This window comes from Diabrotica undecimpunctata, chromosome 9, assembly GCF_040954645.1.
Source record: "Diabrotica undecimpunctata isolate CICGRU chromosome 9, icDiaUnde3, whole genome shotgun sequence".
NCBI classification, from domain to species: domain Eukaryota; kingdom Metazoa; phylum Arthropoda; class Insecta; order Coleoptera; family Chrysomelidae; genus Diabrotica; species Diabrotica undecimpunctata.
In genome coordinates, this window is record NC_092811.1 from 54,652,458 (window position 1) to 54,919,715 (window position 267,258).

A 267,258-nucleotide genomic window follows, 5' to 3' on the forward strand; every position below is an offset into this window, starting at 1 on the left:
CCATTTGTATTTTCTGAAGCGCACTTACTTTGGTATGCGCGATGCATATCTCTAAAGCTATGCAAAATTGGCACAAGGTACAATTTGCCAGAAGAAGCACGACAGTAATGGGACTCCACTTTAGCCAGAGAGTTTAGTCAAGTCTCCAAATCTTTTACCCATTTATTACTGTTTGTTAATGTCGATTTTCTGTTTTGATGGGGGCTGCTCTAAATGTTGTTCTTTTGGCATGATCCATTGTCGTAATTGCTTTTCACCAATACTGAGGGTGTTCAGAAACATATTTTTACATAGATGTCTTTTTATTTTATGATTTGTTGTTTCGCTTTTTACTGTCAAGTAATATTGAAAGCTAGTCTTTTTTCTAGAACTGTTGGCTTCAATTTTTCTATATTTTGGAACAGTCAGCAACACGTTTTCTGCTACAAAAGTTTTTTTTGAAGTCCAACTTCGTTCGACCCAAAAATTATCAAATATCCATATACGCTGATCATCAGTTATTTCATCGCACTCAAATTTTCGTTTTAGATCTCCCCTTTGCTTCGAGAATGTATGTCCAGGACAACGTGAGCCCAATTCCTTAGCATCCTTTTAAGAAGTTTGTTGATATTTACCCGAATGTTCATTCTTTTCAAATCCGAGATAAGACTCTCCTGTCATGCGCAGATTGGCGTTTTTTTCTCTTCCATTCACCTCTTGTTATTTGCCCTTTCCGTTTTCTTTTAACTGCATCTTGAACAATAGGCTCTTCATTATGTATTTCGGGCGAGGTGCTAACCTCGAATAAACTTTCTGATGAGTCGGAAGCAGAACTAGATGGTTCGTAGAAATCATCTGATCCATCACTTTCGTCAAGCAACGAATCTTTGTTGTTTGTAAGTTCTTGAACTACAACAGAATCTAACACTGCTATTTCTGCTGGTGTTACTGCACGGCCAGGTTCTTCATTTGATAAAGCCAGAGTTTCAGTTGATCGAAACTCCTCTATGATTTTTGCATCTGCTGTACTTTTACGTTCTATTGGTAGGTATACTTGAAGCCTCAGCGAACTCTTTGTCTTCAGAACTTTTTGATTCTGTAAAAATTGTAGATTTTTTTCATAGTGTTTGTATTTATGTAAATTACTAATTGCTCTTAATAAATTTTATTTCTTAAACTTAAATTTAAATTTTTTATTAATCATTTTTTTAACTAAAAAGACCGACAGTCTATTGTTCTGAAAATGACGTAAGTCGAAACGTCGACCACGAATCAATACTGTTTTCTGGGTTTTATTTATAATCTTAATTCAACCGAATTTACCGTTTTTAAAGTACCTTTTATTCAGCCTGAAATTTTTCGTAAGGATGGGTTGGACTTAAATCTTACCTTTAATGGCAGTGTTATCATGTCCAGGGTGTGCTAAGAGCAATACTTTTTGCCCCCTTTGTCCGCTACTTCCAAGCATGGTAAATAGGTAGGTACCTCTTTTTCTGTAATCTGTAACAGATGCAATAGGTCGTATATCAAAATCGTGACGAGGTTTGTTTCTAGTGCGAAAGGTTGTATGTCAAAAAAATACTCATAAAAATAAAATAATTTATATAATCCTTAGTTATTTTATTACTGAAAAACAACAGAATCCGGAGTTTGTTAATGAAATGGTCAATGCTTAAATAGATAATCTGTTGAATGGTCACTGAACTGATTGGACAGTGAGGTTATATTTACCAAAAATTTACAATTACATTATTTATTAAGTAATTTTTTAAATAGCATGCAAAATACTTACCAATTCAATTCTAACGAAATACAACTCAATTCTAACGAAATACGATCCTTGAAAACACAGATAATAAATGTTAACAATGCACGTTATCACGATATCACCATATATATAATATATATTATTGTGCTCCGATACCGAATCTGATATACGACTGTGTACCACGACCAAATATAGAAAGCATATTATTGGACTTTTTGCAAAATGCGAATATAGGCAACTTTTAATGCGTAATGATATACGACCTATTGCAAGTGGTGCGGCTACCAAAACTGGTCAGAAATATGCAATAAAACAAAATTGAGCTTTTTTTTATATACGACCTATTGCTTTTACCACGACGATATATTGAACGGAAACGTTAGGTGTCTGATACGATACGTTCCGGACAGTGTGAGTTGTTCATATTTAAAACCATTTAAATTATATATTTCGGCAACCAAACGCTACATGCTGGAAACACAACGTACATGATAATATGCCACGACCTTTAGACTAACGTTTCATTCCGGCAAAATGTATATATCAATGGACCCGGTCCGGATTCATTGAGGGATTTAGTACGATTCGTTCCACTACTGGATTCGTTCATCAGACCGAGTCCATCCGGACCGACACATCTTTATACACCGAACAACGCATAGTGACAGATGGCGTGGCAGGGCAGGGCAGGGCAGTTCTCCTTCTCACTCTCACATTTCAGCAGTCCAGTCAGAGTTCAGAGTTCACATTCACAATTTTTGAAAGATTGAACGAATTTACACGTAAATGTTGAGTCGACAACGACAACAGTGAATGTAATTTTTTTCTCTAACAATGAATGTAAGTAATATATTTAGTTAATAACTACTCATTCATCCTATTCTTAATTTTTTCTGTTTCTTTTTTAATATTAAACCTATTCGTAATTACATAAATTTCCACATAAATAAAAAATCAAGTTATGGCTGATCAAGTTTGGCCATAAATATGGTATAGTATCAAATCCCCAAGCGTGTTAATAGAGGTCGTGCCCAGGTTATTTGTTAAATTGGGATTTATTTTATTTGGTAATCGTTAATCAACACTTTGGTCTAGCTAGTTATTAAAATGTTTTTATAGCCACACCCTTTATGCAGCCATTTGTGACGTCATGTAATGCTAACGCGGAGAATTATTGCATATTATTACCTAAATAATATGCTACAAATGATATAATTTTCTTTGAGTAAAACCAATGTTCTATATAGAATATTTGAAATTTGAAATTTATTTTCCTATGACAGCTCTTACGAATGTGAAAATTGTATCAAAGAATATAGACGCTTCTATATTCTTTGATTGTATATATATGGATTCTGGGTTACTTCCTTATCAACAAATTTATTAATAGCTGTGAGTCAAAGGAAACTATATACCGTTATTTATATTAATCTGGCAACGCCCTTAATTTTTTTTGTGTATGTTCGCGTTTGTTTCAAAAACTGCTAAAAATGGTTTAGAAAACACTAGAAAAATATTAAAAAAAATTTTTGACAATGCTAAATATTTAATTTACCCCGTATCCATATGGACCCCGGGGGCATTTAAAGAATAAACCTATTAAATCACAGAACAAATACGACAAAAAAATTAATGCATTTTTATTGAATAAAGAACCTATAAATACAAGTATAAAAAAGTACAAACTGAGTATAAAAACTAAATTCATTTTTTAGTGTGATAGGTTACAAAACATGGTACACATAATCCAACATTACATTTGATACATATTGTTCTCACTTTACTTTTACAACTTTCTAACCCACATCTTTGTCTTTTACCATCTTTAGTAGAATCTACCAAATGTCCAATGTTATCGTTATTGTATTGTATGTCTGGTATTACTTTTCTCGAGTTATATCCTTTTACCAAAGTACGCTTAAATGTTAACTGGGAGATTTTTGGATCATGATGGCGATACATTAACCAAGCATTAATGACATACAAATCGTTTTGTTCAAACCCTTGAGTCAACAAATTGGTCAGAAGTATTTAATACAATTTCTGCTGAGGATAAATCATTAGCTTTTTTAAATACTATTCAAAATTACTTTCGGTCCCATTTTCCACTACTTAAATGTAAACCTAAAAAATGTACACATTCGAATTGGTTTACGCAGGAACTGTACAATTTAAGGGATCAGCTAAAACTTTTAGAAACGATCTGTCAGAAAAATAGTAATCTTAGGCCAGTCCTTCATTTGGCAAAGGCAGAATATTCAATTAAATTAAAAGCAGCTAAAAGTAGTCACTTCATGAGACAGTTAAACGAATCATCAAATAAAATGAAATTTATTTGGCATTTAGTAAACTTAACAGTCGGGAAACAAAATAACTCAAAAGTACCTAGTGATGATAACAGTAATTTAGCAGACAAATTTAACCACCATTTTGTTGAAATGGCTCCAAAGTTACTTGCCGCTTTGGATCCTACTAAAATAGGTGGGTTTACATCAGCATCAAAAAACCGTAATAGTTGTTCTATGTTTTTATATCCTACTAACCCACAGGAAATAACTAGTATAGTCGAAAGTTTTAAATCCAAACATAGTTGTGGTTTTGATCAGATTTCCCCTAAGTTATTAAAACAATGCATTCATGCTCTCGCAGATCCACTGACGGATATTTGTAATGCCTCTTTTCAACAAGGAATATTTCCTAGTATGTTTAAACTATCTATTGTAATCCCTTTATTCAAAAGTGGTGATAAAGATGACCTTAACAACTATCGTCCCATAAGTCTCTTATCTGTGTTTTCAAAGATAATTGAAACTCTGGTTTATACTAGAATGAACGCATTCCTAAAAAAGCATAGTGTCTTGCATAATTTTCAACATGGTTTTATATCTTCTAAGTCTACAACTACAGCTCTTGCAAATTTCGTCAGCTTAGTGTTGGATGCTTTGGACAGACGAGAGAAGGCATGTGGTTTATTTCTCGATTTGTCCAAGGCTTTTGACACTTTGGATCATAATTTGTTGCTAATAAAACTTGAGGGTATTGGTATTCGTGGTGTAGTTCTAAAATGGTTTACTTCCTACCTAGAGAATAGAAGACAAAAAGTAAAGATAACATCTAATGAACTTGTAAACGAATCAAACACATTGGATATCCATTATGGTATCCCTCAGGGTAGTGTATTGGGTCCTCTACTTTTTATAGTATTTATTAATGATATGGCTTTGTTAACTAATTCACTGACTGGGGTTAACATCATCAGTTATGCGGATGATACTAACATTCTAGTCACAGGAACGTCTGATCAAAATTTGCAAAATAAAACCACACAGATACTATCCACCATCAACAGTTATTTCTTATCCAACAAATTAGTTTTGAATAAAGAGAAATCAAAGTATATGATTTTCACGTCAAATAATTTATTAAACCATCAAGCCACTATAGAAGCAGCAATAGATAAAACAGACTGCACGAAGTTGCTGGGGGTACTTCTAGACAGTAATTGTAAATGGTCAAACCACATTTCTAATTTGAAATCCAGATTAAGTAGCGCATGTTATGCATTGAGAATTCTTTCACGTCTCTTTCATACATCAGTATTAAAAACAGTATACTTTGCCCATTTTTACTCAATAGCCAAATATGGCATTGAAGTCTGGGGTTGTACCTCTGAGTTAGAGCAGATATTCGTACTTCAGAAAAGAGCTATTAGGATAATGTATAAAATGAAATTTAGAGATTCTTGTAGAGGCATCTTTAGACAAAACAATATTCTTACAATTCCTGGTCTGTATATATTTTCGTGTATAATGTATTTACATAGCAAAATTTATGAATTTAATAAATTTCAATTTAACCATGTTTATTCAACAAGATTCAGAGACAATCACTTTATGCTTCCACAACATCGTTCTGTTTTGTTGGAAAGTAGCACACACTATGCAGCCATAAGTTTATTTAACAAATTACCAATAGAATGAATTTACATCAGCCAAACTTTCGGAGGTGTGTATTAATTTATTATTAATTTATATACTTTTAAGATAACTTTGTAAAATGTAACTTTGACTTGTCTCATACATGTACTTTGTATAATGTCGCATGTGATCAATAAATTTGACTTGACTTGACTTGAATAAGATCTATAAAGGGATTCCACCACCACTTTTTTCCTCATATGTTTATCCTATACTCAGTTAAATTTCGGTCCATTTGGTCTGTTCGCCTCATATAATCATTATATTTTACTATCAAAAAAGTCCGCGGTACTTAAATATTTTTGTGTTGCTCCTTGGAATATCTCTTTAAAGGGCGTACAGGTTGATGACCATCACATGTTGAAACTACTGACACAACGTTGTTGTCTTTCCATCTAACAAAAAATATACCTGATTTTCTTTCTATGGCGCTACAGAATTGTGGTCTGGTTTTTAATAATTGTAGATTAAGTACCTGTGGAAAGATTTTTTTTAACTTTTGATTTGGTTTTTGTTTGTTTCCTCTTTCGTTAACCAGCTGCTTTGATTTTTTAACAGGATGATTCAATTTTCTTACTTCTAGTTTAGGAATTCTGTTACTTCTCATTGTTCCAGTAGCGTGGTAGCCTCTGAATCTAAGGAAGTTGAATAGATTTACTGAAGTAAAGAGATTGTCAAAGTAAAAATGATATGGTAACTTCCTTTTTTTGTGCAGGAAATTCGCTTAAAAGTTTAATAAAGGAACAGCCTTTCCAAAACTTGTGCTATAAGCATCAGGAATTGCAGCATTTTTCCCTTGATACATATCAAATGTCATATTCATTAGAGGTATAATTTTAGCAAACTTGTCGGTCATATCCAGTTTAGTGTTGTCGGAACAGTGAATGAACTTCATGATGGACAGGAATCTATTTCTTCTCATAGCTCTCGATACCAAGTCATTTCTAATATCTTCGGACTTCTCCCAATAGTGACATTTAGATGGGACTGAATTGTAACCACTCAAAATAAGGATTCCTATGAAGCATTTTATTTCATCATGTGTAATATTTAGATTCTCTTGATTTTTAAAAGCTGTATATTTAGTAGTTTCCTGAGCCAAGTGTTCAATAATTTCATTGGTAAAAAACATTTCAAATACTTCGATGGAAGTTTTTTTTTTTGAAAAGTTCATAACTCGATGTAGGAAAATCTCCTTTTACATATTTCAATATATCACCTTCAATATATTCATACATTACATTTTGAACATTATCTTTTTGATAGTCCAACCAAGAACCAATAAATTCTGGAATTTCATTTACATTTCGTTGGTCAATGTTTTCTGAATAATTATTGGTATTGTCGTTTGTAACTGAAGAGCTACTGGGGCCTGGTGTAAACTAATGAGAAACACATGAAGAAATGGTTGAAAGTTCTTGAATAGCATCATCTGAATTACCGCCAATGCGACCGTTAGTAAAAAACGAGCTCAGCAGGTGCTAAAAGTTGCTTGCCAGGTAAATGTAGAAAAGTTTCGCCTTCATCCTCGTCTCCAGATTCTTCATCAGTAAGACATTACTTGGTGGAGGTTCAACAAAGATTTTTTCTAGGGCTATATTATCATCGTTTTTTAATAAGCTCTATTGCTTCCTGTAGCGAAAATTCAAGACTGAAACAAAAAAGTTTAGGTGCCCACATGGTCCATATGGGTACGGCATGAAAAAGTTTCAAATAAATGCAACTTGCACAAACATAAATTCATCAAACTGTATATTCTTATAAACTTTCAGCTGTTAGTAACATAATAAAACAATATTAAAGTAATAACTCAGAGCCTACCTCAAAATATCCTTTAGTGATTGAACATCGATAAGGTCATCCATTTTAACATTTGAAATAAAATGTACATGTTCACTCTACTGAATACTGAAATAATTTTAATACTAACAAGAATTTACACTTCCTAGAAACGTGCCAATAGACTGATATCCCCTCCATTTAAAAACGATAAGATGTGAGAGGCTTGAAAATATAGCGTACCCATGTGGACCCCAGGGGCAGTCCCAGGTTAATGAATGTAAATAATTTTATTTTACAATTTTATTTGCAAACTCTTAATAATGACATCATGTTAATTTTATCAGGTTCTGGTCCTGTTAAGTCACTGGCTTTTTGATAAAAAATTTTGGACAATATGCTCATCTGCTCATTATGTGGCGAATAGACTTCTTTCTAATGCCATTATATCCACACATATCATCAATATTATTAGCTGAGCAACCCTTTCTTGTTTTTTTCCAGGATTTTCATCCATTCTGATCTATTCTTTACTTTGTTCCATAAGTTTGGGTCTCCCAATTGACCTTTCTCCCGATAGTGTCATCTTATTGATGTTGATGTTGAGCATAGCTCATCCAAAGTAAATTTCCAATCTTTACACATGTTCTGATAGGTTCTTTGTATGCTCTCTATAGTTCAAAATCTGTAGGAGTATGGCAATAGTTGATCTGTCAATCTAGCCTAATTTTTCAGTAGAACGTTTTGACAGTTGTTAAAGTGAATTGTCAATGTTTTTTCAACTTACCACATTAAATGTGCAACGAAATTTATTATTAACTGGTATTGCGAATTGTTTGGTGAATACATTTTTTGCTAAAAATCTGTTCTCCCAAGTTAAGTTTACCAAAGGCTGGAATGGCAAAACATGATATGTGACATATCAAGTTCTGGTGTATATAATAAGTACCAGAACTGACATACCTATCATATATTTCATTCTCATTTTTAATTGTTTTAACTTCACCACAGACGTATAAACCTCCGCCAATTTGAAGAAATTAACTAAATGACATATCAAGCTCATAATCTGATTTTGGCAAATGTCAGACATATCAAGTTTTGCCATACCACTACAGAAATTATATCATCTGCACCATACATTTTTTAATTCACAGTGTTATCAAAGTCTAAAGGTGTTTTTTTATATTTGGCATTAGCTTTTTGTGTTTACATCAGATCTTAAATTTTTACTTAGACCAATATATTTTTTTTTGTTAACAATCTGCATGCTGCTTTTAGTTTTTATAATATTATTGCAGCTACTTTTTTATTTTTTCACATTTTTCTAGTCTGTATAACTAGAGTTAAAAAGCATTCCTTTTTTTAATATCCATGTCTGGGATCCATATAATAATATTGAGAATATATGGATGGTGTTCTGCAATAATAGTCATAAGCCACATATATATGGTTCAGAATAAATGTGCATAATGTATCTATTTACTCTAAAAATTCACTGATAGAAAATAAGGATTTATTTTCACATTTTTATATTTCAATAATTACAGGCTACTTTAAAAATCATACAAAAGCAAAATAAGTAAAAACCGTCAAGCCGCTTTAAGTTACTTTTGCAAAATTGTAAAAATATAAGTTGGCCATTTTGAAATAACTGTATATCCCTCCAAAATGGTAAATACACAGAAAAAAACTTCGAATTCGAGTTCATTACTAATAGTAAGTAACTGTTACTGATTAAATTCCTACTCGATTTTATCTTGATCAATCTCGAAATCAGGATTTAACCCAATTCATTCAAAATCTTCATAGCTGATGTTGTTCAAAAATCCATAAAAAGCCATCCCATCTTGGGGAATTAACTTGACAAATCTTTAGGGTCTTTTATTTTTTCAGCAGACAGTGGTTTGCCATTTGGCCACAAGGGAGGCAACTCTACATTCTTTAAAACAGGTTTTTGACCTTTACCTGATTTTTCAATATTTAGCTCCGAAAATTATTGATCTCTCACATGTTTTTTCATGTACAAAACTGTAGGACTTTCGTTACATGTAAGGAAACACCTTACATGTAATTAAAATTATTATTTTGTAGAATATTAGACTTAAAGAGTTATTTCATAAAATTTATATTATTAATAATAACAACTGTTTTTGGTTATTTAATTAATATAATTCTAAAATTCCCAATATAATGATGATTACATTTTTCTGATTATTATACTATGTTGACGCCTATGAAAGATAAAGCAGTTCCGTATGGGTTTCTGTATTATTAGCTGTGGATTGTAGCAAAAGACTAACTGAAACCATTTCTTCTGGTCTTATATGGTTTACAACAAATTTATTTTTTACTCAGCAAGATCTCATTATTTCTTTGTAATCGCTGTCAGCGTACAGTTTTTGATTGGTTTTAAGAGCACATTCGACATCTCTGAAATGTGAATCATTAGGCAGGAAACTGTGCCAAGAAACTAAAATTTTAATGAAATGGATTCAAGTGATGTATGGTTTTGAAGTATGTGAATAAGCATTAACACTAGCTTAACACTTCTATTCTGTTAAAATTAAATTATTCTAATTAAAATTTGAATAAAAGACGCTTTTATACTTCGTAAGACTCACTGGATTTTCTGTAGTATCTGTGTAGAATTGATATATTTTTGATAAAGTCAGGCCAGGTCAGGCCAATTTGTGAGTCTGTTTGATTGCGACAATAATGTGACACATAATGTTGAAATGATGCTATGTGCATCTTAATATTTTCAATTCTTTCTTCATCAGTTGCATTTTTTTCACCCCTTTTTTTCTTTAATAGTACAGTATACTCCCTCTATAACGAACACGGTTATTACGAGGTTTCGCTTATAACGAGGTACATTAGATGTCCCGTGAAATTTCTATTGCACTATAACCCTCTATAGCGAGGTAAATTTGCTTATAACGAAGAAAATAAGATTGAAAAACGTGTTTTTTACGTTTTGGCCCGGCCGTAGCTATAAATAAATACCCTTTTTAACTGCGGGCCGCCCGCAATAAACTTCTTACAATTTATGATTCTTAGTCGGAAATGTAAAATTTATGATTCACAAGTGTCATTGTAGAGGGTGGACCATTCACACCTAATAATATGGGTCCTAATAGACAAGATGTGGAGAGTGTTTTAAAGGTTGTCAGAAACTTTATCCAAGGACAAAACGCAAATGAAGAAGCATAAAACTGTTTCACATCTTTAGAAAATATGATAGATAGAATACTGGACAATTTAAAGCAGTCAAAAATGACAAAATAACTTTATACGCTTTATACATATTTACAGAATACAGATTTTTTGTTTTAACGTATATCATTGACAGTAAAAGTAAACAACTCTTTTTTGTTATAATGCATTTCATTGACAATAAAAGTAAACAACTTTGTTTTAAAAACGCCATTCAAACAATATTTATTAGCATCTTATATTGCTCCGAATGGCTTCACTATAGAAAGTTAATGTTTTAGAAAACTACATATTCATATATATGCACAGTATTATTGTTGTTGGATATAACGAGATCCGCTTATAACGAGGTAATTAGTCTGCCATTTCAGTTCTCGTTATAGAGGGAGTCTACTGTATTACTTTACTGAAGTAGGTAATACTTTTTATTATTATGGTTGATCTGAAGTTTATTTAAAAAGGTTTCTTTGCAAACGAGATTGCCACCTATAAAATATTTTCTTGATTTACTTCTTCTTGATGTTTGGTTCTTTTGTGTAACAACTTTTTTTTTGTTGCCCTCTTCAACATATTTGCTAAGTAAAGCACAGCACCCTTCAAATGTCCCTATACTCCAAAATTGGTCGAAAAATCTTCTTCTCGTTTCAACATTTACAATATTGTGACATTTTTTTGAACATGGACAATCTTCATTAAACTTTTTAGGTAATACAGTTTTGTTTCTTGACGAAACATATTTTTCGTTACAATTTGCAAACTTTTTTCTGTCTGGTCTTGATTGATTTAGTGTTTTTCTTGATTTTCGCGTTTCTTTCTGCCACCATTTTTTGTTACATTTAAATAGATTTCCATATCCTCTTGGCCTCTCGTTTCTTCTGCAGAATCAGTTTCCTCGGCTTCAGGAAAATATTCACTGCCAGGGGATTGGCATGGCTCATCAAAATCCATTTCAGCAGATATATTTTTCTGAGTACTACAGGATCTACTTGTTTCTTGTTCTCGACGATCAGTGGTCAAAGGTGTTGAAATTTTTGAATCCTTAGGTTCGCTAATAGCTTTCTTCTTGAAATATCCATCCTCTAAAATAAAATAAAGAGTATTAGGCACTCACTTTAAACATCCACTTTTAATGTATTATTATGAAGTAAAAATGTTAATTTACAAAACATTTTTTACAACTGCTATAAAAAATAAATTTTGTGTTATAGTGCAGTTAGCAAAAAAGATCTAACCCCACTAACGTAGCTAATTTTAAACTTGATATATTTATTGATATAAATATTTATATTTCTGTATGTGCTAGTATTATAATATGGGCAGCTATCACAGATCCAAATTAGTTTAACTGCAGTTTGCTGTTAATATGAAATAAAAGGTTTATTAAATAAAAATTTATATCTACTGTGAAATTTTAAGTCAAAATAAGTTTATACCTACCTCGAATAATCAAAATTATAGTCACTGAAGTAAGAACATCAAGTTTGTGATATTTTGCTTTAAAATATTACACCAACAGCCTAAATAATAACAACCTGCCGCACTCTTTAAAGTTTAAAACAATATGTTGAAATATCAAACTCCTTTTTTAACAAGGCATACACTATTTTGCTGACCAGAATTTTGACTATCAAGCAACAGTTCCAATATTTTATATAATGAACAATAGGTTTCCTTATTTGATTATGCAATTTTTTGTCAGCATTTATGACACCAACATATGAGTAATCCCAAAACATATTATGTTTCCTTTTCAATACACTATTTGTGATAAAAGGAATTTAAAAATTTCTTTAATCAATTGCTGAGCTGAAAACACAGAAAATTCACAGTTTTAAATATGATACCATTAAAATAATTACCATATTATAACCAATAATAATAACCAATATAATTACCATTAAAGATAAATCCTCTAGTTTGGTGCAATTTTATTTATTTAAATAACATTGTAATAATAAATTTCTCGTCTTTTAATAAGTCAAAATAAAGATTTGTTCAATTTAATATTTTGCATGTGGTCTACACAATGAAAAGATGCTTACAAAGATTTGCAACAAGCGTCTAAACCCACATATAATGAAAACATGGGTTAGACTATTTTTACAAATTTCTGTTTTCATATTATTTGACGAATGTGGTTAAGAACTTAGTTCACAAACGCCTCCATAAGTATGGATATGGCTTATATAATTTTTGTTTGATGTAGTATGCATTACGATTGACAGTTTGACACATCTAACCTCATTTGTAAACAAATGTTTGTTAAGAGGGTGGTTGCAAAACACCGTCCATATAACATTGATTGTTTAATACACTCTTTTTTTTTTTTTTAAAGAGATGCATGTTAGTAGTCAGTGGCGTGCCGTGACATTTGAAGAAAGGGATGCAAATTAAAGGAAATTATAAAGACTTAACCTTTTTACCTGTAGTGCAGCTCTATTATTCTGTCATCCTTGGCAAACCCGTTTATGACAGACTCATAAAAACTGGGATTTTTAGACATTTCTTTAATAAGTTCTTTTTCAATTGATAAAGTTAGCTAGCCTCTCCCCACTTGTGGAATTTCTGACAAAGGTTTTAATCCGCATTAGTACAGAAAAACTTCGTTCTACAGACGCACTTGTAGCAGGTATTGTCATCACTAAGTCACATAGTTTTGAAACCTCACTATATGCTTCATCCAGTTCAGTTTAAGAAATGTCAGCATTTTAGAACTAGTATCAGTTTGTACAGTGTTGAGAAGCATACAAAACACACAGTTGGGAATGCAGGGAAAGAATGTTAAAAAAGTTTGCATAATGTTTTTTTAGACAATTAAAAGCCTCTTCCGGGAAACTACAGTTGGCATATTTATTGAAGTTACATAACTCCACAAATCTTAACCCACAAAGGTTTTTATATCTTTCTTTAAGCTGCTGGGAAATATTATCTATTATTTCACAAAAAAGTCGATTATAAGATATTTTTGTACTGTTTTGCCTACATCGTCAATTCTAATGCGTTTTCTCTTGGGTTCCATCTCTACGAGGTCGCAAGTTTTTTGCCACATGATATCAAATTGCTCCCTCTGTCTGTTGATTTGGACTCAATATCATTCGATTTAGTCTGCAATACATTAAATAAAATGTCTGTATAAGGAAATATTTCAAAAAATACTTGAAGAAAAAAATTAAAATCAAAATCTCGTTTGACTAATTCCAAATAACCATAACATAACAATATCTTTATTTTTAGAAAATAATATACATTCCGTGAACATAAAATTATTTAAAAAAACAGTGTCACAAACGAAAATATTATTTACTTATTCCTAACCCTTACATACAAATAGTCCTCCACAGAATATGGCTCAAGAGCTACCAGTAATTTAAATATTTGATGTTTATACAAACTTAATCTTTCCTCCCTTTTAATAGGTTCAGGCAGTTTATTAAACAATTTGATGCAGCAATAAAGAGCGTTTTTTTCTGTTATACTTAACCTGTGTATTGGAATTTTATAATTATATAACCTGGTATTTACTATGCTATTGGGGCTCAAAGTTCCTAAAGAGTATTTTATTCTTATATAGAAACAGTAAGCATTCTTGAATAAATACAGCGTAAACTGTTAAAATATTATTACTCCTAAAATGCCCTCTACATGATTCCCTACTTTTTAAGTCAAACATAACTCTGATTATTTTTTTCTGAACCAGAAATACATTATTTATGTCCCTACTGTGGCCAAAATTTATTAGACCATATCTAAATTTTGCTTCAAAATTAGCATGATACACTGTTTTTAATGAGTATTCATGTATTTTTTAGAACTCTAAAGCTGTAAATCACTTTACTCAAAGACATACATAACTGGTCAACATGTTTATCACAACATAAAAAACTGTCAATATATAATCCTAAAAATTTGGTACTGCTGCTAATATTTAAAGTGTCATTATTTACAATAATACTGTTTGGCATATCTGAATGTGCATAATTTGTCTTAAACAAAATAAGATCTGTTTTATTTTGATTTAAAACCAACCTATTCATAGAAAACCAGTCTTTAGCTTTCTGGAACTCTAAACTAGCATTAACGCTTAGAACAGACATGTCTTTACCACTGACTAAAATGTTTGTATCACCTGCATAATTTGTTATGCTGGAAGTAGTATTAGCCACTAGACCATGAAGATCATTGATATAGATCACAAACAGTAAAGGACCAATCACACTTCCTTGTGGTACTCCAATATTGATAGTGCTTTCAGATGAGATGCCTATTTCAGTGTTTTTATGTATTTTTACTAAATGTCTCCTATTTGCCAAGTAGGACTTAAACCAGTTCAATGCTGGTCCACGTATACCATATTTCTCCAATTTATCAAATAATAGGTCATGCACTAAACAGTCATATGCCTTTGATAGGTTCAAAAAGAGACCCAAAGCCATATGACCAATCTCAGTACATTTGAAAATATCCCAGACAAATTGAAAAATCGCAGTCTGAGTTGATTTTCCCTGTTGATAACCATGCTGATTTGCACTAATAATATGACATTTTGTTAAAAATTCTGTTATCTGCCTATACATAGTCATTTCTAAGATTTTTGAAAAGGAACATAGAAGGCTAATTGGTCTATAGTTATTAATTAATTTAGGATCACCCTTTTTGTAAACAGGTGTTACTATGGCAGTTTTCAGGCATTCAGGAAATACACCAGATTTTAGTGAATTATTTATGATTGTAGTGAGAGGATTCACTATCTCCTTTATACAAAGTTTAAGGATTTTAGTGGGTATTTCATCAATTCCACAACTCATTTTGTTTTTTAAATTTTTAGTTATATCCATAATTTCAGTTTCTGTCACAGGTGCGACAAACACTGAATTTATGTTACTTGCAATGTTGTCTTTATATTCAGTGTATTGTAATTGAGATAAAGTGTTATTTAAAGTAGTATTTAAGTGGATCATGTATTTATCAGCAATCTCTTGAGGACTACCCTCTACTTTTATTGAATTTACACTTTTTAATTGACTGTTAATTTCACTAACAATTTGCCACATGCATTTATTTGTGTTGACAGCTTCAGACATCCTGTTTTCATATAGCTTTGATCGTTTTGTTTTTAGTTTCTTATTATATTCTTTTTTTACCTGTCTATAGGAATCATAGAATTTATGGTTAACTCTGCTCATTGTAAACAAGATGTCTAAACGAGTCTTACATTCTATTATCTCTGGATCATCTCTTTTATTAAGGCCTTTTTTACGTTGCCTAGAATCTAACTTTTTAAAAGGAAAGCACTGATTGAATATATACAGAAACTGATTTAAGAAAGTATTCCATTGATCATTTACACATTTGTAACTTAAATTAAGCCAGTCATGATTATGTAATTTACTTATAAAGGTTTCAATATTATTTGTACTAAAATGTCTTTTCATTTCAAGAGTATTCGTTTCGGCTTCCTCTACCTGAAAAGTTAATTTTTGGGCAGAATGATCAGAGATTCCAGCGTGCAAGACTTCTACTGACACATATGATTGCATATTTGTTAGTATGTTATCTATACAAGTTTTAGATGTGGCAGTTACTCTAGTGTAGTCTTCAATTACATGACAAATATTATATGAGTTAATTAACATACAAAATTTTACTTTATCTAATGTGTTATTCTTAAGATCGATATTGAAATCTCCCCCTATAATTATAATTGTGTTTTCTATCATAATTCTTCCCAGTATAATATCAAATTTGTTTAAAAAAACTGCCAGATCGCTACCTGATGGTCTGTAAACTGATGCTATAATGAGTTTGTTATTACCTATATTAGCTTCGCATGCAGCACACTCTATTACCCTATCTACTGATAACTCTTGTATATCCTTTCTTTCCTGGCCAATGATGTCTTTACTAAGATATATAGCTGTTCCTCCATGTTCGTTCACATTATTTCTACAATGACTAGCTGTCAGCACAAAATTGTTAATTCCATATTCACTTAATTCTTCTTTAGTTTTCCAATGTTCTGTTGTGCACAATATTTTACAGTCACTGTTTTTTGTTTAGAAGTTCTTCTATTTCATCAATACAATTTCCTATGGATTGGAGGTTCTGGTGGATGATACTTATATTCTTTGCTCGTGTGACTGTGTTTTGTATTTCAATTTCCTTGTGTTGATGTGTCTTGTGCTCTCTATTTTCTCCTATGAAAAATTTCCACCTCGGTTATCTAGAAAATCCTTATGACGATGCATCTGGAACCTTTTTATGCCAACACCATTAGGCCAAAACTCTGGTTTATACATGTCATCCTTATATTCAAAGGGAGCCGATACAACAAATCTCTTCAACATATTTTCTTGATTTGGCAATTCCTTTACCATAATAGACTCTTGTTGCATTTTCCTCTTTTCTATTAGAAATTTACATATCTCCTCTTGTTTTGTTGTTCTCTTCACTCTATACAAGTATAGCCACACTTTTTTCTTTTCCCCTGCAAAACCACTTGTGCTATCGTCATCGCTTACTGCCGTTCCTATATTTTTTTTAGTTATGTACCGATGTCTCCTGTGTATAACTTTTTGGAACCCATCTGAGTCACTATCGCTGTTTTCCTCAGTTATTTTATGTTTTTTTATTTGCTCATTAACCTCAGTTGTTTGTTTATTTTTGAGGTTGACATTAATGTTGTCACTTGTCTTCTGTTCAGAGGAACTACTTAAACTTTTTGACGTTTGAGCTACTACTTCTGTGAATGATCTATTTTGTGTACGAGGTGGTACCGACCTTGAGAATTTTTTATCAACAGAGTGATCCATTATCTGATCTTGTTTATTTACACTTTCGTATTCAGTTTTTTTTGCGGTTTTTTGCTCTAGATAACTTACTTTTTGGCGCAATAAATTATTGTTTTCTTTTAATACAACATCTTAACCTCTTGAGGAATTCACAGTTTCAGGGCCCCAACGGTCTTTATGCTCCAAAATGCTTTCAAATAACTCTATTAGGGATTGCTGATATTGGGAAACTGTTTTTACTAACCTCCCATTGTAGTTCCATTAGGTGGGAGCTGCTCGAGGGAACCTTTTCTGAAGAATGACATCTAAATCATTTGTCCTTTTGGACGATTTAGAAAAAAAAAACAGCCATTCCGCTCAAGGTTTGGAAAAATACTTTGCAAGTCTTATTGAGTGCGACTGATTGCGCTAGAACTAAATTTATCCTGTGTGCAAAGCAGTGCACAAAAATTGCATTTTGAAACCTCTCCTTAACTTTGGTTTGAAGTCCTCCCAGGTGCCCAGCCATTACGGCAGCTCCATCATAACTTTGAGCAACAAGTTTGGAACCACAGTCCAGTTCCTCAACTATATTACAAACATGTCTATATATACCTTCTGCCGTTATATCCAAAAATCCCCAAAATCGTTTTTGTATTTCACCATTATTTTTGATGTAAAGCAGAACAACCGACAATTGACTCAAATTGACGATATCTGTAGTTTCATCTAGAACAATGGAAATAAATTGTGCTTCTTTTATTTCTTCTTTGATTTTTTGCAGAACAATATTTGCCACAGACTTGATCAAATCGTTTTGCATCCTATTAGAGGTACCTCGAAATACAGTAGATTGATCTAAATGACTTTTTAGTAGTTCGTCATATTCAGATAAAAAATTTGCTAAATCCACAAAATTTCCCCTATTTACAGATTTATAATTTTCATTATGCCCTCGGAAACTAAGTTCATGTTCTCTAAGGAAACATGTAATATGAATCAGTCTCTTTAATATTTCACGTTTTTTTTTTACTTGCTCATTATGCATGCAATCAACTTTAAGCTGATTATCTAGAGCGTGATCAATTCTTGACTTGACATAGTTAAATTCGTATATTCAAATACTAAGTAATAAGTTCTATCTGTTAGACTGTATAATTTATATAAGGCATAAAAATAAAATTACTTAAATAATATATTTCGCATATGGGTTTTGTTAGTTCAATTTTGTCCATTTATCCATTTTTCCATTTATTGCCCATTATCATGAGCTGGGATGCTGTCGCGGGGCTCCTGGCGGGTTTGGTCCGGAATTTGTCGGGAATTTTCATAACTGGTGATGCATTTTCTATTTCGAAACTGGTACAGTGGCTTCCATATATCATGTATTATGGTGATGGATACTTTACCCCATTTTTCCATTTAAATTTCTAGTATGTAGTTGCCATTTTTCATTTGTTTCTTCGGATCAGAAGACTCCTTATTCAAAAGGCTGGATCGCCATGTAATAAATAAGCTTCCCTTATGGTATCGTATGGTACATTTATTTAAAACACTACTATACACTCTTACAAAGTTACTTATCTTAAATGTAATAGTACTTAGTTGAGGTTGTGCTAATACGTGGTATATCGACTTGCCATCTTGACGTTAATTTGGTTCTGATCCCCGAGATAATAATCTTTGTCTCTGTTATAATAGTCCTTGCTATATCAGCAATCATTCATTAGTGGGTCAAGTTTGTTTTATCAACCTACGACAACAATGCGTTCGCGGTACACAATTCTGCTGACTTACACATTCTAATCGAGGCTATTTTTTATGAATGTCCTCGATTCGAATCATTAAACATATTTTATATAAACAAATACGAAGTGTGTTACACGTTCCTTTTAAACTTTTAAACTGAATTGTAATATTTTAGGGATAATACCCCAGACCAATTTTTGTTGATTCGCTATTTAATTCATCCATCATATTTTTTAATTCTTCCTTTTTATCTGTTATTAATACAATGGCGTCTGCATATCTCAAGCGATTTAAGTATTGGCCATTTATGTTAATACCCGTTTTTCCATTGTAATTTCTTCATAACGTCTTCCAAAGCTTGATTGAATAGTTTGGGTGATATAGTGTCACCCTGTCTGACTCCTCGCCGTATTTTAATGGACTCTGTTTGTTCAACTATTTTGATGGATGTTGTTGTTTGATCATATATATTGGAAATCAAGTCTGTATATCTAAAGTCTATTCTCCCATTTTGTAAAGACTTCTTTACTGCCCAATGTTCCACCTTATCGAATGCCTTTTCAAAGTCTACAAATGCCATATACATTGGGATTTGATATTCGTTGGCCTTTTCAATTAATATTTTTATCGTAAGCAGATCGTCGCTTGTACTGAATCCTTTTCTAAAACCGGCTTGCTCTCTTGACTGGTAATTATCTAACTTAGTCGTTAATCTGTTTGTTAGTAGTTTAGTTAACAGTTTGCACATTACATTCAGTAACGTTATGGGCCTATAATTTTTCAGATCTTTTCTATCGTCGCCTTTCTTAAATAATAATAGTGTTATTACCTCGTTCCATGTGGTGGGTATTTGTTTGAATAAATTTTAGATTTTAGGGGATGCAATGCATCCCTTGCATCCATGCACCGCACGCCCCTGTTAGTAGTGGTATCAGTTGTATATAAAAATGCTGATTTGACATTGTTTTTTTTTTCAAAATTTACCAAGTATTGATATTTTTCTACTTGTTCTATCATATTGCCATTTATCCTTAATATTTGTTCCATATATTGTGATCTTTTTGTAATAAGCATATATTTCATTTGTTTGGCGTTTATATCAATTTATATTTAAATTTCCACCGCTTTTTACAACAATCTTTCATGTGCATGTCACAAGTTAAGTAATTTTTTATTATCAGCCCATTAAGTTGTACTGCGGCACTCTGGTTTTTGAATTTACACAGGCCAATAAAAAAGAAACTTTATAAATCTTTTAGAAACTATGTTTATTTGAATTTATGTAAATCCTACGTATTTTTGGTGCTAAAAAAGAATCTGAAATTAGATTTTACATATCACCCCCCATTTTTCACAAAATATGACACTGGTTTAATCTACATTATAATTATTTAAAAACGACAAAATACTAAAATACATTAAAATAATACATTATTAGAATAATACCTTTTATCTAATTCTTATCTTGTAATAGTATAGGACTGTACAATCATTTCAGAAGTCAATGCTTTTGTATTTTCTTTCTCTTTTTTTTTTGTAAAACTTCCCAAGTAGCTTTTTCTCCTATGCGAGGCATTCTGTTGTTCCAAGTGAATTGACTAACAGTAATCACTTATCATGTTGGTGTTCCAATGTCCCTGGTATCGTTTCTCGATCACCTCGTTCGCCTTGTTCTTTATTGACATCACCCAGATTTTCAGGGAAAAGTCAAGATGGTTATGCAAAGAGTGGATTTTGTGGCTGATTAGACATTCCAAATCTTTAAATTTATCTAATAAATTAGCTACTATAAGCTCTAGTTATGGTCTTTCACATTACGAAAAACTTTTTTGAATGCAATCTAGCTTCTTTTTCTTTAGTAGTCATCTTGGTTTCAAATGTGGATTTGAACATCATTCTATGAATATCTGGTCCAACAAAAACACCTTGGGCATTGACAAACTATTTCAAGCCTAACTTGATGTGTAGAAGTGGAAGGAGGATCTTTTTTGGATCTACCAAAGTTTTGTACAAAATGTTCTTCTCGCCAGGTGTTAAAACATTTCTTATTGGCCATTGTTTTGTGGATCAGTCTTTATGTCTTGCTCTACTGTGACTCTCGTTCACAAATAAAACATGAAAACTTTGTAAATCTCCTTTGTTGACCAAGTAGCATGCAAACAAAACTTTTAATTCTCCACAGATCATCCAATTGTGATCTGACCAGCTGTTTTTGTGTAGAATTGTGTTAAGATTTTCATATGTCTATTTCATATGGACTAAATGAGCCATAGGAAGTGAAGCATAATTGTTCCCATTGTGTAAGAGTACAACTTTTAAACTTGTTTTTAAAGAATCATCCTTATTATACTCAATAACAAACTTATTCATTAGACCACCAATATCACGACAGTCGACCAAATCCCTTTCCTGTCTAAAAAACTAAGTAAACTGTTGATATCTGTACCTGTATTTGTAAATAGATGTACCAGGCAACCAATTCTTTTGTTTTAATCTTGAGCCAAGCAATTCTTATTTTTCCTTTGCTAAACCCAAATCTCTTACTAAGTCATCCCTCAGCTTGTAGAAACAACTGGTTGTAAATTCACCTGAAGGACACTGAAATTCACCATCATTTCCTGGACCACTTTCATCAGATTCTGATTCAGTAGTATTTAAAATGTCATCAATATGTAGAAGAGGCTCAGCGACTGGCAGTTCAGGTCCATTGCTCTACCGGACAGATATCTGACAGGAGGTTAGGATAAACAATCAGGCACTGCAAATCTGAAAGCTTTTTTTTTCTTTCTTCAACCACTTCCTTAAAACCTCAACACAAACATAACATACATTGTGAGGAGCCCAACCTTTGTCTTGGTTACCAATTGTCGCACCAAAATATGCAAAATACACCTTTTTTCAAAGTCAGTAATTTTTCTCTGATGATTTTAATGACAATCACCACATGTAACAAAATGTATTTGGACAGTTTTTATAACTGCAACTAGCCATGTAGCCATACTTAATTAACACGTTAAACGCCACGAGAAGCAAGTATGCATCTCATACATTGAATTTTCTGACGCCACGAGAAGCACCGTTGCATTTCATACCCTTAGTGTATTTCAGGCTGCGTGATACAATCGTGCTTCACAATATCCATTCATTTATTTGTAATAAAGTTTATCAGTAATCTGATGAGCTCTTTCATACAGTGTGTCCGTAAACTATAGAATAAATTCGATATTTCCTAAATGAAAAGCCTTTTTAAAAAAATCTAAAACACGTCGATTTTTAAATTTAATGTTCTACATTTTACAATAAAATTTCATTATACAAGGTGATACACATTACAGTGATGACTTCATCGACTATTTTTTTTTAAATGTAACACCCTGTATTTTAGGACATTTTAGATCGATAAAAATGAGCTGATTCCAAAAAAGTATAATATTGGTGGTGTAACGGATATAGTTTGAAAGATATGCGCTAAGAAAATTAATTTTTATTGATTTATAATATTATTAAATTATAATAAATAACTTGAGAGTAACCCAGTAATTAATACATGACTTAATCTTAAATGTTCGAATTGTAGCCCTTGTTGTAATTGACAGTAACCCAAACGTTGTACAAATTCTTGTAGAACCTTGTTTATTTTTTACATTTTTTTTACATGTTTACATTTTGCGCGTATTGTGTATGATGTTCCCGCATCCAGTTGGAGTTTTCTTTTGCCCAGTATCTACAATTCTGACGGTTGACCTCTCCATTTTAATTGAATGTAGCCTCATCAGAAAAAAAAATATTTTGAACCAAGAGAGGGTTTCGGTGGCTATTATCCATCATTATTTCCCAAAATTGTATTCTTTTGTCTGGATCATCCTCGTTTAATTCCTGTACAACTGTGCATTTTACTTACTTTAACGTACTTTGTGTACCGTTGTTTGGCAAACATCGAGATCACTACTAACCTTACGAACAGAAGTGTGCGCATCTTCTTCACAAGCAAGTAGAACATCTAATGTAACAATTTACAGAGGGACGACCTGATTAGCGTGCGTTTTCAACCGTACCAGTTTCTCGAAATTTCTTTTCAATCTTACTTACTGTTGACTGCGTGATAGGTATTTCTGGATATTTACCATTAAATAAATTACACACTTCCATCTGAGTTCGCGATTTGTCTCCATACCAAATCATCATGAGTTTTTCAATTCTTTGCTTTACATGCATTTCTACTTAAAATTAATTCTAAGCAATAATACAGAACATTCACGAATTAATACAATTATTGTACTACTTAATTGCTATTGAACGTTACTAAAAATAATTACAGTTTACCAAAAACTAGAAGTAGACTACTTTTTTGCAATTGATAATAAATAATTTATTTTCTAAGCGTATATCTTTCAAATTATATCTATTAGACCCGAGTATTATACTTTTTTGAAATCAGCTCATTTTTATCGATCTCAAAATGTCCTAAAATACAGGGTGTTACATTTAAAAAAGGGAGCCGATGACGTCATTTTTAGATTTTTTTAAAAAGGCTTTTCATTTAGGAAATATCAAATTTATTCCATACTTTATGGACACACTATATATTTAGCCTGCATTTTTAGAATACTAGTGTCTAGCAATAAAACAATATGTTATTATGTAGCTTGAAACTCAGTTTTATTTATATATAACATAAACAACTGTTTTTTTTACCGCAAAAAATCAGTAAATGTCCTTTAAAATTAGCAATACATGTTTCTAGTTAAGAAATAAATGAAAAAATATAATACTTGTGTATATACAAATATCTATAGATCACATGAATGAGCCTCGCAAAAGCATGTGATACAATAGAATTTATTGCACTGAATGCACCTGAAACGAGAAAAGAGAGTTTTAGTATGTGCAAATTTTCTACCATTATCTGCTGAATTTTTTGCGTAACATATGACGCATCTTCCGCCTGTACTTTGCATTTCCTCTATATGGTGACCTTCACGAGCATTGACAATAGCTAACCCTAGAAGAAGCTGAATTGCTATTTTACGATACCATTTGACTGATTTTCATAATGCTGTAGAGTAAGACTTTAGTTGGTCGGATATATCTATAAATCCTTTGTTCTTATTGTAATTGACAACAGAAACTGGCATTTCAACTATTCCTCCCCTTTGATGGACGTCTACCATTTCAGCAGTATGCTTTATACTCAGCATAAACACTTCGCGTTTGTCCTTCCACTTAGTTACTACTAGACCTGTGTTACTTCCCATCCCAATAATCTCTCCTTTAAATGCGTTAGGCTTTCACGGCCATTGTCTAACTTGTTAAACTGTTTGTTCGGGCTGTTAGGCCGTTGTCTTCTGAGATTAGCTCTCGACGTTTCGCCAACACTAGGGGTTGGCTTCTTCTGGAGATGTTACTGCTTCGCTTGTAAGCTGAAACTGACGCACTTACTTTTGTTGTTCGACAAGAGTATAATTTTACATATTTTGAAAAAATATCCACCATCACCAAAATATGCTTATTTCTACGAGGAGTTCGTATCAGTTCGCTCAGCATATCTATGGCTACTAGATCTAATTTTTGGCCAGATGTTATATTTTTAGGTATATTTTCACTTTTAAAGTTCCTCGATTTATATTTCTGGCAGACTTCACACTCATATGATTGCTTTTGCAAATATAATTTTCTCGAAACACAAGAAATATTTTCCTGCTTCCGACGTGTCCGTTGTTTCGGTGTATATCAAACAATATTTTGTTAGCCAGTTCGTCCGTAATCACATATAATTCTCTTTCCTCTGTTTTTTCATGTTCTGTCAAATTCTCTTGGTCTCTCATGACCTCCTCTAAAGAATAGATTCCGTCGTCGTCTCTTAGAATGTTCATTCCAATCTGAAATTCCATTTTTTCTTCTTATTTAAAATATTCATCCCTGGTTAGAGCATCGGCGATGATATTATCTTTTCCTTTGATATATTTAAATTCGTATTCTTGTAGTAATAAAATGCCACGGTGTATTCTGTTGTTTACTACTCTATTGTTCATGATGTTAACGAGAGCGGCACGATCTGTTTCTATGGTGAACTTTGATCCCAATAGATAAAATCGGAGTTTATTCACGCAAAAAAGAATACTGGCAAATTCTAGCTCGGTTGCGCTATATCGTTTTTCGTATGTTTTTGTTACTCTGGACACAAAGCATATTGGAACTTCCATTTTTTTCTTGTATTTGGGATAAAACCCCCGCAAACTTATTCATCGAAACGTCTGTTTGTAAAATAAACGGTGCTGTGTATATCGGACGATATATCTTACTTCCCCGTGCAAATTTTATCTTTAGATTTTGAAATGCTCCTTCCTGCTCTTTGACCCATTTCCATCTCTCATTTTTCTTTAACAGTCCTATCAATGGCAGTTCCTTTTGGCTGATGTCTGGGATGAGCTTCTTAAAATAATTTATCATTCCCAAAAATCCTCAGTGTCTTTAAATTTGTTGGACGTGTGTATTCTTTTATGATCGTGGCTGTCGCTTCGTCTAGACTTATGCCTTGCCTGTCTAGTTTGAATCCTAAGTAAATCACCTCTTTTTGAAAGAACTTGTTGCATTTTACTATGTTTAATTTTAAACCTGTTTTATTCAATTCTTAGAGAACTATCTTTATGTGTTTCATATGGCTGGCAATATCATGGGAATAAATCAACAAATTATCGATACAATGTAAAACAAATTCACCGTGTTTATTTAAAATCGTATGCAATGCCCTTACCAAAACCGCGCATGCACGTTATAAACCAAATGGCACTACTCTAAACCTATATACCACTCCGTCGATAGAAACAGCCGTGTAATCTCTACATTCATTGGCTAAAGGAATTAACCAGAAACTATTTTTTAAGTCCAATTTAGTAACAACTAGATCCTGTGATTATACCAAAAATTGTGTCTATATTCAACGGAGCTTCGTATTGCGGCACTGTACATAAATTCAAATTACGCGCATCTAAACAAATTCTTATGTCCCCATTATTTTTTTAACAATGACTACTGGATTTATGTATTGTGAATCACATCTTTCAATTATTTTATCCCTCAACATGTTATCTATTTCTTGACCTACATCTTTTCTACATTTAAATGGAATAGGATATGTCTTCGAGCGGAAATTAGATAAGTTTTTCATTTTAATCGTATGTTCGTATTTCGTCGCTACTCTATTTTCTGTATTGATTAATCCCTTATGTTCTGCCAATGATTTTTTTTACGTCATACGTCATTTCTTCTCCACAAACTATAGATGCCTCTTCTTCCTTTTCGCAATTCCTTGTTTTTATACACATATTTAACTCAATTTCTTTCTCTTCCTCCTCCGATTCTTCGTCAAAAACTACAGTCTCTTCCTCATCCAATATTTCAACTTCTTTCTCCATCATGTTTGTATCCACCGTTTTCGGCGCAGTACTGACATTTACATTTTCTTCCTCCTCTTCTTTCTCTTCTTGTCCTACATTAGTGTCAACCTGTATCGGTGTTACACTTCTGTTTTTCCTATTTCTTCTCCTCTTCCGCTTTTTTCTTTTATCAGCATCGTTTGCGATGCCACACTTCTCATTTTCTTAGATTCAATATGTGTTGTCAAAACATCTACTTCATTTCCTGCGCCTTCTTCCTCCTCTAACCTTCTTCCATTATGTCCTCTCCAAATTTTATATATTTGTTTGCAAAACTAATGTTTGTTCTGTCGGTAACTTGGATAACTCCCATCTCCTTCTGGAGAGAGAGAAGGCATGTTAACCGCTCTATCCATTGCTTGGTGTGACCTAAGTGAGTAGGGCTCTCGGTCGGTGGCCATAGACACGGGCTATGGACACCTAGCTATGATTAAAATTGCCTTTTTAAAGAATAAACACAATAAATAAAGTTTATTAAACAATATTCGCAGTAATTATAATAGTTAGAAAAGATATAACGTAACTTATATTAAGAATCTGTAAGAAAGGTATAATTATCTCCTGATCCGGAAATCTGGAGGATAATTATATTAATTAGTCTTAAAATAAGAATCTGAAAGGTAATACACGTTAGTTATTAACAATAAACCAAATATGAAAAAAATTCAAGTATAGGTAATTCAGTGTAGGAAATGTCACTTGTCAAAAATGCTTGGAGTGGGAAGGAGTTGAGCTAGAGACTCGGGATAAGGACAGGAATGTCGGTTGTTATGCCATTCGGGATAATCAACAATAAAAAGGACAAGAAATATACTGTAAAAATAATTAGAGACAAAAATTCAGTTATTTTATGAAATAAATTTTCTAAGTCGATAGGACCTATAGGAAATATTACAAGTTAATTAAATAGGCATAAATAATGTAAATCATTTTAAATAACTGTAAATAAAATAAAATAACAAATATTAAAGTCAGAAAATTAATAATCAAATTTTTAACAGTGTACCAGAAATAAAATAATTAGCAAATTCAAAGATAGAGATTATAAGTTTAACAGTGTACCTGAAAGAGAACAGAGAAAAGAAATAGCATACAAGTTATATATATCAAAGTATTAAATTCAAAGTTTAAATATAAGGTTTATAAGTATCAAAATATCAAAGTCAAAATTCAAATATAAAAGTTTAGCAGTGTACCTGAAAAATTATAAGTATCAAAGATATCAAAGTCAAAATTCAAATATAAAAGTTTAGCAGTGTACCTGAAAAATAAAAGGGAAAAATAAAACACAGTTTATACGTTTATTTTGCAAGTATGAAATATATATATATATATATATATATATATATATATATATTAGCAATATCCTGAAAGAGAAAATAAAACACAACACAGGGAGTCTTTATTTAATCTCAATCTTTTCAAAAGGATATATGCACCGTCTGATGGCTAAGTCCCGTGAAGTAGGGACTTAGCTGAATCCTGTAAGAGAAAAATTCCTTACACTACTCGTACGTCTACCGAAATAATCAGATTTTGGACCAAGTCCAAAAACACAGATTAATTCGATGAAAAATGGCGACGCTCTTAAGAGAATTTATTAGCAAATTCGACTAAGTCGAAAAGCACAGATAAATCCCTCAAAAATGGCCGCCGGTGGTTTGCAAACAAACCGTGGTTAAAGATGGGAACGTTAGGTTCCGGGTTTAAAGTTGAGCTGTGAAAAGAAAACAAGAAACTCTAGGAACTTAATCGACCAGAGGATCTTAACATGCCTAGAAGGCTGGATCTGCGGACCAAACCTGACCAGATCTGATTTCCTGGCCGTCGTGCACTTCTTTTATGCCAAAAAAAGTAGGTCAATCGTAACGGTCGTTTTGGCCCTTTTTACGATTGGACCGGCACGACGACCAATGCCCAATTTTCAGAATTATCATTGGCTGCAGCTCAGATGCCGTTCGACCAACGATAATTCAGAAAATGAGCAACAGACTTCTGAATTATGATTGGCTGCAATTACTGTTGCCATTTGACCAATCACAATTCAGTAGGCTGGGCGACAGTTCCATACTTGTTCAATTCATCCACTCCAATGACAATATCATATTTCATGTCCTCAATTATAAAACAATTTATCCAATATTCTTTACTTTTGAATCTCAATGTCAAAACAATAACCTCATTCGTAGTCGAATTTTTTTTTTGAATTAGCACTCACTAACTCGAGAAATATTATACTTTTGAGAATTTCGTCCTAAATCATTTGTCAATTGTTTATTAACTAATGATACCTCTGAACCAGTGTCCAAAAGTATATTAACCTTTTTATTTTTAATATATCCATGTACCATAACCAAATTCTTTCGCCCGTATTCAATCTTTTTTTCCCGCTAAAGTGATAAATTCCCTAGGGTGAGTATATATTCCCGAATTCAATTTTATCCCTGTTTTTAGTAAGTGCCCTCCCGAAAAGACGGCCCTGCTCTATTGTTTTCCACTTCCACATTGTCTTTTCTTGGTGTCCTTGTTCATCTTCTCCTTCTCTTATTAAACGTAGGTTGTTTATTTCTCTGTTCTTATTTATTATTCTGCTTATATCTATTTTGATTAATATTATTTGGATTGTCATTACGAGCCGCTTTAGTCGAGTGTGCGGTTTGTTTGGTTGTTCCCATTGTTTTCTGTTTGTCTACCTTTCCTTCTTTCTTTTCTTCGGGCCTCTCTTATAGCTAAGAACTGACATAAACTGTCCATGTCTCTATATCCTTGCAAGGTCACATAGTCTTCCATTGTATTGTCAAATTGTCTTTCTATCAATTCAACTAGCTGTTCTTCCGAATAATTATAATTTAAATATTGCCCACTGACGTATACTTGTAATGCATATCCCTCTTCGGTTATTCCTAGTTCTTCATCATATTTCCCATTTTGTAGTTCACTATTGACGACCATCTGTTTTTATTTTCCCCAATAATACCTCAAAAATTTACTTTAAAAATCTTCCTAATCTTGTCCATAAACTGTCCATGTCTCTATATCCTTGCAAGGTCACATAGTCTTCCATTGTATTGTCAAATTGTCTTTCTATCAATTCAACTAGCTGTTCTTTCGAATAATTATAATTTAAATATTGTCCACTGACATATACTTGTAATGCATATCCCTCTTCGGATATTCCTAGTTCTTCATCATATTTCCCATTTTGTAGTTCACTATTGACGACCATCTGTTTTTCTTTTCCCCAATAATACCTCAAAAATTTCTTTTCAAAATCTTCCTAATCTTGTAACTCATTTTGCTTACTCTCGAACCATAATGCTGCGCCTTCCTTAAACGGATTCCTTATCATACCCTTAGCCTCTTCAAAATCTTTATATCCTTGTTTTTTATTTTTCAGCATCCTAATAAACGGAACTGGATGTTGTTTCTTTATATCCCCGCCAAATTGGACCTTACTTTCTGCTCCACTATGTATAATCACCTGTCTTTTTTCTCCAGTATTATGTTGTGTTTTTACTTCCAATAATTTCTTATCTAATTTTTCCAATCTATCCTTTATTTCCTCGTCTCTATCTTCTACATGTTTCTCCAATTTCTGTATTTTCTTGGTATGCTTTTCTAAATTTTGGCTAATTTCCTTTGTTTTCTGCTCTACTTCATGTTTCACCTGTTGTAAATACATTTGTACCTCCTCTTTATGTTGTTCTAGTTTCTGTTCCATTTGTTTAAAACCTAGATTTTGTCGCTTAATGTGTTCGTCTACACGTTTTTCTATTCTTTCTGCTTATCTTTTACTGTTTCCTTCCTGGCTTTTACTGGTTTCTTCCTGTCTTTTCTGTAATATCCTGTCCATTGTGGACATTTCTGTGCTACTCTCCTTGATTTTTGTTTCTGCAATACTACAATCGCGATCATAAAATCCGGGTCATCTTGAAAATTTCAAGTTTCTTCAATATTTTTGCCTCTGGTGCAGTAATAACCTTTTTTTTGGGCTAATGTATTTTTTATTTGTCATCAATGTTAGTTTTGAAAGAAAAAAAATGGTTTTTTATTGTTTTTATTGAAAAAAACAGAAAACAAATCAAATTATTGATAAAACAGACATACGAAAAAATATGGAAAATACAGAACGTGGTAAAAAATCAGTGAAATTTCAATGACCAATATCGTGTATTGCCTCCCCTTGCTCTAATAACCTCTTTTAGACGACGGGACATACTCTCAATTTTTCTCCGGATTTCATGTTGTGGTATGTTATTCCACTCACTCACTAACAGATCCTTAAGCTCCTGTGCGTTGTTAGGAGGAGGTTTATGGGTTTGAATACGTTTTTTCAAATGGTCCCAGAGATGATCGATGGGATTCAGGTCCGCAGACCTAGCTGGCCAGGCTACCCTCGTAATTCCTACTTCGTCCAAGCATTACATACTGATCCTGGCAACGTGCGGTCGCACGTTGTCCTGCATAAAAACGGCGTTTTCTCCAAGCCCTGCCATGTTGGGCATAACATGTTCTTCCGGAATCTCCGTAATGTACCTTCGTGCAGTTAGGGACCCATTTTCGATGAAGGGTAATTCTGTGTGGAAGTCGGAAGATATACCTCCCCAAGCCATGACCGAGCCTCCACCAAATGGCATTCTAGGAGCAATGCAAGCTTGTGAAAATCGTTCACCGGTTCTCCTCCAAACTCTTACACATCTATCGGATCCAGTTAGGCAGAAACGGTATTCATCTGAGAATAACACTTTGCTACAATCGGTAATTCCCAACGCGCGTATTCTCGAGCAAAAGCTAGTCGTGCAACTCGAGGCACCCTTCGAAGTGGCGGTCTTCTAGCCATTACCCGAGAAGATAGTCAAGAAGAACTGAGTCTTCTTCTGACTGTTGCAACACTAAAATTGCGATTTCGTACTTCCTCTAGACGATTTTGATGCATAACCGCTGCTGAGGTCCGGTTTCGTAAAGACTGAAACACAAGGAAATGGTCATCTAGTGCCATGGTCGTTGTTCTTCGTCCAGAGCCAGGTCGCCTGGTTAGCAATCTTGCCTCCTGAAAGCTTTGAAGCACTAGTTGAACCGTAGAAAGGCTTACGCCAACAGTTCTTGCGATTTGCCGTTGAGTGTGACCGTCTTCCACAAGTGCAACAATTTGTGCCATTTCAACAGCGAAAGGCATTTTTGTCAAAAAATAAACACTAATAATGGCACTAATAAACACTAATGGTGGCAATAATAAACGTTTGACCTTTGCATTTGAACAGAAAGTCGAAGCACAAACGAGACATTTAAAACAAGCGCAGTTACAGGTAGCGTCCATTTTGGGAAGTGTTCACTTTACCGCGAAATTGGCACTATTGGAATTCTTTGTTACAAAGGAAACCGCAACAATTCTCAGAAACATGCATTAGTTTGTATTTGTGTTATTATTATTTACGATAAAGCTCGTTAAAAATGAAATATCGGTGATTTTCAAGGTGACCCGGATTTTATGATCGCGAGTGTATTTTCTTCGTCTACATTTTCTATTTCTTCCTCGCTATAACATTCTTCGGTCTCCTTTTGTCTTTTGTTGTTTCTTGTTTCCATTTTCTTTCCTTTTTCTGGACTATACAATGTGAAAGTACAACCCAATTGCAATATTATCTTTCCCTATTCCCCACGAATGTTGATCAAATTAAAATATCTGGTTAAGTAAAAAAATTATTCAAAGCGAAAAAGGTTTGAATAATAAAAATCAAAAATAAATTTATCTAAATTTGGCGAAAAAAAAGTTAGAAAAATCCTGTAAGGAAATATATATATTTTCCAGTACACTTTGTCTGGGTATTGGTGTTTCTGCTTTTACCACACAGGTTGGGCGACAATTGTTTTGATTCTACTTATTTTCTTAATGTAATTATGCAAACTTTATATTTATTTTTAATTTTCTTAATAGATCAAAACTCTTCTTGGGCTAGCTAAAATTAATAAGTAATCTCAGGGTTTTACGTCATTCAAACAACAGAAATACAAAACCAATACTCAGAGGAAGCTCATGGATAAATAAAATTCAAAAATAAATTATAACCGTATAATAAAAAATATTGTGTTTATACCAAAGAAATAAATGCAAATTTTTAATGATAGAATAAATTGTTTAAACAAATACTCTCTGAAACGAGTATTTAATTTAATGTACAATATAAAAAATACTGCAAGTTATTTAAAGATAGCAAATTACCCAGTATAGATACAAAATGAATTATTACTAGTTCTAAGAAATACTTTTAAAACAAAACACATTACGAAATTGTTTATGTCAAATTTCACTATAGTCTTTGTAGACGTTGATAAACTTTGAGAGAAGGAAATATCGTTAGCGAATTAAACACCGAAAATTAATTAATTTCAAAACTTTTTTCAAAGTAGTTTTCTTTAAATTCGGAATGTTCGGGTTTTCTGAAATTGTTTGCATAAAATTTTTTACATAATTTTCTGAACTGTTGGAAGCTCAATTAGTAAAAGAAAACTGAACAGTTCATCGAATCATGCTCTTAGGTTCATTGGTAATTTCATCAAGCACTTTTTTAGATCTTTGGTAAGGTTTTGCAGGTTTAAATTCGCCATTATTTTGGCGATGTTCTTTTAAAATATTATAAACAGATGATTTGTTAATTCCTAAAATTGTTTTTTTTTATTATTATTAACATCACAATATTAACAATTTACCTGTAACTTTAGCAGTCAATTTAGTAACACCTTCTCAGCCCTTCTCTGCGTTTAACTCCTCAGATGCTCTTTTATATGTATTTAACATTACACATTTTTCTTTAACAGTAAATTTTGTTTTTTTTGCCCTTTTTCTCGGAGGCGAAACAGTATTTCCATCCATATTTAAAACAAACTGTTATCTAACACAAACTGATTTTATTTAATACGGTGCGTTGTGTACACGACTTCTCCCGTTCGGTTTCAAACGCAAGACAGCCAGTAACAATCGTGCAACTCTACGACACTCAGTGATCACTCGGCCTTGGGATTCTATCTGTTCGGCTGTCCAACTTGAACTCTCCTATTTAATATTGCCTTGAGATAGGCAATTATGTTGGAAATTACTTATGAGCTTCGCAATTCACACATTAGTCCACCATTTTAGAAGTTTAAGGGTTATTAAAATTAGGAAATGTCTTAAAAGCATTTCATAAAAGGAATTGTACAAATATGCTGATAAATTAACATTAACATATAGCCAGATCATGTTTATACCGACCTTCATCTTTTAATATTATTTAAAACAAAAACAACTTATAGGTGTTGATTTGCTCTAATTTTACTATTTTTTGTTTTAGGTTTAAAGCAGAAGCCGTGCGCAAATCACTATCTGACAAATGGATTTTTGGTTAAGGAGTGCAGACATCATCGAGCTTGATTTTCTGCTTACCACTAAATATTTTTAAATTGAAAATTGAATGTAGAATATAACAAATTATAGCAGGATTAAAGCAGAAATAGCCGCTTGTGTTAAGAAAAAATAAAGAGATAACGGCGAATAGCATCCAATATCTGGATCTATTGTATAAATGTGTTGTTAATATTAAATGTTGTTTGTTATGGTGTTTTTTTATATCCAGTTCCAGGTTTATCAAGTTTTGTTCAAACAGTTATTAGTAGATATGTTACAAGTTTATTTGTAATAATCACTACTTTAGTGTCTACTTTAAATTAAAAAAAAAACAGATTTACACTTATACAATAAAAAATAGAGAAATAAGTGAAATTCAAACAACGCCGCCAGTACTGACGAAAAGATAGTTCTTTAATTTTTATGACGTGATAGATGGTAGATCAATATCAAGAATTTTCTTCGTTAAAGAGTACTCTTTCTGTGTATATATTTATTTATAATAATCATTAGTTTAGCATTGGCCTCAAATTTTAAAGGTCAATTTGTGATTATTATAAGACAAAAAATTAGAATTATATCAACAAGAAGGTTCTGGAAGCAAATCTAAAGCCCGTTCTCATCTACATAAGAGATAAAAAGAATGAAAGTAATTTTATGTCTGAAAATATCAAAGATTGGTTATCTGAGGACAGAAAATACTATTTTGAACAACCCTTATAGGTACTATAGTATATAAAAGCAAATGTCGACTAGAACGTGGTTCCAGCCATGTTAACACGCGTGTTACAGTGTGCCATGCTAACACAGCACATTTTAGCACAGTTCATGTAGTGTTACAAGTTGTGTTACAAGTTTATTTGTAATAATCATTACGTTAGTGTGTACTTTAAATTTAAAAAATCGATTTGTAGTTACCTATACAATAAGGAGTAGAGAAGCGAAATTCAATCTTTATTTTCATGACCTGAAAAATGGTAGATTTAATATCAAGGATTTTAACACAAAGGACAACATCCTCTGATTATACATGTATTTAGTTATAATAATCATTAGTTTAGCATTGACTTCAAATTTGAAAGGTCAATTTATGATTATTATAAAACAAGAAATTGGAATTGTATCAACAAGAAGATTCTACAAGCCAATCTAAAGTACGTTCTTATGTACATCAGAGATAAAAATTATGAAAGTAATTTTATGTCTGGCAATACCAAAGATTGGTTATATGTGGACAGAAAAGTATTTATTTCGAACAATTGTTCACAACATACTTATACGAACCCTTATAGGTACTGTAGTATACAAAAGCAAATACCGAATAGAACGTGGTTCCAGCAATGTTAATACGCAAATAAGAGTGTAACACAGCACATTTTAGCACAGCTCAAGTAGTCAATATGTTACAAGTTTATTTGTAATAATCATTACGTTAGTGTCTACTTTAAATTTAAAAAATCGATTTGTAGTTACCCATACAATAAGGAGTAGAGAAGTGAAATTCAATCTTTATTTTCAGAACCTGAAAAATGGTAGATTTAATATCAAGGATTTTAACACAAAGGACAACTTCCTCTGATTATACATGTATTTATTTATAATAATCATTAGTTTAGCATTGGCTTCAAATTTGAAAGGTCAATTTATGATTATTATAAAACAAGAAATTGGAATAGTATCAACAAGATTCTACAAGCTCGTTCTCATTTCTACAAGCCCGTTCTCATTTCTACAAGCACGTTCTCATGTATATCAGAGACATAAAGAATGAAAGTAATTTTATGTCTGGCAATAACAAAGATTGGTTATATGTGGACAGAAAAGTATTTATTTTGAACAATTGTTGTTCACAACATACTAATACCAACCCTTATAGGTACTGTAGTATACAAAAGCAAATACCGAATAGAACGTGGTTCCAGCTATGTTAAAACGCATGTTACAGCGTGCCATGCTAACACAGCACATTTTAGCACAGTTCAAGTAGTGTTACAAGTTTATTTGTAATAATCATTACGTTAGTGTCATCTTTAAATTTAAAAAATCGATTTGTAGTTACCTATACAATAAGGAGTAGAGAAGTGAAATTCAATCGTTATTTTCATGACCTGAAAAATGGTAGATTTAATATCAAGGATTTTAACACAAAGGACAACTTCCTCTGATTATACATGTATTTATTTATAATAATCATTAGTTTAGCATTGGCTTCAAATTTGAAAGGTCAATTTATGATTATTATAAAACAAGAAATTGGAATAGTATCAACAAGATTTTACAAGCCCGTTCTCATTTCTACAAGCCCGTTTTCATTTCTACAAGCACGTTCTCATGTATATCAGAGATAAAAAAAATGAAAGTAATTTTATGTCTGGCAATAACAAAGATTGGTTATATGTGGACAGAAAAGTATTTATTTTGAACAATTGTTGTTCACAACATACTTATACCAACCCTTATAGGTACTGTAGTATACAAAAGCAAATACCGAATAGAACGTGGTTCCAGCTATGTTAAAACGCATGTTACAGCGTGCCATGCTAACACAGCACATTTTAGCACAGTTCAAGTAGTGTTACAAGTTTATTTGTAATAATCATTACGTTAGTGTCATCTTTAAATTTAAAAAATCGATTTGTAGTTACCTATACAATAAGGAGTAGAGAAGTGAAATTCAATCGTTATTTTAATGACCTGAAAGATGGTAGATTTAATATCAAGGATTTTAACACAAAGGACAACTTCCTCTGATTATACATGTATTTATTTATAATAATCATTAGTTTAGCATTGGCTTCAAATTTGAAAGGTCAATTTATGATTATTATAAAACAAGAAATTGGAATAGTATCAACAAGATTTTACAAGCCCGTTCTCATTTCTACAAGCCCGTTCTCATTTCTACAAGCACGTTCTCATGTATATCAGAGACATAAAGAATGAAAGTAATTTTATGTCTGGCAATAACAAAGATTGGTTATATGTGGACAGAAAAGTATTTATTTTGAACAATTGTTGTTCACAACATACTTATACCAACCCTTATAGGTACTGTAGTATACAAAAGCAAATACCGAATAGAACGTGGTTCCAGCTATGTTAAAACGCATGTTACAGCGTGCCATGCTAACACAGCACATTTTAGCACAGTTCAAGTAGTGTTACAAGTTTTTTTGTAATAATCATTACGTTAGTGTCATCTTTAAATTTAAAAAATCGATTTGTAGTTACCTATACAATAAGGAGTAGAGAAGTGAAATTCAATCGTTATTTTCATGACCTGAAAGATGGTAGATTTAATATCAAGGATTTTAACACAAAGGACAACTTCCTCTGATTATACATGTATTTATTTATAATAATCATTAGTTTAGCATTGGCTTCAAATTTGAAAGGTCAATTTATGATTATTATAAAACAAGAAATTGGAATAGTATCAACAAGATTTTACAAGCCCGTTCTCATTTCTACAAGCCCGTTCTCATTTCTACAAGCACGTTCTCATGTATATCAGAGATAAAAAGAATGAAAGTAATTTTGTCTGGCAATAACAAAGATTGGTTATATGTGGACAGAAAAGTATTTATTTTGAACAATTGTTGTTCACAACATACTTATACCAACCCTTATAGGTACTGTAGTATACAAAAGCAAATACCGAATAGAACGTGGTTCCAGCTATGTTAAAACGCATGTTACAGCGTGCCATGCTAACACAGCACATTTTAGCACAGTTCAAGTAGTGTTACAAGTTTATTTGTAATAATCATTACGTTAGTGTCATCTTTAAATTTAAAAAATCGATTTGTAGTTACCTATACAATAAGGAGTAGAGAAGTGAAATTCAATCGTTATTTTCATGACCTGAAAGATGGTAGATTTAATATCAAGGATTTTAACACAAAGGACAACTTCCTCTGATTATACATGTATTTATTTATAATAATCATTAGTTTAGCATTGGCTTCAAATTTGAAAGGTCAATTTATGATTATTATAAAACAAGAAATTGGAATAGTATCAACAAGATTTTACAAGCCCGTTCTCATTTCTACAAGCCCGTTCTCATTTCTACAAGCACGTTCTCATGTATATCAGAGATAAAAAAAATGAAAGTAATTTTATGTCTGGCAATAACAAAGATTGGTTATATGTGGACAGAAAAGTATTTATTTTGAACAATTGTTGTTCACAACATACTTATACCAACCCTTATAGGTACTGTAGTATACAAAAGCAAATACCGAATAGAACGTGGTTCCAGCTATGTTAAAACGCATGTTACAGCGTGCCATGCTAACACAGCACATTTTAGCACAGTTCAAGTAGTGTTAAAAGTTTATTTGTAATAATCATTACGTTAGTGTCATCTTTAAATTTAAAAAATCGATTTGTAGTTAGCTATACAATAAGGAGTAGAGAAGTGAAATTCAATCGTTATTTTCATGACCTGAAATAGTGAATGTAAAATTTTATTGTTTTGTGTTGTCAAGGATGAGAAAATACTTAATGGATTTTGCTAGTACATAAAGTAAACAAATTGCAATATCAATATGTAATTAAGTCAAAAATGACAAAAACTGACTTAGTGTATTTTGCTTGTAACCCGACGATATTATGAATTTAATCTTAGGAAAAGAAGAAAATGGGTTCATGATATCAATCTAGAAAGACTGAAATGTGGGGAATATCACACGCTGATGCCTCAATTACGAAAAGACGATAAAAGATGCTACATTTATTTTAGAATGACAATAGATTGTTTCGATGAACTGTTGCACCTTGTAGAAAATGATATTAGAAAATCAGACACGAATTACCGAGAAGCTATTTCTCCCGAAGAACGGTTGGCCATAACATTAAGGTGAGAAAATGAAAAAAAAAACTGCAGGCATTATTTATATCATTAATTTACTACAGTAAAAGAGAATAAGGATCAAAATAACTCTAAAATATACTTTATGTATTGTAAGGGTCAAAGGAATTGACATAGTTGGAAACTGATGAATTATGAGAAGCTGCTTGGTTGCAACTCTGCGCCAAGTTGTGTAGTGTAACATAATTATTTTCACAATTCACTTCATAGAACCCAGAAGTATTCGATTGTTTAGGTAATGCAGTGTCATTTGGTGAAGGTAGGGATACAACCGAAATACTTCCGACGGAAGAGGGGTTTTGATAGGTGTCTGTACTTTCAGCTCTAGATTGATGGCTATTCAAAGAACTTTCCTCCAATTGAAGCAACTCCTGCTCCATGATAACTTGCGCAATCTTCATTTTTGTTTCAATTTGCCTTCTAGGAGAGAAAGATTTTACCGTAGAAGCATGAGCCAAAAACAGTTGATCGGTAGCATCATGCACTACTCTCTTTTTGCTCTCAAAATAACTGATCATATCTTTCACAGATGTGGATGGCTCAGAATTGCGTTTTCTGTTTGTTCTGCCAGTTTCATTTGAAAGAGTAACCCTAGGAGCTTCATTTCGAGTAGGTTTCGATGAGGAGGGTTGAATCTTATTCTGGGAATCATCTGTCTGAGTTGTTAGTAGATTTTTACTACACGTTGGTTTCTGTACTGCGAAATTTTCATCCGTTAATATATTTTCGGGTGATTCTATATTTGGGAATGCTTCAGATTCTTGTGTATCAACATCTGTGACATTGGATGCAGTCTTAGCAAAATTTAGGAACGGTTTGAACGATTCCATATGATCTGCCCATATCCATTTTTTTTATCGCTTGCCGCTTGTCCAGTTCTAGTTTTATTAGTTCTTATGTACTTAGCGTACGTATCGCGCAGATTCCTCCATTTTTTTTAATCTCATCCCCTGAAACAAAATACTCTTTTTTAGGTATCTGGCTACCGGAGATACATTTTATACAATAGGCCATAGTTTTAGAGTCGGGTTTTCGACTGTAAGTGCCATAGTTGTAGAAGTTTGTGAAGCTTTATGTAGAAATTTGCAACATATTTACTTGCCCGAACCAACTACAGAAATATGGAAAAAATCTGAAGAATCTGAAGGTCAAATTGTATTGGTAGCATCGATGGCAAGCATGTTACTATCAAGTGTCCAGACAAAACAGGATCTAATTATTGGTGTTATTTGAATAAGTTTTCTACAGTATTAATGGCTATTGTTGGCCCAGATTATAGATTCATTTCAGTTGATATTGGCGGTTTTGGCAAAAACAGCGACGGTGGAATATTCGAAGCTTCCAACATGGGAAGAAGATTTGAAACAAATCAGATGGGTGTACCTGAGCCGAAAAATCTCCCAGGCCAGAATGAACTTTCCCCCCATGTCTTAATTGGAGACGAAGCCTTTGCACTAAAACCATACTTGTTGAGGCCCTTTCCATACAGTCAAAGCAGAACAGATATTTTCAAGGAAAATTATAATGTGAGGCTCTGTAAAGCGAGAAGAGTAGTAGAAAACGCTTTCGGAATATTGGCACAAAAATGGCGTATATTCTACAGACCAATGGAAACAAAAATTGATACTAGTATTCTCATTGTGAAAACTGCATGTATTTTGCATAATTTTCTAAGGACAAAAAAATGTGATGATAGATTCATAGAACTTTTAGATCCACCAGAGCCTGAACTTGGAGCATTTCAAAATTTGACAATGACCCAAGGAGAGCTGCAAGACTGGCATTTTCTGTTCGAGAAAAATTTGCCACGTATTTTAATTCAGGACTATGAATAGATTGTTCACGATAAAAATAATGGACTCTTCTTGCAGTAAATATAGTATTGTTTAGGCCTCTGCTTTTCTTTAGTCTTAGATGTAGAAAAATAAACCAATACAAATCGTAAAACTACTCACCATTTTCGCCTATTTCTTCTCCTATTCTAGTCCAAATCTTGTCCTTTTTCCTTACATTTTTATAATCTTCATGAGAAAGGTCATAGAGAATAGGATACTTTCGAAGCAACTCAATAATTCTCTCCATTTTCAATTTTTTCACATGCGAAACCACTGCGAAACTGATAAAAACGCTGTCGAGTGCGAACTAAGATTCCGGACGAATAAATACGCAGACAAAACGCATGCCCGAACGACGAAAATCGTACTTGTCTGAACTTGTATACTTACCACAGTGGAAACAATTCAATGCGAATCGTATGCGGTACGGAATTCCGCAGGTAATGCGAATTTTCCGCGTTGGTTTGGGGGAGCCTTTATAGTTTCTGGTTTTACTATTTACTTACGTGTTAGTACTAACAACATAGCTATTATGAAGTGTACCAGTACCTGTATCACTAAAAAATCTAAATTTTAAAAATTGAGGATATAACTGACTGGCCCTTTCTTACCACCCAAAAACACTATTGATTGTATAGGCTTCATTGTAGCAACTATTCAAATTAATAATATTGTTCCCTAGTCATATAGGATAATGTTTGCGGTTTTACTTTTTTTTTATTTTTTATAATGCGTCTAATTCGTCGATGAAAATCCGTAAAGGCGTATCTCGATTTTTGCAACTTTTCACTAGAGCGAAAAAACGGATCTCCGACTTCTATTTGCTTCCATTTCAGAAAAACTGGACTGAATATAAAGTTCTTTCTTTGTGATAGTAAAGAACAATGACTAAGAAATAGTACTCTATCATTTAAATATTGACTAAATTATTATTGTTATTATTATTTTTGGGGTTAGTTTGAGATACGCCCTTTTGTAGAGCTAGCAACAATAGCTTTGATGTGGGTTCTTAAGATACGCCTTCCGCAAACAACCAGTCGATTTGGATGTTTTTTACTAAAAACTGTTTTAGAAATGAAAAAACTGCTAATATATTTTATTGAATAGGATTTAAGATGACTGAACAACAATAAAAAATTAATTTATTATTGTAAAGGAAACAGTTGAAAATACATTCCAAAAAAAACATTATAATTCACAAAAAAGAGTATCAATAATAAGAAAACTAAAATTTATATTTAACAAAAACTATATCAAAATAACCATTATTAAACACTTGACTAAAACTAAAAGGACGAAGCTAAAGGGTTTAGTCTTAAAAACAAAAACATATTTAAAAAAAAATAGTTTTAAATTTTCATTCCGCTGTATGAGGCAGAGATTTATAAAAATTAATATGTTCTGGTAACCGTATCACTGGTGTGTTACCGGTACAGAGAGTGTTCAAATCTTTATATTTTGCCATCGATATAGGTCGGGGCTCTGTGTTTAATTTATTTAGTGGTTTAGTTAGGAAAGGAGTATTTTGTCGCTTTAGAGTGACTGATCGATAATTTTCTTCTAGGTGACTTGTTTTAAAGAAAATTTTTTGTAAATCGTTTTTAGTAACTTTGAACTCTGTTACCTCTGTCCATTTAAAGCCATTACCTTGATCATCTATTCGCAATGACCTTATTCGAAGATTTTCGCCTAAAGTTTTAAAATCCCAAAAGTCCCCAAAACTAAAGGTATGTACCTCATAGGGCTTAGCAAGTCTTGCAAGACGAATAACAGGTGTTAACTGGGACGGAATAAACAATTCGCCCGCTTTTTTAATGGCATACGAAATGGCACTATGAGCAGAGTCTCCTTCATTTTGGCCGTGGTTTGCAGTAAAAAAGCACAGGCTAATTTCGCCAATGTGATTTGACTTAGAAACGATAAACAAAAGAGCCGCTACTACGATGGTATTGCGGTTTTGTCCTCCACAGCCATCTGCAAATAAATTAACTATCTTAACTTTTTTTTCGTCATATTTTAAAAGGATTTTAAATAAGGCTGTAGATATTTCACAGCTCCCTCGTCCACTATCGCATTCGTTCCACGTAAAGCAATGACAGTCGCGAGAGGCCAAGTTATAAAATGTTAAATTATAACAAGCAAGTCTTCTTTTGTAAAAAATCGCATTTTCGTTCGATATAGGTAAGTGTATTACTTGTTGTAGGTCAAAACATAAGCACACCGTTTTTTCAGGATCACTTTCAGCTGAAATTTTACAAAGGCTTTTATACTCTCGTATAGCATTTTTCGACTTTGTATGTTCATCGTAAGTCGTTTGCATTTCTACTTTTTTTTCTTTAGAACTTTCGTGATACGTTTTGCATAAACTACATAAATCTTTTTTGGGCCTATGGAAAGATAGATTCTTAGCCTTAAAAACTGCGCGATATGTCGTAAAAGACGGTTTGTCTTCATCGAAACCCGATTCATTAATAAACATTGCATACATCCTTTTTAAAGTTAAGTCACTATGAAGATATTCCCGAGTGCTATCTTTGCGACAATAATGCGACTCTACTCGCGGAAAACGATTAATATGATTTTCGATTAGTTTTCTTTTAGCTTCGTCCTTTAGAACGACGTTAGCACATCTACCACCACGATTGTCTTTTTCTATAAAGCCAGTACTATCCATTTTAGTTAGTACAGTACGAATGGCTTTTTCACTTACATTTAACGTATTCATAAAAAATGAACGACACACCTGGACAGTGTTTCCATCCAAAGGAAGAAAAAATAAGTTAGTGTTCTCACGCCTAGATTTGAGATTTGAAGTTGTGCAAATTTTTTTTTAACTTGTTTAACGTGCCGCGCAATATATTCGCGTTGGAGTTGTACATTAGCCAATTTATAGAAGTTATCAAATATTGATTGCCTAACTTCTTTACTAAACTTACTGCAATTCCTACCGCCCTTTTTACACCACTCACTGTTACAGGATGAACCTAGTTTACGTCCGCTAACAGTCTTTTTGGTGTCTACTGAAACATATTGAGCACCACTTCGTCGTAAAACTTGAGCAACTCCCTTTTTATTTGTTCTCGTCAAGACTTCCCTTTCATATTCCTTTGATGCACTTTCTACGTTGTAATCTTCGGGCTTTCGATTATCGATCTTCTTTTTTTTGCGATATCTCCTTTTTGACACAAACGAATCATCACTGGAATCTTGGTTGCGATGCTTAGCACAAGTAGGCAAATCCTCCATGAAATGATTCCAGCAGAGAAGGATTTGACAACGGAAACAGGAACTGAACACTTCTCCTCTGCATTTTGGTACTTCACAGCACTGAGTATAAGTGGGATCGTTTGTATCGCTTAAGTCTATATCCGAGTAGGGATCGCCGTTGTTTAAATGGTCACTTGATTTTTTATTATTTTTTTCACTATTATCTGTATTATCTGATTCCGATCCAATCTCGGTGTTTGTCAAAGGTTCATTTTCTTCACTCGAACTGCCACCACAATATCCTTTCATATCAAGGATGATTCCAAAATACCACCTTTCATTATGTAGCATTTTAACACGTGTACCGTTTTTAAACGTATCGTCCTTGTTTACCACCTCTAGTTTATTTGTACATACCAAACATATTGAGCGATCCCTCCATTGCACCAAAACTTCCATCATAGTGTACCTGTAATTAAAATACGTCTATTAATCAATCAATTTTGTTTTGAATACGATAGTTTTAAATGTAGTTATTTAGATTTTATTTAGTTTTTAGTATTCTTTATTTTTAGCAACTTACACTGTGTAAGATGTTTTTATTTTTAACAAACCTTCTCTTTCTAATAGTCACAAATCAACTTAAAATACTAGGACTACAATTATTCAGCTAAACAACAAGTAAAAATACTCGTTATAATATTCATTCATAATACCTAATATACGAAAGTCATTTATTAAATAAAAGAACCACGTACTTACCAATGTTTACTTAGATTTTTTTGGAACACAAAACAAACGTATTAAGTTACACGAACAACCGCTCTGGATAAGTACATACGGTGAACTGTTCTTTTCTTTCGGTTTTAAACGGCCAATAGCAAAATTATACAAGCATAGACCTGCAAAGATCCGCCTGTATAAACATATTTACCTTTTCATGAAGTAAATACGATAGGGCGTATGTTAATATACGCCCCAAAATCGGTTAAAAAATTATAGTTTTAAGGCGTATCTTAAGATGCTCCCATACGTTTAAATTTTTTTTTAACTTAAGATACGCCTCAGTAAAAGCATTAGGTTTTAATGTGAACGGTATAAGATTTAGTTACGCCACCTCTTCACATCATGGGACCTATAGTTATGATATCAAATACGGTCCTAACTCAATTTCGTCAAATTTTGAGATACGCCTTTACGTGTTGACACCGACGAATTGATGATTATACTCTGAGAAAAATGAGAAAATATATAGTTCTAACTTTTGCATTCCATAGTATGTTATATTTTACGCCTTTAGTCTTATTTCTTGGTATTGCAACAATTATTCTTATTTGCCTGTTATTGCAACATTTTGCATTTTAATATAAAGGCTTATGACTTGTATTTTTATACTTTATGTATTCGTTTCTTGGTCTCTGTCTTAATATAAAGGCGTATAACTTGTGTATTTTTATACTTTGTGTATTCGTTTCTTGGTCTCTGTCTTAGGTTTCGTCTATAACATGTATTTTTTTATTTTTATACTTTCTGTATTCGTTTCTTGGTCTCTGTCTTGATATAAAGGCGTATAACTTGTGTATTTTTATACTTTATGTATTCGTTTCTTGGTCTCTGTCTTAATATAAAGGCGTATAACTTGTGTATTTTTATACTTTGTGTATTCGTTTCTTGGTCTCTATGAAGGTGAAAGAAAAACGAGGGTGATTAGGAGCAGAGGGTAGCAGAGACACACACACACACACACAGAGGGTAGCAGAGCATAGCAGAAGGTAGCAGAGACACACAGAGGGTAGCAGAGACACACAAAGAGGGTAACAGAGACACACACACACACACACAGAGGGTAGCAGAGGGTATATATATATATATATATATATATATATATATATATATATATATATATATATATATATATATATATATACAGAGGGTTTATATATATATATATATATATATATATATATATATATATATATATATAAACAAAAAGAAGGTGAATTATGAAGAGACACGAACACTGAGAAGAAACGCTGCTGGTAAGATTTTTTTAATTTCACTCAGCATGTCAGTAATTTTATAAAATTGAAAAAAGAAAATTGTGTAAAAACGTACCTTACTGCAATGATCTGAAAGGCTGTAGAATCCTACACAGGGCACTTATTTATAAATCTTCGCAGCTATCGCGAGAAAATAAAAAGTCTAGTTGTTATTTAGGGAAAGTGTTACGGGCGAGAGAAAACTAAGGCTGAGAAGGAAGAGGATGAGGTGTAAAAACTTGCACATAATTGGCTGAGGAGAAATTATCAATGGGCTGTTCTAATAATCCAGTATTATGTATATAATTGATCGTTAAGACGATAACTGAATCGACCACGAACTGAATTTGTAGAACTTCCCCCGTAACAAAATCACGACGTAAACGTAGATCGTTCGTATAAACGTACTCGTTGACACAATACGAGAAGGTAAAAAGCCGATCACGTGAAAAAAAACTAAGAAAATTAATTACTACCGGGTGGATTGTCACATTTGCGAACTCACTACTGTTTAATAAAACTAACATTAAATATTCAGCCATACCGTTTGAATGCTAAATGACCAAAGCGTCTATTTTATAAGCCCATGTTGTTATGGCTCCAGATGTTTTTATTAGCAGAGAAATTTCTGGGAATCATTCACACATAGATGAAGAAACAGAAATACTTGTAATATATAAATGTTAGCCTAAGATACCTAGAAATCTCTCCAAAACCTTTAAACATTTCCTTACTTTTCCTATTCAACCTCTCCCATTAACCCGACAGACACAAGCTGTGGGTTCTCGCCCCGTCTCTTGTTACGGTTGAAAATAATGTCCAAACTCTAACGTGTGAACATTAGTTTCAACTAACCAAACAGCTTTCCTTTATTTGTTATTTGTAAAAATGTCATTTATATAAACAAAAATCAAAGCACAAAACAGAATGAAAAAAAAAAGGTTAAAATTGCACAGATAAAAAAACAACTAGGTAGAATAACAGAAAATTATTAGTCTATAGATTGTGTGAAAACTGACTTAATATTGTAATAATTTTTTGTAAATTTCCAATACAAAGGATAGCATGGGTAACAAAGAAGGAAAAAGGAAAACATTAAAAGATAAAAATTTGTTTTAACTCTTTATTGTTGTTCTGTAAAAAAAATACACAACATATTAAAAAATAAGTATTAAAAATATATATACACAAAAGTACCTTTTAAGAGCCAGACCAGCACGCTGGCCTGGCGCACGCCCAATAAAATCTTCACCCCCTTATAGGTGCCTAGGGGCACCATATCCGGCGGTGTTGCAGCATTCGGGGCAGCCTCGCCCCGCAGCACGATCAAAGGTAGGGTCTGAAACAAAACAAAAAACCGATTAAAAAACAAGATTAAAATACATATATCTAAAATTTGTAGCGATCAGATTTAAAAAAAAAAACAGCGACACCTAAGCAGAGCAGACCTAGGCATAGCAGTATACGTTCAAGTAGTTACCGATATCAACATATAAAAAATAATAAAACAGTAGAAATGAACAAAAATTCAACGTTATGCAGAAGAAGAAGAGCAGACCTAGGCATAGCAGTATACGTTTCAAGTAGTTACCTATATCAACATATAAAAAATAAAACAGTAGAAATTAACAAAAATTCAACGTTGTGCAGAAGAAGAGCAGACCTATACGTTTCAAGTAATTACCTATATCAACATATAAAAAATAAAACAGTAGAAATTAACAAAAATTCAACGTTATGCAGAAGAAGAGCAGACCTATACGTTTCAAGTAATTACCTATATCAACATATAAAAATAAAACAGTAGAAATTAACAAAAATTCAACGTTATTCAGAAGAAGAAGAGCAGACCTAGGCATAGCAGTATACGTTTCAAGTAATTACCTATATCAACATATAAAAAATAATAAAACAGTAGAAATGAACAAAAATTCAACGTTATGCAGAAGAAGAAGAGCAGACCTAGGCATAGCAGTATACGTTTCAAGCAGTAATAGATGATAACAAATAAAAATTTTGCAAAAACTTACTCTCTGTTGCGGGGTGAGGTGCGCCCTGATTCTGTTCTTGATTGCCGGTTCTGGAAAAATATAGGTATTTAAGACACTTGACTAATAATTTTGTAGAGTAACTTACCCATTATTAGTTGGTTAGAAATGTCGCAGAAAATAGATCATCCCGTCTTTTTATGCATTTCAATAATTAGTTAGAGAATACCAAAAAAAAACGCACTCTTATAAATTTGGCCGTGAGTATGTGTAAGTATATCATGGGAAATTCGAAAGTCACATTATTCAGCTGCATTTAAGGTCTGCGAATCATATGTTTGATGATACTAGTTTATTCAACAAAGACGGCTATTTCTATTACTACACTGAGAAAAGTATTTAAACAATTTTATATTCGATAAGTAGGTTCTGTATTTCTTTATCTGTTCAGTAATTCTATTATGTTTTAACAAATAACGTCATAAGAATACATAAGAAATATATTATTATAAGATATAATAAGCAGCGTGTATTAAAAAAACATATTAGTTAAGTAGTTAAACATAGTGAGTAAGATAATTATTAAGCCATAAGATGTTTCACAATCGTAAGCTATTTATGTGTAAATGCGACCCCAAGTGCTCAGTCAATATTGAGGTGACATTTTTTTGCCAAATATGTAAAACATCATTTACGAAGAATATTACAACCGATGTATTTAGACCAACGCTTCACCCCCGTTGTGGTTATCACGCCATGCCTACAACGTATAAATTTACGTGTGGAGGAAAGGTGCATACTGTTGGTATAGCTATTCAGTTTTTCCTAGAAAGTGATACCGAAGATGATTCTGTAGGAAGTACTGACGAACTTAGTGACTGAGTAAGTAGTTTATGCGAAATGAAGAATAAATGTTAGCCTAAGATACCTAGAAATCTCGCCAAAACCTTTAAACATTTCCTTACTTTTCCTATTCAACCTCTCCCATTAACCCGACAGACAGACACAAGCTGTGGGTTCTCGTCCCGTCTGTTGTTACGGTTGAAAATAATGTCCAAACTCTAAAGTGTGAACATTGTTTTTAACTAACCAAACAGCTTTCCTTTTCTTTTATATGTAAAAAAGTCATTTATATAAACAAAAAAATCAAAGAACAATTATTCGTATATGGCTATGTAGTCAACAAAAAAAAAGATCAAAATATGCTTTAAATAAACATTGATAAAATAAAAATAAAACAAAATACGAGGGTAAAGTGGAAAATTTCAGTAAAAAATATATTTTAAAAATTTACATGATTGAATATGTACACGAGGTTACACAAAAACTAGTGGTAATAAGACACCTCTGTACCCTATGAGCGTGACTATGAAGGGTTTCTTAGGGTAATGTAATATACATAAATAATAAATAACAACAAAAACGGTAATGAACTTAGCTATGAATTTAAAAACTTTAAACACCGAAAATAAAACACTGGAAAAATTAACATAATTTATTAATAATATACATGTATATTATACATATCGTATTTCACCTTTACAAAGATAACCTATTCTACTTGGAGAGTAGCTTTTCTGTGGATCGTTGTTTATCGCTATCCGATTACCAATAGTATTTTGCTGGCTGTTATTATTATTATTATTATCTAAAACTCCCTTTTTGCCATCTGTTTTCATATGAATCTTCTTCTTCTTCGTCTTCGTAGTCATTTTAAACAGTGGTCTAATAATGTCACGATATTTTTCGGGTGAAGCTTGATGTCTTAGTTTTCCCAACGTATCTCTGTGTACATCAGTTATTTGCAGTATTCGTTTGTACATTTGATGATCTAGAGGCGTAAAGTTTTTAGGATACTTGTAAAATAATAAATTCTGAAGACCGTCTGTTGCTGGAAACTTTTCTTCATCTACTAATATATTATCCTCTTCAAATATTAAAGTTGTCTCTCCCAGCTTCCATGATCTATCGCCAACATACTCGGGGCCAAACACATAGTCATATTCTTCAACCATAGTCACGTCTTACTCCACCAGCTGTCAATCACTAAATGATTTTGAAAAAGTGATGCGTATCTATATAAAATGCTGATCACCATCGATAAAGAGAACTAACACTTTTTAATAAAAGCAAAAAACGTCTCTGACGCATACCTGAATACCTGACACCTACCTGACGTATACCTGACGCATACCTGACACCTATCTGACGCATACCTGACACCTAGCTGACGCATACCTGACACCTATCTGACGCATACCTGACACCTATCTGACGCATACCTGACACCTAGCAGACGCGAGCTGACACCTATTGACGTAGAACGTGACGTTCGACCAGACACATACCTATATTATCACACTTTTAAAGTTCAAAAATGTTGTCGTCATTTGAAACAGTACGCCATTTGAAACAGTAAGTTTAAAAACGCCCTGAGTACGAAGCAAATCAAGTTTTTAAAGATAATGCATTAAATAGTTACAAATACATAATATTACGTGTCATTTATTGTTTTTATGCTAGATTTTTGTTATTTATTCATATTTACATCTTATTTACATAATTGTCGTTGTTTTGACTTTTTTTCTAAGAAATTTTTACCTTTACGCAGTTATTTCTTAAATCTTATGGCGCTCGGAGTTTGCCCATGTTCTTAAACTTTTTATATAGCACGCTCTAAAGCATATTCTGAGACCGTTATTTTTTGCTAAACAATATAAAATGTGTTATAAATGAAAAACTTTGTATTTTATTACTATATTTATTAATACTAATTACAATTTGGTTTTTCTGTGTCCATAAATTTTACAATTTTTATATATGTATTGTATTAATACCTTAAAAGATTACAATAATTTTTATTTTATGTACATAATTTTCAACTTTATACAATATTAATAATTTTTGTTATATTTTCTTTCTTGATACTTGGGTTTGGAACCATTATCTCCTATAATCATCATCATTGATACTGCAGAAAGTTACCATACCCGGGGAAGATCATTGTTTTTCGGACTAGGTATTTTCAACATTTGAACAACAAATTTTTGTATTTCTCAGGTGGACAGCAGCGTTAGATGTCGATATATTGCTAATTTGTTCTAATAACTTTGACATATTGGCACTTGAACTTGTTTCTGTCGATATCGGGTGTCTAAAGTCATCATCATCATAGGAAGATCAGTGGTTTTTCGGATTAGGTATTTTCAAGATTTGAACATCAAATTTTGTATTTCTCAGATGGACAGCAGCATTAGATTTCGATATATTGCTAATTTGTTCTAATAACTTTGACATATTGGCACTTGAACTTGTTTCTGTCGATATCGGGTGTTTAAAGTCATCATTTAAGGCAACAATTCTGATTTTGTCACCTGTTGTGTAGCCAGCTTGCTTTTTTATATTCTCAAGAGCGGTCTCTAAATGGTTTTTTAGATAGTCTTTGTCTTGTTCTAAACCTTCACCTATTTTAAAGTTGTCACAATTAACTTGAAAAGTGCATAGATAAGCGTTGAATTTTTTTATTTCTCGCTGATTTATAATATTTATTGACCATTGATCAGACATTATTAATTTATACAAAATCAAAATTTATCGAAAACACGAGCGAGACAAAACACGTCTTTCCTGTAACAGCGTCTAATAAAGAATGATGTACAATGTCTAATGCGTAATATTATTATAATTTTTGAAAGCCAAGAGGTGCTGTGTCAATTAATGAGTCATCACTTTGTATTATTTTTCGTTTCTTGTAGGCCATCTTGAAAGTCTTTGATACCCTTTTTCTCGTAACAATATCTTTGGTCTCTGTATCCCTGCCGATCTGGTCATACGTGAGCTTAATTTCTTTGGTTGGATCGTGTATGATGTCATTCATGGCGGAGGCATTGAGTACTAGGCTGTTTTCGTAGTTTAAAGTGAAACCTTTGATTTTAGTCACCTCTTTGCCCTTGGCTGTTTTGTAAAAATAACTTTTAGGACCTGTACTGAGCCATTCAACTATGTAGTCATCTCCAGGCAACTCATCACTCCAATCGCCCAACATTTCACCTGTTTCGACCGTGTTTAGGCCATCATCAATGTAGACAATGGAGTCTGTGTCGAAATAAGCTACAGCCTCTCCTAGCCTATCAATCATCTCGTACAGTCTTAGACGAGCGTTACTGGTCGTAAATAATGCCACAAAAATATTCGTAGATGTTGGGTCTTCCACAAACACGTCTTTATAATCGTAAGAGACTTGTGCTATATTATCATTAATAAATGTGACGTTTGTTAAATTTATTTTATCGTTCATCAAAACTTCGTACCATCTTTTAATGTCCACAACATACTCTGTCTGTTTCATATTCATTCTTTGGCCAAATTTACCCCATAGACTATTTAGGCATATTTTAGCGACTGCTCGTTTACCGGGATTTGGGGCTATTTTAGATAAATCGAGCTCTATGTCCATCTGCTCTTTTACAGCCCGAGCGTACTCTTCATTTGTGGCATACGTATGTGGACTAGTTTCTAATTTGATCTTCATAAAATCTTTGACATATCCCTTGAACAAATCTGTCGATGTTTGCTCAAAATGCCACACTTCGTAAATTTTTATTATTTTGTACCCTTTTTCTAAGGCCTTATTAATTTCTAGAGTTGTCCATGTACCCCTCAGCATTCTTTCCGAGTCATCATGATCACAATTTTCGCAATCTTCCAAGACGCATTGATTACACAGCGGAAACATTAATTTGTCAGTTTTGACAGGTAATACAGGATGGTATAAATCAGTAGGTGGTAGTATTTGGCAATGTACTAGACCAAACCAATTAGTATCGTATACTTCAGGTGCATGTATTTTTGTAGGGTGGCCAACTGGATATTGATCGTAATATTGTACGGTTGGATACAGTGATACAATATCTATGTATCTGAGCTTTTTTCCAGTCACGTTTAGTTTTATGGCGTTTGTTCTACCGCCAAAGAATGCTTCACGAGGCTTTAAGGGTTCAATAAGTTGAGGATCTGCGGCGTTTTTACATTCTTTTGATTTTATCCATTCACATTCCCAGATTTCTACCAAGTTGTACCCTGCTTCTTTTATTTGTTTTGATCGTCTTATTGTTCTCTCGTACAAGTCACTCATTGTCTCATTGTTGACGTGGTTAACTGTGTCGTTCTTAAAGCATTCTGGGTGACCATGCCAGAAGCAACCGTGGTACTGGTACACAGTATTCGACTCTTCCGAGAAACCATCAACTTTACCACCCCAAATTGTCACTTCTCCGCCATTAAGAGCATGTTGTACGTTAGAAAATTGATTGAGCCATTTTATTGATGCCCGGCTATATGTCTCCTTTATCTCCTGCTTTACAGTGCCAATGGTGTTTGTTCGAAGATATTTAGATCTATATATGGCCATACACACACTGGCAATAGTCAGATATTGAAATGGGTCTATGTTTGCTATTTCTAAAAATTCCTTGCGAAATTCCAAACACCCACGTCGTAAAATATCAACATCTGAAGCGCAATAGGTATGCGCAACAGAAAGTGGTCATTTTTATGCTCATCGTACCATTTCTTAAAATCAGATCTTTGTTTTGGTTTCATTGTGTTGGGTCCATAATACGCAATATCTGGTAAGCAGCCTTCGTAGTGAGTATTGTCAGGAGTGTTGAAAAAGTGAGGAAAATACCCTTTCTTTAATTCGTGCAGACCAAAAGTTTTAGGAACAGGAACAGAAAACCGGACAAGGGACCGGCTACAAAATTAGAGCTGTCTATTATTTTCAGTTTAAGAGCCTCGACTTCCAAAAGCATAAGTTTTGACCCGTTGTAGATAGTGTACGGCTTTATCGTGTTTTCCACGCAATGTTTTAAAATGAAATATGAATCGTATGATTTACTATTGTGGGCTATCGCAGTATAATTTCTATGTTTCTCGGAAATTAACCATCTACAGAACTCTTCATTGTCTTTAAAAACAAATTTATTTCCTTCGAAATCCTGCGCAATTACAAGATTCGGTACATGAATGCCTGTATCCTGCATTGCCTCGTAATCAAAGAATATATATCTTTCGTTGTAAGAGCATTTCATTATTTTTTCTTCAGAGAGATTGTTACATCTACACGGGTCTTTGCAACTTTGTGACTGTTTGTGATTTTCTTTACAGCCTGAATTTATCACGCTTGATCTGTTATTGCAAGTACATGCTACAGTACAAATTCCTCCTTTGGCTGGTTTTTTCATCATGTAACACTGATGCGTAGCTATTTCTACAAAGGTATTACAGTTTCTGCACTTAGAGTAACCGAGTCTCCGGTACACTTTCCTTCTTCGGTCGCTACCATAGGGGCATATTTTGATCTCATCTGAGAACAGAACAGATCCCCATTGTTCCAACGTCCAATTCCGATGATCCTGTGCAAAACGCAGGCGTGCTTGCCGATGAGCTGGAGTAAGTTTTGGACCAATCGCAGGTGTTTTAGGGGTCAGGTTATTTTCCCGCAGTCTTCGTCTCACTGTCCACTAACAGCCACTCTTCGCACCTCACGGAGCTGTCGTTGCACCTGAACGGCATTAAGGTGACGATTTCTTAATGTTGTTGACACAATAAAGCGGTCATAACGAGCGGTTGTAAATCGCCGTCTGCCTTTTCCAGGTCGCCTATTAAAGGATCCAGTCTCCTCATAACGTTGGCACACTCTTCGAACCGATGCGCGTGTCATATCCAATTGTCTAGCAACAGCTCGCTAAGTCCATTTTCGATTAGAGCAATAACTTGGGCGGCTTTTTGTGGTGTAGTATGCATTAAACTAACACATTTGAACACTGCTGAGATTATGAAAAACGAATAATATGCAAATTTCACTTGCAAATGCAATACTTTTACAATTAGACAAATTTGTTATTTTCGTGACAATCACCACATAAACACGTTTCATTTGTTTACCGGTTACTACGCATGTAAACGATAAGCCTTCTTGATAAATTTATACTCACATTAAAGCATATTAAATTGTCTTTCAAACAGTATATTTGTTTTTGTGATCTGATGAATATTTCTTGAAAAAAATATAGTTGAAGTCAAAAGTTTACAGTGGGCCGATTTCTATGCACGCAACTGTATATGGGTAAAAACCCGTTAACAAATAATTAGTTACATTAGTTTGACAGTATTTCTTATAAATTAATAGGATGTTAAAGTTACCGTTGGATTAGGTAACATGGCGACATATGACTCCACGTTGAAGTTGCTAGTCCTGAGACGGTGTGTCTACGAGGACTGTATGGAAGCAACTGATTAAAATGACATTGTTGACATGTTAGGACAGAAGTCGTAACAGAGCAGTCAATATAACTGTATGTGTCTACTTTAAGACAAAAGCCAACGTTATTTAAAATTGTTAAAGTAAAATAAATTAATATAACAGTATCAACCACCAATGTTGTTGTTTTAAATTATGTATATTGTAGCGTTTTAAATTTTATAATACGTCCCTGTTCGTTTATCTCGTCAGTACGCATAAAGATTGCCATAAAATCTGTTTTGGTCTTTTACGAAAATCCTTAATGCGCAAATAACGCTGGATATATTTTTTGTCTATGTGTACTTTCAAATCCCATTTTGTTAATTTGAATTATGTTATCTATTTCGACAAGTTTTTGTCGCCTAGAGGATTATATTTCATGATGCCCCCAGAATATAAAAGTTTTTTTTGTCTTTCGTCGTTAAAACGCAATAAACTGGAATATTTAAAAAGTTGTTTTTGTCGCTGAACAACGTTTGTTTACATTCGAGTCCCCTAATATAATATTGCAAGTCAGGTAATACAATTTTTCTAATACGTAATAAACTGGGAATATTTCAATGTTTTTTTGGTCAGTTTGTTGCTAAGAATGAGGCCAAGAAAGGGTAGATTGTTTGTTTAGGTTCATAGACCACAAAAACTAGCTTTGAGGCGCGAGGGGAATTTATTTTGCGTTGAAATTTGTAAAACGTAAGGCATCGAGGAGTCAAGCAAGAAACTTCAGAGTAGATAGATATTTGGGCAATTTTGAATCGCGAGTCGATTCAATTTTTTTTTGTGTAATGTCTTAAGACCGGTTAAGGTGATAAAATACTCTTTGCATAATGGCAGTTTAAAACAGAGTAATCACCATAAGATTTGTGCACCGACACTGAAGAAATTTTGTAAAATGATGATGAAGTTCCTGTTTCAATCGTTCCTGCCTGCGCATGGAAATGGTTTCCTTTTGTCCAAGTTGAGAGTTTTGTCCTTTGCAGCTCCAATCCCAGAGATAGTAGCAAGTTTTTTCTTTGAAGTTAAGTGAAACAAGTGAAATTAAGGTAACAATTAACATTTTAAATTTTAAAGTAAAGACAGACTCTTTTTTTTTTTGATAATTATTAATAATTGCTTTCATTAAAATTTAAAGGAATTGTAATATTTAATAAATTGTAATTTTTATGGTTTAACTTAGCTGTCATTTTAATTGTTTTTTTTTTAATTTAATGTTAACATATGACAGCTGGCTTTATTTGTTTCGATATTAATTTGTTTTGTTTGTTTAAAAAAAAAGATTAATCTCTGTGCGGTAACATTTGTAAGTTTTTGTAGTATCTCCAACCCCTTTGTAAACGGACACATGTAAGTTCTTTTTATTCTGTATTTAGCAACTATTTATATATTATATTTTTTTAGCCATTTATATTTTTGTAACTGTTTGTTAGAGACACAAATAAATGTTTAATTTATTGCTCCAACCATTTTGTTTATTTTATTTTAGAAAATCTCCTAACCCTTGTATGTATTTTTGATTTTAGGGAAGAAGAAATTTTCTTTCTTATTCCAGCAGGAATTTTTCTTCGAAGCGGCGTCAAAATTTAAATAGCTAGAGGTAACCTTGTCTGCCATATCTTGTTTCATTTTGTCCAGGAGATCTATGTAAGTAACCCTTTTATTTCATTCATTGTGTAGATACCCCAATCCGACCCACTTATTTCAACTTATCCACTACCCCAGCTCTCCAACAACCAACTGAGTGTCGTTCGCATAGTAGCGTTTATTTTGCTTGCCCTATCTTCAAATTTTGTTGTTATTGGTGGAATATGATTGAATATATTTGAAATATGAAAGTGTTCTTGCATGAATAAAATAAAACTTTTGTAGTATAATGACCATGTAATATTTAACTTATAACTCGATTGTAGACGGCCCTGTATGTCAAAAAACAACATGTGGTACCTGGTAATTGTAAAACTTTTTAAGTTATAAGTTCATGAACTTATAGTTCATGAAGCTCATGAAGCTCATGAAGTGGTGTGGAAGTTTTATTGTATTAACTATTATATGAAATGAACAAAATTTGATGGTTGGGACGTGGTTTTGTAGTATGTTAATGGTATAGTACTCAACAACTTAAGAAAGGCCCTATCTCTCATAAAGCAACACTAGGTACATTTGTAAAATAAATATGAATGAGTAATACTCTAGACTAATGAGGGTCGAAAATAGAAAGCAGTCAAAGTGACCGCTCTGGTGCTTCTAGTGTTAAAATTTTTTTGGGGGATATTGTGAATAAGTGAAACGTCTTCTGGGATATTGAGGGTGTGGTTGTGTTCTTTTGAGATGTTGGGAGAAAGTGGAAGTATTTTCTCTTTTTGTGTGCTCTAGAGAACGTGAGGATAGTGATCTGCATGTTCTACCTATGTAAGAGGCATTGCAATCTGAACATTTTAGTCTATACACTCCACTCCGATCCATATAATTGATGGGATCTTTGGAATTAGATATGTGTTGACCCAAATTGTTGGGTACTTTAAAAGAGACATGGATATTTTCAACCGAACGTTGGATGAGATTTCGAATATCTCCAGAAAGACTTTCATGATAGTATGGGAGTGAAACGTAGTTGGGCTTGGTGGTGAGGTCTCTGGGGAACGCAGTCTCCTGCAGGGTCTTAAGGCGTTTTTTGCGGATGAGTTTGTTGATGATGTTGTGATCATATTCATTGTTGACTGCTATTTATCTAAGTATGTTAAATTCTTTTTTGTAGTTTATGTCTGAAAGTGGAATGGTTTCTAGGCGATGGATGTAACTGTGAAACGCTGCGTATTTATGCGACATGGGGTGGTTAGATGAAAATGGAATTATGTGGTCAGTCTGTGTAGGTTTCCTATAGATACTGAAATCGAAGTGGTCAGTTAATCTGGTAATGGTGAGATCTAAAAAATTGATTGACATGGATGATTCTAGTTCCATGGTGAACTTGATATTGGGGTGAATTTGGTTAATTTTGGAAAGTAAATGTTCAGCTGAATTGGGATTACCTGAAATGAAGACTAAACAGTCGTCAACATAGCGAAACCAATGGAGTATTTCAGGGTTTTTCATGATCTGTGTGGATTCTAAATGATCCATAAATACATCAGCTAATAAACGAGAGAGACAACTGCCCTTAGTCTAAGCCATCAGATTGTGTATAGTATTTGTTGTTAAAAACAAAGAAATCTTGATCTAAACATAGTTGTAGTAGTTGTCCATTATCCTGTGTAAACATAGGATAATGGAATTAGTGGTAGATGAAGTAATGGAGTTGGCTCTGAGAAGAGAATTAACCAGATTAATTGTTTCTTGTTTAGGGACAGACGTGAATAGATTGCTGACATCAAATGAAAACATAGTAATGTTGGGGTGAAGATTGATGTGTTGTAAATTATTGACTAGATGACTAGTATTTTTGACTGAAAATCGAGGGGTGAAGTTCGTCATGTTGTTAATAAGATTTAATATAAATTTTGATAGGATGGAAACTGGAGTGTTTATGAAACTAACAACTGGACGAATGGGAATGCCCTCTTTGTGTATCTTAGGTAGACCGTACGGTCTGGGTATCAAGGGGTTGCTTGGGGTTTTATAATATGATGCAAAATGTTCTGAGAAGAAGCCTGTGAAGTGTTTAATGTTGTCTTTTAATTTGTTTATGAACTTTTTTGAGGGGTCTGTTGTAAGTAAAGTGAAGTTATTGTTGTTGAGGAAAGTTGAGACTTTATCATTATATGATGTTTGATCGTAGATCACTAGACAGTTACCTTTGTCAGCTTTACTGATAATTAAGTTGTTTGATATGATTTTATTTTTAATGCATTTGAGGGTCTTGAGATGTTCATTACGTTTATTTTGAGAAAGCTTATGAAAATTAGGCGTTGAATGAAAATTTTGAACGTTGGAAGAAAAGTTAGAAGATGAGGGTGTGTTGGTATTAAGTATTATTGAAGAATTAGAAGAATTTTTGTTTTTGAATTTGTTTATAGTATTGAAGCAGGAGTTTCTGATTGAAGTTTTTCTGAGGTAACGGGACTGAGAGGTTTTGAATAATAATATCTAGCTCAATGGAGAGACTCTGAAGGTGTTTTTCGGATACCTTGCGAGGAATGGAGTATTTGAGACCTAGATTTAGTAGATGAAGTTCATTATTGTCGAAGGTAACTGAAGAGAGATTTTTTAATCTTGGATGGAAGGAGAAATTAGAGAATTTACTGTTGTTGTTACTGTTACTATTTGTTGAATTAGATTTATTTTTAATAAGATTGTTTAATTTAGATTTAAGTTTATTGAATTTGGTAAAAGTTACATTGTCCAATCTGTCCTGAACATCATTCAAAAAATTATTTAAGTTATCAAAGCCCATGAAATCAGGTAAAGAGTCATATGTTACCTTAAGTTTACAATCTATGTAGTTTAGCTTTCCATAATGGTTACAAATCTCCTTTTTTAAAATTTTCAGTTGGAAGGTGTTCTTTAAGTTGACTGGAACATTTCCTGGAGTTTTAATCTTGCAGAAAGTAGGGAAAACCTTGTTATTTATGCATTGGGAGATGAACCAAATACCCAGCTTCAAAGTACATCTTTTAGTGGCTAAGCGCATTTTTAAAGTATCCATAGAAGATGGCTCGGCATTTGGTTCGTTCCATAAATTAATTCTTCTATTAACAGCTTCCATTAAAGGAAATTTTTACCACTACTAGCTGGTGCAATAATTTGTAAAGCATTTACTTTAGGTATTTTTTTATCAACAATATTATATAAATCTATTAAAAACTGCTTAACATATACGTCACTATCATTAAATTGAAAATATAATAATTTGTTTAAAATGTCAATACTATCATCTATATTATAATAATAATCATTAAATATACATTTAAATGAACTATATAAAGGAGTATTAGTTATTAGTATAATTATATATATCATCCGACCATCTCGTTGGCTTATTTTTAATGTATTGTTTAATATTCACAGCACCCTTAAAAGGAACCATTTGTTCATCGATACTATATACCTCCTCCGGTTCCAACTGCCTGCATCTTTTTCTTATGGTATTGAAAAGGGGGCGTACTTTCCACAGTCGGTCTTCCGGCTGTTGATCTTCGTTGGAAGTGAAATGCATCGTATTTCGTAGTTTGAAAAATCTGTTTACTTGCATATTTTCAGATATTAGAGGAACTGCAAATTTTTGTTCCCAGTACATTCGGACTCTCGGATAATTCAAATTACCCATTATTAACAGAATTCCAAAAAATGTCTTGACTTCTGCAATGTTTGTAGCGGGAAAGTTTGGCACAGAGCTAACAACAGCATATAAGTTTGTATTTTCCTACGCAGATATTGAGGAGCTCATCCGTGAAATACTGGTAAAAAATTTCTACTGGACTGGGTAAACTTATCACTTCTTGTTTCTTACTTTTATAAAACTGAATATTTTTTGACATTCCATAGATCCCCTTTGTCCAACTGATCTGTTCTTTTTCAATTAAATTTTGTGACTTCAGGTATTCGCTTGCAAATTCGTGTGCTGTCTGACATGTGTGTATTTCTTGCATTGGCGTGTCTTGAATATCATGTGATTCGGACACAATTTCAATCAGCGCAGCTTCTTCTGGTTCCTCACATATATCGCCTTCCACCAATTCATTCTCATCTACAAACAACAGTACTCTAATATCACACAATTTTGCTAAAGAAAAAGGAATAAAAAACTAAGAAGAGTCCCACTTACCCCTACACTGCATATCACGATCTTCAAAGTAATTATCCTCTTTCATATCTAGTTCCTCTAAATCGGAATTATCTCCATTGATGATTTCATAAAGTTCCTTCTCAGTTAACGGTTTTTTCCAGTACCGTCTGTCAGTCATCATGTACACTGTAAAGTACATATTTGTAAACCTTCATGCTATCAAAATATTAGAAGTTTTCTAAGAAACCAATAATTCGTAACACTTGAAATTACAATAGACTCGAGAAAAATATAACAGTTTGATAAACACGCAAAAAACACCAGAAACACATAACTAATTTGAGGTTATACGCCAACGTGATATTCACTGTACTAAGAATGGTCACTTTACACAAAACAGTAGAAGGTAAACGTTTTGATGTGATGCGTCGATTTTATATGCAATTTGTCATACGACACTACAGTGTGCCGCATGACTTACATAGAGTTGATTCGGAAATAGCCCATTACTAGCATTTGAAGTATATGTACACTACAGTGTACGCCGTGTCGGAAAGGGTTAAAGTCTCCGGTTTACGAAATAACGAATTTATTCCTTTCATTTCCACCATACTGTATGTAAGTGTCATTATTAATTTTGACATTTTCAAAATTCCTTTTCAATAATGTTTCGCATTTGTATTTACTGAAAAATTTATATTAATGTTGTTTGATTTTTACTTTATGTTACATTTCTGATTCTTTAAGATTTCTAACGTTACATGAATTTTTATTTTCTATTGTTTTGTGTCATTTTTGAAATCTGTTTCATTACAGATATGTCTTTAGTATAATTCTTATACAAGTAGTGCGAACATTTTAGATCTTTTTCTACAATTCTTTTATTAATAATATTAATACTAGTCTTAATTAATACTAATACTTAGTCTTAAGTAGTAGAGCAAGCGGGGTTCAAACCCACTTTGGTAACCTGTCCATCAGGGTCTCCGATGGAACGTATCGATGGCCTAGTTTGACCTTGGGGATGTACAAGAAGTGATCGACAATGACCAGAGGGTTGTAAGAAGTGGTCGCTTATCGCTTGATCTCTTCTTCTTTCCCGAAGAAGTGATCGACAATGACCAGAGGGTCGTAAGAAGTGGTCGCTTATCTCTAGATCTCTTCTTCTCAGCCGAAGAATTGTCACCTACGTTACCTGTATGTTTTTACACCTGTCTCACTTGTCTCTTCTTTGTCTTACCTGTTCTGAAGAAGTAAAAGAAGCGGTCGACAATGACCAGAGGGGGTGTCTTTAAGTGGAACGGACCACCTTGTATGTCGAGTGCAAAACTCATCGCTTATCGCTTCATCTCGTCTTCTTTTCGTTAAATTTGTACAGGGTGATCGAAATAAATGTGTATTAAGGTTTGAAAATTAGTTTTGTAGTGGCGAGTCAAAAAATAAATTGTACGGACTTGCTTAGACGTATCTGTCTAGCCTAGCCTAGCCTAGCCGATCTTATTTTTACTCTTGAAAAATGTAGAAATTGTAATCCGACAGGTTTCATTTAGCTATATATTTTTCAAAGTGTTGTATCATTTCATATTTATCTCTACATGTTTTACATTTATTTAAGGAACTTAAAGAAAAAACAAAGTACCAAATTAAAAAGTTTATTTATGTAAAATTATTTTTATCTCTACATGTTTTACATTTATTTAAGGAACTTAAAGAAAAAACAAAGTACCAAATCTAAAAGTTTATTTTATGTAAAATTATTTAATTCATAATACTGATAAATTAGTATGTCGTTCCACAAGTTTCTTTTAACCACCATCCAATATGACCACGTCACTTGATCAATATACTTTGCCCAAATTAATGCATCTCTATGTAGTGGATGGTCATCTGCTATTTGGGCAGTAGATAGCTAAGGGGGATTTTAGGATCAAGAATACAGCGAAATAGCGTGGTACAGGCAAAAAATCCTTGATCGTGTAGTCTGAAGGGGGTTTGTGGATCAGCGTTGGGAAGTTAATGGGGGGCTATGAAATCATAATGTTTGGTTTTAATGGGGGGACTGTGGATCATGATTGTTATAGGGGAGTATTAGTAGTTCTTGGAGTATCTAAAAGGTCCTGTGGGTGTTATTCTGGGGGTTGGCAGTAGGTTTGGACCAAATTTCTGAATATTATGTGGGTTTTGAATCACGAATGATATACCCGACCGTTCTGGGTGTATGTATGTATGTATGTATGTGTGTGTATGTATGTATGTATGTATGTATGTGTGTGTGTATGTATAAAAAAATAAAAACAGAAATATAATTCTAATTATTTTTATTGTTTTAAAATGTATGTATGTATATCAGTATACTAGTTTTCTTAGAATCATACACTTTAGGTACGAAAAGAATTGTTTTATTTGATTAAATATTTACGATACAATATGTATTGTAAAAACATATTTGCTTTAAAATGTCTAGACCAATAATTTTTGAATAAATTATTAGTAAGAATATTAACCTGGTATTAAACAAACAAACAAAGTCGTTATGAATTGACTTGTTTATTAGGAAAACAAGTCAATAAACATAATACAAAACAAAGGACAAGAGGGGAAAAAGAAACACACAGTGGCGTTTAAACAATTTAATTAATTCATCAAGCTGCAATAAAAGAAATACATTAGTATCAATTTGGAATCATAAATAAATAAACTTACTAATCTTTAAAGCCCATATTATTACTACCGGCTCTTCTTCTATAATAAAGAGCCGGTAGTTTAAAATTCTCCCAACATATTGGGCAGATATTGGAGCCGCCTCTTCTTGTCCAAACAGGACTCCTATGGGGCGGCTCCTTCAATGACTTGGTAATCTTCTTCTTAGGAAAGATTTTATTGCTGCTAAAATGAGTAAAATAAAAAATTATTGTACACCTCTGAAGTTGTTGTTTATTGTGTAGTGACATAGTTACCTTCCATTTCTGAAACAAAAAAAAAATGTGTTAAGAGAAGTAGTATAAATATATACAAAGTCCCAACGTGTTTTATCATCATTCAACAAATTGTAACGAGTGGTTTTGAATACTTCAATTTACAGTAAGTGCAATTAGTTTATACATATATATTATGTATTAGTATATTTATTAATATATAATCATTTTTACTTTATCTAGTATGTTATTTTTTTTTGTTGTTTCGTATTTGTAATATATGTAAGTGTCGTTATCAATTTTGACATTTTCAAAATTCCTTTTCAATAATGTTTCGCATTTGTATTTACTGAAAAATTTATATCAGTGTTGTTTGATTTTTTACTTTATGTTACATCTCTGATTCTTTAAGATTTCCAACGTTACATAAATTTTTATTTTCTATTGTTTTGTGTCATTTTTGAAACCTGTTTTATTACAGATATAAGTCTTTAGTATAATTCTTATACAAGTAGTGCAAACATTTTAGATCTTTTTCTACAATTCTTTTATTAATAATATTAATACTATTTAGTGTTAGTTAAATTGTAGTCTAGTAAATTATTTTTAATTATAGAATGTGGATCTTTTAGCAATCAATGCCAGCTGCTCAGTAAGCAGAAAAGCAACTATTAGACTACAAGATCTTCCACAAGGAGAAACGTTTAAAATCGTAAATTGCAAAATAGTGCAAACTCGATTTGGTCAAACGGTGTTGCTAGAACTCCAAGAAAACGTAATATTTCTCCCGAAATATACAACAGAACACATACAACCTCATTTATTAGAATTAAGTAGCGGTAACTACGGAATTTCCTTTAAGGGACTGAAACCGGCAACTTCTACCAACTTTAAACCCTCACCTAATTTTGAATTTAAAAAATTGTAAGGTAAGCAAATTTTATTTTTTTTTTGTTGTTGTTTTCTATAATCATTATAATAATTATTGCTAATATGTCGATGGAACAAATCGCTAGAACAAGTGATAACATGTTAAAAAGTGTAGATGAGGCTTTTAAAATTTTAAAAGATACGTGGCATAACGGAAAGGCTGAAAAATGGATTAAAATTATAACAAACAATATAACAGTTTGTAACAAACTTATTAAAAAATTAGTTATATCTGTCAGTATACGAAAAAAAGTATTAAACAATATTGCACAAATGAAGAGAATACGAACTATATTAAAAACAATGTTACAAAGCAAAAATAAAGAAAATGATACTAAATCGACTTTAGGAGTAAAGTGGGAAAATTTAGCATCAATTTTTCAAGGTCGCATACATACAGGAATAATTATTAATTTAATTCATAAAGATGTAAAAAAATTCTTCGAAGATGCTTTTCTTATTTTTAAGCAAAAAATGATACAATTTGTAATAAATTTAAATTCTACTAAAGTCAACCCAACATTTTGTGCCGAATTTATTTTAAAAAAACAGGACGAAGAAGTGACATCACTTAAATATTTTCATACACGCACTGAAGTAATCGATAGGAGTACTGACTTGAAGGATTGGTTTACCAATTATATTGAGGAACCTCTTTTAAACAAACTAGAAAATTTTCAAGAAAAAGATAGTGGTTACAGTCTTAGTAATATAATATCTCTTGAAATTAATGTAAACAAATATGAAATAGGTAAAGGACCGTCTTCGTTTATTCCTCTTCCTACAGAAATTTTAAATAGAAAAGCCTGTATTAATGTAAAAAACAACGATAATGTCTGTTTTTATTGGAGCATCGTAAGTGCATTATATCAACCAGTGAATAACTTTAACTTAAATCGTACCTCCTCTTATCCATTTTATACTACAATATTAAATACGAATTCTTTGGAGTTGCCTATACCTATATGGCAAATATCAGAATTTGAAAAAATGAATGATATTTCGGTAAACGTATTTGGATTGGAAATGAATAGAAACGGATCTTTTTTAACTGTAGTTCTAAGAGTAACACAAAACAAGAAACCTAGACATGTTAATCTTCTGTTAGTTCAAGACATTTACCTTCCAAAAGATGAAAATATAACTTCAACTGACGGTAGTGAAGAAGAAGAAGAAGAAGAAGATAATGATAATGTTGATAAAGAAGATGACAATAACGAAAAATACAAGATTAACTACCATTATTGTTGGATTAAAAATTTATCACGTTTAGTTAATAAAGAAATATCAAAGAAAAAGGTGAAAAAATATATATGTGACAGATGTTTAAATTATTTTTATTCTCAAGAAAAGTTAAATGAACATGTAACAATGTGTGAAAAAAGCAATGATTGTAGAGTCATGTTTAGTAAAAACAAAATTATAAAGTTTAAAAATTTTGTTAACAAATAGTTCCGTTTATCTTATATGCAGATTTTGAATCAATATTAAAACCTCTAAGAGAATTAGAAACGTTAGAAAATAGACAACGTTACCAACAACATGTACCATTTTCTGCAGGTTACTATTTGAAATGTTTCCATGATAATTCTTTTACATATTACAATTCTTTTCGTGGACTTGACTGTATGACTTGGTTTGCTAATGAGCTAGATAAAATTGCAACGGTTATTTCATCCAAGCTAAAATTTGTTGAACCATTAAATGTAAAAGTAGATTTGAAAAATGCAACAACAAAAAGTTGTCATATTTGTGAAAAGGATTTTTCTTCAACGGATATAATTGTTAGAGATCATTCACATCTTACAGGTGATTTTAGAGGTTATGCTCACCAAAACTGTAACCTTAATTACAAAAACTCGTTTGTAATCCCAATTTTAATTCATAATTTAATGGGATACGACTCGCACCTATTAATTAGAGATTTAGCAAAATTATATCCTATAAAAGTGATTCCGTTAAACAGAAAAATATATTAGTTTTACCGTTTTCCATCAGAAAACCAAGATAAAATTTCGATTCTTAGATTCCTTTCGATTTATGGGATTTTCCTTAGAGAAAATGGTATCATTTTTAAATAAAGAACAACTGGAAAATTTAAAAGCGGAATTTAAGAACGTTTCTTCAGATAACTTTGAATTGTTAACACGAAAAGGAATTTTTTGTTACGATTATATAGACAATATAGAACGACTTAATGAAACCCAGTTACCAAGCAAATTACATTTTTATAACAAATTAAATGATGAGGAAATTAGCGAGGAAGATTATGCTCACGCTCAAAAAGTTTGGAAAAATTTTAATATAACGGACTTGGGATCTTATAGTGATCTCTATTTAAAAACTGATATAATACTATTGGCAGATTGTTTTAAAAATTTTCGAAAAATGTGTAATCGAACGTATAATTTAGATCCTGCACATTATTTTACACTACCTGGTTACACTTGGGATTGTATGTTAAAATATACAAAATGTCAATTGGAAACTCTACAAGATGTAGATATGTTGTTGTTTTTTGAAAGCTCTATTCGTGGAGGAGTTAGTCAATGTAGTAATAGGTTTTCTGAAGCTAACAATAAATATATGAATGAATATGATCCTTCTCAAGAATTAAAATATATATTATATTTTGATGTAAACAACTTATACGGTTGGGCACAAAGTCAGTATTTACCTTACGGAAATTTTCATTGGATTGAAGAACCTGAAAAACTTGACGTAACATCTGTACCAAGTGATTCTTCAACTGGATATATACTAGAAGTTGATTTAAGCTATCCCGTTAAACTACACGATTTGCATAAAGATTTACCATTTTGCCCTGAAAAATTAGCACCACAAAATACTAAATTAAAAAAATTGTTGACGACGTTACACAATAAAGAAAAATATATAATTCACTATGAAAACTTAAAGCAGGCTTTAAAACATGGTCTAGTGCTTACAAAAATACATAGAGTTTTATCATTTAGCCAATCAAATTGGCTGGCACCCTACATACAGCTGAACGCTAATCTTCGAGCTGAAGCAAAAACGACTTTGAATGTGAAAATTTTAAACTAATGGTCAATGCTAATTACGGAAAAACGATAGAGGGAGTACGAGGAAGAAGGGACCTGCGTTTGGTCCGAAAGTATGAAGGAAGGCATGGAGCGAAGAATTTAATTGCTAGTGCATTATTTCATAGTAGAGTTTTATTTGATGATAATTTAATGGCAATTGAACTAAGAAAATCTAGTATTGTTTTTGACAAACCAATCTATATAGGAATGGCAATTTTGGAATTATCTAAAACATGTCTTTATGATTTTCATTATGATTTTATGTTAAAACAAAATTCAATTCAACAATGCAAATTGTTATATACTGATACTGACAGTTTATTATATGAAATAACTTGCTACGATGCTTATGAACAAATTATTAAAGCTAATCTTTCAAAATTTGACACAAGCGGTTACAAACCAGATAATGTTTATAATATCCCCCTAGTTAATAAAAAATTCTTGGATTAATGAAAGATGAAACATTAGGAAAAATAGTTTCAGCTTTTGTGGGATTGCGATCAAAACAATATACATACAAGTTATTTAAAGAAATTCCTAATGAAAATAGCAAAGAAATTTCATTTAAAAAAGCAAAAGGTATTAAAAAAAAACGTTGTAGCCAAAAAAATAACATTTGAAGACTATTTGTATATCTTAGAAAATAGTGTAAGCAAGTGCGCAACACATCGTTATATTCGATCTATAGTTTACACTGTTTTTAGTATTGAAGAAACAAAAGTTGCATTGAATCCTTTTGATAATAAAAGATACTTGCTTGAAAATTCTTTTGACACTCTTCCCTGGGGTCACTATAGTATAATGCAGTAACAATTTTCTTTCAGATAATGATGATGATGAGTTTACAAAAACAATGTGTTAGAACAATATGCAAAAATATCAACAGCCTTTGCGATTTTATGTACACGTCCGGTCTACCTCAGGCATTAAATAAAAAAATTTGTAAAAAATATCCATCATATAAATTTCAAAAATTACTTGATGAGGATGCCTTACCCGAAGTAAATATGTATATGAAAGAATTTGAAAGTTATCAATGTAAGACTTGTTTATGTTATATTATAAAATTTGAATATGTATATATTAAAAAATACAATTTAAATTTATGTCAAGAATGCGCGAGAGACTTTGAAAGAAATTTAAGATTTTCAGATATTATATGTGAATACAAGTTTGTTAAGTGGGATGACCTATACAGCGAGTCTTCCTTAAAAAATCTTTTTTTCTACTCAACTTATTTTTGTCAAAATGATTTTCATGATGTTTTATTTTTTCCTACTACACTCATTTATTGCAATTGTACATTATGATTTATATTTAGAAAATCTTTCGAACGTAAAACAACAACAAAAAAATTACCATGCTTGTCCTTTTTACATTAATATTGTTACTAACCGTTTATACAGAATAAAAGAAAACTTTGATTAAATATGATTACTAACCATTTCACTAGAATTAAAAACTTATTAAACAATATTCTTTTGAATTATTATGTAAATCAAAAAGAATGTATTAAGTAGATAAATGTAACAAGTAGTTTTATTGGTTTTAAAAAATTAAAATCAAAAAAGGTATTTGTGATCCATATTTGTAAACAATAATAAAGTATTATAACGATTTATTGTTTTTTTTTAAGTTATTCAATACTCAATATTTCCCCTTCTCTCTCACTTTACCAAATAAAAGGACAGGAAAGCAAATATTGCATTAGTTTGTCGCTGAATTAGAAGTAGAAACGTAAACAATAGCATATCAAAATGTGTAACTCCAGATTTCCAAATACCGATATATTTATTGGAGAACGACGCTTTTATCTAAACCCGACTAAATCAAAGTATGTCGCAGTGTGCTTATCCCACCAGTTGAATTTTGCTCCATGTATCATGATATCTGGAATAAAGGGTCACAGTAATACTGTGGTGTTAACTGAAGAAACCTGGAATCACTTGCTATCTTACAAGTCAACCATTGATGACTTTTTATCGTCCATTTACATCCCAGATTCTATCGATGCTGGTCCATTTTTTTTGGAATTTCAACAGTTGCGATATGCTTCAGCAGTGAAAATTACAACTGGTCAGTCCCAAGTACTCCTTGGAGCCAATTCCGTTTCCACACTTTGGAGAATTCTACCACTAATTAATCATTTGTTAGAAACAACAAAAAGGCAAGAATTAGCTAATAATATAAAACTGGTACAAATGGGAGCAGTTTCGGCCAGTGATCCTATTCAAGAATCATTAGAAATTATAAAATCTATTAAATACGTAAATCCTTTATTGTATAGTTGGCTGATGGAACTCATTTACATTCATCCAGAACTTGTTCAGGAACCAGGATTGCAGTTATGACGACATAAAAAATTTGTAAGAATCAATGAAGAAGCAAACGTAGTTCATAACATGTTTACGTGGCAATTTGCATATAAATCAGCGCGTAAACCTTATTGGGAAATTTTAGCTGTAGACAGAAATCGATTCAAAAAACGAATTGAAGATGTAGAAAAAATTCTTAATCCCATATTATTATTACGTAAACATGTACAATAGTAAAACTGTTTTATTTATATAAAGTTTTATTAAAATAAAAAATTATTTGTAAATTTGAAGTTTTATTTAAAAAAAAGAAAAATTACATTTCATTAGGTATTATATTATTATGTTCTTTTTATCGATCCAGGAATTGTTTGAGTTGGACATTCCTAACCATTTTACAAAGACTTTTGAACCTTTACGACGTAAAATACGTTCAATTAAGTAGACATCAGGATGTCTGGTTTTCTGAAGCTCTTCGGTATAGAAACTTCCATTAATTTCTTCGCCAGCAGCATCTTTGAGTAAATAAGTGGTAGGATTCGTATGTTGAACGTCTCGAATAGTAAATATTTCGTTTGTCCACAAGGGCTGGTATCCTTTGGCAAATGCGTGACGGTATCTACTTATTCGAACAAAGTCACCCTTACGAAATTTTGGCTTTCGGGGATCAACAGTCTTCATGTGATTATAAGCAGTAATATATTTTGCATTTTTTTCGGTTACTTGATTGGGTATTGCACCTGTGGTAGAATGGCGAGTAGAATTGTATTTTTTAACCAGTTGGGGAAGTACGTCTATCCACTTGTACGATCCTTGTAGACTAAATTGTTTCCATAACATCGATTTAAGCGTCCTAATAGCACGTTCTGCAATACTTGCTTTTAAATTTGAAAAAGAGCTGTAATGATTGATATGATAGTGTTCAGTTAACCGTTAAAAATGTAAATTGTAAAATTCCGTTCCATTGTCAGTTTGTAAATTTTTTGGAATTGTGTCCAATTGTTGCAAAATTTTCTTCATGCCGCTACTGATTTCTAAACCTGTTTTCTTTTTAATCGGTATCGCCCACATGTACTTGCTAAAAGCATTAACAACAACTAGAATATAGTTGTATCCTTTATTGATTTTAGCATAGGAAGTCATAATCGCCAAATCAGCCTGTAAAAGATCATTAAGACCTTTAACAATAACCCGTCGTCGCTTATAATTTATCCTAGCAGGCTTATGCAATTCGGCAACTATTTCAGCTTTGGACATTTTTTATTAGTGGACACTGTAACAACAGTTCAATGCAAATGGTGGATGGATTGCTTATCTTGAACGCTAATATATCCCCTTTTTCAATTGACATTCCAGTCAACTGACTAAATTTATAAGCTTTATTATTTAGCAATACATCTCCGTCAGCTGAATAAATAGTAAGACTTTCAATTTTGCCATTTAAAGGAAATGTAAAAGATGAAAGTCAGTTATCTAGTATATAATGCTCCTTATTCAAACTTGTTTTCTTTTCTCCTCTTATACGAATCAAATGTTTAACATGATAATCAAAAGTCTCGCAAATATAAAATACTGAATTAAAGCGAGGAGTATCTGATGAAGATACAATATCATTTTCAGAAAAAGTGCAATTGCTTGAATTAAGGTAGTGTTGATTAAACTTGTTGAGCGGCATAATAAAACTGTAAATCAAACAATTAGTTTGAGATATTTATACGCTTATTCAATTTTTTGTAATGGACAAAGAAGTACAAGTTCCAAAAATATTTTATCTGAGTGAAAGCCAGAATTGGGTGGCAAAAATTGATTAGGAAGCAAAAATTGGAGACTATCGCCTTCATTTACATCATACTTTTTGCGTATATCAAGTTCTTGAACTATATTTTTATTTTTATTTTTATAAATAAGTTTGTACGATTCTGGAAACAAGCTAATATTTGTGATAGTGCCACTTACCCTAAACGTGTAAGTAATAGTGTTATTATCTAACACAAAATGAGCTTTATCAACAAGGGAATTTTTAATACCTCGAATGGTAATGATACAGGTACTATAAAAATCACTTGGTGTGCAAATGTAAAAAAGAGAAGAAGAAGAAACAGACGGAGAAGCCGAAACAGTTTCGTTGTCAGAAGTACAACTTGTAGACGTAAGGTAATGTTGGTTGAACTTGTTAAGAGGCATTGTGTTAATAAAAAATATTGATCGAAAACCGCATATTTATGTAATAATTCCACCTTCACGTAGTTCTTCTAGAATAGAAACCATCTCGTTATTATGACCAGTATTTCCGGCATTTTGAGAAGCTATTAGTAATCTTAACCTATCAACAAGTTCATTATAATCATCAAAATATTTATAGTCAATGGGATTTGTATCATAAGACATTAGTGTCATCTTTCCTCCTTTTTTGGTCGCCATTTTTCCTCCTTTTTTGGTCGCCATTTTTCGAGTAAGTACACCAGTTATAAGGGAAGATGGAATTGAACCAGATCTAGGACGTGTATAAACATGTAATTGTGGTTTAACGATAAAAAGCCATTTGTCTTTTATATCACTGGAAAATTTGCGAACTGGTAGGTCCTCCTTATTTTCTCTTCTATATGCATTGGTTCGCTTTATAATATCTATATAATTAGTAAGATCTTGTTTTGTATACGAAACGGGATTCTTCAAAAATAGCAACTCATAAAGTCCGACAGTACCTCGATAATTAACTTTTTTTATCTTTAAATTAGCTCCATGAAACTCAACGTCTGAATCTCCAATATAAAATTTATCCTCAATAGGATTATGAAAAATTCCTAATATATGATCGTACTTGTTGGAAGTATCCCGCACAAGTCCCTCGATAAACTCTCGAGGAAGTGGAGATGTAAATTGTTCGAAATATTCACGAAGAACATTTGGGTTGTTGATTGTTTGATAAAATTGAGATAGAGTATCGTCTATAAATTGATCCTCTCGAGTTCTATCTGGTAACTCTCCACTTTCATTTCTTGTTTCGTATGTTGTTTCGTTTCCGATAAACTGAGTGGGTTCTAGTTGAGTGCTATTATATTCTGGAGGTGATACAAATGACAATTGTCCGAAAGTCGAAGGACTTTTTTTAATAGGACTTATTTTATCAGATAAGTTAAGATATTGTTTTTTAGATATATCTTCTGGTTTAATAAATGGATTTTTTATTGATTTCTCGCCCAATGCTGTTACTAATTCCTGGATAGGTTTAGTAAGGGGTGCGTAGGATTTTTCCAATTCCACTTGCGATTTGTCGTCACCACTTTTTAAAAGTCTAAATTTACGCTTAATGGTTCGACGTGATTTTACGAGTTGTTTTCCCAGTTGATCGTTCATGATGTAATAAACTTTAAAATACTGTTAGGGCTTTATATAGCAATCAAACCCTTTTCTATATCTACCGCAAGAAACATCACAATCTTTATCGATTACAAGAAATCCAAATTTTTTATCCCAACATGAAGATGTCATATCTTTAAACTGTTGCCAAGTCATATGGATATTGGCGTGTTCTAAATATATGTGTTTTAAATTGGTAGTATCTTGTGGAAAAATTATTAAAAGATTGGCGTTATCGCGAATTAGCTGTTTTGGAATTACCGAGTATGTCTGACAAAGATAAAAACAATCTGTATGTTTATGCCGACCAAAACTAAAATAACTACGTATAATGTTTTGATCACAAGAAGCGACGTCGTCAAATATAATAACTGAGTTGTTTTTAATATTTTCCGGATGTGGTATATCTTCAGCGTTGCTGTACTCTTGATATCCAATTTCTAGCAATGGTTCAAGTACTGATCGTAGATACTGATATTTTGCTTGTTGTAATGATTTGGAATACAGGTAGACATTTTCAAATTTTAATCCGTTAGGATGCTCCAGTAATGCTAATAGCACGTTAGTTTTTCCCGACCCACTCGGACCTACAATAAGTGCTCTTTTCGAATCTCCTCCAAAGATGGGACCATGTTTTCCTACAGTAGGTATAGTTCCTAAATCATAGTTAGGTACGGGCAGGGATACTTTTTGTCGTTCGATCTTCATGACTTACAATGAAGGTATAAAAGGTGTGCGAGTATATATAAAGAATCACATACTCATGAAAACTGTCAGAGCTTCACGAAAACGCACAGGAAAAGGTCTGATAAATAGCTTGATTAACAAGCTACCTTTTGAACTTCATATTCCAGGCGGCTATTCTTATTGCGGACGTTAGTATTACTTTTTATCTATTTAGATTAAAACGATTTCTAACTTTGTTGTTATTTTAGCTGGAACCAAATTAAAAGAACGACTCGCACGAAGAGATCCTGGGATTAATCCTTTGGACGAAGCGTGCAATATAGCCTACTCCTTAAACAAAGACATTGGTGATCGTCACAGAGCTGATCAAATTTTGGAACATAAAGCGTGGGAAAGGGTAAAGTCCAGGGACGCTAAGTTAGGGGAAAAGGTCGCTGCTTATTTCGTAACTAACGTAATGAAAGGCAAACGCAAACTTGGAATGGGTCTCAAAAAAAGATCTAAAAAACGAGTTATTCGTGCACCAAAAAAAGGTGGATTTCTTCCACTACTCTTACCAATATTGGGAGCACTCGCTGGTTTGGGTGGGGGAGTTGCGGGCATCGTAAAAAATGCAAATGATATCAAGGCAAGCCGTGAACAACTTGAAGAACAACGTAGGCACAATATGGCAATGGAACAAAATCAAAAGACAGGCTCCGGGTATTACTTAAAGCCATATAAGGGCTACGGAATGAAGAAAGTAGTAACAAAGAAACGATCAAAGGGAGGTAAGGGTTTTTACCTAAAACCTTTTTTAAAAAACTCCCGGTAAGGTTACCTGACAAAATTATGACCAATGTTGATCTTCTCAAATATGTAAAAAAGCTTGAAATTCCTAATTTTTGTGGAATATATATGCGTGATTCATTGCCGAAAAAAATAAATGAATATGAATCAGCTATTATTAACCTTGACAAACAATCTGGAAAAGGTACACATTGGACCGCTTATACGAAAAATAAAGATTTAATTACGTACTTTGACAGCTATGGTAACTTAGCTCCTCCTATAGAGCTTGTTAAATATTTTCAAAGTAACGGTAGGGTAAACATCAAATATAATTATGAATCAGTACAACCCTTTAACTCTTACCACTGCGGACAGTATTGTCTGAAATTCTTATATAATCAGTAGTATTAAAAAGTTTCATTTTATCATCAACCTTTATTGTGAAATGTCGTGTACATTTACGTTAAGCGGTGCATCTTCAATTTTAAGTGCACAATTTAATCCACCCATATATTTAGAGGAAAATTCGGAATATGAAATAGGATTATCAAATTTTGAAACATTTAATACTATCCCTAATGTAGACAAAACTAATAACATGCTCGTTTGGGGTGCCAAGAATAAATTTAAATATAAAATTCCCACAGGAGCTTACGAAATGAACGACCTTATAAAAATAATTAAAAATAAGTTTATTGAAGGTAATGAAACAATAATTCATATTACTGGAGATCCCATAACTTCACTAATTTCCTTGAAAAGTAACGATTGGATTGATTTTAGTGTAGATAATTCAATAGGATCTTTACTGGGATTTCCAAAAATAAAACTTGAACCTAACAAAGAACATACATCTTCAGTTCCAGTTAATATCTTGAAAGTAAACACAATTCTCTTGGATTGCAATATAGCCACTGGTTCTTTTTTAAATTCCGATCCTGTTCATATTATTCACGAGTTCTTTCCGACCGTTCCGAGTGGCTATAAAATAGTTGAACAACCTGTTACTATATTGTATTTTCCCGTTAGTGTTAAAACTATTAACAACATAACTGTCCGAGTTTTGGATCAAACAGGTGAATTGATCAATTTTCGAGGTGAAACAATTACCGTACGTCTACATTTGCGGAAAATTCAATAGCAAATATGGTATTGCATTTTTACAAAACTGCTGCTTTTCCGAAACATTTACAAAACTATAAAAGACGACAACGCAACAAAAAACATTACAGTTCTTCGACAGCGCGGCCCAAACTGCTAACCGTACGCAATCGTAACTTTTTGAAAGCGCTTGGTTTTCACGTTCTTATTTAATAATGGATTTATTAAGTGTTACCGATGAGCCCTTTAGTGATACATCAATCGAAAACTGCCAATTTCATATTTATCAACCGTACAATTCAGCATCTCCTAACTACCATGATGAGGTCAGAATAATAATAACAGATTTTGACGCCCTTACTGCTCCCAGTAATAGCTATATTTACATTGAAGGTCAATTACTGACCGACAAAAATCAAGTCCCAACAAAATTCAAATTTATTAATAACGCTATTGCCTACTTGTTTCGAGAAATTCGATATGAATTAAACGGGGTAAATGTAGATTCCGTACGAAATCTGGGCTTAGTTTCTACTATTAAAAATTATTTGTCATTAAACGATAATACATCTAAACTTTTAATTAACGCAGGGTGGTGTCCAAATGAAAAAGACCGCATTCTAACTGATGACAAAGGAAATTTTAATTTATTTATTCCGCTCAGACTTTGGTTGGGAATATTTGAAGATTTTACAAAAATTATTATGGGAATGAGACAAGAATTGGTACTGATTCGAGATAAAGATGACATAGACGCAGTATTATCAACAGATGAGACAGAACATCCAAAGATAAAGCTGTTAAAGCTATCATGGCATGTTCCTCACGTTACTCCTTCGATTTCTCAACAGATTATATTAAATAAAATCCTCAATAGTAATAATGAGCTACCCATTAAATTTAGAAGCTGGGAGCTAATCGAATACCCTGCTTTACCAAATTCCACGAGACATACGTGGCCTGTCAAAACATCTACTAAATTAGAAAGCCCGAGGCATGTTATTATTGCATTACAAGACGGAAGAAAAGGAAATTTGTTAAAGGACCTGAGTCAATTTGATCATTGTAACCTGAGAAATATTCGTGTTTTTCTAAATTCTAACAGATATCCGTACAATGATCTGGAGCTAGATTTTGACAGTAACCGCTTTGCTACTTTATATGAAATGTTTGCAAATTTTCAAGAATCTTATTATCATCTAACAAGTAATCAACCATTATTAACTCCACAAGAATTTAAGGAAAAAGCACCCATAGTACATATCGATTGCTCTCGTCAGCCTGAAGTTCTTCAAAGTGGATCTGTTACTCTGAGAATTGAATTTGAAACTACTAAGCCAATAGGTACTAATATCTCAGCGTACTGTCTCATTTTACATGAGAAAGAATTTTATTACAACCCGCTAACAAAGATTGTAAGACAAGTATAATCATTTTTCTCAATTATCGAAAGTCACTAACAGACTTTTAGAGACAAGACAAGTATAAACTTTTTTTTTTATTTTTCGAAAGTCACCAACAGACATACAGACTTTACAAACAAACATACATACATTTTTCCTTTTTCTTTTCTGATTGAAATTTTTTTAATGAATTCATACACAAATAATAATAAGTTATTCCCAAATTTACGACATCGTCTGTTATTTTAATTTTGTTAAATTAGTCTCTTTTAAAGAACGATTGCGTAAGCAGCATCTCCAAAAATTGAAAATTCTTAAACAAGACCTACAAATATATCTCAATTACAAAACAACTATACGTCAGTTACGACAACTTCAAATATGCGAGTAGTCGTTGACGTTCAGGGCTTTACAATAGGTAAGAAAAAGTTTTTTCCTAAGGAATTGGCCATATACGATGGAAAACAAGCAGCCCATTATATTTTTCGACCTCCTTTTGCAAAAAAACTATTAGACTTGGAGGATTTCCGAAAAGCCAATTGGTTATCGAGCAACTACCATTTTTTACAATGGGAAAACGGTTTCACACCAATGTTTCAGTTTTCCAATATTTTACATTTTCACACAAAAAACGCTTCAGTCGTAATGGTTAAAGGAAAAGAAAAAGCTGAATACATTAGGACCTACTTGAAAGATAAAGTATATGAATTGGAAGAAACTCCTAGTCTCCAAATGTCTTTGCCGAAATGTATGGGACATACCAACAATTTATGTATGTGTGCTTTAACTAATGTATATTATTTGTTCGATACGTTTGTTATGCAATAAATTAATGAAAAAAAAATAACATGTTTTATTTATTTCCCCACCCTTTCTGTATCATATAAAGGCAAATATTTTTTATAAATTTTATTAGTATTCACGATGTGTGATAAAGAAAGAGGTTACGATATAGCTGGCTTTTATCACAATGATTTTAACACAACTAGTTTAACTAATTTCTATTATAGATTATCTACGTTTAAAAACTGGAAAGGACTGATATCGGCCATTGAGTTGGCTGCATATGGCTTTTATTTTTTACAACTACAAGATATTGTAAAATGTTTTCATTGTAATGTAGAAATTTATAGATGGATGTCAAATGATGACATTTATAAGGAACATATAAAATTCAGTCCTAATTGTACGTTTGCATCGAATATACACAATCTTTTCCATAAAAACAACAGAACGGAAACTAGTGACAACAAAATAAATCAAAAAAAACGTGGTGAAAAAAACAATAAAAATAACAAAACGGAAACTAGTGACAGCAAAACAATCGAGAAACGTGAAAAAAATAAAATGGACTATAAGTGCATTTTTCTAAATGTATTAATCATTTTGATCCATTCAAGCATAATTTTTACACTCAACTCTCTATATAAATAGAAGAAAATAGATAATTTTTTTTAGTGATATGGAAAATGTTGGATGTACAATATATACTTTTAACTGCAGTCATAAACAATACGCTATTTCTTTCTCACCCGTTTAATACTCAAGAAGTCTGGATCTGTTTTGACCACGGAAATCATTATGAAACCTGCTCTAACTGGACAAAAATGACTATATACGTTCCAAATATTTCACTAACTCTGAACGCAACAATACCACAAGATAGTATAAACTTTAAACTTAGATTTTTAAAGCAACATGGAAAAATAGTTGAGACTTTGTGGACCAAAATCATAAATTGCGAATCTGGGACAAATCAGCAGTGTACTAGTTTGATATTGTATTATATCGCAGTTTGCCTAACAATAATGATTGCAGGAATTATATTTAATTTATGGAGGAGAATGCGGGAAAAGTCACAACAATTGGAAATAAAACAAGGTCGATGTGCGAAATAAATTAGAAAAAGTTGAATCTCAAGTAGAGCTGTAGCAGTATTCATTTTGGCAATATTTGTTTATTTATTTTATATAAAATGTATATTTTATTAAAATTAAATAGAACTTTATGTTTTTTATTTATTTCGGACTAAAAATACTATTTTTTTCTTTTATTTCTTTGTTTTAGAAATAAGACAGTAATTTGCAACGAAACATGAGAACATAAAACAGTAATAAAATACCTACAAATTTCTAAATGCAAATTTTGTTTATCAGTGTAAATTATAGTAATTACATAATATATAAAAAATGATTTTACTTACCAGATTAGTTGTTCTTTTCTTTTGTGGTTTAAAGACAAAATAAAATGATTTTTTTTTTATTTGTGTACCTATTTATATACAGTTAAGGATGTTAATATGAATGTGATTTGCATACGAATGACTTAGAATTATTATACAATATAATTAAATATTTAAAAATTTATCGACATAATGTTCTTATAATATTATGCAGATTAAAATGTCATCTTTTTCAACATTTGTTTATGGACTTGTTTCCCCAATAAACAAGTCAATTTATAATGACTTTCTTTGTTAATACTCTTAAAGGTTAATATTCTTAATAATAATTTATTCAAAAATTATTGATCTAATCAAATAATGCAAATATTTATTTTTGCAATATTTAATGAATAATAAATTAATGGACTTGTTTCTCTCCGGTTTCAAGTAAAAATTCTTAATAACATTTTTGTTAAAGCAGGTACGTATTTGGATATTTAGTAAATATTTAATCACAACTAAATTATATTATTGGTTTTGTTTAATACCAGGTAAATTCTTAACAATAATTTATACAAAATTATTGGTCTGGACATTTTAAAGCAAATATGTACTTGTATAGTAAATATTTAATCACAACTAAATATTATTATTAGTAGTATATACAACAGCCTACTTTTCATCAATAAAACAATTCTTTTCGAACCTAAAGTGTATGATTCTAAGAAAACTAGTATACTGATATACATACATACATTTTAAAACAATAAAAATAATTAGAATTATATTTCTGTTTTTATTTTTTTATACATACACACACACACATACATACATACATACACACACATACATACATACATACATACATACACCCAGAACGGTCGGGTATATCATTCGTGATTCAAAACCCACATAATATTCAGAAATTTGGTCTAAACCTACTGCCAAGCCCAGAATAACACCCACAGGACCTTTTAGATACTCCAAGAACTACTAATACTCCCCTATAACAATCATGATCCACAGTCCCCCCATTAAAACCAAACATTATGATTTCATAGCCCCCCATTAACTTCCCAACGCTGATCCACAAACCCCCTTCAGACTACACGATCAAGGATTTTTTGCCTGTACCACGCTATTTCGCTGTATTCTTGATCCTAAAATCCCCCTTAGCTATCTACTTTGGGCATTGTAATTGCTTCTGTAATGAAAGTCTTCATCAGACAGAATGTCTTCTTTAATTTTTAATACTCCCATTCCAGAAGCTTGTAACGTTAGGTGGATTAAGGGCTAAAATTAAAAAAAAAATGAATCAATAATAAATGAATATTTCTTACCACTGTACCTTTTTATGAATCAGGCATAGTTTCATAACAATACAATGTAGGTTTAGTGTCCTTGTGATCTTCTAAGGATCTTTCACAGAAACAAAAAAATTTCTTACAATCAAAACATGGTATTGTTCCATACAATTTGTTTTCCCAGAAGATTATAGGTAGAGTTTGAGGTATTATGATTTTTTCCGTCTTAAATCTTAAGTTTACAAATCGTTTTTGGTCTTTAAAAACTGTCTCCTATTTATTTAATTGAGACTGAAATAAAGAGCAGCTTTATGTCAAAAGTAAAGCATATTTTATTCAATGAATACCTACCACCTTAGCTTCACTGTTAGTTTTAGGTGGCTGTAGATTAATTAAAAAACGATTTACAAAATTTTATAAAATATTAATAAATTATTTATCATTGAAACCCCATGGGAGAGTATCAGTGTATAAATAATTTACTATTCTCTTATCATCGTAAGGACTGAGGGCTACCTTTGTTTGAGACATTGTATAAACCTCATGTTTTTTGGAAATTATTGAATTTTGGGAAATTTCTACTATTACTTTATTAAATAAACTTGTATAATAATCATCATACGACAGTTCCTTTAATGCAGATTTTTTTTATTCCTTTAGCTTTTTTAATTTCTGCAGGCTGATTTAAAATTTTCATAGCGTACATTTTCGAACGTAGTTCTATAAAATGTGTCATCAATTCCCCTTGGTTCTCATCTTTCATGAGACCTAAGACTTCTTTATTCTTTAATGGAATATTATATACATTATTCTCTTTGTAGTCTGATGTGTCAAATTTGTCAATATCTTCTTTAATATGATTATATATGTCGTCAACAAAAAACTGATATATTAAACTATCTGTATCGGTGTATAATAATTTTGCTTGATCTTTAAATTTTTTTATCACATAATTATAATGAAAATCATATAAAATAGTTTTGGAAATATCTAAAATACACATCCCTATATATATCGGTTTATTAAAATTGACTTTTTGTTTTGTCATTTCAATTATTACAGTACTTTCATCGAAAATAGTACAACTATGAAAATTAGGTTGTGAGATATAGAAATTTGCTCCATATCTTCCATTATATCTGTTTACAATTTTTATTTCTCTATGTTTTCTGACATTTTCAATACTTTTTCCGTAAGAGGCGTTTATAAAAAGTTTAAATAAATTTTTTTCAAATTCATTTTTGCTTTCCTTTCGCAAGCCAATGTTTAGATCAATATATTTTTTTAACCAAGGGGATTGTTTAAATTTTAAACATCGATGAATTTTTATTATTTTCAAACCCAAATTAACAATCTGTTTCAGATATATATAATGAATATCATATTTCTTTTTATCGTACAATGTGGTTAATAATTTGGGAATTGTTGAATTAGAAGATGGTGGGATCATGTGTTCAGGACACATAACACCCCCCTCCAATATATACCGAACCCACCTATCTCTACTACTTGAAAATATATAAAATGATACACTTGTATTTTTTGTGAATTAAAATGGTGTTAGAAAACGAATACCAAGCAATGGATGAAGAAGTTATAAACCCTTTGGATGCCATACTTGAATTAGAAGATAGTGACAATGTCTCCACGGATGAAAGTTTTGTTTTTTCGGTATCTACGGAAAATCTATCAGATTTGGAAGAAATTGAAGTGATAGATACTGATTCCGCCGAAGTGGACAACAAAATTATGCAAGTGGATGAGATCAATAATGTACGCTTTTTGGCATACGAATGTAGAGAAACAGTTTGTTTAACCCAACATTATTATATTATACACAATCAAAGTCTGTGTCCATCGTGTTTTTTTGAAACTCTTAGGGGAGTACCAACATATATTCACACGAATCATATAACGGAACATTCTAGTGGAACTGCGGATAATCTGAGTGCACGTATTTGTGCGACTTGTAATAAAAATTTATACATTTACTGCTTATCAAAATACTGCATTGTTTGCAAATCTATAACAATAAATACACCATTTTAAAAACTTTGTGTCTTTTTTTAGGCTCTTTTATATATAATATTTATCTTTTATTAGTTTTCATAAATACAGCGGTGGGAATATGTTATTTACCTGCTAGTAAAAAAATTAGCACTTTTGTATTGAATTTTAAAAAAATGAATTATATATTTTTGAATTGGTTATTTTTTTTTCAAATTAGTAATATATGAGAATATATTGTTTTGACAAAATTTCTGTAGATGGGGTTTACTACCCTTATTTAAAATGATTAGGTAAACATTTTTTTTTCAAGTTTTGACTACACCTGTATTTGCGAAATAAGAATCCAAAATTTTTTTTCTTAGTTTTAATAAATAAAGCGGCAAATAATTTTTTAAATTTATTTAATTTATTTTTTGGTATAATAAACTTAACTCCGTCAATGGTTAAAAGTGAACTTGAAACGAAAATACCAAAGAGGTACCTGGCGCTGCCTTTTCGGCGTGCAGTTAACTAAGGTATGTGGGTCAAACGCGGTCAGTTTGTGTGTGTATACTAGCTTAGTGAAATGTTTAATGCGGCCGCGATCCGACAAAGATATTATTTTGAATATACTAGTTAAGAATATAGACGCTTAAAGTGTTTATGTTATTTGATATTAGCTTGGTGCAATGTTTGTGTTTAAGGTGTGTGATTTATTTTGGATTACATATTTTTAAAAAGGTATGTTTTTTTTCTTATCTATTAAACATCGCAAAAAAGAAAGTATAATATTTTGCTTTTAGAGGAAATAATCATTACTTTTAAATAAATAAACGAATATGAAATTATATATAATATGTTAGGTGTGTGATTATTTATTTTGGAATACATATTTTTAAGAAAGTATGTTTTTTTTTCTTATCTATTATACATCGCAAAAAGAAAGTATAATATTTTGCTTTTAGAGGTAATAGTCATTATTTTAAATAAATAAACCAACATGAAATTATATATATATATATATATATATATATATATATATATATATATATATATATATATATATATATATATATATATAGGTACCTATATATAAAATTTTGTACTGATTTTTACTTACGTATTTTGGAAATGAAATAAAAAACCAAAAAATGTTATAAAATTTTTTATTTTAGTACAATAATCCTTAGAAACTGTCAGTATTAATATTTTAAAAATAAAAGTAAAACTTTGTATTTTTAGAATATTTTGTTTGACTATATAAAATTAATAGTATTAATTTATTAATTTTATATAATTTAACATTCGACAAACACTTTAGAACAAGATATAACAATTAAAAATGAAATTATATTCCAATAGCACAAGTTTGAATTTTTTTTAAACTATTTTATAGTGAACTTCATGGCTATCCAAAAATGATTGTTTTTCACTAACAAAGTTTTTAATAAGCACATTATATTCTTCATCCTAGCTTTGCACACTAGATTGCTTGCATTGAACACAATTTGTCACCCCGAAACAGATTATATTATGATTTTATGGAATTTTTACACTTTTAAACATTTAGGCACTTTTATTTTTTTAGAATATGTTTATGTAATATTAAAGTGATATACAAAATATTATTCCACTGGTTTGCATGTGTAAATAGACGTTAGAATTTGATTACAGATTGCAATGTTCTTGTTGACACTAGTTAAGCTCTGTAGAGCTCTATCGCGTTTCCTTTCATACACACTGATTTTTTTAATTAATACTTGTCTGTGAACTTCATGGCTTTCCAAGAAACGCTTATTTTCACTAACAAAGTTTTTAAGAAGCACATTATATTCCTCATCCTGGCTTTGCACATTTTTGTCGATTGTATCAAAATTAGTCGTCGTGTTAAGGTCTATTTTATCTGCATTATTTTGACCAGGCAATACACATTCTTCCATGCTTTCATCAAAGTCCCCTTCTTGAATGATATTTTCTATTTTTTTTTCTTCTAAACAGGTATCACCTTCATCTTCGCTTTCCGATGAAATGTTTTCATATTTGCTCTCGTTTGGAGTCGAAGATATTGTGACATGCTCTTCGAATTTTTTATATTTCATAGGTTGGTGATGACGGATGTCCCCCTCAATTAACTCCAGAGAAGAGTTTAAGACTTCTGCAAACATCTTTCCTTTTGGTGACTTTTTAAAGTGCGAAATAATCTTCGCGCTGGATTTTAAACTTTCTGGAACCGGCAACTTTACTTTCATTTTTATAATATTAATACCGACACTTTCTAAGGATTATTTTACTAAATTAATCTGCAGTACTCGGCTTTTTATAACTTTTTGAAAAAGTGGAAAGGGCAGACCAATCTAAAAGTATTAAAATTCCTCCCTTTTAGCACATTTTTTAGCGAAAACTCTAGATTTAATCACTTAATAGCATATGACCACACCATATATTGTTACAACCCTAATGTGCTAGTTACCCTATATGGATTTCAATTAAATTTTAATGGCCTTTTAATTATAATTAAGAGTTTTCTCATATTCTATAACACTTGTTATTTAGCAATTCACATATGTGTTGGCAACTTATCGTGGATCTAAATTTGCAAAATATTTACCATAATTAGAATAGGGGATCGCTTATACGGGCACCCTGTATTATACATATCTTGTATAGATAAAACTCCAAAACCTCACCCGCAAATATGTGGGTTCTACAATTGCGCTCGAAAAATGTTAATTATATTCACCCCATGTAATTTTTTTTAATACTACATGTACCATGTGTTTGGTTTAAAAACCAGACAATATTTCCGTTTTAGAATTAAGGGTTTTATAACGATGGAATAGCAGATAACACGCTGAATTCATTTCTATTTAATAAATATCATGTGTTATGTATATGTATAAAAAGCAAAATGTTATAAAATGAAGTTGTTTGTATTTTAAACAATTTTATATAATCAACCTATAACGTTCTACGTCTTTTGATGCCATCTCTCCATGCTTCTCTGTCTCTCCACAACTCGTCTCCAGGGTGTTCTTCCATATCCTTGTCTATTCCTTCCTATCAGCTTTTTCTGAGTCTTCTTCTTCTTGTTGTGGAATTCGGGTCTCACGCATTCTTTGAACGTTGAACAGACAAGTTGTTTGGTTTTAATCTCATCAACTATTGTGTGTGTGTGACTTGCATTATTTCTCTTATTCTTTCATTTGTCACTCATTCCAGTTTTGATCTTCCCACAGATCTTTACCAGAAATCCATTTCAGTAGCTTCCAGCATTCGTTTTGTTTTTTCTTTCAATTGCCACACTTCACACCCATATGTAATTATACTTTTAACTACGGTGTTCTATATTTGCTTTTTACCGTTGTTTGTTAAATTGTTAAACAATTTTAAAGGATATTATAAAATTAACATTTTTTGCCTTAACAATCCTTATAAATATTGAAATTACGTCCATAACTGAATATAAATCCAACTGATAACTACATAATGTAATCAACAAACGCCAAAATATCAGTATTGTTTATAGACTACTCTAAACATTTTATTTGTCACAACCCGTAAAATAAAAAGTAAAAACGTCTCCATTTTAGTTTTTATAGACTTTTAAGGTTTCCTTCCCTGAATATTTTGTTTTATTGGCTCCGTCCAGTGTTTCATCATTTATGATTTTTTATACCCGGCTATTTATATTCCTTATATTTACTGATCGTTTCTCCTCCATCTAGGATCAAGTTCTGACGATATTCATATTTGGTTTTTTTATTCTTTTCCATTTCTTCTTATACATATCATATTTATTGATTCAAAATTAATATAATTTCTTTTTTGTTATTTGAGTTAATGGCCTTTTAATGTTACCCAAACGTTTACCCCAATTTAAATAATGTCAAATGAGGGTGCCAGAAATAATTCGTTGTCGTTAATTAAACTATTATCCTTTTCAATTTACTCAATTGGTTAGTCTAATTTGAATATTGTTGGGTGGGATTGTCTGCAATAATTAATGATGTAAAGTATTATAATTTATTTTTTGCTTATTTGGCGCAACTGGCTTTTTATATTTAATGGAGTTAATTAAACTAATCATAATATTCTGCGGGGTGGGTAGATTGACCAGTGCTTAATTGGCAATTGCTAAAGTATTTTTGACCACGATATTGTGTACAATCTTAATTCGCTTCACCCTATTTAAAATCACCCACCCTCATTTTGCATGCAGTAATATCTTATATCACCCCACCCTATTTTAGATTACTCTAGGGTAATTTATAATTAATTATTGTTATAATTAGTCATTTTGACCACGAAATTGTGTACAATCTTAATTGGTTAATTCGCTCCACCCTATTTTAAGTAACCCTATTAAATGTTGTCTAGACCGGCCTCGGTTCATTGACCCCCTCCTCATTTTGCTCATACTAATACACACTACTTGGATCTTTTAGCAATCAATGCCAGCTGCTCAGTTAGCAGAAATCCAACTATTAGACTACAAGATCTTAACTTGTGGACTAAAATCATAAATTGCGAATCTGGGACAAATCAGCAGTGTACTAGTTTGATCTTGTATTATATCGCAGTTTCCCTAACAATAATGATTGCAGGAATTATATTTAATTTATGGAGGAGAAAGCGGGAAAAGTCACAACAATTGGAAATAAAACAGGGTCGATGTGCGAAATAAATTAGAAAAAGTTGAATCCCAAGTAGAGCTGTAGCAGTATTCATTTTGGCAATATTTGTTTATTTTATATAAAATGTCCAACTGCATCACATTATACTCCAAAATCCACATAATATTCAGAAATTTGGTCCAAACCTACTGCTAACTCCCATAATAACACCCACAGGACCTTTTAGATTCTCCAAGAACTAGTAATACTCCCCTATATAACAATCATGATCCACAGTCCCCCCATTAAAGCCAAACATTATGATTTCATAGCCCCCCCCTCAATTTCCCAACGCTGATCCACAAACCCCTTTCAGACTACACAATCAAGGATTTTTTGCCTGTACCACGCTATTTCGCTGTATTCTTGATTCCATAAGCCCCCTTAACTATCTACTTATATATATATATATATATATATATATATATATATATATATATATATATATATATATATACATCTAGCGGTTAATCTGAGCTCCGTTCTAAAACGGTATCATACTAACTCCAGTAGAATATACACCGTGTATAGTATTATCTAAGTAGCGCTTTATTTAGACTCCGACCAACATGTAGGATTAAGTGGACTCCACAACAGGATAAATCATTTGTGGGATCCGTATTTACCATTTTGCGTACACTTCTAATCTCCTGAGATGTTGCCAATAATTGTATTAGTAGTAGATTTTCAAATTTTACAGCTGGTACATTTTGGAACTTGAAATTTATTTAAATATCCATCAATTTAGTCATGGAGAAATTTCAGGATTATTTGGCTCTTGTAGTTAAATATAAATTGTTAACCGACACATAACTTTATTTTACTTTTTAGTTTTAATAAACAAGGCGGTAATTTATATTACTTGTTTTATATATTTTTAAACATAACAAAGTTAAGTTTCCATTTTTATTAATTAGTATTTTTTATTAAAAGGCATTGTCACTAAAACATTTAGTTCATAAATGTACGTACATCGGATAGAGTAATCGTGTAACAGTTTATGAAAGTAGAAGCCCCTTCGGTAGGATTATAATGCTTGTTACCCTATTAATATAATTAAAGAAAACTCAAACAACAGGGAGATCTTTGTAATTTTTGGATTACTGCAGTTTATGACATGCAATGTTTGTTTTATAGCGTAGTTGAATTTAAACTACAATAATTTATAAATCAATCTTTAATACAGTGGCGCACCCAGAATTTGTCTCAGGGGGGGTTTTGAAATTTTTTTATGCTACCTCCATTTAAAGACAGCAGTGCCAAAGATTCAGGTATCTCTTATCCTGCCTACCAACTAAAACCACCCTCTCTTACTTTTGCGCAGTTGACTGTCGCACATACCGTACTCCGAAAGTGGGATGGCCTCTGTAAGGCTGACGACATTTTTGGAACACTCCCTTCTCTTATCTAGATCTTATCTATTGTTCTGAAGCTATTTTCTTCTGGCATTTTAAAGTAATTACTATTTGATGGGAATAAGCCACAATTGAAGGTTAAAATAAGTTTATTGACGTTTGACATTAATCCAACTTGTAAATACAATACATTTTGGAGACGGCTATCGCCGTATTTCCGTTCTCCTCCGCCAATCTGCCCGGTCCAAAGCATGCTCCTCCTCGAAATCTCTCGATTCCATCTCTCTTCAAATTCCCTCATTCCGTGAGCGTCGAGGTCTACCTCTTTTTCTTATTCCAGGGGGCTTCCATTTGTAAAGTTCTTGGTGCCAACGTTCGTCAGGCATTCTCAATAGATGTCAAAACCATTTTGAACCTCTTTTTTCTATTCTGTCAATGAACGTTTCTGTAGCATTCATGTTATTTCTTATAGATTCGTTGGTCTTCCTTTCCCGCCCTTGGTATTCTAGCATATCTCAAATAATCCATTTCAACTGCCAACAATCTTCTCTTCAGGTCTGCATTAATTGTCCATACTTCAGAGCCATAACAAAGAACTGATTCAACCATGGTTTTCCCTATTCTTTTTTTGTTCCTTTTGGAAATGTTGCGATCCCACCATAAGGAGTTCAGACATCCTAAAATTTTACGTCCCTGATTAATTCGGTGTTTAATTTCGGTTTCTCCCAAGCCGTTTTTATCAATGAGTGCACCTGGATATTAAAAGTTTTCTACTTGTTCGATTTCCACGTCCTTGTCTATCCACACTTCAAAACTTGCATCTGAATTGATAACTAAATATTCTGTTTTCTTCATGCTGACTTGTAATTCCCATTTTAAATATTCTCTGTATAGACGCTTAATCATAAATTCTAGATCATAAGAATCTTGAGCTAGGACGACTTGATCATTCGCAAAGTTCAGGGAGAATAGTACGTCATTTCCTATAGGGATTCTCATTCCCTGGCGGTGGTTTTTCCAATTTTGGAGGGCTGCCTCAATATATAAATTAAACAGTAAGGGTCACATACTGCATCCTTGTTTTAGTCCTTTAGTTACTTTTATTGGCTCTGATAGTCTATATCCGATTTTTAGGTAAGTAGTGTTATCCCTGTATACTTCTGTGATTATTCCTAAAAGGTATGGACTAATGTCGAGTTGTTGTAAAGCTTGTCACAATTTAAGTCTTGGAACTGTATCATACGCCTTTTCTAGGTCAATGAAGGCTAGATGTACTTCGGTATCAACCGTCATTCTTTTTTCTATTAATTGTTCGAGTATAAACAAGTTATCAGTGCAAGATCAAAGATAAAAAATTCAAATGTCAATAAACTTATTTTAACCTTTAATTGCGATTTATTCGCATTAAAATAGTAATTACATCTTATCTATGTCGTTGGCCCAGTTGGTGTTTCACTTCTTCTTCTTTCTTTTTAATGGCTGCTCGGATGTAATTGTGAACACTATTCCATCCCTCCGTATTTCCCGTCATCTTCACGATCTGTTACAGTCATAGGGTTCATACCTATTTCTTTATACATTCTGTTTCTCTCCACTGTACATCTATTACACTCCAGCATTGTGTGCGCAACAATGTCGGAATATTCGCAGTATGGACATTTATCTGTATCTGTCTTTCTGAACCTTTGAAGATACACCCTAAAACAGACAATTTACCCAGTCCCTTAGGCTCGGGATCAGCATCTTGGTCCACTGGGCAACATCTTCCTTGGTGTTCCACTCTTCTTGCCATCTTTCCATTGATATTCCCCTTTCTTCTTTGTTTTTATAGCTGTTGTCAAATGCTTTCTTCTCTCATAGAGATGTCTCTTTTCTACTGCTAACACATGCAGAGGAACACAACCCGTGATAGTCCACAAGGCCGCCGCAGATACAGTCCTGTAGGCGCATGCTACTCGCAACAGATTCGTTCTGTCTACTTTTTCGTAAGCCTAATATTAGGTATCTATATCTAAATATAATGAAAAATATTATTATTTATTGTGTATTTATACCATAATTGTTGTGTTCTACATATTAAAGTGGTAATTTAATTATTCAATTAGCGATTTGGATTTTTTGTATTGTGTGTGAAAGACAAGTTACATTTTCCTACTATTCTTTATATATTGTTTACTTTATATGGCCTGGGGGGGGGGTTTTAACCCCCAAAACCCCCCCCTGGGTGCGCCACAGCTTTAATAACATACTTTTTTACTGCCTAATTTCAATAGATATGTCGATTTTTAATTAAAATATTTAATGCATTAAAGTCGCGTAAAGATTTTCACTAAACATTTAATTTTAAAGCTATTATTATAATAGTCCAAAAAAAAAGTATAAAAGTCTAGGGAATTCAATATCCCACTATGGATTTGTTTTATAGATTATCGTAAAGCGTTCGACAGAGTCAAATGGATACACTTATGACTGATACTAAAAGAATTAGGTGTACAACAACACCTAATTTTGCTTATAACTGAACTGTACGAACACACTACTGGACCATTTAAACTAACATTAAAAGAAGATTGAAAATCAAAACGAAATATAAGTATCTGGGAAAAATTTCTCAAACGATATTAATATTAAAAGGGACTTTAAAGAGCATCTGACAAAGCATGCTAAACCTTAAGGCGACTAAACCACACAAAATGGTTATTTGAGAAAAATTATAGCTCGTTCCAGAAAGAATTGTAAATATAATAACATTAATGTAGATTAAGATGAAACGCTGAAGAAAAAAACAGTAGCGGTTAGCCTAAATAAAGAAAGGCAAAATGAAGATGTAATTTGATGTTTTGAAAAAATCTGATCCGAAAACTGTATGAAAAACATCTCATAGTATAAACATAGAGCGCGGCGGTGCCTCTACCGTCTGGCGGCTTATATCGGAAACTTTTACTACCATTTGACTATTTGTGTACAATTTTGTGTATGGTTAACTGGCACACCACAAAAAGTGTTTTTATTTTCTCTTTTGTTCAACAATTAAAATGTATTGCTATACTTCTAGATGTTCCAATACAATAAAGGATAATAAACATAAAGCACAGGGTAAAAATTTTTATTATTTTCTCTGCACTAGTTATTATAAACACATAAGCTATACTACAATTAAAAACTATGACCACTATGAAAAAAATACGGTAGACTATGACTACATTTGTGCTTTAGCACTATAGTAAGAACAAGATAAAATTCTTAATTCCTACATAATTATATTCTTCTTCTTCTTTCAGTGCCTATTTGTTCCGAATATTGGCAATCATTCTGGCTATAATTATTTTATTGACTGATGCTTTAAATAGATTCGTTGTTGTTGTGGAGAACCATTTCCTCAGGTTCTTCAACCATGATATTCTCCTTCTCCCAATTCCTCGCTTTCCGAATACTTTACCCTGTAGGATTACCTTCAGTAATCTGTATTTAGTGCTGTTTCTCATTATATGTCCGAGATATTCCAACTTTCTCCTTTTAATGGTATACATCACCTCTCTTTCTTTGCCCACTCTTCGTAATACGGTCTCGTTGGTTATCTTGTCTGTCCATGATATCCTTAGAATTCGCCTGTATAGCCACATCTCGAAGGCTTCAAGTTTTTTCTCCATTGCTTCAGTTAGTGTCCAGGATTCAACTCCGTAATACAATATTGAGAAGATATAACATCGTAGGAGCCTTACTTTTATCTCCAGATTAAGATTGTGGCTTTTAAAGAGTTTGGCCATGTTATTGAATGCACTCCTAGCCTTCTCTATTCTACATTTTATTTCCTGTGAGTGATCCCATTGTTCATTTACTGTTGTTCCAAGATAGTTATACTGTTTTACTCGGTCCACTGGTGTATTATTGATAAGTAGTTGAGCGTCTCTAACTTTATTTTTGCTGATGATCATAAATTTAGTTTTTGTTATATTTACTTGAAGTCCAAATCTTTCACTTACTTCATTTACTTTGTTTATCAGTTGCTGTAAACTGTTCAAACTGTCTGCAAAAATAACGGTGTCGTCTGCATAACGGATGTTGTTTAGGCGTTCTCCATTTAGAAGTATTCCATGTTCGCATTTTTCCAAGGCTTCACTAAATATTTCCTCTGAATATAGATTAAATAATATAGGTGAAAGTATACAACCTTGTCTAACGCCTCGTAGAATCTGGATCATTTCCGTTGGTTCACCTCCAAAATTCGTTCTATATTAACGTTCATAATTATATTAACGAGAAGTTAATAAAACTTTTGTTCGTTATCAGTAAGAGAAAGCGCATTTCAGAATATATTATGAAAAATGTTGTTGATATTACAATATCAGATGATAGGAATACAAAAATAAAAAACAACTTACCTTTTCAAAACAACAATCAATCACTTAATTTTATCACGAAAAATTTAAAAATTGCAATGTAATTGAACCCATTTTGCGAGCTATAGTTACATTGATACTTATGTGGCAATTAGCTGTAAAGTCATTAGTCTTTCGCGTCGTATCATATTTTCCTAATATTTTTTGTAGGCAAGCGGTTTAGTTTGTGTAATATAATATCCCCAATTCGTCTCATAATATTTAGTTTTCAAAACAGCTGTTAATAATTCGTTCACATTTTTTAAAGCTCTTTGCAGTACATTTGAAAATAAGTCGACAGTAAGATACTTTATTAATTAGTTTATTAGGTAAGCCTAGTTCTGCCATGGTATTTCATAGTTTTATTCTTATGATTATATCAGTGTTTGTTTAAAATCTATAAATAACTAGTTTAATGTTTTTTTTGTATTCCCAACATTTCTAATTAACTGCCTAATAGTCAATAATTGATTATTCACTCAATCGTTCCAGGTGTATTAGAAAAAATATTGTATATCCTAATAATTAATAGATATATAGCTTATATATAGCTTATATCGCTATAGTTTGTGTAGTACATTTTATTATCCCTTTTGTGTATGGTATGCTTTTCAGCAAGTTGGTACTTGCTCTTACTTCTAAATTGACAGATCAGCTGTTTAACTGCCTGTGCTTAACTTTCTTCTTCATTTTGCAAATATATATAAAATTTATAAAACTCTGACATACCGTTAATTAAAATATTGGATACCCTATACTATTCAATCAATGGAAATACTAAGATCACACGGGGAGAATCTGTCTCTATCTAATTAGCCTTTTTCGGTCCATCTTTGGACATAGGCCTTCCCAATCCTTTTCCATTCTTCTCTGTCTGTCGGTATAGTTATCCACCTAGAGCCCACGTGCTTCTTGATATCATCTGCCCATCTCATTTGGGACCTTCCTCTGCTTCGTTTATATTCCCACGGTCTCCAACTTGTAAGAATTTTGTTCCATCGGTCTTCTTTTTGTCTTATATTGTGCCCGGCAAATCTCCATTTCAATTTTGCAACTTCTTGTCTAACATCCCTCACTTTTGTTTTCTCTCTTATCCACTTGTTTCTCTTTTTATCCATTAGTCTTATGTGCAACATTTGTCTTTCCATTGCTCTTTGGGTTTTTATGGTTATGTCCATGTTTGCTTTTGTAAATGTCCACGTTTAAGAACTATAAGTTAGAACAGGGAGTACACATTGATTGTATACTTTAGTCTTAAGATGCTGTGGATATCTTTTGTTTTTAAAAATGTAGCTTAGTTTGCCAAACGCCGCCCATGCCAGTCTAACTCGTCTTTTTATCTCTGCTGTTTGGTTTTCTTTGTTACGTTTTATAGTTTGACCCAGATATATATAATCCTGAACTTGTTCTACTTCATCTTGTCCGATCCTCATTGTGATGTTTTCATCTGTATTTGTTATAATTTTGGTCTTGCTGTAATTCATAATAAGGCCTATCTTTCCAGCTTCTACGTCCAGTTCTTTCATCATTTCAAATAATTCTTCTCATTTATCTGTTATCAATGCGATGTCATCAGCGTATATTAGATGGTTCAAGCGTTGTCCACAAATTTTTATACCTTTTTCTTCCCATTCTAATCTTTTAAAAATATCTTCCAGAGCCTGATTGAAAAGTTTCGGTGATATTGTGTCACCCTGTCTCACGCCTCTATTTATTTGTATTGATTTTGTTTATTCATATACTTTAATTGTTGTTTTGGCTTCCTTATATATATTGGCTATTAGTTCCGTATATCTGTGGTCAATTCTGCTGTTAATCAAAGAACTTTTCACTGCTCAATGTTCGACACTGTCGAAAGCCTTTTCGAAATCTGTGAACGCTATATATAGAGGAATATGGTATTCATTTGCTCGTTCTATAAGTATTTTCATACTTAGTAAATGGTCACTTTTGCTGAATCCCTTTCTAAAACCAGCTGTTGGGTTTCCATCGAATTTTGTCGTCAATCTATTGGTTAAAATTTTTGTTGGGAGTTTATACATTACATTGAGGAGTGTTATGGGACGGTAGTTTTTTATATCTGCTTTATTCCCTTTCTTGTGTAGGATAATGGTTACGGATTCCTTCCAGTTGTTTGGGATTCTTTTTTCTTTTAATATCTTGTTAAAAAGGGAATGTAGAGTGTTAATTACCACTTTTCCACCATATTTCAGCATATCTGCAGTTATTCCATCTTTTCCAGGCGATTTGTTGTTTTTCATTTCTTTCAATGCCTTCTTTATTTCTGATTTGCTTATTTCTGGCTGTAGCTCTGAGTTGACATTTTTTACTTTAGCCTTAAGTTGGTTTTTAATTGTTTCTGGTGGTTCCTTTTTTGTTTTATATAGTTCTGAGTAGAAATGGTGGATAATATTTATAATGTCATCTTTAATGTTTGTTTCTAGTCCGTTTTCATCTTTTATTTTGCTTATTTCACACTTACCTAATTTCGGTCTTAAGCATTTCATATTTTTGTTGTTTTGTATTACTTTTTCTATTTTTATTTCTTGTTCTTTTCTCTTATTTTCTCTTATCATTCTGCTTATTGTTTTATTGATTTTTACATATTCTATAGCTTCCTTCTTTTATCCATAAGCTTCTTTGTTTCTGTTGATATATCGTTGTTCTTTTTTAGATCCTTTTTTGCTATTTCTTTTCCTGATGTAATCATCGTTGCTGTAAGTATGTTGTCTATTTCATCTATATCTTTGTCATCACTGTCTAATTTTTAAGTAAGTTGTTCTTTTAATAGGTCTTTGTATATCTCTTTATATTGCCCTAGTTTGTTTCTATCTACTAGATCCCAGGTTTTAATTATTTTTCTTTTCATTTCATAGTTACCGTCAACACTAATTTTTGCTCTGACCATCCAGTGATCGCTACCTGTTGTGAATCTGTTAAGAACTGTTACATCTTTAATGATATATCGTTCCGTGGACAGTATGTAGTCGATCTCATTTTTTGTGGATCCATTAGGGCTGATCCATGTCCACTTTCGTTGGGGCTTCTTTTTGTAAAAGGAGTTCATTGCGTATAGATGCTTTTCTTCTAGGTAGTTCATCAAAGTAGCACCTCTATCATTTCTCTGACCATACCAGAAATCTCTTATTTTAGTTTCTTCCTTGTTTAGTTTTCTACCCAGTTTGGCATTGAAATCTCGAATTAGTAGTATAAGATGATTTTTATGTTCTTCCATAGCCTTTGATATATCTTCATAAAATAGTTCGATAAATTCGTCATCATAAGCTGTCATGGGGGCATATACCTGGATAATTTTAATTGATGTTCTTCTTATTTTAAGTATGACATAGGCTGTATTCGGGTTTCTTCTTTTCGTCGAGTTTCTGATAGGCCTATGATATCTTATTTTATGTTTGTTAATTCTTCTTCCAATTCATGTACTTTTTCATCCGTAGACATTGATCTAATATTGTATGTCCCTATTGACAGGTTGACGGATTTTTTTGATTTATGTTGTGTTCGTCTTAGTGGGTTTTTGTTTTTATCTATCAAAAGCGAATTATTGCGTCTCCCAGATACCGCGAGGCAGACCTTTGAGGTGTGTGATAATATTATGGGTTATTTCTGGTTTCGTCATAATTTACACTGAAATTACTAACAAGAGAGTGCTCTTACTTCCACATGTTCAAATTGATATATAGTACCAACAGATGCTAGTTATATACCATCAGTACTAATAAAATGAAAACTATCAAATTAATGTCAATTTTATTGAATAATCAAAACAATCGAAAATATATACCAAAACAACACAATAAAAGTAAAAGTAGAAGAAGAACTAACCGACCCTATTGAAGCTGGTAATGGGATAAGACAGGGAGATTTCCTGAGTCCTCTATTGTTCAACCGGATTATGGATGAAATAATAAAAAAAGTAAGAAATAAAAGAGGATACCAAATGGGAGAAAAACAAATTAAAATAATCTGCTATGCAGACGACGCAATACTATTCTTTCAAAGTGAAGATGATTTACAATGTATGCTACACCAATTTCATATAACCGCCAGAAAATTTAACATGTTAATTTCCTCAAAAGAGACAAAATGCATGGTTTCAACAGCAAGTTTACTAATATGTTAATTGGAGCTGGAAGGTCAGATAATAGAACAAGTGATGGAGTTTAAATATCTAGGTATCACATTATCTAGCTACGGAAAGCTCGAAACTTAAGTGGAAAATCCACTGAATAGAGCCAACAGAGCCGCAGGCTGCCTAAATGAAACAATATGAAGAAATAAAAATATCGGGAAAGAAACCAAAGGCAGAATTTACAAAACAGTTATCAGACCAATAATGACATACGCAGCAGAAACAAGACCTGACACAGAGAGGACAAAAAGGATGTTAGAAACAACAGAGATAAAAACACTTAGAAAAATTGATGGTAAGACACTATGGGACAGAGCTAGAAGTACAGATATACGATGTAGATACAAGGTGAAGAACATTAAGAACTGGTTAAGAAATAGAAGAGTAGAATGGAACGATCATGTAAGCCGAATGACAACAAATGGAGTAGTAGACACGGCAAGAGACGGTTACCCAATAGGAAGACGATCAGCAAGAAGACCACGAAAACCATGGAACGGCAACTTACTGGAGACACATTGAAAAACAGACAGAGTAATGTCTATATAAAAAGAAGAAGAAGAAGAAGAAAAAGATACACAGGATTGACAGGATAAACAATAAAATAGCTGCAAGAAAGAGAAAATGAATCAGTCATATTAATGTAGAATAGCAGAAGACAGAGTATTTGTCATAGCCTTAGACAAGTGCCCAATTGAAAAAAGACCACAGGTCGTTCAAAGAAGACGGAACTCTAGAAAGAAAATAGAACAGATTTAAAAAAAAAATAAAAGCATAAACATGTCTTTTCCTACTCTTTTAATATTGAAAATACGCAAATAGGACCTTGAATTAAAATGTAACCTTTGATATCTGTGATAAACCCATCATCACCTGAACAATGGCGCCATGTATGAAGTTGAAATTTTTTACACCTATTTTAACTGTTTATTTTTTTATTATCTATATATGAGTTACGAACGATATCACAAACTTATTTATTTTCCACAAACAGGCTTTTTAATACCTTAAATTATTACTATACAAATCTGATTCGAAGTATCGTCAAAAAGTAATACACGGCATGTAAAATTTAAATTTTCAATAAAAAGTAAAATATTAGGCATTACTTATGGGGTTCAAGAACGAGCCTTTACGAAAATTTAAGTACTAAGAAGATCAGAACAATCGGGCATACCCAGGGTAATGATTAAATAATTAATCGGCTAATTCGTCAGTCGCCCCTTTAACATGATTTTGTCAAATTAGTCCTTTTTAGGACCAACTATTCTAATAACATATGTTTATAACTGTTAAGGGTATATCTAGAGATCAAGAAACTTTACTTTACTTAAACTTATCAGACATATGCGCTAAATACGAATCTGACTTATTTCTAGTGCAGGAAACACATATAGGGCCTAACGTAGGGTATTTGGTATAAAGCTTATCGCTGAAAACCACATTATAGATATAGACATGCTATCTCTGTTGGAAAAAAAGCAAAGAATAACTCAAAGTAAGAAAGGACAACACCAGTCAGCTTTCAGAGAACCTTTCAACGATGTTGAGCTTGGATCCACCATCTACATATTTAATGAAAAATAATACAACTACCGATATTGAGGATCTGAGCACTATTACGAAATCTGGACCAAAAACACCACAATGGCTTATCCGGATGATGAACAACTGTATTCAAATTATGGAAACACCCAAAATCTAGAGACAAGCCAAAGTTGTTACCTTGCTTAAACCTGGCAAAAACTCCAACGACCACAAAAACTATCGGCCAATATCTTTATTTTGTCAGCTATTTAAAATACTTTTGCACAAGATCGTTAATATGATTTCACCGATATTTGAAGAAAAGCTCAAATTAAAAGACAAAAGTGGCTATAGATAGGGAAGATCATTTAGATTACAAATGCTAAATCTTACCCAACACATCGAAGACGGGTACGAAAAATATCGGGTATCAGGGGTGGTATTTTTTAATCTAAATGCCGCTTACGACACCTTAAATTACCAAATATTTCTCGAAAAACTATATGATATCCCCTTAGATAACAAACTCACTTATATTATTTGCGTATGCCTACACAAGAGAATATTTTTTGTATCACTCAATGTTAAGAATAGCAGATGAAAAACGGTCTCGCTTGGGGTAGCATAAAAGCACCTACACTGTATAACATTTACCCAAACGATCAACTCATACCGGTAGATAATAGGACTAATATTATAAAGACGATACACCTATTATTGCACAATAAAAATAAACTGTGAATCACTTTTCAGTCAAAACCCCTGAAAAACTCATGTGCGCTCCTCAATTTCCCTTACATAGACGCTTTCACAAACTGAACATCCAATAATGTCATGAAATTGTTGAACTGTAGACTTCCTATAAATTTCTTGAAATTAGTTTGTATCCCACGGGATCAGTCACAGATCATTGTTTAAAACTAAAAGGTAAATTGAGGACCAGAAATAATATTCTCAGCTAAAAATGAGGCGTACGTCCTTCCGCCTTTAAAACATAGACGCTTGCACTATATGCTTCTGCTGCCGAATATACCTTGATAGACAAATTAACCATTCTTTCTTTTTGTGCACACTACTACCCATTTAAACACAAAAATATCTATTGCAGCACTTAACCATATTTATTTTGAGATAACCTTCTATCGAGATATCATATGAGTATACAAATAAGACCAGAACTAAAATAATAAAAAAGCTTTATACAAGATATCGCAGAAGAGTAGATGAAATAAAAGTAGTTTTTATTAATCGGGTGCTTACATAAAACGTACAAAGACATACTCACGTAAACAAAATACATTACGAAATTTCTGTAATAAAAAAAAACATCGAATTCGGCATTGAACTAATAAAATTATATTAAATAAAAAAACAACATTTCTAAAAATGCAGAAAAAATAAAATTTTCTATGCAAGCGAACATTCCATTAAATAATAAGCCGAAATCCTTTTGTATCTATATACCTGTTTTTTAAAGAACCAGTTACCTTTTAGTACGTAGTTATACCAGGTAATAAAATATCCTCTGTTACACAGTGTAATGCATATGACATTACACTGTCTACAAATAGTAGATAAAAATAAGGAGCCCATATAAACCGTTCAGGGTATATGTTGAAAATATACGGTATAATCGCACAGTTGCCAAACTCTCAGAGCTTACTTAAACCGATAAACGTATGGTTCAAATATACAATGAAAAAGATCTGAACGACCCCTATAATATATACACGTGAACTAAACGATATACATTTATGATACAGGGGTATTTACGGGCTCCAAAAATTTTTTATAAATTATGAAACTCTACATGTTGATGAATCGACAGAACCAATATTATGGAATGGTCAAGTGAGCTCCGTATATCGGTATCCACTTGACCACGGAGCTCAATTAAACCTGAATTTTAACATGGGCGGAGTTCACTTTATGCCGTAGATATATATATATATATATATATATATATATATATATATATATATATATATATATATATATATATATGTGTATCTTCTTGCCTATTGGCCCAGTCGTAACATATGAGGGGTAATTGGAAAGGAAAGAAGGCGAGAGGTACAATTAGAAAAAATTAAACAGAACATGCCATAAAAATCATTAGATATGTCAAGTAATAGAATAAAAAATAATAACATTTTTTTTGATTGTACACATACACATATCTTTATCTATTTTCTATCGTTGAAGGAATTATTGGTGTAGGGATTGGCAGCTGTCTCAGAATATTATGAACTTCTGGACCACCCAAAAGGTAATTTCCAGTAATATGCTGCTCAATGAATTCCGTTTCGTCGCCGGCTAGGGTTTCGTATAAAGACCATGGATATCGCTGAGCGAAAGATACATATTCCAGTCCCGCAAAGTACCGGCAAGCTGAAATAAGCTGTTGTTTGGTATGTACTAGTACAGGATTGATGATTCCCATTCTGAAAATTTTTTAGAACAAGTCTGTAAATAAAGTAAATTCAAAATCACATATTTGTAATTTATATTCGCAGTCACATATTTATTAATTTATATTATCTACAAAACAGTAATTTTTCGTAAGATTGAAAATAATCACAAGAAAACTAAAATTTAACAATCCATGCTAAGAGACTCATAATAAAACAAAAATTTTAAGTCACAAGTCTTAGTTTAGAGTAATTCGACTGAAAAAAAATTACATAATATGCAATTTACAAATATAATAAAAAGCGAGATATTAGAAAAGAACTAATATGTATGAATAAAACTAAAACAAAATGTGTCTCTAGTGCGGGACTCTAACCTGATGCAATGAGACGGGGTAAAACAGAATCAAAAAATGTGTCTAAAACAGAAGGTCTGTAAGAGAGACAAAATCGTAACATTTCAAAGCAAAAATATAGTTTAGAATAATTCGACAGAGAAAATTACATATATACCTATAAATAAATTACAAATATAAGCGAAAATAAAATGAGATATTAGAAAAAAACTAGTATGTATGAAATAAACTAAAAAGTGTGTCTCTATTGCGAGACTCTAACCTAATGCAACGGAAAAAACGGAAACAAAAAATATCTAAAAAGGTCTGTACCAAAAAAAAAACAATCACAAGATTTCAAAGCAAAAGTCTTTTAATTTAGAGTAATTCGACAGAGAAAATTTATACAAGTTACGAATATACATAAGCAACAATAGAACGAGATATTAGAAAAGAACTAATATGTATGAATAAAACAAAAACAAATCTACTAAAACTAAAAAATGTGTCTCTGGTGCCGGGCTCGAACCTGATGTAAGGAGACTCGGAATAATACAGAAACAGGAAATAGGAAAAAAAAAGGTCTGTAAAAAAGAAAATGACATATACAGGGTGTCCCATAATTAATTGGACATTGGTTAATGGGTGATTGCTGACATCAAAATAAAGCGTTTGAGCTCAAATTGCTTAGGCAAAATGTTGCTAGTTTTCGTTCTACAGGGTGATTCATTAATATTTTTTTTATACTATTTTTAGGGATATATTAAAAAATATTTAACCGATTTAAGTGAAATTTGGTATCTTACTATTATTGAGTATGCTTAAAATGAAAATGATATTAGTTTTACCATTGACACTAGGTGGGGCCACCTACTAAAACATTGGTTGATTAATGTGGCCATAATTTCTTTGTCCGCCCTGTATAAACATTCTAGGAAAAAAACATCAAATAACATTCAATTCTACACAAAAAAGGTATTCTTGTTTTAGATCAAAATTTTTTATGTATTTTGTTAATGATACGCATGTCTTTATTTAATTTCTTGCAAAACAAGCATGTACCTAGGTATGCTGTGAACTTAATGGCAAAGTCAAGGCGTAAGTACGAATTAGTTTACTATTTGTTGGCAAAGTGCAGTGCGAGTCATTATTTGTTAAAGTGCTATTAAGTTTTTTATAAACCACTTAAAGATAAAGGTAAAATGCTACGTCATAGTGAATTTTCTAATGTAGAAATGCGCGATATGATCTGTTTGTATGCCCAGGAAAATTTTTGTTCTCGTAAAGCAGCTCAACACTATTTCGAACTTTATCCCAATAGAAGGCAACCAAACCATAAAACTATTAGATTATTGTTCGACAGATTAGACTAAACAGGGTTATTTTATCCCAAAATCAGGAATGCTGGAAGACCGAGAGAAATTGATGCTGATATTGAAGATGAAATTATTGTGCGTGCTGCAGAAGATCCAGAAACCAGTACAAGGCTTATTTCTGCGGCCACTGGTATAAGAAAATCTACGGTGTCAAAAATAATACGGACAGAAAATTTTGTATCCGTATCGTTTTACTCCAGTACAGAATCTTTTACCACAGGATTTTTCAGCAAGGCTACGATTTAGTCATTTTATGATATTGCGGCATTTAGGCGATCCAATGTTTTACAATAAAATTTTATTTACTGATGAAGCCACATTTACTAGAAGAGGTGTGTTTAACTGGCGCAATAGCCATACCTATGCGACAGAAAATCCTCATGCATTTCAAGAACATCATTTTCAACATGAGTTTTCCATAAATATCTGGCGTGGTTTTGGGAATTGTATTGTAGGACCATTCGAATTACCAACTAGGCTTGATGAAGTAACGTATCTAAATTTTTTGAGGGAAGATTTACCAACTCTTTTAAAAGACATGCCTCTAAATTTGAGACGTAACTCTTGGTACATGCATGATGATGCACCACCACATTATAGCCTAGAAGTTAGAAATTATCTAGATGAAATTTATTCTCAAAGGTGGATTGGTAGAGCTAGTGTATACCCAGGGCCAGTACGCAGTAACTAAATCCCATAGACTTTCACTTGTGGGGCTACCTAAAGTCAATTGTTTATAAAAAAATAAATAATCGTCAAGAGTTATGGCAAAATATTGTAGAGGGAGTTAACTTAATTAGGGCCCAAAGAAACTCATTATTTAAAATAAGACAAAACTTACACAAAAGATATGGAACTAATCGGCCGAAATGTAGATAACGACTCCATCGTTATCTATTCGGATAGTCAAGCGGCTCTAAAGGCTCTCAGTTCGGTACAGGTCGATTCATGGCTGGTATGGAACTGTTTGGATGTCCTCTCTCAGGTGGGAAGTCAAAACAGGTTGACACTTGCCTGGGTGCCGGGACATAAGGGTCATCGTGGCAACGAGAAGGCCGATGAATTGGCCCGAGAAGGCGCATCTACGCCACTGGTTGGTCCGGAACCCTTCTTTGGAATCGCAAATACGATAAAAAGGGCAGCCATACACAAATGGGTGCAACAGAAGTCTCTTGAGTGGTGGAACAATTCACCAGGACAGAGGCAGGCCAAACAGTTCATCAAAGGACATTCGGCTAAATTTACAGCAGACTTACTTTCGCACAGACGCAGGACTGTCAGAATGATAGTGGGTCTGCTCACTGGGCACTGTAGACTCAATAGACACTTGAGTCTCATAGGCCTGACAGAAGAGGACACCTGTCGTTTCTGTCTGGAAGAAGAGGAAACCGCTCTACACGTTCTGTGCCATTGCGAAGGTCTCGCACGAATGCGGTTTCTAGAACTCGGAGAGGGAAAACCGGAAGCACCAGGCTACATGAAAAGGCCACTATCAAGACTGTTGAGTCTCATTAAGAGGACCAAGCTAGATGAAGTGCTTTAAAATAAGGGGGAAACACAATAGATCTGCAAAGGTCGCAGTGTATCAGGCTCTATTGGCCGCCCCATTTTCTACATTCTTCTACACAAAAGATTTAGATTATGTAGTTTATCTAATGGTGAACATTTTGAACACTTATTGTAATTTTTTTTTTCGTTGCGTTTTGAATTATTATTCACTTTGTCAATTGTTTTATATTCAATTTATTGTTAATTAATTTCTGATTTTTTTAAAATTTGTTACTGTGTAAAAGGTTTAATAAAAATAATTGTTTCAATCATATGCATTTTATGTGCAAAAATTAGCTACTACTTATACATTTAATATTTACTGATATTTAAGACCTGTTAAATAATGTTTGAATTTACATAAGTTTTTGTAAGTTTTTCATTTTATGCACGTCTCTAAAAAATACGTTTATTTCAAGAACGGTGTACTTTTTTGATTTGAAACAAGAATACCTTTTTTGTGTAGAATTGAATGTTATTTCATGCTTTTTTTCCTAGAATGTTTATACAGGGCGGACAAAAAAATTATAGCCACATTAATGAACCAATGTTATAGTAGGTGGCTCCACCTACAGTTATTGGTAAAACTAATATCATTATCATATTAAGCATACTAAATAATGGCAAGATACCAAATTTCACTTAAATCGATTAAATAGTTTTCAATATATCCCTGAATATAATATAAAAATATATTAATAAGTCACCCTGTAAAACGAAAACTAGTAACATTTTGCCTAAGCAATTTAGTAGATAGGTAGACACTTCAGGGCACTTTTTTCCCCAGATTATGGGGAAAAACCGCTCGCTACCTTATGGTGAATATGGCAAATTTCCCCAGACCCAAGACACAGATTTCCCCAGATTCGACCTAACCTAACGTAACCTAACCAAACCGAACCTAACCGCAACGTGAAATAGCGTCAATTCTTCTTCTTTTACGAATTCTTCTTCTTTTACGTATGACCTAACCTAACGTATCCTAACCAAACCTAACGTAACCTAACCAAACCTAAACGCGAAGATAGCGTCAATTCTTCTTCTTTTACGCAACATCAATTCTTCTTCTTTTACGCAACGTGAAGATAGTCTTCTTCTTTTACGTTTGACCTAACCTAACTTAACCTAAACGTGAAGATAGCGTCAATTCTTCTTCTTCTACGCAACATCAATTCTTCTTCTTCTACGCAACATCAATTCTTCTTCTTTTACGCAACGTGAAGATATCGTCTATTCTTAACCTACGAAGCGCGTACTGTGTGTGTGTGTGTGTGTGTGTGTGTGTGTGTGTGTGTGTGTGTGTCTTTGCTGCCCTATGCTCCTAATCAACGTTATACGCCTTTATATTAAGACAGACCAAGAAACGAATACAGAAAGTATAAAAATAAATAAATACATGTGATAGATGAAAACCTAAGACAGAGACTAAGAAACGAATACACAAAGTATAAAAATACACAAGTTATACGCCTTTATATTAAGACAGAGACTAAGAAACGAATACAGAAAGTATAAAAATAATAAAAAATACATGTTATAGACGAAACCTACCAAGAAACGAATACACAAAGTATAAAAATACACAAGTTATATGCCTTTATATTAAGACAGAGAACAATAAACGAATACATAAAGTATAAAAAATACAAGTCATAAGCCTTTATATTAAAATGCAAAATGTTGCAATAACAGACAAATAAGAATAATTGTTGGAATACCAAGAAATAAGACTAAAGGCGTAAAATATAACATACTATGGAATGCAAAAAGTTAGAACTATATATTTTCTCATTTTTCTCAGAGTATAATCATCAAGTAGACGCATTATAAAAAAATAAAAAAACCGCAAACATTATCCTATATAACTAGGGAACAATATTATTAATTTGAATAGTTGCTACAATGAAGCCTATACAATCAATAGTGTTTTTGGGTGGTAAGAAAGGGCCAGTCAGTTATATCCTCAATTTTTAAAATTTAGATTTTTTTAGTGATACAGGTGATGGTACACTTCGTACTAGCTATGATGTTAGTACTAACACGTAAGTAAATAGTAAAACCAGAAACTATAATACTGATATATTCTTTTTCAGAGGAACCAGGCATGTATTGTAAGTATCTATAAGCATTCTTAATATACTATACTTACATATATATATATATATATATATATATATATATATATATATATATATATATATATATATATATATATATATATATATATATATATATATATATTGATTTTAGATGAGCAACTAAGTGAGTATACTCTAATAATTTAGATCACTTGAAAATCACTACTTTTTTTCAGTGAACAGGGCTGAGACAATGCCCATAGGTAAGAATCGATTACCGATTATTATTATTAGTATTAATTAGTAATAATTTTTTGTTTACAGTGTCGGCTATACTAGGATGTAAGTATAAATAAAACGGGGAAAAAAAAAGAGAGGATATTTATTCAATTCTTTGTAGATGTGGTGTCGTTAATAGGTAAGTAAGCCCTAAGCATAGTAAAAAAAAAGTACTAATTGTTGTGTAGCTTTAGCAGGTTTTCTATCGACGCATGTTTTGACATGTAAGTTAAACACTAAAATATCATTTAGACGATACCTAATTTTTTAATTCTTTGTTACAGACATGGACATCGAAGGTAAAAACGTTTTTTTTTTATTTTGTTAATTGTAAATATACAGTTTTTATTTACTTTACAGCTATAGGAGTATTTGGTAAGTATGTTTGTAGTAATTTGTTAAGATAAAAAATCTAGTATTAGTCACACACATTTTCATTGTATTTTTTTAGAACGAGTGGTGTATATCCTGATTCTGCTGGTTGTAAGTAAGTACAAACGTGTATAACTATGTATGGAACACAAACTGACAAACTATTTTGCAGATGCAGCAGGACTCGAGATGTGGATATACAGAAGGATACTAAAAATATCTTATGTGGACCATGTCACCAACGTTGAGGTCCTACAGCGCATGACAAAAGAAAAAGAAGTGCTTAATTTAATTAAACAACGCAAGCTTGAGTACCTCGGCCACGTGATGCGGAACGAAGAAAAATATCGAATTCTTCAACTTGTTATGCAGGGTAAAGTATTTGGCAGAAGAGGACCGGGACGCCGTCGTATCTCGTGGTTGAAAAATCTCCGACAATGGTTTGGGATGACCTCAGCGGAGCTGTTTCGCAGAGCAGTCAACAAAACCATGATAGCCTTGATGATCGCCAACATCCGGACCGGATAAGGCACTGAAGAAGAAGAAGCAGGACTGATAGGTATGCTAGCCTTAGCCAACCAGCTGTATTGAGGTAAGATTGAACATTATTATTATTATTATTATTATTTTGAATTTAAAAAAATATAATCTGGATTTAAAAAAACTATGTGCTTCTTTCGAACTTGTTTTTTGTTTATTAATAAAAAATTTTACAGTTAACCACAAGAAGACCGTCAATGTGACAATTAATTCATTTTTTTAACTTTTTATTAAATTTTTAAAATTCTTGAAAATAAAATCACTAGTACGATATTTTTTGTCTATTGTTGTTAAAGGTAACATTTATGTGTATAGATATATATATATATATATATATATATATATATATATATATATATATATATATATATATATATATATATAAACAAAAAGAAGGTGAACTATGAAGAGACACGAACACTGAGAAGAAACGCTGCTGGTAAGATTTTTTAAATTTCACTCAGCATGTCAGTAATTTTATAAAATTGAAAAAAGAAAATTGTGGAAAAACTTACCTTACTGCAATGATCTGAAAGGCTGTAGAATCCTACACAGGGCACTTATTTGTATATCTTCGCAGCTATCGCGAGAAAATAAAAAGTCTAGTTGTTATTTTAGGGAAAGTGTTACGCACGAGAGAAAACTAAGGCTGAGAAGGAAGAGGATGAGGAGTAAAAACGTGCACAATGGTGGAAGTGGAGAAATTATCAATGGGCTGTTCTAATAAGCCAGTATTATGGATATAATTGATCGTTAAGACGATAACTGAATCGACCACGAACTGAATTTGGAGCACTTCCCCCGTAACAAAATCACGCCGTAAACGTAGATCGTTCGTATAAACGTATGTCCTCGACGCATCAAGGAATTTGGATATCGGTTAAAATACTTGGGAATTCCAAGGTTGGCCAAATCCAAATTTCTAATTGATTCGATGCAGGGAAAATCCACTTTCGCTTCGTAAAACAAAGGATTTGTTTTACATAAAAGCAGGTAGATTTTCTCTCATCGGTCAGTCGAGCTTGCCTCTTCTACTGTAGACCTAGTCGGTGCTATTATTGTTCCAACTAAGTTATTGTTTTTATTTCTGATTTTCTGTATACCTTTTTATTTTAGCATTATTGTATATTCAGACCTTTTCAGGTTAGAATAATACATTGATCTATATTTGTTCATGTACTGATTGTTTGATATTTTATTTGATTATTTTGATTGTTTATTTTTCTTGTATTTTGTGTCTAAGTTGTTCTTCCGTAAGTTAAGAACACTTAGAAATATTTATCTTGCTTTTTCTATTTTATATTTTGATTTGTACTTTGTCTAAGTAGTTCTTTCCGGTAAGTCAAAGAACTCTTAGAAATATTTCTCTGAATATTTGACTTGTTATTTTAATTGTGCGTCTAAGCCATTCTTTTCCGGTAAGTCAAAAGAACACTTAGAAATATTTTCATAATCATTGTTGCATTATTATTTCCGATATTTTATTTAAGATATTTTCTTCCTTAAGTTAAGAAAATACTTAATACATTTGTCTCTTTCATTTTTTTATTTTATGCTAAGTTGTTTCTTCCGTAAGTCAAGAAACACTTAGCAATATTTCCACATCTTTTATGTATTTGATTTTTCGTATTTGTAAGTCGTTTCTTCCGTAAGTCAAGAAACACTTATAAGTATTTGTATTCTTATTTTTCCATATTTGATTCTCTTATTTATTTTCACTCTAAGTTGTTTCTTCCGTAAGTCAAGAAACACTTAGAAATATTTCCATACCTTGTTTCATATTTACATATTTCATTTATCTGTATTTCTGTCCTAAGTTGTTTCTTCCGTAAGACAAGAAACACTTAGGAATATTTCTGCATTTTTCTATTCTTTTATCTTGTGTATTTCACTTTTCATTCTAAGCTGTTTCTTCCGTAAGTCAGTAAACACTTAGAAACATTTTCTTTGCATTGTACTTTTATACCATTTTATTTTTCTTGTTTACTAAGTTATTCCTTCCGTAAGTCAAGGAATACTTAGACTATTTTAACTGTTCTGTTTTCTATTTTTGATCTGTTATTTTGTAACTGCTCCTTGGAACTGTTACCTATAACAGATACTTGTCACGGTAACCGATATTTTATACCAGTAGAAGTATTAAACCATTTTATCAGTGACAAGCAAAGATGGTCAACACCCGGTCTAATTCCGAGGACAGGAAGAAGTCCGCAGAGCCGGCGATGGGTCCTACAGGCCCAAACGCCCCCTCTCGGCAACATGGCGCCCAACAAACAAAACCCGAACTCACGACCCCAGGACCGTCTTCAAGCCAGCCTTCTACAGCTGACTTCATCTCTGCCCTAATGCAAGCGATGACGGCCCTATCCACTACTCAAGGCACTACACCCCAGATGCCTCAACCTGAGCCACCGAAGCTCAAGATCACATATATGAAGCCCCCTCAATTCTCAGGCCGGGACACTGAAAACCCTCTCAACTTCCTAACCAAAGCTGAGAATTTCCTAACCAAATATGACGTAGACGAGGAGAACTGGATAGACTATCTCATCGACAACTCACTCCACGGCGATGCGAAGAAATGGGCCCAGAAGTTTACACACACGGACCTGCCGTACGACACATTCCGAGACCGTCTCCTAAGGAAATATAACGACCCTGCCGTGATTTCAGCCTTGACGTCAAAACTTCATGGAGAGCATCAACGGAAGGATGAACCCACGGAGGACTTTATCAACGGTAAATCAGCCTTATTCAGACGTCTCGCACCATACACCCCTGAGGACCAGAGGTGTATCACCATCGTAAACCAACTAAGACCCGACATCGCGATCTGCCTACGAGTGAACATTCCAAAGACCGAGGAGGACCTCCTAACAATAGCCCAAGGAATGGAAGCTGATACCCGCCGGAACACCGTCGCTAACAAACCCCAACATCAATCCCAGCAACAATCCCGACAGCGACAGCACTACCGTCCCCCACGTCAAAACAACACACCACGCCACCCTGAAGCGATCGAGGAATGGAGGAACCCCAACAGACAGTCCAGGATGCCACCGATGAGCCAACCACCACCTCCACTACCTCAGAACCAGGGAAACGCCAACAGGGGCGCCAACTAAACCCTGTTGTGAAGATGGTGCCCCAACTGAACCCGATTCAGACACGACCCTCGACGACAGGCCTCCCCCAACTCCATGGAAGGATCAACGGACAACGTGTGAAGATCTTAGTCGACACCGGTGCATCTGGGAACTTCATTCACCAGAGATTGATCCAGAGACGGGACCTGCAACGAGGATCAGGATTGGTTCAGCTGGCGTGCACGGGCAGCACGTCCCGCACCCTAGGGACTGCTGAAGTCAAGATTAACATCGAGACTCTGGATTCAACCGTCAACTGCGTGGTTATGGAGGACTTGAACCACGACGTTGTGTTGGGGATGCCTTGGTTGGAACAGGAAGAGGCCAATGTAGACATACCACGTAAATGTCTACACGTCGGTACCACCTGCAGAACCACCATTTACTGGAAGAACCCAGCAAAAAGGCAATCCAGGACGCAGCGGCTGGAACCCCATCAAGCTCCATCCTTCGCTTTGCAACAAGTTGAAAAGTTGATTCAAGAGTACGATGACGTTTTCGACGACCGTCTACGTCAGCCGACCACCAAGGCCACCGAAATGAAAATCGAAGTGACCGACGCCACGCCTATCAACGTTAAGCCCTATAAATATTCTACGGAGAAGAAGCAGATAATGGCCAAGGAGGTGAGAGAGATGCTAGCCGCAGGAGTCATCCGCCCCAGCAAATCTCCTTACAATAGCCCGGTGGTTATTGTAACCAAGAAGGATGGCACCCCCCGTTTCTGCGTAGACTATAGGAAGCTTAACAACGTGACCATCGACGAAGCCTCCAGCATGCCACCAATCCACGACTCCATCAAAGAGATTGGCACGGCTCAGATCTTCACCACCTTAGATCTGAAGAGTGGATTTTGGCAAGTCCCACTGCACAAGGACTCCAGCCCGAAGACAGCGTTCAGCCTGCCTGACGGGTCCTCATACGAATTTACGGTGATGCCCTTCGGCCTCAAGAACGGACCAGCTGTGTTCCAGAAGCTCGTGACTTCAGTCTTCGCAGGATACATCGATGTTTTCATCAAGGTATACATGGATGATATTATCATCTATTCAGAAGACTGGACCCAACACCAGAACCACCTCCGCCTGGTTCTAGAGAGACTTCGGACACACGGACTATGGGCATCCCTAAAAAAGTGTAAATTCGCAGCAGACGAACTGGAGTACCTAGGACACAAAATCACCTCTGCCAACACCCAACCTCTGGAGAAGCATGTGGAGAAAATCAAAGGCTTCGACACTCCACGGACGATGAAGCAACTGCGAAGCTTCATCGGGACAGCCAACTGGTTAAGGGATTTCATCCCTCGATTTTCGGACATCATAACACCCTTGACGGACCTCACCAAGGGTAATAAGAGACGGATGCACTGGAACGACGCCGCAGAAGCCGCCTTCCAACGTCTCAAGATCGAAATCGAGGGAGATCTCCTACTCCACCGACCAGACGCGTCCAAACCCTTCTGCCTCCAGACGGATGCCTCCGATGTCGGCATGGGCGCAGTCCTGTTCCAAGGAACCCAAGACGACAAGAGAGTCATCGCATATGCCTCCACGAAGTTAAAACCAGCAGAAACCCGTTACCATATTAACGAGAAAGAGTGCCTCGCATTAGTTTGGGCACTCAAGAGGTACAAGCACTTCCTCCAGGATCAGCACTTCACGCTGTACACCGACAGTCAGGCTCTCATGTGGCTCCATCGGTTCAAGGAAGACAAGGCCAAACTATCCCGATGGGCCTTGCTACTTCAGGAGTTCAACTTCACCGTGATACATATCCCAGGGAAGGAGAACGAACTCCCTGACCACTTGTCCAGGAACCCAACCACGGAGAGAGAAGAAGAAGCTGACCAAGACGAGGAAGTGGTGCGACTTAGCTGGCCTACAACGGACGTGGAGGAAGACGAGTCCTTTCCTCTACTATGTATGATGGAGGACGTCGACGAGGATGAAGACACCAACCCCATCCTAGATGATCTGGTTGACCTACCACTCCAGGATAAAATCCGGAGAAGCCACCAGACACACCACGGTATGCAGCGGTTTCGGAGACGCTACCTAGAGATCTCCGGACGTGGACCACGGAACGAAGTCGAAGAAAACCTTCTCCGTGAATTCACACTAGTCGATAACGCCGCTTACTACAACGCTGGACCAGACCACAGGACGCTGATAGTACCCCCATCCCTCCGGAAGGACGTGATGAAGGTCTATCACGACTCAGAGGAGGCCAACCACCCAGGACAAGACGAGACCATCCGGGCCATTAAAAATATCTATTACTGGCCCACATTATCAAAGGATGTTCGCGCCTACGTCAAGTCCTGCCTGACCTGCTTGAGGACCAAAGCTGCTCCACGACAACCAGCAGCTCCTGTGATGCCCAGGGAACCCGCCAACCCCTGGGAGAGAGTGTCCTTCGACATTTTGGGACCATATCCACCAGCCAGAGGAACACGCAACCGCTACATCCTCTTGGCGACAGATTGCTTGAGCAACTGGGTGGAATATCGATGCGTCCAATCTACAAAAAGCCGGGACATCATCCAGTTCCTCCAGGAGGAAATCTGCGGCCGCTGGGGGAAACCTACCACCCTCATCACGGACAACGCAGCCCAATTTCGGACAGATGCATGGGAGAGATTCTTGAGACGGCACAACATCAAAGCCGAATTTAGCCCTATCTTCCACCAGAGGGCCAACCCGGTTGAACGCCGAGCTCAGGAGCTCAAAAAGGGACTCCGCGCCCGATGCAAAACTGCAAATGATCCGAAATGGGAATCCTACCTGGCTGACATCATGTTCAGCCTAAGGACACGGAGGAACGAGGCCACCCAGGAAACACCCGCTGAACTTCTGCTAGGCTATCTGCCACGGCGCGCAGAAGAAACACAGCGTGAGCATCGTCTGGCAAACACCGCAGCCAGACGAGACGAAAGGGTTGCCAGAGCGGTTCAAAAGGCCACTGTATATGCGAGGAACATGTTTCCTGACAACCCTAACGCTCCACCCGCCAGGAGGTTCATCGAAGGAGAGCAGGTCATGGTGAGGAACCACGTCCGAGGGAACTTCGGACCGACATGGACGGGACCACACACGATCCTGAAGGTGCTAGGCGATCATACCTATGAGATACACCGCGACCGGGACGTGAATAGGACCATCCATGTAGATGACATCCGCGCTGCTCCTCCACCTAGGGACGAACCTCCAGAGCAGGATTAAGGTTTATTACGACACGTGTAGATATCAAGGTGAACTGAGTAACCTTATATCTTCACGACGTCGTAAGACCTTCCTCAGGGTGAATTAAGTAGCCCTGCCAGAACAGCTGAGGATAACGGGGCCCTGTTACGAAACGTTACAGACACCAGGGTGAATCGAGTAACTCTACGTGTTCTGAAACGTCGTAAGGCCCCAGCCGGGTGAATTAAGTAGCCTGGCCGGAACACCTGGACCACCGGGACCACCTGGGCCATCTGGATATTATAATAGTTAAGTGTAACATATCTTAGTCGCTAGCGTAAGTTTGAATTGTATTTCTTTGTATTTCTTTGTATTGTATTTCTTTTTTTTAGGTTAAGGACTTTTTGTATTATTGTATTGTTTGATTTTTTTTTATTAATAAATTTTTTTAGCACCGTTAGGTCTTTCAGAGGAGGGGGGATGTCCTCGACGCATCAAGGAATTTGGATATCGGTTAAAATACTTGGGAATTCCAAGGTTGGCCAAATCCAAATTTCTAATTGATTCGATGCAGGGAAAATCCACTTTCGCTTCGTAAAACAAAGGATTTGTTTTACATAAAAGCAGGTAGATTTTCTCTCATCGGTCAGTCGAGCTTGCCTCTTCTACTGTAGACCTAGTCGGTGCTATTATTGTTCCAACTAAGTTATTGTTTTTATTTCTGATTTTCTGTATACCTTTTTATTTTAGCATTATTGTATATTCAGACCTTTTCAGGTTAGAATAATACATTGATCTATATTTGTTCATGTACTGATTGTTTGATATTTTATTTGATTATTTTGATTGTTTATTTTTCTTGTATTTTGTGTCTAAGTTGTTCTTCCGTAAGTTAAGAACACTTAGAAATATTTATCTTGCTTTTTCTATTTTATATTTTGATTTGTACTTTGTCTAAGTAGTTCTTTCCGGTAAGTCAAAGAACTCTTAGAAATATTTCTCTGAATATTTGACTTGTTATTTTAATTGTGCGTCTAAGCCATTCTTTTCCGGTAAGTCAAAAGAACACTTAGAAATATTTTCATAATCATTGTTGCATTATTATTTCCGATATTTTATTTAAGATATTTTCTTCCTTAACTCTTTCATTTTTTTATTTTATGCTAAGTTGTTTCTTCCGTAAGTCAAGAAACACTTAGCAATATTTCCACATCTTTTATGTATTTGATTTTTCGTATTTGTAAGTCGTTTCTTCCGTAAGTCAAGAAACACTTATAAGTATTTGTATTCTTATTTTTCCATATTTGATTCTCTTATTTATTTTCACTCTAAGTTGTTTCTTCCGTAAGTCAAGAAACACTTAGAAATATTTCCATACCTTGTTTCATATTTACATATTTCATTTATCTGTATTTCTGTCCTAAGTTGTTTCTTCCGTAAGACAAGAAACACTTAGGAATATTTCTGCATTTTTCTATTCTTTTATCTTGTGTATTTCACTTTTCATTCTAAGTTGTTTCTTCCGTAAGTCAGTAAACACTTAGAAACATTTTCTTTGCATTGTACTTTTATACCATTTTATTTTTCTTGTTTACTAAGTTATTCCTTCCGTAAGTCAAGGAATACTTAGACTATTTTAACTGTTCTGTTTTCTATTTTTGATCTGTTATTTTGTAACTGCTCCTTGGAACTGTTACCTATAACAGATACTTGTCACGGTAACCGATATTTTATACCAGTAGAAGTATTAAACCATTTTATCAGTGACAAGCAAAGATGGTCAACACCCGGTCTAATTCCGAGGACAGGAAGAAGTCCGCAGAGCCGGCGATGGGTCCTACAGGCCCAAACGCCCCCTCTCGGCAACACGTACTCGTTGACACAATACGAGAAGGTAAAAATCCGATCACGTGAAAAAAAACTCAGAAAATTAATTACTACCGGGTGGATTGGTACATGTACGAACGCACTACTGTTTAATAAAACTAACAGTAAATAGTCAGCCATACCGTTTGAACGACAAATGCTAAATGACCAAAGCGTCTATTTTATAAGCCCATGTTGTTATGGCTCCAGATGTTTTTATTAGCAGAGAAATTTCCGTGAATCATTCACACATAGATGAAGAAACAGAAATACGTGTAATATATATAAATGTTAGCCTAAGATACCTAGAAATCTCTCCAAAACCTTTAAACATATCCTTATTTTTCCTATTCAAACTCTCCCATTAACCCGACAGACACAAGCTGTGGGTTCTCGCCCCGTCTGTTGTTACTCTAAAGTGTGAACATTATTTTCAACTAACCAAACAGCTTTCCTTTATTTGTTATTTGTAAAAATGTCATTTATATAAACAAAAATCAAAGCACAAAACAGAATGAAAAAAAAAAGGTTAAAATTTGCACAGATAAAAAAAACAACTAGGTAGAATAACAGAAAATTATTAGTCTATAGATTGTATGAAAACTGAATTAATATTTTAATAATTTTTTTGTAAATTTCCAATACAAAGGATAGCATTGGGTAACAAAGAAGGAAAAAGGAAAACATTAGAAGATAACAATTTGTTTTAACTCTTTATTTTTTTTTTATTTATTTTGCTTCAACTTAACTCTTTATTGTTGTTCTGTAAAAAATACACAACATATTAAAAAACAAGTATTAAAAATATATATACACAAAAGTACCTTTTAAGAGCCAGACCAGCACGCTGGCCTGTCGTACGCCTAATAAAATCTTCACCCCCTTATAGGTGCCTAGGGTCACCATATCCGGGGGGATGGTGGCATTCGGGGCAGCCTCGCCCCGCAACACGATCAAAGGTAGGGTCTGAAACAAAACAAAAAAAACCGATTAAAAAACAAGATTAAAATACATATATCTAAAATTTGTAGCAATCAGATTAAAAAAAAAAAAAACACAGCGACACCTAAGCAGAGCAGACCTAGGCATAGCAGTATACGTGTCAAGTAGTTACCTATATCAACATATAAAAAAATAAAACAGTAGAAATTAACTAAAATTCAACGTTATGTAGAAGAAGAGCAGACCTATACGTTTCAAGTAATTACCTATATCAACATATAAAAATAAAACAGTAGAAATTAACAAAAATTCAAAAAAAAACATCGTTATGCAGAAGAAGAAGAAGAGCAGACCTAGGCATAGCAGTATACGTTTCAAGTAATTACCTATATCAACATATAAAAATAAAACAGTAGAAATTAACTAAAATTCAACGTTATGTAGAAGAAGAGCAGACCTATACGTTTTAAGTAATTACCTATATCAACATATAAAAATAAAACAGTAGAAATTAACAAAAATACAAAAAAAACATCTTTATGCAGAAGAAGAGCAGACCTAGGCATAGCAGTATACGTTTCAAGTAATTACCTATATCAACATATAAAAAATAATAAAACAGTAGAAATTAACTAAAATTCAACGTTATGTAGAAGAAGAGCAGACCTATACGTTTCAAGTAATTACCTATATCAACATATAAAAATAAAACAGTAGAAATTAACAAAAATTCAAAAAAAACATCGTTATGCAGAAGAAGAGCAGACCTAGGCATAGCAGTATACGTTTCAAGTAATTACCTATATCAACATATCGTCACCTGAGAATTATGTTGAACCATGTCCCAAAATGTTAAATGCGTAGAATTTGAATTAGAAGGTTTATGTACTTTTCTTTATTTCGTGTAAGGGACTACAATTGTTTACAATGTTTTGTAGGATGTTGTTACGGGTAAATAATAATGTGCTTGTATTTTCCAGGAAAAAAATATGTAATTTGACTTTTGAAAGATGGACATGGTTTAAGATGATTTCCAGTTTTTTTTACAAATTTATCTGCAATCAAAATTATTAAACCATGTCCACATGACTAATACTGATAATACAGACTTTTAACGAATGTACAGTTCATAGAATTGTTTATCCACCTGTGGCATATACTTTAACATTGAGATGATGTCGGCCTTCTTCTTCGCTTCCAGTGATGGCTGTTGGGTGATCTGCTTTACATTAACTATGTATTCAAGAGTATTATTACTGCTTCTATCGGGATGGGTCCGCTGATTTCTAGTAGTTCCATCCACTCTTACTTTGCTCAGATTGCCCGTAAAGGAAGTTTTATAGCTAACATACATACTAGAATCAACTTCAATAAATTTAACTTTTGTGTATGGGATTTTACTGTATCCTAATTTCTTTGCCAGTATCTGAAAATTTAAAAAATCTGTCGGCTTCATTTGCAATACAATAATTTTTTTTGAATGACTTGCAATCTGCACTAGGGTTCTGAGCAAAGACACTGGACTGTATAATTCTGAATAGCGCATTTTTCTCTCAAGCAAGCTATGTACAGCATCTACTTCCTGTACATTGCTGTCCCCGGGCTCTGAAAATTTTTGTTGGATCAACTGTATTTGAGGATGTTTCTTGATGAAATGCTGTAATCCAAAAGTCATGATGCTATTCCTATTTTGGGGGATACAGGAATCCGACCAAATTACCAATTTTGTTAACTCAGGGAAATCTGACACAATTTGATCCAAAATTTTTAGAAGACTACTGCAAATGTGATTTCCAGTTCTTCCGGATATCATTTCATGCCATACTCCGCAGTATGTCTTCTTATTCTTTGAACAATATCCCGTTAAGTTGTAAACACTGAATTTACGTTTATAAAAAAAATTTGATACATTTGCTTTTGGTAGTGAATACACATTCTGCAAATCAAATGATATAAATGCAGTGTTTTCTTCTACTGTTTCCCTATCCCGGTTCTTTTCCATTTTGCTTTCTTCTTTTCCTTTCACATGGTTCTGGAATTCTTCACGCCTTTTATCTGTCACATCAGTAGAATTTTTTATTTCTTCGCAGAAATCACATCTATCTTTTTTAGGTTTAAAGAACGAAATGTTGAAAGATGTATTAAAAACATTTCGATATACATTTATTTTGATCTCAGAATCGGGGTGTTTTTCCTTATAGAGGTCAAACATTTTTTGTAGCGTTAAATCTTGTTCTAAATATTCTTTACTTGTATTTGCTCGGCAGTAATGACTTTCCATTCTCGGAAACGAATTAATATGCTCTTTAATTTTGTTAATTTGATCCCCACTGGTTACTCTTTTCACATGTTTTCCATGTACGTTGCTTTTCGGTGTGCCTGTTATTTGGTACTTATTTTCAAAAAAATAGGAAATCCGCCGAGAGCTAATATGCAGGGTATTTAAAAAAAAAGTTTTGCAAACTTGTACTCTGTTATTATTTAATTCGAAAAAATATTTCAGAGTATACTTTTTGTAGGCGTCTTTTGACTGTGGCTGTGGAAAAACTCTCGGTCTGCTTCTATTTTTTTCAGTTTTTTGTACAAACTTACTGTAAAAATGTGATTTCTCTTGGTCTTCTAGTTGCCAAAAATGTTTATGTATAGATGTCTGGTCTTCAATGCTTATTTTAAGATTACATTTTAAACGACAATCACACTGTCCCTTCACTGATTTCATTTCCACAGGTTCTCCTTTGGTATTAATATAATCCAACCCAGCTTGTCTACGCCTTTTTCTTACATTTTGTTTCCATTCATTAATATCCTTTTTTCGCTTTCGAGAACGCTCTTTATTTATTCTGTTAGGCTCCGCACTATAACAAAAACACACTATTACTTATCGAATGTGTAATAATGTGTGTGACTTGTGCTAACTAAACTCGTTTCCCTCAAAAATACAAAAAACACTTACCTCTGATTGCTTTCGGCATCTGCAGTATCATCCTGTAACACATTATCTGACATCATGTCATCGTCATGAATGTGCTGATCCAAATTAAACAGAAGTTTATCAACGTCTGGCCTATAAGTTGGATCCTCTATATCGCTTAGATCACTTAACTCTTCAAGTAGACTATAAAATAAAGGTTATGTTGTATTTTTAATACTCAATCAACATCATTTCTAAAATCAAACAACACTAACAACTACTATTTAATCATTATACTTACGTCAATTGTGATGGATTCATATATTAAGAACTGTTTTTCACAATTTTTAAAACCTTTAAACACCTTTAAAATGTAGATTAAAACATTCACTAACGAACACGTTCGTTGTTTTGTTTAAATACGTTGGAATCATGCTGGAATGCGATATTCGATTATTATTATTGTATACCATGTCCTATGACACGTGTTAAAATAGCCCTTTATTATTGGCTGTGGACTTGATACAGAATAATTCTCAAAAGTAGTACACTTTGGGACTTGGTTTAATATAATTGTTCGATTTTGTCAATGAAAGAGCTTTATTGAGTACATCTGAGAGCTGGACATGGTACATTTTAATACCTAAAGTGTGTTGTGATTAAATCTCACATTTTCAAAAAAGTGGACTTGGTTCAACATAATTCTCAGGTGACGATATAAAAATAAAACAGTAGAAATTAACTAAAATTCAACGTTATGTAGAAGAAGAGCAGACCTATACGTTTCAAGTAATTACCTATATCAACGTATAAAAATAAAACAGTAGAAATTAACAAAAATTCAAAAAAAAACATCGTTATGCAGAAGAAGAGCAGACCTAGGCATAGCAGTATACGTTTCAAGTAATTACCTATATCAACATATAAAAAATAATAAAACAGTAGAAATTAACAAAAATTCAAAAAAAAACATCGTTATGCAGAAGAAGAAGAAGAGCAGACCTAGGCATAGCAGTATACGTTTCAAGTAATTACCTATATCAACATATAAAAATAAAACAGTAGAAATTAACAAAAATTCAAAAAAAACATCGTTATGCAGAAGAAGAGCAGACCTAGGCATAGCAGTATACGTTTCAAGTAATTACCTATATCAACATATAAAAATAAAACAGTAGAAATTAACTAAAATTCAACGTTATGTAGAAGAAGAGCAGACCTATACGTTTCAAGTAATTACCTATATCAACATATAAAAATAAAACAGTAGAAATTAACAAAAATTCAAAAAAAACATCGTTATGCAGAAGAAGAGCAGACCTATACGTTTCAAGTAATTAACTATATCAACATATAAAAATTTTACAAAAACTTACTCGCTGGTGCGGGGTGAGGTGCGCCCTAATTCGGTTCCTGATTGCCGGTTCTGGAAAAGATAGGTATTTAAGACACTTGACTAATAAGTTTGTAGAGTAAACTTACCCATTATTAGTTGGTTAGAAATGTCGCAGAAAATAGATCATCCCGTCTTTTTATGCATTTTCAATAATTAGTCAGAGAATACCAAAAAAAAAACATGCAGTCTTAGATATTTGACCGCGAGTATGGTTTAAATATATCATGGGATCATCACATATGATCCAGATGCATTTAAGGTCTGCGAATCATATGTTTGATGATATTAGTTTATTCAGCGGTTCTAATTGCTTGTTAGACAGGATGCAGTTGCAATAAACTATACATTTCATAGATAAAATTCTTAGATAAAAATGTGTCATGCAAATTAAGAGCAAAATTCCTGGATTCGCAAACAAAGACGGCTAATTCTATTACTACACTGAGAAAAGTATTTAAACAATTTTATATTCGATAAGTAGGTTCTGTATTTCTTTATCTGTTCAGTAATGCTATTATGTTTTAACAAATAACGTCATAAGAATACATAAGAAATATATATTATTATAAGATATAATAAGCAGCGTGTATTAAAAACATATTATTTAAGTATTTTAAACATAGTGTGTAAGATAATCATTAAACCATAAGATGTTTCACAATTGTAAGCCACTTATGTGTAAATGCGACCCCAAGTGCTCAGTCAATATTGAGGTGACATTTTTTTGCCAAATATGTAAAACATCGTTTACGAAGAATATTACAACCGATGTATTTAGACCAACGCTTCACCCCCGTTGTGGTTATCAAGCCATGCCTACAACGTATAACTTTACGTGTGGAGGAGCGGTGCATACTGTTGGTATAGCTACTCAGTTTTTCCTAGCCAGTGATACCGAAGATGATTCTGTAGGAAGTACTGACGAACTTAGTGACTGAGTACGTAGTTTATTCGAAATGAAGAATAAATGTTAGCCTAAGTTACCTAGAAATCTCGCCAAAACCTTTAAACATTTCCTTACTTTTCCTATTCAACCTCTCCCATTAACCCGACAGACACAAGCTGTGGGTTCTCGTCCCGTCTGTTGTTACGGTTGAAAATAATGTCCAAAATCTAAAGTGTGAACATTATTTTCAACTAACCAAAGTAGATGTGGGTCACTTGGCACCAGGGTCACTTGGCACCACTTGACCGCAGGGCGTGTGGTTGGTGCGAAACCGCAGGGTTGTCAGTTGCAGGGCTTGTGGTTGGTGCGAAACCGCAGGGTTGGCGGGTTGTCAGGTGCAGGGTGTGGTGATTCATGCGTCTAAAGGGGGTACCTAACAGTATGTTGTTCGTATGTTGAGGCTTTGTCACTCTGACGTCACAAGATATCGGCTAACGTCCAAACGGTGCAGCGTACAACAACGTGTGAGGTGTCGATGGAAAGAGGAGGGGGTAGCGAATAAGTTAAGACAAAAATAAAACGCAAGGACTGTGCCAAAATGGCATTACGTCATATCTTTGTTTCTATTGGCCCGATCGTGACGTACGAGGACTCGTTGGAACGGAGAGAGGGTAGTGAATACATTAACACAAAAACAAAAGCAAAAATACAATGTCAGAGGGCACTAATCTTGAAACGTCTAAACGGCTCAACGTATAACAATGTGTAAGGTATCGTTGGAAAGGGGAGGTGGTAACGAATATGTTAAGACAAAAATAAAACGCAAAGACTGTACCAAAACGGCATTACGTCATATCTCCATTGTTATTGGTCCGATCGTGGCGTACGAGGGCTCGTTGGAACGGAGAGAGGGTAGCGAATACATTAACACAAAAAACAAAAGCAAAATACAATGCCAGAGGGCACTAATCTTGAAACGTCTAAACGGCTCAACGTATAACAATGTGTAAGGTATCGATGGAAAGGGGAGGAGGTAACGAATATGTCAATATAATAAAACACAAAAACATTACCAAAACTAAGCTTGTAACGACCAAATGGCGCAGCGTTCAACAACGTGTGAGGTATCGACGGAAAGGGGAGGTGGTAACAAATATGTTATGATAAAAATCAATCTTATATTAAAGAGAATTTGATAGATCTGAAATATGTAAGCACGCATGGGATCCATAGGGTTCACTGCAATAATTCAAATGTAGTCTTAAAAGAAACGGTTGGTAAAAAGAAAAATCAAAGAAGTGGTTTTAATTATGCTAAATGAGACCAATTGTGCCGCAAATTCCTCGGCATAATGTAGTAGGATCTGAAGTCAGTAACATATAGAGGATACGTAATGATATCTTCTATTTTGTCCAGTAAAGCGCACATATCAGTGCTACTGGACATAGTTGTGGATACAGGCGTGTTAAATTTATCATTAAAAGCCACTATACGTATTTTGTCACCAGGTTTATAATTAGCCAGCTTTTTGGCATCTTGTAAAGCATCGCTCAAGGTGGTTTGCAAAGAGTCATGTACATCGTTTAACTCACCACCTTCTTTAACATTGTGAAGTTGATAAGTGGTAATGTAGGTATTAAACTTTTTAACGTGACGTGTATGCAGGGTATGCAGCCGCCAAGGACCATTCATGGTGTCTTGAAACACAAGTGTGACTGTCTGTAAATAAAACACATGCATAAATAGGTGTCTTTATATAATATCCTAAAGACGTCATGTCTTTACGTAAAATCCTAAGTGTTATTCGTTAAGAGGAAAGTTTTATGGTAGGAATGTATATAAACAACGTAAATAAGGTTCAAACATATTTATTTCATTACAACTAATACAAAAACAGGATACGGTCTTGGTAGTACCCAGAATATAGTTGTTACAGCTACAACAAAATACAATATTACATGTTTCAGTACATATTAGCAACTTCCGTAATATGCTATTTTCTAGTTCTTGAGCCAATTTTAATATCTCTAAATCATCCACCAATAAATCGTAGTCGTCAATACAATAATCATCAGACATAGCTCTGTGTTCTAAAATATGTATGAGAGTGCTAAGTACAAACAAGAATAAGAGTTAAGGTTATAATGTAAAAATAAGAATGTCGTGTGTATCGAGATGGGTTGACATGTCCAAAACGTCTTAATAGCGCATCGGTGGAAGCCACGCTACAAACAAAAAGGTCTTACCTATGAATGAAAGACTACTACAGGTGTCAAATAACTATATTAAAAACCAAAAAAATACAACTACAATTAACTTTAAAACCTAAAACTACAAACTACTAATCTACACAAAAAATTAAAATTAACTAAAAACTTGTCAAATTAATTAAATCTTCTTAAGCAGCGGCATTATTTAAGAACATTATTTTGTGACGTTCACGTTCCGCCATGCGAAAGCGCTTCTTCTGCGCCTTCGACATTTTCGGGGGTTGCTCCCGAATAATGTTCTTAAATAATGCTGCGACTTTAATGTAGGGCAAAGGTGACTCGTAGCATTCATCGTCCCAGCTCTCATCCACAGACGGTTCGGAATGGTACGAATCTCCACTACCGCCCGTCTCTTGGGGGTCATCACCTATTAAATGTAGAGACAAGTATCTACGTCTGATGTGCGGCAGTGGAGATTCGTACCATTCATCGTCCCAGCTCTCATCCACAGTGTCAAATAACTATATTAAAAACCAAAAAAATACAACTACAATTAACTTTAAAACCTAAAACTACAAACTACTAATCTACACAAAAAATTAAAATTAACTAAAAAAATTAACTAAAAACTTGTCAAATTAATTAAATCTTCTTAAGCAGCGGCAATATTTAAGAACATTATTTTGTGACGTTCACGTTCCGCCATGCGAAAGCGCTTCTTCTGCGCCTTCGTCATTTTCGGGGGTTGCTCCCGAATAATGTTCTTAAATAATGCCGCGACTTTAATGTAGGGCAAAGGTGACTCGTAGCATTCATCGTCCCAGCTCTCATCCACAGACGCACAGTGTACGATTTGACTAATCTAGGTGGACAAAACTCTGAAACTCTCTTAAGTGATTCTAAATTACATTTTATGATAAAATCATAGTTAATTGTGGTAAATAAAAGGCATGACCAAATTTTAAATAGTTTATATTGTTTTAATAGAAATTTTATATCTCTATCATGTCTAGAAAATTGTTTTAGTGGAAGTTTTCGCAACAACGATATATATGGATCAGATGATATTAATAAATATTTAATTAAGTCATAATTGCTTCGCTGTCTTGAAATTTTCATTGTATGTCCCAGTCTGACTCTTCTTATTTCTTTATTTTTAGCCTCGGATGCTTCTTCAGACATTTGCCCTACCGGTATTAGTGAATTTTTGATTATGTCTGCTCCATGTACCAATATTTTGTGAACAGTCACAGGCATGTTATACCATGGGTACAAACTTAAATATAGTTTCCTAGTCTTTATACAGTAGTTCTGAAATTTAACAGAGTCAATCTCATAACCAGACGCAACAGCTGCAAGAATCGTCCCAAAATTGTGAATGAGCCCTTCATTAAGGTTGATGATGCGTGCTGTGGTCGTATAATTATAAAAAAATGCTCTTGCGGTATTCCCATCGTTACTGGTACCAAATCCTGGTTTTACTTTGTCGATAATGAGACCCACTTCTTTAAATTTTTTCTTGATTTCGTCTTTCCTTGTTTTAAACATTTCTTTTTTATTGTCTCCTCTTACTTGCCACTCACAAAAATCTTGACGATAACTAATATTTAAAAGGCATTCCATCGTACGAATGTAAGCATGTAAGCTAGATATTCCAAACTGGTACATATTATCGTCTGGCTCTTTCGTTATTAATGCTGTATTCATTTCTTTAGATGTTGCCTTACAGATAAAACACCTTTGAGTTGATCTATTATCACTTAACACATTACACACTTTACCATCAATCATTGTCAGAATCATTTGATGCGTGACCGAGATGGTAACGCCTCGGACTTCTATAAGAGTTGGAACTAACTCTTGAATTTGACTTTCAATCGCTCTACATTCATCTTTTATCAGTGCTTCGCTTTCTTTCTTATAAATAAATTTGAGTACTCTACAGAATCTTGGTGATGATGGCCGAGGATTTTGCCATATGGTCTCTTGTAGATTGTTTACGAGTTTTATTGGAACTAATGAGATTATAAACATATATTCATCTGTGCTCTCTGGATCCTCAAACGGTTGCTTATATAAACTATGTCCTGATGAACCATCACACCCCCACTTATATATTAAAGAATAATTTTGCATGTTGGTGTCTAACCTTTCTCCTAGAATGTTCTTACATATTCTCTGTGCGGTATGATTAAGTAGAGCATCCAGTCTTACTTCCGCCGATATATCAGTCACTGTAATATTTTCAACTCGAGGATAACACTGCTCTTTTACCTTTGCTACGTAATCATAACATGGATACGCATTAAAACCTCTTTCTTTTGCCTCTTGTTGTACATTCTTATAAGATTGGACAGTAAAATTGTTTGCTATAAAAAAGGCCAAAGCTTCTTCAGGTGTATAGGGTCTTTGTTTCATTTGGACATCTAAATTTTTTCTTGCTTTCTTATATGTGGAAGCACGTTTTGGTGAGGCTGACGATACTTCTTCCATCAACATAGCAGCATTACGTTTGCCACTCGCTCGGACACTTAATTGTGCAGCAAACGATAATTGGTCTTTACTGTAGTCGCTAAGTAAATGTTGAATTTTCCTCTTTTGTCTTTTTGGAGCTATCCATAAAAGTTTTTTGAGGTCTACCACCACTAGTACTTGGTTTTGGAGATTGATTTGCTAATATCAGCATATCGAAAGTTAAATCATTATTTAACCATTGTTCGTATTCACTTAAAAACAAGTCCAGTCGTCTTTGCTTCTGAACCCATTTGACTCGAATTTTTTCGCATTCATTTTTTAAGAACACCTTTAACTGCTTCTCTTGTTCTTGATCAATATCCAGATCATCAAAACTCATCTTCACAAAGTTGATTACTGCATTTAATCGACCATTAGCCGGTATAGAACGTCAAAATTCAAATAATAATTTCCGCTTCATTTGGGCACCTGTAAACACAAACATAAAATATGTTAAAAAACGCAAGAAATATTAATTATACAATGTATTATGAAAGTGTACATAGGCGCCCATACCTATGAGCAGGGGAGACCATGGACCCCTTCTAGCTTTTCGGATGCTTTAAACTATATGGTTATCCAAAGTTTACAAAATATAATGTGAAACATCTTTACGTGTAGCCCCCTCTTAAATTTTTAATATGGGCGCCCGTGAACGTGTACGAAATAGAAAGTAGTTTAAGACAATAAGTACATACAGCTTTACTACACTTGACAACATAGCATATCTAAATGAAAGATACGTATGGCAAATGAATAAATAATTTTGATGACCTATTTTGTATTGAGTATTAAGACAAGTATAGTATTTAAAAATACATATCTGTTTATATTTTATTTACTAAATATGTTAAAAATCGCAAAAAATCGCAAAAAACAGTAATTATATTATGAAAGTGTACTAAATAGAGAGTACTTTAAGATCATACCTGCAGCTTTACTACACTTGACAACATAATATATATCTAAATGAATGTTACGTATGACAAATGAATAAAAAAAATTGATGACCTATTTTGTATTGGGTATTATATATTTTCAAATGCATATTTGTTTATATCTGGTTCATTAAGTAAATGCATAATTACCTGTAGATGTCGAATCCATCATAAAAAAGCACTTAAAATTGCACTGAAAACCAAGACACGTGTACACAAGTTAGCGTTAACGGTCATACTGAGCGGCCGATCGTCTACCTGAAAAAGGTGCAGGTAGTTTCGGCCATTGTTTCTAAAAGATCTGCAATCTGCTGGGGTCTTTGTTTTGTATCATCAGTTAAAGTATGTATTTAAAAGTGAAATGGAAGTGATTAAACGTAGTTTTAACAATAAAATTTAAATACCTTTTGTCCACTTAGATTAGTCAAATCGTACACTGTGAGACGGTTCGGAATGGTACGAATCTCCACTACCGCCCGTCTCTTGGGGGTCATCACCTATTAAATGTAGAGACAAGTATCTACGTCTGATGTGCGGCAGTGGAGATTCGTACCATTCATCGTCCCAGCTCTCATCCACAGACGGTTCGGGATGGCACGAATCACCACTACCGCCTAAGACCCCCGTCTGTTGGGGGTCATCACCTATTAAATGTAGAGACAAGTATCTACGTCTGATGTGCGGTAGTGGTGATTCGCACCATTCATCGTCCCAGCACTCATCCACAACAGCAGTGTACCACAAAGCCATTATCTACAATAACAAAAGAGATAACTAGGTATGATGAGTATACATACAAAAAACTAGGTGATAAAATTAGAATGTTATTAGAACCCCCAGGGTAGCGTGTCTATTATTCTGTTATTTTCTGGTAATGGTCTACGTTTGTTATAGTCCATGCGGAATGTCTTAGAGACTCTCTCAGTAGTAACTATATTTTTAGTATGCACGTCTCTACATATTTGATCATAATATAAAACAGTATTGTCTAATTTTTCAGTAATTATATCAACCAGAACGTCGCGATTTAGATATAAAGAATTTTCATAGTTTAGTGTAAACCCTTTAATTTTAGTTACTTCGCGGCCTAGCTTTGTCTTAAAAGTGTAAGACTTAGGGCCAGTGGAAAAAAATTCAATGATATAGTCATCGACCGGTAATTCGTCTGACCAATCACCCAACAGTTCACCCGTTTCGACCGTGTTAAGACCATCATCAATGTACACTACAGAATCTGTATCGCAATAGACAACTGCTTCGTCCAGTTTTTCGAGCATGTTGTACAACCTTAAGCGAGCATTGGCTGTTGTAAACGCTGCAATAAAAACATTTGTATCCTTAGATTTTTCCACAAACTGTTCTTTCACGCAAAATGTTACCTGAGCCATGTCGTTATCAAAGAATAAACAGTTAGTAATATCTAGTGTGTCATCCAATAGTATCTCATACCATCGTTTGCAGTTAGTGATATATTCGGTCTGGGACAAATTCACTCGTTGGCCGAATTTACCCCATAGACTGTTTAGACAGAGTTTAGCAACCTCTCTTCTACCTGGGTTAACAGAGATTTTAGACAGATCTAAATCTATACCCATTTGCGTTTTCACAGTCAGAGCATATTCGTCGTTTGATGTACAAGTATGTGGACTACTTTCTAATTTTATTTTCATAAAGTCCTTTACGTATCCTTTAAACAACTCCCTAGTTGTTTGCTCAAAGTGCCACACCTCGCTAATACTGGTGATTTGATAGCCTTTTTCCAAAGCTTTCTTCATCTCCAACGTTGTCCATGTTCCTGAAAACATTGAAATCGAAAACAGTGATAGCCATGAAACGGCTGCAGAGCTGTATATATCTGTTTTTTCAACAACTGCTATTTGATTGCGGGGTAAATATTTCGACCGGTAAATGGCTAAACATGTACTGGCTATCGTAACGTACTGAAAACAATCAATATTGGCAATGGTTAAAAATTATTTCGAAGTTCTCAACAACCACGTCGCAAAATATCGACATCAGAGTCACAATAAGCATGAAGTTCTTTTTGAAAATCAAATACATATGCCTCTTGCACGCGCTCAGCATGCCATTTTAAAAAGGTTTCTCTTTGTGAGGGTTTCATTGTATTTGGACTGTAATAAGATGTGTCAGGGAGTGGTCCAATGTATGAATGGTTTTCTAGTTTGTTAAAATAATGAGGAAAATAACCTTTTTTCAACTCGGTCAAACCAAAAGTTGTAGGGAAACCTGCTAATGGTCCACAGACAAAATTAGAGCTATCTATAATTTTTAAAGCAAGGTGCGGTATTGTTAACAGCATCAGCTTGGAACCACTGTAAATAGTATAGGGTTTTATTGTGTTATTTACGCAGTACCTCAAAATAAAATAGGAGTCGTAACCTTTAGCGTTGTGCCCAATCGCTGTGTATGCACGGTGCTTCTCAGAAATGAACCATTGGCAAAACTCGTTGTTATCTTTAAAAACAAATTTATTTCCATCAAAATCGTGTGCTATTATTAAAATAGGTACATGTACTCCATCAACAAGCATTGTTTAGTCAAAAAATAGGTATTTTTCTGTGTAAGTACATTTACGTACAAAGACATCTGTAAGGCCGTTACAGGCACACGGTACGGTGCAGATGGTAGGGTGTTTGTAATTTGCTTTGCACCCTGTGTTTAATTGATCAGAATGTTTGTTGCACGTGCATGGCACAGAGCAAATACCCCCTTTGGCGAGCTTTCTCTGCATGTAACACGTATGTGTGGAGGTTTCCACCCACAGGGCACAGTTCGTACATACGCTAAACCCACAGTGATGTTTTTTATTCCTCTGTATCACTTTGTTACAGCCTGTACATTTATGCACAAGTGCACACACATCCTGATGATTCTGCAAGCACTCCTCATTAAAACAGTATCTATTACAGTTGTTACAATAAATTTTGTGTTGTTCTTTATGCACGGGCTGATTACACATATCGCATATTACAGACTTTTTACAACGATGTTTATGTTTGTTTTGGTAACATGTGTCGCATTTATGACAATAATACACACACCCATAAAAACCAGCCATATTATTAATGACATCATAATGGTCTTTTAGTTTATACAGGCATAATAGTGTGGGTTTGGGCGGTCCTGCATAAATAACCGAATTGAAGTTCTCTACACAAACAATTTTAATTTGTACATCAAGCAGTTGTTCAGCTCGCTGAATATCCTTCAGAGAACAACCAACAGTTGCATCTATGTCCAAAATTTCACATAGTTTACGAGCTAGCACTCCTTGAAGTTGACGACCTTGGCGTATGTTTGCTATTTGTCTAGATGTTAAAGAGTGGTTTAGGATGTTTGTTGTATGGTATGTTAGAGCAACGACTATGGCTCTTAAGGCGCACAAATTATCACTGTTACGAATTACAGTTATACTTCGCTTGGTGTGGCGGTTTCTCGCTAAATTTAAGGTAGTGGTACGACCACAGCCTCTAGGTAATTTCAGCACTTGTATGTCAAACGTTGTTTCGTGAATATCGACCGACTCGTCAGATGTCAAGACGTTTTCAATTAGATCTAATAAACAGGCAAATGTAGTAGAAGTATGCGCGGCTGTTGAAAGGGGCCGATTAAAGCGCGGGTTACTAGCAATAATTCTAATTTTATCACCTATTACATAGTTTGATTTTATTTTTACATCTTCTAAACAACTATTTAATGTAGTGAGCAAGTCCTCTGTAGCATTGTTTGTGCGTGGTGTGGTGCAAGAGTATGTATGTAAATACGCGTCAAACTTTCGTACATATCGGCGATTCAAAAGTATTACAGTACAAGCCATGTTACTAGAACAAAAACAAAAGATTCTTTTACCTATTTAGGTGCCTGTTTTTTGTAACAATATAAATACTACAAAGGACTAATAAACCGCAGAAAAAATACAGACAATACGATTGTATAACATTCAATATAAAGTCATGTAGTGAAAGCTACGGGGGAGGGTTCGACATAAGCAACAAGTCGCAACAGTCTAAGCACGTTTCTGCATAGTCACATGACAACGACACTGTATATCTATGTAAGATCTTCGTAAAACCATGTTAAGACTTTATGGTAGTAATCATGTAGGTCATTCTGCGAAGATCTTACATGATACACAGGTTAGCCTATACTAACAACCAATCATTACATAACAATGAGTCAACATTAGATATATTATATATAAAGTCTTGGTGTGCATTCTACGGGTGTTCTACATAACATTAGATATATTATATATAAAGTCTTGGTGTGCATCTACGGGTGTTCTACATAGACAACAGATGTTGTTAAGTAAACGAGAACAGTCTAGACAAGACGTGGCATGTCCACAAGGTAGTGCGACTGTGTTAATTTCCCTACTTAAACAAATTTTACATATAATACGTTGATTCGTCTCTCTGTTTACCTCAGTGTCTTGTGTTTCCACATTTGCGTTTACCTCAGTGTCTTCCACATTTTTGAAGATATCAATGATAATACAAAGATCCGTAGTTATAGTTCGTTTAAATGGGCCTGTATGTATAAAATTGCATGCAGCTGCTCTGATTTCACTATAATTACGTAGAGGAGTACGCGAACCAGTACTGTTGTTGTGAAATGTTGCTAATCGAACACTCGTCAAAGTAATGTCTTTATTCGTTATATAATAAGTTTTACCATTTTCATAAAAAAAACCAGCTTCTGCGTGTTTTTTAGCAGAAATATTCCTATTTGTAAAAGTTTTTAGACGTTCTTCGACAGTCCACAGTTTTTGAGCTTGTTTATATGCAGTCAGAAAACAACAATCGTCTTTATGTTTATCTAACGGTATGTCATCTGCAATCCATTTATTATAAACAACACCGCAAAAAGCACATAAGACTTTATCATTTACACCTGTATAATAGAAACCAGCAACAGCTAGTACTATCGGTTTGATGGGGTGGCTGGGCATCCATTCGTCAAAAGAGCTCAAGCGCTTGATGAGAACAGGGTACAGTAGATGTGCGGTTATCATTTTTTCTACAATAAAAAATCAACTATTTCAGCCATCAGTCGTGAAGTATGTAAGAGCAACTTTATTGTCTAGTTAGCACATTTTAGATGAAAAGATTTAAATAAAAAATAAGAAAAACGACACATCGTATTAATGTATGGTTGCTAGGCTTTTATGTTTTTTTTTGTAGAAGATACTGTGCTAACATGTTTGCGGCGTGCGTCTCTAACGGCCATTTTATAGAAGGTTTTATTACTAGACGGTACACCTGTACGACACTTATGACACCGAAAAGATACAAAACTTGTTGATAGAGGTTGACTAACACACGGTTGGTATGTTTGACACACGCTACACCTGATCAGACTAGTGAAAATATTTTCATGATTTCGCCTAGACATCTAAAAAAGTAGATCTATATTAATGTTTATATCAATGCTTTGAATGTCAATAGTCAAGATTATGTCAGACAAAAAAGGAGTGGAAACTCCTTTGTATGATTGCTTAGAAAAACATACCTATGAATACCCTTATTGTTTACAATTATTTGTTTTAACACGTTTACTTCGAGCATCTCTGACAGTCATTTTATAGAAACCGTTACGATTGGTATCTTCACCTGTACGACAAGCATGACAACGAAACGCTGCTACATTGATCGAACCTGGTTGACTTATACAGGGTTGATACGTCTTACATGTGCTACACAAAAGCATACATGCATACTTTTGTACCATCACAACATGACGGTTCATCTAAAAAATATCTACATTTTATACGTGTTTTTATCAATATGAGGCTTAAAAGTATAAACGGTCTAGACTTGCTGTTTAGTCGTTAAAGCATTATTTTTTCAAAAAATTACAAAAAAACAAACGACTACGCATTGTAGGAAAACAACCGTCTACAAAATTGTAAGGGTACACATATTTTACATGATAAAAAACTCTGTGGCACATTAGTAATTATAGAGGCTTGTCACTTAGTAGTTATAGAGGCTTAAAAATTCGCTACGCACGCTACAAGATGCCTACAAGGCATAAACACTATTTGAAGTTCTGCGTTCAAACAGTTCAAAAACAAACTAATGCTCTGTAAAAATATATAGCAAATCACAAATAACCTTTTTTTATTTTCAACATTCTCTTGTGTGTCTTTGAAATTAAATGGTTAACAAACCAAGATCTTGAGAACTCTTTGTGATTTTTGCTAACACCAGATTTTAACACAGTCGACAAGATGCAGGACGAGGCTGAAAGATGTCATCAATGACACACTAACAGAGTGTAAGAGAGGGTTGCAGAGACGTACAGAGGGTAGCAGAGGCGTACAGAGGGTAGCAGAGACGTACAGAGGGTATCAGAGACGTACAGAGGGTCGCAGAGAAAGGAGCTGTGGGTATCTGAGACATGCTGTAACGAGGTGTGACATGATAAGAGGGATAGACTAAGAGATAGATAGATATATATATATATATATATATATATATATATATATATAGAGAGAGAGAGAGAGAGAGAGAGAGAGAGAGAGAGAGAAGATATAGAGAGAGTTTGATGTGTGCTAACGCATAGGTTGTTTTTTAGCAGACGTTGTTGTACGTTTATTACCCCGGTTTGTAAATTTTTTAAAATGATTTAATCCATCCATGCCCATTCGGCAAAAATGACACCGAAAATGAACGAGGTTGTGTGTATAGGGTTGACCCATACATGCTTTATATTCACCACAATTTATACATAGTAACAATTTCATGTAGTGGTACACCTTCACCATTCCATATACCATCTGAAACAACAACGCCTTTGTAATTTTACGCAAATTCAACAGTATCACATAAAAATTCTTAGACGATCGGTTATCACGCATCGACACATAGCGCATTTATCCACAATGTAACCACAGTCTGTGCATGTGACAAGATGCCTACAAGGCATAAATACTATTTGAAGTTCAGCGTTTAAACAGATTCTGCAACACTTATCAGTGTTAGCACGAACCTCTGCGCTCATTAATAATATACACATATCTGTGTGCACTATGTACTTAAAACCCGAATAAAAAAAGCCTTCCTTTGCTAAATCTTGTGATTCAAAAGTCTTTAATCTTACTTCGTACGAAGATACATCTGTCATGGCTACAAATCGCAAAGCTGACCCATTAAAGAAATAACCAGCCTTCGCGTGCTGACATGCATCGTCGCCGAACCATTTAGCAAAGGTGTTTAACCGTTCCTCGTAGGAAACTAATTTTTTTATTTTCCTAAAAAGCTTTCTAAAACAACAAGTTGCTTTATGTTTTTTCATCGGGATGTCTGTAGCCAACCACTTATTTACTGATGTGTCACAGAATTTACATCGTACTTTATCATTATGACCGGTGTAACTAAAGCCTGCTATGCTCAAATGTATAGGTTTTATTGGGTGGGAGATGGGCCAGTTTTTATAAGAAGTCAGTCGTTTAGATAGTGAACGATATTCCAACAGCTTAGCTGACATGACTAAAAAAAAATGACACAATTTTACAAAACGCCTAAAAATAGTCTATTGATTAAAATGACGAGGATGATGGCTGATTCAGCCTTTACTACACAATCTATTTATACCGAAATATTTGCAAACTCCTTGTTGGCGAACCATTACATTCGTGGCCTCCTTGTGTGATAAAGACGAAACAGCTAGGTGATCAGCAGAAAGACAAGAGACACAGCTGGCCAGTGAAACAACCGGATAGAGATACCATCAGAGACGTTGTCATGGTCAATTTGTAGTCAGCGCTATCATCGTACAGTCATCCAGTACACAGCATCAAGTCTGCCCCATCAACACATACGGCCTATAGTCTGCATAGTCCTGTGAGAGACAAGTCAGCCTGTACTCACCAGCCTGTCATTGTAGTCATCGACCTGTGAGGACCAAGTCATCCTGTACTCAGCATTCAGTCAGTGTCCTGTCAGGGTCCTGTCAGTGTACTCATCGTCCTGTGAGGACCAAGTAACCCTGTAGTCAGCGTCTAGTCAGCGTTGAGTCAGCGTTGAGTCAGCTGGTAGTCAGCATCGACTCAGCGTCCAGTCAGCTGTTATAAATAGTGCTCTTAACTAGAGAATCAGCATTCCGTCGTATGATGTCGAACAGAGAACAACGTATTACGCAGCTTGCTAAAATTATTGGACAAAAGTACCAAGCTCTAAAAAGGATGCAGAGTGACCAGCAAGAACAGCTCGAAACAATTTTAACACCTGAACCTCTTACAGAAATCAACAATTATCTGAACACTACACATCAATCGGAGAAGCATGAAGACGAACATCAAAACAATACGCCTCAGTCGGTCAGCGATCACCTTCAAAAATATTGGCAACATTCGGCGGATATCGATAGAGCTTACGGGCCGCAGTATATTTGGGAGACTGATAAATGGGCATTGAACAATATGGAAATAAAATTTACTCCTAAACATATAATTCTTAACGATAACCAGTACAAAGCTACTCTTGGTTTATATAATTTGCTATTCTACAAGAAACCGCAAGACTTTACACCAAACGATTGCATTGACTATAAAAAAATATTAGAAGTCACAGGTATTCATCGAGATTCCCGAGGATATTTGAAACATCAATCATTCCCTGATAAATTCAATAAAATCATCAAACCCCTGTATGTTGAAGAAGAACGAAGAAGAAAGACATCTTCAAAACATTTGCCGGGACGGATGAGTTCAAATGGTGAAGCAAAAAGAAAACACACACCGGTGGAGCCGCTAAAGACCAAACATGAAGCTTCAAATGAAAACGTCAATGCGAAAAGAAAAAAACATTTGGAAAGCAGCACACCTGTTGACAAGTCAAAAACTAATCAGAGCCCAGAAAGTGGACAGCTATACGAGGAATTGAGTAAAATATGGCACCTCTATAATGAAAACAATGACCCGAATTTCCTAGTAGAGGGACTTAAAACTATTTCAAAAGCCAATGCCTTAAATGGACAAGAAGCAGAATTATTAGTAGACGAATTGCGCCATCTAGATATTATTGAATAAAACAACCGTTGGAAGATTGATTTGCACTTACATTTTGTATATGATTTTAAAATATATTATATGAAAATTGGTATTTTATTAGCAATTCCTCCTCCGCAATTATTGTTTTTTCTAAAAGCCCGGTAAATACTAACGTCGTTTACGTGTTGCACAGGTAGACCATTTTAAACATCCAATAATTAAAATGTATTGTGTGATACTATTTTTAAAACACAGCTGTTTATCACGGGGTCGGTCGTTCACCTTATCTACAAAAGCTGTTGTGTTTATAAACACGAAAAATCGTACTGATTATCTTACTGGCATAAACACTACTAACCTTGCAAATATCTTAGACATCCGATTTTATGAAAAACAATAAAAACCATAATTGTACTGTACATACATAGAGTGTAGGACAAAATTGAAAATACAGGACACACGCACATGCTATTTTGTTTTACATTTATGATTTAGACTACCGACAACCGTTTTGTATGCTCGGCCACAAACCCTACATTTTAAATGCTGCTTCACGTGCTTCTTTGAAGAAGGTCTGTTGCAATATTTACACATAAATACACGAATTGTTTTCTTAAGAATTAATAAAGAGTCCATCTGAAAAAATAACCCTGAATAAAAAAAGACCAAGCCTATTTTCTATAAATGACGAAAATTGTTGGATAGCATAAGACAATATTCTAGAACAGTTCCGATGAATATGTATTCAGAGACAAGTTTTCCAGAAGACACAAATATTTAAATGTATACGGATAGCAAGCAGAAAAAACTACAAAAAGACCACTCCCTAGAAATCAAGAAGGCAAGGCATTTCAAAATTACAAATAACAAAGAACTGTAATGTAGTGATACACAAAAAAGGAACAGCACAAACTCTTGTCTATACAAATACATGCGTCTATCAAATACGAACAACTGCATAAACACACAAATTTAACGATTAGACAGCCATAGAAACAAAAAATGTAGCAGAAAAAACTTTTGTCTATACAAATACTAATTATGTGCCTATCAGATACAAACGACAAACGCAAGAACACTAGAAAATTCAAAAACGCAGAAGAACAGACGCAGCCATTTCGTACATACAAATGACTATGTGCCTATCAGATACAAACGACAAAAGCAAGAACACTGGAAAATTCAAAAATGCAGAAGAACAGACGCCGCCATTTCGTACATAAAAATGACTATGTGCCTATCAGATACAAACGACAAAAGCAAGAACACTAGAAAATTCAAAAATGCAGAAGAACAGACACTGCCATTTCGTACATAAAAATGACTATGTACCTATCAGATACAACCGGCAAAAGCAAGAACACTACAAAATTCAAAAATGCAGAAGAACAGACGCTGCCATTTCCTACATAAAAATGACTGAATATCAAAGGTACAGACGTAAAATGCAGAAGAAAAACTAATTGTCTACGAACACGCCTAGCCAAAACAGCAATATTTTAGCAACCATTTCGTAAATAAAAATGACTGAATATCAAAGGTACAGAAGTAAAATGCAGAAGAAAAACTACTTGTCTACGAACACGCCTAGCCAAAACAGCACTATTTTAAAACACTGCCTGTAAAAATTATATGCCAGCTCTCGATCATAAAAATGCCAAAAATAAAAACGTAAAAGAAAGTAGAAACACACAAAAAACAAACATATTGTCTACGAAAAATTAGAGAGCATTTGAAATGTGACATAATTGACAAAATCGTGGAACAAACCTCTCAAAATCGTAGAAAAAGCAAGTACTACAATGTTATGTATTTGCTGTTTTTTTTGTATGTTGTAAAAATATGGATACAAACTCTAGAAACAGAACTGGTGAAAAACTTTTGTCTATACAAATAGTAATTATGTACCTATCAAATACAAACTATAGAAAAAAAACAGCAAAAACACGCAAATTTAACGATTAGATAGCCATAGAAACAAAAAATGTAGCAGAAAAAACTTTTGTCTATACAAATACTAATTATGTGCCTATCAGATGCAAACTATAGAAAAAAACAGCAAAAACACGCAAATTTAACGATTAGATAGCCATAGAAACAAAAAATGTAGCAGAAAAACTTTTGTCTATACAAATACTAATTATGTGCCTATCAGATACAAACGACAAAAGCAAGAACACTAGAAAATTCAAAAATGCAGACGAACAGACGCAGCCATTTCGTACATAAAATGACTGAATATCAAGGGTAAGGTATAGAAGTAAAAATGCAGACGAAAACAACATATTGTCTACAAAATATTATTAGCCGGCTCGATCATAAAACTGTCTGAATATAAAAAACATAAAGAAGGTAGAAACACACAAAAGAAATTGTAACAGAAAACATATTGTCTACGAAAAATTGGAGAACATTTGAAATGTGACATACCATAAAACGAAAAAATCGTAGAAAAAACAAGTACCAAAATGTTATGTATTTGCTGTTTTTGTATGTCGTAACGACATGGAGACAAACTCTAGAACAAATCAAAATTGGAATAAGCAATACAGATTAGTCACATACTAGCTTGGATACATGAGCAGCTAGAGCCTGTAGAGCTATATTACTAATCTGTATATTCGTAGCTGCTTGTATACGAACCCGCACAAAGGAAAAAGGACCAGCGCACAACAAGGTAATAGACACGAACGGAGCCCTAACACTATAGAATATATAAAAAATATATCTCTGCTTTATAGACATGAAAAACCCGATTTAAAAATCACACAACCATGTACTATTCATGAGGGCAAGAAAATACAAACAAAATAAAATATTAATGCTTACCTTAATCTTTGATTGCTGGATCGGCCAAAAATTGACGAACTGTCTCTGACGATGGTCTAGGCGTTGAATGTACTTGGGCGGGGTTTAATTAGTCACTAACTGACTCGCTGTTTGACTCTACTGTAACCAAAAGCAAAAAGATCTATAAGTAAGAGCGCACACAGACACGTACAAGGAAAATTTAGAACCTTGTTTGTAAATAGTAACACATCACCCTCAAGCAGACAACAAAATACAAAAAACTATTAATGCTTACCTTAGTCTTTGATTGCTGGATCGGCCAAAAAATTGACGAAATGTCCCTGACAATGGTCTAGGCGTTGAATGTACTTGGGCCGGGTTTAATTAGTCGCTAACTGACTCGCTGTTTGACTCTACTGTAACCAAAAGCAAAAAGATCTATAAGTAAGAGCGCACACAGACACGTACAAGGAAAATTTAGAACCTTGTTTGTAAATAGTAACACATCACCCTCAAGCAGACAACAAAATACAAAAAACTATTAATGCTTACCTTATATTCACAGGGTTCTTGATGAACTTCGGGGTGTGTCGTATTAACTAGCACAGAAACTAGACGTTGCAGCAGAACAAATTCGCAAACTGATTGAAAAACTTAATACTCGATCTTTTATAGAGACTTTTTTGTGGTATGCCATCGTTGATGTGGAAAATTCTTTTTTAACAAAATCTACCAATATGACCATAAACCTTTTCCGTTTTTTCATTAATCGGTTTATTCTACGGTCGATAACGACCAAATTTGCCTTCCGTTTTTTTCAAATAACTTCCTATGCATCACACCTGGATTTTACCATTTAACCATACCGAGATATTAGATAGATAATTTTAATATTAGAACATTTTATCTATTATGAGTAATGACTAAAACCAACATTTTTCGTTAAATTAATTATTTTTTTACTTTCGAGAGATTTTTACAAAATTTTTTGTTTTCTAAATTAATGAACGACTCTCGCATTACCTTAGTATTTATGACTGTTTTTTAGCCAAGTTACAGATTTTTACACAAAAAATTTCCACATTGGGAACTTGAGAACTTGAATTGGTGACACAATTCGTAGTCTTTTTACATTTTTGTTTTTTTTTTTTAAATTGAATTAATAAACGACTCTCGCGCTTCCTTTGTATTTATGATTGTTTTTAGCCAAGTTACAGATTTTTACAAAAACTTTTTTCACATTGGGAACTTAGAAAAAATTTGAAGTTTTTTACATTTTTTGTTTTTTAAATTGAATTAATACACCTTATCTCAACATACGAACAACATACTGTTAGGTACCCCCTTTAGACGCATGAATCACCACACCCTGCAACTGACAACCCGTCAACCCTGCGGTTTCGCACCAACCACAAGCCCTGCAACTGACAACCCGCCAACCCTGCGGTTTCGCACCAACCACACGCCCCGACCCTGCGGTTTCGCACCAACCACACGCCCTGCGGTTTCGCACCAACCACACGCCCTGCGGTCAAGTGGTGCCAAGTGACCCTGGTGCCAAGTGACCCACATCTACTAACCAAACAGCTTTCCTTTATTTGTTATTTGTAAAAATGTCATTTATATAAACAAAAATCAAAGCACAATTATTCGTATATGGCTATGTAGTCAAACTATTATTCGTATATGGCTATGTAGTCAATAAAAAAAAAGATCAAAATATGCTTTGATCAAATACATTATCAAAACATTGATAAAATAAAAATAAAACAAAATACGAGGGTAAAGTGGAAAATTTCGGTAAAAATATATAACAACAAAAAAAAACGGTAATGAACTTAGCTATGAATTTAAAAACTTTAAACACCGAAAATAAAACACTGGAAAAATTAACATAATTTATTAATAATATACATGTATATTATACATATCGTATTTCACCTTTACAAAGATAACCTATTCTACTTGGAGAGTAGCTTTTCTGTGGATCGTTGTTTATCGCTATCCGATTACCAATAGTATTTTGCTGGCTGTTATTATTATTATCTAAAACTCCCTTTTTGCCATCTGTTTTCATATGAATCTTCTTCTTCTTCTTCATGTTCTTAGTCATTTTAAACAGTGGTCTAATAATGTCACGATATTTTTCGGGTGAAGCTTGGTGTCTTAGTTTTCCCAACGTATCTCTGTGTACATCAGTTATTTGCAGTATTCGTTTGTACATTTGATGATCTAGAGGCGTAAAGTTTTTAGGATACTTGTAAAATAATAAATTCTGAAGACCGTCTGTTGCTGGAAACTTTTCTTCATCTACTAATATATTATCCTCTTCAAATATTAAAGTTGTCTCTCCCAGCTTCCATGTTCTATCGCCAACATACTCGGGGCCAAACACATAGTCATATTCTTCAACCATAGTCACGTCTTACTCCACCAGCTGTCAATCACTAAATGATTTTGAAAAAGTGATGCGTATCTATATAAAGTGCTGATCACCATCGATAAAGAGAACTAACACTTTTTAATAAAAGCAAAAAAACGTCTCTGACGCATACCTGACGCATACCTGACACCTATCTGACGCATACCTGACGCATACCTGACACCTATCTGACGCATACCTGACACCTACCTGACGCATACCTGACACCTACCTGACGCATACCTGACACCTACCTGACGCATACCTGACACCTACCTGACACCTAGCTGACACCTATCTGACGCATACCTGACACCTAGCTGACGCATACCTATATTATCACACTTTAAAGTTCAAAAAGCCACCGTCATTTGAAACAGTACGCCATTTGAAACAGTAAGTTTAAAAACACCCTGAGTACCAAGCAAATCAGGTTTTTAAAGATAATGCATTAAACAGTTACATAATTGTCGTTGTTTTGACTTTTTTTCTAAGAAATTTTTACCTTTACGCAGTTATTTCTTAAAATTTTTATATACACACTTTTTTTTTAATACTAATCACAATTTGTTTTGTATGTGTCGATAAATTTTACAATTTTTTTTGACTTTATACAATATTAATAATTTTTGTTATATTTTCTTTCTTGATACTTGGGTTTGGAACCATTATCTCATATAATCATCATCGTTGATACTGCAGAAAGTTACCATACCCGGGGAAGATCATTGTTTTTCGGACTAGGTATTTTCAAGATTTGTACATCAAATTTTGTATTTCTCAGGTGGACAGCAGCGTTAGATGTCGATATATTGCTAATTTGTTCTAATAACTTTGACATATTGGCACTTGAACTTGTTTCTGGCGATATCGGGTGTCTAACGTCATCATCATCATCATAGGAAGATCAGTGGTTTTTCGGATTAGGTATTTTCAAGATTTGTACATCAAATTTTGTATTTCTCAGGTGGACAGCAGCGTTAGATGTCGATATATTGCTAATTTGTTCTAATAACTTTGACATATTGGCACTTGAACTTGTTTCTGGCGATATCGGGTGTCTAACGTCATCATCATCATCATAGGAAGATCAGTGGTTTTTCGGATTAGGTATTTTCAAGATTTGTACATCAAATTTTGTATTTCTCAGGTGGACAGCAGCGTTAGATGTCGATATATTGCTAATTTGTTCTAATAACTTTGACATATTGGCACTTGAACTTGTTTCTGTCGATATCGGGTGTCTAAAGTCATCATTTAAGGCAACAATTCTGATTTTGTCACCTGTTGTGTAGCCAGCTTGTTTTTTTATATTCTCAAGAGCGGTCTCTAAATGGTTTTTTAGATAGTCTTTGTCTTGTTCTAAACCTTCACCTATTTTAAAGTTGTCACAATTAACTTGAAAAGTGCATAGATAAGCGTTGAATTTTTTTATTTCTCGCTGATTTATAATATTTATTGACCATTGATCAGACATTGTTAATTTATACAAAATCAAAATTTATCGAAAACACGAGTGAGACAAAACACGTCTTTCCTGTAACACCGTCTAATAAAGAATGAGGTACAATGTCTAATGCGTAATATTATTATAATTTTTGAAAGCCAAGAGGTGTTGTGTCAATTAATGAGTCATCACTTTGTATTATTTTTCGTTTCTTGTAGGCCATCTTGAAAGTCTTTGATACCCTTTTTCGCGTAACAATATCTTTGGTCTCTGTATCCCTACCGATCTGGTCATACGTGAGCTTAATTTCTTTGGTTGGATCGTGTATGATGTCATTCATGGCGGAGGCATTGAGTACTAGGCTGTTTTCGTAGTTTAAAGTGAAACCTTTGATTTTAGTCACCTCTTTGCCCTTGGCTGTTTTGTAAAAATAACTTTTAGGACCTGTACTGAGCCATTCAACTATGTAGTCATCTCCAGGCAACTCATCACTCCAATCGCCCAACATTTCACCTGTTTCGACGGTGTTTAGGTCATCATCAATGTAAACAATGGAGTCTGTGTCGAAATAAGCTACAGCCTCTCCTAGCCTATCAATCATCTCGTACAGTCTTAGACGAGCGTTACTGGTCGTAAATAATGCCACAAAAATATTCGTAGATGTTGGGTCTTCCACAAACACGTCTTTATAATCGTAAGAGACTTGTGCTATATTATCATTAATAAATGTGACGTTTGTTAAATTTATTTTATCGTTCATCAAACAACTCTTACCTTGTTGTCCTTTCCCGGATATGTCTCAACTACCCGTGCTATAGGCCATTTGAGAGGAGGCGAGTTTTCGTCCTTAAGCAAGACGAGATCATCATGTTTTATGCCTACCTGAGGAGTGAACCATTTAGGTCTATTTTGAAGCCTATTAAGATAATCGCGAGTCCAAACCTTCCACATATGCTGCTGAATTCTTGTGCATTTATTCCACAAAGACAATTTATTTTCTTGAATATCAGAGAGATCTAATTCAGGATAAGACATTAAGTTAGATCCAATAAGGAAGTGTCCGGGAGTAAGAAAGGAAAAATCGGACGGGTCGTCTGAGAGCGCACAGATAGGGCGTGAATTGAGCACTGCTTCAATCTGCGAAAGTACAGTGGATAGTTCTTCGAAAGTAAAATTGGAGTTACCCATTATTCTTCGTACCATCTTTTAATGTCCACAACATACTCTGTCTGTTTCATATTCATTCTTTGGCCAAATTTACCCCATAGACTATTTAGGCATATTTTAGCGACTGCTCGTTTACCGGGATTTGGGGCTATTTTAGATAAATCGAGCTCTATGTCCATCTGCTCTTTTACAGCCCGAGCGTACTCTTCATTTGTGGCATACGTATGTGGACTAGTTTCTAATTTGATCTTCATAAAATCTTTGACATATCCCTTGAACAAATCTGTCGATGTTTGCTCAAAATGACACACCTCGTGAATTTTTATTATTTTGTACCCTTTTTCTAAGGCCTTATTAATTTCTAGAGTTGTCCATGTACCCCTCAGCATTCTTTCCGAGTCATCATGATCACAATTTTCGCAATCTTCCAAGACGCATTGATTACACAGCGGAAACATTAATTTGTCAGTTTTGACAGGTAATACAGGATGGTATAAATCAGTAGGCGGTAGTATTTGGCAATGTACTAGACCAAACCAATTAGGATCGTATACTTCAGGTGCATGTATTTTTGTAGGGTGGCCAACTGGATATTGATCGTAATATTGTACGGTTGGATACAGTGATATAATATCTATGTATCTGAGCTTTTTCCCAGTCACGTTTAGTTTTATGGCGTTTGTTCTACCGCCAAAGAATGCTTCACGAGGCTTTAAGGGTTCAATAAGTTGAGGATCTGCGGCGTTTTTACATTCTTTGGATTTTAACCACTCACATTCCCACATTTCTACCAAGTTGTACCCTGCTTCTTTTATTTGTTTTGATCATCTTATTGTTCTCTCGTACAAGTCACTCATTGTCTCATTGTTGACGTGGTTAACTGTGTCGTTCTTAAAGCATTCTGGGTGGCCATGCCAGAAGCAACCGTGGTACTGGTACACAGTATTCGACTCTTCCGAGAAACCATCAACTTTTGCACCGCAAATTGTCACTTCTCCGCCATTAAGAGCATGTTGGACGTTAGAAAATTGGTTAAGCCACTTTATTGATGCCCTGCTATATGTCTCCTTTATCTCCTGCTTTACAACGCCAATGGTGTTTGTTCGAAGATACTTAGATCTATATATGGCCATACACACACTGGCAATAGACAGATATTGAAATGGGTCTATGTTTGCTATTTCTAAAAATTCTTTACGGAATTCCAAACACCCACGTCGTAAAATATCAACATCTGAATCGCAATAGGTATGGAGCTCTTTCTGTAACACAAAGTGGTCATTTTTATGCTCATCGTACCATTTCTTAAAATCAGATCTTTGTTTTGTTTTCATTGTGTTGGGTCCATAATACGCAATATCTGGTAAGCAGCCTTCGTAGTGAGTATTTTCAGGAGTGTTGAAAAAGTGAGGAAAATAGCCTTTCTTTAATTCATGCAGACCAAAAGTTTTAGGAAAACCGGACAGTAGGCCGGCTACAAAATTAGAGCTGTCTATTATTTTCAGTTTAAGAGCCTCGACTTCCAAAAGCATAAGTTTTGACCCGTTGTAGATAGTGTACGGCTTTATCGTGTTTTCCACGCAATATTTTAAAATGAAATATGAATCGTATGATTTACTATTGTGGGCTATCGCTGTATAATTTCTATGTTTCTCGGAAATTAACCATCTACAGAACTCTTCATTGTCTTTAAAAACAAATTTATGTCCGTCGAAATCCTGCGCAATTACAAGATTCGGTACATGAATGCCTGTATCCTGCATTGCCTCGTAATCAAAGAATATATATCTTTCGTTGTAAGAGCATTTCATTATTTTTTCTTCAGAGAGATTGTTACATATACAAGGGTCTTTGCAACTTTGTGACTGTTTGATTTTCTTTACAGCCTGAATTTATCACGCTTGATAAATTGCGTTAGGCTTTCACGGCCATCGTCTAGCTTATTAAACTGTTTATTCGGGCTGTTGGGCCGTTGTCTTCTGTTGAGATTTGTTCTCGACGTTTCGCCAACACTAGGGGTTGGCATCTTCTGGAGATGTTGATGCTTCGCTTGTCAGCAGAAACTGACAGTCAGTTTCTGCTGACTTTTATACAATTTATACAAATTTATACAAATAAATCTTGGCTGTTTTTTCGGGGCCCTCGTATATGATTGTGTTGAAATTTTCTGCACAAATAATCTTTATCTGCACATCCAATAACTCCTCTGCCTTCTTAAAATTATCCAACGTAAAGCCATCGTTATAACAACCGCCCAACAGATTGCAAAGTTTTTCGGCCAAATCAGTCTGCAATTTTCGACCCTTACGTATGCTATGAGCATCGCTTTTGATCAATTTGTGGCCCAAAATCTCGTTTGTGACGTATGTTAAGCCCACTATAACTGCTCGAGCCCCGCATAAAGTGTCGGTATTTTTAATCTGGGTAATGCTTTTCTTGGTGCGACGGTCCTCTGCCAAATTTATAATTTTATGTCGGCCGCTACCCCTAGGTATCTTGAAAATTTGTATATCAAATATAGTATCTTCGACTTGAACCGACTCGTCAGAAGTTACAATGTTTTCGATATGAGCCAAGATATTATCCGTATTTAAATCTGTTTCAGTACCTGTTGATATGGGATGTTTAAAATTTTCATTACGAACAATTATACGAATTTTATCCCCTTTTTGAAAGCCGGCTCCTTCTTTAGCATCCTGTATACCTTTTTCTTATAATATCTTTGCTAAATCAATATTTAAATTACCTTTGCACTCTTCATAACGTAATTGAAACGAATTTAAATAAGTGTTAAATTTAGAAATAAAACGTTTACCTGTGGTAATTAAAGACCAGACCATGATGATCGCCTTGAGAACAACAACAACAACAACACTGGACACTAACAAATCACAACGTTCACAGTCAAAGTTATAGCGTGACGTACTCGTTGAAGGTTGACAGCAGAATGAACAGGCCTTCTATTAGGGCGTTCTTTTATACCTCTTTGTTGACCTTGAAACGTGCCAAATATTAGTGATTTTGAAAAACTAGGACGAGTTTGTTTAAAGACACATCACTTAATAATAACATAACATTCAATTATTACATAAAACTGCTATTTGTCCTTATCTGTGTTATAGATTTAAATGAAATTGAAAAAAAAGTTTGCCGTTTGCATAGCGAACTCCCCTATTTTGTGAGTTAAATGGACTCGTCCAACAGTACCAATACCTTAAATATGTTTGGTTAGGTGTATATCCATCCCGATGACTAACATATCCCTGTATAGACTTATATTTTTTGTTACTTATTATCTAACATTTTAAGTCGTAAATATATTGCAGTTTAGCTAAAAATCTTTTTCTTTACAATTCTAACATAATATTTGGCTTTGAACACATGTTACATAGTAAATAGAATGTTAGCTTCTTCCGGGAATTTGATAAATAAAAAACATATATTTTTTACAATTTTTATTATTACTCGTAAATACAAAACACATCTTTTACACTTTTTTTTTTAATTATATACAGATACAAGTTTAGATATTAGAGTTTTTAATTGTTGTAAGATATTTTCGTTTGGACAGGGCATCCCAAATAGATTCCAGTTAAATTGTCCAGCGGCCACAACTTTTCTAGTAAATTCATTAAATTTATAGTAAGTATTTTGACGGAAAAAGTACATATGACCGTCAATCCATCGAAGTGCAAGAGAAATATCTTCAGGTATTCCCGGAAATATGTCTTTTATCCAGCCTCTTCTTACCTCGCTAGTAAAATCATTAGAAAATTCTATATATGACATATTGTTGTAAAATGTATAGGATTGCCCGGAATTTGATTGAAAAATAGCATTGATGTGGGCCTTCTTGGGTATATTAAGTGTAAAATTATCAATATATTGAATGCTAGGAAAGGATGCTGAGAAATATTTGTTTGGTGGCACAATTGTAACCAAATCACCGGCTGTTGTTTGAAAAATGTGTTGTAAAGTGTATTGACGTAATTCTGCAGGAACATAATCAGCAAGAAGTTCAGGCTGAGATGGAATAATCATTTCGTTCAAGTCTAGTTTCCATATAAATTTATCGCGGGCGATATATAATCGGTAATTTGAAAACTCTGGAGCAGTGGCTAAAAACATAAAATCTGGAACAATATCACACAAATTTTTCGGTTGCTTACTAGGCCTTGGTCTTGTCGAACTAGTTGTTGGTCTTGACGTTGTCGAACTAGTTGTTGGTGTATGTACCGTTGTATACCTTGAACGGGTCGTTTGCTTACGAGTTGTTGTTGAGCTAGTTGTTGTAAACTTTGGGTTTGGAGCATATGTATTGTTAGGCCCATATAGATACTGTATTGCATTTATATCATCATTATGTAGACCACTAATCTTATGCTGATACATATTATACATGATAGCGCTTTGAGTACCACTATGACCGATTCCAAGAGCATGCCCAATTTCATGAACCAGTACCATAAGAAAACTTATACGGCCTTCAGGTATAGAGTCGTTTCCAAAATGCCAGGGCTTCGTTATATCTAAATGTATCTCTGTACAGGTGTCTGTGGAATGAGGAAAGTATGAATGTCCTAAAGCAGCACCTCCAACAAATCTAATAGGACATTCGTCATCTCCCATACAGTTTGCTCTAAAATTATGAGTTCCCCTAACCATAGTTATGGTTATATCCGGTGGCTCTAGCGTAGGATTTGTAACCATTGTGAATGTTAAGGTTGAAACATTTTGCCACATCTGAAATGCCGTTTCTGCGTCTTTTTGGGCCTTGGGCGTTCTTTGAGGAAAATACCATCGCAGGTGTTGTTTGTGCCGTGGAGAAGCCACTATAAATTCGTTATCACTGTGTTGACAACGCGGACGACGCATCAATTTGATTGTTGCGTTATTAAGCAAATCATTCACTGGTAAATTATACTTTTCTTGAAAGTTAATTATCAAAGTAGAGAAATCTGTACTATTATCGATCTGTTCATATTGATTTAGATAGGCAATAGCGTCTTTTTCCGAGAAATCGTTGCAAAACACGCTTGCGAACGTTAGCATAAAAACTAATACGTCTATTCCCTTCCACATCGTGGCTGCGAATAATTTTAAAATATTAAGTAGCATGTATATACCCGGTTACTAGTATCTATTTGTTTTCAACAACGTTTTAGTCAGTAAGGTACTAGGGACATCTAGTTACTGTACTTTGTACTTTAAACAAAGAATAAAAATATTACAATATATTTTACTATTTTCTACTTTATATTGTTATATGGTACTAGATATAAATTATGTTCATCTTAAATTGGCTTAGTCATATAGACGCGAATATATGACTTTTCCCCAGAATCTGGGGAAAAAAGTGCCCTGAAGTGTCTACCTATCTACTCAATTTGAGCTCAAACGCTTTATTCTGATGTCAGCCATCAACCATTAGCTAATGTCCAATTAATTGTGGGACACCCTCTATACGTATATACAAGTTACGAACGTAATCAAAAAATACAAAGTGACATTAGAAAATATGTATAAATAAACCTAAAAAATGTATTTCTGGTGCGGGATTCTAATCTGTTTCAACGAGACGCGAGATAAAGCAGAGACAGAAAAATATGTCTAAAAAGAAAGTCTGTAAGAGAAGAAATAACGCACAATTTTAAAGCAAAATTCTGTTTAGAGTAATTCGACAGAGAAAATGTATACAAATTACGAATATAATCGAAGAAAGAGAGAGATATAAAAGAACTACTATGTATGAATAAAACAAAAAAATTGTCTCTTGTGCGATACTTTAAACTCATGCAACGCTACGATACACTAAAACGAAAAAATCGAGACATACAGACGTAAATACATCAAGAGCCAACTTAGAACCATAAACGATAAGATATAGTAAAGTAAAATAAAGATAAGATAAAGTAAAAAATAATTTATAGAGTCTTTACCTATATATATATATATATATATATATATATATATATATATATATATATATATATATATATATATATATATCTTTATCTTTGATGTTTTGCAAAAAGGGCTTAAGTCATAAAATCAAAGTTTACAGGGGGAATACTTGAATGTTTCAAGAATTGTTATAAATCGCACGTTACCTTTAACCAATTTAGTACAATAGTACCATTTAATGTACCATAATAAAATAATAATTATAGTAAGAATACGATTTTCGTAGATTTTTAATATTTTAAATGCACTTAAAACATATAGATCTTACTATTTACTGACTTAAGACCTTCTGACCGCGACTTTTCTATATCTATATTTTTGTGTATCTACCATTGAAAGTGATTATAATGGATTGGGAATTAAAACCAAAACAGCATTAAATATTTTACTGACAAAATATTGACAAATGAATATGTTTTTTAACAAATAATTATTAATAAAAATGAAAAAGTAATATAAAAGTAAACCAGATCTAGAAAATAAAGATGATTATTATAGCAACAGTCTTTCAAATCTCTGGATCTATTTCTTCGAGATCTGGATCAATTTCCGGTATATTTAGGGTAGTTGGAAGATGCTTGTAAAATTGATGAAATATTGGAGGTATCAAATCAATGAGATCTAGTAGATCTTTCTTTTTTCTTTTGTGACAGGAAGAGGACCCGTGCACGCAGAAGTGACATTAATGGTGTGACCGCGACCTCTCCGTCTTAATGACATACGCTTAAAAGGTGTATCACATTTTAGAGATGTATTATAATCGAATTGACCGAATATCCGGTCACAAATCAACCATTGGCACTCACGCCATAAAAAATGCTCACCGCTGTTATTCTTGTGTTTTTGGACTAATGGACCTTTTAAAAGTTCTGCGAAGTCCAAAAATTAGTTTTGTTTCATTTCTACTATTTTAAATTTATTACTGGTACATCTTATTAATGTAGCCCAGTCGTGAGGATGAGCTATTAAAGTAGCACTCTTTTTTTTTCTTTTTTTTTTTCTATTAAAGAATGATCTGCATCACATTCCATTCCATTCCACAAGTTGAAAAAATGTGTCATCTGCTAAAAGATTAAAATAATCTATCGGATTATTGCCTTCAGGTTGAACTAATAATCCACAATTTTGAGTAAAAATGATATTTTGTTTGATCATAGGTGGATCGTCCCATATATAATTATTTTGATTAGTAAGTATCGGTACCTGTACCTCAGCAGCGATGCCAGTATCTTCATGGTTAGAACGCTGTGATTCACAATCCGAATCCGTCAAATCTATTAAATCTTCATCGTCGGCGTATTCGCTTCCACTCGACTCATAATCATCAAAAGTGTCATCATCGGATTCTTCCAGTATTTGTCGTAATTCTTCATCCGTTAAAGGCTTCTTCAATTCGAATTCTGTTCTTCTTTTTTTAACGCCAGACGAACCAGGGTTATTGCCAGAAGCCATAATCAAACACTTTTAATTACTTACAAAACAAAATCCTGACTTTCGAACCGATATGAAATTTGAGACACAATAAACCTTCTCGAAGTGCCGATGAAGTCTGATAGCTATAAAGCAAGTGCCGACTACTTAAAAACTTTCTTATTAGCAGACATGTACACCACGCACCTATGGCGTGGTCGGCACAGGGTGCATATAGCCGAGCACGCCACAGTGGCGTGACCGGCAGTGAATGAGTTAAATATAAATGTTCTGCCATATAGCACTTTTCACTATTTCTTGCTAATTGAAAGTGTAATTTAAGTGCATCGCATTGGTCTATAATTTTAACTACTGCATTATATCTAGACAACCACCTTGTGCCAGCCAATTTGTCAAGTTTAAGGGGATTTTTATCTGAAAGTGTCTGAAATATTTGTGTAGTGTATGTGTAGTAATAGGTCTTTTTTATGGGCAGCCAAACTAGTGCTGCACATTTTGCAGAAAGCCTAACATCTGAAGGCTCTGCAGAAATCCAACCTAGTCGTAAAAAAAATTATTGTAAGATTTTAGGGTTTTTTTCTTACTTATTAGACTAGTTGCATGTTTGTTTAAGGAATTATTTTTGTCAAAATAAATATTTTTAAATAAATTATTTTTAAATAAAACTGTATTTTTTTTGTAAACTCTTACCCTCCAAGTAATTGAATTTTAAAAATTTGTTAAATTTATGGTACTGGGGCATATATAAATACATCGTTCCAGAAGAGATGAATGTTAGCACTTATGTTTAAATAATTCACATAAAATGGTTAATGATTTAATACAATAATTTTTATAAAATTGATATGTAATCGTTAGTACAAGTAAACAGAAATAACTGCGATGGTGACGATTTGACTCGACCAGACATTGATTGATGCGGTGTTGCCTAATCGAATATTATTTTAGAGGTTGTCCATTGAACTGTAATATTAATACTCCATAATTACTGTAATGAGTTTATAATTATATTTATTATCAGAGCCCTAATATCAAAGTTAAAATGTTTGAGGTAATTGATAAAATATGTTATTTGCTGAAGTTATTAGTCATACAGTAGACTCCCTCTAGTTCGGCCGCCTCGGGACCGAACCCCCGGCCGGACTACAAAATGGCCGGACTATCCGGATTTACTTTCAAAATTTAAAATAACACCATTAAATCCATTAACTATGCTTAAAAATCAACAAAATTCTTTTTTTTAAAGTGTTGACAACATTATGTACTTACCAAAGAGAAGATTTTGACGTGGCTTTGTTGAGTTATCATATTGTGCCACTAGAGAATGAGTTATTACACGTATTAAAAAGTAAATACCGATACGGTTCGAAGGATATAATTAAATAGAAAACACATTACGAACTGTAAAAACAAACTAGAAATGTATTTAAAGATATTACTGTAGACGTATGACTTTTCACATAACCTATAAAATTAAAAGAAGTCTGTAATTTTCTTTTGCTTTTTCTGATTTTTTTTGTATTTTTAAAAGCATAGTCACGCCACTTTCTCAGAAACATCACGTCGACAACTGTTGCAGTGGATTGTTGCTCTACGTACATCGTCGCACGTTCAAGTGCGGCCCTTCCCTTTTCATGGCTTAAATTTCCCTCACTACTTCCTTCTTCCCCATCCTCTTCCTCATCCTTGTCATTAGCTTCTTGATTTATTACAGCTTGAACAATTTCATCGTCATTTAATAGTTCATTGCCAAGCTCATCATCGTTGCTTACAATCCATTCTGTAACATCACTCTCTGTAAGTTCAATATCTGGCAGTTGTTGAAGAACTGATAAAATTGATAGGTTGTCATCTGGTTCCAACACCTGAATAGTGGTTTCATTCGTTTTTGGATTTTCTTGTTGGGCTTTAACAACGATCTCTTCCACATCTGGCCAAACTTTTCTCTAAGACTTTATAAAGGTGGATGATGGAATTTCATCATATGCTTTAGCCGCCATATAAATAACATCTTTCAAGTTTATTGACTTAAGGGCCTGAATTAAGCTTGTGCCACCCTCCGCACTATCTAATTTGTCTAGGATTTCAGAGAGTAGATTTCTGCGGTATTTTCTTTTGAAACACTCGATCACCCCTTGGTCCATTGGTTGGGATATGCTTGTCACGTTAGGTGGCATATACAATAGCTTAATGCCACTGTCACCTTCACATTCTAGGTCCTCTTCAGGATGTGTAGGTGCATTGTCAAGCACAAGAAGCGCCTTAATCGGCAACTTCAAAGATGTCAAATGTTGTTTTACTTTAGGCACAAACTCGGCAACGAACCATTCTTTGAACAAGTAAGTCTCCATCCAGGCGGATTTCTGTGCCCTGTAGTACACTGGTAGACAACTCATATTCAAGTTTTTGAAAGCTCTAGGTTTTACCGATTTTCCAATTACAAACAGAGGCAGCTTATGTGACCCTGACGCGTTCGAACACAAAGCAATAGTAATTCTCTTTGTTTATTTTAAACCCTGGGGCTGACGTTTCTTGTGCTGTGGCAAATGTTTTCCGAGGCATCAGTTTAAAGTTTAGACCTGTTTCATCAATATTGTAAATTTGCTCTGGACTATATTTTTCACTGGCAATAATACTCTTTAATTTTTCAGTAGTCACTTGCTGCCTGTTGATCTGCTGACATTTTTTCGCCACATACGCTGATAAAATGTACTCCATGGCGTTTTTTCCACCTTGACAACCAGCCATCACTTGCCGTGAATATATCTTTTCCTCCAAGTTTTGCGTGAAGAATGATTGTCTTTTCCTTTAAAATTGGACCATTTAAAGGAGTGCCTCGCCTGCGCTCCTGCATAAACCAGAGCCACAAAGCATCATCAACGTGTTCAAGTTTAGGTTTTTTAAGGTACATCGAGTAGACAGCACTTTTTCAGCCTCAATTTGGGTACAAAAAGTCTCAATAGATTTCCGGTTGCGGCGCCAGTCATTTACAGTACTCTTACCGACGTTAAATTCTCTGCAAATACTTTGGACCGATTCTCCTTTGTCTAGACGTTCTAGGATACTGAGTTTTTGTTCCATTGTTACAAACGTATGTTCACGTTTTTCACTCATTTTAGAAAACATTTTTCTCAAAGCAAACACGCACACGCACAACTTACACTTGCAATACCAATGCTCACAAATGTTCACTACGAAAACAGTCGTATACTGCACTAAACAGCAAATACAGACACACACGAATGCATCTGCAGATCAAATGAAACTGTACGCTATGGCAAAACCGTTTGTCACAGGTTAGGTGCGACCGACCAATTACAAGTTCACCCGTAAACTAAACTGACACACTGAAAATAGTTTACTTCGACGGCCGGAAACTGAACATTCAAGATAGATCCTGTCGAAGGTCATTCGCCCGCAGCGCGCGAACGGATATGACTCACCCTCTTAAGACCGGCCGGACCATCCGGCGGCCGATCCAACCGAGGCCGAACTAGAGGGAGTCTACTGTAATCATTAAAATGAACTGAATGAATGGAAATCTATTAAATTAGAAAGCTAAATTTGTTTCATACTGAGAATTGCGATATTTAGTTAAAATAAATTGTTTCCGACGGTTGTGGAAATAAGCTTATAAAAATAAATTGTTTTATTTTCAAATATCAAGTTCGCTATTTTCGCTGTCGGAATTTAATTGTAAATCGTCGCTATCTGAATCTTCATCTGGATTAATAACAATACGATCTACGACTACATCCATTAGTGGCCCTTTTGACATCAATTCACGTTCAGTTGCGATGACTTTGTCTGTTATTTTTTTCCACTCCTCCACAGGAAAGGTTTCAAAAAATTCGTCCGACAGCTGCTGGATTGATGTAAATGTAAAGTCTACATTTCTGGCTCCTACATATGATTTCAAAGCTGCCCAAACCATTTCAATGGGATTCAAATCTGGATGGTATGGTGGGAGTCTAAATACATCATGTCCTTGTGCTCGTATAATTCTATCGATTGCATATTTTACATAACGAGGTTTATGCAATTTTATTATGTTATAGAGATCAGGCTTCAACATAGAGGCAGTATATGCAATATTTCTTTCCCGAAGCCATTCCTGCATAACACACTTTTTCGATGCAGATGTGGGACATTTATCTTCCTGTGTATTATGGTATGGCGCATTATCTAACACTATTACACTATTCGGAGGCAAGTTACACAAAAGATTTTCTTCCAACCATTTTTAAAAATTTGCATAGTTCATGTCATCATGATATTCTCCAGATTTTGACGTCGACTTCCACCTCACATAAGAACCAGGAACAAAACCTTGTTCATTTCCTGCCCCAACAATAATTAAACGTTGCCCTTTTGACACTGGTTTTTTAAGTCCATTATTACTGGTATCACACCAATTGTTTTTTGCAATATGGCTCGTAAGTAAATAAGTTTCGTCAGTAAACACTATAAATTTATTTGCATTTCTTGCTTCCTTGATATTCCTCAGATATTGCAGCCTTAAATGTCTAATTTCGTGTTTCTCTATCAACATTTTTCTGTTGTCGACTGTTTTTTTTCAGCGAAACCCAAGTTTGTGGAATTCCATCCTCATACTTTCTCTACTACCTGCATAATTCAATTCATTTACAAATTTTTGGTGAATTTTTTTAATTGTGGGAACTTGTTTATGGCGAAGATGAAAATCATATATTTGTCTCCGTAATATACTTTGATCACATGGATCTAGCTGTATTTTTGAGGACTTTTTTTGTCGTTTATTAGGTGTGGAGAATCCGGGGGTTTCTCCATTTTCAACCTCTTGACCCTCTTTAGCTATTTTTCTGACGCTGGATAAACTGACACCTATAACAATTGAATATTATATTAACTTTTTCCTCTTATTCGATTATTTTCTATATCTCTATAACAACATCTCTTTTTTTAATTGATTTATAACAAAAAATGGTAATCTAAGTAAGCAAAACATTTATAATATATTATATACATTTTAATATAATTATACAATCGATTTACCTGTCAAAGCAGCTACTCGTTCTTGCACTTTCGATAACTAAATAGAAGAACATTTCCTTCTGCTTCCTGTTGCGTAAATTTTAAAACCGAGTATATAATTTCACGAGCTTGTGCACTCAGAACCCGATTTTTTACGGCACTTACGTGATTCATTTTAATAATAAGAAATTTCACCTCTTGCGTACTAGAATATTATGAAAATTCAACAAACAATCACTATTTCACGAATTACGAGGTTATCTGACAACGTAGCAAATAGCAACGTAGGTTTTATATGGATGTTTACGCTTCGAAAAATTGCATACAATAGACTATCGGCTCCTCCGTTTATCGGTGAAGTGACCTTGAGCATTGCAGCTATATCTGTCGAATTGTAGATAGAAATATATTTTTTTTAGAATTAATGAACCATTTTTAATAAAATTAATAAAAACTTTTGTTTCAAACACTGCAGATATACATGCAATACTAAGGTCTCAGCTACATACCTTTCAGCTCTGGATCAGATTCCCAGGCGGATCTATATTTTCGGGGATGAGATTTTCCTTTTGACATCGTGAATTTGAAGAAATTTAACTTAAAAACACAAAAAAACTAAAGCACTTTTTTAAAACAAAGAACTGTTTAAACCATCAATTTACTAAGGCTTGAATGCTTGGCTGGAATAATTTCATTGTTTTCAATTTGTGCCTTATATATGTAATTCTATGTGAAATCCCAGTAAATACAAATGTGAAATACCTACCTACTCAAATTCGAGTGAAGCCTCTACTTTAAACTTTAATGCGTATTTGATTGAATATTGGCAGATAGGGAGTTTTTTGGTGAGAAATATCTGCTTGGGGAATAACAGGGGGCTCTTTATAGTTAGGTATATCCTTAACACTATGATACACTAATATTGTGATATTTCAAAAATTGTACAGATATCTCTTTTACAAAAAGTTTTTTAATTGACATTTTGAGGGAGAAAAATGTGGCTAATTCACTCTTGTTAGAGTATAGGTCGCTCAAATACTAATACTCTTTTAATCCATTTCATGCGCTGGATTAGTCCGCAGATTCCTTTAGATCGTCGTTCATAGATTGTGATGTTTTTTTTTGCCTTCTCTACTATCTTCTTCCAGTCTCTCCGGTTCACTCCAGTTTGCAATTTCCATCTTTGATATATCGTCTAATACCAATTGATCTTCCCACCTTATTTTTGTCTTTCTCTTGGTCTATTTGTTACTGGTTTCCAGTTCATTATCTTCTGATCAGTTCTTCTGTCCCTCTTCTTTATGTGTGCCCAATCCATCTGAGCCTTTGTGCTTTGATGAATTTCACTATATCTTCTCCTTCAATTATATTTATTATTTCTTGATTCATCAGCTTTCTATATTTCCCTGTTTCTGTCTTTATTGGGCCATTATATTTCAAAACTAATTAATTAATTTTTGATTAAAAAATTTGACTAAAATATTTAGATAAGTAGGTACATTTTTTTGGTTGTCTGAAAGGTATCTACTGAAAAGCCAGATATGTATATTATTTATTTATGTAAGAAATAGTCTTTTTGTTAATTTTAAAAAAAACTCTTAATGGGGGTGGTTAGGTGGCCGAAAATCATTTTTATATGTTGTAAATTTGTTTTCTAATGCCGCCATGGAAAGGGACATTTTCTTCGTTACCCCACAGGGGAATTACTTGATTACTTTGAACGAAATAAAATTTGATTCCCAAAGATCCGCGGCTTTTTAAATTTTAGTAGTCAAATGTAGAGAACAGTAAACCAAAATTATACTATTTATCAATAGAGGGCGCTGAAATAATTCATAGGTTTTATCGTCTTCAAAAAATTATTACACTCGCAAATTTAATTTACCATGACCCCCCTAAAATCCTCCACAATTTTCCCCCCCAAAAAATCCCCCAACCATTTCAGCTTATAAAAATTACCACAGACGCTTTCAAATTACCCCAAAATTGGGGGAAAATACCCCAATCTGGCAACTCTGTAATATAGTCCTTCTCAGAGCCTTCTTTCAGTGCGTCATTAATTGTGACGTCATATACTGTATTGGATGTGTCGAGAATTATTTCATGTAATTATTGAGAATTGTGATAGATGCCAGAACCGTACTTACTTTTATTGCAAGGTGGATTAAGTAATAGTAAACAATATTGTTTATTAAATTTATAAATATGGAAACATTTAAACACAACGATCCATTTATTGTTTATTTTATAATAGTATATAATACAAGTGTAGTTAGTTCGTTTTCTAGTTATACAATTAAATATTTGCCGCCATTTTTTATAAAAGAAAACAAATACTGTTTTCAAAGATGTTTATTACGTAAAAATAAAATAAAAAAATAAGGGTGGCCACAGATGACAAGCGGCCGAGGCGCCTTTAACGCGCGTTGACTGCTTGTTGCCCTTTTCGGTAGTGTTCACATGTAGCGCTACAAAATAGAAAATAGTAGTGTATAAGTTTTCATCGACGATGGACATTGAATCAGCGGTGTGCTTTTGGGTGTTATATAGAAGGATGAAACGACGTCAGCAAAGACGAAGGAGGTATTGGGTGCATCCAATTCTAAGAAACCGGTTAACGAATAGTTTATACATTACCCTCTACCCAAATCTCAGGCAACATGGACCTAAATTTTTTAATTACTTTCGGATGTCGACGACATCATTTGATGCACTGTTAGCACTTATTAGACATGAAATAACAGCCAGTGTCAATGCAGTACGATATTGTATTTCACCAGAAGAAAAACTCATAATAACGCTAAGGTAATTATATTTATACTATTAATTATATATATATATATATATATATATTTATATATAACGTATTTTAATGAATCATAAAAAATAAAAATAAAAAAATTGCGGGTTTTACTATCTTAAAATTAGATTCAAAACGACTAGATATAATACCTTTAATTGTCAATAAATAAATCTAATTCGGATTCCTGTGAGGAGTAAGTGGCAACTGTGGAAGCTGGTGATGTCATACTCATATCTTGTAACTGTTCATTACTTGGAGAAAAAATGGAATCGTTGTAACTTGTATATGTCCCACGTCCAGGTGTATAACTAGGTTGAGATGATGGAATAGCCGGGCAATACTGCTGAGTGTGTGGTATAGAATACCTTGGTAATGGCGGTGCTGAACTCATATAATTAGACGTACTTGGGAAAATTTTCTCTGGCTCGGGCGTCTGTTTTTGCAATATTAAATTATATATATCAATTTTTGTTTTTAAACGTTTATTCTCCGGTATTTTCTTTATTTCTTTAAAAAGAGACAAACAGAATAATTTATCTTCATCTTGTTCATCCTGTTTGTCTGGCACTTGTCTTTGTGCTAAACTTTTTTCTAATATATTAGCAAAGTGCTGATCAGCCGGATGAAGTTTAAGTTTTTTTGTTTTTTGGCGTTCCCCTGTAGGTGTAGAAACAGTCGCTTCCAAAGACGAATTCTGCACTACCATTTTCCACTTCTGATATTGGAAGTTCTGCATGTACTTCTGGACCGAAGTTACTTTCAGTAACATTTTTTTGAACTGAGTTTTGCAGGAACCTCAACCTATTATAATGAATGTACGTGCTTGTTGGTTTTGCGCCGGAGCCCGATTTTAGCATCTTGTTTTTTTTTGTCTTGTTTGACATAGTGATCCCTTATGCTCTTCCATTTTTTTTGTAATGATGTTCCTGTAATAGATAAAATATTGTTACTTTGTTGCAGATATTTGGCAAGTGGATGTTCTATGGGTGAATTACATTATTCTTATAAGATTGGAAGGTCTACTGTGGCAGGAATAATTCATGAAGTATGTAAAGTGTTATGGAGAGAACTAAAAACTGTAGTAATGGAAATACCCACAGCAGATAAATGGAGAGAAATTGCTAACGGGTTTGAGAAACACGCTAAGTTTCCTAACTGCATTGGCGCAATCGATGGGAAACATATACGGTTATTCCAACCGGCACAGTCTGCTTCACTATATTATAATTATAAACACTTTTTCTCACTACTACTACTAGCATTGTGTGATGCAAATTATTGTTTTACATGGGTTGATATTGGTGCATATGGGAAAAATAGCGACTCGGGAGTATTTCAAGAATCTACATTGTACAGAATGCTTATGGAGAAGACACTGAACATTCCTGAACCAACGGCAATAACAGGTGGGTCCATTGTGCCCTATGTAATAGTGGGTGATGAAGCTTTTGCTCTGATGGAAAATCTAATGAAACCATTTGGTGGAAAATTACTCACGTACGAAAAAAAAATTTTTAATTATCGTTTAACTCTTGCAAGACGGTATATCGAATGTACATTTGGTATCATGTGCAACAAATGGCGAATATTACATCGACCGTTAGATGTAAATATTAATTTCGCTGAAGATATTGTGAAAGCTATTTGCGTACTCCACAATTATGTTAGGCAAAGAGATGGTTCTACGTTTGAAGAGACGCTTTATACAGCACCGCTAACTAATCTACAACAATCCTCCACTCGACGCACTGGAAGAGTGACAGAAAATGTACGAAATAAATTTATGCATTATTTCGTTAATGAAGGCAAAGTGGACTGGCAAAATAGCATGATTTGAATTGTAAAAAAACAATAATAAAAAAAGTTCTTACCTAATATTTTTTTCTTTTCATCGGTATCTTCGTTGTGGCAAAAAATTAACACTATCTCCTCCCAAGCGTTTTTTTTAATAATTTTATTGCTATATTCGCTATTAGTCATGTCCCAAATGGCTGGTCTTTTTTGAATTTCATCAATGAATTTATCTGTATTAAATTCTTCGCCCATATTTTTGATATTTTTAGATTATTAAATTATAACTGATAATACACCACACTGCACAAACTGCGCCTTCCAACTGCATAGGCCGATGTGTTCCAATGTACTTTGTCAACCGCGCGTTTTGTGTTGAAGGCGCGGACACAAAGTCCCGAGCGGTTGCTCAGCGGCGACTGCGCGTTTTTCGAAAGGCGCGTTTTCATGTAAATAAGCAGCTTCATTTCTTAGTAAGTTACAACCGCGCTGTTTCTGAAGGCGCGTCGACCGCTTGTCATCTGTTACTGCTCTAAAAAACAATTTATTCACTGATGCCTAATAATAATACTTTATTGAAGACATTGAAAAGTAGAATTTGGATATCAATGAAATATTAAAACCTTTCCTGTATATTTTTTCGATAATTATTTCACGACAAAAAACTAATGATATATCTGACTGAAACAAAAAAATCATAAAGGCGACAGGAATTGTAAGAGAAAATCGTGTACAAAAATGTCCAGTAATGGAGTCTAAAATTGTTTGCTTCCTACAATTCTGGAATGGGTGTAGTAGATGCGCATGATCAGTGCATATTGTTATATCGAATAAGTTTAAAAGGTAAAAAGTCATGGTGGGTTTTATTTACGTACTTTCCTGACATGATCAGTGCCAATGCCTGGAAACATCATCAAATTTATACTGTAAATGTGATGTAAATAGTCAGAATTCCGTCGTCATATAGACTATAGTTATTTGGGAGATGGTATCACTTCAAGAACACCAAGAACTAGAAAAGCTGGTTCCAGAATTAAAGTCACCAAAGGCTTTCATTTTTCAGGAAAACTGGAAAACAGTTGAAAAGTGTTCTGCGTGTCATACAAGGTGGACATGCAAAACGAGTGGAAAAACAATGTGTATTGAAAAAGGATGTTTTGAAAAATACCATACAAATACCTAAACCCATTTGAGAACGCCCTTGTATTTCCAAATGTTTTTGAAAAAAAAATTTTCTTTTGAATATATATGTAATAGATGTCACCCAACATTTAATTAAATTTATTTAATATACGGGACAAACCCATTAAATGTTACAATTTACAATATATAAAATAGTGGTTTAAGTACACATATATATTATATGTAATTAAATCTTAAAACCTATAAATCCAGCAGTTAACTCTATGATTCTAAGATCCAGTACTATAAAGACTTATATGAAAAATTAAACTTTATATGTTGTGTACCTATGGGTGTCTAATTAAGGATATCTGTCAATTTGGAGAATGAAACAACAATGTATGCTGCTATTTCATATATTTGAAGATGTATCGTTGCCTTTCGTGCAACAACATCAGTTCGTCAATATGCTCAATTAGATACCCATAGGTACACAACATACAAAGTTACATAGTTAAAACGGTTAGAACCTTACAATACATATAATATAATATATATATATATATATATATACATATATATATATATATATATATATATATATATATATATATATATGTATATGCAAATCATAGTAATATGATACTCTAAGAATACTCTGACTCACAAGAGAGGGACAATCAATTCTACCTACCATTTGTCAATTTAAAAATCAAAGTTAAACCAAACATCACAAATTTGGTATTTTCCATTTTTTCCACGTTAGTTTCTTAAAAAAAAAAAAAAATTAAAATCCTTTGTAAAAGGTATATATTTTTAAAAACCCAAACGGGCTGTGTTAGACAAAACGTTTTCGGAATCCATTATTCCATCATCGGTGTCTAGGAGTACATGAATGTAGCCACTAAATACATGGGTAAAAACCCTTTAACAAATAATTAGTTACATTTGTTTTACATTATATTTTATAAATTATTAGGATGTTAAAGTTACCGTTGGATTAGGTAACATGGCGACATATGACTCCACGTTGAAGTTGCAAGTCCTGAGACACCGTTTCTCAAAATAACGATTTCCGAAGTGGAAATTGAAACGTCAATAAACGTATTTTAACCTTTAATTGTGGCTTATTCCCAGTTAAATAGTAATTAATTTAAAATGCCACAAGAAAATAGCTTCAGAACAATATTACTACAAGGTTCTCTTTGAATTTTGTTATAGTCATTTTCTCCTTTGAAACTTCTTGGTGTAATATATAGGAATTTACTAACGTAGTACCCACAAGCAGTTCAATTGCTAACTTTCTATACCACTTTACTCGTAGTACCCACAAGCAGTTCAATTGCTAACTTTCTATACCACTTTACTCCCTTTCTCAATGAGGTGGTGTATGTTTTCATTTGGTCAGACATATCGATGTATATTTTATGTTTATTGTAGTCAGTTACAACTTTTGGCTTTTGGCTGTCTTCTGTGAGTTGGGCAGTGTGTTTTGTACTTAGAGTATAAACATCGCGTTTGTCTTTCCATTTTTGAATCACCACTTCTGTATTACTTTCAGCTGCAACTGTCTGTCCTTTTTGCAATTTTGTATCAATTATATGTTTGGGATTTAATTTTCGGTTGATTCTCAGAGTTCCAACTAAATGAGTGTTTCTGTTCTGTAATTTATGGGCTAGAGAAATACTGGTGTAATAATTATCTGTATAAATTGTACGTCCCTTATCCAGTAGGTTATTAGACAAAGTCAGTACTGCATTTTCAGAGGACGATTGATTTGGTAGTTTATCCTTGCCACAATAAATTTGGAAGTTATAGGTGTATCCTTTTTCAATGCATAATTTGTACAGTTTTATACCAAATTTATGTCTTTTATTACCAATATATTGCCGAAAACTCAATCGTCCTCTAAATGGTATTAATGATTCGTCTATACATATATTCTCTTTGGGAACAACATGTTTTTGAAAAATTTTTATTAACAGGTTTGTCAAAGGAGAAATTTTTTGTAATTTATCATCTGTTACTATTTCGTTGTTATGAAAATGCCATGTCTTGAGTAATAATTGGAAACGGTTGCGAGGCATCAAATTTTTCATTTTATTATCGTACAGACTACTTTTAGACCAATAACTTTCAATTGTAGGAAAACGACATAAGCCCATCCAAATCAAGATCCCAATAAAACATTTTATTTCCTCAACATTTGTATCACGCCATTTAGAAATTCTGGTATGGGGTAATTTTACAGTACTTTTTAGCTGATTTGCATACCTGTTTGTTTAATTAATTCCAATACCTCGTCAGTAAGAAATAACTCATAAAATTTAAAGGACCTTTATCAAAATATTCACCATGTAGTTCTGCTTTTACACCAACATCTATTTCAGTGAAATCAAATAATTTCATATACTGTCCACTCACGTCTTTCCACGATAAATTCGCACTTTTATCAGTGTTCACTTTCTTTATCTTCATCTTCACTTTCTTCAATTGTTTTCAATCACATTATTTATTGTTTCCATTACACTATCAGATATATTTCTTGATGTGCCAGAAGTACTTGGTTTATTTATTAATTTTACTTTTTTTTAATTGGTTCATTATCTAAAGAACTATCAGAATTACTAGGGAGAAACTCATCATCAGAATCTTCAAATGGTTCATTATCTTCATCTGAAAGATATTCCTGCCACAGACGATTTAATTTTTCTTGTTCTTTTTCGTAATTCATTTTCACAGTATAAAGATTTACACAAAATACTCAGAGAAATCGACTAACACCTACGGGCTAACGCTTGGAAATGAATAATATCCATTTATAGCAAAATTGCATTTTTGCAAGAAATGACTCATCTTGTGGGAATGGGCATAAAATTGTAATAAATGGTATCAGATAACAAGACCACGTGAATTATATGGACTTGTTTTTGTGTGAATCGGCATATGATGCACACGGCTGTAATAAACGATATCAGCCAACAAGGCCGCGTGAATCATATGGTGATTCTCATTTCTAACAAACGCAAATTAACGTTTTTTTTTTAAGAAACGTGTAAATATATGCTTAATTTTTAATTGTGTGTGTATATAGAGGGATAAATATTTACGGCCAGAAGGACCCTCTTTTTCTCACTATGGTGGCAGTGTAAGTGTTAAAGAGTGTTATATTCTCAACACCTATATGTTTAAAATCATTCTCAGTAAATATGTTGAAGGGAGTACACGTATTATTTTTCATGCTAACGTTCACATGCATGCTTTGCAATGATTTCTCTGAAAAAGATTCTATTTTTTATCTAAATAAATATGAACAAAGTATCGATAATAAAACAGATCTCTGAACGTTACTAATTACATTACAAGAAAAGTATAATTTGCCAGTGGATGGATTGCTTAATAATGCAACAATAGAATTTATGTGCCGCCCGCATTGTCACCACAGTGATCACGAATTTAGATAAATTCTTCATGGCGGAAACATCACCTGCGATGGTATTTTCCTAAAAAAAAAACGGTTGAGACGCAAAAAGATGCAGGAATGGCTTTTCAGCTGTGGCAAAATGTTTCAAACTTAACATTCACAATGCTTACAAATCCTACACTAGATCCTATTCCTGATATTACCATAGCTATGGTTAGGAAACTCATTATTTTAGATCAAATTGTATGGATCACGATGAATGCCACATTTGATATTTATAATAAAAAGAAGACCTCTGTCCGAGATAAAATTTATAGGGGGTCCCTCGTATACACGATTTCGTATGTATATAATAGAAAATATCTTCCATATGAATTTTTTAATTAATAGAGTACCCTGTGGAAGACGAATAAACATTTCCTGTAAATAATATTTTCAAAGATGAATGTATGTGTGTCGTTTGAAAAACTTCTATTTACTGAAAAATATGACTATGTATACGCTTTCTGTGGCATATAACTTTTTGTTCACCTTAGCCTTAGCTAGGCCAAAGCCTTAGAAAATAGAACACATGCAATTATGGCGTAACACATACTGTTACTGCAACACCAACTGTTCATGTTTCTCAAGTATCGAATGTAAGCGGCTAATACAAGTGTTTATAGAGTTCGAATTTGAGGCAAGAAATGGTGTGGCCCTCTTTACGGTTGTATTACCGAGACAGAACGTTTCGGTATTGAGTCCGGTGCTATTACTCTTATATATATAGAATTTATCTTGTTCCATACATCATCGAAAGTCACCTCGGATGCAGGCTTGAACCTCATCCAACCTTGTCCATATATATATATATATATATATATATATATATATATATATATATATATATATATATATATATATATATATATATAATCTGTTTACTATCAATTAATTTACAAAATAAAATGTAACGAGTTTACATTTTACTCTGTAAATTTACTGATGTCGAGAAGGAATTAAAGAATTAAAACTTTAATTCTTTTTATTTTAAGTTTAAAAAAGTTTTATAAACACGTTTATTTTACTGCCATACGTACTAGTTTTCGTTCGGAAAATCATATCTCAGTATCTCTGCAAAAGCAGTATTTATAAACTGTACACAAATTTTAAAAATTGCACTTTAAAAAAAAATATATTGTCTGAGCTATTTAGATTTTTAACGTTATATAGATCAATAACATTATACTCTCTAAACTCAATTTTCTATAGCAAATAATAGTGATAACGATATTTTTTAGAAATCTAATATGAATCCTCCGAAATATCGTTATCACTATCTTCTATTTGCGAATCAGTGTCGGACTTATTGTCGGCATTTGCAACAAAAATTGTTGCTATGCCTCCGTTCGTTACAGGTAAATATATACGAGGATATTACTGCCAGCATCCCACACCTAGGGTGTAGGGTTGTGTTATGCTGGATGTATGCATCAAACTCCGCTGATGCTACATCCTTACCAAAATAATGCGTACATGTACTACAGTAATATTGTACTCTCACAAGTGGAGCACAAAAAGGAGTATATGTACATTTAAGCATCTTAAAAAGCAGTATGATAAAAAATAACGCATATCTATATTATAAGCTTGAGCTGTAATAAAAAAAACTGCCAACAGTAGAGAATATAATATGTAGACACATGAAATCTTACCCCTGTAAATAGCAAATGCTCGCAAAAGCTTGTTATTGAATATCTGAATTATTAGTAGATAAGGCACCACTTCAGCCCACTTTTTTCCCCAGATTCTGGGGAAAAACCGCGCGCTCCTTATGGAGAATATGGCAAATTTCCCCAGACCCCTGACCCAGATTTGACGTAACCTAACCTAACCGCAACGTGAAGATAGCGTCAATTCTTCTTCTGTTACGAATTCTTCTTCTTTTACTTGACGTCAATTCTTCTTCTTTTACGTTTGACCTAACCTAACGTAACCTAACCAAACCTAACCTAACCGCAACGTGAAGATAGCGTCAATTCTTCTTCTTTTACGCAACATCAATTCTTCTTCTTTTACGCAACGTGAAGATAGCGTCTATTCTTCTTTTACGTGAATATAGTCTTTTCATATGTCAATTACAAAACCTACGAAGCGCGTACTATCAAAGAAAATAAATAAAAATACAAGTTATAGACGAAACCTAAGATAGAGACCAATAAACGAATACACAAAGTATAAAAATACAAGTTATACGCCTTTATATTAAGACAGAGACTAAGAAACGAATACAGAAAGTATAAAAAAATAAAAAAAAATACAAGTTATAGACGAAACCTAAGATATAGACCAATAAACGAATACATGAAGTATAAAAATACAAGTCATAAGCCTTTATATTAAAATGCAAAATGTTGCAATAACAGGCAAATAAGAATAATTGTTGCAATACCAAGAAATAAGACTAAAGGCGTAAAATATAACATACTATGGAATGCAAAAGTTAGAACTATATATTTTCTCATTTTTCTAAGAGTATAATCATCAATTAGACGCATTATAAAAAATAAAAAAAGGTAAAACCTCAAACACTATAAGCAGCATCCTATATAAATAGGGAACAATATTATTAATTTGAATAGTTGCTACAATGAAACCTATACAATCAATAGTGTTTTTGGGTGGTAAGAAAGGGCCAGTCAGTTATCAATATTCTTTTTTCAGATGAACAAGGCATATATTGTAAGCATAAAGTAAGTATAAAGTAAGTATATTAAGCATTCTTAATATACTCTACTTACATATATATATATATATATATATATATATATATATATATATTATTGTGATATTTAAAGTCTTGGTGCGCCAAGCTATAATTAGCTAATTAATTTTTTTGATTAATTAAAATTATTTAAATGATATGATTATGACTCTATCACAATTTTTTTATTCTTTTATCTCAGGGTTAAATTCGTGCTTCAATATCTATGCTATTACATGTGAAAGGTAAGGTCCAGAGAATACCGGAATAATAAAAAACACATATGATCTAACAATATATATTGAAATAAAAATAATGAAATAATTCACACTCAAAAGTTTTCAATAAACAAATCTCATATAAGGATTCTCAAAATTTTGTTCTCCGTACGTGAACAATCAAAAATTAATGGTACAAACAATATTAATTGAAATCTCAAAATCCCAAACTATTCTAACTCTCCTAATCCAAATATTTATATCCTTTCTAAATTACGTGTAAAAATTGTGTTATCAATAAAAGAAAAAACTGCAGAAAACAAAAATATCTCTCTCTGATGATGAGTGGTCCAAATCCTTGTTCCTTGTTGACTGTATTATCTCCTCTCAACTGCTCCCTATGTAATCAGCAATCTTACAACAGATTGTTGCAAGTATATCGTCCTTAATGATCTCCTTCAAAAGCACAAATCATTCAAATTATGATAGCCTTTCTCCTCTCGATAAACTGAATCTCTCGTTGGCCCGAGTGATAAAATGACTCTTGGAATATCTTCTCTTTACGATAAACTGAATCTCTCGTTGGCCTGAACAGTGACTCTTGGAATATAAGTAGAAAAATATGACTTACAATATTTGGCTGCTATAGCTTCTGTCAGATACACTAACTCCACAAAAACTCACTAACATTCAACACTACTGCTTGCTACTTCTTCGGAATCGCCAGAGAACAAAAAATGTTCTTCTCAAAGACTTGGAAACCCACTGACTGCTATCTTTTCTCTCTCCTCAATCTCGCTAAACTTTCTCCCACACACTTATCCCACCTTTTTCAATCTCCGCCAATCACAACTCGTCACAATTCCCCCATTTCTTCATTTCGATAACAAACAAATTTTTACCTATAATTATAAATTTCCTAAAACTTATTTACAAATAATATTTTTCTATAAATCTTAAAACTAACAAAAACCTTTTTCTAAAATATCTTCTATTGTCTTTAATCACTGCACTAATGCATTTGTAAAAACCCGTTTCAATTTGTCTTTTGTTTCATTTAAACTTATGCGGGTCACTCACGTTTAACAAAGAAATGATTGATGTAAAGCTTACATTTTGTTTGGTACAGGTAATTCAAAGATTTAATAACTTTCCTTCTTAGAAATGTTTGTTGGTTATACTTTCTGAATTATTTTAATTTTTTGTTGAACTTTGAAATATTTTAAACAAACCCATATTTTCTTGATTTTACATATCATAACAAATCCCCGCCATTTGATCTGCCGAAAACTCTTTGTTAAATTTTAAAATGACAAAAGTTTTCCAGGATCAAATCATTTCACTATGTTATTAAAATCTATTCATGATATTGATAGATGTCGTGAATGTTAAAAATACCCCGTATATTTCCGGTCTCTATGTGCGCTAATTCATAACTATTCACCCCATTTTCCGTATTGACCCTATATGGACCTTCAAATATCGGCATCAATTTAGCACAAACACCATTTTGTAAATTCGACACCCTCAGTGCCTTCACTAAGACTTTATCTCCTTTCTGGAATTTGATCGGCCTTCTTCTTCGGGTTCTCTCTTGTCTTTGGAGATATTTCTCTCCACTTCGTCTCAATCTTCTTTGAACCAACTCGATCACTTCTTCGTATTGTCTGGGGGCGGTGTCTTCCCACGGTCTTGTAGGCATTGTTCCTTTCATTATATATAAAGGCGTCTCTTTGGTAACCGTATTTGGAGCACAATTCAAATAGGTCTCGATCTCAAACACTTTTCTGTCCCAATGTCGATGATGTTCTTCCGCGGCAATTCGTAGAAATTTTGTGACTTCTTGTATAAAACGCTCCGATGGGTTGCTCTGTGGATGACGGATGCTTATAAATTTTGTATCGATGCCCCTCTCTCTTAATTCCCTTTTAAAACGTTCGTTCCTAAAATATGTCGCATTGTCCAATAAAATATTGTCTGGTCTTCCCACCGTTTCTACAAAATTGTCTATTTTCCTAAGTATTTCAATTCCTTTTGTGGTTCTGCATGCGTACAATTTAACATATTTTGAGAAAAGATCCACCATAACTAATATGTGTTTATTCCGTTGAGTTGTTGGTATCAAATCGCTCAACATATCAATAGCAACAATATCCAGTTTCCTCCGAGCTACGACGTTTTTTGTGACGTTTTCATTTTTAAAGTTCCTACTTTTACACTTTTGGCATGTCACACAATTTCGAGTCACCTCTTTGGCTATTGTATAGTCCTGTCGACAAATGTAGTTCTCCCTGAACATAAGCCACACCTTTCTACTTCCAATATGTCCGTTGTCACAGTGTAACTTTAAAAAAACTTCTTTTGCCATTTGCTCCGTGATTACATAGAGTTCTTTACCATCGACCCTCTTAAAATATAGGTTATTTTCTTGTTCAGCCCTTTGCTTTTCTCTTTCATTCAATTCTTCCTGATTTTCCCTGATTTTGGCCAAAGAAAATAAGCCTGCTTCTTCTCTCATTATGTTCATGCCTACGTGGAGAGTTTTGTGATCCTCTTTGCGGAATTGTTCATCTCTCGTCAATGCATCAGCCAAAATATTGTCCGTTCCTTTGATATATTTAAATTCAAAATCATATTCTTGGAGTAAAAGAATGCCCCTATGAATTCTATTATTTACCAACCTATTTTTCATTATGTGTACCAACGCTGCATGGTCCGTTTCAATGGTGAATCTTGCCCCAAGTAGGTAAAAACGTAATTTGTTTACACAAAATAACACACTGGCAAACTCTAATTCAGTAACGCTGTATTTTCTCTCATACGTTTTGGTTACACGGGAAACAAAACATATTGGCACCTCTATATCGTCTTGTATCTGTGATAACACCCCTGCAAATTTTTTTATGGAAGCATCGGTCCTGAGAATGAAAGGTTGCTCATATCTTGGGTGGTGCACTCTTACAGCTGTGGAAAAAGCTCCTTTTAAATTTTTGAAAGCGATTTCTTGTTCCGTTCCCCATTTCCATCTGACATTTTTCTTAAGTAATGCTATTAGCGGTATTTCTTTTGTACTGAGGTCTGGTATCAGCTTTTTGAAATAGTTTACCATTCCTAAAAATCCCCGTAAAGTTTTTAAATTGGTTGGCCTAGGGTAGTTGTTTATGACTTCGACTCTATCTTCTGCAAGACTAATCCCTTTTGTGTCTAATTTGAATCCTAAATACAATACCTCTTTTTGGAAAAACTGACACTTTTGAATATTTAATTTTAATCCGGCTTGATCAAGTTCTTCGAGAACAGTATGAATATGTCGTAGATGGCTTGTTATATCCGGTGAGAAAATTAATAAATCATCTATGTAATGTACAACAAATTCTCCATGTCTATTTAAAATTGTGTGTAATGCGCGAACCAAAGCAGCGCATGCACTTTGTAGTCCAAATGGTACTACCCTAAATCGGTACACCACTCCGTCGATAGAAAAAGCGGTATAATTTCGACACTTTTCTGCCAAAGGTATTAACCAAAAACTGTGTTTCAAATCGATTTTGGAGAAAATGTGTGATCCTGTGATTCGTCCAAAAATAGCTTCTATGTTCAAAGGCGCTTCGTATTGCGCGATTGTGTGCGAATTAATGTTTCTTGCATCTAAACATAATCGCAAATCACCATTTGATTTTTTTACGCATACTATCGGGTTGATATATGGAGAGTCACATCTTTCGATCACCTTGTCTTTGATCATATTTTCAATTTCCTGTCCGACGCTTTGCCTGTATTTATACGGGATTGGATATGTTTTCGATTTAAAATTTTCTAAGTTTTTAACTTTAAAAGAATGTTCATAATTTTTAGCCACTCGGCTTTCTTCATTAATAAGATCTCCATAATTTTCTAAAATCTTCTCTATTTCCTTCTCCATGTTTTCTCCACATATTATTTTTCTTTCATCCTCAGTTTGTTCACATGTGTTCACTGTCCGTATTACTTCTTCACAAAATTCTGGATTCTCGTCCATAATTGCCATTTCTTCTCTGTCCTCTTCCGTTATTTCTTCTTCTATTTTTTCTTTATCTTTAATTTCTATCTGGTATTCCGAGCACCATGTTTCGGCTCCTTCCATTTTTCTGCTTATAACTTCCTTCTTTTCCTGCTTTCTTTTCGAACTCTTCTTCTTTTTTTTTATTCTCTTTTCCTCTTCGGATTGATTTTTTTCTTGAGCTTTCGATTTATCCTCTACCGTCATATTGATTTCTTTATGTTTTTCTTGTCCATTTATCCTTTCAGAAAATTTTCTCCTATCTGTTTCCTTTTCTTCTTCTATGTTGTCTGGTTCTGCTCTGATTTCCAGTTGATTTTCCGAAAAATTGATGGTGATATGTTTTTCACTCAATTCATCAATTCCCGCTATCATATCATGATTTAGATCTTCGATTACCACACATTGCATAATATAGAATTTGTCTCCCACTCTGATCCGTACTCCTAAACCTTCGTTTACTGTCGTCAATTTTTTATTATTTGCACCCACTAAAGCAACCCTCGGAATCTTATACACAAATCTGTCCATATTTAATTCTTTTACTAGTTTTTTATTGATTAACGAAATTTCCGATCCAGAATCAATCAGAATTTTAATCGCTTTATGTTTTATAAATGCATCTAAAAAATTAGACTGGAATTAGAATTTTGTTTTTCGTTTCCCGCCAACTGTATAAACTCTCTCGGGTGACAAAATATACCGGAGAGTTTTTTACTTTTGTTTAGTGGATGCCTTATTGAAAATCCTGTCTGGATTCATTGAATACTTCTTCTTCCTCCTTTTCTATTGCCACATGATTCATCTCTCTTCTGTTTTGTCGTTGGAATCTCTGATTATTTCTATCGTCCCTTTGTTCGTTCGTATTCCTATTCGGAGGATTTTGTGCATCTCTATTCCTGTTGTGATTTTCATTTGTTCTATTTTGTGTATCATTCCGGTTATCGTAATTTTGTTGTCTATTGTAATTATTGTAATTTCTCGGCCTATATTCGTTTGTTGATCTGGGATGTCGGTTTCTCTGGTCATAATTTGATGAATACCTTCTTTCCGGTCCATTATATTGGTCATGTTGTCTTCTATTTCTCATTTCTTTTCTTTTTGCTTCTTTTAATTGAAGGAATTGGCACAAACTATCAATATCTTGATAATTTCTCAAAATCACGTGGTCTTCCAACGTTTCCTCAAAATGTCTGCTGATCATTTCTACCAGCTGTTCGGTAGAATATTTGTATTCTAGATATTTTGAATTGTTATATATCTGCAAAGCATATCTTTCTTCAGATATTCCCATTTTTTCGTGATATTTTCCATTCTGTAGCTCTTGGTTGATTTCTCTCTGTTTATTTTTTCCCCAGAAATAGTTGAGAAATTTATTTTCAAAATCTGTCCAATTTTCAAACTCATCTTCCTTGCTTTCATACCATAACGCTGCTCCTTCTTTTAAATGGTTTCTAATTGTTTCTTTGCAATCGTCAAAATATCTAGTATGTTGTAATTTGGTTTTCAAATTTTTAACAAACGGTACTGGGTGTGTTTTCCGAATATCCCCGCCAAATTGTATTTTTATGTCACCCGGACTTTGGATGAGTACTTCTCTCCTGTCTCCCATCTCTCGTTGTTTTCTGATATCCTCAATTTGTTTTTCTATTTCTTTCTTGTCTTCTTGTAAAGCCATTTCAAATTTTGTTTCTAACTGTTCTAATTCCTTTTTCTGTACAGTCTCAATTTTCTTGATCTTATTTTCTACTTTCTTTTCTTGTTCTTCCATTTTATTTTTAATTTCATTAATCTCTTCTATTTGTTGTATCAGTTCTTTCTTTATCCCCTCAACACATCCTTTAATTTCCTGTTCATAGTTTTCCAAACGCTGCTCTATATTTCTGTTATTTAGTTCTATTGTTTGTTTTGTTTCCTCCATTTTTAGTGATGTTTCTTGTTGATTTCTATCCATTTTTTGTGACTGGAGTTGCATTAGTTGTAATATTTTATCTATTCCTGATAGTTCTTTTTTCTCCTCAACTATTGTCACATTTCCTTCATTATCCGATACTTCTTCCAAAATTGTTTCATCTTCTCTGTTATCCTCCTTCCTTTCCTGCATTTTACTTTGCCTCCTTGTGACAGACATGTTGTTACTTTTTGTTATTGTTTTTGTCCCCGCCAAATGTGAAATTTTACAACACTCTATATGTTTCAGAACACGACCATATTTCTCCCCAAATGTATTAAATTTTCACGACAAATATCAAATATGCAATCAGTAAAATTCAAATAATTCAAAATAAATATCAAATGTACGATTGGTAAAGAAAATAAATTAAATAATTCAATAGCAATAAATATCCACTAACTACGATCAATCAATAAATCAAATTTATATTCCCTGGAAAAAATTGTCAAAATACTTTCAAATTCAAATTCCCTCAATGTTATATGTTTTTATCTCTGGATCACCTGTACTTATTCCAGATCCCTTTCCCTTCCTTCAAATGTAAAGCTGCGATATTTTCAAGCCCCACGTTTTGGAAGCCAGTTATTGTGATATTTAAAGTCTTGGTGCGCCAAGCTATAATTAGCTAATTAATTTTTTTGATTAATTAAAATTATTTAAATGATATGATTATGACTCTATCACAATTTTTTTATTCTTTTATCTCAGGGTTAAATTCGTGCTTCAATATCTATGCTATTACATGTGAAAGGTAAGGTCCAGAGAATACCGGAATAATAAAAAACACATATGATCTAACAATATATATTGAAATAAAAATAATGAAATAATTCACACTCAAAAGTTTTCAATAAACAAATCTCATATAAGGATTCTCAAAATTTTGTTCTCCGTACGTGAACAATCAAAAATTAATGGTACAAACAATATTAATTGAAATCTCAAAATCCCAAACTATTCTAACTCTCCTAATCCAAATATTTATATCCTTTCTAAATTACGTGTAAAAATTGTGTTATCAATAAAAGAAAAAACTGCAGAAAACAAAAATATCTCTCTCTGATGATGAGTGGTCCAAATCCTTGTTCCTTGTTGACTGTATTATCTCCTCTCAACTGCTCCCTATGTAATCAGCAATCTTACAACAGATTGTTGCAAGTATATCGTCCTTAATGATCTCCTTCAAAAGCACAAATCATTCAAATTATGATAGCCTTTCTCCTCTCGATAAACTGAATCTCTCGTTGGCCCGAGTGATAAAATGACTCTTGGAATATCTTCTCTTTACGATAAACTGAATCTCTCGTTGGCCTGAACAGTGACTCTTGGAATATAAGTAGAAAAATATGACTTACAATATTTGGCTGCTATAGCTTCTGTCAGATACACTAACTCCACAAAAACTCACTAACATTCAACACTACTGCTTGCTACTTCTTCGGAATCGCCAGAGAACAAAAAATGTTCTTCTCAAAGACTTGGAAACCCACTGACTGCTATCTTTTCTCTCTCCTCAATCTCGCTAAACTTTCTCCCACACACTTATCCCACCTTTTTCAATCTCCGCCAATCACAACTCGTCACAATTCCCCCATTTCTTCATTTCGATAACAAACAAATTTTTACCTATAATTATAAATTTCCTAAAACTTATTTACAAATAATATTTTTCTATAAATCTTAAAACTAACAAAAACCTTTTTCTAAAATATCTTCTATTGTCTTTAATCACTGCACTAATGCATTTGTAAAAACCCGTTTCAATTTGTCTTTTGTTTCATTTAAACTTATGCGGGTCACTCACGTTTAACAAAGAAATGATTGATGTAAAGCTTACATTTTGTTTGGTACAGGTAATTCAAAGATTTAATAACTTTCCTTCTTAGAAATGTTTGTTGGTTATACTTTCTGAATTATTTTAATTTTTTGTTGAACTTTGAAATATTTTAAACAAACCCATATTTTCTTGATTTTACATATCATAACAATATATATATATATATATATATATATATATATATGTATATATATATATATATATATATATATATATATATATATATATATATATATATATATATATATTGATTTTAGATGAACACCTAAGTGAGTTTACTCTAATAATGTAGATCATTTGAAAATCATTACCTTTTTCAGTGAACAGGGCTGAGACATAGGTAAGTATCGATTACCGATTATTATTATATTATTATTAGTTATAATTTTTTGTTTACAGTGGCGGCTATAATAGCATGTAAGTATAAATAAATAAAACGGGAAAAAAGAGAGGATATTTATTCAATTCTTTGTAGATGTGCAGTCGTTAATAAGTAAGTAAGCCCTAAGCATATTAAAAAAAAGTACTAATTGTTGTGTAGTTTTAGCAGGTTTTACAGTGACTCACATTTTGACATGTAAGTTAAAAAACTAAAATATCATTTAGACGATACCTAATTTTTAATTTTTATAGATATGGACATCGAAGGTAAAAACGTTTTTTATTTTGTTAATTTTAAATATACAGTTTATTTACTTTACAGCTATAGGACTATTTGGTAAGTATGTTTGTAGTAATTTGGTAAGATAAAAAATCTAGTATTAGTCACACACATTTTTCATTGTTTTTTTTTAGAACGAGTAGTGTATATCCTGATTCTGCTGCTTGTAAGTACAACCGTGTATAACTATGTATGGAACACAAACTGAAAAACTATTTTGCAGATGCAGCAGTGTTGATAGGCATGCTAGCCGTAGCCAATCAGCTGTTTTGAGGTAAGATTGAAAATTATTATTATTATTTTGAATTTAAAAATATATTCTGTATTTAAAAAACTATGTTCTTCTTTCGAACTTTTTTATTAATAAAAAATTTTTTACAGCTAACCACAAGAAGGCCGTAAAGAGTTAAAATTTGTTATTTTGACAACTATTTCATTTTTAACTTTTTATTCAATTTTAAAATTCATGAAAATAAAATCACTATTAAGATATTTTTGTCTATTGTTTTAAAAGGTAACATTTATGTGTATATATATATATATATATATATATATATATATATATATATATATATATCTACTATCTTATTTGTAAATCTTCGCAGCTATAGCGAGAAAATAAAAAGTCTAGTTGTTTTTTAGGGAAAGTGTTACGGGCGAGAGAAAACTAAGTCTGAGAAGGAAGAGGATGAGGTGTAAAAACTTGCACAAGGGTGGCAGTGGAGAAATTATCAAGGGGCTGTTCTAATAAGCCAGTATTATGTATATAGTTGATCGTTAAGACGATAACTGAATCGACCACGAACTGAATTTGTAGAACTTCCCCCGTAACAAAATCACGACGTAAACGTAGATCGTTCGTATAAACGTACTCGTTGACACAATAGGAGAAGGTAAAAAGCCGATCACGTGAAAAAAAAAACTAAGAAAATTAATTACTACCGGGTGGATTGTCACATTTGCGAACTCACTACTGTTTAATAAAACTAACAGTAAATATTCCGCCATACCGTTTGAACGACAAATTCTAAATGACCAATGCGTCTATTTTATAAGCCCATGTTGTTATGGCTCCAGATGTTTTTATTAGTAGAGAAATTTCCGGGAATCATTCCCACATAGATGAAGAAACAGAAATACTTGTAATATATAAATGTTAGCCTAAGATACCTAGAAATCTCTCCAAAACCTTTAAACATTTCCTTACTTTTCCTATTCAACCTCTCCCATTAACCCGACAGACACAAGCTGTGGGTTCTCGCCCCGTCTGTTGTTACGGTTGAAAATAATGTCCAAACTCTAACGTGTGAACATTGTTTTCAACTAACCAAACAGCTTTCCTTTATTTGTTATTTGTAAAAATGTCGTTTATATAAACAAAAATCAAAGCACAAAACAGAATGAAAAAAAGGTTAAAATAGCACAGATAAAAAACAACTAGGTAGAATAACAGAAAATTATTAGTCTATAGATTGTATGAAAACTGACTTAATATTTTAATAATTTTTTTGTAAATTTCCAATACAAAGGATAGCATGGGTATCAAAGAAGGAAAAAGGAAAACATTAAAAGATAAAAATTTGTTATAACTCTTTATTGTTGTTCTGTAAAAAAAATACACAACATATTAAAAAACAAGTATTAAAAATATATATACACAAAAGTACCTTTTAAGAGCCAGACCAGCACGCTGGCCTGGTGTACGCCCAATAAAATCCTCTCCCCCTTATAGGTGCCTAGGGGCACCATATCAGCGGGGTAGACAGCATTCGGTGCAGCCTCACCCCTCAACACGATCATTGGTAGGTTTTGAAACAAAACAAAAAAAAAAACAGATTAAAAAACAAGATTAAAATACATATATCTAAAATTTTGTAGCGATCATATTACAAAAAAAAAACACAGGTACACCTAAGAGCAGACCTAGGCATAGCAGTATACGTTCAAGTAGTTACCGATATCAACATATAAAAATAAAACAGTAGAAATTAACAAGTCAGAAAAACATCGGGAGGCAGAAGAAGAAGAAGAGCAGACCTAGGCATAGCAGTATACGTTTCAAGTAGTTACCTATATCAACATATAAAAATAAAAATAAAACAGTAGAAATTAACAAAAATTCAAAAAACAGCGTTATGCAGAAGAAGAGCAGACCTACGTATAGCGGTATACGTTTCAAGTAGTTACCTATATCCACATATAAAAATAAAAATAAAACAGTAGAAATGAACAAAAATTCAAAAAACAGCGTTATGCAGAAGCAGAGCAGACCTAGGCATAGCAGTATACGTTCAAGTAGTTACCGATATCAACATATAAAAATAAAACAGTTGAAATTAACAAAAATTCAAAAAACGGCGTTATGCAGAAGAAGAGCAGACCTATGTATAGCAGTATACGTTTCAAGTAGTTACCTATATCAACATATAAAAATAAAAATAAAACAGTAGAAATTAACAAAAATTCAAAAAACAGCGTTATGCAGAAAAAGAGCAGGCCTATGTATAGCAGTATACGTTTCAAGTAGTTACCTATTTCAACATATAAAAATAAAAATAAAACAGTAGAAATGAATAAAAATTAGAGAAAACTAAGGCTGAGAAGGAAGAGGATGAGGAGTAAAAACGTGCACAATGGTGGCAGTGGAGAAATTATCAATGGGCTGTTCTAATAAGCCAGTATTATGGATATAATTGATCGTTGAGACGATAACTGAATCGACCACGAACTGAATTTGGAGCACTTCCCCCGTAACAAAATCACGCCGTAAACGTAGATCGTTCGTATAAACGTACTCGTTGACACAATACGAGAAGGTAAAAATCCGATCACGTGAAAAAAAACTCTGACTGATTGTCACATTTGCGAACTCACTACTGTTTAATAAAACTAACATTAAATAGTCAGCCATACCGTTTGAACGACAAATGCTAAATGACCAAAGCGTCTATTTTATAAGCCCATGATGTTATGGCTCCAGATGTTTTTATTAGCAGAGAAATTTCCGTGAATCATTCACACATAGATAAAGAAACAGAAATACTTGTAATATATATATATATATATATATATATATATATATATATATATATATATATATATATATATATATATAAATGTTAGCCTAAGATACCTAGAAATCTCTCCAAAACCTTTAAACATTTCCTTACTTTTCCTATTCAACCTCTCCCACTAACCCGACAGACACAAGCTGTGGGTTCTCGTCCCGTCTGTTGTTACGGTTGAAAATAATGTCCAAACTCTAAAGTGTGAACATTATTTTCAACTAACCAAACAGCTTTCCTTTATTTGTTATTTGTAAAAATGTCATTTATATAAACAAAAATCAAAGCACAAAACAGAATGAAAAAAAAAGGTTAAAATTTGCACAGATAAAAAACAACTAGGTAGAATAACAGAAAATTATTAGTCTATAGATTGTATGAAAACTGAATTAATATTTTAATAATTTTTTGTAAATTTCCAATACAAAGGATAGCATGGTTAACAAAGAAGGAAAAAGGAAAACATTAAAAGATAAAACAACTCTTTACAACTCTTTATTGTTGTTCTGTAAAAAAAATACACAACATATTAAAAAAACAAGTATTAAAAATATATATACACAAAAGTACCTTTTAATAGCCAGACCAGCACGCTGGCCTGGCGTACGCCTAACAGAATCCGCACCCCTTTATAGGTGCCTAGGGGCACCATATCCGCAGGGGTTGCGGCGTTCGGGGCAGCCTCGCCCCGCAGTACTATCATTGGTAGGGTCTGAAACAAAACAAAAAAAAACCGATTAAAAAACAAGATTAAAATACATGTATCTAAAATTTTGTAGCGATCAGATTTAAAAAAAACAGCGACACCTAAGAAGAGCAGACCTAGGCATAGCAGTATACGTTTCAAGTAATTACCTATATCAACATATAAAAATAAAACAGTAGAAATTAACAAAAATTCAACGTTATGTAGAAGAAGAGCAGACCTATACGTTTCAAGTAATTACCTATATCAACATATAAAAAATAAAACAGTAGAAATTAACAAAAATTCAACGTTATGCAGAAGAAGAGCAGACCTATACGTTTCAAGTAATTACCTATATCAACATATAAAAATAAAACAGTAGAAATTAACAAAAATTCAACGTTATGTAGAAGAAGAGCAGACCTATACGTTTCAAGTAATTACCTATATCAACATATAAAAAATAAAACAGTAGAAATTAACAAAAATTCAACGTTATGCAGAAGAAGAGCAGACCTAGGCATAGCAGTATACGTTTCAAGTAATTACCTATATCAACATATAAAAATTTTACAAAAACTTACTCGCTGGTGCGGGGTGAGGTGCGCCCTTATCCTGTTTCTGATTGCCGGTTCTGGAAAAAGATAGGTATTTAAGACACTTGACTAATAAGTTTGTAGAGTAAACTTACCCATTATTAGTTGGTTAGAAATTGTCGCATAAAATACAGCATCCCGTCTTTTTATGCATTTTGAATAATTAGTCAGAGAATACCAAAAAAACATGCAGTCTTAGATATTTGACCGCAAGTATGTTTTAAATATATCATAAGAAATTCGAAAGTCACATATGATCCAGATGCATTTAAGGTCTGCGAATCATATGTTTGATGATATTAGTTTATTCAGCGGTTCTAATTGCTTGTTAGACAGGATGCAGTTGCAATAAACTATACATTTCATAGATAAAATTCTTAGATAAAAATGTGTCATGCAAATTAACAGAAATATTCCTGGATTCGCAAACAAATACGGCTAATTCTATTACTACACTGAGAAAAGTATTTAAACAATTTTATATTCGATAAGTAGGTTCTGTATTTCTTTATCTGTTCAGTAATGCTATTATGTTTTAACAAATAACGGCATAAGAATACATAAGAAATATATATTATTATAAGATATAATAAGCAGCGTGTATTAAAAACATAGTATTTAAGTATTTTAAACATTGTGAGTAAGATAATCATTAAACCATAAGATGTTTCACAATTGTAAGCCACTTATGTGCAAATGCGACCCCAAGTGCTCAGTCAATATTGAGGTGACATTTTTTTGCCAAATATGTAAAACATCATTTACGAAGAATATTACAGACGATGTATTTAGACCAACGCTTCACCCCCGTTGTGGTTATCACGCCATGCCTACAACGTATAAATTTACGTGTGGAGGAACGGTGCATACTGTTGGTATAGCTACTCAGTTTTTCCTAGCCAGTGATACCGAAGATGATTCTGTAGGAAGTACTGACGAACTTAGTGACTGAGTAAGTAGTTTATGTGAAACGAAGAAACAGAAATACTTGTAATATATATATAAATGTTAGCCTAAGATACCTAGAAATCTCTCCAAAACCTTTAAACATTTCCTTACTTTTCCTATTCAACCTCTCCCACTAACCCGACAGACACAAGCTGTGGGTTCTCGTCCCGTCTGTTGTTACGGTTGAAAATAATGTCCAAACTCTAAAGTGTGAACATTGTTTTTAACTAACCAAATAGCTTTCCTTTCTTTTATTTGTAAAAACGTCATTTATATAAACAAAAAATCAAAGAACAATTATTCGTATATGGCTATGTAGTCAAAAAAAAAAAAAAAAAGATCAAAATATGCTTTGATTAAATACATTATCAAAACATTGATAAAATAAAAATAAAACAAAATACGAGGGTAAAGTGGAAAATTTCGGTAAAAAATATATAACAACAAAAAACGGTAATGAACTTAGCTATGAATTTAAAAACTTTAAACACCGAAAATAAAACACTGGAAAAATTAACATAATTTATTAATAATATACATGTATATTATACATATCGTATTTCACCTTTACAAAGATAACCTATTCTACTTGGAGAGTAGCTTTTCTGTGGATCGTTGTTTATCGCTATCCGATTACCAATAGTATTTTGCTGGCTGTTATTATTATTATTATTATCTAAAACTCCCTTTTTGCCATCTGTTTTCATATGAATCTTCTTCTTCTTCTTCTTGTTCTTAGTCATTTTAAATAGTGGTCTAATAATGTCACGATATTTTTCGGGTGAAGGTTGGTGTCTTAGTTTTCCCAACGTATCTCTGTGTACATCAGTTATTTGCAGTATTCGTTTGTACATTTGATGATCTAGAGGCGTAAAGTTTTTAGGATACTTGTAAAATAATAAATTCTGAAGACCGTCTGTTGCTGGAAACTTTTCTTCATCTACTAATATATTATCCTCTTCAAATATTAAAGTTGTCTCTCCCAGCTTCCATGTTCTATCGCCAACATACTCGGGGCCAAACACATAGTCATATTCTTCAAACATAGTCACGTCTTACTCCACCAGCTGTCAATCACTAAATGATTTTGAAAAAGTGATGCGTATCTATATAACGTGCTGATCACCACCGATAAAGAGAACTAACACTTTTTAATAAAAGCAAAAACGTCTCTGACACCTAGCTGACGCATACCTGACGCATACCTGACACCTAGCTGCCGCATACCTGACACCTATCTGACGCATACCTGACGCATACCTGACGCATACCTGACGCATACCTGACACCTAGCTGACGCATATCTGACACCTAGCTGACGCATACCTGACACCTAGCTGACACCTAGCTGACGCATACGCCCGGAGTACCAAGCAAATCAGGTTTTTTAAAGATAATGCATTAAGTTTACGCAGTTATTTCTTAAAATTTTTATATAACACTCTCTAAAGCATATTCTCAGACCGTTATTTTTTTTTTTGCTAAACAATATAGAATGTGTTATAAATGAAAAACTTTATATTTTATTATTATATTTATTAATACTAATTACAATTTGGTATTTTATGTGTCCATAAATTTTACAATTTTTATATATGTATTGTATTAATACCTTTAAAGATTACAATAATTTTTATTTTATGTACATAATTTTCAACTTTATACAATATTAATAATTTTTGTTATATTTTCTTTCTTGATACTTGGGTTTGGAACCATTATCTCATATAATCATCATCGTTGATACTGCAGAAAGTTACCATACCCGGGGAAGATCAGTGGTTTTTCGGATTAGGTATTTTCAAGATTTGTACATCAAATTTTGTATTTCTCAGGTGGACAGCAGCGTTAGATGTCGATATATTGCTAATTTGTTCTAATAACTTTGACATATTGGCACTTGAACTTGTTTCTGGCGATATCGGGTGTCTAACGTCATCATCATCATCATAGGAAGATCAGTGGTTTTTCGGATTAGGTATTTTCAAGATTTGTACATCAAATTTTGTATTTCTCAGGTGGACAGCAGCGTTAGATGTCGATATATTGCTAATTTGTTCTAATAACTTTGACATATTGGCACTTGAACTTGTTTCTGTCGATATCGGGTGTCTAAAGTCATCATTTAAGGCAACAATTCTGATTTTGTCACCTGTTGTGTAGCCAGCTTGCTTTTTTATATTCTCAAGAGCGGTCTCTAAATGGTTTTTTAGATAGTCTTTGTCTTGTTCTAAACCTTCACCTATTTTAAAGTTGTCACAATTAACTTGAAAAGTGCATAGATAAGCGTTGAATTTTTTTATTTCTCGCTGATTTATAATATTTATTGACCATTGATCAGACATTGTTAATTTATACAAAATCAAAATTTATCGAAAACACGAGCGAGACAAAACACGTCTTTCCTGTAACAGCGTCTAATAAAGAATGAGGTACAATGTCTAATGCGTAATATTATTATTATAATTTTTGAAAGCCAAGAGGTGTTGTGTCAATTAATGAGTCATCACTTTGTATTATTTTTCGTTTCTTGTAGGCCATCTTGAAAGTCTTTGATACCCTTTTTCTCGTAACAATATCTTTGGTCTCTGTATCCCTGCCGATCTGGTCATACGTGAGCTTAATTTCTTTGGTTGGATCGTGTATGATGTCATTCATGGCGGAGGCATTGAGTACTAGGCTGTTTTCGTAGTTTAAAGTGAAACCTTTGATTTTAGTCACCTCTTTGCCCTTGGCTGTTTTGTAAAAATAACTTTTAGGACCTGTACTGAGCCATTCAACTATGTAGTCATCTCCAGGCAACCCATCACTCCAATCGCCCAACATTTCACCTGTTTCAACAGTGTTTAGGCCATCATCAATGTAAACAATGGAGTCTGTGTCGAAATAAGCTACAGCCTCTCCTAGCCTATCAATCATCTCGTACAGTCTTAGACGAGCGTTACTGGTCGTAAATAATGCCACAAAAATATTCGTAGATGTTGGGTCTTCCACAAACACGTCTTTAAAATCGTAAGAGACTTGTGCTATATTATCATTAATAAATGTGACGTTTGTTAAATTTATTTTATCGTTCATCAAAACTTCGTACCATCTTTTAATGTCCACAACATACTCTGTCTGTTTCATATTCATTCTTTGGCCAAATTTACCCCATAGACTATTTAGGCATATTTTAGCGACTGCTCGTTTACCGGGATTTGGGGCTATTTTAGATAAATCGAGCTCTATGTCCATCTGCTCTTTTACAGCCCGAGCGTACTCTTCATTTGTGGCATACGTATGTGGACTAGTTTCTAATTTGATCTTCATAAAATCTTTGACATATCCCTTGAACAAATCTGTCGATGTTTGCTCAAAATGCCACACCTCGTGAATTTTTATTATTTTATACCCTTTTTCTAAGGCCTTATTAATTTCTAGAGTTGTCCATGTACCCCTCAGCATTCTTTCCGAGTCATCATGATCACAATTTTCGCAATCTTCCAAGACGCATTGATTACACAGTGGAAACATTAATTTGTCAGTTTTGACAGGTAATACAGGATGGTATAAATCAGTAGGCGGTAGTATTTGGCAATGTACTAGACCAAACCAATTAGGATCGTATACTTCAGGTGCATGTATTTTTGTAGGGTGGCCAACTGGATATTGATCGTAATATTGTACGGTTGGATACAGTGATACAATATCTATGTATCTGAGCTTTTTACCAGTCACGTTTAGTTTTATGGCGTTTGTTCTACCGCCAAAGAATGCTTCACGAGGCTTTAAGGGTTCAATAAGTTGAGGATCTGCGGCGTTTTTACATTCTTTGGATTTTAACCACTCACATTCCCACATTTCTACCAAGTTGTACCCTGCTTCTTTTATTTGTTTTGATCGTCTTATTGTTCTCTCGTACAAGTCACTCATTGTCTCATTGTTGACGTGGTTAACTGTGTCGTTCTTAAAGCATTCTGGGTGGCCATGCCAGAAGCAACCGTGGTACTGGTACACAGTATTCGACTCTTCCGAGAAACCATCAACTTTTGCACCGCAAATTGTCACTTCTCCGCCATTAAGAGCATGTTGGACGTTAGAAAATTGATTGAGCCATTTTATTGATGCCCTGCTATATGTCTCCTTTATCTCCTGCTTTACAACGCCAATGGTGTTTGTTCGAAGATATTTAGATCTATATATGGCCATACACACACTGGCAATAGTCAGATATTGAAATGGGTCTATGTTTGCTATTTCTAAAAATTCTTTACGGAATTCCAAACACCCACGTCGTAAAATATCAACATCTGAATCGCAATAGGTATGGAGCTCTTTCTGTAACACAAAGTGGTCATTTTTATGCTCATCGTACCATTTCTTAAAATCAGATCTTTGTTTTGTTTTCATTGTGTTGGGTCCATATTACGCAATATCTGGTAAGCAGCCTTCGTAGTGAGTATTTTCAGGAGTGTTGAAAAAGTGAGGAAAATAGCCTTTCTTTAATTCATGCAGACCAAAAGTTTTAGGAAAACCGGACAGGGGGCCGGCTACAAAATTAGAGCTGTCTATTATTTTCAGTTTAAGAGCCTCGACTTCCAAAAGCATAAGTTTTGACCCGTTGTAGATAGTGTACGGCTTTATCGTGTTTTCCACGCAATATTTTAAAATGAAATATGAATCGTATGATTTACTATTGTGGGCTATCGCTGTATAATTTCTATGTTTCTCGGAAATTAACCATCTACAGAACCCTTCATTGTCTTTAAAAACAAATTTATGTCCGTCGAAATCCTGCGCAATTACAAGATTCGGTACATGAATGCCTGTATCCTGCATTGCCTCGTAATCAAAGAATATATATCTTTCGTTGTAAGAGCATTTCATTATTTTTTCTTCAGAGAGATTGTTACATATACAAGGGTCTTTGCAACTTTGTGACTGTTTGTGATTTTCTTTACAGCCTGAATTTATCACGTTTGATCTGTTATTGCAAGTACAGGCTACAGTACAAACTCCTCCTTTGGCTGGTTTTTTCATCATGTAACACTGATGCGTAGCTATTTCTACAAAGGTATTACAGTTTCTGCACATGGAGTAACCGCATACATGCTCCTTATCTCTCTTGCATAGTTTATTACATTTGTCACATTTAAATACTTCTTTGCAAGCTTCTGTATGGTTTCTTAAACATTCATTGTTGTAGCAATAACGGTTACAGTCCTTGCACAAAACTTTGCTTTTTGTAGTCAAGTCATGCTCGGGATGTTTGCAAATCGTACAAAGTGGTGCTTTCTTGCATTTGTGCTTATTTTTGCCCTGATAAGGGGTGTCGCATTTCTCGCAGTAAAAGTGGGTACCGTATAGACCTTTCAAACTGTTTATAACATCAAAATGATTCCCGTTTTTATACAAATAAATCTTGGCTGTTTTTTCGGGGCCCTCGTATATGATTGTGTTGAAATTTTCTGCACAAATAATCTTTATCTGCACATCCAATAACTCCTCTGCCTTCTTAAAATTATCCAACGTAAAGCCATCGTTATAACAACCGCCCAACAGATTGCAAAGTTTTTCGGCCAAATCAGTCTGCAATTTTCGACCTATACGTATGTTACGAACATCACGGTTGATCAATTTGTGGCCCAAAATCTCGTTTGTGACGTATGTTAAGCCCACTATAACTGCTCGAGCCCCGCATAAAGTGTCGGTATTTTTAATCTGGGTAATGCTTTTCTTGGTGCGACGGTCCTCTGCCAAATTTATAATTTTATGTCGTCCGCTACCCCTAGGTATCTTGAAAATTTGTATATCAAATATAGTATCTTCGACTTGAACGGCCTCGTCAGAAGTTACAATGTTTTCGATATGAGCCAAGATATTATCCGTATTTAAATCTGTTTCAGTACCTGTTGATATGGGATGTTTAAAATTTTCATTACGAACAATTATACGAATTTTATCCCCTTTTTGAAAGCCGGCTCCTTCTTTAGCATCCTGTATACCTTTTTCTAATATCTTTGCTAAATCAATATTTAAATTACCTTTGCACTCTTCATAACGTAATTGAAACGAATTTAAATAAGTGTTAAATTTAGAAATAAAACGTTTACCTGTGGTAATTAAAGACCAGACCATGATGATCGCCTTGAGAACAACAACAACAACACTGGACACTAACAAATCACAACGTTCACAGTCAAAGTTATAGCGTGACGTACTCGTTGAAGGTTGACAGCAGAATGAACAGGGCTTCTATTAGGGCGTTCTTTTATACCTCTTTGTTGACCTTGAAACGTGCCAAATATTAGTGATTTTGAAAAACTAGGGCGAGTTTGTTTAAAGACACATCACTTAATAATAACATAACATTCAATTATTACATAAAACTGCTATTTGTCCTTATCTGTGTTATAGATTTAAATGAAATTGAAAAAAAAAAGTTTGCCGTTTGCATAGCGAACTCCCCTATTTTGTGAGTTAAATGGACTCGTCCAACAGTACCAATACCTTAAATATGTTTGGATAGGTGTATATCCATCCCGATGACTAACATATCCCTGTATAAACTTATATTTTTTGTTACTTATTATCTAACATTTTAAGTCGTAAATATATTGCAGTTTAGCTAAAAATCTTTTTCTTTACAATTCTAACATAATATTTGGCTTTGAACACATGTTACATAGTAAATAGAATGTTAGCTTCTTCCGGGAATTTGGTAAATAAAAAAACATATATTTTTTACAATTTTTATTATTACTCGTAAATACAAAACACATCTTTTACACTTTTTTTTTAATTATATACAGATACAAGTTTAGATATTAGAGTTTTTAATTGTTGTAAGATATTTTCGTTTGGGCAAGGCACTCCAAATAGATTCCAGTTAAATTGTCCAGCGGCCACAACTTTTCTAGTAAATTCATTAAATTTATAGTAAGTATTTTGACGGAAAAAGTAAATATGGCCATCAATCCATCGAAGTGCAAGAGAAATATCTTCAGGTATTCCCGGAAATATGTCTTTTATCCAGCCTCTTCTTACCTCGCTAGTAAAATCATTAGAAAATTCTATATATGACATATTGTTGTAAAATGTATAGGATTGCCCGGAATTTGATTGAAAAATAGCATTGATGTGGGCCTTCTTGGGTATATTAAGTGTAAAATTATCAATATATTGAATGCTAGGAAAGGATGCTGAGAAATATTTGTTTGGTGGCACAATTGTAACCAAATCACCGGCTGTTGTTTGAAAAATGTGTTGTAAAGTGTATTGACGTAATTCTGCAGGAACATAATCAGCAAGAAGTTCAGGCTGAGATGGAATAATCATTTCGTTCAAGTCTAGTTTCCATATAAATTTATCGCGGGCGATATATAATCGGTAATTTGAAAACTCTGGAGCAGTGGCTAAAAACATAAAATCTGGAACAATATCACACAAATTTTTCGGTTGCTTACTAGGCCTTGGTCTTGTCGAACTAGTTGTTGGTCTTGACGTTGTCGAACTAGTTGTTGTTGGTGTATGTACCGTTGTATACCTTGAGCGGGTCGTTTGCTTACGAGTTGTTGTTGTTGTTGAGCTAGTTGTTGTAAACTTTGGGTTTGGAGCATAGGTATTGTTAGGCCCATATAGATATTGTATTGCGGTTATATCATCCTTATGTAGACCACTAATCTTATGCTGATACATACTATACATGACAGCACTTTGTGTTCCACTATGACCGATTCCAAGAGCATGCCCAATTTCATGAACCAGTACCATAAGAAAACTTATACGGCCTTCAGGTATAGAGTCGTTTCCAAAATGCCAGGGCTTCGTTATATCTAAATGTATCTCTGTACAGGTGTCTGCGGGATGAGGAAAGTATGAATGTCCTAAAGCAGCACCTCCAACAAATCTAATAGGACATTCGTCATCTCCCATACAATTTGCTCTAAAATTATGAGTTCCCCTAATCATAGTTATGGTTATATCTGGTGGCTCTAGCGTAGGATTTGTAACCATTGTGAATGTTAAGGTTGAAACATTTTGCCACGTCTGAAATGCCATTTCTGCGTCTTTTTGGGCCTTGGGCGTTCTTTGAGGAAAATACCATCGCAGGTGTTGTTTGTGCCATGGAGAAGCCACTATAAATTCGTTATCACTGTGTTGACAACGCGGACGACGCATCAATTTGATTGTTGCATTATTAAGCAAACCATCCACTGGTAAATTATACTTTTCTTGAAAGTTAATTATCAAAGTAGAGAAATCTGTACTATTATCGATCTGTTCATATTGATTTAGATAGGCAATAGCGTCTTTTTCCGAGAAATCATTGCAAAACACGCTTGCGAACGTTAGCATAAAAACTAATACGTCTATTCCCTTCAACATCGTGGCTGCGAATAATTTTAAAATATTAAGTAGCATGTATATACCCGGTTACTAGTATCTATTTGTTTTCAACAACGTTTTAGTCAGTAAGGTACTAGGGACATCTAGTTACTGTACTTTGTACTTTAAACAAAGAATAAAAATATTACAATATATTTTACTATTTTCTACTTTATATTGTTATATGGTACTAGATTATGTTCATCTTAAATTGGCTTAGTCATATAGACGCGAATATACCAAATGTGTATGCATTCAACGATGAATCACCGGTTGGACATTTCCTTTTAACACATCTCCCACGATATATAGCCGGAAACACGTGCACTTTGGAATTCTAGTTAATGTGAGATAAAATATATTCACACGAATGCCGGAAACAGGTGCACATTCCGGTCTAGTTAATAATTAAGCCCGGCATGTGATGCATAAATGAATAGTCTTACGAAATATTGCGCAACATGGTTTAAGCGTGAGTTACGTCATAACAGCCTGTCTATTTAATGAACGAATACGTTTTGTACTACCAGTCTGTAGTCAACATTGCGAAAGTAACAACGGTTGTTTGTGCCCGTCAACGTTTACGAAAAGTAACAGTGAGTGTTTGTGCCAGTCAACATGTACGAAAAGTAACAGTGGGTGTTTGTGCTACAAGAACCTTGGCGATAAGGTGTTTGTTTGTTTGTGTTTGGGCTACAAAAATTAAAAACGTAAGTACTATTTTATATATTTTTAGAGGTTTCATAGAACATTTTCTTCGTGGGTAGGTCATTTCAACAATGGGTTTAAAAAAAAACAATTACTTTAGAACATTACTTTTATTTATTTATTTCCTAGTATCTGTGCTACAGCAATAAAAATGTTTTTACGTAACTCTAGTAGAGATTCCGGAGCCTCCTCAAAATATGCTGCCGTCGATCTGTTTTTCTTAAAATCGTGATATATATCAACCATTTTTCTGTCTTCATTATTTTTACGCATGAACATTCCTTTTATCATAGTAAATTCTATTTGATGAGGTAGATGATGTTTTGTAATTGCGTCTGTTGGATCGTATATTATTTCATTATGCTCATTCCAGAAATGTGGTGTGATTGTAACTCCATTTGAGTAAAACTTTGTACCTACTACGACCTTTGTTGTTATTCCATATTGTTTTGCGACTTCATGCAATATTAAACTAGTCGGTAAACACGCGCCTGCGTAGTTGGCCCGAATAAATTCTTGCTCAATACATGTCTTAATTAAGTTTAACTGAATGTACTGTTTCATAAGATTGGCCATACTGCGATGTGTCTGCTTTGACTGTTATTCGATGAATGAACGCTTGCTGGTATTACTCAGAGTGTGTTAATGATGAAAGTGGTGGGGGTAATCAAGATTTTTTGTCTGTTTACAACTAATGTAATCAAGTTGACTAAAAGCGATAAATGCACCACTTTTACATTGATTCTTATGGAAGAACAAGCACAAATCTGCACATTTCAGAGGCCTTTTGAGCATAATGTTATACCATTTAATCTTCCGTCCGACCGAGGATATAACTTTGGTTGTTTACAGCTAATGTACTCAATTTTACTAAATGCGCTAAATCCCACACTTTTTTACATTGATTCTTATGGATGAACGTGTACCTTATACCCTAATTCAGCACTTTATTCTGTTTCAGATATTCCTACCGTTCACGCGTCGTTTAGATTCCTCTGGTTATGTGACATAATGTCTTATGATACAATATGTGAATCTGAAAAACCTTGCGGGTGTAAACGACTATTCCAAATGAACAATTGGAACGAAACTAGAACTGTGTCCATATCATGTGACACACTTCACTATTACGAAGAATCAAAAGAAGAAGCTGAGCAACGGTCAAACCGAGAGAATGAAAATCAAAGGAGATTGGAAGCAAAACGAATACTTAGAGAAGAACGACTTTTACGCATGAAAATGCAAATTGAGGCATTAACAGACGACGTTCAAATTAAATTACATCAAATAATTAAAAATACTGATTTCCGACGCAGACTTATCAGATATTTGAATAATGGTTACCTGGATAAGACGCTACGTGACCTACTAGGTTTTGTGAAAAAGGGACGATTTTGGTTGGCATATCCTAATCGCTTACTAAAGATGGAGGAAGCTTATCCAGACGTGCTTTTTGGATACTAATGTAATGTAAATAAACAATATTTGTACATGTCTTTTTTTTTTAAATATAAAGGTATCACAGTGTTGTATGTAAAACTTGTATTTTTTATTATTTTTATACTTTCTGTATTCGTTTCTTGGTCTCTGTCTTAATATAAAGGCGTATAACTTGTGTATTTTTATACTTTGTGTATTCGTTTCTTAGTCTCTGTCTTATTCGTTTCTTAGTCTCTGTCTTAATATAAAGGCTTATAACTTGTGTATTTTTATACTTTGTGTATTCGTTTCTTAGTCTCTGTCTTAATATAAAGGCTTATATTTTATACTTTGTGTATTTGTTTCTTGGTCTCTATGAAGGTGAAAGAAAAACGATGGTGATTAGGAGCAGAGGGCAGCAAAGACACATATACCGTAACAGAGCGTAGCAGAGGCTAGCAGAGCATAGCAGAGGGTAGCAGAGACACACAGAGGGTAGCAGAGGGTAGCAGACACACACACACACACACACACACACACACACACACACACACACACACACACACACAGTACGCGCTTCGTAGGTTAAGGATAGACGCTATCTTCACGTTGCGTAAAAGAAGAAGAATTGATGTTGCGTAGAAGAAGAAGAAGAAGAATTGACGCTATCTTCACGTTTAGGTTTGGTTAGGTTAAGTTAGGTTAGGTCAAACGTAAAAGAAGAAGAATTGATGTTGCATAAAAGAAGAAGAAGAATTGAAGCTATCTTCGCGTTTAGGTTTGGTTAGGTTACGTTAGGTTTGGTTAGGCTACGTTAGGTTAGGTCATACGTAAAAGAAGAAGAATTCGTAAAAGAAGAAGAATTAGGTTAGGTTAGGTTCGGTTTGGTTAGGTTACGTTAGGTTAGGTCGAATCTGGGGAAATCTGTGTCAGGGGTCTGGGGAAATTTGCCATATTCACCATAGGGTAGCGAGCGGTTTTTCCCCAGAATCTGGGGAAAAAAGTGGACTGAAGTGGCTACCTATCTACTGAATGGCAATTTTGGAATTATCTAAAACATGTCTTTATGATTTTCATTATGATTTTATGTTAAAACAAAATTCAATTCAACAATGCAAATTGTTATATACTGATACTGACAGTTTATTATATGAAATAACTTGCTACGATGCTTATGAACAAATTATTAAAGCTAATCTTTCAAAATTTGACACAAGCGGTTACAAACCAGATAATGTTTATATCCCCCTAGTTAATAAAAAAATTCTTGGATTAATGAAAGATGAAACATTAGGAAAAATAGTTTCAGCTTTTGTGGGATTGCGATCAAAACAATATACATACAAGTTATTTAAAGAAATTCCTAATGAAAATAGCAAAGAAATTTCATTTAAAAAAGCAAAAGGTATTAAAAAAAACGTATATATATATTTTGATTTGTACTTTGTCTAAGTAGTTCTTTCCGGTAAGTCAAAGAACTCTTAGAAATATTTCTCTGAATATTTGACTTGTTATTTTAATTGTTTATCTAAGCCGTTCTTTTCCGGTAAGTCAAAGAACTCTTAGAAATATTTGCATAATCATTGTTGCATTATTATTTCCGATATTTTACCTAAGATATTTTTCTTAAGTTAAGAAAATACTTAATACATTTGTTTCTTTCATTTTCTATTTTATGCTAAGTCGTTTCTTCCGTAAGTCAAGAAACACTTATAAATATTTGTGCATTTATTTTACTATATTTGATTCTCTTGTTTATTTTCTATTCTAAGTTGTTTCTTCCGTAAGTCAAGAAACACTTAGACATATTATTATCCATCAGCGTCATCTAAGCTTCATGCATCATTTATCCTCAATTTTAAGCTTTGCAGTAATATCGAAGGTTGAATCCTCTTCATCTAAAGTTTCAGTCTTTTTTATCACGCCTGCACGTACGGCATTATCACTGAAAAGTCTTACTGTATCACCAACATTAAATTTCGTTTGTGGCAATAGATACACTCGCTCTATGAATTTCGGTGCTCCTGCCCGGTTTGATGGCACCCTAATTCTAACACACGTAGTTAGATGCACTTCACCCATATTCTCAAATTCACGCGTATTTAACTTACTTGCAACATGCTGAAGTGATTTCTTTATTGATGTTAACAATATACCATCATCATCTACGGGCTTTCTGACTATCTTTTTAAATATAGTGTCAACTTTTGCGGCAAAACTACTCTTATCTTTAAAGGTATCAATAAAATATACCGCAACACGCATGTCAGTGGTGCTCTGAACCACTCCGGATTTATTTGAATCGTTAAAATCCAAGTTCATACCGTCATGTTTAGACAAAAACAATAATATGGTCTTCGCAATGCTTAACCGCAATTCGCTCCGACTAGCTTCATCTAAGGTCCGTCCATTGACGCTAATCAAACGTGTTTCGATAGATAGTAGCAAATCATTGATTGCTAATGCTTCTAATAACTGCGTACGCCTAATTTTTGCAGACGGCGCTGGATATAGTAGTTTATTCTGAACTACTATCACGTTGGATTGGGGTTTATGATGTCTTCGCAAAGAAAAACCCGCAATCCCAAAGGCCCAGAAGAAACTAAAGTTCTCATTAATTAACTGATTCAACCTTTGAGTTACAGTTGTGTCAAATTCAGGATCGTTTGATTGCATACCTGCAACTTGTACCGCAACCAAAAACATCTTACCCTTATTACGTGAGTACGGTTCATGACAAGCTGTAATTTTAAAATCGCTAGTAGATAATTTCCCGAGCGTAATAATCAAAGACTTTACACTACTCGCTAAATCAACTGCAGCAACAAAGTCATTCCCTCCAGAAGTACAATGTTTGCTAGTAGCATATATCACTGCTGACGCTATCAGAGATACTGTATTCTTAGTAGTGAGTTCACTCTCATTCGCCCATCCCTTTTCAATATTTATAGACATCAATGATATAATCACTACATACTTTATAATCTTGCAATTACATGCATAATCACTCACAGATGGCCTCCCAATTACATGTACCGTTCCTATTTTATATTTATCCACATCCAAATGCACATTGTGATCATCACAATTTAGATCATTCGACAATGCATCAATATCACATGCGGTAAACGCTAACTCCAGCTGGGCCGTGTCCATACCTGATGGGGCATCCGTTATAATGTGACGGTACAATTTGCGCAACCCGTCACATTGAATATTCTCTTTTGGATATAGTTTGATATCCACACCATCAGCTGATCCAACGTCCTCCATGTACGTTAACCCCATATCTTTCACCTCTTTTAGAATTGTGTTCATAGTATCGTTAAATACACTGTCGAAAATGCCACCAGTCGCATCATGACTGGTAAGCAATGATAAGTCTTCATCCTTGAATCTAGGCCAATAACATACACCTAGATCTTTTGAGTATAAAGGACTTTCAAACTCCACCCCCACATTAAGGAGTGGTACGTCCTCCAATCTTGTATTTTCGATTTCCCTGATGGATATCTTCGTCACTGCGGCTGGCCTGAACAGCCTGGATGATCCGCCCTTTTTCCACACATTCACTGACGGCAATGCGTCAGAGCTCTGATTCCTCATCCTTCTCAAGCCATTCGTAAGGCTATCTTGTACATTGGGGTCCATTTCCACCAACAAAGTCAATAACCGTGCTAATAAGTACGTGTTATCAGAATTAATTCACTCGCTTTGTAGTCAGTCGAAAAGTGCAACTCAGCTCCTTGGTTCGTATCGCCTCGTGGCATCAACGTCCGGATCTAGATTATAAATTTTACTGTTTCTATATTTTACTGGTTCTATAATCTGTTTCATTTTTGCATTTCTCGTTTTATATTTTGAGTATTTTATTTTTCCACTCTAAGTCGTTTCTTCCGTAAGTGAAGAAACACTTAGAAACATTTTTTTGACTTACCGGAAAAGAACGGCTTAGATAAACAATTAAAATAACAAGTCAAATATTCAGAGAAATATTTCTAAGAGTTCTTTGACTTACCGGAAAGAACTACTTAGACAAAGTACAAATCAAAATATATATATACGTTTTTTTTAATACCTTTTGCTTTTTTAAATGAAATTTCTTTGCTATTTTCATTAGGAATTTCTTTAAATAACTTGTATGTATATTGTTTTGATCGCAATCCCACAAAAGCTGAAACTATTTTTCCTAATGTTTCATCTTTCATTAATCCAAGAATTTTTTTATTAACTAGGGGGATATAAACATTATCTGGTTTGTAACCGCTTGTGTCAAATTTTGAAAGATTAGCTTTAATAATTTGTTCATAAGCATCGTAGCAAGTTATTTCATATAATAAACTGTCAGTATCAGTATATAACAATTTGCATTGTTGAATTGAATTTTGTTTTAACATAAAATCATAATGAAAATCATAAAGACATGTTTTAGATAATTCCAAAATTGCCATTCCTATATAGATTGGTTTTGTTGCCGAGAGGGGGCATTTGGGCCTGTAGGACCCATCGCCGGCTCTTCGGGCTTCTTCCTATCCCCGGAATTGGATCGGGTATTCACCATCTTTGGTTTGTCGCTGGTAGAAAGGTTAAATACTACCGCTGTTATAAATAACAGTTCCAGTGACAAATATCTGTTATAGGTAACGGTTCCAAGGAACAGTTACAAAGTAACAGAGCAAAAATGGAAAACAGATAGGTAAAAATGATCTAAGTATTCCTTGACTTACGAAGGAATAACTTAGTAAACAATTAAATTAAATGGTATAAAAATATAATGCATAAAAGAAATTTCATTTAAAAAAGCAAAAGGTATTAAAAAAAACGTTGTAGCCAAAAAAATAACATTTGAAGACTATTTGTATTGCTTAGAAAATAGTGTAAGCAAGTGCGCAACACATCGTTATATTCGATCTATACTTCACACTGTTTTTAGTATTGAAGAAAAAAAAGTTGCATTGAATCCTTTTGATAATAAAAGATACTTGCTTGAAAATTCTTTTGACACTCTTCCCTGGGGTCACTATAGTATACTGCAGTAACAATTTTCTTTCAGATAATGATGATGATGAGTTTACAAAAACAATGTGTTAGAACAATATGCAAAAATATCAACAGCCTTTGCGATTTTATGTACACGTCCGGTCTACCTCAGGTATTAAATAAAAAAATTTGTAAAAAATATCCATTATATAAATTTCAAAAATTACTTGATGAGGATGCCTTACCCGAAGTAAATATGTATATGAAAGAATTTGAAAGTTATCAATGTAAGACTTGTTTATGTTATATTATAAAATTTGAATATGTATATATTAAAAAATACAATTTAAATTTATGTCAAGAATGCGCGAGAGACTTTGAAAGAAATTTAAGATTTTCAGATATTATATGTGAATACAAGTTTGTTAAGTGGGATGACCTATACAGCGAGTCTTCCTTAAAAAATCTTTTTTTCTACTCAACTTATTTTTGTCAAAATGATTTTCATGATGTTTTATTTTTTCCTACTACACTCATTTATTGCAATTGTACATTATGATTTATATTTAGAAAATCTTTCGAACGTAAAACAACAACAACAAAAAAATTACCATGCTTGTCCTTTTTACATTAATATTGTTACTAACCGTTTATACAGAATAAAAGAAAACTTTGATTAAATATGATTACTAACCATTTCACTAGAATTAAAAACTTATTAAACAATATTCTTTTGAATTATTATGTAAATCAAAAAGAATGTATTAAGTAGATAAATGTAACAAGTAGTTTTATTGGTTTTAAAAAATTAAAATCAAAAAAGGTATTTGTGATCCATATTTGTAAACAATAATAAAGTATTATAACGATTTATTGTTTTTTTTTTTTAAGTTATTCAATACTCAATATTTCCCCTTCTCTCTCACTTTACCAAATAAAAGGACAGGAAAGCAAATATTGCATTAGTTTATCGCTGAATTAGAAGTAGAAACGTAAACAATAGCATATCAAAATGTGTAACTCCAGATTTCCAAATACCGATATATTTATTGGAGAACGACGCTTTTATCTAAACCCGACTAAATCAAAGTATGTCGCAGTGTGCTTATCCCACCAGTTGAATTTTGCTCCATGTATCATGATATCTGGAATAAAGGGTCACAGTAATACTGTGGTGTTAACTGAAGAAACCTGGAATCACTTGCTATCTTACAAGTCAACCATTGATGACTTTTTATCGTCCATTTACATCCCAGATTCTATCGATGCTGGTCCATTTTTTTTGGAATTTCAACAGTTGCGATATGCTTCAGCAGTGAAAATTACAACTGGTCAGTCCCAAGTACTCCTTGGAGCCAATTCCGTTTCCACACTTTGGAGAATTCTACCACTAATTAATCATTTGTTAGAAACAACAAAAAGGCAAGAATTAGCTAATAATATAAAACTGGTACAAATGGGAGCAGTTTCGGCCAGTGATCCTATTCAAGAATCATTAGAAATTATAAAATCTATTAAATACGTAAATCCTTTATTGTATAGTTGGCTGATGGAACTCATTTACATTCATCCAGAACTTGTTCAGGAACCAGGATTGCAGTTATGACGACATAAAAAATTTGTAAGAATCAATGAAGAAGCAAACGTAGTTTATAACATGTTTACGTGGCAATTTGCATATACATCAGCGCGTAAACCTTATTGGGAAATTTTAGCTGTAGACAGAAATCGATTCAAAAAACGAATTGAAGATGTAGAAAAAATTCTTAATCCCATATTCTTCTTCTTCAAGTGCCGTCTCCATCAATGGAGGTTAGCGGTTATGGTGGCAAACGTTTGTCTATCTTCAGCTGTTCTTAAGAGTTCCTCAAATCCAAGTCCTGTCCAGTTTCTGATATTACGTAACCAGGACAATTTTTTTCTTCCAATTCCTCGCTTTCCTTCTATTTTGCCTTTTATTATCAACTGAGGGATGTAGTATTTCTCGTTGCGCAACAAATGCCCTAAATAACTGGTTTTTCTTCTTTTGACTGTTCTCAATAGTTCTTTTTCTAAATTGAGTCTCGCTAGTACTTCTTCATTTGTTTTTCGTGCTGTCCAAGGAATTTTTAAAATTCTACGGTACACCCACATTTCAAATGCCTCGATTCTATTCAGGCTCTTTATTTTTAAAGTCCATGTTTCGACTCCGTAGAGAAGAACAGACCAGATAAAACATTTTACAAGTTTTAATCTCAATTTAATATTTATATGTGTATCGCAGAATAGAACGCGCATCTTAAAGAAACTATCCCTAGCTTGAGCAATTCTCGCTTTAATTTCTTGTTCTGGGTCCAGCTTGCAATTAATCCAACAGCCAAGGTATTTGTATTGGTTTACCTGTTCTAAAATATTCCCATTTATTTTTATAGGTAAGGGGATATTCTGTTTTCTTTGGATCACCATTACTTTTGTTTTTTTTTCGTTGATCTTCATTCCAAACTCTCGACAAACATCCTTAAGGTGGTCTATAACCCTCTGTAAGTTTGTGTCTGTATCAGCCAGTAGGACAGTGTCATCTGCATATCTTATGCTAGATATTGGTTCTCCATTAATTTTTATTCCTGTGGAAAGGTTTTCCAAGGCTTGCTTAAATAGTAGTTCCGAGTAAAGATTGAACAGCATAGGGGATAGTATGCATCCTTGCCTTACTCCTTTATTTATACTAATATTTCTAGATGTATGATCGTCGATCCTAATCTTGGCACTCTGCCTCCAATATAAGTTCTTAATTAATCGGAGATCTTTGCTATCCAAGTTGATGCTCTGCAAGGAATTTAACATTTTATTATGGTTTACGCGATCAAATGCCTTTTCAAAGTCTACAAAACATAGAAAGACATCCTTTTGTTGGTCGTAACACTTCTGCAGCAGTACTTGTAATGAAAACAAGGCCTCTCTGGTCCCCATTCCGGCTCTGAATCCAAATTGATCGTATCCAACTTCTTTTTCACACCTTTTGTATACCCTATTGTGAAGTATTTTTAATAGAATTTTAAGCATTTGGCTCATAAGACTTATTAATCTAAAATCTGCGCATCGCCTGGAGTTAGCTTGTTTTGGAATGGGAATAAAAATAGATTCTAACCATTCCTCTGGTATTTCCCCAGTATCGTAGATTGTATTAAACAAAATTACTAACAAATCAATGTTATTACTTTCGATCAATTTAAGTATTTCAGGATAAACTTCATCAGGTCCAGGGCTTTTATTGGTCTTTAATTGTTTAATGGCATATTCCACTTCGACTTTTAGAATTGGTGGGCTTTCAGTGACATTATTTATTGTAATGTCTATTCTTTCATCTCGGAACAGCTGTTGTATAAATTTTTCCCATTCTTCTATTTTATCTTTGGTGTTATGAATTAACTCTCCGTTGTTATTTACCAGTGGGCAATGTTGTTTTTTGTGGATGAATGAAAATTCTTTCACCTTCTTGTACATATTAAAGTAATCATGTCTATGTTCTAATTCTTCTATTTCTTTACATTTTTCTTCGAGCCATTTCTCTTTTGATTCTTTTATTTTCCTTCTTATTTCTGTATTTAATCGTTTGTAATCGCTTGTGTTCTTATTTTTGTATTTCCTCCTTTCGTCTATCATCTTTAGAATAGCTGGTGTCATCCAGTCTTTTTTTGCCATTAATCGTGTATTTGGAATTTCTTCCCTTGCAGAATTGACGAGGATGGATTTTATTTGTTGCCAAGTTGTATTTATATTTTGGATATTTATTTGGGTTCGGTCTATTTCTGAGAGTTTTTCATTTAGTTTTACAGTGGTTTTATCTTTAATCTGTACATCTTTTAGTAGTTCCATATTAGGTTTGTTCTTCGGCTTTGCATTTTTTATTACTTTAATTCTTGTGCGAATATTTGCTACTACAGGGTTGTGGTCGGAATTTGCATCAGCACTAGGATATGTTTTTGTACTTGTAATGGAGTTACGAAATCGTTGGTTGATTAAAACATAATCTATTTGATTTCTTATTATTCTTTCTTTTGTGTGTAGCGGGGAAGTCCAGGTGTATAACCTGCGTTGAGGTAACTTAAACCAAGTGTTTGTTGCTATCATATTGTGTTGCTGGCAAAACTCTAATAGTCTCTCTCCTCTTTCATTTCGTTCTCCTAGTCCGTATTCTCCTACGATGTTTTGGAATTTCCCTCTTCCTATTTTAGCATTAAAATCTCCTAGGACGATGTTAATATCTTCTTTCTTTGTCAATTTCATGAGCTTTTGTAGATCTTCATACCATTCTTCTAGTATGTCATCTGACTTATCTGCGGTTGGTGCATAGACCTGAATAATATTCACATTAAAAGGAGAACTCCTTATTTGCAACAGCATTGCTCTGTCAGAGAGTGGTATAAAGTTTGAAACTGCGTTACTCAATTCATCGTTTATTATTACACCTACTCCATTGAAATGTTTTGGATCATTGTTGCCTGAATAATAGAGTGTTTTGTTCATAATTTTTGTTGTTCCTGAGTTAGGCCATCTAACTTCACTCAGACCTAAAATATCTATATTCAATCTGTTCATTTCTTGGCACACGTTTGCTAGCTTTCCAGCCTCATAAAGGCTTCTGATGTTCCAGGTCGCTACTTTGACGTCATTGTTTGTTTTAGTTTTGTATTTGTTTTTGTTCCTCCCGGGGATTCTTAGCACCCCCTGAACATTTAAGTTCTGCCGGGCACTGGGGGCCATCGATTTAGTTCCATTTACCATCATAACTTTCTTGGGAAAATTAATGAGGTGGTTTCCCATTGCCTTCCTCATGTTTTCTGTCGGGGTTTTCTCCCTTATCCGGAGTGTTCCAGTTTTAAGGCGCCGGAAGCTCGCCTTTCGCCCTTTCCCGTTAGCGTTACCCAGGAAGTACCACGTGGAGGTGGGAATCGGACTTGCTAACAGACGTAATGTTTAACTATTCATCCAGGTTTTATTACCACATACCTTCCGGTAAGACATGTGATCCCAGAGGTCTATCGTTAGCCATTCACTTCCCAATCCCATATTATTATTACGTAAACATGTACAATAGTAAAACTGTTTTATTTATATAAAGTTTTATTAAAATAAAAAATTATTTGTAAATTTGAAGTTTTATTTAAAAAAAAAAAAGAAAAATTACATTTCATTAGGTATTATATTATTATGTTCTTTTTATCGATCCAGGAATTGTTTGAGTTGGACATTCCTAACCATTTTACAAAGACTTTTGAACCTTTACGACGTAAAATACGTTCAATTAAGTAGACATCAGGATGTCTGGTTTTCTGAAGCTCTTCGGTATAGAAACTTCCATTAATTTCTTCGCCAGAAGCATCTTTGAGTAAATAAGTGGTAGGATTCGTATGTTGAACGTCTCGAATAGTAAATATTTCGTTTGTCCACAAGGGCTGGTATCCTTTGGCAAATGCGTGGCGGTATCTACTTATTCGAACAAAGTCACCCTTACGAAATTTTGGCTTTCGGGGATCAACAGTCTTCATGTGATTATAAGCAGTAATATATTTTGCATTTTTTTCGGTTACTTGATTGGGTATTGCACCTGTGGTAGAATGGCGAGTAGAATTGTATTTTTTAACCAGTTGGGGAAGTACGTCTATCCACTTGTACGATCCTTGTAGACTAAATTGTTTCCATAACATCGATTTAAGCGTCCTAATAGCACGTTCTGCAATACTTGCTTTTAAATTTGAAAAAGAGCTGTAATGATTGATATGATAGTGTTCAGTTAACCGTTTAAAATGTAAATTGTAAAATTCCGTTCCATTGTCAGTTTGTAAATTTTTTGGAATTGTGTCCAATTGTTGCAAAATTTTCTTTATGCCGCTACTGATTTCTAAACCTGTTTTCTTTTTAATCGGTATCGCCCACATGTACTTGCTAAAAGCATTAACAACAACTAGAATATAGTTGTATCCTTTATTGATTTTAGCATAGGAAGTCATAATCGCCAAATCAGCCTGTAAAAGATCATGGAGACCTTTAACAATAACCCGTCGTCGCTTATAATTTATCCTAGCAGGCTTATGCAATTCGGCAACTATTTCAGCTTTAGACATTTTTTATTAGTGGACACTGTAACAACAGTTCAATGCAAATGGTGGATGGATTGCTTATCTTGAACGCTAATATATCCCCTTTTTCAATTGACATTCCAGTCAACTGACTAAATTTATAAGCTTTATTATTTAGCAATACATCTCCGTCAGCTGAATAAATAGTAAGACTTTCAATTTTGCCATTTAAAGGAAATGTAAAAGATGAAAGTCCGTTATCTAGTATATAATGCTCCTTATTCAAACTTGGTTTCTTTTCTCCTCTTATACGAATCAAATGTTTAACGTGATAATCAAAAGTCTCGCAAATATAAAATGCTGAATTAAAGCGAGGAGTATCTGATGAAGATACAATATCATTTTCAGAAAAAGTGCAATTGCTTGAATTAAGGTAGTGTTGATTAAACTTGTTGAGTGGCATAATAAAACTGTAAATCAAACAATTAGTTTGAGATATTTATACGCTTATTCAATTTTCTGTAATGGACAAAGAAGTACAAGTTCCAAAAATATTTTATCTGAGTGAAAGCCAGAATTGGGTGGCAAAAATTGATTAGGAAGCAAAAATTGGAGACTATCGCCTTCATTTACATCATACTTTTTGCGTATATCAAGTTCTTGAACTATATTTTTATTTTTATTTTTATAAATAAGTTTGTACGATTCTGGAAACAAGCTAATATTTGTGATAGTGCCACTTACCCTAAACGTGTAAGTAATAGTGTTATTATCTAACACAAAATGAGCTTTATCAACAAGGGAATTTTTAATACCTCGAATGGTAATGATACAGGTACTATAAAAATCACTTGGTGTGCAAATGTAAAAAAGAGAAGAAGAAGAAACAGACGGAGAAGCCGAAACAGTTTCGTTGTCAGAAGTACAACTTGTAGACGTAAGGTAATGTTGGTTGAACTTGTTAAGAGGCATTGTGTTAATAAAAAATATTGATCGAAAACCGCATATTTATGTAATAATTCCACCTTCACGTAGTTCTTCTAGAATAGAAACCATCTCGTTATTATGACCAGTATTTCCGGCATTTTGAGAAGCTATTAGTAATCTTAACCTATCAACAAGTTCATTATAATCATCAAAATATTTCTAGTCAATGGGATTTGTATCATAAGACATTAGTGTCATTTTTCCTCCTTTTTTGGTCGCCATTTTTCGAGTAAGTACACCAGTTATAAGGGAAGATGGAATGGAACCAGATCTAGGACGTGTATAAACATGTAATTGTGGTTTAACGATAAAAAGCCATTTGTCTTTTATATCACTGGAAAATTTGCGAACTGGTAGGTCCTCCTTATTTTCTCTTCTATATGCATTGGTTCGCTTTATAATATCTATATAATTAGTAAGATCTTGTTTTGTATACGAAACGGGATTCTTCAAAAATAGCAACTCATAAAGTCCGACAGTACCTCGATAATTAACTTTTTTTATCTTTAAATTAGCTCCATGAAACTCAACGTCTGAATCTCCAATATAAAATTTATCCTCAATAGGATTATGAAAAATTCCTAATATATGATCGTACTTGTTGGAAGTATCCCGCACAAGTCCCTCGATAAACTCTCGAGGAAGTGGAGATGTAAATTGTTCGAAATATTCACGAAGAACATTTGGGTTGTTGATTGTTTGATAAAATTGAGATAGAGTATCGTCTATAAATTGATCCTCTCGAGTTCTATCTGGTAACTCTCCACTTTCATTTCTTGTTTCGTATGTTGTTTCGTTTCCGATAAACTGAGTGGGTTCTAGTTGAGTGCTATTATATTCTGGAGGTGATACAAATGACAATTGTCCGAAAGTCGAAGGACTTTTTTTAATAGGACTTATTTTATCAGATAAGTTAAGATATTGTTTTTTAGATATATCTTCTGGTTTAATAAATGGATTTTTTATTGATTTGTCGCCCAATGCTGTTACTAATTCCTGGATAGGTTTAGTAAGGGGTGCGTAGGATTTTTCCAATTCCACTTGCGATTTGTCGTCACCACTTTTTAAAAGTCTAAATTTACGCTTAATGGCTCGACGTGATTTTACGAGTTGTTTTCCCAGTTGATCGTTCATGATGTAATAAACTTTAAAATACTGTTAGGTCTTTATATAGCAATCAAACCCTTTTCTATATCTACCGCAAGAAACATCACAATCTTTATCGATTACAAGAAATCCAAATTTTTTATCCCAACATGAAGATGTCATATCTTTAAACTGTTGCCAAGTCATATGGATATTGGCGTGTTCTAAATATATGTGTTTTAAATTGGTAGTATCTTGTGGAAAAATTATTAAAAGATTGGCGTTATCGCGAATTAGCTGTTTTGGAATTACCGAGTATGTCTGACAAAGATAAAAACAATCTGTATGTTTATGCCGACCAAAACTAAAATAACTACGTATAATGTTTTGATCACAAGAAGCGACGTCGTCAAATATAATAACTGAGTTGTTTTTAATATTTTCCGGATGTGGTATATCTTCAGCGTTGCTGTACTCTTGATATCCAATTTCTAGCAATGGTTCAAGTACTGATCGTAGATACTGATATTTTGCTTGTTGTGATGATTTGGAATACAGGTAGACATTTTCAAATTTTAATCCGTTAGGATGCTCCAGTAATGCTAATAGCACGTTAGTTTTTCCCGACCCACTCGGACCTACAATAAGTGCTCTTTTCGAATCTCCTCCAAAGATGGGACCATGTTTTCCTACAGTAGGTATAGTTCCTAAATCATAGTTAGGTACGGGCAGGGATACTTTTTGTCGTTCGATCTTCATGACTTACAATGAAGGTATAAAAGGTGTGCGAGTATATATAAAGAATCACATACTCATGAAAACTGTCAGAGCTTCACGAAAACGCACAGGAAAAGGTCTGATAAATAGCTTGATTAACAAGCTACCTTTTGAACTTCATATTCCAGGCGGCTATTCTTATTGCGGACGTTAGTATTACTTTTTATCTATTTAGATTAAAACGATTTCTAACTTTGTTGTTATTTTAGCTGGAACCAAATTAAAAGAACGACTCGCACGAAGAGATCCTGGGATTAATCCTTTGGACGAAGCGTGCAAGGAACCCGATATAGCCTACTCCTTAAACAAAGACATTGGTGATCGTCACAGAGCTGATCAAATTTTGGAACATAAAGCGTGGGAAAGGGTAAAGTCCAGGGACGCTAAGTTAGGGGAAAAGGTCGCTGCTTATTTCGTAACTAACGTAATGAAAGGCAAACGCAAACTTGGAATGGGTCTCAAAAAAAGACCTAAAAAACGAGTTATTCGTGCACCAAAAAAAGGTGGATTTCTTCCACTACTCTTACCAATATTGGGAGCACTCGCTGGTTTGGGTGGGGGAGTTGCGGGCATCGTAAAAAATGCAAATGATATCAAGGCAAGCCGTGAACAACTTGAAGAACAACGTAGGCACAATATGGCAATGGAACAAAATCAAAAGACAGGCTCCGGGTATTACTTAAAGCCATATAAGGGCTACGGAATGAAGAAAGTAGTAACAAAGAAACGATCAAAGGGAGGTAAGGGTTTTTACCTAAAACCTTTTTTAAAAAACTCCCGGTAAGGTTACCTGACAAAATTATGACCAATGTTGATCTTCTCAAATATGTAAAAAAGCTTGAAATTCCTAATTTTTGTGGAATATATATGCGTGATTCATTGCCGAAAAAAATAAATGAATATGAATCAGCTATTATTAACCTTGACAAACAATCTGGAAAAGGTACACATTGGACCGCTTATACGAAAAATAAAGATTTAATTACGTACTTTGACAGCTATGGTAACTTAGCTCCTCCTATAGAGCTTGTTAAATATTTTCAAAGTAACGGTAGGGTAAACATCAAATATAATTATGAATCAGTACAACCCTTTAACTCTTACCACTGCGGACAGTATTGTCTGAAATTCTTATATAATCAGTACTATTAAAAAGTTTCATTTTATCATCAACCTTTATTGTGAAATGTCGTGTACATTTACGTTAAGCGGTGCATCTTCAATTTTAAGTGCACAATTTAATCCACCCATATATTTAGAGGAAAATTCGGAATATGAAATAGGATTATCAAATTTTGAAACATTTAATACTATCCCTAATGTAGACAAAACTAATAACATGCTCGTTTGGGGTGCCGAGAATAAATTTAAATATAAAATTCCCACAGGAGCTTACGAAATGAACGACCTTATAAAAATAATTAAAAATAAGTTTATTGAAGGTAATGAAACAATAATTCATATTACTGGAGATCCCATAACTTCACTAATTTCCTTGAAAAGTAACGATTGGATTGATTTTAGTGTAGATAATTCAATAGGATCTTTACTGGGATTTCCAAAAATAAAACTTGAACCTAACAAAGAACATACATCTTCAGTTCCAGTTAATATCTTGAAAGTAAACACAATTCTCTTGGATTGCAATATAGCCACTGGTTCCTTTTTAAATTCCGATCCTGTTCATATTATTCACGAGTTCTTTCCGACCGTTCCGAGTGGCTATAAAATAGTTGAACAACCTGTTACTATATTGTATTTTCCCGTTAGTGTTAAAACTATTAACAACATAACTGTCCGAGTTTTGGATCAAACAGGTGAATTGATCAATTTTCGAGGTGAAACAATTACCGTACGTCTACATTTGCGAAAAATTCAATAGCAAATATGGTATTGCATTTTTACAAAACTGCTGCTTTTCCGAAACATTTACAAAACTATAAAAGACGACAACGCAACAAAAAACATTACAGTTCTTCGACAGCGCGGCCCAAACTGCTAACCGTACGCAATCGTAACTTTTTGAAAGCGCTTGGTTTTCACGTTCTTATTTAATAATGGATTTATTAAGTGTTACCGATGAGCCCTTTAGTGATACATCAATCGAAAACTGCCAATTTCATAGTTATCAACCGTACAATTCTGCATCTCCCAACTACAATGATGAGGTCCGAATAATAATAACAGATTTTGACGCCCTTACTGCGCCCAGTAATAGCTATATTTACATTGAAGGTCAATTACTGACCGACAAAAATCAAGTCCCAACAAAATTCAAATTTATTAATAACGCTATTGCCTACTTGTTTCGAGAAATCCGATATGAATTAAACGGGGTAAATGTAGATTCCGTACGAAATTTGGGCTTAGTTTCTACTATTAAAAATTATTTGTCATTAAACGATAATACATCTAAGCTTTTAATTAAAGCAGGGTGGTGTCCAAATGAAAAAGACCGTATTCTAACTGATGACAAAGGAAATTTTAATTTATTTATTCCACTCAGACTTTGGTTGGGAATATTTGAAGATTTTACAAAAATTATTATGGGAATGAGACAAGAATTGGTACTGATTCGAGATAAAGATGACATAGACGCAGTATTATCAACAGATGAGACAGAACATCCAAAGATAAAGCTGTTAAAGCTATCATGGCATGTTCCTCACGTTACTCCTTCGATTTCTCAACAGATTATATTAAATAAAATCCTCAATAGTAATAATGAGCTAGCCATTAAATTTAGAAGCTGGGAGCTAATCGAATACCCTGCTTTACCAAATTCCACGAGACATACGTGGCCTGTCAAAACATCTACTAAATTAGAAAGCCCGAGGCATGTTATTATTGCATTACAAGACGGAAGAAAAGGAAATTTGTTAAAGGACCTGAGTCAATTTGATCATTGTAACCTGAGAAATATTCGTGTTTTTCTAAATTCTAACAGATATCCGTACAATGATCTGGAGCTAGATTTTGACAGTAACCGCTTTGCTACTTTATATGAAATGTTTGCAAATTTTCAAGAATCTTATTATCATCTAACAAGTAATCAACCATTATTAACTCCACAAGAATTTAAGGAAAAAGCACCCATAGTACATATCGATTGCTCTCGTCAGCCTGAAGTTCTTCAAAGTGGATCTGTTACTCTGAGAATTGAATTTGATACTACTAAGCCAATAGGTACTAATATCTCAGCGTACTGTCTCATTTTGCATGAGAAAGAATTTTATTACAACCCGCTAACAAAGATTGTAAGACAAGTATAATCATTTTTCTCAATTATCGAAAGTCACTAACAGACTTTTAGAGACAAGACAAGTATAAACTTTTTTTTTTATTTTTCGAAAGTCACTAACAGACATACAGACTTTACAAACAAACATACATACATTTTTCCTTTTTCTTTTCTGATTGAAATTTTTTTAATGAATTCATACACAAATAATAATAAGTTATTCCCAAATTTACGACATCGTCTCTGTTATTTTAATTTTGTTAAATTAGTCTCTTTTAAAGAACGATTGCGTAAGCAGCATCTCCAAAAATTGAAAATTCTTAAACAAGACCTACAAATATATCTCAATTACAAAACAACTATACGTCAGTTACGACAACTTCAAATATGCGAGTAGTCGTTGACGTTCAGGGCTTTACAATAGGTAAGAAAAAGTTTTTTCCTAAGGAATTGGCCATATACGATGGAAAACAAGCAGCCCATTATATTTTTCGACCTCCTTTTGCAAAAAAACTATTAGACTTGGAGGATTTCCGAAAAGCCAATTGGTTATCGAGCAACTACCATTTTTTACAATGGGAAAACGGTTTCACACCAATGTTTCAGTTTTCCAATATTTTACATTTTCACACAAAAAACGCTTCAGTCGTAATGGTTAAAGGAAAAGAAAAAGCTGAATACATTAGGACCTACTTGAAAGATAAAGTATATGAATTGGAAGAAACTCCTAGTCTCCAAATGTCTTTGCCGAAATGTATGGGGCATACCAACAATTTATGTATGTGTGCTTTAACTAATGTATATTATTTGTTCGATACGTTTGTTATGCAATAAATTGTTGAAAAAAAAATAACATGTTTTATTTATTTCCCCACCCTTTCTGTATCATATAAAGGCAAATATTTTTTATAAATTTTATTAGTATTCACGATGTGTGATAAAGAAAGAGGTTACGATATAGCTGGCTTTTATCACAATGATTTTAACACAACTAGTTTAACTAATTTCTATTATAGATTATCGACGTTTAAAAACTGGAAAGGACTGATATCGGCCATTGAGTTGGCTGCATATGGCTTTTATTTTTTACAACTACAAGATATTGTAAAATGTTTTCATTGTAATGTAGAAATTTATAGATGGATGATAAATGATGACATTTATAAGGAACATATAAAATTCGGTCCTAATTGTACGTTTGCATCGAATATACACAATCTTTTCCATAAAAACAACAGAACGGAAACTAGTGACAACAAAATAAATCAAAAAAAACGTGGTGAAAAAAACAATAAAAATAACAAAACGGAAACTAGTGACAGCAAAACAATCGAGAAACGTGAAAAAAATAAAATGGACTATAAGTGCATTTTTCTAAATGTATTAATCATTTTGATCCATTCAAGCATAATTTTTACACTCAACTCTCTATATAAATAGAAGAAAATAGATAATTTTTTTTTAGTGATATGGAAAATGTTGGATGTACAATATATACTTTTAACTGCAGTCATAAACAATACGCTATTTCTTTCTCACCCGTTTAATACTCAAGAAGTCTGGATCTGTTTTGACCACGGAAATCATTATGAAACCTGCTCTAACTGGACAAAAATGACTATATACGTTCCAAATATTTCACTAACTCTGAACGCAACAATACCACAAGATAGTATAAACTTTAAACTTAGATTTTTAAAGCAACATGGAAAAATAGTTGAGACTTTGTGGACCAAAATCATAAATTGCGAATCTGGGACAAATCAGCAGTGTACTAGTTTGATCTTGTATTATATCGCAGTTTGCCTAACAATAATGATTGCAGGAATTATATTTAATTTATGGAGGAGAATGCGGGAAAAGTCACAACAATTGGAAATAAAACAAGGTCGATGTGCGAAATAAATTAGAAAAAGTTGAATCCCAAGTAGAGCTGTAGCAGTATTCATTTTGGCAATATTTGTTTATTTATTTTATATAAAATGTATATTTTATTAAAATTAAATAGAACATTATGTTTTTTATTTATTTTCGGACTAAAAATACTATTTTTTCCTTTATTTCTTTGTTTTAGAAATAAGACAGTAATTTGCAACGAAACATGAGAACATAAAACAGTAATAAAATACCTACAAATTTCTAAATGTAAATTTTGTTTATCAGTGTAAATTATAGTAATTACATAATATATAAAAAATGATTTTACTTACCAGATTAGTTGTTCTTTTCTATTGTGGTTTAAAGACAAAATAAAATGATTTTTTTTTTATTTGTGTACCTATTTATATACAGTTAAGGATGTTAATATGAATGTGATTTGCATACGAATGACTTAGAATTATTATACAATATAATTAAATATTTAAAAATTTATCGACATAATGTTCTTATAATATTATGCAGATTAAAATGTCATCTTTTTCAACATTTGTTTATGGACTTGTTTCCCCAATAAACAAGTCAATTTATAATGACTTTCTTTGTTAATACTCTTAAAGGTTAATATTCTTAATAATAATTTATTCAAAAATTATTGATCTAATCAAATAATGCAAATATTTATTTTTGCAATATTTAATGAATAATAAATTAATGGACTTGTTTCTCTCCGGTTTCAAGTAAAAATTCTTAATAACATTTTTGTTAAAGCAGGTACGTATTTGGATATTTAGTAAATATTTAATCACAACTAAATTATATTATTGGTTTTGTTTAATACCAGGTAAATTCTTAACAATAATTTATACAAAATTATTGGTCTGGACATTTTAAAGCAAATATGTACTTGTATAGTAAATATTTAATCACAACTAAATATTATTATTAGTAGTATATACAACAGCCTACTTTTCATCAATAAAACAATTCTTTTCGTACCTAAAGTGTATGATTCTAAGAAAACTAGTATACTGATATACATACATACATTTTGAAACAATAAAAATAATTAGAATTATATTTCTGTTTTTATTTTTTTACACACACACACACACACACATACATACATACATTAACACACATACATACATACATACATACACCCAGAACGGTCGGGTATATCATTCGTGATTCAAAACCCACATAATATTCAGAAATTTGGTCCAAACCTACTGCCAACCCCCAGAATAACACCCACAGGACCTTTTAGATACTCCAAGAACTACTAATACTCCCCTATATAACAATCATGATCCACAGTCCCCCCATTAAAGCCAAACATTATGATTTCATAGCCCCCCATCAACTTCCCAACGCTGATCCACAAACCCCCTTCAGACTACACGATCAAGGATTTTTTGCCTGTACCACGCTATTTCGCTGTATTCTTGATTGTTAAATCCCCCTTAGCTATCTACTACTTTATACATGAAACTATTATAGAAGTATTAATCTACTTTCCTCTCAAACAGGACATGCCGCCAACGTCTCGTGTAGCACAGACAGCGAAATAAATTTTCTCTTGTAGGTAATTGGATAAAATTAAACATGTTTGTAAAAACCAAATATTTTATATTAAAATAAAAAGAATAAACGCATTTTAAAATTAACTGGTAGTTTCTGCTTCTTCTATTTATTTATGTGCCTTGTTAAAACAAGACAAACAGTAGCCAGGTTGACCAGGGCAATCGGAACAAAAAGTTATAATCCTGCGAACTTTTTTATCTACTTCATGGTAACTTAAACCTGAAGATTTTAATACTTGACGACAACCTCTACATGGCTTTCGCCGTTTTCTTCCAGGTCCTTCAGGTTTGGTAAAAGTATGCACTCTTTTTTTTTTAAGTGGTTTTTCTTCAAGTGATTGTACTAAATTATATGCCAACTGACGTCTAAATTCTGTAATGCTCATTTTTGTTTTAGAGCACATATTGAATATAATTAAGCTATTAACAATAGCTGTTCCAAGTATCATCTCAAATACTACTTTTCTAAAAAAAAATGAATATTAAAAGAAAGAGATATTAAAATTAAAACCTATTTTATTTCTTACCGGTACCATTTCAAGCTTCGACGTAGCACTGTATGGTAGGATGACATCTGATCCGAATAGTCTACGCCTTTCTTTGCAGAGTTGTAGTCGATTATACATTTCGGTTTCATAATTTCCTCTTTTTGTCTATTCTGGTTTCCTGTTGGAATCAACTTCTTACTATGGGCTGGTACACTTGAAATCATTAACACAGGTCTCTTATCCATCCACTTAATAATTCTTAGTCCATCTTTCTTTTTTCCAATAACTTCTCTTCGCTTCATCTTTTTGGACTGGTTAAAAATAGGTGGTATTCCTTTTCTGTTTCCTCTCAGAGTTCCACAGTACATCATATTTTCTGCTAACAATCTTTTAACAAGAGGAATTCCTGAATAAAAATTATCAGCAAATAATATTTTGCCAGCTTTATTTGTGATACACTGAAGTAATTTTAGAACAACTGCTTCAGAGTGTGCCACATTAACTGGTTGTTGTTCATTTTTCCCTGTGTAAATATTTATATTGAAAATATAGCCTTCAGGTGAACAGAGTTTGTACAATTTCACTCCATATTTATGAGTCTTGTTAGGGATGTACTGACGAAAATGGAGTCTCCCTCTAAAAGGTACCATAGATTCATCTATAACGAGAATGTTGCCAGGCTCCATTATTCTTTGAAAATTTTGAATCAGCTTTGTAACTAAATTTTCTATTTTGTATAATCTATTAGTTGTATCAGATGTCTCATTATTTTCAAAATGAAGAAGTTTCAATAAAAGCAAAAAGCGGTCTCGACTTAAAACTTTTGCAATAAATTTATTATAAAAAATATCATCTTTAGACCAATATAAATTTATATGTGGTACCTGAGTGAGACCCATTGCGATTATTACCCCTAGGAAGGCTTTTATTTCAGTTTTGTTCGTGGCTGTCCATGAATTTAATCTGGATTTTCTTGAGTGTTGCATACTTAATTGTTGAACAGCATAATTGTTGGTTTCATTAACGATGATATCCAATATTTCATCTGTTATAAAATGATTAAAAACATCTATTGGTTTCTGTACTGCACGTGGTTCAATATCAACTAATGTATTCTTTCTTACTACAAAATCGTCACCATCTACATCTTCTTCTAAATCGCACCATTCAGCACTACCACTACTCTCAACACTCTGTTCATTATTATCAGATAGAACTTGCTCATATGTTGTAGTAATAATTTCGCCATCACTATCAATAGACGAATTTAAATCGGAGGATGATGAAGATTTAGGTAAATAACTTTTATCTAGTAATGAATCGTCACTGTCATAGGGATCACAAGGGGTCACAGTTGTAATGTTTTAGTAACACCTATATAATTATCAGTTTCGGTCCAAAAATCTCGAATTATTTGTATTCAGATATAAAGGTAAAAGTTATCAGAAACTCTTTAATATTTCCGTGACCGTACAAGGTATTTTAGGTACCCCAAATGCGGTAAATTTTCAAAATATTTTTATTTATTTTTTCTCCCAGGTAATCTCAGAAAATATATGATCAAATTGTTTTTTTATAAAAATTATTAGATGTAATCAAAAAGAAGCAATGGATGGCGGAAGAAATTTTAGATTTAATGGAAGAAAGACGTCAATATAAAAACAAAGATAATCAGATGTACAAAAAAGGATGGGTGGATAAACAAATAAAATACAGAATTAAGAAAGCGAAAGAACAATGGTTAAAAGAACAGTGTGCAGAAATAGAAGAATACCAGACAAGACATGATAGTTTTAACACACATAAAAAAATTAAAGAATTAACTCACAACAATAGAACAAGAAAACCGGGAATACTGAAAGATGCAAATGGGAAACTTGTATTGAATACTAACGACAAATTAAAGAGATGGACTGTCAGTATCAGATGAAAATTGAGTTGCTATCTGCTCGGTCTCCATATCGTGTTCATCACCCTGCTCATTCTCCATTTCGTATTCTACTATTTCTGTATGTATTAACTCTTGTTCATTTTCATTATTAGAATTTTCATAACTTTCAATGAACCCTGTATTATCATTATCATATTCATTTAACATAGTATTCGTTTCAGAACTCTCTCCAAAGTTTTTACAATCACTAATTGTTTGCTCATTTACAACTTCTATCATCTTTTGTTTCACTATGTCCACCATATATCTTGCCCTTTTCGACATTTTCACAAGTACTGCTCACACTTTAATGAACTCTAATAAACTGAATATATATAATACAGCGACAGGCACCGACAAGTTGAAAAGAATGACACATGCCTCTCGGGTTCTGTGACGCATGGTAATAATAAATTTTTGTTTATGGGCGGCACGTGTCTCTGGGGGCATGTCTCATATTACGGTTATCAGTAGCGAGAATTAAAAATTTGTTATCGATGGCTATTTGTTACACTTAAAACGATATACAAATACCATTTTTATCGCTACCGCACGAGGCGGCGTTTTCACCAATTTTGCTACAGCACACTTGAAAAGTTACGCACATGCCCCTGGGGATACGTGACGCAGTCAAGGTGTTAAGCAGATGTATCGAAATTTATTGTTTATATAATCTAAAAAGAAGAAACATAACAATTGAACAAAGAACGAAGAAATCAAATATACCTTCAAGTCCATTAGATCTGCTTTTTTCCTGTCAGCTAAACCAGGTTTCTGTGAATATGCATTATTCAATTCTATATTAATGTTTTTCTTTTTTTTTATCACTATTGCCTTTCGAAACTCTTTATCAGCATATGAATATTTAAAAGATATGCCAGAAGGATCATCCTTTTCGAACTTAATAACCTTAATTTCTGACAGTTTGACAGGATTGTTATCCATATCTTTTGTTAAAGTTAAATTCATTTGATTACATACGTTCTTCCAATCATAAAAATCTTCGTAACACATTTCGTTGACGTGAAAAGGAGTAATTTTCTTCCTAGCTGCCTTTATGGCACCTATAAAAGCATCAGGGGTATACATTGGTCCTGATCTTAATTGTCTTTTTATCTCCTTTTCAATTTGAGAATGTGCTGAGTCTCCCTCATTTTGTGTATGTCCTTTGATTAAATATTTGTGTGTTATCGACCTAAGATTTTGTAAATGTTGTACAGCGTACAAGTAAAGGGCAAACATAAATTTGTTTTTTTGTTGGCCTGCGCAGTTGTCTGAATAAAAGACAACAGCGAGATCTTTGGCCGTTTTTGAAATGTTCATTAGTCATCATCTCTTTTTCTTCGGCTGTAGTGTTTTTATATGCTTCGGACTCCTCACATAAGTCTTTTTTCGGTACAAAAAAGGAAATATTAAAATCTTGTGTGAATATTCGATAGAACGTGACATATGTTGCAAAAGAAAGGTTTTTTCTTACATTCTTACATTCCTACATTCTTTTCATTGTGACAGAAACGACAGTTCTCACTATCTGATTTGCCCATCTTCTTGAGATGATATCTCAGAGGGCAGTGACCAGTGAGAAGGCCAGTGACCATTTTGATATCTTTTTTACTCATTTCGAGAAGGCGGTTTGTTGCAGTAGGCGACACTTTTATGAGCCTTTTTGCTTGCCTTTGTCCTGGTGTGTTAGACCAATATGATCTTAGTTCATTGAGTTCCCAGGTACGGAGTTCCTCTCTGATGTGGCTTTTCGATAGTCCACAGAAGGGTTCCGGACCCTGGAATGGGGTATTAGCTCCTTCTTTTGCGAGGCTGTCAGCTTCCTCATTTCAGATATTACGGTCCGAAATGATTTGAACCTTTGGACTGTGGAAGTTGTATTAATCTTCACCTGTTGGCTGGCTAACCAGTGACGTCATATTATAATATATGATATTTTGTTTGACTTTCATACTTTGTTCTTTGTTGACAAATCAATCACTGTAGGATGAATGGTGATCTTAACCACCTTTTCCTTTCATTGTTTGATTTCTTAACGACAAGTGGTCAACCAAATTTATAACTTTTTTTGAATACACCGCCCTATTACATAGAGGTTGGTATTTCGCCTTGCTGTTCTTGTCACTCTGACCTCAAGGCCACCTTATTCACGTGTTTGCGTAGGTGTTTAACCTGTAAATTTCATTTATCGGCGAGACTCAGTAAGCTCAAGACTGGTAACTTCATTTTATCTTTATACTAAATTAATTTAAATAACTTATAATGTTACCTAAAGTGAAATTTAAAATCTAATTGATTTAATAAATTGTTGGAAGTGCTTTCTCATGATCTTTCTAGTTCTTTACACTTTAAAATAAATCTTAATGTTTTTTACTTAAGTTTTTATAATAACTTTTTTATATACATGTATGTTTATCACATGTTCTTTTGCTGTGCTAATTTTGTTAAATTGCAAACTATACCAAGTTTCAATTAATTGATTTATACAACTTTACTCTAAATGTCCAGTTTCGTAAGCTTTTTCATATTTTTAACATCTTTGACTGCTACATGTCTTTGTAAGGTAATACACTTTTATTGTAACTTTTCTATGGATGTTTGGTTTTATATTGTTCTTTTTAGATGAACTGATGATGCTTTCTGAGCAGAAAGCGAAACGTCTTCAATAAATAGATGAAGTAGCCACCTTCTTTGTCTTTTATTTCTCCACTTTGACCGATAAACCCACCACTCTTCGAGTGTACCTTAGTATATATATATATATATATATATATATATATATATATATATATATATATATATATATATATATATATATATACTCTTAAATATTGGGGAAATCTGCAAGACTCTAATGAGTATCAATTGTTTCGCCGAACGTTTTCGCCAAAGAGAATTAATTTGACTTCTTCAGGGCTGAAAGAGAATAAATTATAATTAGCTATCATATATTATCTATTAAAACAATATTGATCTTACTGTAACTTAGAATTGTAGAGTTAGAATATTAAAAAACTTTGCTAGTAACATAGTGGTGTTTTTTGTTACTATGTGCAAAAAAAGTTTTTTTAAGGTTTGAAATGTATGGTAGCTTTGAACTTAACACGCAAAGGTTTACCAAAGGTTAATTGAAAAACCCAATGTAACTACATTTCATCTTTTTAACTCCCCAGCCCTTGAGGGCAACGACGCATTACCAACATTATCATCACTTTAAACATTTCCACATAATTACAGCATTCACTACCTACATTATATATTATTGAATATGTAATATCATTTAAAATCATCTTATACAAAATCTTAATCATTAGCAATCACTCAGCCTTTGATCCGTCTTTCTTAAGTAACTCAGTAATGTCAAATGCTGAGTCTTCCTCATCAATCAATTCGGTATTTTTGACCGTCTTAGACTCTGTATTTTTACCTCCATAATACTTCACTATCTCGCCAACATTGAATTTTATTTGCGGCAATAAATAAACCCTCTCAACCATTTAACCCCTCCAGACCTGGTTGACTGCGTTCGAATTCTTACACAAGTAGTAAGCGTAACCTCTCCCACTCTTTCAAAGTCTTTAATGTTCATTTTACCAGCAATATTTTGTAATGACATTTTTATTGAAGATGACAGTATACCACCTTCACTAACTGGCTTCCTCACTATCTTTTTAAAGACATTATCCATCTTTATTGCAAATTGAGTCTTATCGGTACGAACATCAGTAAAGTATACGACCACCCGCATATCTGTAGTGCTTTGTATCACTCCATCCTTCCCCGGATCATTGAAATCAATATTAATTCCTTCATCTTTCGATATATAAATTAAAATTGCCTTAGCAATACCCAACCGTAATTCACTACGACAAGCATCACTCATTATGTGTCCAGGCACCTTTATCAAACGCGTTTCAATTGACATTAATATATCATTAATAGTCTTCGCCTCTAACAGCTGCGTCTTTTTTATTTTAGACGACGGCGCTGGATACATTATGTTATTTAAAACTTTCAAAACTTTCGAAATGAAATCTCCGTCAATAGCGACACAATACTTATCATCAGCATATAGCACAGCAGAAGCAATATATGCAGTCAAATTTTTAGGCCGTAATAATGCTGTTTCCGACCAATCTGGTGTATGTTTAGTCGATATAGCAGCGACTATTAACGCATATTTAATCAATTTACAATTACAATTATGACTCTTCAATGGCAACCGCCCTGACGCTACGATTCTACGTTGTACGTACTCATCATAATTCAATGATACTGTGTGTATATCACAAGTGAAATAATTTTTATAATATTGCACATCAATTGCACTGAAACTTCCAACAATTACATCTTTTACCATTCCATATGTAGCACGTGAAGCTGTTGCTTTAATCACATCAACTACTCTTTTAATAGCTTCATCATTCATATCATATTCTGATAAATTCACTCCATCATCAACAAAAACATCATCAAAATATGAGAAGCCTTCTGAAGTTGCTTCTGCCATTAACTTATTCATGAAATCAGTGAATGTCGCATCAAATAACTCACCCTGAACGTCGTGACTCAATAATAGCGCTAAATCTTCATCTGAAAATCTTGGCATATATATATATATATATATATATATATATATATATATATATATATATATATATATATATATATATATATATAATTAAAAAAGTTTTATAAACACGTTTATTTTACTGCCATGCATACTAGTTTCCGTTCGGAGAATCATATATCAGTATCTCTGCAAAATCAATATTTATAAACTGTACACAAATTTTAAAAATTGCACTAAAAAAAATATTGTCTGAGCTATTTAGATTTTTAACGTTATATAGATCAATAACATTATACTCTCTAAACTCAATTTTCTATAGCAAATAATAGTGATAACGATATTTTTTAGAAATCTAATATGAATCCTCCGAAATATCGTTATCACTATCTTCTATTTGCGAATCAGTGTCGGACTTATTGTCGGCATTTGCAACAAAAATTGTTGCTATGCCTCCGTTCGTTACAGGTAAATATATACGAGGATATTACTGCCAGCATCCCATACCTAGGGTGTAGGGTTGTGTTATGCTGGATGTATGCATCAAACTCCGCTGATGCTACATCCTTACCAAAATAATGCGTACATGTACTACAGTAATATTGTACTCTCACAGGTACAGAGCACAAAAAGGAGTACATGTTCATTTAAGCATCTTAAAAAGCAGTATGATAAAAAATAACGGATATCTATATTTATAAGCTTGAGCTGTAATAAAAAAACTGCTAACAGTAAGAATATAATATGTAGAAACATGAAATCTTACCCCTGTAAATAGCAAATGCTCGCAAAAGCTTGTTATTGAATATCTGAATCATTACTTGATAAAAAACGATTTCCTGCATAATTGCAGAGAGAGTATAAGGTGCATATCCGCTCAACCAAATTGGAGAATACCAAGTTAGTGCATTACTGTTCAAATGCATGTTACGAGGTACACTTTAAAAAGTTATACGTTTTTTTCTCAAAAATATATGCTTTCTCTCCATTAAAAAGAATCTTAGAATGGTATTGTTGGTTTCTTGCAATGATAGGAGTTGAATATAATCGAAAATTTGAGTCTTGGTCGTTTGTCCTATCTGCAACATCTCTCACCTGTATGTTTATCGATTGGTGGGGGAGGGGAGGGGGTTACATGAAATTGCAAACCTATGTTCATTATCCACTTTAAAAACAATAAATTACTTGTGCGTTGTAAATAAAATATGATGTGTAACTCGTTACGGTTTCAGCATTTAATTCTGATTCTTATCGGAGATAATATAAACCTACAAAACATAATATTACTCTACTTGTTGTAGATAAAATAAAAGTATGCAACCGTATCTACATGTTAGATAATTCTTTTTCTTTCAGTACCCTGTCCGATTATCGAACGTTGGCTATCATATTGGCAATAATAACTTTGTTTACGGCGGCTCTAAATAAATTAGCGGTGGTCTTTTGATAGCATTCTCAGAGCCAGGATGTTCTTTGTCGGCCTGGGCCTCTCCTTCCGGCGATCTTACCCTGTATTATGAAGTGTAGAAGGTTATACCTCTCTATATGTCTCATTCTTCTTCTTCTTACGGTGCCTATCTGTTTCGGATGTTGGCGATCAACATGGCTATCCTAACTTTGCTTGCTGCTGAATAGTCCGGTTGTCGATGTATTAAACCACTTTCTCAAGTTTTGAAGCCAAGATATTCTTCTTCTCCCTGGTCCTCTCTTTCGAAATACCTTGCCCTGAAGAATGAGTTGCAACAAGGCGTATCTCTGTTCATTCCTCATAACATGGCCAAGATATTCTAGTTTGCGCTCTTCTTGCATTCGTTGCTTATTCTACGTAGGACCTCAACATTAGTCACACGATCCACCCATGAAATTTTTAAAATTCTGTAACACCACATCTCGAATGCCTCGAGTTTGCTTAAAGAAGCTTCGGAAAGTGTCCAGGCCTCTACTCCGTTTAATAACGTAGAAAATACATAGCATCTAATGAGAGAGATGTTGGTAGCAAGTGGTAAATCGTGACTTCTGAAAAGAGACTTCATCAGTAGATATTCTATACCAATCCTGGTGCAAATTGTGGTGGGAGAAACCGGTTAAACCGGTTATTTGACCTGAAACTGAACATTAACCTTTTAACCATTAACCTTTAACCGTTAACCTTTAACCTTAACCTTTTTCCTTTAGTTATTCTGGTTAGACCAGTTATTCCGATTTTTGACGTAATCCTATACCACCAACACCTTAAAATAATCCATAAAAAAATAAAATAATCCATAAAACTAATATATTCACCATTATTTTATTAAAGTAATTATTACAGGTTACAGGAAAATTATTAAAATCGATAGTACATATTGTTTCTTGTAATAATTTTATAATCTGAAAATACTCTATACAAATTGTACCTTAAATAAATTATAATTACTTACACGTTACAAGAAAATTATTAAAATCGGTGAGACATATTGTTTCTTGAACTCTCTCCACCCTATATAAACTGAGATTGATTTATGCGTACCTCAAATGCTGTATGTGTCTCTGAATGAAACAAGTATGGTAATATAATTATCACAATTATTCACGCTTCAGCATTTTTAACAACAACCGAGTTTCTTCTAAACATATACGATTTATTCAATCAATATGATTTTAATAATGTTTTGAAACTATTTTCTTGCGACATCTTAATATAGTTAACTATTTTAAATGAAATTCTGACTTATTTTCCATTTAAACAGTTAACTACAATATGATTTTAATAATGTTTTCAAATTATTTTCTTGTGGCATCTTAATATAGTTAACTATTTTAAATGAAATAGTGACTGATTTTCCATTTAAACAGTTAACTACAATATGATTTTAACTATTGAAACCAATTTACATTATTCCTACTTAATTAATAAATAAAATAAAGACGTAGAAAGATCAATTTATTTTTGAAACTAATACAAATTATTACTAATCTTATACTAATATATACAAAATAACTATTTCCTAAAAGTACTAAAAATCGTGTCCATATCCTTTTTAATGTTTTTAATCATAACTTCACTTTTTCCCCTCAAAGCGCTTAAATCACTTGTTAGTTTTTTAATTTCATTTTCAATAATAGTTTCACTTTTTAAAAACTCTTTTTGTTCTTTTTCGAATTGGTTTAACTTATCTTTCAACAAACAAAAAGACTGAAATTGTCCGTAAATCATGGCATACCTTTCTTCTAGTGTATTATAAAAACTCTGAACTTTTTTTTGAGTCCAGTTTCCTCCTTGGTTGAAAAAGAACAAGCAGAAGAGGTTGAACCTCCTGAGGGATGTTCCAACTCATCGATGGAGTTAAATAATTCAGAAAATATATCATTTCCCATGGTCAAATCAATCTAAAACAAAGAGGTATATTAGAATAATAATTTATTAAAAAATACAGAATGTTTTCAAACAATTTAAGCTTCTGAACAGATTTTAAGCATGATAATTGGTTAGAAAATAGCATCGAAAGTTAGAATGTTTAAAACAATTTAATATAGCGCATCAATAATAATACATAGATTTTAAGTGAGATATTAAAATAACATTAAGCTTTTGAACAGATTTTCAGCAAGATAATTAGTTAGAAAATACCACCGAAAGTTAGAATGTTTAAAACAATTTAATATAGCACCTAAATAATGATACATAGATTTAAAACGATAAATCCAAAATATAGAAAACAATTTAAACTTCTAAACATATTTTAAGCGAGTTAGAAAATAATATCCAAACAATAAATATAAAATAAAAAAGTACTTACACATTTTTTCGGTTCTTGTTCAAGCGGTTTTAATTCAGGCATAACTTTATCCAATGTAGGTTTTTTAAGTTGGATATTTTGTTGAATTTTTAGATTTTTCGGCATTTTGTTACTATTTTGTCAGTATTTTGTTACAATTGGTAATATTCTTCAAAGACTGATAGTATGAAGGCGCATCTCCAATATATACAACTAGCTACAAACTAGTTTTCAAATAAAAAAACTGCAAACAATATCTGCTCAATCTAAAAATAGAATAACCTATAAAGGACAAGTACCTAGGTCAAGAAATTAAGTTGAATGAACTTTCAGAAAACATTGACTGCAAAAGGAAATAAACTTTGGTTTGAAGAAAATTATTAACTGCAAAGAGCAACAAACTTTAACCAGAATAACAGTTAGATTCAAAGGAACGTTGACTGCAAAGTGCAACCAACTTTAGCGAAACCACAACTGGAAAACGTTGATTTCAAGTTAAACGAACTCCATGTAAATTAAGAAAACACAACAAATGTAAAGACTCAAGTCAATATTATAGTTCTTAACATAAAACAGGTTCTTTTTACATATTTAAAATCGTATTTGCAAATTCTTCATGACAAACTAAGGGCCTATTGTAAAAGCAAATATCCTAGAATTTTGCGTCCAACCTGACGCCAATCTTATAGTGTCAAAACTGACCCCTTTCCTAGCTGCCGCAGATATGTGCAGTGGCGTGTGTGCTGTGTGATTTAAACTGCCTTATATCCAGGCATAGTAATATATATTATTATGCCTGGATAATATAATATAATATATATTATGTGGATTTTGGAGTATAATGTGATGCAGTTGGACGTTATAAATGAAAATTATGTTGGATTTTGAATCACGAATGATACATCCGGCCGTTCTGGGGGGTATGTATGTTGTATTGTTACGAAAGATTTAGCCCACATAGGAAAAGTTCTTTTTCCAGTCAAGGTTTTTTTTATCTTCTTAATCGCCATTTGTAAGTTCAATGGATCAGAGAAATAAGTCAATGCTGACTTACCCGTAATGTAATATTGTTTCATTGCCTCAGAAAATGTTCTCTTAGTTTTCCCAACGAATGTGGGTCTAGTGGTACAACAAGGGTCAACGTTCCCTAGGTAGTTAGTCTGTAGACTCTGGGCCAATTTTGAGGCATACTTGAATGTGATATGAGAAAATATAATTTGTCTCCGTTTTGCTCTTTCCTTGAAGAAAGTGTTCATATCTTTCCTGAGTGGCCACTGGCCCCTATTGGTGATATGGCCAAGTAAACCTAAGTCATCCAAATAAGTTCCAAAGGTGGAGTGGAAATATGCCTCCATTGCGTGATGGACCTCGCCCCCCCCTGTTCTGATTTGATATTTCACTCCATTTCTCTTTATTGACAAATTGTATAAGGTAATTGCCATAAGGCCCATGGTGTTCCAGGGAATTCATTCTCTTTCTGCTTTGCCCGCATTTATAGTTTTGCGTGCCTTCCAAAGGTATAGAAAATGAAAAAGGGGTAAGTATATCCTTTGAGTGGTCCTAGCTGTTGTAAGTAACAAAAGATCACAGATTTCCTTTAACAGCCCTGCAACAACTCCGTGTTCAGTAGCTGAAGCAAAACAGCTTGTGATTTCAGATGCCATGGGAAGCATTTCAAGGGATCTTTTCAGCGCATCTTTCAACTTCGACTGGTATCTATCCTCTCGGGCCAACAAAATTGCTTGTGTGGCCGGACCTAAAGCTTTGACGATAGCTGTTCTCCTTTCAGGCGCAACAGGAAGACCCTGTAGCAAAGGAATATGGTTATTATTTAACCCGAACTCTTTTATAGAGAACGTCACTAGTTTCATCTTTCTAGCAGAGGCTGGCCCACCATCTGTTCCTACAACGGCTTTTTTCTTGTTTGTCATCGGGCCAGAAGCTGTTTTAAGTTGTGTCACTCCCATTCTTACTTCATCGAAAAAGCATTTGAAACCAGTGGATATATTCATGATGGGAGTGCATATGGTAAAATCTACCCTCTTTCCCATTGCAATTAACTCTGCTTCGATTTTTGTGACTATTTCAGAAACTTTAAAATTTTTCCCATTGATTGTAGCATTTTGATTGAGATATGAATTTTCGATGTCATCTTGAATGTTCTAGAACTACTTCTTTTTCGTCAATGGACTTTTCCTATGTGGGATAAATCTTTCGTAACAGTATGTATGTATGTATGTATGTATGTATGTGTGTATGTATATATGTATGTATGTGTGTGTATTTATATATGTGTATGTGTGTGTGTGCTTGTGTGTGTGTGTGTGTTTGTGTGTGTGTTTGTGTATGTGTTTGTGTGTGTGTGTGTGTGTGTGTGTGTGTGTGTGTGTGTGTGTGTGTGTGTGTGTGTGTGTTTGTGTGTGTGTATGTGTGTGTGTGTGTGTGTGTGTGTGTGTGTGTGTGTGTGTGTGTGTGTGAGTGTGAGTGTAAAAAATAAAACAGAAATATAATTCTAATTATTTTTATTGTTCCAAAATGTATGTATGTATATCAGTATACTAGTTTTCTTATAATCATACACTTTAGGTACGAAAATAATTGTTTTATTGATGAAAAGTAGGCTGTTGTATATACTACTAATAATAATATTCAGTTGTAATTGAATATTTACTATACAAGTACATATTTGCTTTAAAAATGTCCAAACTAATAATTTTTGGATAAATTATTATTAAGAATTTTACCTGGTATTAAACACAGAAAATCGTTACGATTTGACTAGTTTTCGAGAGAAACAAGTCCATAAACCATTCAATATGTATTGTAAAAACATATTTGCTTTAAAATGTCCAGACCAATAATTTTTGAATAAATGTAAGAATATTAACCTGGTGTTAAACAAAGTCGTTATGAATTGACTTGTTTATTAGGGAAACAAGTCCATAAACATAATACAAAACAAAGGACAAGAAGGGGAAAAAACACAGTGGCGTTCTAAAATTTATTTAATTCATCAAGCTGTAATAAAAGAAATACATTAGTATCAATTTGGAATCATAAATAAATAAACTTACTAATCTTTAATGTTCATATGAAAGGTCAGGGGGAAAACCAGGTAAGTCAATTTTTGTCAAAACTGAGAAAAAACATTTTTAATGTTCAAAACCATACAGAATACGCATAAATACTAATACCGGAGTAAGTTATACAAATAACTGGACTTTTATGTGTCAAAAAAGTAAATAAAATAGAAAAAAACCCAAAGGGTGTTGTCAGATCACTGGAGTGTCACAAAAACCATGAAAGTGTCCAACCTGAAAATAACACGCATATTAATAAGTAAATAAAAATAAAGCAAAAAATAATTATTGTGATTGACAGAATGTGTTTACGTATAAATATTATTATGTTAACTTACATTTACTTAGTAAGTAAGCGGGCGCACAAAACTTCATTAGGGTTTGCAAATCTTTAACTTTTGCACTCGAAATTGGCAGGAGGCCTGGAAAGAATATTATTGTATAGAAATTTGTTAGAAAACTTGTAATGGTTAATTCAGTCAAATTGTTTTTATTATTAGTACATACCATTGTATACTGGAGGGGGAAGTTCAAACAACCCTTCTTCTAATGATAACAGACAATGCCGTGGTAACCTTATAATGCCAATGAATATTGGACCATTGTATGTGGTGCGATATTCTATCAAGCGGCTATGACTGGTTGAACAATGTATAAATCTGATAGGCTGTATTTTAAACGGACATTTGGCAATGTACTTTAATTCCAACATTTTCTTCCAATCCAGCACAATTGTTTGAGAAACACTGATTACAGTAAATGGGGATGGTTTCGTCCGTGATAATTTCACCATTTCTTCGAATTCCTTAGGTGTTTCCATCAACGTTTTTGTGTTCCACAAACCAACGTTTTTATCACACTCCAAGTAGGAGTGTCCACGAATAGGAAATGTAATTTTGATATCCGTAAGGCCATGAACTTTATTGTTCGTGATATAGTGAATAAATTTAAATATGATGTAATTTTTGTTCTGTCCTCCTGCAGAATCGTAAAAAATTTCCAATTCTACTTCATCGTCTAAATAATTCATAATGAAGTGAAATAGAAATGAAGCCACTTCATTCGGTCCTTTTTTAGCAATAGCTTCATGATACACGTAAAAAAAGGATTCACCAGTTGACAGAACATGAACATTAAAAGAATACATAGCAAGCTGTCGTTTGTAATAAACGTCGTTGGTCGCTATATTCGGCAAGGAGACATTTTTGGCAAAATCTACGCATATGGCTTCTTTTTTCTTATTTTGTCTTGCTCCAATTTTTGATTTCTTTTTGAGGTTATAAAAAGTCTCTGCGCGTTTTTTATGAAGAGTATTCATTACTGTTAGCTGATGAATCTGCCGTGCATCTTTTTCCATAGACAAAGCTTTAACCTTTGCTGTATATTCATCACACACTGCACAAGTATCCGAACGCGGATATCCAAAAGAAATATTGAATTTTGTGTTAAAAATTACCCTGTAAGTGTCGTAGGATACAACTGCAGCAGGATGTAATTTTTTAAAAAGGTTGTATATTTTCCTTATGTTAAGACTTTCTGGTAAGTAAGTTTTGGTTGAGTCCTATAGTGACTCTGGCGACCTTTGAAACTCTTAATATGACTATCAATTAAAGCAGCAGTGACCTCATTGAGCTGTCTGTGTTTCTTGGAATGCTTACCCCTTTTATCCATAGGTGCAGATCCTGTCGATTTCAAACTTTGCTGATAGATAGCTGAGTCTATTTTTACTGATTCCATGAAATGAGCAAAACGCTTTTGCACATATACCAATATCTACCACTTCTCCGTTGTCTTCAGTTATTCGAAGTCTGTAGGCAAAACTAGCTTCTCGTAACTTTGCCTCCTCTTCACAATGTCGAGGTCTTATCTGTGCCACAGGTATCACGGTGATTGATCCAGTCAAGTACATGTTCTGCTCATTATGAGACGGTAGTTGATTAAAGTAACTCAATATCTTTTTTCTATTGTATTCAGAAGTTACATCATAACATTTATATCTTTTACAATAGCAAGCAGGACCAGCTTCATGTGTCGCAAGTCTTAACTTTTTATTTACCTCAGACATCCGACCGGTTTTCTTCCTCTTTTTTGGCTCACTATATAACTTAATACCTTCATCCGAGCTTCCTTCATCCGAGCTTGACATAGCGATAATATTATTATTTACAAACTAATCTCGATGCGACCGTTACAAACTGTAGCAACGCACTGATGACTGATGCGTTCGCAGATATCGATAACGTGGTTTTTTCCCCTGACCCTTCATATGATAACTACCGGCTCTTCTTCTATTATAAAAAGCCGGTACCTTAAAATTCTTCCAATATATTGGGCAGATATGGGAGCTGCCTCTTCTTGTCCAAAGAGGACTCCTAAGGGGCGACTTCGTAAATGGACTGGTAGTCGCCTTTGTAAAAACGCTCTTATTGCTGCTAAAATGAGTAAAATAAAAAAATATTGTACACCTCTGAAGTTGTTTATGGTGTACTGACAGAGTTACCTTCCATTTCTGAAACAAAAAAAAATGTGTTAAGAGAAGTAGTATAAATATATATAAAGTCCCAACGTGTTTTATCATCATTCAAAAAATTGTAACGAGTGGTTTTGAATACTTCAATGGTTTGGTTAACTTTGCGCAGTTTTTAATAAATTTTCTATTATAACCTATTAGTCTAAGATTTAACTTGTTTTTGTGTTTTTGGAATAGGGAAATCTTTGATAGCTGAACTTTTATTGGGATTTGGTTTTATGCATTCTGGTGTTATCACGTGTCCTAAAAATTATACACTTTTTTGTAAAAATTCAGATTTACCTAATTGTATTTTTAATCGAGCCTCTTCAAATGTTTTAAATATTGATCTTAGGTTTACAATATGTTCTTGCAAAGATGTTGAGTATACTATTATATCATCCATGTATACTAAGCAACATTTACCAATTAAATCTTTTAAAATTGAGTCCATTACTCGTTGACATGTCGAAGGCGATCCTTTTAGTCCAAAGGGCATTCGTAGAAATTCATATTTTCCATGTTCAACCATAAAAGCTGTCTTCTCAATAGATTTTGATTCCATTTCGATTTGGTGGAATCCTGATGCAAGATCTAGTGTTGTGAAATGCTGTTCTGCTTACAGGTTGCATACATTTTCTTTGGGACAATCCATATTGGAGAGCTCCATGGTAAATATGATGGTCTTAGGTGAAATTGAGATATAATTCATTCACTTAAAAAGTTTTTATTCATTTTTATTATTTGTGACTTATCTGCTTAATTTAAAATTTCTAGTTTTGCCAGTCCGTTTTCTACATGTACTACACCACTTGGTATAATTAGTGTTCCAACTTTATTCCGCATTTCTGATTATGAAGAAATCTTGATTATTTGGAAGTGATGTTCTTTAGTGACATCACTATAAGGGCTTAGTTCAATATTTTAATGGCTAAAATCTTTCCTATAGTGAAGGGGTATTTGTATATTATTATTATAAAGGCAGTTACGAGGAATATCAAGAGTAAAATTTAGTTTTTTCAAGTCTCTAAATCCCAATAATCCATCAAAATATTCATGGAAATTGAATAATATAAAATTCAAAAGTTCATTATAATTATATTCTTGTAACAATCGAATATGTGCTGCTGCTGATGCATTTTTGCTACCTGTACACGTTAAGATTGGTGTTTCTTTTTGATAAATTTTATCTGGAAAAAGTTGTTCTGCAATTATGGGTCTTATTAAAGATATGTGACAATCAGTGTCTATTAACAATTTCATTTTTGGATATTCTAATTCTATATAGGGTAAAGAATTTTGAATTTCATTATTTATTTCGTGCTTTTTTAATCGTCCGTTTCTTCTTGATTCGGAGGTTTGGGATTTATCCTGGTATTGTGAAAATTTTCATTTTCAAAACAATTTAAACAATGCGGTTGTTCTATCTCTTCTTCATATTCATTTTGCATGTTATGAAGTTCTTCTATTTGGAAGTTTGGAGGTCTTGTTTGTCTAAAATGACTTGGTTTTTTATAATTATTATTTCCTCTATATGTATTTGTTGTCCTTACTGACATTGGTTCTGGTTGATTAGCGGGTTTATTTGAATTTTTTGGAGAAAAAACATTTTTTTCTTTTGCAAATACTTGCTCATTTGTAAAGTATTTCTTATGAGTAAATTGTCGAGGTTGAATATTGATAGGACCCCTTGGAAAATATTGTGGTTGTAAAGGATTTTCAAAAAAATGTCTGAAATTAGGATTATAAGAAGGTCTAAAGTTTTGGATAGAATTACGTGGAGTATATTCTATACTTGAATGATACTCACTAAATTTTGGACTTTCATAATTTCTAGGTGTATTTCGGATATATTTATTTTCTTTATATAAGGTATTTATTTGTTGTTCTTGATAATAATTCCTATTTACTACTTCACATGCTTCATTTAATGTTTTTGGACGTTGTATGTTCAATAATGTTCGTAAATTATCATTTACATTTCCTAATAATACGTCAAGTGTATTTCCTTCATTTTGTTCAATTAACATTTGCTTTCTTATTTGAGATAATTCAGGATCTGTATATATTTTCATCTCTAATTTTGATTTAATTCTCTTAATTTTTGATATGGAATCCAAAATATTCTCTTTATGATTTATTCTCATACATAAAAATTCTTTAGTTAATGTTTGCCTATCAATTCTATCTCCGTATTGTTCTCTTAGTGCGGTTTTTATTAAAAGCCATGTATTTAAATCTGGTCTACACATTATAAAGTTCAAAGCGTCATCTCTTAATTTTGATGAAATTACATTAAAAACAAAATTATTAAGGTTATTATCCTCTGTAAAACCATATGTAGTTGGTTGTTGATTATTATTAATAATAGACATGTTTTCAAGTTGTCTTGCAATTATATCAATAATGAATTTATCTTTTATATTTATCATAAACAAAATTCTTTGTTTATATAATCAAATTATTTAAATAATATTCTTTAATTTATTCAATATATGAATCAAAACTTTCACAATCTATTAACAATATATTTTCGTTAAATTGTCAAGAATATGAAATAATATAAATTCTTTTTAAACATTATTTTTTAATTACTAGGTTACTTTCTTATACGTTATATAAAATATTAATATCTGAATGCTAATTCAACTAATAATACAGTTTAAATATAAATCTATCAAATTTCAAAGGATAGACAATATATAAGGAATAAGTAACTCTTACTTACGGCGTATGTTCTGGGATAAATGGTTGAAACCAAAGCTTTATTCTTGAGTTTCCCAATTATTATTTTTTCTTTATATCTGGAGTTAACGGTGTTTTCTATTCTACTATTCTTCTATGCTACTGACTGCGCCAATTAAGTTTGTTGGAAACACCGTGAGGTTTTTTAAAAACTATTTATTAAACTATTACACTCAATTACTTATATACGTTAAATAATTAACAAGTGCTCTGCTTCACAAACCTCTAAAATAATCAATCCGTGAAAATTCCTAATGCTAAGTATTCATAGTTTTTCTATGATATACAAATAATTCTAGAATATAAATATGTTTATAATAATTAGGTTAATTTTATATGATAATGTTGTTATTTGTCGGAAGATTCTTGTTTATTCGGAAATATTTCTAGAACATATAGGGTGTCTACATAACTACGTTCTTCTTCAACGGTCCATAGTTTGTAAACCTGCTTATAAGCTGTCAGAAAACAGCACGTGCCTTTATGTTTTTGCAGGGGCATATCATCTACTGACCATTTATTGACAACAACGCCGCAAAGAGCACACAAGACCAAGATTTATGCCTGTATAATAAAAGCCAGCAACGGTTAATACTTTTATGGGGTGTGCTGGTGGCCACTAATCAAAAGATTTCAGGCGTAGTTTGAGTACTGTATAAAGCAGTAGGGCGGTTGCCATTGTTCTAAAATAACGAAGAAGCCTCTATGAATACATATTTGTTAGAAAAATATTGTTACCAGGAATGTGTGGTTATGTAGAAAGATGTTTACTCTCTAATATGTTTCACATTTTTTCGCCTAGCATCCCTGACAGTCCTTTTAAAATAGCCACCAAGGTCGTTCTCCTCACCAGTACGACACTGATGGCATCGAAATGACGCACGGTTGAGGGAGAGGGGCTGATTAAGACAAGGCCGATATGTCTGGCATGTATCACACCTGAGCAGGTTAGCGTACTGGCTTAATGTAAGTATGTAATTTTGTGTGTGTGTGTGTGTGTGTGTGTGTTTGTGTGTTAGTACAGCTGTTATAACGTTTTTCAAGAACCTTACACCATAGAAAAACACATAAGCGGTGACAGATGCCCTAACACACGCAGAGAGACAAGCAGAGGCACACAGAGACGTGTAGAGCGTACCAGAGACAAGCAGAGCCCTGCAGAGTGTCATAGCAGAGCAGATTTATATTGTCTACAGTTTATGCACAGCAGCACTTTCATATTGTGGAGCACGTTCGTGATTTCTACCATTTGAAACAGCAACGAATGACTTCAGCAACAGTGCTATACTGCGTATTACATAAAAATTCTTATACGATCGGTCGATCAAGCATCGACACAGCACATTTATTCACAGTATAGCCACAAACTATACAAGAGACAAGATGTCTACACGGCCAAAATACTACTTTAATTTCGTCTTCTAAGCATATGAAGGGCCACGGGAAAGAACGATCAGACTCCATTTTTGGTCGGAATTTAGATATTGGCGCCATATTTTAGCTTATCTTGGAAAGAACCCAAGCATGGTTTCATTTGTACAATAACGATCACCGTACAGAAGATATTAAAGGGGAAAGATATAAGCCAACGGAAAAGAACGATCAGGTTCCTCGCGCTGACGGCTAATAACGATCAGATTCCGACGACCTTGTAGAATACCTTATAACTTATACCTTATAACTAAACGTAGATTGTCGTTTGCATCTTAGCGTCAGTTTTATTCTGTTATCGCTAAGAGAGCTGCTGCCGTTTTATAGTTTTTATTAGTTTGTTTTTGCGAAAATTCATAATGTCAAGTGATCTTAGTGATAGTGATATATCTAATGAAAATAATCAGCCAGGAGATGTCAAAAAGCGGAGAAAAATCGGCAAAATGAGTGATGTAATGAAAAAATTACGTGTCACCACTCACGAGGTCGGGGAAGACTGTAAGTGTATTCGTTACAACTGTTTTCAGGTCATCCCTTTGAATGAAAGACAACGATTAATATCTCATTTTAATGAGTTAGGGGACTACAATGTTCAAAACAAATATTTAACAGGTCTTGTCACGGTTATACCTGTTGGTAGACGGAGAAGCCAAAACCCTGAAGCTGAAGCAAATTTTAATCAATCTTCCTATAGCTATAGAGTTCGGGTAAATGTGAGTGGCTCGTTACAAGATACTGTTGTTTGCTATAAAGCGTTTTTGTCTTTACACGGCATCACTAATCGCCGTGTTCAAACCATAAAGAAAAATTTACTTGAATTTGGCGATGCTAAAGAAGATGGACGAGGCGGTTATAAAAACAGACAATAAGTTGACCGATGAAACAAGAACAATGGTAATGAGCTTTATACAGTCCCCGAAAGATAGGAAATCTCATTATTCTTTGAATGATACTAGTAAAATATATTTACCTGCAGAACTTAATACAGCCAAACTTCATCGAATGTTTAATGAATCACACAATAATAATAAAATAGGCTACACTACATTTCGTGAGATATTTGTGGGTGATTTCAACATATCATTCGGCTACCCACGTAAAGATACATGTAGCTCTTGCGACACTTTCAAAGCTAACATTGCCATCACGATGGATAAAATTGCTAACTGCACTGATGCAGAAAACAAAACATCATTGACAACAACACTGCAGACACTAATGCGTGAAAAGACAATCCATTTACGGAAAAGCGAAAAGTTTTACACCATCAAAAAAATATATAGAAAAAAATCACAAAAAAACGAAACAATGGAAGCCATAACGATGGATTACCAAAAAAACCTCCCCACTCCCAACATATCAACATCTGATGTTTACTATCGCCGACAACTCAGCTTTATATCATTTAATATTCATGTACTGTCAGATGCAACTTCAGTGTTTTATACGTACAACGAAAGTGTTGCCGAAAGGGTGCCGATGATGTTTGTTCACAAGCTTAATCGATTCGACCTAGCGAAAGTAATATTTTCTATTCGTGTACATTCTTACCTAGAATGTGATAAGGACATAAGTTTGGTGAATTCCAAATCGTATACGGAAATACCGGACGACTGGAGAGATGTAATAAAGAATAGTTGCATTAAACCATCACCATTCAAGGTAATAAACTGTGCAGATGAAGTTAACTTTCAGACATGGACCGAGTATTTGTCCCACCTTTATGTGCCAAAATGTCCTACGGCGACTAGGCCTATCAGGATTTTAAAAATAGAAAAAAACCACCCACGGTTTGTGTTACACAAAGACCACTATTTTGGCCTATATCTTACAGCCGTGTTAGTTCCCTCAAAAAATCAGGCACGTAAGAGAAAATTGAAACCTGTTCCACTAAAGAAGCTATATAATGAACCTCTGCCTATTAAGACTGCTAAATTGCACGATTTATTGCACCTAACCCAATTCCTGACAAACTCTGAAGCGTATTCCTTTTACCAAGGACTAGTTTCCGATGCCGGTACGAATGAAGGTAGTGGATGTGGAATTTGCCGACGATCCACCAATCGACATTTAACGCGCAAAATAGATCAGAGTCCAGTTCCTTAATTAAAAATTTGAAGATTTCAAGTACATATATAATTAGCAAACAATTTTGTTTTTCATTTTTGTATTAAAAAGTCATATAGTAATAAACTGATAACTAAACATTTTGTATTTAATTTTTCTGAACCAAAATAAACGACTTGAAACTTTAAAATTCGATTTGTACAAAATGAACAAAATGTGAGTCTGATCGTTCTTTCCCGTGGTCCTTCATATTTTACAACGTATTCTAGTATCCATAGTTGTAGATATTTCCACGTCCAGCATAATACACATATCTGTGTCTATGATATGGTGTCTAAATCCGGAGTATAGGTAACCTTGCTTGGCTTGTTCTTCTACATTGTGCACCTTGGTTAGTAATTCAAAAGTATGTACGCTTGTTGTGTACGATGATATATCTTATTTGTAAAGCAGAGCCTGTATAAAAGAATCCTGCTTTTGCAAACTGCTCTGCATCATCGCCGTCCCACGTAGCAAAAGTTTTTAAACGCTCCTTGTAATGGGACAATTTTTAATTTTGTTGGAAGCTTTAGGATATGGGCATGTAGATTTGTGTTTTTTAATTGGTACGTCTGTAGGTAACCAATTATTCACCCTTGCACTACAGAATGTACAGAGTACTTTATCATTATAACCAGTATAGGCAAACCCCGCAATACTGTACTGTATAGGTTTTATGGGTAATAACGACGGCCAATTCTCAAACGACACCAATCGTCGCGCTAGTAAACGATACTCCAGTATCGTTGGTGGACGAGTCATTCTTGACATAAACCTTGTTTTAGAACAGATGTCATTAATAAACACATGTGTGTTTAGGCAGCCATCTTCTTTCACGCTAGCAGAGGATAGCAAAGACATGCAGACGTCATCAGTGACATGCTGGCAGAGGTTAACAGAGAGAAAGTGAAAATAAAGATTAATAAATACACTCACCGGCAAAATTAACGGAACACCTTAACAATGGGTCATGTTAGATGTCTCGAATTTCCTAAACTTGTCTGATTTGAGTGATTTTTTTAGTATGTTATATTTATATTATTTAAGAATATCGATGTAATAATATTGTTGCTAGACAGGTCAGTGTCATTTTATACCGGGTATAACAACCATACTGTGTTTTTTCCTTAAAGTTCGGAACACCCTGTGGAATATTCTAGCATATATAAAATATTGAAATTAAAACTCAATTATAGCCTCAGGCTTTCTTAGCATTTTGACGGAAAACTGACGGAAAAAAAATGTATAGCCATTACTGTCCCACCCAATGAAGGATCTATGTATTTCAACTACAAAGGGTTTCATAGTATTGTACTCTTAGCTGTGGTAGATGCTCATTATAAATTTGTTTATATATACAGATTGAACGAATTTAAAACGGAACATACGAAATCAATGTATTTCGGCTCAACTCCGCTCTAGGTGGTTGGCCGACAAAAGGTTGTCAAATAATTATATTATAAAAATCCAATACTTCAGCGGGCTGCTGGATTCTGAACTCATTCAAGAACAAGTCAAAACTCCACCCAAATAGGTTGCCCCGCCCATCACGTATAAAAATTGAAAGCTACACTTGTCTTTACATTTCAGCAGTGTTGCCAACCGGAGGAAAATGTTCGTTATTTATTTATTTCTGTCACGTTTGATGAGAGAAATCACATGCCATGAAATTCGATCAATAACGAATTCAATAACGACGTATTTCAGTTGAGTCAATTTATCTTTACCCGTGCGTCATGATTTAAAGCATACGAAATCAGTCGGAAATTTACTAAACGCAACAGCAAGTGACAGAAAGTGGTTATGACAATCTGTGTGAATAAGGTTAACTTTAAGGAAAATTAAGGGCAAAATAAAATACACTTACCATAAAATTTTCAACTGCAATATAAAGTTAGTTGTGAAAATAACTCTTTGTGTAATATAAATAATTCCAAAATGTAAAAACAGGACAAAAAATAGCAAAATAGTCAACAAACTGACAGCCACAAAAGTAAACAAACCAGAAACGTCAAACATTGTACTTACAATCTGAAAACGTCCAAACGTCTTTTTTGTACCTATCTCTTTTTGATGTACTGACTGCAGAGCGTTCATAAAAATAACATGTGTCTTTACTTAATAACAGGCGGTAGCTGGTTTATCCTTAGTTTCATGAGTGGAAGACAATGATGCTAGATAAAAAGCATGTGTTTTATCTCGCCCGGTATTAATGACGCACGGGTAAAGATCCGTGGTCTCAACTGTATAAGAAGGCACAAAATGGCCTGTTGAAATGTAAAAAAGTTTGGTTTTTTTTACAAATATTTATATTATATTAATTTGTAGTTAAGTTAGCTGTTGTTTTTATTATACAAAAATTCTAAATTATATACAAATAAGTTTTATAGTATACTTTAGTTTTTGACTTAGGCCCGGTCTTTTCACCTCAGAATAAGTATTTATCGGGAGGGTAAACTGATAGATTTGCATGTAATCTGTCAGATAAACTTCCCGATAACTATTTATCCGGTGATGAAAAGATCGGGCCTTAGTAGATTTTAGCTAAACATTCAGTAGATTTCCTAAATAAAATGTGGTAACGCTGTCCGGCCGCACAGTCAATACTGTTAGTAGCTCCGTGTCACACTCAGCTCAGTCAGTAATCAATGATCCATGGAAGGAGTATGTCGAACAAATTATATGAAACGCGTATTTTTACGCACCTATCACGTTTTATGCTCGAAGAATTATTTGTAAAATCGATTTACAAATAATTCTTCTTAATAAAATGGGTTTGTAATTGCTTTTTGCCGTAACGGTTTGGAAAATAAAAAATAAATTCGTAAAAAAAAAACAAAATATAAACTCTAAAAGAATCTTAAAACTTACTTAAGTAAATCTTAATAGAAACAAAACTTGATTTCTAAAAGAAACTTAAAAGATAAAATTCTAAAAACAACTAAAGAAACCTATTTAGGCACAAAATTTAATGGATTAAAGGTTGAAATAATCCACCTTGAACATCCGAACAATAGGTGAATCTATCATACAAAGAAGCTCTTTTATTTCTGAGTTGATCAGGCGTAACGTTGGCACAATGTTGGATAATTTTCGCCCTTAACTCCATTAAATTTTCGGCACTTTCAAAATTGTATATATATGTCGGATATATATATATATATATATATATATATATATATATATATATATATATATATATATATATATATATATATATGAGTCACCCATTTCCAAAATCAGTTAAATCCACTTGAAAAAATTTGTGGGAATAGGCCAATAACTAGTTGCGTACCTACCGTCATAGGGAACGTGATAAAGTTGTTATCAAAAAAAATTAAAAAATAAAGCTTTTTCCTAATAAAAATTGTATAAAATTAAAGAAAAAATGTAGGCACTGTAAAATATTAAAAATTTATTATAGCTGATTTTGGAACAGTAATAGGATTTAACTACTTTTGAAACTATTATGTCATAGTATTATATTGTTGTGAGGGCAAAATTTTTGCTTTAGTTAGATTGTTACAATATCGAAGCAATTTTTACTGAAAAATTTTATTCGTACATTTTTTTAATAGTATTTGGTGTCTATTTTTTTAATCAATAGATTCGTCCTCAGCATTCAGTTCAAAATCATCTTCTTTGTCATCTACAGGATCGATTGGTTGTTGCAACATTTCCTCAAAAAACTTTAACTTCTGGTTGTTTTTCCAGTCTGTTCCATAATGGAGATCCAATAAACACTTTATATCTTTAATTTTCGCGTCTTTAACTGCCACACCTTCTGGTATTTCCGGAACAGCTTGATTTCCGAAAACTTTTCCTCTTTTTAAAACTGACTTGGGCTCACCCGTTTCAAAGTTGTAGTTGGCCTCTCCTTGGATCAAAGCTGTGTTTGGATTTCTTGTAGATCGTGTAAAAATGAATTTTTTAGCTTTTTGAAATTGGAAATGCCACTGTCCTGGAGGTTTTACCACAGCTTCTGTGACACTTTTCCAGTTACTGACAGAGCAGTCTGCACCCAGCTTTATCACAGTACAGGTATTTTTAATGATATCAGTGTATTCGTCTGGATTGTTGATAACACTGAAATTTTGAAACTGTCGTTCTAAAATTCCAAAGACTCGGTCTGGCGGGATGAACGAATGTCCGACTACAGGAAAGTATAGTACCACCTTATTCACGTTACGAGGAGCATCCTTAATAAGCCAACTGATAAGCATACCAACAACAATGGTGTTTTTATTTTGTCCCCCACAACCATCAGAAAAGAGTTTGACTGTGGTGACATTTTCAAAGTTCGAGTTCTGTAATCTATGGTACAAAGCAGATGCTATTTGATTGGATCCCTTTTGATACTGGTTTTCTGTCCAAAGATAGGAGAATGTGTTGTGGCAATTTCGTGTGGCTTTGGAGTGCCCCTCACATATAACAAAGTTATAAAGATACAACTGACGCTTATAGTACGCAGCCTGATCAGGTATTTTAGGCAACACCAAGTTTTTTTGGCAGTCATAGCTGAACACAAGCTCGTTATCATTGTTCTCTCGTAAGAACATATAAAATTTCTCAGCACGAACTTCATGGACTTTCAACTCCAATTTTAAAGCTGCTCGTTTGTCACCATTTTTTTCGGTTGCTGTCTCGCATTCAAGTCGTATACATGTAGAACACTTATCAGTGTATGGGGCATCAAACCCGATATTAAAATTGGTGGCAAACACGTTTCTGAAGAAATCATACTTGCATGTTAATTTGGGAGTTGGATGTTGCTCACTGTACATATACCACATTTTTTTAATGCTCAGTTCACTCGGAAGATATTGTCTGTGTTTGTTCTTTGCTCTACAGTAGTGTTTCTGCACTGGTACAAAAGATTTAATAAAAGTTTTGATGCTTTCTTTCTTTGTGTTAAACTTTTCAACGTGGCGGGCTCCTCCACGAGTTTCAGATGGGAGTACACCTGTCTGAAGAAATTTTTGGCAAAGTAACTGCACCCGGTTTCGACTTTCTTGGAGTATTGCAAGTAATGCCGCTCGACACACTTTAATATTTTCTGTTTTATTGTGTCTTTGCTTAGGTAAGTAGAAACTAGTGCTTACCATTCTTTTTGAGGAACGTTCTGGAATCCGGGTTCTTTTTGCAGAAAAAACCATAACATGTTGCAGAATAAATTGTGTCTTCGATTGTAGGTCCGCATCTTTGTAATATCTGCGATGGATTTTTGTTACGTCTTGCAAGGAAAGCTCTGAGCATCGATACTTGCTTTTGCTTGGATGTTTGCAGTTTGGCATTTGAGGAAATCCCTTTGGACGGTGCCTAAAAAAACAAATTTGTTACACTTTCAGTTACCTAATCGCTTTCGCTGTAGTTGACGTTATGAGAGTTTAGGAAAGATTAGCCTGAATCTAAAGGTATAAGTAAAGACGAATAATAACGGATTATAAAAGGTGTCTCGTAAATGTGCCAATAAATTTCAGGGGATAAAAGTATACCTCTAAAAAACATTAAAAATTGTTATGTTAACATACCATTCAAAATGTGTCGTTGTTGAGATACTTTTTTTGTATTGTTTGCCGATATCTCTTAAAATTTTAGTATCTACTGTAGATATGATGAAAGTTTGTATACTAGTACTACTTGATAAAACAAGCATTTTTTTCTAAATTGATCATTTCCAGAGGCGCAGATACAGAGTAAATTTTGGGTTTTTATCCCAATAACTTCTACGTCACTGTAAAATAATGAAGGTTGTTGGCATATTGACGAAACACTGTATAAATTTTTATTATAATAATTACAATTAACTTACCTAGATACTTTTGCAATGGTTTTTTTCCAAGTGGAAGGATTGCTTTTTCGTTTTTTAGCCAAAGAACCAGTTGCCTCTGCTATTACTTCAACATTATCAACGATTTCAGGATTTTCCGCTGGCCCCTCCATGATATTAAGAACTGTATCGTCCAGTAAAAGCACCTGTTATGGTTTATTTTAATGTTTTGAAAAAAAAAAAAATAGTGTTATGCTTTTAGGTTTGTCTCAATACTACAATACAAGCGCTTCTATTTCTCACAAAAAATGTTTAACTACCTGCTTCGGTGGTCGATTTGTAACTAACAGTGGCTGTGGCACCGAACTCATGGTCATGTGGGTTTAGTATTTCTTTTAACTTGTTTTGACACCGTGACAGATTTAACTGGTTTTGAAACCGACCACAGAATACATTTATCTGCTTTTGGAACAGTCCGAACTTTTCAGCCGGTATTTTCAACGCAATGTAACTGAGTTTGGAACAGTTTGAAGATACACACATGTAAGGAGACTAACAAAGAATTAATTGAAATCATAACGTCCATTTTTTTAAATTTTGGATTTAACTGATTATGGAACTGGGCGACACATATATACAATTGTATATATATATATATATATATATATATATATATATATATATATATATATATATATATATATATCCGATAAATCTTTGATTTAAGAAACCCCAAAAAAGAAAGAAATCATTTGGGGAGAAATCTGCTGATCTTGGAGGCCACTTGATTGTACCGTTTGTCGCAATTAACCGGTTTGGAAATGTCCTTTGGAGATATTCGGTAACTGCCCTTGTATTATGACTGGGACATCCGTCATGCTGGTACCAAATATCTCCAAAATTCATATTAGGAAGTTGCTGAATAGCTGGAACGATTTGATTTTGTAGCAGTTCGAGGTATTTAGTGCCATTCAGGTTGCCCTCAATAAAAAAAGGACCTTTTACATAATCGCCCAAAATACCCGTCCAAACATTAAGTTTTTGTGGGTATTGTGTGCGCACAGGAATACTTAGATGTTTATTTCCCGAGACCAATACCGAACAATAGATGGATTGTGTTTCCTGTGAAGAGAAAATGTCGATTCGTCAGTAAATAAAATGTTCTTTAAAAAATTTTCGTCAGCATTTTGCTTTTCCATCATCTCTTTACAGAATACCATTCGTCTAGTATTGTCCTCGGGAAAAAGTTCTTGAGTTGTTTGAACTTTATAGCAACGATATCCATTTCTTTTTAAAATACCTCGAACAGTGTTTTTGCTTAAGTTTACTTGTTCAGCAATTTCTTGCAGCCTGTCTCAGCAAGGGGCTTAGGCAAGCCCCTCTTTCCTTTATCTAAGCATTCAGATGGATATTTTGAGCGGTGTTGCCAATCTCATTCTTCTAGATGTTTCTCAAATAAGGTGTTAACCATAAAATATTTACAGGAAAGAAAGGAAATAACTACAAACCATTAAGTTTATTTTTGTTATTAGTCTGTTGTAGTAGATTGGTAAATACAATGAAAACTATAGGCAAATATCCGATTTATTTAAAGGTACGAAGAAGATAACTCTCAAAAAGATCCGCAAATCGGATTATTACACGGCGATTGTCAACATTGACTTTGGGTGGCGCTATAGACTATGGTGCGTCCTAAAAGGAGACAGATAGTTGAACGATATTTTATACAATGTCTATCACCGGGTATAGATTTATTTTTGTCCAAGTTCAAGCAGGCATATATTAAATTGTATGATCCGTTTTAAATTCGTTCAATATGTATGTAGGATGCAATGGACGCATATCTGATGGTGGAGTATACAAAAATAGTACTTTATATGATGCTTTGAATACTGGAAACAAATTAAAGATTCCTGATCCATCCACATTACCCGGAATTGATAAAAATATAGCATACTTTTTAATAGGATATGATACGTTTTCATTTATTAATAATATTATGAAGCCCTATCCAAGAGCCAAAAAATTATCAGTACGGGAAAAAGTGTTTAATTACAGAATCTGCAGAGCTAGAAGAGTTGTAGAAAATGCCTTCGGCATAATGGGTAGTAGATTTCGTATCCTGAGAAGAACTATGGACGTATCTCTGGCGAATACTGAAATTATAGTTGAAACATGTTGTTTTTTACACAATTATTTACGTATAAAACAGTCGAGCTATTGCAGCGTTGAAATAAATAATGTTAACAACTTTACACGTTTACAGCCCATGGTAGCAATTTTTCATCAAATTGTGCGCGTGAAATGCGTGATCAACTGGCTAAATATTGTTGTAACGAGGGCGAAATTTCTTTTCAGTGGCAACAAATATAAGCCCTAATTTAACATACTATTAAATAAGATAAGATGTAGGTTGTTTTGAAAACGAAATCATAACATATGTAAACAACAGACATGCACAATATGTACTAATAAAAGGTGTAACGAAATAAATAAAAATAAACCAAATTATTACTTACTTGTGTAGTATTATTTAAATTTGGAAGTCGTCTTTCGTGGCACTATAACATTTTGGAGAAAATCTAGTTTATGATACCAAAAAAGTGAAGGGGTATACACCTCATCAGTACCGGTGCCGACATTAACTTTCGTTAATCTTCTTTTTTTCCTGTATATATGTGGACCGCAAACTTTGTATCTTCTTTTTTACAAAATCTTCTGAAACACCCATTTCTACAGCTATTTCGGCGATAGTATTTTTTCTTTTGTCGTGTTTTTTGTAATCTTCCAGTCTTATGTCCAACAAACATTATACAAACTGTTATAGCAGTTCAACTATTACGAAGTTTCACAGTCAGACGTAATAGTACATGTGAGGCGCTGTTATAATAGTTACTTTTATGAAAGCTACGATTGTCGTCTGACGCCGCCTTAAGTATTCTCTGAGATTCCATAATAGTACTACAGTCAGAAAATAAAGAAGAAAAGAATCTAGAAGTACAAACTGCGAGAAAGAACTACCATAAACATTTTTTACAGATAAAACCTAAACCAAACTTACACATTAAATCTAGAATAGTTAATAAATGCATCCTTCTTAAGTTAAATTTTAAATTGAATTTTCGAATGCACTTAATATTTGACACTAATTTTCTTAAAACGAGTTGTACCTATTGTAGGTCGTATTCAAGTTTTTAAACGCAGCAAAATATATAGTATGTTAAAAATATGCTGGATTATATTATTTAACTAAGACTTATATTTAAAAAGTGTTTGAAACTGAATGAGTTAATTCCTTGATATTTTCCTTCGGAAATAATCACAAAAATATATGTACATTTACAATAAATAAATATGTAAGATTCTAATAAAAAAGTAAAAACATACATGTTAAACGTAGTATCTATAAAATGTGGAAATTAAGTATTCCTTACCTTTTTGTTTTTTGGAATCAGTATCGTTTGAAACAAAACATGCACTTGTAATGACAGCAGTGAACGTAAAATGTCTGCGTGCTAAAGGTAGGATGAGTGGGGATATAACCTATCAAAAATTCTACTCTGCCGTCTGATTGAGACGAAACTCTGACGTATAGAGCGCAATTTATTTGTCGGACGGAATTGGGAGACCCGACGGTATACGGTGCTTTACGTTAATTAGTTTACAAGAAAAGTATAATCTACCTGTGGATGGATTGTGATAACGAATTTAGAGTAATTCCCCATGATAAAAACATCATCTGCGATGGTATTTTCCTAAAAAAAAAAAAACGGTTGAGTAGCAAAAAAGACGCAGAAATGGCTTTTCAGATGAGGCAAAATTTTTCAAACTTAACAATCTCAATGGTTACAAATCCTACTCTAGATCCTCCTCCTGATATTACCATAGCTATGATTAGGAAAACTCATTATTTTAGATCAAATCGTATGGATAATGCTGAATGGCACACTTGATATTTATAATAAAAAGAAGACCTCTGTCCGAGATAGAATTTTCAGGGAGGGGGGTCTCTCGTATACACGGTTTCGTATGTACACTTCTCAACAATTGAAGTGGATATTATGAAAACGTGTATTTTATTTTTTGTTCATAAGGTCAAATAGAAAAGTGGAGGGATATAAATAAAGATTTATTTTTACTTCGTATTTTTATACAGACGAACCGAAACAAAGAAATTATTTAAGAAAAAAAAATAGAAAATAAACAAAAATTGTAAAATTAACAACCTAAAATTTCTATTCCTGCTCAATTTCTAATATCCCGAAAAGAAAAATTAATAGTGTGTGGGTCCATCTCTGTGTCTCCTTAGTGCTTTTAACTCTATTTGGAAGACCTCTTATTAAATTATTTATGAACTGTTGCGGTATACGTTCCCAAATCGCGTGTAATGTATTTGCGAACTGATTTAAGGTTTGGGGCGGTTGAAGGAGCCTGTTTTGTTGCCTAGACATTTCGGCCCAAACATGTTCAATGCAATTCATATCAGGTGAACACGGTGGCTACTCCATTCTTGTAATGCCATGAGCTTCTATACACTCGTTGACAATTCTCGCACGGTGAGAATTGTCAACAAATTCTCATGGCCTTCTTGTCGTGGCAAGAAGGCCATGCCTGTCGTAAGAGGCGACTAATGGGTAGGAGTCGAGAGGTGAAGAGTGCATGTGTGTGTGTGTGTGTGCGTGTGTGTGTGTGTGTGTGAGAGTATGTGTGTGTGTGTGTGTGTGTATGTGTGTGTGTGTGTGTGTGTGTGTGTGTGTGTGTGTGTGTGTGTACCTTCGGCTCCCAGAGATAAGAATACGGCCTTGGCAAGAAGGCCATGCCTGCTGTAAGGAGCGACTAATGGGTAGGAGTTTTTTCACTGCAAAAATTTAAGAGGTATCTAGGCGTGGAGAAAAATACGGCACTCTAGATCCGCTGAGTTTAGTTTCAACAGGGCCACCACGGGAAGGGTGCAATCAAAGATTACACACCCCCAATCAGTGTTGGGAGTACCCAGCGGTTTTGGGATAGTTTAAGGAGGTGCAAAGTCCTAAGACTCCGTGCAAAACTTGTCCCCTGAGATTAGTTCTTTTCCCGCTCAGCTTTACGCCGATTAGAAAAAGAGCACATCTCTCGACCCCAAAAAACAAAACAAAAATAAAACAAACAAAAAACAAAAAAAATACAAAACACAAAAAAAAAACAATATTACATTTGATTTATTTTACTTAACAATTTTTGCAATTTTTCTTTTTTGTATTTTAGACTTAACTTTTTATTTAAAACTCGCATTCGAAAATACATCGGACATCTAAAAAATAGTTTTTTCACATCATCAGATGTTTTATCGTGAACTGATCTTTTCAATAAAGATTTTTGATAATTTTTGATGCCAACTTTAATATTGTCCCCATTGAATTGGCAAAAAATGTTTTCTAGTTCATGACAGTTTGTAAGTAATGATTCTGAAGGCTTCACCAAACCGCCTTCTGAGAGATGGTTTATCCATAAGAAAGAAGTGTTATATTGACTAAAAAGTTTTTCGGTTACCATCTAAGTCGCTGAGACCTAGAAAAAGTAAAAAAATATATATATAAGTTATTTTATCCTGAAAAGTATCGAAAATATTACAAGTTATTTTATATACCTGAAAGGAAGAAAATAAAAATATGTCTAAGTTATTTTTGGATCTGAATTTCTTCAGAGTCCAAAAATACGAAGTAAATATTGAAAATATATTACAAGTCGCTGAGACCTAAAAAAATTACAAGTTATTTTATATACCTGAAACGAAAAATAAAAAAATCTGTCTTGTTATATACCTGTCAAAGTTATTTTTGGATCTGAAATTCTTCAGAGGCCAAAAATATGAAGTAAATATTGAAAATATATTACAAGTTCAAATAAGTATCGAGAAAAGAAATGTTAAAGTATTATAAGGATACAAGTCTTGTTCAAACGGCTAAGTCCCGTCAAGAGACTTAGCGAACCTGAAAAAGTAATTTCTTACACTATTTCAAAGTCCCTGAAAGAAATAAAACATTAAATATAAAATAAAGGCAATAATTCGTCTAAGTCAGTAGCGACGAATTAAATGCTGAAATAAATCAGAAATTTTACTAAGTTAAAATTATCTGAAAAATAAAACAAAAATGGCGGCGGTTTAGTACAAACCGACAAAGTTTCGCTCTGAAACTTTGTCAAAACAATTCCTGTAAGAGAATAGGTAATAAGGTAAAAATAAAAGACGTTTGTTTGAGTCTCTAGGAACTTAATCAACCAGAGGGTCTCGACTTGCCAAGGAGGCTGGATCTGCGGACATATCCTGACCAGATCTAGCTTGTTGGCCATCGTGCACCTGTATTTATTCATAAAAATCTAGGTCAAGTTCCAACCGTCATTAACGGTCTTTTTGACCGTTTTTTGATTGGAACTGCACGATAGCCAATGCTCAATTTCGGAAATTACCATTGGCTGCAATTTCGTTGCATTTTGACCAATGATAATTCCGAAGTCGAGCAACAAATTTGGGAATTACGATTGGCTGCAATTACTGTTGCCGTTTGACCAATCGCGAATTCCGAAATTTGCCATTGGCGACAATATCAAAACAGTCATTAATTATTTTGATCATTTCAGCACATTCTAACCAGTTGGTGTTATTTTCGAATTTTCCCAAAGACCCCAATCTAGTTAATGCACTAGAAACAGTGTGTGAAAACAATTTTGTTGCCAATTTAACTTTTTGGCGTTGAGGTCCTTTCACTGTTAGAAATTCTTCACTGATTTTGTAAGCAATATTCAAATCAGCTCATCTTGTATGCTTGAGCAAATCGACTATCGGCTTGACATTAATCAATTTTCGATTCAAAAAATAACCAGAGTCCAAAAAGTGGTTTCTAAACAATTTGATCATATGTGGTACATTTGCGAATACATAAACTTTATTTCCAGATGTTGGATTTTCAAACCAGGGCTTGTTTTCAGAAATACCTAATGCTTTCCACAAACCTCGATTACTGCCACCTAAATCGGAGTTTATAGCGTAAACCGGATAGTCAATGTTCTCCAAACTCTCGATTATTTGAAACAATAATTCTTTTGTCATTGACCAATCATAATCATAGAAGATAGGCTGCTTCCATTTGTGGCCAATACCCCGGGCCATAACAACTTGCACGTATTTATGAGGTCCCAAAACAATGTCGTGTTTTTTATCGTATTCAAGCGTTGTTTGAATTTTCGTCTCATCGAAAATAATGATGCAGGCTTTTTCCTGTTTTGTTAGCCCGTAATTTTTCATGAGCCTTCAAATTATATTCAATATTTCAAGTTGTCTAATTTTTTGTGCATCTTCAATTGAACCAGTTTGAGTTCCGATTAAACGTGAAAGACAACAGTAACTATTTTCTTGGTTGTATCTTCTATTTCCATGTTTACTGGGTTGTCTTTGGATACTACCACCGGCGATACACTAAAATGTAATAAATTAAATCAATAATCGAGTTTTTTGTGACATTGTAAGTACTCACTTATTATCCAATATGTGTTGGACTAATTGTCTCCTTTTTTTTTGTTTCTGCCCGCTTTTTTCTATTGCATTGCGATGCCGAACAAGAAGGGGTTTCAATTGGTAAATAAGCATTAGGTATAGCTTCTGGATTTAGTTTCCATTTTGTTTCTGGATAACCTAACAATTTTTCTTTCAGCTGGTAATCATCTTCAGTAAAATGGTTTGAGCATACACTCGCTGTAAAAACTTATTTTTTCTTTTAATAGTAATTTAATAAATTAATAAAAAATTTATTTTTTCTTTTTGCATGCACTTCTCCACCCAAATTTTGGCGAGGTTTTTTTACACGGGGATGTAAAAACCGACACTGATGGATTTTTCAGTTTTTTAATATTATTACTATTGCAACCAACTATCGCACAGTTTACGATTTTTAAAATATTGCACAACAACAAACACAATCTACTTCTAATTATATTTAAGAATTTGATTCCGAAAAGCTCATCCAGCACTATATTCACTTACGCAAACTGCATAACAAACCCAACGTAAAAATAGAACATTTGGCGTTTTGTCGTTCGGTGACGTAGGCATAGAAGAGAGAGAGACAGAACTATTTATGCGCGTGGCCTTATCTTCTTTGTCGTAGTATCATGGGTTAGCTGTAATGCAGGCAGCTGTTCGCGCGCATCAATTCCAATGTTGTCAATTGTTTTGAAAATCATTACCTGTACAGAGCAATTGATATTAACACTGAGTTGACTGTTTAATGTCAAATCCATCACTTTAGGCAGACATTAAACAGTCTTCACCGGATTATTTTGCATTCACAACTGAAGATTGTAACACTGGAATTGAATTTGAATTATTTTGTATTTCTATTTTATAACATTGGAATAAGAATAAATTGTAAATAATGAGTTTTTCGAAAACTTGTTACCTAATATGTATCATATTTTCTATTATTTTTTGATCGAGTAAAACAAAAATTTTATCCTTGGTGGGAATTGAATACCAATCTTCTTGTCAATAGACCACTTCTCTAACTATTACACCAATTACACATACAATAATTGTTTTCGGACAGAACATACCTACCTTTAGTTTAGTCAAATATTTCAGTTGAATTATTTTTATTATTAAATAAACTTAAAGATTTATAATCTAAAATTGCTACTAATTAATGTTTTTTACTATAATATGAGGCGCTCCGTGGACAAACGGCGAATACGCCAAATGGGCATTTTGAGAAAAACGCGATTAAAGTTGAAAAAGTGTTTTTAATTCAATAAGGGCGAATATACACGTCATCAAAATTTTGTAATGCGGTTAGGTAAAAACTATTTTTTTTATAAAAAGTTTTGCTTGTTAAGCAAATAAGATCACCCCATCTAAACCAAAATTATAATTCAGGATATTGAAAAAAGTTTTATTCAAAGGATATGATATGAAAAACATTTTTTAATTAAAAATTGTTCTGTTTAAGATAAATCAAAAACTAAAAAAACACCAAACAATAAATTATTAATTCAAGCAAAAATCCATAACATCATCCTGACTTTCTCCAGTTAGCGTTGCCAAATTGGTTTGTGATTCTTGGAGAGAGATCAGCTCATCAAAGAAACTCCTATGATGAAGCGGTATGTATGGAAGAAGTGACTTGATGTCTTTTATTTTTTCCTCTGAAAGTTTTATAGGCTGTTGGTATTTAGGAGACAAAACTGCGGCAGATAAATCAAACAAATGGCGTTGATATTCTCCTACTTTTCCTTTCTGCAAAACAACTTGTTCGGACAAAACATTTTGGTACGTTGGTTGTATGGAAAACCCTTGTTTGAACAACTTGGAGTAAAGAAATACTTTACCATCTTTAAAACTAGCAGTTGATTTTCTTTTTGTAATTAACTTCTGAAGAGCAGTGAAATCAAAAAACATTGATGATGTCATTTTTACTACTTTGAATGGTCTGACCTTCCTTGATGAACGAATTAAGTCAATATAGTGGTCTTCAGAATAAACATCAATATTTCGAAGCCTTAACTCAATGTGACCAAAATCCCTGTCACAAGGTAAATATGAATGTCCAGGAATCATAAAGTAATGTTCTATGAAATCAAATTTTAATTCATGAATTTTTTTCAAACAAGCTAAAACAATGTTCATATTTTTGTTCTGGCCGCCACAATTGTCACTAAATAGCACAACTTTTTTGACTTGATGATCCATAGAATCAAAGTAATGGGACAAGCAGCTTGCTATTTCACATGAACCACGACCTCCAGTACTTTCATTCCATATGTACATAACACATTTTCCAGATTTAACATCATGGACTGCAAAATTGTAGGTCCAAAGCTTCCTTTTGTAATACTGTACAGATGTCGTCAGTTTAGGGGTAGGGAGAGTTTGCTGCAGATCTATACAAATTGCTGAAACTGAGTCTCCATTATTAGTTTTATAACTTTTAAGTATTTTTTGAACTGCTTTGGCTCGTCTTAAATGAAGTTCCTTGGCAACTTGTTATTGGTTACGTTGTAAATCATCACAATTTGAAAGTTCCATATCTGTTTTGTCACAAAAATTACAAGTATCCGACTTAGGAGGGTTGAAACCAATATTGAATTTTTTATTAAATGTGTCACGATATAACCGTGAGCTGACAGGTTCAATTAAAGGGTGATTTTCTGTCATCCACTCACAGTACAGGTCATACAACTTGTTTATGTTTAAGTCTGTGGAAAGGTACTTTCGGTAAGGGCTTTTTGCTCTGCTGTAATGGCTTGAACATTTGGGTAAACTATTTACATGTAACATTACAGTTTCTTTCATTTCTACACTTACTTTGTTAACTGGATTTTTATTTCCTCTTCTGTCCAATTCTACAGTGCCACTTGTGGATACTTTATTCAAAACAGTTCGAACCCTCTTTTCAGTGACACCATGAATCGCATAGAATGCTTTTCTGCAGACTTTAAATTCATTGCTTTCAAAAAGTACACTGTACTCAATACTACATAACTTTAGACTAGGTCGATTTTTAATGCGACAACGGTTGACAGAAACAGATTTCACTCTTTTAGATAAGTAAGTGTTTTGTAGGTTATACTCAGATAATTCCCAAAAGTTTTTAAAAATTATACTAATTTTCTCCAAACCTACTTTCTCAAAACATCCACAACAACAGGGACTTCCCACAGTCCGCTTAGGCACAAGTTTTCTGTTTTTAATGGTGCTGTATTCTTCACCTGAGTTTCTTTTAACTTTATTCACATTCTTTTGCCACGTGTCTTCAGTTTTCGACCTTTTTCTAGTGTAGCCTTTGTTTTGGTCTTCTGTAAACTCGCTTTCTGACATTGTAGCAGTAAAATTTTAACTTTATTAGTAAAGTAACTCAAACTATTCAAACTAATCAAAATAAAAACTACTTGTTTTGACAAGCAAAACGACACTGTAGCTTAAAACGGTAAAAATAAGACAGAAATCACGGAAATTTTATTCAGAAATTTGGCAAGACAGAAGTGGGAGGGCTAGCTGTGTACCGACGTAGCGGTGGCGTATTCGCCGTTGTTCCACGGAACATTTACCATACTTTTTAAGATTCATACAGTTTGCTTCCGTTAAGTCAACCTATTATAGTTCTGAATAGAAAGGACGAATAAACCATGTTATGGTGGTACATTGTTCGAATAATGATCAGGCTATCCATTGCATTAAAAAAAAAAAAACTGTAACTGGCGTATTCGCCCTTTTTCCTCGGAGCGCCTCATATATCTTAATTTATTCAATCATTTATTCTAACATCAGAAATTATTAAAATAAAATATTTTCGAGGTCATCCGTATAATTATAACTGAAGTTAAATAGCCACGTCTAAAAACTCGCTTTATCTCGTACTATCTCACAACTTAATCTGTCTTCTATGCTTTCCGCTATTTTGCCGGGTTTTAAAGCAACTTTAAACACTCTTAATACTAGTTAGCTCAAAGCTAACGTCTAAAGGTGTGTGACTATCGATAGTGGTAATGTAATGTAATGTAAATTAAGGTTTCTATCGATTATTTCCCACCTCTACGAGTTTCATCTCTTTTTATTTCAAAAGGTAACTGTGTTTTCTATCTCTTACGTTAAAAAGCCGGGTGGTAAGACACTCATCATTGTATAGAAAAATAAAATTATACTCTCTAAATTCAATTTTCTATAGCAAGTAATAGTGCGATAAATCAGATATTTTTTTTTAGAAATCTAATCTGAATTCTCCGAAATATCACTGTCACTATCTATTTGCGAATCATTGTCGGCATTTGCAACAAAAATTGTTACAAAGCCGACACTATGCCTCCGTTTATTGCAAGTAAAATTATAGGAGAATATTACTGCTTGCCTCCTACACCTAGGGTGTAGGTTTGTGTTATTTTGGATGTATGAATCAAACTCCGCTGATGCTACATCCTTAGCAAAATGATGTGAACATGTAGTACAATAATATTGTACTCTCACGAGTGGAGCACAAAAAGGAGTACATGTACATTTAAGCATCTTATAAAGCAGTATGATAAATGATATAAAAAATAACGGGTGGTATCTATATTTATAAGCTTGAGATATATATATATATATATATATATATATATATATATATATATATATATATATATATATATATATATATATATATATATATATATATATATATATATATATATATATATATTGTTATGATGTGTTTTTTTGTTTGAATGATGAGCAATGAGTATTTTAATAATATAGGGTTTTTATCGCGGTTCTCAAAGAATTAGCTTGTAAGTACTTTTTTAAATTATCTTTATTATAACTATTATGAAACACACATATATATCTAACCTATCCAATGTAAATTTAAAATAAACTATCTTTAAATTGATATTCTTATAAAACTAATTAAATTCTATAGACAATCTACAATTTAAACAAAACTATCTTCAAAATTGAAATTGTTATGACACTAACTAAATTATATTAACAAAATTTTGTACCTTTCTTTCACTGAATGCCTAAATGAACTGTTTTCTACTATATAGATTCTAATCACCACTGAATGTCTTCGTACTTCAGTTATCCTTGTTTTTTGTGAAATTACTTTTTCCAATTATCAGCTTCTACCAATTTAAGATATAGTTTTCTTCACCAGCATTTATACACCACCAACCAAACCAGCAAACAGCATTTATATTTATTCTTCTTTTCAATATACCAATATCCACTTATTATAAGTTGATTTATACTAATCTCCAACCATAATATAATTTAATTTCTTCCAATATACTTTTTTTAATCTTCAATAATTATTTGTGTATAATTATAAACTCACTATATATAACTATATTAAACAATTGGACTATCTCCAACTAACTTTCATATTTCTTATAAAACTGCTTGACTGATTTACTAAAACTGTGAACAATTGACTTCACTAATTAATTGTGTCTATCTTCTACTAACTTTCATAATAAACTGCTTGACTTCTAACTAAAAACTGCCATCTTGAATCCAAATCACGGGTATTTATATCTTTTCAATCTTCCAGAACCATCTGGTAAGAAATCATGTTCCAATTTGTTCTATCACTTCTATATAGATGTTCTCGAAAAAAATATCTGTTCGATCCACCGCCATAATCATTATTTCGAGAATGTTCGACTGTAAACAATGGTCACACTCTGCACTCTGAAGAATTCGTTAATGTTCCATTGATAATTTTGTTGACATTTAGGCTTTTCAGATCAGAATAAACATTTAAATCATCAAATATATATAAATTAAACACCTCAAACCAACATTATTATTATAACCCCACTTATATTCGTATTATGATTAATTTCTATCTGTCAATCCACTGTATAGTTGGTTGCCTAAGCACATGGCTCACTTAAATCTATTTACAACATTAAAATTACTAAAATACAACTTTTTACAATTATTATATGCTAATTTATTAAAAATGCCCTCACATAAATATATTTTTATTAAATTCTCTAGTATATAACTTATTTAAAATAATCAAATACTTTTTTATATCTAATATTATGTAGTATATAACTTATAAATTATTTTCTATAAACCCCAATCGTCACAATATATATATATATATATATATATATATATATATATATATATATATATATATATATATATATATATATATAAACATGAGATATTACCCATGTAAATAGCATATGTTCGCAAAATCTTGTTATTGAAGATCTGAATCATTACAACGCTACCATGTTTAACGGTTAACAGCAGGCCCATGCCTATCAGTAGACGTTGTTGCGTGGTTGCATCTTTGAAAATTAGTAATACTGCTTATTACACTATGTTATATGTCTTTTCTATATCAACAATTCTACCATGTTTAACCCTCTAATTGGCAAGGGTATAAATACTTACTGAAAAATTAAAATTTAAATATATATACCTGGATAGTTTTAGCCTGTCCCATAAGTAATAAAAGTGTCTGTTCAGATTTGCCTCAGGTAGTCAGCGGTTCTCAAATTAAAAATGTACGGGTTTCTTAATTTGATAATACGACATTAGGGTTTTTTTTTAATAAAATGACTTTGTATTATGTTTTATAATAAATGAATATCATAATGTAAATTGATAAACATTGAGTATGAAATATACAGGGTCATTTACGCAACATGTTGGTTAAAAGTTTTCAAAGTTCTGGTCGTCACTGGTTTCTGCAAACTTGGAATAATGGGTTATGCAAAGCATTCTTCATTTTTTAAATATTTGCATTCTTCTAGCACTTTAGTCGCCATTAAGTTTCTTATTTTAAATAGAAACTGTGCTTTTTGTTATTTTTTTTAGAATCTACGTAAAATTCTGGATCGATTTTTATTGGAATACCATTGGAAAAAACAGCCGTTGTTGAGATATTTAAAGTTTTTGAAAAATTTTTCATATTACACATGCAACTTCAAAAATTAATATTGTGGTTAATATTTATGCTGAAATAACAAAAATTCTTTTTCAGCGTGTACTAAGCTCTATTTTTATTTAAGCATAAAAAACTTGCCAATGTTAATACTGGGTGTTCAAACTTTTGTATTATATTTTTATTTTTATATAGTTTATAAATATATCTATAAAAATATATATCTATAAAAGACAAAGACTTATTCCTACTTCCCACACACACCTTTCCAAACCCACCTTCCCAAACCCACCTTCCCAAACCCACCTTCCCAAACCCACCTTCCCAAACCCACCTTCCCAAACCCACCGAGGTAGGTTGTCCTCCTGCGTTACAACCAGTGGTAGGTTAGCCCATTTGGCTTTATCACTACCGGTCAAAGCAATTGTTCGGCGATCTAATGATACTTGTGAGAAGGTGTCGAAAGTTCGGTGCAGTGATAATCGTCGCGGTTTACCCGGAAACATGTTGAATTTAATATTAAATCTTGTAATAATATTAATTTTAGTTTTAGGTTTACTATCATCATTATCATCATCATTATCATCATTGTCATCATTCTCAGCATATTGTACCGATTATGGTGTAGCCTCCCTTACATATTCATTCTTCATATCTGCCCACGATTGTCTAAAATTCGCTTCTGTGTTCCATGTTGTACCGGCTTGTTTCCTTATGTCAGTCCCGTCTTAAATTTGGACGTTTTCTTGGTCTCTTGATGCCTCTTGGATATCACACTGTAATTCTAGTGGACCACCTATTGTCAGTTCTTCTCGCTAAATGTCCCGCCCACTGCCATTTTAAAGATTTAATTCTATGAATTACATCAATAACCTTGATTTTCTGTCTGATCCATTTCGCTTTCTGCTCAGAAAGCATCATCTTACATACATAAAGTAATTGTTCCTTTTGATTAACTTGTTTGGTAAAATTTTAAACTGAAATTGATTCATAGAATCTTTTTCATTACAGTTCCAAATGCTATGACTTCCGGTCCTGATCCTCATCCCCATCTACATATACAGGATAAGAACTTCCGGTCTTGATCCTCACCCCCATTTACATGGGGGTGAGGATTACAGTAACGATCATCGATAAAAACGGTAAGATCGGAAGTCTAAGAATCCGTTAGATAAGAGAAACCGTTAGATAAGTTGTCAGATAAGAAAAACGTTAGATAAGGAGGAAGTCCACAAATAAATCGGTAGCATAAGATTAGATAAGAAACAATATAATATAATAAATATCCGTTGGTATGATCTGAAGTCTAAAAATAAAAAATCCGTTGGTTAAGAAAAACGTTAGATAAGAAGGAAGTCGAAAAATAAATAAATCGGTAGTATAAGATAAGATATAAAAAACAGCTAATTAAGATTGGAAAACTTATCAATAACAAGAAATGATAGGTTATCTTATCACTGTAAACATTATTATAAATAAGGGAATATTACAGCAGTATTTATTTGTATTCAATACTTTCTCAAGATGAAGTGTGATCAGTGTCAACGAGATTTTGCTAACAAAAGCAATTTAGTTGGACATAAAAGAAAAAGTTGTAGAGGAGTAGAAAATACGTCCAAGAAAAGAAAAATAAATGTGCCCGTTCTAGATAATCTTGGAGATGGTGTTGAAAGACTACAACAGGCTTTCCAGTGCCGTATTGCCACGTATAGGTTTCGTGTTAAAGGGAGAGTGTATAGATCCTTCCCAGTTTATGTGTGACGTAAAGCAAAAAGTAAACCACGTGTTGAGTGATTATATTAGATTATATTATATCATCACAGCGTTAAGGTTAGTTTGGAACTCTTTGGACTTTATATTATACCTGCTAAAGAAATATCAGAAATAAAGTCATTTAATACAAAAAATAAAATAGTAACAAAGTCCTCTAATCTCCACCAAATTTACGATGATTTTCAAGACGAAATAATGACCAAAGCTTCTGAGTTTGAAGAGTCGAAATCTGGTTGGAGTCTGAAGCAAGTTATGTTTTTGAATTTGTACATTAACAGGTACAGTCCTTTGACAGCGTCATCGTATATAAGATTACCTTTTCCAATTGAAAAGAAAGGAGGTACGCTGAATATACAAAATCATGATAGTGCCTTCTTCGCTTGGAGCATCAACGCGGCAATATTACCTGCAGAAGGCGATCCTACTAAACCAGAATCATATCCTCATTATAATACACTGCTTATTTTTGATGGAATTGGGTTTCCTGTCCAACTAGGAGATATACATAAATTCGAACAGTTAAACAATATATCTGTCAACGTGTTTGGGCACGAAACATACTTCAAAGATGGAAAAATGGTCACTGAAGTAGTTGGTCCATTTTACCATACAGCCAGCCGTCAAGCTACTCATGTGAATCTTCTACTAACAACAGATGATAATGGAAACAGCCACTACTGCTTAATTACAAATTTATCCAGACTTGTTCGAAGCCAGAAGACTAAACGTCAAAACCAAACTTTTATTTGTGACGGATGCCTACAATTTTTCTATACCCAGCAACATTTAACCAAACACCAAGAATTTGACTGCAATCATCTACGAACAGAGGTGCTGTGTACTGTACACACCATTCTACTACTAACGCTGTACCCAGTAAAGTAAATGAGCAAAATGCCAAGCTCATATCAGCGTTCCACCACTTAAAAACATTAGATCCGAAAAAGCCAAAATTTAAAAAAGGAGACCATGTTCGTATTAGTAAATATCGCCAAGCTTTCAAAAAAGGTTATACTCCAAATTGGAATACTGAAATATTCAAAGTCAATAAAGTTAAGCTAACCAATCCAACTACTTACATTTTAGAAGATGAAAATAAAGAAGAAATTCAAGGTGGCTTTTACTCTGAAGAATTACAAAAGGTGAAGTATCCTGATGTTTTCCTTGTTGAAAAAGTTCTAAGAAGACAAGGAAATCAGGTTCTGGTCAAATGGTTAGGAATGAACCAGGAATCATGGATAAATAAAAATGCTTTAATTTAAAACTGTATATATATATTTTTTTAATAAAATACAATTTAATTATAAGTTTGTTTTATTATAAACCTTAACTCTATAATCTATATCTAAAATAGGATTAATAACTTTAGCAGTTTCTTGAATACGGTGACGAAATCGTATCCTGTTAATCATTTCAAGGTTGAATTCTCTTTCTAGCTTGTGAATTAGGTAGATTCTGTTTAAATCTTCCCTAAATGTTACCTTCTTCATTCTTGAGTAGATTGGGATACTTGTATATTAGTTCCAACGCTAAACTATAGGTAATAGGATTAACAAACTTTATAGGTTTCACAATACTAAGCGCTGCAGTGATTACATCTTTCACATTTTTAACTCCGAGTTGAATTATGTTGAACGTTCCAATGAAGTGTTGGCTCATACATACCTGAAGATTATGGTTTATTATTGGAAGCTACCTCCACAGCTCTGAAATGGAATTGTCACCTAACCACACAGTAGCATGACCAGTCAATATTTTCAAGGCCTTAATGTCTTGAAACTTTTCAAAACTAATCCAGAAACTCTTGACATCTATCACATCTTGATTTTCAGCACCATGAAGAAAATTAAATTAATTAAATCTTGATAAGATAAAAACTCGTTCCATTCTGTTTCACTAAATACGATATAATGTCCTTTATTATCGGGGATTTTGACACATGGATCGAAATTTAACTCATTTGCTAAGCACACTGATATAAACTTTGTGTTTGAATAATTTAAACTAAACTTTTTTTCACCTAGGTATACATTTTGCTCTGCACAGGACGACATAGTGATTGTAAATGATTTGTATAGTGGCTTAGATGTTCTTATAAAGTTTTAAAGTGGTGGAGTGGTGGGGGAAGGGGGGTGCTCTATTTATGTTTGTGATTTTCTTACGGATTTTTTCTATTTTCGTATTAACGGACTTTCTTATCTAATGATTATTTCTTATCTTCTACTTGCGCTCTTATCTAACAAATCTCCTTATTTAACAGTTATTTCTTATATTATACTTCCGCTCTTATCTTAAAGATTTCCTTATTTAACGGTTTTGTATTTTTAGATTTTTTAGCGTAGAGATTCGATCTTATCTAACAAACTTTCTCCTTAACAGCGATTTTTTTATATAACAGACTTTTTTATCTAAACAGATTTTCTATTTACCAAAATTTCTATTAATAATGAGATAACCCCCATTTAAGATCTTTATACCTGCTTATTATTTTAAGTAGTTAATTTCAGAAAGTTGTTACTAGTCTCATGAATTATTATCGATGTGTAACACCTGAACTAGTTGGAGAATATCTGCTTACACCTAGTCTTCAAGAATTAGCTGCGAATTGTATATACTGGGCAGTAAGAGATACCTTAAATATTATTCCTGGTTATCATAACCAATCTCTTTTTGTGATTCCTGAAAAAATCTCGCAAGCATTAAATATCCATTGTCTGAGAGAACTTAAGAAACAGGTAGTCAAAAATGGTGGAGATGAAATATTCATTGTCTCAGAGAACTTAATAAGCAGGTAGTCAAAACGGCGCCGGTGAAAACTAGACATTCTTTGCAATGTTTGATCCAATAAAAACAGATATCTCTGACAGCTTGAACTGTAAAGTATCTCACAATGAACCAGTTAATATATCCTTATGGAGATCTGATTTTAATAAAGTTCTTTGCTTAACACAGTATTGTTATAAAGTGTGTGAAAAAAACTTTGTGTTGTTTGCTTTTTCAGTACACTTTTAGAATCTACAATTGAAGCCTTCCATCTAATGGAACATTTCAGTGGAACAGTGTATACTTTAATTCATGTCGCTTTTAATTGCAGTGTATGTCGGAAAATTTGTTTCAGTTGACTTTAGTAAGATATTGTATTATTTGTACCAATAAACATTCCTAAATAAAACTATATATACATTTATATATTTGTTTGTATATTTTTAAACAATCTCAGATTATTTTTGACTGGTCTATAAGTTGGTCTATAAGCAAATATAGCGATTATCTGTTATCAAGGGTTAATTTCCGGATTTAGAGATAACAACCTCAGTTGAAATTATACATTTGAAGTGATACGTTGTTAAAAAATTTTATTTTTCTATATAAGTTGTGTGTGAATAAAAGTTAAAAAAAGGATATTTTTGAATAAGAAGCCTCCATGTAAGGTAACATTATTGTTTTTCTTGACATATTTCGTATAAGTAAATAGTGACTTACAACAAAATGGTATATAAATCATTATTCATGGAAATATCATTCATTTTTCTCTATAGGGAGATCGACTTTTCTAATTATTGTCTTACAAGCTTTAGGTCATGTTTAAGTTAATGTCATGTGTTATATCAACGCAAATATATTAAATCCGTTGTAGATTACCCAAGTTACCTCAACATATACTCTTATTTTGTTTGTAATAAATAATATATACAATACATAAATACAATATACAATACATAATGTTTTTATGTCTGTTTAGTGAAATAAATAAACAAAAATAATAAAGATTTATTTATTTAATTTAAATATTACAATTATAAATATATTTTGTAATTTTATTGATTGATACAATTTTTTTATTTATAGAATCTAATGTAGTTTGAAGCTGTGTTTTCTTTTTTTTCATTCTATTTATAGTTGCTAGGAGTTCTGTCTCTTTTTCTGCACATTGTTTCAGCTTCCTTTCTATACGTAGCTTTTTTTTCTGTTTCGTCATAAGAAAATTTTTGTTTACATTAATAAATTTTCCCACTATCTTCTTCATTTGACATTGTTCCTCATTTTCTAAACGAACCTCTTCATCGTAGTTAAAAGTTTCATCCATGGAGTTATCATCATGAGACACATCTTGAGCATCTTCATCAAAGACAAATTCATCATGACCAGGAAGATCGTCAATTGTTTCCTCGACCATTGAGTTTCCTGTGATGCCTTCTGGGTTTTGATGAAACTCACCTTTAACTTCTGCTTGCAGTAGATTGCGTTCTAATTCTTCATCGCTGGAAATTTCATCTTCTTCCATAGGGTTCGCAGGGGTGGATGATCCTGGTACACCTCTTGCAAATGATCTATATCCAATTGGCTTAACTGTTGCAGGATCGTCTAGAAACAACGAAGTTGAACTTTGATTATCCTCGTCTTCGTTGATAGTATTGGGCAACTTTACTACATGATCAACATCGACACATTTCATATAATAACTTAATATTTTAATACCTTTACTTCCACCCCTTTTGGGGGTAACTTTGGTACTTGTAACGGTTTTCATTATGATTAACACTGACTACACTGGCTACTATGACTATAATAAGAAATATGACTTAGTAAAACTTTTGTATTTATACTTAAGGTATACCACTCAAATATATTTAATCTGTATATATTCCAGAAGTTCTCAACTTTTTTATGTAATTTTTTGTATTCAGAACAAGAGTAACTGCTTAGAATATTGCATATTGAATATTGAAAATTTTAAAGATGATTTATTTTTGTAAATGATTTCAGAAATTTGTTATATACAGAGTTAAATAAATAATTTACATTTTTTCATAGAGCCGTTTACATTTAGTTGACTTCAACTTTTGGAAACCTCTGATTCACCTATGACTTTTTGCAGTGATTTTTTAATTATATAAGATTTGAAATCCCACGTACTTTTTCTAAAAATATATATTTGTATTACTTATCTTAAAGAAAAAAGGCATAATCCCGAGGATGTTTTCGTCTGAAAAGCTTCCGAAAAATCATGCGTTTGTAAAAGTTATCTTAAGGTGACTTTAATTATATAACATATAAAGCCTACATATTTTTTTAAAAATACATGTCTGTAGGTTGAGTCGGTAGTCTTCGACTTGAGTTGGTAGTTTTTCTAAATCTCTCCTTATCTAGAAAAACTACTTTCCATTTGGAGTAAGACTGCCACATTTTGTGTTATTGAAAGTATTGAAAGTTCTTATTAAATGTTCTTACCTTATCTTAACCTTTTCACTGCGGCTAGTTATAAAAGTAGTATGGTTTCTGGTACGGCTGTTTCATGCCCGTGCTGATCAACACGGTTGCCGCAGTCAGTCGATGAAGTACTATGGCGTATAAATACGGTTCGCGCAGTGTATCAATACAGTCTATTCAGGACTGTATTTACAATTTAGTAGAAGTAACAAGTAACTATAAATTTGTTGCTGTTAGATATTTGAAAAATAAAAAAAATTAAATATACTGAAAAATTATCAATATTTTATTTATCATTAGTAATTGTAGCAACAAGGTAAAAAAACTACAAACAAATGGTACACAAAACATTCAAATGCAAAATATAAATAAAAGTTTTGACTACATTAAAAGGAAAATTTAAAATTTGTTATACAATTGTATTTTTTAAAACATGGCGTAATGCATAGAGGCACATTACAGGCTATGCCTTTTTTTTAGGTCTGTATCAAAGATTTTAATGTCAGTATTAGACCCAGTATAAATGATAAAGTCCAAATTGTAGCCTGTCTCGCAGTTATATAAAACGTGGAATTTAATTCCAAATCTGTGCCTTTTAGAGGGTATATACTGTTTAAAAGCTAGCCTTCCCTTATAAAGCATCAAACTTTCGAAAACCGGTCTTTAAATGGTGTATAACGATTCGCAGCTTAAAAAGGGAGTCTTCTTTGTCAACGGTATTGTTATCTGAAAACGTAACAACGACAATGTAAGGAACGACAAAGCTAGAAAACAATACTCTTCATCCACATCAGTGTCTTTCCAATTTGTTGCGACACGAGAATTTTGTTCAATATCACTATGTTCCACAACGAATTTGTACAATTGTTAATTTCAACAACCATTGCTTTCATAAAAGTCAAAGAAAAAAATGTTTTGAAACTACTTAAAACACTTTGACTACTTTTAAAATTTTCATTCAAACACTATGATGTATTGTCGTTAAAATTATGAACTGTTGGTTGTAGATCTCCCTTTTCCCATTTATATAACGGAATCTTTTCACGTTTACGACGTTTAGCTTGTTGAAGAGAAGTAGATTCCAAAGTTAAAGCACTATTTTCACTAACCTGTGTTGATGATGGTAGAATCTCTTCATTATCATTTTCTTCTCCAGATTCATCACTTTCTGCATCAGATTCTTCAAGAATACACTCATTCTCACTGTCACTTTCCATTAAAATTTCATATAGTTCACTTTCGCTAATATATTTACCTATACGAGCCGTTTCACTCAGCAATTGTTTTTATTAGTCAATAATGTATAAGAAATTTAAATTTAAGAATCACCCACTTATTTTTGTAAAAAAATACACTAGTATTAGTACAGAATGGTGTACAACACTATGATCATAATAAAAATAGACACTGCACGCAACCCGGAGGAGAGAGGCAGAATTCATTTATGGCTTAAAAGAAATAATCTTAACATTATCAAGTCTGTAGTTTACGTCTTCTTTGAATATTCATAAAATATTATTATCCTAAAAGGTTTTTCAAATGGTCAAGTAACTTATAAATTCTTTACATTATAGAACTAATCCAAAAAATATGTTTTGACAACAATAAGTCTTTCATTTCGGTCCAACTTATATAATATTAAAATATTTATATCGTAAATTTCAGGTAGTGAATAAAAATCTTTTAACAACACCCTACAATATGACAAGCTGTCTCGAACCGTCTTTGCTATTAGCTAATTAATGCAATAGGTAATAAAATTATTTCAATTTGAATATTTCTTACCTGTTAACCATTCTGGGAAATTTGATAACAATTCTATTGTATTTACTAAAACTCATAATTCGACAGTTTTTTTTCCTAGTTTTCAAATAGGTATATCAGCAGCTGTAATTCACACAATTAAATTCTTAAAGAAAATAAATTAAAATACGCTGTTAAAAACGATCGTACATAAATACGGCGAAAGAGAATCCTAAGATTTTACAAGTAAATCCCTGTGGTGCGTGCCTGTGTAAAAAGGTGCGGATTTGTACGGCTCCCGCAGTGAAGCATAAAATTTTTAAATGTATTGTAAATTTTGATATAACATGCTTAACTCTTTTCTATAGGAGTAGATAAGGAAGCGGGGTCCTGAATCACTTTGGTAACCTGTCCATCAGGGTCTCCGATGCGAAGGTATCGATGCCATGATTTGACCTTGGGGGTGTACAAGAAGTACAAGAAGTGATCGACAATGACCAGAGGGTTTTAAGAACTGGTCGCTTATCGCTTGATCTCTTCTTCTTCTCTCCCGAAGAAGTGATCAACAATGACCAGAGGGTCGTAAGAACTAGTCGCTTATCTCTAGATCTCTTCTTCTCAGCCGAAGAATTGTCACCTACGTTACCTGTATGTTTTTACACTTGTCTCTTCTTTGTCTTACCTGTCCTGAAGAAGTAAAAGAATCGGTCGACAATGACCAGAGGGGGTGTCTTTGAGTGGAACGGACCACCTTGTATGTCGAGTGCAAAACTCATCGCTTATCGCTTCATCTCCTCTTCTTTTCGTTAAATTTGTACAGGGTGATCGAAAAAATAAATTTTGTATTGAGACTTGGAAATATTTTAGGTGTTGTTGCGTCAAAATTTTTTTTTGTGTACGATGCTTAGATATATCTGTATAGCCTGCCTAGCCTAGCCTGCCTAGTCCTATCTTTACTTTTGAAACTTGTAGGAAAAGGAAAAATAACTATGTATCACATAAATGCTTTATTGTGTATATATATATATATATATATTTTAATGATATATGTGGGTAGATGTAAATAAAACAATATTGGATTGATACTATAAATTTTATTTGTTTTGAAACATTTGAAGTTATTTATCTGATTAAAAATATACACTCTACTGTTATAATGTATATTTTTCTTAACCTGTCGATAATAGTCCCTCGTCACAGAATCCATGTAACTCGCTCTCACCAAGTTATCATGATGTGAAGAATGACCCCGTAATATTTGGGAATCGTACCGGTCCTTGTACCTGACCACTTCATTGGATACGATTCCATCCCTGATCTTCTGGAGGGATTCGCGGTTCTTTGGAATTACATGGTCTAAAGGCTGAAACATAAAAATAATTAATTAAGAAATATTTGTTTTACAAATACTACTACCTTTGTGTGTTATGATTTAGGCATGGTTTCGAAACAATACA

General features: G+C 33.2%; 12 protein-coding genes and 1 long non-coding RNA gene across 23 annotated transcripts; 4 read left to right on the forward strand and 9 right to left on the reverse strand.

Annotated features, from left to right (window-relative positions):
• The first annotated feature begins 2,432 nt into the window (after positions 1 to 2,432).
• On the forward strand, positions 2,433 to 34,264 carry LOC140449563 (uncharacterized). Its single transcript, XR_011951831.1, has 2 exons — positions 2,433 to 2,587; positions 34,003 to 34,264. It is a non-coding gene; the product is annotated as an uncharacterized lncRNA (long non-coding RNA).
• Positions 34,265 to 40,184: 5,920 nt separating this feature from the next.
• Positions 40,185 to 40,766, forward strand: LOC140450790 (uncharacterized). Its single transcript, XM_072544463.1, has one exon. It carries the CDS (start codon positions 40,185 to 40,187, stop codon positions 40,764 to 40,766), a length of 582 nt encoding a protein of 193 aa, XP_072400564.1.
• A 1,248-nt stretch (positions 40,767 to 42,014) lies between these two features.
• LOC140449564 (uncharacterized) lies at positions 42,015 to 44,995 on the reverse strand. 2 transcript variants are annotated; one of them, XM_072542763.1, is made up of 2 exons: positions 44,736 to 44,995; positions 42,015 to 44,442 (listed from the first exon to the last, which is right to left on the reverse strand). In XM_072542763.1, the coding sequence occupies exon 2, from the start codon at positions 43,489 to 43,491 to the stop codon at positions 42,124 to 42,126; it is 1,368 nt and encodes a 455-aa protein (XP_072398864.1). In that variant the 5' UTR covers positions 43,492 to 44,442; positions 44,736 to 44,995; the 3' UTR covers positions 42,015 to 42,123. Both variants share the same exon structure in this region, with proteins under 2 accessions (XP_072398864.1, XP_072398865.1).
• Positions 44,996 to 46,156: 1,161 nt separating this feature from the next.
• On the reverse strand, positions 46,157 to 187,665 carry LOC140450093 (uncharacterized). Of its 10 annotated transcripts, none has more exons than XM_072543527.1 (5): positions 181,773 to 187,665; positions 121,319 to 121,419; positions 120,876 to 120,977; positions 117,855 to 117,955; positions 46,157 to 47,768 (listed from the first exon to the last, which is right to left on the reverse strand). In XM_072543527.1, exon 1 carries the CDS (start codon positions 187,572 to 187,574, stop codon positions 185,643 to 185,645), a length of 1,932 nt encoding a protein of 643 aa, XP_072399628.1. In that variant the 5' UTR covers positions 187,575 to 187,665; the 3' UTR covers positions 46,157 to 47,768; positions 117,855 to 117,955; positions 120,876 to 120,977; positions 121,319 to 121,419; positions 181,773 to 185,642. The 10 variants fall into 10 exon arrangements, with proteins under 10 accessions (XP_072399628.1, XP_072399630.1, XP_072399627.1 ...); XM_072543529.1 differs by lacking the exon at positions 46,157 to 47,768 and adding an exon at positions 120,142 to 120,303 and having other exon boundaries at positions 116,663 to 120,043; positions 120,401 to 120,896; positions 121,135 to 121,440; positions 181,806 to 185,632; XM_072543526.1 differs by lacking the exons at positions 46,157 to 47,768; positions 117,855 to 117,955 and adding an exon at positions 121,135 to 121,214 and having other exon boundaries at positions 120,331 to 120,896; positions 121,319 to 121,440; positions 181,806 to 187,665.
• LOC140450791 (uncharacterized) lies at positions 51,680 to 53,410 on the reverse strand. The gene has a single exon (XM_072544464.1). It carries the CDS (start codon positions 53,408 to 53,410, stop codon positions 51,680 to 51,682), a length of 1,731 nt encoding a protein of 576 aa, XP_072400565.1.
• On the forward strand, positions 76,382 to 77,596 carry LOC140450792 (uncharacterized). The gene has a single exon (XM_072544465.1). The coding sequence runs from the start codon at positions 76,382 to 76,384 to the stop codon at positions 77,594 to 77,596; it is 1,215 nt and encodes a 404-aa protein (XP_072400566.1).
• LOC140450793 (baculoviral IAP repeat-containing protein 8-like) lies at positions 132,293 to 133,078 on the reverse strand. The gene has a single exon (XM_072544466.1). It carries the CDS (start codon positions 133,076 to 133,078, stop codon positions 132,293 to 132,295), a length of 786 nt encoding a protein of 261 aa, XP_072400567.1.
• Positions 134,890 to 135,555, reverse strand: LOC140450795 (putative inhibitor of apoptosis). The gene has a single exon (XM_072544467.1). It carries the CDS (start codon positions 135,553 to 135,555, stop codon positions 134,890 to 134,892), a length of 666 nt encoding a protein of 221 aa, XP_072400568.1.
• On the reverse strand, positions 144,906 to 145,670 carry LOC140450796 (uncharacterized). The gene has a single exon (XM_072544468.1). It carries the CDS (start codon positions 145,668 to 145,670, stop codon positions 144,906 to 144,908), a length of 765 nt encoding a protein of 254 aa, XP_072400569.1.
• LOC140450797 (uncharacterized) lies at positions 145,710 to 146,648 on the reverse strand. The gene has a single exon (XM_072544469.1). The coding sequence runs from the start codon at positions 146,646 to 146,648 to the stop codon at positions 145,710 to 145,712; it is 939 nt and encodes a 312-aa protein (XP_072400570.1).
• On the reverse strand, positions 148,387 to 149,967 carry LOC140450798 (matrix metalloproteinase-18-like). The gene has a single exon (XM_072544471.1). It carries the CDS (start codon positions 149,965 to 149,967, stop codon positions 148,387 to 148,389), a length of 1,581 nt encoding a protein of 526 aa, XP_072400572.1.
• A 2,297-nt stretch (positions 187,666 to 189,962) lies between the features above and the next one.
• Positions 189,963 to 191,552, reverse strand: LOC140450799 (interstitial collagenase-like). Its single transcript, XM_072544472.1, has one exon. It carries the CDS (start codon positions 191,550 to 191,552, stop codon positions 189,963 to 189,965), a length of 1,590 nt encoding a protein of 529 aa, XP_072400573.1.
• An 18,073-nt stretch (positions 191,553 to 209,625) lies between these two features.
• On the forward strand, positions 209,626 to 210,840 carry LOC140450800 (uncharacterized). The gene has a single exon (XM_072544473.1). The coding sequence runs from the start codon at positions 209,626 to 209,628 to the stop codon at positions 210,838 to 210,840; it is 1,215 nt and encodes a 404-aa protein (XP_072400574.1).
• Positions 210,841 to 267,258: the final 56,418 nt, after the last annotated feature.

Excerpts from the sequence above, each read along its gene's own strand:
- LOC140450790 (XM_072544463.1), top strand. The coding sequence starts at position 40,185 with ATGGCTATTGTTGGCCCAGATTATAGATTCATTTCAGTTGATATTGGC.
- LOC140449564 (XM_072542763.1), bottom strand. The coding sequence starts at position 43,491 with ATGAATACGTTAAATGTAAGTGAAAAAGCCATTCGTACTGTACTAACT.
- LOC140450791 (XM_072544464.1), bottom strand. The coding sequence starts at position 53,410 with ATGGCCATATATAGATCTAAATATCTTCGAACAAACACCATTGGCACT.
- LOC140450792 (XM_072544465.1), top strand. The coding sequence starts at position 76,382 with ATGGATTTATTAAGTGTTACCGATGAGCCCTTTAGTGATACATCAATC.
- LOC140450793 (XM_072544466.1), bottom strand. The coding sequence starts at position 133,078 with ATGATAACCGCACATCTACTGTACCCTGTTCTCATCAAGCGCTTGAGC.
- LOC140450795 (XM_072544467.1), bottom strand. The coding sequence starts at position 135,555 with ATGTCAGCTAAGCTGTTGGAATATCGTTCACTATCTAAACGACTGACT.
- LOC140450796 (XM_072544468.1), bottom strand. The coding sequence starts at position 145,670 with ATGTGGGAATGTGAGTGGTTAAAATCCAAAGAATGTAAAAACGCCGCA.
- LOC140450797 (XM_072544469.1), bottom strand. The coding sequence starts at position 146,648 with ATGCAGGATACAGGCATTCATGTACCGAATCTTGTAATTGCGCAGGAT.
- LOC140450798 (XM_072544471.1), bottom strand. The coding sequence starts at position 149,967 with ATGTGGAAGGGAATAGACGTATTAGTTTTTATGCTAACGTTCGCAAGC.
- LOC140450093 (XM_072543527.1), bottom strand. The coding sequence starts at position 187,574 with ATGAAAACAAAACAAAGATCTGATTTTAAGAAATGGTACGATGAGCAT.
- LOC140450799 (XM_072544472.1), bottom strand. The coding sequence starts at position 191,552 with ATGTTGAAGGGAATAGACGTATTAGTTTTTATGCTAACGTTCGCAAGC.
- LOC140450800 (XM_072544473.1), top strand. The coding sequence starts at position 209,626 with ATGGATTTATTAAGTGTTACCGATGAGCCCTTTAGTGATACATCAATC.